At 42.6% G+C, this 288358-nt stretch overlaps 10 protein-coding genes and 3 long non-coding RNA genes across 18 annotated transcripts; 10 read left to right on the top strand and 3 right to left on the bottom strand.

Annotated features, from left to right (window-relative positions):
* Positions 1–2342: 2342 nt before the first annotated feature.
* HOXC13 (homeobox C13) lies at positions 2343–9700 on the top strand. The gene is made up of 2 exons (XM_060760872.2): positions 2343–3134; positions 8197–9700. Exons 1-2 carry the CDS (start codon positions 2426–2428, stop codon positions 8451–8453), a joined length of 966 nt encoding a protein of 321 aa, XP_060616855.2. The 5' UTR covers positions 2343–2425; the 3' UTR covers positions 8454–9700.
* A 17088-nt stretch (positions 9701–26788) lies between these two features.
* HOXC12 (homeobox C12) lies at positions 26789–32059 on the top strand. The gene is made up of 2 exons (XM_060760873.2): positions 26789–27458; positions 29490–32059. Exons 1-2 carry the CDS (start codon positions 26837–26839, stop codon positions 29726–29728), a joined length of 861 nt encoding a protein of 286 aa, XP_060616856.2. The 5' UTR covers positions 26789–26836; the 3' UTR covers positions 29729–32059.
* Positions 32060–39080: 7021 nt separating this feature from the next.
* On the bottom strand, positions 39081–47448 carry LOC137096115 (uncharacterized). Its single transcript, XR_010909286.1, has 2 exons — positions 47230–47448; positions 39081–39450 (listed from the first exon to the last, which is right to left on the bottom strand). It is a non-coding gene; the product is annotated as an uncharacterized lncRNA (long non-coding RNA).
* An 11484-nt stretch (positions 47449–58932) lies between these two features.
* Positions 58933–63381, top strand: HOXC11 (homeobox C11). Its single transcript, XM_060762885.2, has 2 exons — positions 58933–60149; positions 61947–63381. Exons 1-2 carry the CDS (start codon positions 59405–59407, stop codon positions 62177–62179), a joined length of 978 nt encoding a protein of 325 aa, XP_060618868.2. The 5' UTR covers positions 58933–59404; the 3' UTR covers positions 62180–63381.
* Positions 63382–70813: 7432 nt separating this feature from the next.
* LOC132767682 (uncharacterized) lies at positions 70814–76144 on the bottom strand. Of its 3 annotated transcripts, none has more exons than XR_010909284.1 (4): positions 75961–76144; positions 74399–74573; positions 73208–73384; positions 70814–71813 (listed from the first exon to the last, which is right to left on the bottom strand). It is a non-coding gene; the product is annotated as an uncharacterized lncRNA (long non-coding RNA). The 3 variants fall into 3 exon arrangements; XR_010909285.1 differs by having other exon boundaries at positions 73225–73384; XR_009630665.2 differs by lacking the exon at positions 70814–71813 and having other exon boundaries at positions 72207–73384.
* A 70-nt stretch (positions 76145–76214) lies between these two features.
* On the top strand, positions 76215–287651 carry HOXC10 (homeobox C10). Of its 2 annotated transcripts, XR_009630663.2 has the most exons (3): positions 76215–77206; positions 82839–82982; positions 287509–287651. XR_009630663.2 is itself a non-coding variant. In XM_060762891.2 (2 exons), exons 1-2 carry the CDS (start codon positions 76357–76359, stop codon positions 81594–81596), a joined length of 1128 nt encoding a protein of 375 aa, XP_060618874.2. In that variant the 5' UTR covers positions 76235–76356; the 3' UTR covers positions 81597–81710. The 2 variants fall into 2 exon arrangements, 1 of the variants encoding a protein (XP_060618874.2); XM_060762891.2 differs by lacking the exons at positions 82839–82982; positions 287509–287651 and adding an exon at positions 81319–81710 and having other exon boundaries at positions 76235–77206.
* On the top strand, positions 93342–98482 carry HOXC9 (homeobox C9). The gene is made up of 2 exons (XM_060762895.2): positions 93342–95463; positions 97949–98482. Exons 1-2 carry the CDS (start codon positions 94905–94907, stop codon positions 98194–98196), a joined length of 807 nt encoding a protein of 268 aa, XP_060618878.1. The 5' UTR covers positions 93342–94904; the 3' UTR covers positions 98197–98482.
* HOXC8 (homeobox C8) lies at positions 105652–111761 on the top strand. The gene is made up of 2 exons (XM_060762886.2): positions 105652–107241; positions 109324–111761. Exons 1-2 carry the CDS (start codon positions 106806–106808, stop codon positions 109614–109616), a joined length of 729 nt encoding a protein of 242 aa, XP_060618869.1. The 5' UTR covers positions 105652–106805; the 3' UTR covers positions 109617–111761.
* Positions 117263–175563, top strand: HOXC4 (homeobox C4). Of its 2 annotated transcripts, XR_010909283.1 has the most exons (3): positions 117263–117331; positions 120858–120960; positions 174151–174212. XR_010909283.1 is itself a non-coding variant. In XM_060762893.2 (2 exons), exons 1-2 carry the CDS (start codon positions 172955–172957, stop codon positions 174510–174512), a joined length of 960 nt encoding a protein of 319 aa, XP_060618876.1. In that variant the 5' UTR covers positions 172710–172954; the 3' UTR covers positions 174513–175563. The 2 variants fall into 2 exon arrangements, 1 of the variants encoding a protein (XP_060618876.1); XM_060762893.2 differs by lacking the exons at positions 117263–117331; positions 120858–120960 and adding an exon at positions 172710–173552 and having other exon boundaries at positions 174151–175563.
* LOC132767677 (uncharacterized) lies at positions 125357–134825 on the bottom strand. The gene is made up of 2 exons (XR_010909282.1): positions 134591–134825; positions 125357–126410 (listed from the first exon to the last, which is right to left on the bottom strand). It is a non-coding gene; the product is annotated as an uncharacterized lncRNA (long non-coding RNA).
* On the top strand, positions 129763–136083 carry HOXC6 (homeobox C6). Of its 2 annotated transcripts, none has more exons than XM_060762890.2 (2): positions 129763–133656; positions 134624–136083. In XM_060762890.2, exons 1-2 carry the CDS (start codon positions 133257–133259, stop codon positions 134932–134934), a joined length of 711 nt encoding a protein of 236 aa, XP_060618873.1. In that variant the 5' UTR covers positions 129763–133256; the 3' UTR covers positions 134935–136083. The 2 variants fall into 2 exon arrangements, with proteins under 2 accessions (XP_060618873.1, XP_060618872.1); XM_060762889.2 differs by having other exon boundaries at positions 134600–136083.
* Positions 138628–141082, top strand: HOXC5 (homeobox C5). The gene is made up of 2 exons (XM_060762888.2): positions 138628–139492; positions 140832–141082. The coding sequence occupies exons 1-2, from the start codon at positions 138916–138918 to the stop codon at positions 141044–141046; spliced, it is 792 nt and encodes a 263-aa protein (XP_060618871.2). The 5' UTR covers positions 138628–138915; the 3' UTR covers positions 141047–141082.
* On the top strand, positions 243789–249971 carry LOC132767679 (homeobox protein Hox-D3-like). The gene is made up of 2 exons (XM_060762892.2): positions 243789–244426; positions 245855–249971. Exons 1-2 carry the CDS (start codon positions 244075–244077, stop codon positions 246541–246543), a joined length of 1041 nt encoding a protein of 346 aa, XP_060618875.2. The 5' UTR covers positions 243789–244074; the 3' UTR covers positions 246544–249971.
* Positions 287652–288358: the final 707 nt, after the last annotated feature.

The raw sequence follows: 288358 nt of genomic DNA, 5'->3' as shown, positions 1-288358 counted from the left end.
GGACCTTTGAAAGACTGGTTGCAGTAGGATTTCAAGAGAACCGAAGCAGAAATCCTCACCCACGCTAATCTTGAATTGAGTAGGACCATCTTCCAAGTAATCGTCAACAATATCTTGCGAGTGGGATTACAGTTGTGTCTATGGGCAAGATGTAAGCTAGCAAGTCCTTCCTATTGTAGTCCTTCTTTTCCTCCTCCAACACACCACCATCTCCTTGTTTGACTACATTTATCATGTTATCCTTGATGATGCAGGATTGGGGAAAGAGAAAATCAGAAAATCTAAACAATTTTCCAGTTGGTGCTTTCGAGTTAAATTTCGCGTGCTTTCAAAGGCATCCATCTGCATCAAACCAGGAATGGTCAGGGAAAAATATTTTAGAAGTGGGTTCTTTAGTCACTGAGGAAGTAGGTAAATAAATGAGAGGCTCTCATCCACATGTAGTGACCGTGTGTGTGTGTGTGTGTGTACATATATGTGTACCGGGACTATCAATCTTCGGCAGACTAGTTCACAATTCTTCTATTTCATCTATGTAATTATATCCCATCCATCTCGGATCCTGTTTACGTGGTATAAAGCCGGTCGCATTTATTTTCTTTTACACAGACACAAATCAACATTGAGACCATTAGATCTAACTCACCCAGCCTTTCAAGAGCAGACATGGTTGCTGCCATATTTACTACTGGGGGATTAAACATTAATAACACAATATCATAATATAATCACAACCAGTCCTTTTAAAACATCCCCAGTTGTCTGAGCACGAAAGATTAAGCATTATTGGGTTGGACTCATGCAAGGAACAAACCCTATAAAAACACTCAAACGTTTTGGAAGCATCTATTATATTCTTGCAATGTGGCCGGCATTTCTTTCTTCCTCCCCTTCCATTCCTTCCTTGCTTCCCAGATGCTTTTATTCCTTCTTGCCCTAATAACAACAACCTGGTGGGCAAATGATTTTTTTAAAGAGAGAATTTTAAAAAAATTATTGCAAGAAGCCAGATAGTGGTGAAGAACTGTACACACCTCATCCTATGAAAATAATAATAAAGAACCCCTTCAACACAATATTATCTGACACGTGTCGTCTGTCCTTGTGTTTTAACACCATAAGGTGAAATATTTCAAATTCTTCCTGCTGGGAAAAGTAAGATACCTTTAAAACTATCAACAGCAATTCCATAGAGTAAATGTATCCGCTGATTACATACACAAATTATACATGCACACACACACACACACACACATATATATATATGTATATATATATGCAAAGTGATATTAATCTCTTCGCTCCCCCTCAAGACTGAAAGAGGCTGAGAGAAAATCAATTTCCCGGGCGATAAACGTCTGGATTCCTTGATTCCCGTAAGATCCAATAGCTGATTCCCAGAAACAGACGGTGAGGAAGGGAGGGAGGCAAAGAGGGAAGCATAACAAGCCTTAAGCATCCAAACAAAAAAGACCTCTCCATCCGCTAGGACAACAGAGAGAGACCGAGAAACAAGCGCAGGTGCTGTAGTCCCTATTTCTGACCTCAAGAGTCATCTAATATAATCTATCCTTTGAGCTTTCCTTACCAGGTTATACATTTCTCCTTTACCACAGAGCTTCTAGTTGTCCTTCATATCATTCTGCTTAATACATCAGATATAAGGTATTCCTTTCAGACCCAGTCCTCCATCAATCCTTTGGCAGGTCATCTATCTATCTATCTATCTATCTATCTATCTATTTATCTATATTCTTCTATATTCCACAGATATATATATCCCACTTGCCTAGGTTCCAATATACCTCGGTTCCAATATACCTTGCTTAGGTTCCAATATACCTCACAACCTCTGAGGATGCCTGCCATAGATGTGGGAAAAACATTAGGAGAGAATGCTTCTGGAACATGGCCATACAGCCCGGAAAACTCACAGCAACCCATCTTCTGAGCAATGCCATGTTACTTGACAAAAGAGCGAAACCATTCCATCCCTAATGTAATATGTAATACTGAGCATTTTTCCTTCGGCTCCTTTGTGTCGGCCAAATATGAAGCGCCCCACCTTGCCCTTATTTATTTCCTCGCACGCTTGACAATCAGTGGGGTGGAGGAGGGGGGCCTCCCGTCGCCTTTAAGGATTTTTGTTTTTGTCGCGGGGCGGCAGCCAATGGGAGCGCTCCGTCCTCTTCCCGAAGCCGAGGGAAGCCCCCTCATTGGCCGGCGCGGGGTCACGTGCCGGGGCTCGGCTGCGGCGAGAAGCGCCTCTAGACGGGTCACGTGGCCCGGCGGATTTCTTAATGAACCGGCCCCTATCGCGCCGGGCTCTTGTGCGCATGCCCGGGCGTCAACAATATGTTGGGGAAATTAGGTGTCTCCTCTCTTTGGGAAGGCGAGTTTTAAAAAGCTCGGCGCAGACCATGCTATGACGACTTCCCTGATCTTGCATCCACGCTGGGCGGAGACCTTCATGTACGTCTACGAGGAGACCCCGAATGAGAGCAGCCCCAACAAGATCCCAGCCACCGCCGCCGCCGCCATGGAAGGGCTCGCGGGGAATTGCCCGGCCAGCCATTGCCGGGACCTGATCGCCCACCCGGCCCTGGGACGACACTCCAGTGGGCTCGGCGGCCACCAGGGCTCGGTCTACACGGAGATCCCGGCGCCCGACGCCGCCCGACAGTGCCCGCCGCCGCCTCCTCCGCCGCCGCCTCCTCCCGCCGCCTCCAGCGGACCCCTGGGCTACGGCTACCCCTTCGGAGGCAGCTACTACGGGTGCCGCTTGTCCCACGCCCACAACGTCAACTTGCAGCAGAAGCCTTGCTCCTACCACCCGGCTGCAGCTGAGAAATACCCCCCGGAGCCCAGCGGCTCCCTCCCCAGCGAAGAACTCTCCTCCCGGGCCAAAGAGTTTGCCTTTTACCCGAGCTTTGCCAGCTCCTACCAAGCCGTCCCGGGCTATTTGGACGTATCCGTGGTGCCCGGGATCAGCGGCCACCCGGAGCCCCGGCACGACGCGCTGCTGCCCATGGACGGCTACCAGCACTGGGCGCTCTCCAACGGGTGGGACGGGCAGGTCTATTGCTCCAAGGAGCAGCCCCAGTCCGGACACCTCTGGAAGTCACCGTTCCCAGGTAGGGCTGCCTCGCACTCTCGAGCCATCGCGCTCCTTCCCGGAATCCCCCCCCCCCTTCCCGCTGCCTCCCTCCCTCTCTCTCTCTCTCTTCCTCTGCTCCCTATGTTGCATGTTAACCCAGGTGATTTGGAGGCTCTTGCACGGGCACGCAGGAGGCGAAGAAGCCAGCGGGTTGGAAATCCGGCTCCGTGCCTGCGAGCTCCGAGGTGCTGCTTTCACACTGCGTGCCAATGAATGTCTGTGCCTGTTTTGAGCACCACCACCCCCCTCCTTCCCTCACGCAACTGGATTCCTAACTTCTGCTTACATCCATCTCGAACATTTGAATATTATAAACCACATAGATCTCATTACTTCGAGTTACTCTTTTTTTCTGGCTAAATCTACCCTGCCAAATAATGCCAGATAGATAGGTATGTAGGTAGGTAGATAGGCAGGCAGGCAGGCTGGCAGGCAGGCAGACATAATCAATAATCACCCGAGTTACCCTTTCCCTGGTTGTATCTACCCTGCCAAATAATTGGATGGATGGGTGGGTGGGTGGGTGGATGGATAGATAGATAGATAGATAGATCATCAATCATAACCCGAGTTACCCTTTCTCTGGCTGGATCTACCATGCCAAATAATGCCATAGATAGATAGATAATCATTACCTCGAATTATTCTCTCTCTCTGGCTGGATGTACCTTGCCAAATAATGCCATACATAGATACATAGGTACATAGATACATAAATAGATAGATAGATAGATAGATAATCATTAGCCCGAGTTACCCTTTCTCTGGCTGAATCTACCCTGCCAAATGCCATTTGAGAGCCATATAATGCAGTTCAAACTCCATTAAATGGGCAACTACATTATACCATGTATGGCCCTTTCTGCACTGCCATCTAAAATCCAGATTATCTGCTCTGAGCTAGATTATATGACAGTATAGACTCGTATAATCCACTTCGAAGCAGACAACCTGGATTGTCTGCTCTGATCACCTGGATTCTATGGCAGTGTAGACCCAGCCTAAACCATGCAGTTCAAGCTGCATTATTTGGCCAGTGTAGATCCTCTTGTTTTCCTCCCACCTTCTGCTCCCTCTTTTGCTCTCTCTCTCTTCTAGAAAGGCTAGGCTGTTATTTTTTTCCGGAAAGGGACAGTAAATCATATTGCAATTACAGAAGTAGCTGTCAAGTGACATGAATCTTACAAATGAATCTTGTAAGGGGAGCGAAAGGGGGGAACGAGAGCGATGCTTTTGCCTCTGGTTAGAAATCTGGCCTGAGTGACAGGCGGCGAGGAGGGACCTGCAAGCTGGGGGCGCTTCGGGATGGGCTTATCGGGAGGGAGGGGGAGAGAGAGATGGAAAACCCAGGCCGACTCCTTTGCTCTTGAGGTCCCCACCTTGCCATCAATATACAGGCCCTTCTTTCATGGCGGAGGGAATAGGAGCGGAGAGGCTGAGGCTGAGAAGAAAAAGAGGCTGGGTTGGGAGGGAAGAAAGGAAGGGGTGGGTGAGAATCAAGGCAGAGCAAAGCAGGCATTTATCGCGGGGATGCCCGTTCAAGAGAAGACTCAGCTTGCCAACAAAGCCTGCTCGGAGCGAGCGTTGCATGATGGGGGTTTTCCTCCCTTCCTGTAAGGAACGAGAAACCCGAGTTGAGTGCGGAAGGAAAGAGAAGGCCTTATCTAGCCTTGCTGTTCTTTCAGCCTCATGTATTGGCAGGGGTTGCGTTGCGGGGTGTCGGTGAAGAGCTAAAAAGACCCCCCTCTCCTTGTTTGCTTTTTAAAGAATGTCTCGAGGAAGCCTTGGTGAGATGGAAGGTGGAGAGGCAAGCCTTAGAGCGAGTGATGTGAGAATGAATGCAGGTTTCCCCATCTGTGTTCCTTTCTTTCTCTGAGATTGGAAGGACTCTTCCATCCACTTATTGTTGAAGGCTTTCATGGCCAGAATCACTGGGTTGTTGTGAGTTTTCCGGGCAGTATGGCCATGTTCCAGAACATGGAAAATGGCCATACAGCCCAGAAAAACCACAACAGCCCAATCTTCCATCCGCTGCTGTGGTTCCCAAAAGCAAAGTGGAGAGCTCAAAGGAAAGACTCTCACCTCCTTTCAGCCTCCATTCTCCTGAAACATTATTGGAGGGGGGTGGGACTCCAAGGCACTGAGCTGTTTGTGTGTGTGTGTGTTTGTATGTGCGTGTAACACTTTGCTTTCATTACCCCCAAAGACTCCATTGAAATAATAGGTAGAGAGATATTTTCTAGGAACTCTGAGAAAAAGTAAGAATCCTCCCTCTCCCCAGAAATAGCAAGATCTATTTTTTAAACAAAAAGAAAAACACAAACACCCATCAATAATAAATAACCCTGTCGCTGGGTTGTTGTAGGTTTTTTCGGGCTATATGACCATGCTCTAGAGGCATTCTCTCCTGACGTTTCGCCTGCATCTATAGCAAGCATCCTCAGAGGTAGTGAGGTCACCCTGTCGCTGATTGAAGGCTTTCTTTGTCATAAGCGAGTGGTTCATCTACTACAGGGGCTTGTAGCACCTTAAATAGACCTTAGTAGCCAGCTTGGTTTGGCTTGAACTTCGGAGGAGTGCAACCCACTATTTCAGTTGAGGGCAAATGAAACCGTTGGTCTTTAAGATCTTTTAGGATTTTTCTTTGTTAATTGTTGCAACCACAGTTCGAGAGGACAAAGGCCATCTAGTCCCCATTAAGAGTGGTTCAGTTTTGTCGAAGGCTTTCATGGCCGGAATCACTGGGTTGTTGTAGGTTTTTTCGGGCTATATGGCCATGTTCTAGAGGCATTTTCTCCTGAGGATGCTTACCATAGATGCAGGCGAAGCGTCAGGAAAAAAAATGCCTCTAGAACATGTCCATATATCCCGAAAAAAACTACAACAACCAAGAGTGACTCTTCTCTTCTCCATCATGGAGAAATATTCAGATAGGTTTCTGCTGTGCTTCGGCAGGAATCCCCCCCCCCAAAAAAAAAAATCCCTCCCCATCCCTTTGACCCTTTCATTTCAGACTTTCCCTGACTATAGTTCGGGCAATGCAAAGCAGCTGTGGGATCTTATCCCGCCGTAAGACTCCTAATAAGCCTTCAAGAGAAAGATAAAGAAAGGAGTCCGGTGTTTTGGGGGGGAGGTGAGGGAGAAAGAGAGGTTGATGGCTAAGTGATTACAGTTAATCCTGACGAATTGGCAACAGGGCAGCCTTTGCAGGAGATGCTATTAAGGAGGAGACTGCATGCATGAAGGCATAATGAGGATCATTGAGCCCCACTGCCTTCTAGACTAGGCGAGGTGCTGCCCATTTCCCAACAGCGTGGGAATCGCTGGAGAAAGCACAAAGCCTTCGACACAACCGTGGCCTGGTTTGGTCTTCTTGGTAGTGTAGCTCTCCTGAGCAGCAAAGGATGTGGACAAGAGAGGAAGGGAGAGACGGTGCAGGTCCCTCAAGCTCACAGATGGCTCTTGAGCTGCATAGATCCTAGAACTAAGCATCTGGAGAGAGAAAGGGAGGAGGAGAAAGAGGTCTCCTGGAACCAACCCAGTTCACGAGGTCTCTCTAAAAGCGACCGCTTCAACATTCACTGGATGCTTAGAAGGGGAGTGATGGGCTGGAGGATAGGGGCTGTCTCCGTTAAAAAACGAGAAGGGGGGTGGGGGAGAATCACTAATTTTGGAGCCAACTCCCAAATTTCTAATTTCGGCTGCCCTCTTTGCTAAATGCCTTTTCCTTGACTTGCTGGGCTTTCTTTGTCTCGGATCAGTCTCGCCCAGAATAGCAGCACCCCTTCACGCCTCCCCTGCTAATATATTAATACTGGCTGGAGAAGACCACTCCACCCTTGCACAGCCCCAACCACGTCTTGCTTGCCCCTTACCCCTTTATTTCTCTCCTTAGTCTCTCATTCTATCTTCCTCTCTTTTTCTTCCCCCATCCACATTTCCATTTCTTCTCCTTTTTCCTCCCCTTCGCATCCTCCCCATAGGCTACTTTTTTCTTGCTCTGTAATGTCTGGAAGAGACATTGTCCATCTAGTTACAAGATGCTGTTTAATATAATAGACATCTTTCTTTCTTTCCTCCCTTCCCTCTCTTCTTCCTTTCTTTCTCAATCTCTCTTCCGTTTCTGCCTCCTTACTCTCTCCGTCTCCTTCTCTTCTCCTTCCTTTCTCTCATCTTTTTCATTTATACTTTCTTTCCTTCCTTTTTTCCTCCATCTTTATTTTTCTTTTTCTTTCCTCCTCTCTTTTTCTCTTTCTTCCTCAATCTCTCATGTTTTCCTCTTTCTCTCCCCTTGCTTCTCCGGTCTTTCCCTCTTTCTCTCCTGCTTCTATTTTCTTCTGTTTCCTCAATATCTCATCCTTTTTCTCTTTCTGTTCTCTTTTCAATCCTTTCTTCTGCCTCCCTTCTCTTCTTCCTCCTCAACCTCTCTTGCTTTTTTCTCTTTCTGTTTTCCTCTTTCTCTCCCTCTCCATCTATCTCTCTCCTGCCTCTCTTCTTCCTTCACTCCTTCCTCTATCTCCCCTTTCCTTTTTCTGTTCTCTTTTCTGCCTTTTTTCTCTCCACTTCTTCCTTTCTTCCTCCCTCCCTCAATCTCTCTTCCTTTTTCTCTTTCTGTTCTCTTCTCTGTTTCCTCTCTTCACTTCTGCTTCCTCCCTCAATATCTCTCCCTTTTTCTTTTTCTGTTTTATGTCATCTCTCTCTCTACTTCTCCTCCCTTCTTCCTTCCTTCCTTCCTTCCTTCCTTCCTCAATCTTTCCTCCTTTTTCTGTTCGCTTTTCTCTCGCCATTTCTTTCTTCATTCTTTAATCTCTCTTCCTTTTTCCTCTTTCTGTCCTTTTTCCTGTTCTCTCTTTCTTTCTCCATTTCTTCCTTCCGCCTTCAATCTCTCTCCCCTTTTCTCTTTCTGATCTCTTTTCTGTCCTTTCTCTCTTATTTCCGCCCATTTTTTTCTCTTCTTCTGTGCTTCTCCGTCCTTTCTCTCCTCCTCTTCTCTCACTCTCTCTTCCTTCTTTTCTTTCCTCTTCTCCTCATCGTTTCAGATGTGGTCCCTCTTCAACCAGAAGTGAGCAGCTACCGTAGGGGTCGAAAGAAAAGAGTCCCCTACACGAAAATCCAGCTGAAAGAACTAGAGAAAGAGTACGCCGCCAGCAAGTTCATTACCAAAGAGAAGCGACGACGGATCTCGGCTACCACTAACCTTTCAGAGCGCCAGGTCACCATTTGGTTTCAGAACCGGAGGGTGAAGGAGAAGAAGGTGGTTAGTAAATCTAAAGCACCTCACCTGCACGCCACCTGACCCAGCCCGCCTTCAAAGGGCAAAAAAAATATTAAAAAGCCAGAACAAACAAGCCCAAGTCTAGAGAAGCCGCCGACACTCTCAGCACCACTTCCGCCAACTAAGCGGGCACAGGACAGAATCAAAGACACCTATTTATTGGGTCCATTTGTATAAAAATAATCCAGCCAGGCACCGGGACTCTTTAATTTGATTATTTAAAGGGAAAACACCTCCAAAGAGGCGGCCAGGGATCGCAACCGCCCTCTTTGGGTTTCCTTCTGTCTTCTTCTTCTTCTGTCTTTAACTGTGAATGCAGCCGCCCTTCTTAAACAGCAGTTTGGATATGATTTTTCAAGATGCACATTGGACAAATAGAAGGGAGGGAAAAGGGGGGATACAAATAAGTCAGTTTCCTATCAGGGGTGGTTGAATATTATGTTGTAGATAGTCCTCCCCTTCCCCCTCCTTTCTCTTTCTTTGGCTGTTTTTTTTTAAATTGAATATATGTATATATAAATATAAATATATATATGGGGGACTTTTTCAAAGCGGTTCCGGTTCTGGTAAAGATACCATAATTATTTGTTTATTTCTTTAAGAGGGACCCAAAGCAAAGTTTAGGAGCGGAGGAAAAAGAAATAAGAAAGAGAGAAATAAGGCTGCTACCCTGAATGTGTTGCTGTTAATGTCCCCTCCTCTCTGATTTTAGCCTGGTATTGCTCCAATAAGTTTGTGTCCCTCCTGAATTTAAAAGGGACTGGTGGAAAGGCAGCCACTCCCAAGACTGCTTGGGTTGTAAAGCAAGACATTCAAACGGGGTTTTCCAAAATCCTTAATTGACCTGAATGCGATTTAAAATCCCTTCCCTTTTTTTTTTGGCCTAATCGTAGCCTTGTTCTTTTTTAATTTGCTGGAAGATGTTCTCAGCCGGGTTTGATTTCTCCTTAATTTTTTATTAGAATTGTTGTTGCTGTTGTTGTTGTTCTGGTGCGTTTGTTTTCCCCGCTACCAAACTGGAATATTTCTTTCTCTGTGGACATTGCGGGAGGGAAAGGCGAAACGTCGCTCTGTTGTTGATTTTTTTGTTTCTTGGGCAATGCCCCCCTTTCTATATACATTCAAATCAGGAAGAGCCCTAGGTGTTCTTTCGCGATGTTAAAGCGGCCTTTTTTTAAAAAAGAGAGAACAAAATTGTCTTGTCTATGTATATAATGTGGTGTCCGAATGATATGTACTGAATGCAGAATACATTTCTTAAAAATAAATCTTTCTCTTTCTTTACTCCTCCCCCCACCCCCCACTTCCCAAACACACATTTTATTTTTCCTGATTTGGGAAACCATATGACCTAATGACTTTACTTCTGAATGCTAATAGTAAAATAATAATAATAATAATAATAATAATTAATGATATAATAATAATAATAATAATAATAATAATTTTCCTGCCTCCATCCAGACGGGGAACAAAACTACTTGGAAAGAAAATATTCTATTTCTGAAGGCCCTTCCACACAGGCCCTATATCCCAGGATTTGATCCCAGATTTTCTGCTTTAACCTGGATTATATGAGTCCATACTGGGATAAACAGAAAATCTGGGATCCGAACCTGGGATATAGGACTATTTGGATGGCCCTGAGTCCTTTCCAAGGTGCACGTCTATACGGACCTCATCTTCAAGTCTATGCGGACCTAATCCTCAATCTAATCTGAATGGAGCGAAAGAGAAAGGAAAGACCCTACTCTATTGGAATCTATGGGATTCCTCCATAGGTTTTCACGCAGGCGGGGACTTTTTCTTTCTTCGGATGTTTTAGGGATGGAGATAGGTAAAAACTCCCCTCCTGACCAGCCCTGGCATTGGAGGATACTGGCATAAGGCTAATTCTTGAATGGAGGAATAAAAAACTCGAGAGGTTATTGGGGTGTCTGTGCTTGTATAGGGCAGTACTGCCTACTGAGAGTAAGCTGCTTTGAAATCCTTTGAGGGCTTCTCCAAGTCAACAATGTAAGAGAGGGAAAGTAGGTACAAAAGGAGGAAATAGGTGAATTTCAAGCCGAGTTTGGACTGGCCATTTCACTTCTCATCTCTCCGCGGAAGATTCCTCCTTGAAGGATCTTGCAATGTTCCTCTTTCTATCTATATCCCATTTTCCGAAACAGGTTTGGGAGGCTTGAGGATTATCAGGCCCCTTCCACACAGCTGAATAAAATCCCACAATATCTGCTTTGAACTGGAATAGTGTGGACTCGGATAACCCAGTTCAAAGTAGATATTGTGGGATTTTGTGCCTTGATATTCTGGGTAATGGGGCTGTACGGAAGGGCCTTCAGTCTCGCAGTACATTTATGCGGACCTAGGGTTTTCTTAGGCACAGAAGTAAATGGTGGGTTTTGTTTTTTTTTCAATGTATTGTGGAAGGCTTTCATGGCCGGAATCACTGGGTTGCTGTAGGTTTTTTCGGGCTATATGGCCATGGTCTACTGACATTTCGCCTGCATCTATGGCAAGCATCCTCAGATATATTTCAGTTCCTTCTTCTGAAATATATCCAATAGCACCCGGTATTCCATAGCGGTCACCTATCTGAGGTTTCCTATCCAAGTACTAACCAACATAGTTTCTATGATCAGGCGGAATGTGTTGCGTTTAGGGTATTTAGCCCTTCAAGGGCAACCCTCCATGCTTTTATTTGGGAATAACTCCTCCCAAGGAGCTCTGTGGACCTTCTTTTGGAGGGCCCTTCAAGACAGGCCCTATATCCCAGGGTCTGATCCCAGGTTTTCTATTTATCCCAGATTCTTTGGCAATGCAGACTCATATAATCCAGTTTAAACCTGGGATCAGATCCTGGGATATAGGGCCTGTCTGGAAGGGCCCCGAGTCAGCACCCCAGAAGCCCGCTTTCAATGTCCTGGTCCCAATCCTCACCCCTTGCATTCCCTGCTCCTGTCTATGAAATAATACTACCAGGCCTAGAGTATCTTTTATTTTGTTTATCTAGAAGATGTTAAAGACCTGGCCTTCAGAAGCAAGTGAACTTTGCCAGATTTCCTCCTGGGTAGGCACACAGATTAGGCGAGAGGTGGATCCAAGGGCTTTGTTTGCTTGGGCGAGCGCTGGTATTCATATTTTCTCCCACGAAACCCGTCTTAAACCTGTCAGCGGCCAAAGCCTTTTGGACCGGCGCTGGGCAAACTGGCCTTGGTACACTGTGGAGTCATGGAGGCCCAGCACAACCGGTCCGGAGAGCCCACGGCCCTCTGCGAGTGGGCAAATACAGGCGGAGAGGCTGAGGCCGGGCACTCTCTGATCCCTATCTTGAAGCTGGTGTGGCACTTTTCTTCTGCCCCATCGCCTACATCTTCCTGAGCTGTCCACAATCCGGTAGGCATTTTCCAATTCCTTTAAACTCTTAAAAATATGGATCTTCGGGTCTTTTTTCGCCTAACTCAGCCGGATTGTCTACAACAGTGATGCAAAGAATTCCAAGCACAACAGCTAACTTATGAAACCCCAGGAACCCAAGCCTAAACCTGTTATATGTCTACATCTATGGATGGATCTATACATCTATATATTGCAGATTAAGAATGCACGTTAACTATATAACACGATTTTTGTTCCTGGGTTATAAATGTCATTTTCTAATTGGTTCTATCATAAAAACACCAAAACAGTTGATTAAATTGCAAAATTTTGTTTTTTTGCGGGACATCCTGCAGCAAATTTTGCTATAGTTTTTCAGTGAATACCTCATGAATCTCAATCAGTTCAACATAGTTTGTGGCAGCCACAAAAGCAAAGTTTCTGGAGTAGAAAAACTACTTTCAAGGTAATTACCGCACAATTAAATAGGAATAACACTTTCAAACCAGGAACAGAAATGTTTCCAAATTTTGTACCATAGTGTTATATGGCAATGTGGATTCACACAATTCAGTTCAATGCAGATAATAATAATAATAATAATAATAATAATAATAAACTGGGGACTCGGAGCGGCTTCTGAAACTTCATTATATGACAGTGTAGATCTAGTCTTCGAGTATTTTATTTTATTTTATTCAGATACATGGTTGCCGGTCCAAAATTTCTGCACTTTCCAAGGAGGTGGGGAGAGATTTTTTTTAATCGTATTTAATGTGTTTTCCTAAATTGGGGCATCAGGCGCATTTGTTTTTGGATAGACCAACCTAAACTTTAAGCATATATACGCCGCCCGGTACATATGTATGTATGTAAATGTGTGTATCTTATTTTATACACACACATGTGCTTATTGTATCTACATATATAGGGACTTGTTGCATTCTAGTTCAAGAACTATGTATTGTCCAATTAAGCTGGAGGAAGATCAAATAAATTTAGTTTTTAGAATGTGTTCATATATTGGGAGTTTTAGGTGCATTGCCTTTCAGTAGATTAGACCAGTCCTATCCGCTCAACCCTTGACGCCTATTAGTGTGTCTAAACTGTAAAAAGTAATCACTGCAGTCCAAGAAGTAAAAAAAAATTATATCATGAATTTGGAGGAGAATATTGCTCCTTAAAGGGAGTCAAAGAGAAAAGAAAGGTTGATTTCTTCTTATCCTCCTCCTCACTTTGGGCCCTTCCAGATATGTCCACTATCCCAGGATCTGATCTCAGGTTTTCTGCTTTAAACCAGATTATATGAGTCTCCACTACCAATCTGGGTTAAACTGAAAATGTGGGACCAGATCCTGGGATATAGGGCCTGTCTGGAAAGGCCCTTTGTTTCACCAAACCCGGTGCCTTTAAACAGGCCTGGAATTAATTTATCTATCTATCTATCCCATCCGCTTAGTCGAGGTATATTTATGCGATAGAGCTCCCGGCCTTCCTAGGGTAAGGTTAAGGCTTATGGAAGAAATGCAGTGGACACTCCCCATTGCCCTCCCCATTAAATATAGAAACTACATCAATATTTACTTGGGTTAAGTGTTTGTTTTTAAACCAAGGGAGAAGGTGACAAGAAAATAAAATCTATATCGGGTCACCTCGTTTGGGGTTTCGGGTGTGACAATGATAATAATATTTTTTGAAAAAACAAATCCCTGAAAATATATCTGGGCAGGCGCCTGGTTTGAGTCTGACGTCTAAAGATATATCTCTGCTCGATTCAAATTAAGAAGGCATGGCTCCTTAAGGCAGATGGAATTCGGCCTCGTCTGGCCCAGTTTAGTCACTCATGACCCTTGGATCTGAGCAAAGATCTTTCATGGAAGAGCTTCACCGTGGGGTATTTGGTGTACTTTGCTCCATCTTGCCTCCTATTGCCCAAACCTCAAACTCAAAAAGGGAGAGGTTGAATTTAATGGGGGAGAATCCCAATGGAAATGCAAGGCATTCTTCACTTGGGTGGATCGTGCCCATCAATCTGAAAAAAAGAGGAGGTCCCATTGATTTAGAGTATTAGGTCCTAGAGCAGCACAACCGGATCTACTATTGAGTCAATTCAAAGGGAATCAGGTTTTGTGAGCACTCTACTCCAAGGGTCCTTCCACACAGCCAGGCCCGTAGCCAGGATTTCGATTGGGAGGGGCTGAGTTTGTTTGGGGGGGGGGGGCTGAGTCTGAGTGAAAGAGGGTCTACCCTAGCAAACCTTTTGTATCGTTACCCCAATACCCCCATGCATATGGGATATATTGAGTATGGTGATCAGATCATGATATGAATAAACATAACAGTTTAAATAATGCACCAGTAAGGCCTTTTCCCGAAACTCCATGAGAATTTCGGCCCCCTCCCCACATGCCTGCACACAGCCCTATATCCCAGAATATCAAGGCAGAAAATCCCACAATATCTGCTTTGAACTGTGTTATCTGCGTCCACACTGCTATATAATCCAGTTCAAAGCAGATAATGTGGGATTTTATTCAGCTGTGTGGAAGGAACCTTAGTCTAAATTCAATGGTGTCAGCAAGAGCCATATTGGTTTCGGTGGGAAGGTTTCTTTTGTTTCTAATGCATTCAGGTTTCAGCCTAAAGACACTCTGAGGGTGCCCTTGTGTTAAAGTCAATGGAAATGTGCTCAGGATCGGAGGCACACCACCCCTTTACCCGAGTCTAAAGACTAATTGCCCCGACTCCTTTTCCATAAGTCATAGTAATAATGTCTTACTTTTTTTCTTTTGGTTTTCTCAGTGCTTTCTGGGTTGAAAGGCTTATCCATGTAAATCCAATGAACAAGACTAGACTACCTATAAGTATGGATTCTTTATTCCAGGGGTATGGAGTCGGTGTCCTCCTCCTCTTTTCTGTTTTGATAGCTCTTCTCTCATATTTGGGGAGGAGAGATTGCTCCTGCCTAACTAGTGAACAAGAACAATTACCTAAACCAGAAGAAAACAATACATTTCAGAAGTGTGTGGGTGGGGGCGGGGGAGAGAGAGAGCAATGTGAGAAGGTAGACATGGCTCCCTTGGGCTGCAGCCTTCCATAGGGTTATGTTGTTAGTTTCCCGGGCCTAAATCTAACTGTTATTCCAAGCTGGGGTAAACTCACTAGGAACTCAAAAAACTAACACTCGTGTGAGTTCTATTTATTCAATTGCTCTGGTGGCGGTCAAGAATAAGGTTTAGGCTTCTCGTTGTCTCAAAAGAGGAGGCCAGGTTCAATATTCACTATCTTTCTTTCCCTTGCCTTTCTCCCAGCAGAAAGAGGCCTTCTGTAGATAGGGCCATAGAAGTACTAGGACCAAAATTTATTGGGAATGCGCTGTGTATTTTCCCGGGGAAATAAACAGCACTAGAATCAATGCCTCTTGGTATCCAATAGGCATAAATAGGATTCCAGGATGAGATGCATGCGCTTGGGGGGGGGGGGGGTATTCCGTATTCCTGGATTGTTTTGTTTAGTTTCTGCAAACCAAAGAAATGTATTGTCGAAGGCTTTCATGACCGGAATCACTGGGTTGTTGTAGTTTTTTAGGGCTATATGGCCATGTTCTAGAGGCATTCTCTCCTGACGTTTCGCCTGCATCTATGGCAAGCATCCTCACTACCTCTGAGGATGCTTGCCATAGATGCAGGCGAAACGTCAGGAGAGAATGCCTCTAGAACATGGCCATATAGCCCGAAAAAAACCTACAACAACCCAAACCAAAGGAAGTTAGGGTGCCTGCCGCCAGTCGACATAAGATGAAGCGAAATTGCTAATTGGGTGGTGGGATCCTGCTGTTTCCCTTGAGGCTAGGGATGGAAATCATAAGACCCTCCAGTATTTGCTGGTTTGCAATTCCAGTAGTCCCAGGCCCCTTCCAGTAACCCCAGGCCCCTTCCAAAGAAGATAATCCCACATTATCTTCTTTGAAATGGAATATATGGCAGTGTGGACTCAGATAACCCACTTCAAAGCGGATATTGTGGTATTTTCTGCCTTAAAAATCTGGGTTATATGGCTGTGTGGAAAGGCACTCAGTCAACATAGCCAAAGAAGAACTAGGTCGTAGCCCAGCAACATCTGAAAGTCTAGACCACTTGCCTTCCAACCTGGTAGTGCCCTTTAAGTTATTGTTTGAACTTGAAACCCTCGGTGGCGCAGTGGGTTAAACCCTTGTGCCAGCAGGACTGAAGACCGACAAGTCAGAGGTTCGAATCCTGAGAGAGCGTGGGGGAGATCCTTCTGTCAGCTCTAGCTCTCCATCCAGGGACATGAGAGAAGCCTCCCATAAGGATGGTAAAACATCAAAACATCCGGAGTCCCCTGGGCAAACATCAAACCTGCCTCCCGGGGGTAACTTCCTTGCAGGCGGCCAATTGTCTCTCACCAGAAGGGATTTGCAGTTTCTCAAGTCGCTCCTGACACACACACACACACACAAACAATTGAGAATTGCCTCCTCCGCCTCAAAGTCCTCAAAAAGAGCCTTACCGAGCTGTAGCCCCATGGAAACAGACAGAGTGGCAGTTACTCTATCTTTTCCCATTCAGTCCCAAGAGACAACCGAGTTCGCTTAAGCCAACAGTGAAGCAACATCATTGATAGCAACTCAAAGAAGGTTCCTGGCATCATTCATCTCTTTTAATGGGGATTTGGCACTTCATGCACAACTATGTCATTTCTCGTGCATGTACCACTGTATCACCCTCAACACATAATTTACTAAACAACATCCATTCCCCCTTCCATTCAAGCACTTTAAGTTTGCCGATTCCTTATTTGGTGCTGTACATATAAATGGGACAGACATGCCTAGCTTTGCTTTGGAAGCACGTGTAAAATCCTTTGTTTATATTACAGTGTGCTTTCAAGTCCATTAGGATTTATGGCGACCTTAAGAGAAACCTATCACTGGACTTTTTGTGGCTGAGAATGTGTGGTTTGCCCAAAGTCACATTGGCCAAACGGCATTGGTTTCCAGAACCATTGTCCAATCAACGTGGGCTCTATGTACCCTTGCTTATTTGGTAATTGGCAAGGCAGATACATACACAACCGAGTTAAACTGTCCCACCAAAGTGTGCACAGCAAGAGTGGCCTTTTATATGTTTCTGGACGGCAGTCTCCTCCGTTTTAGTTGGCATAACCAGTGGGATTGAAGTTCCAACCATGACTGGAAGGTCCTGATGGGCAGAATCACAAAGGGATATGGTTTCCTAGGGGGCCTTTCCCCAAGTGGGATATATCTAGTCTACAGAAGACCTAGAGCCCTTCCGGGCAAGCCCTTTATCCCAGGATCTGATCCTAGGTTGTTGGGTTTTTTTTTTTTTGCTTTAAACCGGATTATATGAGTCTGCACTGCCAGATAATCTGAGATAAACAGAAACCCTGGGGTCAGATCCTGGAATGTAGGGTCTGTCTGGAAGGACCCCTACACCACAGTGTATATGTTAAACCTTTATTATTCATAAAATCATAGAATCAAAGAGTTGGAAGAGACCTCATGGGCCATCCAGTCCAACCCCCTGCCAAGAAGAAGGAATATTGCATTCCTCCTATTTCCATGTTGTTCTCTGTATGTAACTCCAGAACACACTTCTATTCTGGCTCAGAAAAATTGTTCTGTACTAGAGGAAAAACATTTGAAGCCAGAAACAAGCTTCTCTGGACGATAAAGGAGCGATTTCTGGAACTGCTATCAGGTTGGCTGTTGATTTTAATAGGAGATAAACCTGTTAGGAATTGATTCATCTACATAAAAAGGAAGAAAGAGCAAACATTTCAACTTTGGTACTTAAGTAAGCAACTCCTTTCGGAGGTGCCCTGAAACTTCTCTCTTAAAAGAAGTTTGAGGAAGGATTATGGTCTGAGGAAACGCAAGAACCACGTCCACATCCCATGGTACACTCTGAAGTCCATTTACACCACTCCGGTTTTCATGGGTTGTATAAACTTTGCCTCCTCTTGTTCTTCCTATTTGAAACTTTAACAAGCACCTGTGGTCGTAAAAAGAAAAAAACTTTTAAAATAACTAACAACAGGTTCGTGTGTCTGCCGACTGCAGGATCTGTTGAGAGACAGGACTTATATTGAAGGAAGAACGAGGGAAGCAAAGGGGAGAGAACTTTAAAAGGGGCACACCAACCGAAGATGGTCACAAACTTGGACCAACAACATCACAGCTGTAAATGCCTCTCATCAACACACTTGCACCCACAACTCTCAAGTTTGTAGGGGAATCTGCAGGGAACTTCAGAACAAACTCGCTTTGAGTATCCTTTGTGGAGAGAAAAAGCAGGGTATAAATAAACATCATAACAACAACAAAGTTACATTTTTCTTCTTCTACGCTCAGAGGTACTACTGAACTTGTCACCTCGCTATCAAACCAGCAAGTTTTACATTAATAGAGTATTTACACAGATATAATATATATATAGTACATTATAGTATTTACACTTGCTTGTAAAGGTCTGTCCCTAGGTACTTTTCTCCATACACCTGGGGGGGGGGGACCTTTGGCCAGCTCTACAATGTAAATTGAATGTCGTTTGCCCCCCAATTTAACTGCAATGGCTTAATGCTGTGCAATCAGAAGAGTTGTAGTTTGGTCAAGCACCAGCACTCTTTGGCAGAGAAGACTAAAGACCTTGTAAAACTACAATGCTCGTGATTCCCTAGTACTGAGCCATGGTAGTTGAAGTGGTGTCAAACTACATTCATTCTACAGACCCCCAATCTAAGAAAGCAATTTTTCAAGCCCAACAATATCCATGTGCATACTGATATTTCAAGCTATGTTATTGTCGTCGTCATGCCATATTATTACTACGCCCTAGATCACTAGAGAAATTATACTGTTTAGCTGGTATTGCACCACTTGACATCCTCAGCAAAGTAGCAGCCAATAATGAAAGGACCAAGGCAGTGACATCTTCGGCCCATCCTCTGTTTGGATATCAACCAGCACACCAACGCCTTAAATCAAGAAATAGTTTTCTAAGATCTACAGAGATACTCACAGGAACACCTCAGCAAGTGAGAGTCCAAAAGTGGCAGGCTAAAACCGAAATCTGAAGACATGGCTGGTATCAAATGAGAGACTACCCTTGAGCATACAAAAGACAGGGCGACTTGGATGGCGACTTGGAAGGCTGCGCTCTGGCACCAGGAGATGCAGAGCCAATCTTAAGAAATGGAGCCTCAAAGTGGAGTCCACAACATGGGAGTGTGGAGAAGAGCAAACCACAGACCACCTATTACAACGCAGTCTGAGCCCTGCCACATACACAATGGAGGACCTCATTATAGCAACACCAGAGACACTCCAAGTAGCCAAGTTACTATATATAATGCCAAGTTTTTTAACTTTTTAAATATATTACAGCTGTACCCTTGGTTTGCTTCTGATACAATAAATATTATTATTATTGTTGATATGTCTTTTAACTCAGAAGTAAGAGAAATCCCATTCCTTCCTGTCTGTGGAGCATTCTGCCTTATGCTGTGTGAGGGCTTGAACCACCACCTCCAATCCTGGGTTAGTTGGCATGGGTGAGAAGGCTGTGACGTCACTGCCGGGCTAGCCTTGACCGTGACTATGCGGCCTATTTGACCTTGACATCACTAGCTTCGTGCATAAAGATCAACAAACTTAAAACCTTGATCTTCCAGCAGCCACTCAAGAGCTGGTCTCCTCTCTTAAGTGTTCCTTGCTTCTGTTTGCAGATAAACAAGGTGTCATTTCAAGTCTAGACAGGCGGTCTAATGGCCAACAATAAAGGCTTGAAAAGGAAGCTTCCCAGGTTTAGCCCTTTCTTTCCTTTGTGAGCACTGCCTTGACTACGGTCTTTTATAGCAGAAAAAGGAGCCCCCCTCCCTTCAGCCATTTCCTATGTAGTTAGTTATACATCCCTTGCACTTGAAGTTTGGTTTTTTTCAAGTTCATTATTTATCTGCAAGAGGAAATTGGTCTCACAGTACACAGTGGTCGGCCTGATGTTGCAGTCCCAGGCTTGGCTTCCCAGAAGTTAAGCCTAACTTGTGTTCAGTGGGACATACTCTCAGGTAAGTGTATAAGACTACAGCCTTAACTACTAACCTTCCACATTTTTCACCTTAATTCATTTCTAACTGAGGGTGGGAGAAAGTTGCAATTTAGACATAACTAAATCTAAATATAGGAAAAGGAAGCTATGCAGAGTCAGCCTTGGGTGAGTACTTGGATGTGAAACCGCCCCAAAACATCAGGTGTTACAGACTCTGTTTCAGACAATTTGACTAACAAACTACCTCTAAGGCTGCATCCACACTGCCATATAATACAGATTATAAAATCAGATAATGCACATTATCTGCTTTGAACTGGATTAGATGAGTCTACGTTGCTATATAATCCAGTTCAAATCAGATAATCTGGATTTTATATGGCAGTTTGGAGCCAGTCAAAGGCCCCTTCCATACAGCTGAATAAAATCCCACATTATCTGCTTTGAACGGGAATATATGGCAGTGTGGACCCAGATAATCCTATTCAAAGCAGTTGTTGTGGGATTTTCTGTCTTGATATTCTGATCTATATGACGTATGGAAGGGCCCTACCTGTTCTTTGCCTAAGAAAACCCCATTAAATTTATGGGGTTGCCTTAAGTCCACAAACTGCTTGAAGGCACACACACTCACAACCCACACACACAATCTTGAGACAGCACAATGGATAGACTTTTTAGTCACAGAGATTTTGATGCAAATATGTTGTCCCGGAAGCAAGACGTTTTTCAGAAGTTTGTAGGAAGGGTTCAATTGTGAAAATAATATCTCCTGTCGGGTGTGTGAGTGTGTGGTATTGGGAGTTGACCTTTTTGGGTTTGTCCTTTGCTACACCTGTGATTAATACATGGAGATTTTCCTTGTTGCCTGTTGTGTTTTGTTTAACTTCAGGAAAGTTCTAGAGATCTAAAGCCTATGGATTGAAACTGAAAAACAGGCCCTATTGAAATCAATAAAGTGAATTTTGGTGTGCTTAGGAGATGACTGGCTAACCAGACTATAAAAGGGCATTGCACAAAATTAAAGAAGGACACAACTAAGGGAAATTCCACACAATTACTATTATTATTATTATTATTTACAGCATTTATATACCACTTTTCTCACTCCTAGGGGACTCAAAGCGGTTTACACATAGATAATGGCAAAAATTCAATGCCTTACAACTACAATATTAAACTACACTTTTAACGTAAATCATATTAAAAACAGTACAACCATATACACCAGAATAACAAGGCAGAAAATCCCACAATATCTGTTTTGAACTGGGTTATCTGAGTCCACACTGCCATATATTCCAGTTCAAAGCAGATGAAGTGGGATTTTATTCAGCTTTGTGGAAAGGGCTCTGAGAAACAGAAGAGGCAATAGATAGGTAGAAGCCAAACCTTGCTGTCTTTTCCCTCTTTAGCTGTACACCTTCCTGCGCTCAAGATACAGGAGTCGGTTGACATAAATCCAGCAGGAGAATGATAGCCTCTGCTGGCAATGTTGGGGAAAATGTAGCTGCATCCATAAGCATTTAACTCTTAAGGACACACGAGCAGGATCACCAACAAAATCTTTTTAACTTTGAACATGACATTTTTTTTATTTTAAAAAAATCAAAGTCCGGGAAAAGCTAAAGAGTGGAGGAGTTTCTTTATTTTCAGAAGATCCATTCTGTTCTCCTCTTTCTTCTCCTTACCTCTGCAATGCATCTCTTAAGAATAAGCTAAGGCCCTTCTACAGCCATATAAAGGCAGAAAATCCCACAATATCTGCTTCGAAGTGGGTTATCTGAGTCCACACTGCCATATACCCCACTTTAAAGCAGATAATGTGGGATTTTATTCAGCCATGTGGAAGGGCCCCCAGTCTCTTTTATCCAGCCATCACATCCATCCATTTGAATAGGACCACTTCTATAGGCTTTGGTTGCCAATGGCCAATGTTGTGGGTTTGAGGACCATTGTAAATAAATATGTGACTTTATGAAACACAATGTTACCTTGGTCTCCAAAGGAATATGATCAAGAGTAGAGTAAACAAGGGGGGTTGTATGGAATGTCTATAGATGGTCTAAAACTTGAAAACATTTTTGTAAGGATTTTAAAAGGTTTTGTTCAGCCAAATAACAGAATTTGAGACAATGTCAATTGGGTGTTAAAGCCGGGGGGGGGGGGGGGAGATGATGTTGGGGAGTCACGGATTGTACTCCACTTTTTATGTTGCGGAAAGGAATTTTCCACCAGAAGGTTGCGTTCAATTGTATTTTCTTGCCACAAACTGGAGACGTTTTCCTAATCTTTTTATGCATTTTTTATTATTTTAATGCGATGATGTTGAAATAAGTTGGCGTGGGATCTTGTCTCTAGGTTGGCGCGGTTTGGAGTTTGGGCGGGTGGGCGGTGTTGTTTCGAGAAAGACCCGCTGAAGGGAGGGCGAAATGTTTTGGGAAGCAGAGAGAGAGAGAGAAAGAGAGAGAGAGAGGAGTCAAAGAAAGAAAGGCGAGAGGATCCTTTTGAGAGGGTGAGCTTTGTGGAGAGAAGAAGAGTTCGCATACTTTGCGGCGGGTCTTCGGAAAGGTGGAAGTAGCTCGGGACAAAGCTTTGTTGGGAAGAGCCGAGGGAGAGGAGAGGGGTCGCCCCTCCCTCCTCAAACTCTCTCTGTGTCTCTCTCCCCTTAGCTGGTGCCTTTCAAGACAGTCATTTGCATAAGATGTCGGGGGGCCCATGTAATACACTAGACAGTGACCTTGAACTGGCTCAAGCGCCATCTCGCTCCACTCTGATTCCACTTTCTCTGGGCCCCTTTCCCCCAAGAAATGATTCCCAACAGAGAAATCCTGTGTTCTGAAGGCTGGAAAACCCTACATTTCTTTAAATCCCAGGGCCCTTCATATATCCCAGAATATCAAGGTAGAAAATCCTACAATATCTGCTTTGAACTGAGTTATCTGAGTCAGATAATGTGGGATTTTCTGCCTTGATATTCTGGGATATAGGGATGTGTGGAAGGGCCCCCAGATAGGTGTGTGGTGGAGGGTTTGGAAAGCATTCCTTCCTCCTCTGCTCAGCCTTTTCCATAGGGATAGGTATTTCTCAGTCCTATTAGTGGCCTTCATTTCCTGTATCAGAAAAATAAAGTCAATAACAAATCAACAAACTAGCTTTCCTCTTCCTCGCAGGGCCGCCCCATAACTGTTCTTGATGTTTCTTTGTAGGACTTTTGGGGCTGCATCCACACAGCTGAATAAAATCCCACATTTTCTCCTTTGAACTGGAATATATGGCCGTGTGGACTCAGATAACCCAATTCAAAGCAGATGTTATGGGCTTTTGTACCTTGATATTCTGGAATATGTGAAGGGCCCTGGGATTTAAATAAATGTGGGGTTTTCCAGCCTTCAGAACACAGGGATTATATGGCTGTGTGAAAGCGCCCTGGAATGACAAACAGAGAAACCCGGGCCCTTCCAAACATGTTGTGTGCCTTTATCATTTCTAAATCATGGCAAACAGACCATGGTGGGTTTTTTCTTGGCCAGATTTGTTCAGCGTGGGGACCCTTCCACACAGCCCTATATCCCAGAATATCAAGGCCGAAAATCCCACAATATCTGTTTTGAACGGAACTATCTGAGTCCACACTCAGATAATGTGGGATTTTCTACCTTGATATACTGGGATATAGGGCTGTGTAGAAGGCCCCCAGGTATTTTTGCCTATATCCCAGCAGTCTGGACTTACAAACCCATGGAGATGCGAAATGAGAACCGAATTCACCCTCAGACACACATTCCTCCCCCCCCCCCGTTTCTTTTCCCCACTCCCTCCTTTAAATTACTAATATCAATTATTCATGAGTGAGCTTAGCCTAGTCTTTCAGAATGTTTGATTTTAAGGACAGCAGTGAAATAATTACATTCTCTCCCAAGGATAGAGTCGCGTGGAGTTTCTCCCCCCCCCCCTTCCTAAAGGCGTAATAACAACCAACGGGCACCATTTTTGACAATAGATCCATAAAATCTTTAAAAGGCATAGAGAAAGATTTATATTTCTATTCTCCTTTGTTTTGGGTGTTTTTTTTAAAAAAATCTGCGACATTATTATTCCAGAGGATAGTGATGATAATAATCAGGGACAATAGAACAGAGGCAGCAGCAGTCATGAGAATATTATGCAGCTGATCAAAAATATCCTGTTATTCCATATAAGGAAATCTTTCCCTCTCATTTAAGGAGCTGAAATACCATTTAAATCAATGAGAATGAAAAGATCTAAGTGAGGAAGTATGGGACTGCACAGCCGCCAGATCTATTGGATAGGATAATCCGATATAATATTGTCTCCTTTTAGTCTCAAGGTGTTTCCAGACTTCGTGGCTACATTTCTTATTTCACGGCTCAGGTTTTGCTGGATATATTTAAGAATTGGGGGAAGGGGGGGGGTCTTAGGATGGGATAATTTTATGTTATAACTGACGTGGTGAAAAGCTGAGGGTGTCCAGCGTTATTATTTATCTCTGCTCTCTATCCTGAACTATTGTTATCGGAGCAAGGAATATAAATGTCTCCGCCAGACATATGGGAAGCTGAAGTTACTCTTGATAAGAGAACAAAGCCCAGGCAGCCTCGGAAGCCACAAAGCCAGGGAGAGAGAAAACGGACAAGAGATCAAAACAAAGAACTGGGACTTCTTATTGAAAAATAAAAAATAAAATCCCAAATGTCTGGGCAGCTTAGCTCGCACACGAAGAGGAGGCTGTAAAACGGTTTATTCCACGGCGGGTTAACAGAGAGAGATAAAATATCCCCATTTAAAAGCGTGAATTATAAGGCGCTGCTCGGTTGCGCCTGAAAAGGTTAGGAATATGGGGCTAGCCCTGCATAATGTCGGGTTAACCGTGCTTGGCTGCCGGACACAAGACTCGCCTTTAGATAGAAGGTAGAGTACATCTATGCGGCTGGGAAAGGAGGGCTTGCTTGCATGTGGGCACTTGGGGAAGGGGATGGGGGAGATCAGGGCGCTGCCCCTTTAATAGGGAGAGGAAATACTAATGTTTATTTGATTAGCACGTGATTTCTCAACCCCCCCCCCCCCTTCTTTCTTCCTACCTAGCGGGGGCACGAAAGTATCCAGCGTGCCATTAATGTAAAGGAAGCAGAGGCAGAGGAATGTGGAGAATCCTGGGTTTTGTTTAGCCTCAAAGTGAAATGTGTGTGTGTAGAACACAAGCCTTCTACTATTTTTTTTCCTTTCCTGGGTTTCTCTGGAGCAGGGTGTCGCATCTCTCTCCAATCCGTCCTGACCTCTATAGGAGTATTTACGGTAATATTCCCCTCTCGCCTGGCAGTCTTGGAAGTTGGTGGTGGAGAAAATTCCTCAGACGTACTTGGGAGGGAGGAGGGCAGAGAGGAAATTGGGAGGAGGACTATATATGTGTGTGTGTTTTGAAAAAATACATTAACAAACAAATAGTGAAGGCTTGGAAGGGTGCTATTTCCAACGTGTATGTATATGTGTGTGTATATATGGGTGTGTATATATTTATGTGTGTGTGGTGTATCCATCTCCTACTTTTGTATCCATCCCCTTCCTTTGTTCTCTCAAGCTCCAGGGTTGGATTCTTCCCAAATCTGTATTATCTTTAAGGGTCTCCCCACCCACCCCCCTTTTTGGGAGGGATGGGAAGCTCGATTCCCAGAGACAGAGAGGATCTGTTTTCTGGGAAGCAGCTGTCTTTGTGGGAGGACCAAGCTTGTCGGGAATTAGATATTTCTCTAGATCTTATGTTCATCCCTGTATATGGATTCCCATAACTTTGAATCGGTGGTCCGATCCCCCCTCCCTAGAATTATGACAGGTGAGAAGTGGGGAGAATAGACACCCTCCCATTCCCTTTGTTCCATTGCCTTGTGCTGGCTGAACTGGTCGACCGACCAGATTGGGGTTCAAATCGAAGCTCCGTCTGTCTAGCTCTAGCTTCCCCTGCGGGTCATGAGAGAAGCCTCCCACAAGGATGGTAAAACATCAAACATCCGGGCATCCCCTGTGCAAAGTCCTTGCAGACTGCATATTCTCTCACACCAGAAGCGACTTGCAGTTTCTCAAGTCGCTTCTGTCACACACAAACAAAAAAGCATGGATGCTGCTTCCCAGGGAAATGTACAAAAACTGCACTTGAATTTGCCAATTTTTGAAGAAAAAAGGAGCTCGAATTCATCCCAGTCTCGGCAACGGTTGCTTTATATTTGCTTCTAAATAATCCACCCGGTGTGAGGCGGGGAGTAAGCGGAAAGGTGGAAAGGCTGGAGCGCTTGGGAAACTCTTCCACCCCTCTCATCTGTAAATATGAGCCTGTTGCGGTTAGGCTCATTCGTCTCCTTAAAGAGCCTGTAAACTTTATATGACACAATATCTAATAGTAATTTATTGGGAGATATTGTAAATTCCGACCGGTTTTAAGTTAATAAAGGCAGCCAATTAATGAGGAAAATAGCTTAATTTTGCCAGCTGTTGAAGGCACCCTGGACGCAGCTGGGTATGCTTGATTTAAAAAAGAAAGAATATATAGAAATGTAGGTTTGGAGGTAGATATACCGGCGCACACGCACCCCTATATGTCTTTTATCATACCGTGGCTTTCTCAGGCCAGTGCTTAAAGCCCGTTGTATTATTTTATAAAAGGTTTTATGATTTTTTAAATAAAACAAGCAGCATATAAAAAAGAAGACGAAGAAGGGGGGAAAAAACGCGAAAAGCAGAACGTAATGTTTTGTTTGGTCTCAAATTGCTAAAGGTGGGTGGCACCCTTTCTCTCCCCCCCCCCCCTTTCCAGCGCGAGTTGGCGCTCACGTGACCCCCGGTGGACCAATGGGGCGGACCTTTAGGTTTAACTATGTTTAATGTCAGATAGCAATAAACTAGAAGCTCTCGGTCAGGCCCGCGGAAATGGGCGAGCATAATCTCCTGAATCCGGGTTTTGTGGGGCCGCTGGTGAACATCCACACGGGAGACACCTTCTACTTCCCCAACTTCCGGGCTTCCGGGGGCCAGCTTCCCGGCTTGCCGTCGCTCTCCTACCCGCGGAGGGACAATGTCTGCTCGCTGCCCTGGGCCGCCTCCGAGCCCTGCAACGGGTACCCGCAGCCCTACCTCGGCAGCCCCGTCTCCCTCAACCCGTCCTCCTTCGGCCGCGCCTGCGACCTGGCCCGCGTGGAGGAGAGCAAGTGCTACTACCGAGAGGCCTGCTCCGAGGGCGCGCCCCTCAAGCGAGAGGAGCGGGCAGGAGGAGGAGGGAGGGACAGCGGCGCCCTGATGCCCCTCGAGCCCAGCGGCCTCTCGGGCGGCGGCATGGGCGCCGTGGCCACCTTCGGCAAGTTCGACTACCCGGCCGTGGCCCCCGAGGCGCTGCCCCACGACCCCGCCTCCTGCCAGTCCTTGGAGTCCGACTCCAGCTCCTCTTTGCTCAACGAAGGCAACAAGGGAGGAGGAGGAGGAGGAGGCGCCGGCAGCAACGAGCCTTCCGCGATGCTCTCCCCCTTGCACCAAGGAGGAAGCCTCTCCGCCCCCGGTAAGCCAGCACCGCCAGATCAATCATGATATCCCCTTTCTCTCTATCTGTCTCTTCTTCTTCTTCTTCTTCCTCTTCTCTCAATCTTCCAAAGTCTCCTCGCTCCAGCTCAACTCCTCCTGGGCTCCGAAGGCGAGGTCTATTTGTGCCGAGGCCGCTAGGGGTAGCCCTCAAATGCCTCGCGCTTTTATGAGGTGGTGCTTCTTTGAAAAGAAAAGCCTATAAACATGTAAATATCCCATAAAAAAAATAAGAGAGAGGATGGGCAAGGCAAGCAGACCGGGCTTCATGCCTCTTTCTCTCTCTATCCCCAAATCTGATGGGTTTGGCAATAGAGATGGACCAAAAAGTGGGTTTCTTCTCCAGTATAGGCTTACTACAAAAGAGACAAAACTTCAATTCCTGAGTATACTGAAGCTATCAAATATTAGAAGAATTAGGGAAGGCAAAGTCTTGCAGAATAGGATTTATGGGCATTTTTCTTTCTACACTTTGCTTCCCTCCTGGGTTTGGCAACAGATATGGAAGGGGGTTTCTCCTCCAGTTGTTATTTTAAATAGTTTCAATAAGTTCTTGGTGGAAACACAGAGCCCCCTTTGTGCAATAGGTTAAATCCTTGTGCCAGCAGAACTGCTGACCTAAAGATTGACAGTTCGAATCCAGGAACGGGGTGAGCTCCCGTCTGTCAGCTCCAGCTTCTTATCTAGAGACATGAGTGAAGCCTCCCACAGGATGGTGAAACATCTAGGTTTCCCCTGGGCAACGTCCTTGCAGACGGCCAGTTCTCTCACACCAGATATATTTTTCTCCTCTATCTTCAAACCTCATGGGTTTGGCAATATATAGACCTATATATATGGAGGATATATATATATATATAGAGAGAGAGAGAGAGAGAGAGAAAGAGAGAGAGAGGATATATACGTATCCTCCTCCAAATCTCATGGGTTATGCAATAGATGTTTTTCGAGCTTAAATAATAACTTCTGGAGTTATTATTTTAAAAAGTTTCAATAGGTTCTTGATGGAAAAGCAACTCTCTGGTTGAATCTCAGGCTCAGAGAGGACTCCCGTTGGGAGGACTTTGAAGAGATCTTGCTCTCTTTCGCTAGAGCTATCTCAGGTGAAAAGTCAGGCGAGGAATATCTCTAAAAAAGAGGCTTCCCAGTCCTTCGAGAAACCTGGCTTTCCAAACCTCATCTCTCTCCTTCTCATCACCCCACAGTCCAATACAAAACCGCTATCAGTCCACACAGAGGTCTCCTTTCAATAATGGAGCGCTGTTTGAAAGAAAGGAGCCTTTCTCATAGACTTGGTGAGCAAGGATTCCAGGAAGAAGGGCCAGTGGGTTGTCTTCCGCTTTGAGGTGCCTCTGGGTTGGTCTGCTGACTACATGCATGCCTTCTTTTCCGCTCGTTATTGGGACTCTAACATGGAGACCCCCACCCACCCACCGCTTTTCCAATTTTGAACCACCCCACTCCATAGCACTGCCTTAACGCCTGCTTTCTCTGCAAGAAATGACACTAAACTTCATTCCAGGGTATGGCTGATCCTCAAACTTTCGAGTTGATGGCATTTGAGTAGCGGACTCTAACTCTGTTCTGCCTTGTCCTTTCATAGCGATGTCTTAAAATCCAAAAGCCAACCTCCTTTCCAAAAATCCTTCAATTTGTGCATGGGAGACAACGGTAGCAACCATTTGCTTCAGATTTGTCTTCAATTTGTGTTGGCTTTCCCACGCTATTCCTCAACCAGGACCTTCAGATCTAAAACGCAGTTGTCTTTAGGCTTCCTCCTTTTCCTTCCTTCTCTTCTTCCTTTCTTTCTCCAGAGGCTAAAATATTCCCTAAATTGTGTACAGAGACCTGGAGCCTCACCTTGGCCAAGAACTTGAACTGAAAGTTGGCTGAAAGGGAGGAATGGGTGGGTTTTTCTCTCTCTCCCTCTTTCCCATTCATTCTCTCCCCCCTCTTGGTCTCTTGTCTCTTCCCACGTGTTAAATCTCCTTTTCCACCACGCTGTTCCTAGGTGCCCCCTGGTATCCGATGCACACAAGGTCTCGGAAAAAGCGAAAGCCCTACTCGAAGCTGCAGCTCGCCGAGCTGGAAGGGGAGTTCATGGTCAATGAATTCATCACTCGCCAAAGAAGGAGGGAGCTTTCAGATCGGTTAAACCTGAGCGACCAGCAAGTGAAGATCTGGTTCCAGAACCGGCGCATGAAAAAGAAAAGACTCCTCCTGAGAGAACAAGCCCTTTCTTTCTTTTAAGCGCCAGGCAAGCCCGTATTTGGGGGAGCCACAGAGACTCCGTAGCCTTCCTCCCAGCTGACGGTCCCGGGACTCTTACCTGTCTGGTTCCGATTGATATTTTTTCTTTCTTTCTTTTGAAAGAAAGTCGGTATCCTTTTCAGAAGCCCAACAGCGGGCGTTTGTGTGCGTGTGTATGTGTGTGTAGGCAGCGAGAATGAGAAAGTGAGTCCCTCCAACCCTAGATTCGTTGGGGAAGAGTCCCAAATGTGAATATGAACCCTTCCCATTCACTCACCGCCCTGGGTCTCTATGGTGAACAAGGCTTTGGCCGCCTGTGTGGCGGAGCTTCTGGGGGGAAGTTTGAGCCCCATATTTCCCACGTTTCCAGTATTCACAGGTACGGCTTCCACTCTGAGCAACAGGACTCACCCTCTCCTTGGCTTTAGCGTTGGGTAGGTTGCCCGGTCCACCAACAAAGCCCTCGCCTTGCCCTCTGTAAGTGGGTGTTTTGGGGTTAATATGTTGGGATTTTTCATTCCCTAGCGGAAACCTGAAAGTTGATGTCGTGTCCGCAGATAAATCAAAACTCTAATAATTCTTAGAGGCCGGGTTTTATTGTTTGCCAGAGATAATTTTCAAAAGGAGTCTGAGGAAGAACTCCTAAAGCAGAGGCTGGCAGTATTTCTATCTCTCTAAGGTCCTCTCCACACAGCTGAATAAAATCCCACATTTTCTGCTTTGAACTGGGATATATGGCAGTGTGGACTCAGATAACCCAGTTCGAAGCAGATATTGTGGGATTTTCTTCCTTGATAATCTGGGTTATATGGCTGTCTGGAAGGGGCCCGAGTGTGTGGGGTGCGGATGAGCGTCAATGCCATCTGATAGTTGTCCCCTCAACATAAGGATTAAGAAGCTATTGGTTTTTCTCCTTGTTTAAGATGAAATAGTCTTGGAGAGTGCACTGACTGCTACACTCCTCTGGTAATGTTGACTTAAATTGGGAGAAAAGCCCTGTGGCAGTCATTGGGATGACTTTCGAGTAAGCGCGTTTGAGTGTAAGAAGTCAACACCGCCACCAGTCAAAGAAACAGACCCATTTGCCTCGTCCATGTATTCCCCCTCCGGATGAATGTCTTTAAGACTCTGCCTCTGTCACTCTGAGTGCTTAGGCTGGCTGTGGGTGCCTGTGCCCCTGTCTTTTGCCTTCATCTATCCCTTCCATCCAACTGGAGAAGGCTTAATAACAGTTACAATCGGTGTGCTTGATCCTGTCTCCGGAGAGGGATTTTTCATAGTGCTTCTCAACAATCTTGCGTTTGGGATGCCCCCTTTTATACATCAACTCTATGGTAGCCCCTATGTGGGAGACCCTTGGAGCGATTAAAAGCTATTAATCCTCCCTTCCTGGGGGCTCCTTCCACGCAACTGAATAAAATCCCACGTTACCTGCTTTGAACTGGAATATAAGGTAGTGTGGTCCCGGACATCTCAGTTCAAAGCAGATATTGTGAGATTTTCTGCCTTGATTATATGGCTGTGCGGAAGGGCCCTGAGAGATCTCATCTAACTTGATTGATTTCCCTTTTCGAAATGAAGAAACAGGGATTCCCCTTCCTCTTTTTAACGTTCCTCGTGTTTAGTTAGACATTGAGTTAAGGTGGAATTAAAACCAACAACAGGGAGCGGTAGTCTTCGAGAACTGGTGTATTCTCAAGAGGTGGCCTTGTGTGTGCACAACTATCCTGTCTGTTTCCCTTCCCAATTTTCCATAGGTGCCCAGGGGTGCACATTTGGGAGGTGTTACCTTATGTCCCCATCCCCACCCCTCTTTTTTGCCCCCTCCCTCTCGCTCCCAACCAGACATAAAGAGCGGCTTAGGCGCGAAATTTCGGTGATATACGGTAATTTCTCACTCAAAGCTTCCATTCTTCTCTCGTATATCCCCCTCTGCAGTTTTCCCTTCAAAAGTAGACTGGAGCAGGAAGGGTTGGGGAAGAGCAGACTAGGTGGGTCTCCCAGATCTGCCAATGAGTGGGTTGCTGTGAGTTTTCCGGGCTGTATGGCTATGTTCCAGAAGTATTCTCTCCTGGCGCGGAAAACTCATAGCAACATAGTGATTCGGGCCATGAAAGCCTTCGACAACATAGTGCCAATGAGGTTTTTTTGTAGAGTTGGCTGTCACGTTGAAGCACCCCTTCCTCTTTCCTGAGCCCACTCATGGCGTGGCAGAAGGGTGGTATTAAATGGGATTCCTCCTCCCTCAAAAACCCAGATCGTGTTTAAGAATGTCATTGAAAGCGTCCCCAACTCTGTTCTCAATTTTTGTGTAAGGATATTTAAGTGGGGGGGGGGGGGTTTGCTTTGCTGCGGCACGCTTTGCTTCCTACTTAGTTTTTATATCAGAAGGGATTAATTTTACGATAAAGGCAAGCCTTTTTCTGGCAGGGCTGCAAGGCTCCCCCACGTGCTTCCCGATCCCGGCGTTCATGGTCATGACCAGTGGCAGGAATGCCTCGCCTTTACGAGCTGCAAAGGATGCGGTCTAGTCCTTCAAATGCCTCCCCCCTCCCCTTTCCCTTGAGTCTCTACCCTCTTCTTCTCCAACAGCCCTTTCCTTTTCCATCCATATCCTTAGGGTGGGGTGCGAGGTTGGTGGGAGACCCTTTTCTATAAAGCCTGCCCCCTTTGCAAAATAAAAAAGCCCTGGAAAGCAAGGGTTCCCCGCTTTCATGAAATAGAAACCGCATAGCGCGCATACCGCAGCCTATCTCTCTAAACCGGCTCTGTCTCTTCCTCCCGACTTAAGTGCAATGGGTGTGCTGTTGTGAGTGACACAAAGGGAAGCCGAGGAGCCCCATCTTAAGTGTACAAGCACCTATTATTTTTCTCTTTGCAGAAATGGCCCCAGAAGCGTCTAGTCAAAGGCTTGCTTTCACCTTTCAGGCTTTGCAGGGTGTGTGTGTGTGTATGTGTGTATGCATTTCAACAAGAAGCCTTTTCCCGAACAAAGTGACCACCGTGAGCCATTGAAGCATAATGTGATATGTTATATAAATATATATAGGTATATAAAAAGAAAAGCGGAAGCTTTGTGCAGACATTATAGGGAAATGTTCCAAGCACAGGGTTTCTCCATCTTGACTGACTGGGAGCGGGAATACATTGTCCCTCGTTCGCAACAGCAGCCGCCTGCCTTCGTTGTGCCAACTTCAGGCTCTGTGACTTTGGGATCGGTTGACCAGGCGTGTAAACGTCTTAATGCGGGTTGGATTAGACCCGCCTCAACTGGGAGGGAATGAGAAAGAGAGCGAGAGAAGGAAGGAGGGAGGGAGGACGCCTGAGTGAGAAGAGACTGTCTTGTTCCTATTTTTCGTGCCGAGAGCCCTTTCTAACTCCATTGAAGGACAGGGATTGCTGCTCTTGGAATCACACGGTACACAACGCACCAGCAAGAATCCCATCCTCGGTGTGTAACAGTCCACGCGAGACCATTCTCGGTTGCCACTCCAGGGGAGGGGACAAAAGTGTTGTTTTTTTTAAAAAAAGAGAAAAAAATATGAAGAAGTTGAAAATATATGCAAATTGCATTCAAGTATTATTCCGTGTGAAATTCTGTCCGTCTTGTGTTAGTCCCTCGATGTGGTCCGTGGCTCGGTCCCTTTGCTTGTGAGTCTCTTAGTCTAGTTTCCCCCCCTTGCTGTTGTGAAATATGCACCCACTGCAATATAGTCCACATGTATTGTTCTTACCTCAAGCTATTCTATGTAGAGCCTATGCAAATGTCTGTCATAGCACGTTTCCCCAGCTTTGTAGAGTCATGTACAAAGTTGTTTCACAATAATAATAATAATAATAATGACGATGATATTAATGATGATGGCGATAATAAATTGAATGTATTATTATGTAATTTCTGATAATAAATAAAATGGCTCCAACCTCCAATTGCTGATTTACTATCCAATGCGGACAAGGGTAGTATGTTAACTGTCCTCCTCCTCCTCCAAAAAACAGCAACCAGTGAAATCTTTGAAGACATATAATGTTTCCATTTAAAATAATAATAATAATAATAGGTAATAAAGATAATAAATAATAGGTAATAATAATAATAATAATAATAGTAATAGCCAGGATAGTGATCTTGTTTGTTGTGCACTAATCTTGTTGTGTATCAAATAATAATAGGTAAATAAAATATATTATAAAAAAGGAGTCTGATGAAACCAATCACCAGGAAAAATGTCAGGATAATAAGAAAATAAATGAACTTCAGATGTTATTTTTTTCAATGAAAATCCCGTTTGGTGTTGGGTGGGAAGGAGGGAAGGAGGGAAAATCCTTGGATGAAAATCCTGTGTAATAATAATAATAATAATAATAATAATAATATACTTTATTTATGTGCCGCTCTGTCTCTCAGAGCAGATTACAGAATAAATATATGGCAAGCATTCAGTGCCGCTATACAATTAACAAAGACAGACAATACATAGATAGAGGCTAGGCTTCCCTCGTTTTCATTTCCGGCATCTGAAGGCTGTGCTGGAATGGAATATTTGGGGGGGGGGGGGGGTTCCGGACAGAGAAATATTATCTAGGAAACATTTTCGGTGAAGTTAGATTTCTACAAAATTCAGAGAGGGAGAAAGAGCAGAGATTTATTTTTCATGGTATGTATATTTTTAAAGGAAGGAATCATATTATTTACTGCTAAAGTTTAAATATATTGATTGTGATTTTTTAATTTAAAAAAATCCCTTGGATTTGGTCAGAGAATCCCGTATTTAATATTATATCTATTACCCCTACTCGATGTCCACCCATATGGTAAATATAAAAACTGTAGAATGTGTATGTCATGACATTGTATGCTTTCCGGATTATCTACAGAGTATAGTGTCAGCTAAAGCACCACATTCGCTATCTCTCTCTCTTCTTCCCTCCCCTCTCAATCTATACATATTTATCTGTCTCTTTCTTTCTTTCTCCCTGTCTCATATGCACAATCTCTCCGTCCACGAACCTTTTAAAGGATCGATAATTAGAAACAAAGGAAGAGGAGGAGACTAGCTCCACAAACCAGAGATACTTCTCCGTAGGTTCGGTTCTGGTGACAGCTGAGCCCGGCTTTGAGTAAATTTGCATCTTTAGCTTGGCTCTCTCTTCTTCACTTATCCTTGAAGGAAAAGCCCCGAATCCCTACGTCAAAGGTGCAGCAAGAACGAAAGACCTGCCCCTACGCGCTGGGAGATCGGTTTCATTTTATTTTGATCCCCCGTCTCCACCCTAGCGGCGCCCCCTTCTGAACAGACCTCATATTGACGCCTGGAGAACCTAACAGAGGTGGCTTTGCTTTGCTATACATGCCAGCAGCACTGAGAGCCAGGAGGAGAGCAGGTTTGGGTTTAAGAAAGGAGTAACAACCAATCCCCAGACAAGTTCTTCCTAAGGCCCCATCTACACTGCCATACAAAATCCAGATTATTTGCTTTGAACTGGATTTTATGACCGTGTAGAATCATATAATCCAGTTCAAATCAGATAATGTGGATTATATGATTTGATAATCTGGATTATATGTCATATAGAAGGAGGTTACAATATTCAGAACCTTCCAGGTTTATCTTCTTTTCATATGTAAATGCCAGATGTGCCAGTGTGATTTTAAATACATGCAGGGGGTCCTCCAAGTTTGCTGTCTTCTTCTCCTTTCATAGTTAGTGAGAACATTCCACTTGAGAAGAAATTTCTACAGGAGGTAGAAAGAGACATTACAGAACTAGGAGAGAAGCTGAACATATAAACACAGATGTCCTTATTTGTTTCTTTGTTAAGGGAGAGGAGTCTGTGGAGGATAAAGTACCTACTGCTGAATATCCATTCATATTGTGATCTCAAGGGAATTCACTCAGCCTTCAACTCAGGAGCTAGAAGTAGAGGGAGACATTGCAGAACTGGGAGAGAAGCAGAACATGCAACACAGATGACCCCATTTGGTTCTTCATTGAGCGTGAAAGGTCTAGAGCAGTGGTTCTCAACCTGTGGGTCCCCAGGTGTTTTGGTCTTCAACTCTCCGAAATCCTTACAGCTGGTAAACTGGCTAGGATTTCTGGGAGTTGTAGGCCAAAACATCTAGGGACCCACAGGTTGAGCACCACTGGCCTAGAGAGAATTAAGTACCAACTGATGGATATCCAGAGTTTGACCCAGTTCCGATTATTATATTTTGTGGTGTCTAGGCCACTAATTTTAAAGGAATCCATTCAGCCCTCAACTCGTCAACTAGACGACCTAACTTTCCTGGAAAATCAGGTCCTGAGCTTGTTCAAGGGAAATTACATGGATATACAATAGTCTCTTGGATAAGAATTGGGCATAAATGTTAGTATAGAGTTAGATGGTAATACTAGTGGTTGTGAGATAGCTACTGTGAAATGCTTCTGCTTCATCTATACAGGAGTGGAGTCTATTGTTTAAGTTCTTTCTTGCATATAAGTTTTCTTTTTCTTTTGTTTCTTTCCCCTTCCCCTTTTTGTTCCCCAATGCTGAGAAAAAAAAATTTTGCTTGGAGTTCACAAATGTGCCCCAGGGTTTACACATATAGAAGTGACCCTGGCCCACTCTAGAGTGTAGTTGCAATGTATATGAAGATATGGGTTGCTGTGAGTTTTTCGGGCTATGTGGAACATCTAGTAGCATTTTCTCCTGACGTTTTGCCTGCATCTGTGGTTAGCATCGTCAAAGGTTCTCTGAAGATGCTAGCCACAGATGCAGGTGAAATGTCAGGAGAGAATGCTACTGGAACATGGCCACACAGCCTGAAAAGCTCTGAACAGCCCAGTGATTCTGGCCAAGAAAATTTCTGATCACAATTTAAAAATTATGTATCATCATAATTACCACTATCATCATTACCATGACTACCTGTACAATTAATTGCAGCTTGATGGGCAGTCCCCACTCAATTCAATGAGACTTGCTTCCAAGTTAACACACTTCCTCCACAGCCCCTCACTGTATTAAAGCAATACTGTATTAGAGATCTCTATTTAATTATGTTTTAAATACAGTGGGATGTAAGATGGCTAAATTGACCCATAGGGTCTCACTCAAAGCATGACTTAATTTGTAACCAACTGGTTGTTTGAGGACTGGGATATCAATTTTCTGAATATCAAGTCCCCACCATGTTGTCTTCCATACAACTGTTTTGAAGACTTCCCCTGGACTTACGAGAATCTGGGAAAATTCACTCACAAAATCATGAATCACTTTGGTGTTAAAAAAAATACACTCATTGAAGGCATGGGACAGCAGTTGGCTGGACATAAAGAAGGCAGCAAAGGACTCCACAGAAGTGAAGAGACTGCTGGCCCATGGCCAACAAGGCTGGGCTGTATATAGTGGCATAAATTGTGTAGAAAATTGCTGGTCGGTTCACCTTGAAGAGGGAACTTGCTTCCAAAGACGCTTAAACACTCATCCAAATAGATAAAACTTATTTATTACCAGTGAGTGGTTGGACAAATTGTTGCAGGCAGTAAAAGTGCATATTGTTTCTGAGCTTGCTTGCTTGCTGAATGTGTGTGTGTGTGTATACACACACCTATCTGGTTGTATTTTATAGCTATGGTTTTAACATGAATTCATTAAGGAGCTGGAGTTATATCTCCACATACATATATATATACACACACCTCCTGAATTCTGAAGAATAATTCCGCCTTGGAAGGAAAGAGGAAAAATATACCTTCTGGGTAATATTTCAGAGGGGTGAATTATTCCACCATAACAGGAAATATGCAAAAGCTTATTTAATCAATCCAAACGTAATTCAAATAATTTACAGGTCTGATATTCTCCATACCAGAAGGATAGTGAGTGCATAATTTTAAGATCAGATGAAATTTGCCCTTTAGATTTAAACAAAAGTGTTGTTGTTTGGTGACATAAATGTTGTAAGACTAATTTGCACAGAACAGAACTTGGAAACCCCCACCACTCTCAAGAGAACCCCAGCCTTTGGTTTTCCTGGGGTCACAAATCTCAGGTAGTGTAGACAGGCAACCTCATAATCTTGAACAGGTAGCATCCATGTGTAATTTAAAAGACTTTATTTTTTCCTTGTGTGTGTTTCCACTCCCAAACTTCACAACCTGACATTTCAAAGACTGCAAAGACTATCCAAAGCCCAACACAGAGAAGTATTTCCTGGGGCCCTTCCAGACAGGCCCTATATCCCAGGATCTGATCCCAGGTTTTCTGCTTTAAACTGGATTATATGAGTCCGCACTGTCAAATAATCTGGGATAATTTATTTATTTATTTATTTACACATTTCTACCCCTACCCCAGAGGGGCTTACAAGTAGGCAATCATACAAAACCATAGGATATGTACAATTACAAATATATAGAGTTATAAACTACAGAAAACCTGGGATCAGATCCTGGGATAAAGGGCCTGCCTGGAAGGGCCTCTGGTATCTTGGTTTTAGGCCTCTTCCTGCGGTTATTTGGGTACTGATTCAGAAAATTGCATTGGATACACTGCATCTTCTGATTTCTTGGATATGGTGTGTCCAATGACTGAAAAGGTTGTATCATATAAATCTGTGCTTTTGGTATGAAATAAGTAGAATAGAAATAAGTAGATTAGCAGATAAGTAGAAATAAGTAGTTAGTTTCTGGTGGCTCAATGTGGTCAGAGGTTAGAATCCGGGGAGTGGGGTGAGCTTCTGCTGTTAGGCCCAGCTTCTGCCAACCAACATAGCAGTTCAAAAACATGCAAATGTGAGTAGATCAATAGGTACCACTTCATCAATCACGTTGACCACATGATCTTGGAGGCTTCTAAGGACAATGGAGATGAGCACCAACCCCCAGAGTCAGACATGACTAGACTTAATGTCAGGGCAAAACCTTTACCTTTACCTAAGTAGATTTTCATGTAATACGCTTAAAAATTAATATGTTTCCTTCATGCTTAAAATATGTTAATTTAAATACAACATTAAAATAAGCTGCTTTTAATGACCAGGCAAAGTGAAGAGTGGTATATGTTCTGTATCTCAAAAGCTAGAGCTGATAAACTGGTGCCATTTTTGGAATCAGCAGGTCAACCATACCCAGGAACAGGCTAACATTTGAGGCACCCAAATGTGTGTTGTCCAATAGGCATGCCAATAATTTCAATAAAGAGAACTGGACACATTTATCAATGGTAAAGTTGGCAAACTAACACTTAGATCAGTTTCAGGGATTGGATGGGTTATCTTTAGCTGAGTTAAACCATGATTAAATTCCTATATATAGGGAATTAAATCATGGTTTATATATGTATATTATATAAAAGCACCCCAGTGAAATAAAAATATTAATTTTATTAAAAATTTCCCAATATGTATTAGAAAATATGATCTATACTACAAACTGACATGCCTGCCTTCCTTCCTACCATGGCTCTTCCCTCTGTCCATCATATATAGGGCTAATCTTGGCCACATAGAGGAATCCCTTCTACCAAGCTTCTGTGGATTCCTAAGCTTGTTTTTAAGGGGGTTGAGAAGACGGTTGGCAATTCTGTATCTGGCACTTGGTGACATTGGTGATGCCTTCCTTGGTGACAAATGGCCCCTCTTGGGAGGTCGGGCTTTGCTCTTGGCCTTCACGGAGGGGAATCTGTGGCTGAACTGTCTGCCTTCTTGTTCGCCTTGGCTTTCATCCTGTCAAGGCCTACAAGCCAAAAAGAAAATAAAGGGGGAAGAAAAGGAAGAATGATAAGAATTCCCTTTCTCTTCTTTTGTCGATTCCGGTGAGGATGGAGCAAATAAATAGAGAAGCAATTAATACATTAAGCAATGTTACATGAACAGCATTACAAAATGAAAAATCAATTTGGTGGGTTATCATTAGCACGAGAATACTAAGCCCCTTTTGGGATGGGCAAAATTAGCCATGCTGAGGGGAAATAGGAAAGGACACCAGAGAGGACCCACCTTTGGAGGCAAGTATCAATAACTCCCATATTTCTATGATGACAGGTGAGGATAGTGACTGCTATGATCCCTATTAAAAAATGTCAATGCATGTAAATATTCATCTATTTTTGGAAGCATTCTTAAAGCATGGACAGCGGAAAATGCATGCTAGCATAACCCAGGGCCTATCCACACAGCCATATAACCCAGAATATCAAGGCTTTGAACTGGGTTGTCCACACTGCCATATGTTCCAGTTCAAAGCAGATAATCTGGGATTTTATTCAGCTGTGTTGAAGGGCCTAGGCATACCTATACCAGTGGTAGTTTTATTAATATAAAAGAACAAAACTCATTTCAAAATATTGGATGACAATGGTAGTTGTTGCCTAGATGTTTGCAGCTATCCTGCTGCAAACAATAGAACTGAATAGGGGTTAACTGGGCTTCATCTTTAGATGATGATGATGGATGGGAACAAAACTGAGGCCCCTTCTACACTGCCACGTAAAATCCAGATTATCTGCTTTGAAATGTATTATATGGCAGTGTAGACTCATATAATCCAGTTCAAAGCAGATAATGTGGATTATCTGATTTGAAAAGGTGGATTATATGGCAGTGTAGAAAGGGGCCTGAGTTCAACACTGTAAAGTCTCATTGATTTTGCGGTGAAGCATTGAATGTTTGCCTCTATGTGGTTTTAGTGTGTTGTAATCCACCCCAGTCCTCTTGGGGACATTGGGAGAATATAAATAAAGATGATGATGATGATGATGGTGATGATGATAATGATGATTTTAACAGAAAAAAGTTGTTTAACCTTCCCACTGAAACTGGTGGTGTATCTACACTGTAGGATTAATGTAGCTTGATACCACATTAACTGTCATGGCTGAATACTATGGGATCATGGGAATTGTAGTTAAATGATACCTTATCATCCTTTGGCAGAGAAAGCTAAAGATCTTGTCAAACGACAATCCCCATGATTCCATAACACTGAACCATAGCATTTAAATTGGTGCTAAACTGCATTAATTGTCGATGCACTCTGGGAGGTCTGTGGATTTGCCTGGATTCTCCTTAATGGGATTAATCTCAGTGCCATCTAGGTTAGCACTTACTCATAGCAGTGGTCTCTGGATGGGAGCCAATTCCAGGCAAATTTCCAGAAAAGATAGGAAACAATGGTAGTGAATTACTATAAATATGTTGCCGGTTCCTGGCGCATGGAGGGAAAAATAATTGTCAGTCTTCCACATCAGATAGATAGAGGGCCCTTCCACACAGCCATATAACCCAGAATATCAAGGCAGAAAATCCTACAGTATGTGCTTTGAACTGGTTTATCCATGCTGACATATATTCCAATTCAAAGCAGATAATGTGGGATTTTATTCAGCTGTGTGGAAAAGGCCAGAGAAACACTGCTCTAAATAATACTGTATGTCCCCTCTTTCATTAAAAAATTGACAAGCTAGCAATAGGGACGCTGGAGGAAAGCTCTTTTGGGGTGGCAGAAAGAGAAAACAATGCATTGGAGAAGCCAGAGGCCCTTCCACACAGCTGTATAACCCAGAATATCAAGGCAGAAAATCCCACAATATCTCTTTTTGAACTGGGTTATCTGAGTCCACACTGCCATATATTCCAGTTCAAAGCAGATAATGTGGGATTTTATTCAGCTGTGTGGAAGGGGCTCTATATAGCCTTTCCTCATGTACCAAAAGCACCTTCCAAAGCCACCCCTTGGCAAGGGACCTGCTAGCACCCACATCCAATACACATCATAATGAAGAATTAAATCACAAGCAAGTACCAGGGTGAACTGTGGTGTTGAAGGAAAGTTCTGAGAGTGCCTTGGACAGCGAGAAGATCCAATCAGTCCATACTTCAGGAAATAAAGTATGAGCCAGACTGCTCATTGGAGGGAAGGATAGTAGAGGCAAAGTTGAAGTACTTTGGCCACATCATGAGAAGAAAGAAAAGCTTAGAGAAGACAATGATGCTGGAGAAAATGGAAGGAAAAAGGAAGAGGGGCCGACCAAGGGCAATATGGATGGATGGTATCCTTGAAGTGACTGGCTTGACCTTGAAGGAGCTGGAGGTGGTCACGGCCAACAGGGAGCTCAGGCGTGGGCTGGTCCATGAGGCCACAAAGAGTCTGAAACGACTGAAGGAATGAAAAACAAGAATAACAAGTACCAGGGGGTTGGTGAACAACTCAGGACCCTTCCAGACAGGCTCTACATTTCAAGAACTGACCCCAGGTTTTCTGCTTTAAACTGGATTATATGAGTCAGCACTGCCAGATAATCTGGGATAAATAGAAAACTTGGGATCAGATCCTGGGATATCGGGCCTGTTTGGAAGGGCCCTTAAATACCCGCCTTCCTCCCACACCACCATATGCTCTATGCTCTACTCCGATGCAAATACCATTAGGTTCAAAGGAGGTAAGTCAACAGAGGACTAAAGAGAGCCTCCAAAATCTCTGGAAAACTGAATTGGTCTTGATCTGAACCCAGTCGCTTTCAAGATCTCTTTGGCAGCTTTCAAGCCCGTTTTGTGTGGTTGAGCCAAACTCCTCAAAGCATGATGTGTTGCTGCTTTGTATCGCCCCCCCCCCTCACCCTATGTGAAGGGATCCTGTATTTAATCCGCAAGTGTAAATCCGCTTTGCAAAACACACCGAGAAGCAGCACCGCCGTGGGTTTCAACCGCAGCAGGAGCAAAGCCTCCCTCTGTCCCCCAACGAGACGAGGCTCTTTTAAGTAACATGTGCCACCGCCATCAATATGCCAGCGCACCTTTTACTGAGTATTTTCTCCCCCTTTTATAAGGGTGGGTTCATAAATACACAATAAAGACAGAGTGGGAATAATTAGCAATGTTTACCAACATATGCCACCCACGCCACCTTTGAATCCGTCTTTTATACTCTGGGATTGGGAAATGAAATAGAATACGAGTAATTAGTTTTAAAGCAAAGCGTTTCAAATGGAAACTTATAGGTAAAGCCTAATGAACTGCAGAGGAGGGTAAAAAAAATATCCCAGCCTGATTTTTATATGACTTGGTAGGTAGCAAGGAGACACCGCAATATTTTACTGTGGAGAGAATAAATTAATTAATATGTCTGTAAGCAACCGACTGCAGTGGCTCCATGGTTGACTGCCTTTAAACGAGATATATGTATCAGGCCTCGCTGGTGTTGTTAACAAGAGTGATAATAAAGATGAAAAGGATCGGAAAGATAAAAAGATCGGTAGGTTTGTCTTCTATGCAGGGAAGTGGAAGGCTTTGCTGAGATTGTCTTACCGGCAGGCTTTGTGTCTGGGGGATGATGTGACAACGGATTGGGTTTGGGAGACAAAGATTTCTTTCTTTCTTTCCAGAAAGTCATACATTGAGATTACATTTAGATCTGGGTTGGAGCCAGATTTAGCAAAGTAGACCTATTGAAATAAAAGGGGCACTCAAATCATAGCTGACTGCATTCCCATTGATTTCCGTGGGTCTGACCCATAGCTGGACCCAACCTAGGTATACACAGGGGCTAGATCTACATTGTAATGTAGATCTAGCCCCTGTGTATACCTAGGTTGGGTCCAACTATAGGTCAGACCCATATCATGCAGTTCGAATTGCATTACATAGTCAGTTTAATGCACTTCAGAGCATTTCAAACTGCATTATATAGGTCTACTCTGACCACACAATACAGTTCAAACGGCACTATATAGCAGTGTAGATCTAACCGCACACACACCACTTTGAAAGGAAATGTTACCATGGTTCTGACCCGACCCAAGGTGGGTGATACCCACTAGTTTCAGTTAGTCCTGCTCCTAAATCTTCTCCTTTACTCAGCCCCCTTTTACACTGCCATAGAGTTCAGATGATCAAAGCAGATAATCCGCATTATCTGCGTTGAACCGGATTATATGAGTCTACACTACCATATAATCCAGTTCAAAGTAGATAATCTGCATTTTATATACCAGTGTAGACTCATACCCAGGGCCCTTCCACATAACCATATAACCCAGAATATCAAGGCAGAAAATCCCACAATATCTGCTTTGAACTGGGTTATCTGAGTCCACACTGCCATATAATTCAAAGTAGATAATCTGCATTTTATATAGCAGTGTAGAAGGGGCCCCAGGGCCCTTCCACATAGCCATATAACCCAGAATATCAAGGAAGAAAACCCCACAATATCTGCTTTGAACTGGGTTATCTGAGTCCACACTGCCATGTAATCCAGTTCAAAGCAGATAATGTGGAATTTTATACAGCATTATGGAAGGTCCCTCAGATGCACAGAGACAACAGTGTTTAATTTCAAATTCAACCCACAAAGGAGTGCCGAAGTCCCTTCCCTTGAAAGTATGGCTTCCCCCATCCTGAATATCTCTGTCCCTATTGATTCAGGTATTAAATCGATGCTTAACATCGGCTGGATCGTGGCCCTCTGCTTGGATGCAAAACTGCCCCCTCTCCTTCCCAGAGCTGATGAATTTAAACCCTTCTGCTTTTACGGTATGCCCCAAAAGTCAGAATTCTTACTGTTTTTCTAAATACGTTTACATTTCAGAACCTCTGTTTACATTTGCCTGAAACAATAACAGCGGGACCCTGGAACTGCCACGCTACAAAATATTGTCCATTCTCCGCAGTATAGCGGTGCGGAGGCGCCTTTGTTGTTCTTCTTACTAGATGTGAAGGTCTCAAAGAATCGCCGCCAACATTAATCTTTTCAGGAAAGGGAAGGCGGGAGAGAATCATTTCAGCAGTTGTATCCCAGCCTTAGCCTTTACTAAAACGCACTGTTTCATAGAGATGATCCCATAATTACAGGGCAAGGAGACATTCATTTCATTGGGTTGAAATAAGCTAGTAACCTATGACGAGGGCAGCGAAAAGGAAATGGTTATTGCCATGATTAGCAGTATTACATGAAGGAGGCGAGGAGGAGCAGGCATCCTCCTCAGGAACAAGAAGAATCACACAGACTGGTCAAAATGGATTCGCTATAGACTCCATTACTATATTTTGAGGACTGGGTTGGACCTCATTGTTTGAAAGGCAAAATCTAATGGCCCGCAGGCTGCCTTTTTGGCGCTTAAGTAGGCTCTACATAAGCCAGAAATACTGTCCCAGGGCAAGAAAAGGAAGGAGAGGTAACATACACTCATTTTGCATGTATTGTAATTACCATTGGATGACAAGGCGGCTGGTTTCCTTGAGGGCAAACCAGTCAAAGGAACAGGGATGCAAACGTATAGGGATGCAAGCATCCAGGTCCAGATCCACACACTGGGAAGACTTGATCACAAAAGGTGTCCAAAATAAAGGCTTTGGCTTACATACAAAACCTCCCCAGTTGTTTTTACTGCAAGGAGAAAGAGACCCTGAAGTATTCCAGAAATTGTTTAGGGATAGTTCAAGATTGCAAGCTTGCTTAGAGATAATTCACGATTGCAAAAGATTGTTTCGATTTGTAATGCCTTTCAGTACAATGTTGGACTCATCTATGCGCCTGTGTGTAGGTATGAACACACACACCAAAGTACAACAAACCTCTCAATTTCTCCACAGGGTAACCTATTTTTTAAATTATTATTATTATTATTATTATTATTTATTAATCATGCCAGCAGTTGTATCCAAGCCTTAGCCTTTACAAAACGCGGTTTCATATAGATGATCACATAATTACAGGGCAAGGAGAAATTTATTATTATTATTAATATATTATTATTATTAATATAATAATAATAATAATAATAATAATGGATGCATGCACTATGCTCTACACTTATTAATCCTCCTTCCATGGTCAGAAGCATATGTTTCGTAGAGATAATCACATAATTACAGGGTAAGGAGAAATTAATTATTAATAATAATATATTAATAATAGTAATACTACTACTACTACTACTAATAATAATAATAATAATAATAATAATGGATGCATGCACTATGCTCTACACTTATTAATCCTCCTTCCATGGTCAGAACCAGATGATAAAGCTAACTGAAATTAATATCTATATCTCTATTTGTAGTCTAGTTTCACGCCTGAAATAAGGGAAGGATCTCGAACAAGAGGAAAATACTTTGTCAAGCATGGTCACTGTAAGGATGACCCCAATTCCCTCTATAAAATTAGATAAGCCGACGGGCCCATAAGCCCCTCTTCTAAAGTCTGTGACTGATATTATTTTCTCTTATTTTAAAGATGGTGGGATGTGAAATTCGAGAAACAGAAGTGTTGGTAATCCTCGCATAATGATTCACCTTAGTTGGCCTGGAACTCAATGGCTTAAATAGGAAGTGTTCATCTTGAATGACTAATGGGGCCGGGAATTTGGGCAAATCTAACCATGTTATGTTTCTCCCGCTGTTTTTTTAAATTATTATTATTATTATTATTTCAACTTTCTTTTCTTGTCATGTTAGCCTAAATGGTAAAGGTTGCCATTTAGGCATACATGTAATCTTTCATATAATCTGTTTACATGTAATTTTACATGTAGTCTTACATGTAATCCGTGAGGGCTTCTTTTGTCTTCTGCCCAAACAGACGCACACCACACATAAGGTCTAAACTCTCCCTGAACCCACATGCCGATCTTTTCCAAAGCAAAACCGGCACTTAGCAATTTGTGTCTATTAATAATATCAGCATCAGCGTTGTAATATTGATTAATATTATTCGGCTGTTTCAGAAATGGCGAGTGAGCCTGTTCTTTTTTTTCTCAGCCTATGTGAGCAAACTGGGTTGTTTTTTCACGTCCCAGATTTGAGTTTTCCCCTCAAGAAATGAAGCTTTCAGTAGATGCCAGGATAAGCAGAGATCTTGTTTGCTAAGGAGCTCTGGGATTAGAAGGAGAAAATCAAGTCCAGGAGGGAGAAAAAAGGAAAAGGGGAGAGAGACAGCTATCAATTCGAGTCTGGACAGACCATTGCATTAAAAAGAAGAGCTGACCACGACCACCAGCCTTTTTCTCTCTCCCCCACCCCCCCGCCCCATGCCATCTCCACTACTTCAAGGCCACATTCAACAACAAAAACAACCTCCGACGCTGCAGTCTGCCCCAAGCCCATTACGGAAGGGTTCCTCTGAATAGCCCTTTAATTCAGCAAGCTCAAGATTGCAAGAGGACGGGGGTTGGGGGGGGCGGTTGGGGGGACGGAGACCGTCTTTGGGGGGGGTTAACCTTTGGCGATTTCTACTCTCGAACCTTCCCTCCCCCCTTTTCTCCCCTTTTCTCCCCTCCCTTCGCCCTCCCCTAGGAAGTAGAGAAATATCTATTGTACCTCTTTTGGTGCAGGCTTTAAAAAATTCAGCCCAAGATCTTAGCAATTCGGTGAGACCTTGTCTCTAATCCGCCGCTGATCTCTCCCCCCACCCCCTCCTCTCTCTTTTTTGGGTCGGGATGACTTCTGTTTACAACTGTCTGTCTGGGTGGGCGGGGGCCGCCATTGCAAAGTGAAGGTCAAGTTAGCATCCTACCTTATATGGCTATACGGCTGTCCTCCATTTTCAGGGGTTTGTCACAAGGCGGCTCAATGGACATCGCCTGGCTTCCCCCAAGTAAACATGGGGGGGTCTCTGTCCTCCCCCAGCCCGCCATTCTTGTTTTTGGGGGAAAGGGGGGTCATCTGAATGCAACGAGAGAGGCAAAGGGGGGCTTAGAAGATCTACTCGTGACGACCGCGGCTTGGAAAATCCCCCCCCCCCTTTCTCTCTCCCTCGCTGCCTCCCTTCTCTCTCTCTCTTCCTCCCCCCCCCCCCTTTCTTGGATTGCAGACTTCAAACAAGTCTTCTTTCAGCAAGATGCAAACACGTCTGCCATGGAGGAAATTAAACGTCATAAAGAAAAGCCCAATTAGGGTTTTAATGTCTCAACATTCCCGTTTCCTCCAGAAAACAATGAAGTTCGCTCGGTAAGGAGGGGAGGGGAGAAGGGAGGGAAGAAAGGAGGGAGGAGGGAGGGAAGGAGAGAAAGGAAGACTTAGGTTTCCTTGTTTTGAAAAGTATAATCCTTAAAGGGAAGATGGTGGAGGGAGGAGATTGTCACTAAGGAAGAGGGAGCCCCAAAAGACGGGAGCGTGGGTGCGCGCGCGCGAGTGTGTGTGTGTGACTTTATAGAAGTGTGTGCTTATGTCTGTGTGTACACAAAGGCGGATAGACAGGAGAGGCGCGCGCACACGTGCACACACATTTACACACACACAGGGTCCTAGGCCAAAGCAGCCTTAACCCCCTCCGGACATCTGCCAATGATTGGGGAGTAAGAAAGGAGTGGGTGGTCTCGGGAAAATACAGAGATTGAGCTGATAAAGCCCTATAACGAGGAGGGGGAGAGGTGTGAGGGAGAAGTAAGGGGCCCCTGGGGGACTTTGGGTGCTCTCCTATCTCCCCTCTCTTATCTCCCTTCCCTGGGGCCAAGCAGTTTCCAGTATGGCAGGACTTTGTGGAGGAAAAAGCCCAAGGCAACCAGCAATCGATGCCACCCACCGGGAGGAGGATGGCTAGCCTCTGCCTTTGCGACCCAAAGCACACCCTGTGGGTCTCAGCCCTGACTGGCATCGTGCCCCCAAGAGCCAGACACTGGCGTTTTCCTGACACTTCCACAGACTCTTTTGTAGATTGTGACTGTGGGACAGGAGGAGAGCCATCGCGGGCGTCCTTTCCCCGCAATGCCCTAAATCAAGGAGTAGACCGAGTCTCCAATGACAGCCCCAAAAGCTGTTTAATCTATCCAAGGTGCGTGCTTTTGCGTGTGTCTTCCTCGACTGAAACCAGATGTGCGTTTAAAAGCTGCTCTTGTTTAAAATAATAATAATAATAATAATAATAATAATAGGAAAACGCCCCTCCCCACTTTGCACTCCCAGTTGTAACTTTTCTTTATTTGGATCTTGCAGGGATGGGAAGCCACTAGCGGCTTTCATAGATTGGAAAACAGGCAGATAGGGAGGGGGGTGCATTACCACATTTAAAAATAGATAAATTAAAAACAAATTATTTATCGAGGTTTTTTTTTACAGTAAATATAACTTCTTTCAATCCAAATTAGTCAATCATTTTGCCCTGTTACCCGAGAAAACCCCGTGATATGGTAGCCATATGTAGAAGACTTCCGCACTGCTTTGAACTGGAATATATGGCAGTGTGGATTCAGATAACCCAGTTCAAAAGATATATTGTGGAATTTTCTGCCTTGATATTCTGGGTTATATGGCTGTGTGGAAGGGCCTCTGGCTTCTTCAATGCATTGTTAGCTCTTTCTGCCACCCCAAAAGAGCTTTCCTCCAGCGTCCCTAATGCTAACTTGTCAATTTTTTTTTTAATGAAAGAGGGGACATATAGTATTATTTAGAGCAGTGTTTCTCTGGCCCCTTCCACACAGCTGAATAAAATCCCACATTATCTGCTTTGAACTGGAATATATGTCAGCGTGGATAACCCAATTCAAAGCAGATATTGTGGGATTTTCCGCCTCGATATTTTGGGATATATGGTTGTGTGGAAGGGCCCTTGGCATGCATACAAAAACTCATTTCTTTTGTCACCTACATGCTCTGGACTGTGATTAAAAAAGAATGAGACGCACGAGCTCAACTCCATTTGATTTGCTCCATAAGAAGGATTGGTAGCATTTAAAAGGAGTTGATTTTAATTAATTAATAAGCACTTATAGGGTTTTAAATCTCACAATGGGCACACAGCTTTGGGCTGAAGCTTGCAAGCAGCCGAGGATCTTTCTTTAATTGACTGTCGGGAATACAAAGCAGTGTCTGTGATACTAAGAGCATTCCTCTCTCTTAATCCTGTGTCACTGGTTCGGCGAAGTGATTCTTCCCCGTGTATTTCGGAGAAGGAAAGAGGAAACTGGAGTGTGTCTGTAAAGGAGAAAGGTAGCTACGGAAGAGAAAGCGAAAATATTCATTCAAAGGGCGGTAGAAAAGAAAGGGGGGAGAAAAAGAAAGAAGAAAGGAAAGGAAGAGGAAAGAGCCCTTTATCTTGAAGAAAATAAACATAAAACATGAAAAGTAAAAAAAAAACCATTTTCAACACAGAAACAGTCACTTTTTTAAAAAAAAATCCAGTGTATTTCAGTGATAAATAATTATTCTCTTTGGCCCCATCTTGGCCTTCTGAAAGGACCTATGGCCGAATATTTGTGTATTATTCCGACATTTCTTAAAATATGTCTAACCCACTTTACTCACTTTGGTGAGTAAAGTAGGTACTTCAATATGTGTTTTGTGTCTGCGTGCGTATACACATATATCTATATAAATATACTTGTGTTACTATGTATGTGTGCGTGTGTGTGTGTGTGTGTGTGTACACACACGCACCTCTTGAAATCTATATATGTATGTACACACACACATATATATATACTTCAAGGTATGTATATATATACACACAATAATACACATGTGTGTATATTACTGTATACACACACACATATATACTTCAAGGTATATATATAAGTGCGTTACTGTGTGTGTGTGTCTATACACACACCTTGAAGTATATGTGTGTGTGTGTATACAGCAATATACACACACACCTTGAAGTATATACACACACAGTAACAAACTTATATTTATGTGTGTATGTAATATGTATACTTCAAGGTGTGTGTGTATATATGCGCATGTGCACACACACACATATATACTTAAATGAGTGTGTATATATACATATATACACACACCTTGAAGTATACATATTGCATACACACATATATATGTGTGTTACTGTGTGTGTAGATACACACATCTTGAAATATGTGTGTGTATATACAGCAATATACACACACACACCTTGAAGTATACATATTACATCAGGCACACATATATACATGTATATTATTATGTGTGTTCATACACACCTTGAAGTGTGTATATATATATATATATATATATATACACACACACCTTGAAGTATACACACACACACACACACACATATATATATACACACACACACCAATATACATACACACCTTGGAGTATACATATTACATAAGAAACACACTCGCACATGCATATAAACATATATATGCATAGTTTATGTATGTATGTAAACACACATAGTTTATGTATGAAAGCTTTAAGTGTGAAGAGTCCCACAAGGTCTTCCAATCTCTCCTACAGACTTCAACCACACAGTCCAGAACTTGTCTGCATCATTTCGAGTTTGTATTCCTTCCTCAGTAACTGTCTCCAAACCATCCACCGCTAACTTTTCAAAGCCCTAAGGTGTGGTCAAGATTGCCGCTATTTGCACCTATGCCAATCTGAATTTAAATTGCACCCTATGTTGCTTTCAAAGGGATCCCTGGATGCCAAGAGACCCTGCGTGGAGGGAGAGAGAGAGAGAGAGAGAGAGAGAGAGAGAGAGAGCTCACATATCTGGAGAGGGCTGCCGCGCGCACGCGCACACGCGCTCCCATTCAAACAAAGAGGCTGATATTTCATAGCAGGGCCAAAAAGAAAGAATGAAAGCAAAGAAAACCGCCCTGGCTCTGAAGTATCGTGCCAACCCATACAACCGGATTCTGTGTTCGCAAAGTTTCACCGCATAATCATCCCAGACAATCCCGTGTCAGTTTATTCAGATTAGTGTGGATACTGGAACTGATCCCAATGTAACCCAGCTCCACTGAGGCGGGTGGGGTGTAGAGCAGCGGTTGGAGGTTGAGGCTGGGTGTGTGGTTTTCTCCCCCCCCCCTTTTCTTTCTCTTCTTTTATCCTCCTTGATCTCCATATATAAAATAGGAACAAGGAGGCCTGCTTGATGGAATGAGAGAAAAGTAACCATCAAGGTATATTAAAAAAATGAAAAAGAAATATTTTTGCCCAGCCTGAGGCACACTTCCAGAACCATAACACAAGGGGAAATGTGTCTTCTAAGCATATTTGGATCAGGCCCATCCTCAAAAGTCTTCAGACAAACAAAACTAAATCCTTTCATGGAATAATTGGGTTGCTGTGAGTTTTCCAGGCTGTTTGGCCATGCTCTAGAAGCATTCTCTCCTGACGTTTCGCCTGCATCTATGGAAGGCATCCTCAGAGAAATATTTGATTGCTCCAGAAGCATTCTCTCCTGAGGTTTTGTCTGCATCTATGGCAGGCATCCTCAGAGAAATATTTGAATGATCCAGAAGCATTCTCTCCTGACGTTTAGCCTGCATCTATGGCAGGCATCCTCAGAGAAATATTTGATTGCTCCAGAAGCATTCTCTCCTGACGTTTCACTTGCATCTATGGCAGGCATCCTCTCTGAGTAATCTATTTACTCTCTGAGGATGCCTGCCATAGATGCAGGCGAAACGTCAGGAGAAAATGCTTTTGGAGCATGGCCCTACAGCCCGGAAAACTCACAGCAACTCAGTACGTCCTTTTCCTCCCACATCTTGCCAGTCTTGAAGTCCTTGCTTGTAAACCGGTCTGGCGCCTGAAATACATTCTTCCTACTGCAAACCTGGTGTTGTGTATCCACTTCCCTGCTTTCCAGGAAAACGTGTTCGGACAATAAAAGCATTTTAAAATAAAAACAAAGCACTGTCTGGTCACTTTTGTAGCCTTTACATAAATGTATCCTTTACAGGAAACGCTGATGTACATTTCTGAAAGAGTTGGTTGCATGTCCTGTTGGTCAATACATGCAGCAACGAAATTTTCATTTTGTTTTTAAGTAAGCACCTAGAATAATTTCTGGAACACACAAAATTGATTTATTGGATGAATTTCTATGCTTCTTTTGATCCCCCCCCCCTCCCAAAAAAAAAACCCATCATAAGTCATGGGCAAACTCCAGTGAACTTGGCTTTGTGTGTTCTCGACACACAGCTTCCCTCCTCTCCTTCCTTCCTCCCCCTCTTCCCTCCCCCAAAATACTGGGGCAATGGTTTCTTTAAGACTGTTTTGCCAATGCAGATTTGAGGGTTCCTCAAAGAGATTTGTATGTGACCGCTGGCATCCCATCCACACCTCCTTGGAAGGAAAGCCACCCTGGAATGGGACTCACATCTGAGCAAAGCTACACAAAACTAGGCTTACCCGAAGGAGGTGTTGTGTCCAACTTAATCCAAAGTCTCCTTTCCTAGGAGGCGAGTCAGTGTGAAGCCCTGGGCTCTTCTCTTTCTCGTTGCCAACCCAGATCAGGAGCAGGGTTGCTTCTTTTCACCCCAGAGATGCTCCTCCGGGAGGCACTGCCTTTTAGGCCGCCTCAAAGTTGGCTTTGAGGGTGGCTGGGAAGCCGGGCCGCTTATCAGCTTTTATCTTTATTGGGTCCACATGATTTTGAACTTGCAACCCTGGCCTGGGGAAGATCTCTGACAAAAAAAGGCCTCCCCTCCGCTTTGTTTCCTTTCGCAGCTTATGAAGCCGTCTTTAGTAGGCTGGCTTATATCCAATTAAATTTATCTTTGCCATTGGGGGACCATAACATTGTCCAAGAGCTTCCTACTTGTGGCTATTGTCTCTTGGCCCCGGATTTCCTCAACGCTCAAGTAATCTATTTACTGGCACAGGGTTTTTTTTATTATTATCTGGCAAATATCCTTTGGGCTTCATTGAAATAGATCAGGGCATTTTATTTTGCCTCGGGAAGTCATTATCGAAGGCCCCTTCTACACTGCCATATAAAATCCACATTATCTGCTTTGAACTGGATTATATGGCAGTGTAGACTCATATAATCCAGTTCAAAGCAGATAATATAGATTAGCAGATAATATAGATATAGATAGATTATCTGCTTTGATGATCTGGATTATATGTCAGTGTAGAAGTTGCCCACATTAAATAAATATGTAACAGCATCATCAGTTCCAGTTTGGAACCCCAAACATATTGACATCCAAAAGTGACTTCCATTAGAAATTTCGAGATCATAGTCTTTAGGAGGCAAACGTTTGGGGAGGATTTGGCTCAATAAATGCATGGAAAACTGGTTGCATTAAATATTTGAATGGCGGGTTATTGCCTCTCAAATCACCTCTTAACAAGCTAGCTACCATCCCCGTGAATCTGAATTTTGGATGATAGAAATAAGAAACGCATAGCTAATAATAATAATAATAATAATAATAGATTGTTGTAAGTTTTCCGGATTGTATGGCCATGTTCCAGAATCATTCTCTCCTGACCTTTCGCCCACATCTATGACAAGTATCCTTAGAGGTTGTGCGGTCTGAGGATGCCTGTCACAGATGCAGGCAAAATGTCAGGAGAGAATGCTCCTGGAACATGGCCAAACTTACATGAAAGTTTTTGACAATAATAATAACAACAACAACAACAACAACAACACCTTTATTTATAGACCTCCCTATCTCCCTAAAGGGACATCTTCTACCTAAAATCCGCAACAGAAGCGTGTCCAATAAGCTGATTTCTCTCTTTTAAAACTAAAAATAAATCCAAAACCCATCCTCAGTACTTCCGCTTGCTTGTATGTTGAGGAAGATAAGAAAAATCATCCGAAATTTGGATTAATATACATTATAATATATGGTTCCCCAGTAAACACTCTCTGTAAAATAGTAATATGGGCAGATCTGACAAAGGCTTCTGTGTTATAGCCACTGCAGAGAAGCTTGCCTTAGTTTGGACCAGAAAGCTAAACCAAATTGACATTGGATGGCAAAGATGCATTTCTTTCTCAGAGGGATACTAGACCAAAGAGACTAGCTTCTTGACTGCGAAGGTGGATCAACTGTGTCCAAAACCTTCTTGGACATGATATCACGCTCAGTTTGGACTTAGTTAATGTGCAATGTACACAAACAAGCCGAAGAAGGACTGGACTTTTGCCACCGCGACGGTAACGTGTCTTTGGCCAACTCCGCCACAACTATAACAGAGACGGGTTCTTTGGAAGTTCAGTTCAGCCGCAGTGAAAGAAGGTTTCCTAGAAAGCCTTGCTTTGAAATGTTTTCTCTCTCGTTTTACAACTGAAAATAAAACAGCAAAAACAAAAACACTGGAGTATGTATTTCATTGCTCATCATTAAAGCAGGCAAATGAGATGGACGTTTATTTTATTGTTTGAACATAGGAATGCAATGCAATACAATGCCGAAATACTCTTGCAGCCACAAAGAACAGGCAGGATAAATAATATATATACATGCTTCTAATTAAAAGACGAAGCCTTGCCCAGGAGTTGATATGAATATATCCTCTTTCTTTCTTTCTTTCTTTCTTTCTTTCTTTCTTTCCTTCTTTCCTTCCTTCCTTCCTTCCTTCCTTTTATATTTTACGGAAACAATGGAGAAATCACACTCTCATGGAAGCAACTCTGAAAACTTTTTTTAAAATCCCTTTTCCTCTTGTGCACATGTAAGCGTCTGTAAACTGTAAAAAAGAAAAACTATCCCTGATGAAAGAAACCAGCAAACACTGCAGTTTATTTGCCCTACACACATTGAGCTTCTCTTCTTTTTTTTTCTTCCTTTAAGAGTGGAGACCAAAAGGAATGTGAGACTTCCAGTCTTCATTCTTCTGTTTTATGGTAGTCAGGGAATTGACTTTGGTGGTTCAAATTCAAGTGCTGGAGCTCGGCAGCTGTCTTTTCCTGGGCTTCTTCGCAGGAAGCTGACAAATCCTATACTTTCAACCGGGCTTTAAAAAAAACTGCACCACGGCACTGGGGCTTTGCTGAGGCTTACATCTACCTATTAAGAGCAATAAATTACTGGCACACCTAAAGGAGAGATCCTGCTCATTATTATACCACCCCACTGGCTTTCAGCAGCCACCCCCTTGAGACCCCCTTTGCTTTGCCACCTAAGCAGCCCAGAAAGATGGCGAGGTTAATCTCACCCCAAGAAAGGGAGAAATAAGAAAGAAAGAAAGAAAGAAAGAAAGAAAGAAAGAAAGAAAACAAGGAAGAGAGGAAGGAAGGAAGGAAGGAAGGAAGGAAGGGAGGGAGGAAGAGAGGGAGGGAGGAAGGAAGGAAGGAAGGAAGAAATAAGAAAGAAAGAAAGAAAGAAAGAAAGAAAGAAAACAAGGAAGGAAGGAAGGAAGAAAGGGAGGGAGGGAGAAATAAGAAAGAAATAAAGAAAGAAAGGAATAAAGAAAGAAAGAAAGAAAGAAGGAAGGAAAACAAGGAAGGAAGGGAGAAATAAGAAAGAAAGAAAGAAAGAAAGAAAGGAAGGAAGAAAGAAAGAAAGAAAGAAAGAAAGAAAACAAGGAAGGAAGGAAAGAAGGAAGGAAGGAAGGAAGGAAGGAAGGAAGGAAGGAAGGAAGGAAGGAAGAGAGGATGGGTGGGAGGAAGAAAGGAAGGAAGGTGGCATAGTCTCACTGCAAACATTCTCCCCAGTCAGACCCATAGCAAATAATATCCGCCTAATCCCACACACAATTGGAGTTGTTCTGTTTGTGGGTGGGCATGAACCCCCAGGATAAAGTCCCTCGTAAACAAATTCTTTATTAGTTTGGAGTTGGTATGAATATTACTTCGTAAAAAAGGGAGAGAAAGGCTCCCTGGCACTTCGAGTTTTAAAAGTTTGTGCTTAAACCAACAGCCAACTCGTAAAATGCAGGGGTGCCTGCTTGAAAGCAGCCCATCCTTACAATGAGCAACTTGAGTAGGGTGGTTGTTTCTTCTTCTCCCTCCTCTCCTGAACCCTTGCCTTAGCCCTCGACTAGAAAGGTGTGCTGGAGATACCAATAGGTTGTATGTTGAGGAAGATAAGGCAAATAGAAGAGTTTGGAGGCCACCTCTTTGACGGAAGGAAAGGATCTCAAGGCGAAGGGAAACCTCCAGAGTCCCAACGCCTGAAGGGAGGAGAGAAGGATGGCGCCTAGGTTAGGTTTCGCCTTGAAGGGAGACAAAACAACTCGCCTGCTTCTGAAGCCCATCCCAGCCAAGCGATGGGTTGGAAGGCTGCCTCTCAATGCCAAGGGTAGCCCCATCTCTCCCCCTTCCCAGCCCACTCCTCCTTGGGCGCCCTTTAAAGATGGGGCTCTTTTGTCAGGTAGAGTCAGTCTGCTTCTTTCCTTTGAGGAAAGGGCTTCCCTTCCCGCTTTCACCTCTGAATTATCATTCTTACTATTGTAATGATTCCGTTTTGTTTCACCCATCTTCTCCTCGGTTCCCACCCGCTTGTGACTAAACCCTACCTGTGGTTTCAGAGTGAAACAAATGGAAAAGAAATCTACTCAGAAGAAATGACTGAGGTCACCTCAGGACGGCTCTATTTGTGCCATTCATTCCTAGAATCGCATCTTTTCCCTTCTCACCTTTTAAACAACAAAAAGGGCTCCAGAGAAAACGTGTTGGGTTTGTTATTTTTTTTAAAGGCGTTCAAACGAGAAAAGGGTTCAGCTCCCAAAATGTATGGCAATAGACCTCCCTGTTTTGTTCCTGGACTGGGTTATTTGTTCCCGAGAGCTTAATTTACTGCAAGGCGAATTGACAGGATATCACTAATAAAGTCATTTTACACTCCTGATGCAGTGTGAATTTGGTTATGAGGCTTTTAAAACTGTCCAAAATTGGAGCCAGGGATGGAGGTTAAGGCGGGATGATGCTACGTAAACAAAGCCATGTTGGGAAGGGTCTCGAAGCCCTTCTCTAACGTTATAGAAACAACAATAATAATATTCCACGTCCCCCTCTCTCTCTCGCCTTCAGTTCTTTGAACAGCAACAGAACCGAGTCAGCAATATCTGGAAAGCGATTTTGCAAAAGAAAATAAAAATCGAGGCAGGAAGGAGAGGGCAAAGAAGCGAACAAAAGAGCTCATAGATAACAGCATCCGAGTGGGAAAAAAAACCCTTTAAAAAAGATCCACATTGGGTTTTATTTTCAACCCAAAAGGAATGATGTTCTATTGCCAAGTGTGAAATATTTTTGAGGCTTCGGGTGACTCGTGCCTAAAGTAATCCGAAGTATTAAGAGATTTTTTAAACACACATCTTGAGGTTCCTTCCCTCGATACTTAAGTATTGTAAACATTCCTTCTGTGCTTCCTCGAAGCTTCTTCTTTTACATTGGTATTGGAATTAATTGCTATTGGACCCTGTTAACAAATAGGTGACAATCGCCCGAAATGTTCTGCAAAACCCCCTGAGCAAACCTGCCTCCTTTCACCTTCCAGTCTCAACGAGATACAGAGAGAAAGAGGGGGGATAGGCAGCCCACCCTTTCCCAGCACCAAACCTAAGGACAAACGACTTTAATCAGAACCTTAATTTTTTCGCCCCTCCCCTTTTATTTAGCTGGTAAAATAAAGGTCACAAGGCATTGTGACCATACATTGATTGACAATAAACAGCTGCATTAAATATTCACTAGACCACTTTTCCATAATAAATATTTAACCAAACGTCAGAAGGCGCTTTGGAATAAGTATCAGCCCTCGACTTCATTCATTGGGTCCAAGTCTTGATCTATTTCCTCCCCAACCCCAGCCCGCTACCCTTAGACGAATATACTGCAATCCTAAGGCATCCTAAGGAATAGAAGCTTATCCCTGCTCATCACATGCAAGTTTTTGCTGGTTTTGGAGTTTACTTCCGGGACTCTGCTATATTTATAGTGGAATCACCCCAAGTGAGGGTTATTGTGAGCCTAATAGCTCAGATTCCCCAACATACTGCAAAAGTCCTTAAGCCGGGCCTAAATGTGTTCAAGTTTGGACTTAAATCCCTTGAAAAAGTTCCCAAGTTTGCATTGCTTTAAGGCACTGGAGAGATGTGTGTGTGTATGCAGATATATGTATGTGTGTGTGTTTGTGTGTGTTATTTAGCATTGTTGAGTTTGGGTATACCTGAAGTTCAGGTTTAAGGGAACAGGTAAACAGCCAAGCTTAGAAACTGGCTCCTCTCCCTCTTTCTCTCCCTATTTCAAAGTTTCAAGGCACATAACATATAGAGAAGTGTATAGCAAGATCTTGAGAATGGTTTGGAAAACTTAACTGAAGAACCTTTTCTCAGTCCTCTGGGCTTCTAAGAGCTGGTTCCACTCATTACTATGGTTGTTATTATTATTATTTTAAGGGGTAGGGATGGGGGAGGAGAATATATGTCTTATCACGCCTAAAATGTGACTGCCCTGGAAAAAAAAAGAACAAACATGTGACCGGGGAGAAATTACAGTTCACACATCTCTTAGACCCTCCCTCACCTCCCCCACCCCACCCCATATCCCAATCCCCCCTGAACCAGACACTGGAAGCAAAACCCAAATCGAGGAGAGAAAGAGAGAGAGGGAGAGAGAGAGAGAGGGAGAAGTTCACCAGCTCTCCATCCCCTCGCTCTCTGCTCTGAATGCTGCTTCCAATCCAAAGGGTGGGTGTGTGCTGGTGGTGGAGGTAGCAGAAAATGCCTACAAATCTGCGATTGATTTTCATAATGTTTCTGCGGTGTTTGAAAACCAATCGTTTGAACCTCTGAGATCTTACCTAAGTGAACCACTCCTACGCCAACGCGCGCCCTAAGTGCTTTTCCCCTCCAAACTGATATATGACAATATCTACTTTGAGGGGGGGGCATCACGTGTCCTGGAGCGAGCGACTAAGACGGATCGCGCGTCATCTCGCCGACCCCAAATTTGCTTCTTCCCCCCCTCTGCACCTCGGATCCCCAAACCCGGCTGTGTCTGTCCGCCAGGAGCCCGGTTGGTTAAAAAAGCCGGCGAGGAAGGGAAGATGTTTAACTCGGTCAACCTGGGCAACTTCTGCTCGCAGTCGCGCAAAGAGCGGAGCGGGGACTTCGGAGACCGAGCCGCCGCCGCCGCCGCTGCCGGGTGCGCCTCCAACCTCTACCTCCCCAGCTGCACCTATTACGTGCCCGAGTTCTCCGCCGCCGTGTCCTCCTTCCTGCCCCAGGCCCCCTCGCGACAGATCTCCTACCCGTACTCGGCCAACCTCTCGCAAGTGCCCCCCGTGCGGGAGGTCTCCTACGGGCTGGACCCCGCCAATAAATGGCACCCGAGGAGCAATTACGCCTCCTGCTACTCCGCCGCCGAGGAGCTGATGCACCGCGAGTGCCTCCCGCCCGCCACCATGACCGAGATGCTCATGAAGAACGAGGGCGGGAGCGTCTACAGCCACCACCACCACCACCCGGGCTCTAACCACCACCCGGCTACCACGGGCTTCTACGGCATGAACAAGAACAGCGTCCTCCCGCAGGGCTTCGACCGCTTCTTCGACAACGCCTACTGCTCCTCCGCCTCGGGAGACAACAACAACAGCAGCACCACCAACCCCGGCGCCGAGAGCTGCCTGCAGAAGGGCGAGGGCAAGCTGGACCCCGGCGAGAGCCAGCCCCGCGCCGAGCCCGGTGGAGGCGGCGGCGTCGACCCGGAAGACGAGGAGGAGAACACCAACCCGGGCTCCTCCGCCTCGTCCGCCTCTGTCAACAAGGAAGGCAGCAAAGCCAGCAACGCCAGTAGGTAGAGGGAGAGAGAACCAGAGAGAGAGAGGGCCGTAAACGGGAAAGGTTAAGGGACTAGCCCGCTGTTTTTGTCGGTCAAATTTTATGTGGAGTTTTATAAGCATTCAAAGGATTTTATTATAACCTACAAAAGCTCTTTCTTGCAACGAGGAGGGTTTTTACGATGGGGGGGGGGGGGGGGGGAGGGAGAAAGAGACGGAGATGCTAGGCGCAGACACACACACTCAGGGGTCTCCGAGTCTGTGAAATTTTTAAAAGCACACCATGGTGACAAATATTAACTTTGATCATGAACTTACGGGAGCATTTTAAAAGGAGTCCCCGTCCCGGGCTTCTCGGAGGGTAAAAGGCAATTGGGCAGAACACTGCTTTCGCTTCCTGTCCTCTCGAGGAGGAGGAGGAGGCCGGGTGGGGAAGGGAGAGGGGGCTTTCCTTCCTTCCTTCCTCCCTTCCTTCCCCCCACCCGCCCCCCACCCCCTCAAAGCCAGTGCAGTATCCTTGGACCTAGAACTGGAGGCATGTTGGGAGGAAAGGAAAGGCAGCCTGTTGGTGCCATTCACCCATCTCTTCGCCTTCAAAAGTATTCTGAGGCGGAAGATCTTGGATGATTTTTAATTATTATATAATATATTAATTATGAAAGTATATATATATATATATATTCATAATTTATATGAATATATATATATACTTTCATTACATATATTGATTTCTGATATATATATATATATATATATACACACACACACACACAATGTTTTATTTTGAAACTATCTCACTTTTAAAAGGGTGTTTATATGTGCAGGTTTGTGTTTCAGACAACGTTTAGCATGTAGTTATAGATCTGCATACCTAGATGTAGAAGAATGGTCTTTCTCAGGTGCTGTTAGCTATTCACGTCTAGGCAGGTTCCTTATCTCCCCTTTTCAAATTAAAAATAATCTAAACTGGGGGAGTTGATCCAACCAGTGACCTTCTGGTGTTCATTTTAATTGGTTTTAAATATGAAGTTGAACACAATTTGTATTTTATTGGCCATCCTTGGGGGAACATGCTGCCACCCAGCTTCCCTTTTGACTGCTTAGACGTGTGGCTTTGGTTTTCTGGGATTTGTGTGTCTCTTAAATATGAACTTGCACACAACTTGTATTTTATTTGCCACCCTTGGGGGAACATGCTGCCACTCTGCTTCCCTTTTGACTCCTTAGATGTGTGGCTCTGGCTGTCCTGGATATGTGTGTCTCTGTAGAGAGAGGATAGTGGAGGGTGACATTCCAGTTAATGTAAAACTGATGGAGGACATCCTGCTTCGTGCTTGTGACTCCCAGCATTGCTAGACTTGGGCAGAGGCAGCTGGAAAAGGTTGCAGATGTGCAGCCTCGGTGCCCGGCTTTCCTGTTTCCTCCTGAGCAGTGGATGCTTGGTGGATAGAAAGCCAAAGAGCCAAGGAGACTGTGGGGAGTAAGAGAAAGAGATAATTGATCCTGTCTTCCCGAAGAAAACTAGGGAAGAGGGTCCTCTCTCTCTGGTTTCCCACTGCACACTTTTGGGGATGCTCCACCTGACGTTGCAGCTCTGTATGTGAAGCTCTGTATGTGAGCTCTGAGCTGGAGGGGAGGGAGGGAGGCGGTGGAGAAATGGGACTGGGGTTTGTGTGTGTATATATATATATGCGGTGTCATTGGCTCCCTTATTTTCACAGACACACACTCACATACACACACACACGTGCATCCTTTCTGCTGGCACTTGTCTTCCTCTCTTTCTCTCTCTCTCTTTCTCCCCCGCAAGGTGCCCCCCGCACGAGGAAGAAGCGCTGCCCTTACTCCAAATTCCAAATCCGAGAGCTGGAGCGAGAGTTTTTCTTCAACGTCTACATCAACAAAGAGAAAAGGCTGCAGCTCTCGCGGATGTTGAACCTGACCGACCGACAGGTCAAAATTTGGTTTCAGAACAGAAGGATGAAAGAAAAAAAACTCAGCAGAGACCGCCTGCAGTATTTCTCTGGAAACCCCTTATTGTGAACCTCTCTTCTTCTTTTTGTTGTTGATGTGGTTGTTTCAAAGAGAAAACAAAAAACAACATTTAAAATCAATTCCTCTGCTCGTTGAAGAACCCTGTGTATGAAGAAGGGGACGGTGGGGCGAACTGACTGTGTGTGTGGAGCCTACAAGCAGCCCTCCGAGTTTGAAAAACCTTCCTCTTTCCTTCCTTCCGTTTGTCTGTTTTGGGACCTGTTCAGGGCATTCAGAAAGAGAGAGGCGTCACTTATATTCCTTCCAAACACACTCACGTTGGGGACAAAAAGGACTTGAATACTGTGCGAACTATATTTGTTTGTCTGTTTTTAATTTAACGTTGGGTGGAGAAGAACGGGGATGGTTTGGATTCGGATTTCTTTGCTCCATTTTTGTCATTCTCCTCCTCCTCCTCTTCGGCCTTTTCATTCCATGTTCCTTGGAAGACATGGCAGCACGATGTCCAGAGCCGTCTGGCTCTCCTTGTGCTTTATTTTGATGTGCAAACCGATGACATTTCTCAAGCAAAAGCGCCCCTCCAAGGCTTAGGCCTTCAGAAAAGGGAGAAGAAAGGGGAGGAGGGGGCTGTGAGCGTGTCAGCAGATGCGCGCAATTGTGCGCGTGCGTGTGTGCGTATGTATGTGTCTGTGTGCGTGTATATAGCCACACGTGTTCATCCGTGCACACACCCACCCACCATCCCTTAGGGTTCCCCTGCTGTACATTGCCAAGGACTGTTGTGCGTTGAAAGCCATTGGAAATCATCATCACCTCTATCCAAAACAGTGGTGTCCCTGCAATGGCCTGGTTTGGGTTGATTCCCTCGTGGATCTTTCCCCTCCTTGTGGGCCCACGCTCTGCAATCCCAGCTTGGGTTGACCCCCCACTTTTCAGCCCTTTCCACCCCTTCCTGCATCTGGGGTGGGTTAGGGTGGGCGGACTGGGAGGAAGGGGAAGGGCTCCAATAAATTTGCAATAACTGTCTCTTAAAGAGTGTGTCAATGCATTTCCTCTCCTGGACCTGGGCGGCCAACAGCAGGAGAAGAGCAACAACAACAACATTCACAACAACAACAGCAAGGGCAGCAACAATGGCGATTATAAATAAAATAAAAATTAAATGAAAACCCTTTGTGTATGTAAAGAAGTGAATCCCGGGAAAACTCTGTGAAATTCTGTGGCAAATAAAGACATTTCAAGCTGTTCTACATTATGATTTTTATTTGACCCTTTTACTAGCATGCCCCGCTTTTAAAACGCCTTGCGGTCAGCCCGTTATGGACTTTTTCCTGCAGTTTTTGTAGGACTTTCAATGCCCAAATAGAAACATTACGTGTGCATGTGCCTGTGTGCCAGAGAGATAAATGTGTGTTTGTGTGTGTGTGTGTGTGTACAGTGCCAATTCACACACACTTCTCTCTCTCTCTCTCTCTCTCTCTCTCTATATATATATATGAAATACAGCTCGATTAATATGAACCTTCTGCGTTTAACTAGACATTTGTTGTGGAGTTCATTGTTTTCATCATTGCTTTTAAATTTATAGGAATTTCTTGGCCCCATAACACCGCTCTGTGTTGGCCTCCAGATGTCTTTGTCTGTTTCCCCAATGCAGTTAACCTTTTTATTTCTTCTCCTCCTTCCCTCCCCCGCCTGCGAGAAGAGTCTACAGCAATATGCCGAAATCTTGGTTAAGGAAGGAATAATATGGCCATCGAAAACAAGGCGGTGGACTGGAGGGAAGAAGCTCATCTCTCGCTGCCCGAACAAAGAAGGCGATTTTTTCCTTAATGTCAAGGATAGAGTACCTCCCCCTTTCCCCTCCTCTCCCTCCTCGCTTTTTTTCCTCCCTTCTCTCCTCGTGCAAAGCACAAATGCAAAGTCAAGTCCTTAATTCCTTCTCTTAAGCAAAAACAAGTTCAAATCCGGGAGAGGGAGATGGAAGTGCAATTTGGTGTCCACGCGCGGCAATAGCCCTTCCTTCCACCGTGGAAGAAAGTGCCGCCTGCTTTACAACAGGACACAAAAAGATGCTCCAACCACACGAGGAAATAATGGAAGGGATATTTTAATTGTATCCTGGTTTTGCAAGAGGGCAAAAGGAGGGGAGTGGGGAGAAGAGGCTGAGACGCAATCCTTGGAGACAATGACACCCTCCCTTTCTTCAACTTTCCCATTCCTATTCCATGACTATTCGGGCCCAATTCTCCCTCGGTGTGTTTGTGGTTGAAGGGACAAGCAGTAACAAATCTATAGAAACATTTAGGGGCAAGGAGAGGTTCCTTGGATTGACTTTGAAAAAAAAAAACCCAGCAAGGAACATACTTTGATGTTGCCTTTTTGGTTTGATTTGTCAGCGAAGGAGAAACCCTCAAAAATGTGCTTAGCTTGCAAAAATAAAGAAAACATGGAGGAGAAAATTGGGTGAAATTTTAGCTTTTGGTCAGATCCATCTCCCGTTTGTCTCTGATAGTATCAGCTTATGTTAGCAGGCATGTTTTTCATTAGAAGAGGGAGGGAGGAAAGATATAGAGATATATGTGTGTATATAAACACACACATTTACATGTATGTGTATGTGCGTGTGTGTGTATACATATGTATATGTATTTACACACACACACACACACTCATATTGGGTGAGTGTATATAGAGATATGCGTATGTATGTGTGTATAGAGATATATGCGTGTGTATGTGTGTATAGAGATATATGCGTGTGTATGTGTGTGTGTATATATATATATATACACACACGCACACATTCAAATTGGGTGAGTGTATATAGAGATATGCATGTGTGTATATATATACGCACACACTCAAATTGGGTGAGTATATATATATCCGTGGCATGTGTGTGTGTAAATACATACGCATATGTATACACACACGCACATACACATACATGTAAATGTGTGTATATATATATGTGTGTGTGCGTGTGTGTATACATATATATATACACACACATACACACATATAAAATGTGTGTATGTATATATGTGTATGTTATATATTTAAGTGTGTGTATGACTATGTATATATGTGTGTGCATGGATTCCTAAGGGACCAGATTTTATATATGCACACCACACACAAACACACACACATATGCCACGGATCTATACACTCACCCAATGTGCATACTGGTTTTTTTTCCTCTTTTTCCTTCTCTTTCGGATTTGTGTTTGCTTCTAATGGAGACGCTTGGGAATGTGTGTACAGGCCTATAACCTTCCTCTTGGATTAAACCTTCAATAATGTAACTAGGCTCTGATGTGTGTTGCCTTAAGTACATTGGAAAGGCAACAGGATCCCTAGGGGACCAGATAATATTTTCCCAAAGCAAAGATGTTCCTAAGAAAAGTGGGGCTTGCCACTCGAGCCCCACACATCCACAGACATCTCGGTGTCTCAGGGACAAGATGGCGCATCATCCACAAGAAGCCGGCTTCCTTCTTGTTAAACCGGCTCAACCTTTTCCAAGGTTGCAGAGGGGAAAAGCATTTCGACGTAGGTGCAATAAGGTCCACATCTCCAGGTCAGAAAGTCCAGTCACTGAGGCGGTTGTCTGGACAAAGGGGGCGACTAGTCTAGACATTGTAATAAAGACTGCAGCACTAAACAGCTTAATTTTTTCCCTCTTAATTACCACCGTCTGGCCATAGAAAAAGACTTCCGCAGTAAATAGTAAACAAATAAGAGGGCCTTTGCTGAGCTTTCTTCCAGCTCCTCGACCCACCCACCCCCCAACACACACCAGCACACACTCCACCTCTCCCCCTCCCCTTGCATCCCACCCTCCTCTGTCCTTTGCTGGGGCTGCCACACAATGAAACTGGAGGCCTAGTTCAAAGTTTTCTCCAGCTAAAATGGAATGCCAGTTGTAAAACCCAAGTTTATAGACCATGTGGGACTTTACAAGGGTATTAAGCAGCAGTGCGAGGTAGGGATAACCCGTTAATGTTCTTTGGGGGGGGGGGCGGTGTAGAGGAGCTTTGTTTTTGTTTTGGGGAGGGGGGTGATTTGACTGGGGAAGTAAGCGACCCATCTGAGGCGACTGTAAGAAGAGGGTGTAAGGTTTAGTAGCCCCGAGATACCTTCCTGCCCCCCTTTCCAGAGCCAAAATAGGGGCCTCCAACAGGAAGAGACCCCAATAAGCAAAAAGGGGCTTTGGACACTGGGATTATACTTGTTGCATGTTGGTGGGAAGGAAAGGGAGGCGAGGGGGCCACGAGAAGAACAAAAAATGTGAATATATGATGTCTTTGAACTTCAATGGAGTCAAGTCCATCACCTTTAACCCTTTTGTAATAAACCGGAATCAGAAAGGGGTCTGCGTCCCCCCTTTTTCCTCAATGTTCCCGCCTACTGAGTTAGAAAACGGAGGCGGGGGGGGGGGGGGATTTGGAGTTCGAGTGTGTGTGTTAAATATGCACAGACCCACAGAGATTAATAGAGGGAGAAAGAGACATGCGTGTGGGTGTGTGATACACACACACACACACACACACACACACACGCATGTCTCTTTCTCCTCCTTCGAAATGTGTATTTGCGTGGGGTGTGTGATACACACACACACACACACACACACACACGCAAATACACATTTCGAAGGAGCGTGGTGTTTATGGTACTTAATATTTAACTCAGTCGCTCCGCAGCTTCATATATCTTGGAGAAGGCTGGCATGAGCACAGGCAGAGAAACACACCGACCTGAGTCCCATCCAGGCTTTATTATTGTTATAAACCTTTGGATATCTTAACTCAGAGCAAGTTTTTATAACTTTGTTTGGCATTAAAAGTTTTACAAGGGTGTCGTCCCCCCTCTCCTTCTCCCTCCTCTTCCTCCTCCCTTGAAATTCCTAGCAGGCATTGGAGGCTTTGCCTAAGACAGCTCTCTTTCTCTCTCTGCCCCCCCCCCCTCTCTCTCTCCCTCTCTCTTCACATCTCTGTCTCCCCGTAGGTCCGTCAACCTCCGTGGTCCCCCATAGGCTGGGAATCTCGGTGCAAAGCCACGTTAATGGCACACAGGCTAATTGCGAAGGACCTCTGGGTGTGACGTACAAACACCCCACAAGCGAGCGTGTTTTCCTACTGAACTTGATGGGAAGCGACGGGTAGCTGACTTGTGTCGCTCTGTGTGTGTATGTGTGTGTTACCGAGAGGGACACTGAGAAGAAAGTGGGGTTCCAGTTTAGAGCTATCTTTGAGGCAGGACCTAAGCATGCCTTCACCTCGGCTGGGCCTCAGGGTAAGAGAGGACTTCTTTCTAGTTGCTGCTGCCTTGGTTGCTGAAGATACACTTCTAGGGCCGAGGTGAATCCCTCCCGTCCTGGAGATATGGCCTTGAAGGAGAGGAGTGTCGGCGTGAGTCCCTCCAGCAAGTGTGCTTGGCTATCCCAAGGCTCCATCCACCCACCTCTTGGAGAGGGGTCCCAGCAGCGGGCGAGCCTTCTCCTCCTCTTCCTCCTCTTCCTCCTCCTCTGGGTTTTGGGAGTTGACGAGCCATAAACTTGACTGTGCGCAGCCAGGAGGCCGAGCACTCTCTCGGGTCTCCCTTCATGTAAATAAACAGCCGGGGGTGGGAGTTGGAGGTTTGGAGGGTTGGCCAAGCTCAGCGGATCTCCACAACACAAGCCCCTGGGCTGAGCAGGAGGAACCCCCCCCCCCCCATCCCACCCCTAAAGAAAAGGCCGCCCTGAATGTCCGCGGAGGGTTTTGACTTTGGGCTCGGCAACTTGGCCTCCTCGATGGACCCAGGCGACCCGGAAGAGCAAAGGCAGTGGCTTTGGCAAGTGGACTTGAAGCTCGCCCTCCGCCGGTCTCTTTCCTCCTCTCACAGAGCCAGCTTCGCCCTGCTGAGGTGGACCTATTGCGGGGTTTTGGGGGGCGGTGGTTGGGGAGCGGGTGGCCACTTTGTGGGGTTGTTTGCTTTGTGGGCTTTTTCTGTAGGAGGTACCTCAAAAGAGGTCGAGCCGGTTGGCAGTTTTCTGTAAGGGAAAACATCCCCTTTAGCCATTCTGAATCTAGAGACCAGTGGGGATGTTTCACAGCCTTCTCCCCCCCTCAGTCCCTCAGCCCCACAGCTCTTCATTGAATGCACCATTAATTTTGCCTTCTTTCTTTCCTTCCACTTCTGATGGACCCCCAATTTCTCAACAAAGCAGAGATGGAATAGGAAGAGGCCTTTCTCTCTGCACCTATGTCCCCCCCCCCTCCCAAATATTGTCCTATAGTCGATGTGAGGAAGCATTTGTGATGGGCGAAGGTCCCAAACAAGAGAAACCATTCTCGCTTTCCTGAGAGTGTATCTCTCCATAATCCCGATTTTAGTGAGGGCACACAGCTCTATATCCCAGAATATATTGGCAGAAATCCCACATTATCTGAGTGTGGACTCAGATTACCCAGTTCAAAGCAGATATTGTGGGATTTTCTGCCTTGATATTCTGGGATCTAGGGCTGTGTGGAAGGGCCCTGAGAAAGCCGAAAGTCTTACATTTAAATAACCCCCCCCCCCGTCAAAATGGCGACCCAGAGAGGCCTTGCTTCTACTTTGTAATCAAGCTGGAAACTGTCAAGACGTTGTGCATATTATGTTCCCCTTAAGACCCCTTTTCTGCTTTTGCTAATCTCTAAATTACAACAACAAAAAATCCGCAAGAATGTGTTTTATAGGCTCTTTCTAAAACTTTTCAGCTTTTTTTCCCCTCAAAGGAAACGCCAGGGTCACGTTCGGGATGGAAAGTGGTATTAGAAAGGGTTTTTTTTCGACGTGGAAAGGGGGGTCACACTCCCTCCCAGCCCCTCGCCAAAAAACCTCGCCAAAAAACAAACAAATCAAATTCTGTTTGTGAATTAGAAACAAAACGAAAAAGGGCGGTGAAATTTTCAACATCAAATGTTTTAATAGGACAGGCATGTCTTGGTTGAAATTATGGCTGGAAGAATTGGATGTTTTTGTAGCCACTAAGGTGGGTTTTTTTAAATTAAGCAACTCAATACATTAATACATTAATAGACGTCCCCCAAAGGTTAGTGCTTTCACCGAGGTCGGTCTCAAAGTCATGGGAAGGGTTGTTTCCAAATATCCTGAAACTTGTCCCTTCTCACCGGAAAAATATCCAGGGATGAAATGTCAGATTAGCTTGTGAAAAGGCTCTTTCTGGCCAATATCCTTGGGAAGCGTTGTCGATGGCTCTCTGAAACTGGACTCACCTTCCGAAGAATGGAAGAATAGCCACCTCTTCCTGGAGCAAAGAGGGCTTCCGCACCTGGGTCATCCTGAAAATAGTGGGGTTCCCGGCGAATGGGAGAGGGAATCTGTGTTTTGAACTAATCTGGAAATGTCTCTCGGCCATACAGACAGGAAAACTCACAGCAACCCAGTGATTCCGGCCATGAAAACCTTCAATAACACAATCTCTCTTGGGTTTGAAAAAGTATCTGAGCAGCCACACTGCTCAAAGGAAGGACACTTTCATATCTTCTCCGAATCTCAGTCTCATTTCGGTTCCTCTCTTTTAAATAAAAGACACACATTTTGGTGTATTCTGGCGTTTCTCTTTGTGTTGGTTTTTAATATATATATATATTAAAACCCTATATTTTCCATTTCCTGGTGAACTGTTGCATTCTTTGTGTTCTCACAACAAACAAGGCGAGGTTGGCCCGCCTGCATTTGAAAGACAGTTTAGACCTACTTAAGTAATTTTGAGAATTTGAAAAAGTTATCAGCCATCGCGTTTTATCTTTGCCTCTTGTTAGTTCGGATCGGAATACGACTTCCCATCAGTTTTTCACTCTTGTCCCCTCATTTATCAGTCAAGCAATTTATACTACAAAATTAAGATGATAAATAGATAGATAGATAGATATCACGCCCATCCGTATATACAAGCAAAAAGAAAATATTTGGAGGAATTCTCATGTGTGAGCACTTCATGCATTTCCAATTGTTTATATCGGTCACTCTTTGGAGTAAAAATTGCCAACGTGAAATACATTTTACACAGCACATAAACTATAAAATACAAAAGGACAGCTTGTTTTGAAGAGGTATGATTTTTAGATTTCATTTCTCCTTCAGAGTCCATGTACCTTGCTTTAATTAAATTATAGATATGTAGATATGTAGATAGATATGTAGATATGTAGATATATAGATTATATAGATATGTAAATATATAGATTATGTAGATATGTAGATATATAGATATATATATAGAGAGATAGATATAGATATATAGATATATAGGTATATAGATATATAGATATATAGATATATAGATATATAGTCGTCCCCCCTCCCCAGTGCTGGAAATTAAAAGTTTTTTGGAACGTTTTTACATAAATTCACGGATATTCAGAGCAAGAAAGAGAAAAGGGGATGTGATGTGGGAAACTTCCTCTTTCTCTCTCTCTCTCTCTCCCTCCAACTCTGGTCTCCACGATCCAATCAAAGAGAGGTTGCCAAACTCATACCAGGGTTTTGGTGACTAAATAATATCCCGTGTTGGAGGCAGAAACAACTTGAGCACACTTTTCACTACCACCTCAAGGAACATAATATCATTCCATAATTCTTTGACTTAAGTTACTCCGAAAGAAGGAAGCAGTATAAGAGGGATTGTAAAGTTTGATAGATTTCTTGTGGTGATAGTTTACAGTTTCTAAGCCAACATCTAAAGGCGTGGGTTTTATTTTTGCATCACTGTTATTGTACTCCAGTGTACTTTGCCATAAATCAGAATTATTTCCTCCACAACACGGGGCAGAATACCAAGCAGAAATACAAATTTAAGGGAATCATTAAAGTGTTGCTACCAAAGACTTCTTAGAAGCGAAAATGAATGCTTGCAATAAAAAACGTGAAAGGGGGGTCGGGGGAAGAGTTGTTCTAAAAAAGAAGGGAAAAATACAATGGACATAAGAGGCGCTTTCCACGGCATAACTCAGGGTTAAATAATTAGGAGGGAAGCGGAGCAGGTAAAATATTATGTGCAAGTTTGAGGTGTACTTTGAGGTGAGTTATTGGACACGTGCGTTTCTTTGTGTTCCTCAAGAAGTGTTTTGGGTTGGAAAGGGGGAAGTGTGGCTGCCTGTGTTTTGGACGGTCCTCCCTTCACAGCCTCGGACCTTCCATGGTAAGGGAAGCCAAGGGGACATGGCGAAAAATCCCCCTTTTCCCAACAGGGGGGAGGTCAACTGAACTGTCTGCCTTTGGCATTCACAGGCAGAGCAATCAGACACCAGAGACAATGGGAGACCGTCTGTAGTTGGCTTCAAATGCCCAGATCTGAAGAAAGGAGGGTAGCAAAGCTCTGCGCCTTCTTCTTCTTCGCCTGACTCTTTCAGTCTCTCTCGCATCCAGTTTTGGATCAGCCTCCAATACTCTTTGGCTTCGTCACATGCTCACCACATTTGACAGAAAGGACCTTGGGGTGTCTCACTTTTCCAACATAAGTTTTTAGTGTCCTTATATGAATTGGGCAGTTCAGGCCGAGTCAGGTATGATCCATACATCATTTTGTAAAAGTTCTCTTTAAGATTCAAGAATTAAAATATCTTTTCATTCTTTTTGACCTCGTTTTCTGCCATGTTGTCGCCATGTAAGCCACTCTGAGTCCCTTCGGGGAGATGGAGGCGGGATACAAAAATAAAGTTATTATTATTATTATTATTATTATTATCTTTCTAGCTCAATATTCTGCCCAATTTCTCCCGCCCCTTTCTACTCTTTCTTTACTCCCTCCTTGTTCGGGGCTCAAAATATTTTTTTAAATCCAAACTAAAAATCCACTAGTCCACACACAGCATGCACATATCTATATATATATATATATATATATATATATATACACACACATGCTGTGTGTGGACTAATCTAAATATCTACATATCTACATATCTATCTACATAGCTACACATCTATAATTTAATTAAACCAAGGTACATGGACCCCGAAGGGGAAATGAAATATATATATATGCATGCTGTGTGTGGAATACATACACATACACATATATACACATATACATACATACATACACACACACACACGCCATGTGGGAATAATATCACTCCCCAGATCTGCCACAATAATTCCCTCTTTCTATTTTTAAAATTTAGTAAAGTGTATCACATAAATAACAAAACGCACACATACATACATATACATACATATATCCTCCAGAAAACGTTGGTGAGTTTTGAAATCCGCATGATGAATTATATTTTTACAGAAACACACATATGCATACACATACATACATATACCCTCCACAAAACACTGGTGCCCTTTGAAATCTGCAAGATGAATTATATTTTAAGTACATTTAGGCTGTGTTTCGGATATAGGTGCTGTTTATAGACACAAGTATACATACCTATGTCTAGAAACACGCACATGCACTTATATACTTTGCAGGCTGATTTCTAGCGGAATGTTTAAACCCGGCAAGGCTCCCCAGAGCAGGCTCTTCTGGTCTTTATTCCACACACAGGCTTTCCTCCTTTTAAGTTTTAATAGCATTTGTTGGTATTTATTTTCTGCAATTAGAGGAAAGCATTTCTCCCAACGGGGGTTCTACTTAGGCTGATGAATTTTATTTCTCTCCCCATTAATGACCCATGTTTATCATACTTCTAATTATTTTTTAACTTTAAGCAATATTCCGTCTCCTGGATACATTCCCTGACATCCCCTCCTCGCCTGTTCCTTTATTGGCCAGACCTGCCAGGGCTCTAAAGAGCCGGAATGAGGCCCAGAAATGGCACTTTTGGGGGGCGAGGGAGCTGGCCCTCTCTTCCAGGCATCCCTCCCTCCAGCTCCAGTCACCAGGGCCATCTTTTTTGTGTTTGTGTTTGTGAAAGACTTTGACCGTCAGCTCCACCAGAGACGTTGAAAATTCTCCCCTTACAAAAGGGAAAGATGGCTACAGACCCATGCTCCTTACATTTATATTTATATATTAAACCACAGCCAAAAGAATACACACACACACAACACACACATACATACACACATATATTATTCACCAGCTTGGCACATTTGGAAACACCTCTGCCTTGTCTTCAGGGCTATGGGTATAACTCTGTACCTACTGAGACTTCCTTGGCGGTGTGTGGGTCTATGAAGAGGATAAAAATCAAATTACTTGACAGGTTTCGCCACAGTGCGGTTTGCACATTCCTCTTCCTATAGAGGAAAAGTGGAGGGGGGAAATAAAGAGAGAAATATAACACACGCAAGAATGCACAGCAGTAAATAAGGATATTAGAGGCTAGGAAACATATTTTCATTTTTTAACCAAACCGTCTGGGGAGCGAGGTCAAATGTGGGCCCTCCACCCCACCCTTCAAGGAAAATAAAAATAAAAATAAATAAATGCACGTGTGAAAAAAACCTATATAAGGCTTCGGTGCCAAAAATTATGGAGTTAGCCACATGATCTGATTAGAAAAAAAAATCAAAAAGAAAGGAAAGAAAGAAAGAGAGGAAAGAGGGGGGTGGGTGGGGAGAACGAGGGAAAGTCATATAATGCCAAACTGCATTGGTCTTTAATTTCATCACCTATAAATGAGGAAGTATTGGTTCCCATGCTAAAGTTTTATCCTTTGCTTATAAATATTATGTGGAATTTTCGTTGGATATCATAAAACTGAACGATTTCTATCAAACTGTTTTAAAAAGACCTATGCAGATAACACAAATAGAGGCTATAAAGTGGCAAATAGCTTTCCAGAGGAAGCAAACGGCTGTTTAAAGTGCAGGGAAGCTCTTTAGAAGGGCTGCATTTCGGGTGGGAGGGGTGGGCTGGGCTGGAAGGGGCTTCGAGACAAGTCGGATGAGGAGGTCGTTTAAGACTTCCTTGGCCTACGATATTAAAACTTCTCACCCTTGAAGATGGGGAGTAAGTATTGGGGGGACTGGAAGGTGTGCCCCCCCCCCCAACCCTTCATCTTGGAAGGCCTTTCAAAGCCAACAGCCGAGTGGAATTGTAAAACAAGGTCGGGGGGGGGGGGGGGGATGGGTTGATAAAGATCTGCCTTGGCTTTAGAGAGCCAACCTTGCATTTTCAAACTGTAAACACACACAGTCCTAAATGACCAAGTGCCTTGTTTGCTTCCTCTAATCCCGCACAATATCCCTCGGTGTTTATTTCTCTTTCTTTTCCCAGAAAGAAAGAGAGACAGAAAGGCTCTTACTCACCCCTTGAAAATGACTATGAACCCTTTGAAGGTTTGCAATCCTTCGTCATGATCTTGAGATTCCCGCCGCCTGGCTCATTCCCCCCTTGCCATTAGGATCCTTATTATTTGTTGGTAAGCACTCCTTAGCATCTCCTTAGATTATTTAGAAAGTGTCCAATTCTTTATTTATTTTTCTTAGCAAAAAAAGGAAACAAAACCAAGATGATCACAAAAAAAACCTTGCTCAATTTAATACTTGCTAAAGAACCATTTGACTTAATTGCAACCCGTATAATAATAAAGAAAACAGCCACAAGGAAAACATCAAACCCAACATATTATCTTTATCTCCGAAATACCCGTTATTGTTGTGTGATGGTTATATTGACAGAGAGAGACGGATGAAGGAAGAGTTAGGATCATAAAGAGGAAATTAACTAAGATATAAACATACACATAGACTTTCATACAGACACAGCTTTGGATGGTAACGGAATCAATGAAAACTATATCAGATGGAAACTGTGTTTGGTCGGAAGTGCTTTCTGGAGAATAAAGCATTCTTAGAACATCCCACAGTCTGAAATTTAATTATTATTATTTTTGGGAGTAATTTCTTCAAAGGGAGGAGGAAGCATCCACATTTACGTTTCCAGTGGAGAATAATTCTATGTTCCCTTTTAATTGATCTATTTATTTTGATGCAATTCTGCTCTCTCTCTCTCTCTCTCTCTATATATATATATCAAACTTAGGCAAAGTTCGGTACTTTTTGATTGATCTATATATTTTGATGCAATTCTGCAAAAATATTTATATTTCAAACCTAGACAGAGCTCTGGACTGTTGGATGGATAAAAAGGCGGTATATGAATACAGTAAGTAAATAACTAAAAAGAGGAGTGATTTTCTTTTTTAAAGAAAGGAAAATTCCTATTAATTCAACATTTGTTGTGGGGCAATTTTTTTAAGTGCTGGAGAGAAGGATCAACAGGCGGAAAAGTTTTAGTATTAAAAGAGAGGGGGTAAAAAACTATTTTTGAATAAATAATTGCACCAAAAAAAAACTCAGTGGGATTTCAATTATTAAGCTGCTCTTTTCATGCAGGAAACACCTGGATTGAATAAACTGACTAAACGGCCGGTTTATATTTGCCCTTAGCCTAGAAAGCCGAAATAAGAGCAGTAATGCTGAGAGTTTTCGAGATCCTTCCATCCTCTTGGACTGTAGGGATGGCAATTTATTTTCCCCAGGATTAACAAATTAAAAAGTAACCCAGTCAAATATTTACCAAGGACCACAATTATAATTTCAGGGAGCAGCTTCTTCCATGTATTTCAAATTTGAACTGGGAAGAAGATAGAGGACAAAAAAGAGGATTTTTTGCTTAGAAGAAGAGATGAGAAAAAGGAGGAAAGTTCACTTAGGGCTTGAGGATATATTTAATTATTTGCCAGCACCACCCCACCCACCTCTAATATATAAATATATATATCTATATAGTATTGGGTTAAGGAGATAGGAAAGAGGGGTAAGGATGGAGGGATAGAGGGGGAAAGGAAGGTTGATTATTTGCTGACCTTTTAATTTGAATTTGACTTTGCTTCTATTTAAGCGCTGGCTGCCTTTATTTTGCCCCCACTCTGCCGTAGAGACACGCGTTCGTTCATTGGTAAACAAACTGGAGGGAAAAAGGGGGTCTCTCTCCTTTGTTCAACGTGAAGGTCCTGGGTTCTCTACCCTCCAGAAGCGGATAGATGTCGCTGTTGCTCCACGCTGGTTTTCTCCTCTCCCGACAACTTGACCCCGGTGACGTCACCGGCGTCTGAATCATCAAGGCCATTTTCAATCCTCATTGGCCTGGCCGTCACGTGGTTGGGACCAATGCGTGGATAATTATGGTGCTGATATTTTTCCCTAAAAAAAAGATGTCAGCCCCTGGCTGTAGTATTCCTCTTTAAAATCCCTCTCTGAAAATGTCATGTCCCAACAATGTGACTTCTAACTCGTTTTTGATGGACTCGTTAGCCGGTACCTGCAGAGGGGAGAATTATTCCTCTAACCAAGGGATGTATATGCAGTCTGGGAACGACTTCAACTGTGGAATGATGAGGAACTGTGGGATCATCCCGGCTCTTTCCAAGAGAGACGAGGTGAATAACGCCAGCCTGTCTCTCAACACCTATCCATCTTACCTTTCTCAGCTAGACACCTGGTGTGACCCCAAAAATACTTACCGAATCGAGCAACCTGTTGCGAGGCAACTCCCCTCCTGCTCCTTCCCCACCAATGTCAAGGAAGAAAATGCTTGCTGTATGTACAATACTGACAAAAGATCCAAAAGCGCCGCTGAGGCCACCCTCTACCCCAACCAGATGCCTGAGTCCTGCCTAAATGACCATGAAGTCCCCGTGCCCAGCTACTACCGAGCCAGCCAAGGTTATTCCTCCATGGAGAAGGCGCCCAACTGCAGCAACCCCAGCGAGTTTGAGGCAAGTTTTGAACCCAGGTCGAGCCTCAACCCAAGGAGCGAGCTTCTGGAGCAGCCACCACCGCCTCCGCCACCTCCACCACCTCCACCTTCTCAGCAGCCACAACAACAACCACAGCCACAACAACCACAGCCGCCGACACCACTATCGCAAGCAGGAGCTAAAGCCAGCTTCCCTGACAACACCAAGCCCGAGAATCCTCAGAACAGCCCCGCCAACGAAATCAAAACAGAAAAAAGTCTCCCTGTTGCCAAAATCAGCCCGACGGAAGCTGAGAAGGACCTGAGCAAATGCACAGACACCAGCACTGACAATTCTGACAACGAGGCGAAAGGTAAGAGGAAAATCTTCTTCACCTTGGGGGAAGGGAGTGGAAGAGCCTAATGAGAGGGCTCCTCCACACCGTTGCTACCTTTCGTTGGAGTTGTGGTTGTTGTTCCTTTTTAATTGCTGTATAATTATGGCTGTTGTTGTTGTCATTATTAAGGCAGTTGCGTCTTCTCCTTTTTTTATCCTGTTCAGAAAGCAATGCCTGAGGGGTGGCAGTTCCATCAGAATTGGCTAACTTTTCTCTGCACCCCTTTTAACGCAGCAATATATGTTTCCACTTTGGCAACGCTTCCTTGGCTAAATAACCCAACACATCAAAAAATAGTGGGGAAATAGCAGTAAATAAGAGACGCAACAGTCAACAGTGCCAACAACAACAAGCGGGATCAACTCCTTGGGAAACAAGGCGGCTGATTCGGTTCAAACGAACTCGAAGTTGACGTTGTTGTTGTGTTCATTTTCTTTGGGGAGCTTGGCGTGAGATGTCTCTGTTTGGGGTGCAGTTGGAAGCCACTGCCACCCATTAAGTTGTATTTGGTTCAGTTGGACTTGTGGTAGGAAGATTCCTATCAATAAATGCTCTTTTGTGGTGGAGAGATTTTTCAGAGACTTTGTCAAGGTTAGAAATACGTTTTCTGTTTGGATCGCCGCTTCTTCTATTTTTTCCCCTCCCTTTCCCTCATTGGTCACCAAAAATTGTCTTCCCCTCCTTTAAAACAAACAATCAAGCTTGTTCGTTCTTTCTGTCTTATTTGCGAAATCGGATTGCTTTCTGTGGCCAGAAAAGAGGACTGGAGAGGTGTGGTGGAAATGGTGTGGCCAACACTTCAGGCTGGACTTGGTTGTTGAGTTTCACGATCAATGCTGCATTCCTGCTTGATAACCAGCGGCTCCCGGCTTCAGGAGTCTGTTTGGGCTGGAAAACAGATCCCAGACCATTTACTGTCTGGAACATCTGTTTGATGTTTGAGCGTTCAATGGTTTTGAGCTTTGGTGGAGAAGAAAGTGGTGCTCCTTTGGAAGCTGGATTGGGCTCTTGAGCTAATTCTGCAGAGCAAGTTCTCTGAGGTCATTTAGATCCCACTCTGGAGAACTGGGACCCCAAATCTTTACTTAAGATTCCAGAAAAGGAAGAAATGGGGGTGTGAATAAGGCGCGTTGCTGAGGGGGGAAATTGGGGGAGGAGAGATGTGTATGAGGACCCCAAATCTGTTGTGAGGGGACTCAGATATAATAGAACACTTTGCTTGATTTGAGAGCAGCATGCGAAAGCGAAATTCTCTCAGAATCTGAACATTGGAGCATATGCTGATCAAAGAAACAGAAGAGAGTGGTATATTTGTGTGGTTATATGTCCTCCTGTGTTAGCACGTGCACGGGACACGTACATGCATACCTGTAGTACGTATGCATGTATCGCCGTCCATACATATGCATACGTGTTTTACCAGCTTAGGCTATCACAAAAGAACCCAGGTTTTCATTCCTTCGTTTTCAGTGATGTGGGATTTCGTTTTTTTCATTCAAACACGTATATTGTGTGCATGTATATATGTGTATCTATCTACGTATTCAGAAAGAAACACACATATATAGTAATATATACATATATATTCATATTTATCTATGCATTCAGAAAGAAACACACATAGATAGTAATACATAGCTATATATATCCATATCTATCTATGTCTTCAGAAAGAAACATACATAGATAGTAATGTATATATATATCCATATTTATCTATGCATTCAGAAAGAAATGCACATAGATAGTAATATATATCTCCATATCTATGTCTTCAGAAAGAAACATACATACATAGTTATATATATATACATATTTATCTATATATTCAGAAAGAAACACACATAGATACAGTAATATATATCTCCATATCTATCTATGTCTTCAGAAAGAAACATACATACATAGTTTATATATATACATACATATACATATTTATCTATGTAGTCTGAAAGAAACACACATAGATAGTAATATATATATCCGTATCTATCTATGTATTCAGAAAAACGTGCATACATAGTATATTATATATATATATTCAGAAAGAAGCACACATACATTGTGTGTGTGTGTGTGTATAGTGTGTGCGTGTGTGCGTGTGTGCATCTGTGTGCTTTTTTATTCTAAAATAATTGACAAACGGAATTTTTAATGCATCCAAGAAGGAATTATTTTGTCCGCCAATTCAACTGAAATAATAAAAGAATACATTTTTGGTTTGGAAAGTCAAGGTTATTTTTTAAAAAGCAAAGCAAAAACATTTTTTTCTTTATTTGTAAACCCTAAAGGTACTTTCACGCCCTATATATGCAGGGAATCAATTTTTATTTTTATTTTTTTACAATAAATATAAACAAAAGCTAAACACGGTAGGTCGGCCTTTCGTTGTGGAATGGGAAGAATAGAAAAATATATATTTCTAAAAGGCGATCACTCCCTTCTTTTTTGTTTTTATTTGTTTTCATGGTGGTGATGATTTCTCACTAAATGTATCCCTACGAAATGTCCCACCAGGAGGTTCAAACTCTTCTCTTTCCAATTTTGTTTCCTGTCAAAGGAGAACAGGCGTAATTCGCCACAAATCCAACATTCCATATATGTGTGTGTGTATTTGTATGTATATGTGCGTATATGTATGTGTGTGAGTGTGGGTATGTGTGTGTATATATATATATATATATACACACACACACCCATACATACATATATGGTGTCCTTGGAGCAGTGGGATTTGTGTTCATGTGCTTATTGGTTTGCTTTTGGTTTTGTCTCATTTCCTCGCCCTCTTCTTTTGTTCCATATGATCCCCTCAGGTCCATTTCTCTCGTCCCAGCCACGTCCAAGAGAAGATCAGGGCATGGAGTTGAGAGTTTGGGGCGTTTGCAGGGTTCAATGGCAGTGTTGGAGAATGCTCGAGGCACCTCAGTAGAGCCAACGAGGGGTTTAGGTGTGTGTGTGTGTTTTAAGGAGGGTGGGGAGGAACATATGACTGGCCTCTGAGCATTCCTTGGGAGAGATCTGGCAGACCAAACAGACTCGTAGGTTTTAATAGTGGCCAACACTTCCCATCTATCCCACACATTCACACCTTAGACAAATGTTCGCTGGCTCTGGCTGCCAAAATCTTTGCATGTCCACATTCAAATCCGAGGTGTTTATGTATCTCTATGCGCGTCTGAAGTGTGTGTCGGTGGCCGAGCAAAGGGCATGGCGTGTCTCTGCGAGGAGCATTTTAGCCTCTTTGGACAAGGCTAACATCTTTGGGGTTTGGTCCCTGCAGATATGTGTGAGGTTGTTTGTTCCTCGCTTTCTTTGCCTCTCTCTTTGTGTTATTGGGTTGTTGTTTTTTTAAATCCCCAAATTGTATGTTTCTGTTCTCCCACAGTAAAACGAAGGACTTCCTCAGAGGCTTAACGCCCAAATAAAAAAGGAAGTCTGGTTCAGGAGAGAGAGGGGGGCACAGCTAGTTAGTAAAATATATTTGCCCCTTAAATAACATTTCCAGAGTCTTGCTGTGTTTGGTCTGGTTCTGGATCTCAGAGGATAGTGGCCGAGAAAACCTCAGAAAAAGATGGTGTGTCGGGCTAAAAGGCAGAGCGAGATTTCAAATATGGGGCTTAATTTCTGAAAACCTGGGCGGAAGGGTCTAACTTATGAGAGCAATGTCACAAAAAAGATACCCTACCACATGAGCAACTCTTTGCCATAAGAGAATGCCAACAGCTTGTAACGCCCTATCTATTTCTAACTAAGGGTATAGATACCCCTTCCTTTCAATAGGCATCATTGTAAAGCCCATGAAACCAAGTATTATTATTATTTTGTCCAGGTAGAGTGAGCAAAACCCACCTTTCCCTGAACCAAAAGGGCTTGTTTAATGAGACCCCTCAAACCTGCACAGGGAAGTGTAGACATGACCCCTTTATTTGAGCCTCTTTGGACAAGGCTAACATCTTTGGGGAGAGAGATTCTGGTCTCAACAAAAGAATCTGCTTGAGAAAAAGATTTCAAAAATCGAGGTGCAAGCTTAGGAGGCTCTCGTTGCTATTCCGAGGATACTTATACAATAATATTATTTTTAACAGAGGATATAAAGGCAGAAAACACTACAGGAAATTGGCTGACAGCAAAGAGCGGAAGAAAGAAAAGATGTCCTTACACTAAACACCAGACGTTGGAACTGGAGAAGGAATTCTTATTCAATATGTACTTGACCCGTGAGCGCCGCCTGGAGATTAGCAAGAGTATTAATCTAACAGACAGACAAGTCAAAATCTGGTTTCAGAACCGCAGGATGAAACTCAAGAAAATGAACAGAGAGAACCGAATTCGAGAACTGACTTCCAATTTTAATTTCACTTGAAAATCTTCTCCAAGGGGAGGGGGATTGGGGAGGGAGGGGGGGAGGGAAGGAAGGAACCATTACAAATCTTGTGCAGTATTTTTGTTTAATTTCCCTCCCCTTGGGTATCAAATGCATTGCCTATGGGAGGGTGGTGGGGAGAGGGATGGGGGGGGGGGAGAAACAGAGGGTGGGGGGCAAGAACCAAGACCTCAGGCTCGTGTGCAGTTCTATGATTTGGGTATTGACAGTTTGTAGAGAGAAGGTGCATCCCATCGATATAAGCATGAGAATCTATAGCATAAATAAATAAATATATATATCTATATATATGGCATCAATGTTTCTATGTAAAATAAAGAGTAAGGGGGGTTGCTTTTTAAACAGAACAGCTTCTAAGGCGTTTTAAGTTATTCAAGAGCAGCACAAAGAAAAAAGGAAGAAGGGGGGGGGGGTGAGAGACTGAAGGACCTATTTCTATGCCTTTGATATGTTTAGGATCCTAGGTGCGTCTGTCTGAAAGTTTGCTTTTCATATCCTAGTGTAGTTTGCCTATTGTATAATAAACAGCCGTGACGACAATGAATTTCATATATGTGTCTGTAAATGGAAGTGGCAGTGGGAACATGCTCACGTTGGTGTAGTTATGCGGTCTCCTTCCAATGAGGTGGAACTATGAACCATTACATTTAAGAAAAAAGAGCATAATCAAAGCAGTATTGATATCTTATCATGGAGGGTGGGGAGGGAGCCTGGGGTGGGGTTTTGGGAGGAGGTGACTGTTATTTAAATATAATCTGTATGTGTTACCCTTTGCATGTATCTTCCTTTATGGAGCCAAATAAATTTCTTAGAACCGTGTACAACTGGGTATTTTTCAAACTGATTTCCGCCACCCCCATCTCGCAAAAAAAAAAAAGCACGCCCCCCCCCCTTTCCTCTATGTAGAGTATTTTTTCTCTCCCCAGGACTCATCCTTTTTAAGGCTTTCAGGAGAGTATCCTAGCGGGTTTAATATAAGTGAGAGACCATAACGTTGATTTAAATATTATCCAGGTGACCACAATAAGTCAAGGTCATAAAACAGTAATGTCAGGACAGTCTTGGTAAGCGCTGGAGGTGGATTTTATGATCTGCAAATATAATGTGCTGCAGCAGTAAAAGATGCATTTAAAGGTGACTGTGGAGGAGGGAAGCAAGTCAGAAGCTGAGCTGCATTCTTGGGATGCACACTCCTCATGGCTTTGGGTCTTTTTTTTAAAGGAAAGGCACGCTCCTTTTTTACCTCCCCTGGAAGAAACCCTCTATTAAAAAAAACAGGAATACACTTTTTTTAAAACAACAACAACAACAAGGAGAAGAGCCACAAGGCAGAAAATGGGATGTCTCGGTGGAAGACGTGCAAAGGTAAGACAGACGATTTCTTGGCTAAGATACATGGCAGAGGTACAAGTGGATTTCTGTTTTGTCCCTGTGTCTACTCAAGGTAAAGGCAGCCTGGAGGTGAACTCCACTTTGAAGCTACATGGCTTTTGCACGGATGGGGCGTTTGTTCGGTTGGCTTTCTCCGGAGTTGTCTTTTGGTTCGAGTTGCCTTATCCCTGGGTGACAGCTCATTTTCGACCAGAATATGCATGCACGGCTGAGGAACGGTGGTGCATAGATTTCCATTTCCATTCCCACAAACACCAGCTACTCTACCCCACCCTACGACTCCTTCTTCCTTTCCTTTTGGTTCTTGTTTTGGTAGTAACTTACTTGTGGTGAAGTTGAGCTCCTGTTAGAGGTCTTGGATTTTTTAATTATTTTTTTTGAAAAATAATAAAATTATGAATGGTCATGGACTTTCTCAGTGCAATGGATATGATTCCTTTTAACATGCCTTTTGATTTCAGAATTGTGAGTTTTGCAAAGGCGATGGAAGAGACTATCATAAGAACAGTGACAGTAATGGAACATTTGGTGGCGTTTGGGAATGTTGTGGACACCCACCCATCCGCGGGCGACCCCCTTTCCCTTTGTGGATGTGTCTCCCGTGATTTTCTGCCCCTTTTTTTCCTTTGGAGAGGCTGCTCTGGCAAGATAGCTAATGGATCCGGTCAGATCCGAGGTAGTTGGCCAGTGAAGGATCGTGGAGTGTGCTATAACTCAAGATATTCCAGCGGCTCCGTTAAACGTTTCAGCCGCAGAGACACAGACAACTAGAGGGAGAGTTCTGTCTGCAGATTCTATTAAAGGGAGAGGAGGGAGGGAAGAAGAGGAGGAGGAGGAGGAGGAGGAAAAGGGGGGATCTTAATGAAGAGATTAAAGATGTTGCCTTAATTTGAAGAATGTTTTCTTGAGGGACGATGGTTTGGCACTGGCGTTGCTTGCCTTCTGACTTTGGAGAGGGAGACAGTAGTGACATTACAGGAGAGCCCACAAAGGGGTTGGACGTCTGGTCTGGTCTTCTCTCTCTCTCTCTCTCTCTCTCTCTGTCTTTCTCTTTTTTTTCTTTCTTCTCCCCCCCCCCCCCCACCTTTTTTCTTTTTTTCGGTCTTTCTGAGTGCGGATCTGCCGCCCTTCCATGCAGCTGATCCGTGGTTTAGGTAGTTTCATGTTGTTGGGGTTGGCTTTTAACTCGGCAACAAGAAACTGCCTTAATTACGTCAGTTAGTCTTCATCAAGGGCAACCTTCTCTCTCTCTCTCTCTCTCTTTCCCTCCCTCCTCTTTCTCTCTTTCTCTCTCTCGCCTCCCCCCCCCCCCTTCCTCACTTATTTACACACAGTGAGACCAGAGCCGAAAAGACGAGGGGTGAAGCAAAGCTTGGAAAAATGGTTTCAGGCAGATGTATTTTGTTCAAAAATAGAATTGAGAGGGGAAGGAGAGAAGAGAGACCAAAAAAATGGGGTCTCGGTTGCATTGGGGGGAAAACAGACCTTCCAGACACTATAACCCCCCTCGTTTTGCCCTAAGCGTTCAACCCCCCCCCCCCCAATGCCCCATCCTTCCCCCCTCCAACCACATATCGCTGCTTATGGACCCAGATGCATTTTCTGAGTTGGTTTTGTTTCTCACCAATGGTGTTATGGAGCCGGACAGAGAGGGCTGCTCACCAAAAAGATTGGAGTTTGCTCAAGTTAAGGTTGCAATAGTTGTCTGAGTGTCAATTACGAGTGCCCTTCTCTCCCTCCCTCCTTTCCTCCCTTTCTTGCTCTCTCTGTCTCTTCTTTATGGGCAATCCAGGGCTATTCGGTGTTCTGCTTCGGGTTTGGGAAAGGCTCTAAGCTTCCTGAGCTCAGGGTCTTTCCAAGGAATATATATTCATATGTGTCTCCCTCTATATGTGCAAGTGAGAGCTCAATAAACCCAGCGTGTTGATGGCGATTGGAAAGCTAACACTACAGCCTAGTAACTTCTGTGGCAGTCTCCTGTTGCCATATCATGGCCGGTACCCCGGAGTATTAAATCAGAGAAGTTATAGCATATTATGTTCCCTGAAGGTGCCCGAAGAACAAAGCAATTCAATGGGAGCTCAAGGTTTCTCCTTAGGAATCTTGAACAGCTCAGGTTGAAAAATTAATAGCCATTTTACATGCTAAAAAGAAAAAAAATCCACGGTGGGTTATCACTTGCAGAGGCTCGTGTCTTGTGGTGGCTTTTTGAACACTACGTGGAACATAATCTGCTTTATTCTCCCCCCTCGTTGAAGAGACCTATGGAAGCTAAGTAACTGTTGACTAAGAAAATGACTCTGGTCATTTGGAGGATTAACAAGTTGTTGTGGTGGACGTGGTGGACTTTGAGAGAGAACAAGGACAACCATGATTTCTTTTCATTGGTTTTTATTTATTTAATGTATTTATTTGGTGTATTTTTTTTGTGGGAGAAGCAAAACACAAGGAATTAAAAAGGCAATGGTTGCTTTTCTCTTCTTTTTGCTGTTCCGAATATTATGGCGGATATGAGAGATTTCCCCATTCCCTCCATTGTTATCATACCTTTGGGGGGGGGGGGTTCAGAGTTATATTCTGATATTCTCAACCTCACACTTCATATAAAGGTGGTCAGAGGAAAAAGTGACCCGATTTCATGTAAATAGTTGAAGAAGGAAGAAATGTGTATAATACCTTGTGTGTTTGTGTTTTTCTCACCGCGAAGAGATATTGTCCACTCTTATAATTTTATCCCTTTTGAAAGTGACTGGATTGTGGTTACTGTAGTTGTTTTTAGTCTTCACATGTTGACCAACTTTAGAAATGAGGCGATTTGGTGCCCTCGCGACTGAAAGGACACATTCAGCTTGAATTAGGAGTAGTAGTAAACATGGCCTTCCAGGGGCACTTGAAGAAGACGTGGTTTTCGGCGTGATGTGCTCGCTTCCTTGCTTGATGGCTATATATACCTTTGAAAAGTCCCTGAAAGCCCAAAAGGGGTTGATTTTTGGCTCAGAAAAGAAGCCAAGTTATATTGGGTATCTTTCCAATGCTGAGTACTCCAAATGCCGCCAGGAGTATGAGTATGTTCCTAAGGAAGCGTAATACATATCTACAAAGACCCACTCCATTGTACTTCTTGTTCCTGTAAATTAGCATGGCACTAGATAAATGATCATGGATTCCGTAATTATTCGCAATAGTCCTGTGGTGGTTGATGGATTTCCCTATTCATTATTGAGAAAAAAGTTTCCCCCTTTTTTTCAAATTAACAGCTCTCAGATAATTCCCTCTTTTTTTATTTTATAGCGGCATAAGAAGTATGGTGATTATATATATATATATATATATATATATCATACATCAGTTATGAATTTTTATTTCTGCCCCCTTCTATGCGCACACATACAGAGAGAAGTCTCCAGTAATATATGCTTAATCGACCCAAGTCAAGAAATGTAATAAAAGTTAAATCCTCCCCTACTGTGTTTCCCCTTCTTTCCTTTTAAACGATTCTATTAGATCTGGGTGAAAGAGGAGAATTTACAGACTGACGCCTTATAACGGCATATTCCTTCATCTCTTCTGTAAGAACATGCGTAATTATGAGGATTTCGTGCTGTTTTGTGCTGTTTGGTCTACATCTCCCCCTCCACAAAATATTGTTTTGCTCGCTCGCTCAACATATTTTCGCCAGGGCTGTTGTTGGGCTTATAAAATATGTTCAGCATTCCAGTTTGTTTACAGTTGCTCCATTTTTCTTGGCTCTGTTGCTGTAATTCTGCCTTTCACAGCAGGTGTAAACTTCCCAAGGCTTGTGTCTTTTGTGTATAGACAGGCAGAGCGCGCCGGCTTTGGTTTTGTTTTGTTTTCCTGAGAGTTTGGAAGGTGATGGGAAGAGACACACTCACACACTGTGTCCAAACTGTATATTACCAGGCTCTTCGCTAGATATTAGTTTATTGTGAAATTGTTTGTCCATGTCCACATGAAAAAGTCACATTAGAGGCCACAATCCAGAACAGGGTCGACTTGAATTACTTCAAAGCTTCCTTATCTGTTTGCTGTGAGCTGAATGCTCAACTATAGATATTCTGTTTGTGCTTTGGATACTCTATGTTTTTGGGTAGTTTTGCCTAATTTTTTTCATGTCTGTGCATCTTTCTGGCTATGGATGAATACCGTTATATAATATGTGTGTAACACATGTCTTTGTCTATCTCAGTCTATCTATCCACTTAGGTAAATATTGCATATGTGTGCATGTATATTATATGCGCATATCTGTGTATATTGGCTGCGGGGATATTATGTATTATATTTATTATGTGTTTGTGGGGATATTATCCATTATATTTATTATGTGTTTGTGGGGACATTATGTATTATATTTATTATGTGCTTGTGGGGATGTTATGTATTATAATTATGTACATATGCGATATGGTTGCTTTTATATGCATATTATGTACTATATCTGTGTATATTGGAAAGTGAGGATAATATGTATGATATTTATCATGAACATATGTGGAATGGTTGCTTTTATATGTATATAATATATACATGTTCTTTCTCGCTCTCTCCTCTCATTTTGTGCCCCACTAAATGAACAGGAAGGTGTGTCTTTGCAACAATTAAGACTTGTGAGGTTTCTGTGTATTATGATCAACTGTGGTTTTACAAACTTTCATTGCAATGCGATCAGTGTGGACAATGCAATATTGAAGTCTGAAAATAGAAGCGGTTTGTGTGTGTCTGAAGGCAAAGGATCCCCTCGTGTTTTTGTCTGGCTTCCCTTCCTCCCTTAAATGGTTATTGGAAAGCTCACAGGAAGGGCCCCAGATTGTGTCAAAGCCCAGGGTGGTGTCTGTGGCATAAGGCTGGGGGTGTGTTTGCCAAGAGAAAGTTGCTTTTACTCAGCCCTGAGGGAAACTTGCCCGCCGAAAGCAGGTACCATTAACCGAGGCCTAGCAGACTTGGGGGAATCGGCGGCGGGCGGCGTGGCCTGCGTCCCTCCGCCTTCAATGAAAACTTGCCCTTGTTTATAAAAGACAGCCTCCCCTCGGTTGGGAGTCCATCCCTAACACCTTCCTTTCCCAGCCGGCTCGATAAAGCAGGCTCTAAACAGAAGACACCTCAAAACAGACTAAGATCTTGGCAGCCTTTTTGCAATGGGAAAGAAGACAATCCTGGAGGGAGAATGATCGAATTATGTCGTGGTCTCATTGCTCCCCGCTTTCCCCTTTTCCTGTGCTTGGGGAGTCTTTCCACATCCATTTGGGTACCTTCTGGCCGTGTCTGTATGTGAATGTGAATGATCCCCCCAAAAGGGAGCTCTCAGGCTGCGGGGAGCCACCATTTTCTGTCTGGTTTCAATGTTGGCGAGCCGCAACAGCACCCCGCCTCTGAATTTGTCCTTCCTTTCTTCCTCCCCTTGTTTCTAACCTGAATTTTTCCCAAGAAGGACAGGGCAACCACGCTCCCATCCACTGGGTCCTGAGGTTTAATTGCACTCCGGAATTTATTGTCTTCTACTGCTCCCAGCCACAAAAACAGTCTGGAATCCAAAGTCATAACATCTGACAAAATTCTTCGCAGCAAACCAGGGGGCGGGAGGGAAAGGCAGGAAAGCCATTAAACAGGTATCAACGCCTCCCGAGTAAATTTCCCTGGGATGAGCATTTGAGCATTTTCTGGGGTTGCTTCCCTCCCTCCCTCTTCCCCTTTACCCTTGAGTTAAACATAAAGATCACGTCCACTGGAAACAAACCTAAGTGTTCAGTTGCCCGCCATTAAAATACTGGTCCCGGAAAATAAAATTCAAAACTCATCAACTCAACAACAATAACAAAACCACACCTTGATCCATATATTTTTAAGAAATAGAGGTGAATTTCTATGTCCAATTCAGCTACTCAGTTGCAAAGTTCTCCTTTCCATGTTACTGTTTACATAGCTGTCTAATATACTAACACTGCTAGTATTTTTGCTACCACTAGGCTGTTCGATTTTTTCCAAAAATATATTATTATTGTCAGACATCTACTAGCAGTATAGTGGTGTACATATTGCATTTGGCTTTCCATGATAATTTTGGGATCAGGTTTAGGAAGATATAGAATCAAAGGTGCCAAGGAGATTGAGGGTAGGGTTATCACTCTTTTTTTGTTGTGTTGTCGAAAGCTTTCATGGCCGGAATCACTGTTTGCTGTGAGTTTTCCGGGCTGTATGGCGATGTTCCAGAAGCATTCTCTCCTGACATTTCTCCCACATCTATGGCAGGCATCCTCAGAGGTTGTGAGGCCATAAATGTGGGTGAAACGTCAGGAGAGAATGCTTCTGGAACATGACCATACAACATGGAAAACGCACAGCAACCCGCCCTCTGTATTGATACCGTTTCCTCCCTAAAGGGAGAAAGAGAGGGGTGAGGTGGGAGAAAGAGAGGCTGGGAGGGCGGTAAAATCAAGAGAGAAAGAAGGGTTTAAAAGAAACGAACTGATACATTAAATGCATTGCTAAGCCCCTCTACTCGGAAGTAAGCTTTGGAAGGGCCCTTCCTCCCAGGCAGGCTGCAGAGCTCCTTAAAGGAAGGGAAGGAGAAGGAGGGGGCGGAGTGGGGAGTGTGGAGGAGGCTGTTCTCTGCCTTACTCCGCATGGGGAAACTTCAAGGCGCGGACTTTATGCTTAGTTTGCTTTCACTTATGAAGGGCTGTCAACACTGCAACGCCTCGAGTTTACAGCTGGGGAGGCCTCGCAGGGGCTGCGAAAACCCGGGCCAAGGAAAAGAGGGTGGAGGGGGGGGGGAGTAAATCGGAGGGAGGGAAGGGAGAAAAGTGGGATTTCTTTTCTTCCTTTTTTAATCCGAACTTGACGGTGTTTATTGAACCGAGTGGGACACTTAGAGCGAAAGAAGGCGCCACAGGAGGAGGGGGAGAGAGGGATGTGTACCAGGGATGGTGGTACGTTGCTGTGCTCAGAGTTTAGTGGATGCAAGAAGGGAAAGGGGGAAAGAAAAAGACCCCAGATACAACCCTAACCGCCCCTCCGCGAAACTGGGTTCGGCCGCCAGAGACGCACGGGAGCCATTGACCCAAGAGGCCTCCTCCGCTGCTTCCTTGGGACCAAGGCATCAGCTGACCGGTAGCCCCAAGGCGTTTGGGGGGGGGGGTGGCTGAGGGCTAGGGCGCTTCCCTAGGCCTGGAGCCGGTCTCCAGGAAGGGATGGTGTCCGGTAATTGAGGTAATGGAGGCCTGGAGTGCAGAGGAGAGGAGGGATGCTTCAAGGCAGCCAGTGCTTTGGAGTTTGGAAGGAATAAGGTGGTGGCTAATGCAGAGAGGAGGAGAAGGTGAAGCAAAGTTAGATAGGCTTGGAGTCTTGTCCTTTGAAGCAAGAGGAGGAGTCTTCTGACAGAGAGACCTGCAGCGATCCAGTTCTGTGCAGATAAAGATGGGAAGCCTCAAGGAGAATTGTGAGTGTATGAGTGAGTGTGTGTGTGAGAGAGAGACAGGCACTGCATGGGTCTGCGTGTGTAGGAGACTTATTTTCCAAGTTTCCTTCCATGACAAGCTTCCTTTAATCACACAAATATTATATACATATAATACATATATTATATACCCATATGTATATAATATTTGTGTGATTAAGGGAAGCTTCTCTTGGAAGGAAACTTGGAAAATAAATCGCTTACCCTCCTAACAAATGCAGATACGGACAGTGTCTCTCTCTCACACACACACTCACTCACACATATATACATATATATGTATTACATGCATATAATGCATATATATGCATTTTTAAAATGGCGGAAGTAGGTTTGGGTCTCCTACTTTTTAGGCTCACAACCGAAGAGGATCAATAACTATCATCAATCCAGGTCACTCCTCCCTCTCTTGTCATTCACGTCACAGATGACGATTAGAACCCCCCTCCCTTGAAAAAATGCCTGAGATTTAAAATACATTGTTCTCCAAGAACGACCCGCCTCCTAAATAAAATATATAAAAATATATTTAATATTTATTTTATTTCGAGGTGAAGGGAACAGGAGACGCTGGGATGGGCCACGTGGTTGGGAAGGTGATTGGCTTCTATGAGAGACTGAGGGGAGATGCTCCTAGAAATCATCTCAGTCTGTTGCAGTGGCAGGAAGGAGCAGAAAGGTAGTCCCTTCTGCCCTCCAGGTAATTAAGAATTAGGTTATGGATGCCAATATTTCCCCTCTTTGTCCCGCTGGGGAAAAATAAATAAACAAACAAATCTCCAAAAGAAGAGCATTTCAGAATATATTTTTCCAAGGAAGTTTCCTCAAACTGGTAAAATCAGAGGCGTGAAGACACAGACCCGGATGATTTTTCCCTGCAGTTTCCTAGGAGCAGGCGGTGCTGAAGAAGGCAGTGTAGCAATGTTCTGCTCCTTCTGTCTCCAAGCCAGAAGGGTCTCCCATCTCCATCTCTGCGGATCTCTGCTGCTCTTTTCCTCTCTGTTGCGACGGCGGCTGGCTCCCGGTCGCAGGACCCCTTGAACGAGGAGGGCTTTGCACTTACAAGCCTCTTAGTAGGATCGTTGGCTGTGAACAACCTGCCAGCGTGAAAGGAAACTGGCTTGGCGTTTGCCATCTTCTTTGTCTTCTTCTTAGGCTGCAAGGCTTTCTTCCCTTGGATCGAAAAGGCACCTCTCTCGGCAGTTGGGTTTCTTTGGGAGGTGCTCCATCCAGCAATATTTGAATGACCTTGCTTGGTTGCATTAAGGTTACCAGCAGGGTTTACTTTTCCACGCCCTCTCCTTCACATGATCCACTCGTCTTGGCGTGTGTGATATTTAGGTTAGGCTTTCTTGCCTTTCTGAAATTATTCTTTTTTCTTTCTCTTTCTTCCTTTTCTACACAGATAGGGAAAATCAGTGTGTGTCTGCATTGGCTCTGTGTGTGAGAAGGAGATAGAGATTTCCTCGTTCATTCCCTGCGCCTTAGTAAACAGCATAGCCTTGGAAGATTTATATTTATATATTTGCCCAGAAAATTGGATTTCTTCCTGGAACTCGAGCAAACGTTGAATCCCTCCCACATACTGTATGTGTGTATATATCTTTGTGTGTGTGTACACAGTAATATAATATAAGAATATAAAATAATATAAATATAATAAATATAATAAATATAATATAAATAATATTATAAATATAATATAAATATAATATAAATAATATTATAAATATAATATACCTCCTCGCATTGTGTGTGTACTCCCTGCCCTGAATTTGTGCACAGAGGAAACATTAAAAAAACAAAATGGTAAAATAATAAAAAAATACAGAATGAAATCACGCTCGGTTAGGAACTCTGCTTTACGAATTCAGATGAGGGGAGAAAAAAGAAGTCAGTTGAGACCTTTGATTGACAGATAAATTGAACTCCAGGCAGGCCAAAGGACACCTTAAAAAGTTCCTATAGGAATATTTCCCTGAAAGAAAGTGCGAGGCTAAAAACGGTAGCAGAATAGCAGGCTGGCGAGGAGAAGGGGGAGTTCAGATTTCACAGCAAGACTGCTATCGAATCTGGATTTCTTGGACACACATGCACACCCCAGAGGGAAGAGAGGAGCACATCCCCATCTCTTTCTATTTAAAGGACGCTCCTTATGGAATGAAATACTGTTCCTTCAGACCAGTTAGGGAAGGCTGGGCTGCAGTGAGCCAGGACTCCTGAATTAAGATGTACTGGGAATCTTGAATCAGCTTTAATCAAGCAACTTTTCCAAAGTCAGAATAATAATAATAATAATAATAATAATAACAACAACAATATCACAGCAACCCAATAATAATAACAACAACAACCACAATGACACTCAGTAGGGCTAATAATCAAGATGATGACGGAAGAAGAAAGAGAAAGAATTTCCCTGGATTTACTTCATTTTCTCCTCCTCAGATCCCCCGAGCAAGGTGTCTAAAGGAACCCATTCTTGTTCCTGAGTCTATGGGGAGCCTGGCGCTGTGTGTTGGGGTGTCAGTTCACTGGTGGATCCTAGGTCCCTGTGGGACACATCCCTTCTCTTTCTCTGCTTCTCTCTGAGACCTCCATACCGTTCTCTGCTTCGACTTTTTCTTGAACCTCCCTCTCCTTTTGTTGCAAAATTACCGCACCTCCAAGCCGATTCTGCTACATACACTGGAAACTGTGAATCCTCTTTGACAACGTCGGGGGCAGTGGGGGAGTCTTTTCGTGTTGTTGTCCTTTTGGTGGTGTTCTTGGTGTTGCACCATCCAGTCAATATTATTATTATTATTATTATTATTATTATTATTATTCTGACGCAAAAACACAGTATGTCATAGCAAATGAGATTATTATTATTATTATTATTAGGAGAGAGCTCTCATTTTACAGATGTTTTCCCCCAGAAGAAACAAGCAACTCTATCCTTCCAGATTTCTCAAGGTACAAGCTAAATAAGAGACACCTACTACCTTATTCTGCCAAAGAATTGTTGTTATTTGTAAAACACACATAGAAAGAAGTCTTCAGGTGGAGTTCTGACAGCTATTTGGTAAAATGGGGAGTGGGTTGCATAATAAGATTAATTTTTGATTTTTCTTCTGCTGGTGATGGAGATGATGATGGAAGAAGACAACCCAAGCTCTTCGAAACAAGCACCCTCCCTGTTTCCACATGCAAATGTCCCTCACTCCCAGCCATGCCTTCTCACTGAAACTTCCTCGTACAGTTTTATTTAATGAACGACACATTTATGAACAATCAAATGATCCTCGTAAAAATTTTATTGAAGGACATAAAAACATCCACCACTACTTGCAGAATAAAGCTGCCTCACACAAGAGGAGAGTCCTGTGTTGTTGTTGTTTTGGAGTGGGGGGGGGGGGTTGTTATGATGATATTTCCATTCATGTTTTACAAGGTCATCCTCCCTGAAGAGAATCAACACACTCAAAGACAAATAAGCACCCATGCATATAGATAGGTATACATAAAGAGAAAGGCATGTGATGCCTAGAATGTCTTGCTGCTAAGTAGGTTGACAAATATGCATCTCAGGGTGAATGACAAAAGGTCCTTTGATCAGCCAGAAGTAGCTGACTATATATAGTCACATACATGAATATATATATAGATATATGCAACACACACATACATATTCATATGTGGGTGCTAGCAGGCGTGCATAGAGAAAGAGAAAGACACCCCTAAATGATTATATATCCATTCATGGGCTGCTGCTGCAGAAGAAGAAGAGATGAGCCAGCAGAGCAAACTCTGTCAGGACCTTCAACCGACCCCCTCCTCCTTTGCCCCTTTAAAGAAATTCCATGTAATGTATCCATTATAGAATACTAGCTGGAGAAGCCAAGAGAGACCAGACAGAGACAAATTGCGTCAAGAAATAGTTCCTGTGATACCTTGCTACACCAGATACCTAGCCCTCGCACACACAGGCACACAGCCTCTCTCTCCCTCTCTTTCTCCCTCTCTCTCTCTCTCCCCCCTGTCTCTCTCTCTCTCTCTCTTTCTCATTAACAGCAGAGCTATGGAAAAGCCAGGTCGCAGAGCGAGCCCTCCAGCCAGCGAAGGAACAGAGTCGCCTCTCAGCGAATGGCACGTAAGACCCAACTGCTGCTAATAGCTGCATTATTTCAAGAGTTTTGATGAAAACCTAAGTCGCATAGGCGCTATTTAAAAAGAGAGAGAGAGAGAGAGAGGAAAAAAATTGAAAGCGAGGGGGAAAAAAAAGACCTGCGGATTGATCTACACTGTATTTTGGGTAAATACAATCACGTGAGCGCTGAGAGCCAATGGCAAGCGGGGAAAGGCTGAAAAAATAATTACCTGCCCTGATTGTTCTATGAGAAGATAAAAAGTACACATACAGTTCATACAATAATCTTATGAATGTAAAAGAGGGGGGAACAATGTCGGCTTCGGGTCCCATAAGCAACTATTATGTAGATTCCTTGATTAGTCACGAAAGCGACGAACTGTTGGCATCCAGGTTCCCGGCGACTGGCTCTCACCCTGCGGCAGCCAGACCGTCAGGACTAGTACCGGAGTGTGCCGATTTTCCGTCCTGCAGCTTTGCCCCCAAACCGGCCGTGTTTACAACTTCGTGGGCGCCCGTGCACTCCCAGTCGTCCGTGGTCTACCACCCGTATACCCACCAACCTCACATTGGAGCTGACACCCGGTATATGCGCACTTGGCTGGAGCCTATCTCTGGCGCGGTTTCCTTCCCAGGTTTTCCAACCAGCAGCCGGCACTACGGGCTTAAACCCGACGCCTTCCACGGCCGCAGGGATTGCGGACCCGTGGATGCACGTAGTTACCCGGATTATATGTACGGATCCCCGGGAGATCTCAGGGACAGAACCCCGCAGACTATTCCCTCCCCGGAATCTGAGGCCATCGCTTCCAACAAACACAAAGAAGAAAAGACCGAATTGGACCCTAGTAAGTCGAAGTCATTCTTGTTTACAACCGGGAAGGCATTACAGCCCTCCCTGGCACAGTACTCAATAAAATGAAATTACCTTGCTGTTTAGGATTCTTGGAGTCCTTGCCTTGAAGCTCCAACTGGACAAGGCTGGTGTGGTTGTTGTTTGGAAGGAAAAGGAAAAGCAGAGTTAGAAGATCAGCAGTGTTTTGGGGGCAGAAGGGAGGCAGTGAATATTGTTTGTGAATATTATTGATGATTATTAAGGGTATTATTAAGGTGGGTGGGTGTTTTTCCCCCCTTACCTTTTCCTTTTCTCACCTTCGCATGATCAAATATTCATAACCTACCATGCCCTCACTTCCTTGCCCTTCGTCCTTCAGACTTTTCAGGAATTTGGGAAATACAACTGACTGTGGCAAGGAGAGGTTATCTTAATAGTATATGCATTACTGCTATGATTATTTTAAAAGGAGATAAGGGGAAAAACCATCAGAGAAAACTCACCCTTGGATTATGGGTCAGATGGGCTTACATAATCCTAGAAGATGTCTGAAATGTTTGGGTTGGGAAAGAGAGACAGAGAAAGAAAGAAAGGATAAGGAATGACTGTAGATTATTAAAAGTAAAATTGAGCAAAATATATATATATCTGAGTTGAATAGATGGGAAATGCAGGCATGTGTGTAGGAAGAGAAGTGAACCATTCCTTCTCCCTCTGTCTTTCAAAAAATGTTCTACAGTTCAACTTGCCAGCCAAGGGAGCTAAAGGAAGAAATACCCTTGAACATAGTGAAAACCGCCGGTAGGGCATCCAAAGGATGTGTCCACTAGTAGTTTAAAAACTCATAATTCTTCTCCCCAGCCCACTGGTCTCTTCCTCGTGGACATAAGCCATTTAAGTGCAGGGGGAATTGTTTCTGGGCAATTGGAAGTCAAGGCAAAATAGTGGGGATCCAGCTCACCAAGAATGAATGTTCCCTTGTGTGCACCTCTGATTATATTTTATGTGTGCATTTTTGTGCATGTCCTACACAGAGCGAAAATGGGCTCACATGGACACATGCACACTCCACAATCTGCCCCCCATGCCAGGTGTTTACAAAGCTTTTTATGGGCCTAACAATATGATCAAATGCTGGTTTGGTCCTCTGCTCTTTTATTTCTGTGATCTGGGCCATAAAGCCTGATAGACAGAAATATATCTGTGGCTCTATATATACATATGTAGAAAGAAGAGAAGCACAGAGCAAGGGGGGGGGGGGAGAAATTTGTTTAAGGAGCCTTGAACCAAGAAACTATTTATTCACTTCAAACTTCTTAAAGTCTAAAACGTGAGTTATTTCCCTTTATCAAAGCTACAAGCAAGTTTAGTATAGAAGAAGGTGAGTTAGGGTTGTGAGGGGATGTTTTTCTTGGAGCCAGTAGGCTTATCCTGGGGCATTCTCAAGATATTAAAAAAATGCCTGCAGTTCCATCAGTGGGAAGGTTATAGAGAGGGGACCAGAGAGAGTAATGGTTGTAAACAGAGTTTATGGGCCTATGAAGTGGTGGGAATTTTGACTTTTTATGACTATGCTCTTGGATTACTCCTACTGGTGTTCATGGGCAGCAGGAGCAGTGTTATTGCTCTCACTGTTATTATTATTATGACACTCTTTGCTCCAGTTTTGTTTTTAAAGTGCAACTTGTTGGAGATTGTGGTCAGTGAGTGAAAATAAAAATTATAGTCACAAACAGACTACAGGAAGAAAAGAAAAGAAAGACCGAAAACCCTCTACAAGGCTGGCAAAGCTCAGTGAGGAACTCCCTGTCTTGTCGAAGGCTTTCATGGCAGAAATCACTGGGTTGCTGTGTTTTCCGGGCTGTGTGGCTATGTTCCAGAAGCATTCTCCCCTGACGTTTCACCCACCTCTATGGCAGGCATCCTCAGAGGTTGTGAGGATGCCTTCCATAGATGTGGGTGAAACATCAGGAGAGAATGTATTGTCGAAGGCTTTCATGGCCGGAATCACTGGGTTGTTGTAGTTTTTTCCGGGTTATATGGCCATGTTCTAGAGGCATTTTCTCCTGACGTTTCGCCTGCATCTATGGCAAGCATCCTCAGAGGTAGTGAGGTCAGAAGAGAATGCTTCTAGAACATGACCATACAGCCTGGAAAACTCACAGTAACCCACTCCCTGTCTTCCTCGCTGGCTTCAAAGGTGGTGTCTTACACCTTCACTTCCTATCAAAGAATCCACATGCCCTTAAACTATCCTGAAGGTCAATTCAGATCTGATCAGAGAATGTTGCTAAACAAGCAACTTGAGAGACAGAGCGAAAGGGAATAAAAGGGAATGAGGCATCATAAATGGTTAAATAGGGTTCTGAGGATTTTAGAACTGGGAGTAAGTGATAAGTAGATTCCTGTGTACTTGTATATCTGTATATATATAAATATATATAAATATCCTTTATATATATATCTATACTTCAAACGTGGCAATCTTTCTTTTCCAGACAACCCTGTGGCAAACTGGATCCATGCCCGCTCCACAAGGAAGAAAAGATGTCCCTACACGAAATATCAAACGCTGGAATTAGAAAAGGAGTTTTTGTTCAATATGTACCTAACTCGGGACCGCCGTTACGAAGTGGCCAGGGTTCTTAACCTCACGGAGCGACAAGTCAAAATCTGGTTTCAGAACAGGCGGATGAAAATGAAGAAAATGAACAAGGAGAAAACCGACACTAAGGACCCGCAGTGAAATGAGTCCCAGGAAGGAAGGAAAGAAAGAAAGAAGAAAGGATAGAAGGAAGGAAGGAAGGAAGGAAAGAGGAACCCAGGCGCTGTTTCTTCTTCCTTGGGCTTCGAAGCGTCCCTGACTTTTCTTTTTCCGTGTGCTGATGAGTGTTTAGAATTAGTTAAACACGGCAACCATTCTGGAGCAAAAATGGACATACAAAGGAGTGCTTTTCTTAAAAAAACAAACACAAAATAAAAAAAATTGCAACTAGAAAAAAATAAACATTTTTTTCCTTTTCAGAAAACAACCACAAACTACTTGAAGGGTTTTTTTTGTTAGAATTTTATTTTGTAAGTTAAATTTTATCCAGTGCTTTTTTTTTGGTTTTGTTTTGATTTCATGACGTCGTGGCTGCATATTTTGTACAAATGGAAAGCAAAAAAAAGGGGGGTTGGGGAAAGAAGGAGGAAGGGGTGAAGGGGGGAAAAAGTGAACCGCTCCAAACAATGTTTCCTGTCATAGTGTTGAACCTTTCTGGTGTACTTATTTGTGTCTTCTCTGATTGTCACAGAACCGTTCTGTAATGCTGTTATGTTTTGCCTATAGTAGAGCAGCTTTCTGTAAATATCGACCTGATGCCACAAAAAAGAGGAGAAAAAGAAAAAAAAACCTTTGATAATCGAGGCGTCTTTCTTTTTTTAAATATATCTATCGATATCTCTTCAATTCCTTTGGAGGACTAATCCAACCTGACAGTCTCATCCAACAACCCCCATTTGCAAACAGATTTCGAGGGCGGGAGAACCTAGCCTTGGCTTCCTAAAGGCACCCTTTTGGAGAAGGTGCAGTGATGGGGATTTGGGGTCCTTGGGAGAAGAAAACCCTCTTTCAGGAAGTCAGGGAGGGGGAAGAAAGGACAGAGCTTCCGCTCACAAGCCACCCGCCCTTTTCTCTCTTTATGTATTTATATCTGCACCCATTCTAGTGGTAGACTCATAAAAGGAGAAGTTTGGATCACCGGAGACAGTGTGCTTACACATTTCTTCTTCCTCTTCTTCTTTTTGGGCAGGGTAATTAATTGTACTAATTTATGGCCCCGGGCAATTAAAATATATGTTCCAGATTAAATATGTGGGGGAGGCCGCCTTTACCTTTTGTTGTCTCTCTCGGAGAACAAGCCTAGTGGAAATCCTTGGGAAGGACTCTCAAGGCAGGGCCAAAACACTTGTAACCCTGTCGCTTTGGGGCAATGTGTGCCACCCCCAAACCCCCTCCCTGCAAAAACAAGAGGTTGTTTGTCCTGCCAAGGGGTTTGGAAGGCGGGGGACTGGTCCCAAATAATTAATAATTTTTTAGCCATTTTAAATAAATAAATGCATCCAAGACGGCGGGCTTTAGGGCTGGTTGTTTCTCTTTCCAACCCTCTCTCAAGACAAAGAACTTTCCTTGACTTCTCCTTGGCAGGCTAACGGTGTTAAAAATCAGACGTTTGCCCTGCTTAGGAACGAGTTAAGTGACACGAGGCGGGTTGGGGAGGGAAAGGAGGGGGGTGCAAGGAGAGAGGCCAGGGATTCTCGTTTTTTATGGTCCATTTTAGCCTTTCCTACAAATGAATGTTTCCGAAGTCCCCGCTAAATGAAAGGCGAGGGGATAAAAAATGAGCAGTGGCGAGATGGTTCATCATCACAACTTGTGATGGGGGTCGCTTTCCTTAATGAGACGAGCTGAGCACGGTTTTAATCTTTCTAATGACAAACAGATCGGGGGTGGGTGGGTGATCGGCCGCTCCCTTCCCTTTCTCCCCATCGCATCCAACTCGGAACCACCACAACAAAAAGAAATATATGTATTTTTTGCAAGTACCAATAAATCTGGAAACCTTTTTTCCCCTCGTGGATGTCACACAAGGTTTTTTTCGGAATTGTGTCCTCAACCCCGTTGCAGTCCCGCCAGTGCCCTCCTTGCCGTTTTTGTTTGTTTGTTCCTGTCCTCATTGAGAACACTTTTGGGGGGCTGTTGGGGAGGAAGGAGAGGAAGGACGGGAGGGGAAGTGAAAGGAAAGGGCGAGGAAAAGCCCTTCTGGTCGCTACATTTCCCAGGGACCCCCTGGAAAGCATAGGAGAAACTCAGGTGGAATAATTATGTTAGTAATAATAATAATGGTAATAGGGAGAATAATATTAGGAAGACTCACATTATTTTTAAAATGCCATGTATGCATGAGAGAGTGAAAGGAATGAAAAAGAGAATATGCCTATAACCTTTCTTGCTTGCTTTCTTTACTCCTCCTCCTCCTTTCTTTCTTTCCTCCCTTCACCACCACCTCTCTCCCTCTCCCTCCCTCCCTCCCTTTCTTTCTTTCTTTCTTTTCCCCTCTCCCCCTCCTCATTTCAGGAAGGCTTATGGCCCAACCTCGAGGCCATTTTATTAACTTTGATCCTTCACCATGCTTGTCCAACTCTCCCCTTCCAAACAGCCTTCATTTTCAAGATGACTAAAGATGCGAGGGGCTCTTTCACCTTTCCCTCCGCCCCCCTCCGCCCCACAGCTCTCCTTTTTCCCCGGGCGCCTTTAGCAGGGGCTGAGCTCCCCTTGGAGCTGGGAGGGCTTTAGGTGAAAGGGGGGGGGGAGGGAGACGACGACGCAAAGAATGTAAGTTATGCTCCCTTTGTCTCCCTAAGACGCTTGTTCTCGCCCTCCCCCTCCCTCCCTGCCTCTCCCCCCTTCTTTCTTTCTGACTTGCTTTGTTTTATGGGAGAATGAAGGGACAGTTCATGTGCAAGTCTCCCCCCTCTGCCTAAAGCTTAAACCCACCCTCATCCCAGTTTCAGGAGGGCCCTGGCATATTTATTTGGGGGGGGGGGCGTTTACTCGCAAGTAAACTCCACTGGTTCACGCCACTTGGTTCAAGCAAACATCCGCAGGATTGAAACCTTGGAGATGACACATAGAAGTGTGTTTCTCTCTCTCTGTGTGTGTGTTTTATATGTGGGTGATCACCCATCCGCAATGCAAAATAACAATAATGGCGAACCCCCCTCCCATTACCTTGGTGGGTGCATTATTATTTTAAAGACCATTTCTTCACTGCCACTCCACCCCACTATCTCGTTCCTGTGTTCATATTTCCTCTGACTCTTACAGAAAAAAGGAAAGAAAGAAAGGGTTTCTCTGCTGTGTTCAATGCACACTATCTACACACATCCATTTTTGGAGAGAGTAAGTGCAAGGGAGAAAGAAAGAGAGCTCTCATCTTCAGCTTTGGAGAAATTGGGGGGGGGGGAGGAGAAGGAAGAGAAGCGACCCTTTTGTAGTCGACACAAAAAAGACAGGATACAGCAGCTTTGAAAGCAGCCCATAGGTACACTTCCGCAGCCCAAAAATGCCAGTTTTACAGCTCTGTTTGTCTCACTGCTGAGGGTGCTGAATAGGATGGAACAAAACAGGACCCCAGAACCGGCTAGACGTCTGGCCTTAATTGTTTTATGGTTTAAATAAGGTGGGTGCTCTTCTCTTTGAAACCGGATTATTGGAATGTTTTGTCTACCAGCAACAAACAACAGACGCACATCGCCCCCTCCCCAATTCTCCCTCTCCCTCTCTCTTTTTCCCCCCTCCATTCCAGGCCATTGCAAACCCCCTCCCTCCCCAGTAGAGGAAAAGCAGAGAAGGGGAGGGGGGTAATCTTTGAAAACACAAGGGGGTGAAATAGGAAGGAAGCTGGCCAGAAATGGTGAGAGAAGCTGCTCCATTTCCCTCGCGCTTTTTTGTGCCATTTTTTTTAGTGTGTAGGTGCTTTGTTGTCATTGTGAGGATGATGGGTGGTGGGTATAACACAGGCAGGAAACAATGATTACACGTGATTCTGTTGGTACACACATATAAATATTTATTTCTACATATATGGACTTTGTCAGTGAACACGGTGGTGGTAATATCCAAGCAATTTCCACTTTTCTTGACAGAATTCGGTTAAACAAGCAATGGGAAAGTGCTTGAGATCCAGCCCGGATTTGACCTGATTTTTTAAGCTTTTCTTTTTATTTATTTTTTTGAGCTCTGAGGTCAGATTTCTTCATATTCTCCTCCAGAATTTACGTCTGTGTAGACACACATATATAGATAGATATGGATACATAAAAATACATATATACATTCATATCTACCCATCATTTATGTCAGTCGCCAGAAAAAGTCTGCTGTTGATTGACTGAGAAATATGGGCAGTCCATTCTGCCCATATTTGTATTCATTTTGCCATAGTAAATATTTATTTATATATACATATATATCTGTGGGTGTGTGTGTGTATATATATATATACACACACACACATATATATGTACATATATGTATATATATGTATTTATACATATATATGTATTGTATGTATATGTGTGTATATGTGTGTATGTATATTTATATATATATGGTTATATATAATCATCTGCTTTTGTTTCTTTTCCTTTTTTTCACCTAATCGGACTCATTTGCAGAGGAAAGGGATGGAAGGATGTTTTTTTTAAAAAGGGTGGAGATTCTTGATGGCGGTTTTCCAATTTCCCCCCACCTCTCTTTATTTAACCCCAAGGTTTTGTTTTGAAGGCGGCGGTGCCTTGAGCAAAGCCAACGCGAGATGGCGCTGTTGCTCAATCTTAGAAGCCACCAGCTGCTTTCTTGACGTCGCTTGTGTGGGTTGAGCACCTCTAGGCCTCTTGCTGGGAATGCAAAGAAAGCAGACCTCAAAGCTAGAGAAATAAAAGTCTATCCTGAAAATATCAGCTGCGGCTTGAAAAATCAGGTCCAATCCGGGATGGACCACTGCGAATGTTGTGGAAATTAATTCGGTATTGCCTGCCTTGACCTTTCTTCATATGAAATCCATGGATGTGACAAAGGAAAGTCTATTGACGGCTAGGAAAATAACCAAACAATTTGGGAGGGCATTTTTTTGGCAGCTTTGTGTGTTTTCTTTATTAAATCCACAATAACATTTAAAAATAAATATAAATATTGTTATAAGGAAAGCACCAACGTTTCAATTGCAGCAAATATGGGTCTTTTGAAGATGGAACAATGCAGCATGTTTTTATTTCAAATGATAAGATACAACACAATCACAATATACAATAGCACCGGTAATTTCCAGAATAGAATCACACATATTGATATATACATTTGGAAAAGTCCATCAGGAGAAAATAACTGCATTTTTATTAACCCTGAAAGAAAGAAAGAAAGAAAGAAAGAAAGACCTGGTTTGAGTAAAATGGAGGAAACATTATCTGATTGTATTGTATTCAATTTTCTCCTTGAAAACTATCAACTTCTTTCAGGCCCTGAATTGTATCAGCTTTGAACTGGAATATATGGCAGTGTGGACCCATAACTCAGTTCAAAACAGATATTGTGGGATTTTCTGCCTTTATATTTTTGATTGTATGAGTACGTGGAAAAGCCCCAAGTTCCCGGTTTCCCAGTCTCCTTTCTGTCTCAGAATCATATGCACAACCCTATTGTTTCCCTGAATTTCTTTACTTCTGTTCCCAATGTATTTTTTCCTTGTTTGTAAAAAAAAAAAAACCAGAATAAAATCTTAAAAGATGTGGGCGAGTTGGGTGGTTAAGGGGGAAATCCACAACTTTCTGCCCTCACGGAATTTATTCCTCTTGCTCCAGATCATATTTTGCAAAGCCTGCATTTGCAGAGCCTGACACCGAATCTGTGGCAACAGCCGGAAGGTTTAACTGCTGGAATTTTAAAACTGCAAAGACATATCGATCACGCTCCCTGAGAAATTATCCCATTGACTCTGCAAGTCTTATCTGCCAATTAAGCTGGGTCTAACCCATTGGGGCTGTTACATGGGCTGTTTCAGAGCCACTGAGCTTGGCTACAGTGTTTTCTTCCTCCACATTTGGCAAGTGATCGCCTCTCTGTGCTGTATTTGAGACCACCAGTGTAGCATTTCGTGTGCCATTTTCATACCACACAGTACAAAGGGAAATTAAGCAGGTATTGGCATCTTTGGGCATGAAAGGGAAACGGAAAATCTCCTCGGGCGGATTTCTTACACACTATGGGGAGGGGAGGGGGAGAAAATCTATTTGTTTCATTTGGTAAACCCTTTGAGAAAGCTTCCCCACTCGTTTCTGTGCCTTTTGTTGAAAAAAGAAAATTACAAGCTAGTGACAGACTTAGGTGCTGTGAAAATGAGACAAGAGGAATGTCAGAATTAAAGCTAACAAAAGGCAGAGAAGAGTGTAAGAAGGTAAATACGCTCGGAGATTGGGTCTGAAGGATGCCTGACTGTTCTGCCCACTTCATAACAGTTGGGATTTCCCTAGCCTTGGCTTCTATAGACACACAACCACACCTGAAATTAATTTGCTTGACATTTTCTTGGGGGGGGGGGGGGAGGGAGGATATTAGAGGAAGAGGAGGAAGAAGGTTGCTACTGCTGCTGAGTTTATGAAAGGGCCTTGAGGAGAGTTAATTTATAGAAGTGAGTTTGATTTTTGTCGTTTCTAAGAGCCATTATATACACACACACTCATGCCCCGAGCACACATGCACCCACAACCCAGGAAATATTAATTTGCAAACTTTAGAAAGAGGGAAGGCTTCTGGTTTTATGCTTCTGTTTAATGGCCTGAGCTTTTTTTAATGCAGTCGTAAAAAATGAAGTCTCCCAACTGGAAGCTTTCAGCCAGTGGTCATTCTGGTGGGGGTGGGGTTGTATGTTTGTGTGGAAAGGCTGCAGAAGAACTCTTTGCTAGGCTTTACATACAACAGACATGCTCCATGCCTAGAATATTGGACAATTGTCCACCATTTGGTCCTAGAAATGAGGCTACCCGGAAACACTGACCCTCTCCTCCCTTTTATTTTGCCCAATGCTCAGCTAAGACATTTCCTGTATATAGATACCAAATCCTTACTTCTCTTCCTTTTCTTCTGGGATGAGAAGGTACAAAGAAAAGAGAATAACATACCACGATCCTTATTATTGTGTTGTTGTGAGTTTTCCAGGCTGTATGGCCATGTACCAGAAGCATTCTCTTCTGATATTTCACCCACATCTATGGCAGGCATCCTCAGAGGTTAACCATAGATGTGAGTGAAACGTCAGGAGAGAATGCTTCTGGAGCATGGCCATACAGCTCGGAAAATTCACAACAACCCAGTGATTCCAGCCATGAAACCCTTCGACAACACATCTTTATTATTGTATGCATGAACATATACATATGTGTGTGTGTATATATATATGTGTGTGTGTGTGTGTGTGTATGTGTGTGTGTGTGTGTGCAAAAAGGGATATATATATATACACATGCAAAAAGGATTCCTCTCTAGCTGAGGAAAAAGCAGCATAACCCTTTCTTCAAACCCTGTGTTGTTGTTGTTATGATTGTGGTGGTGTTTCTCCCCACTGAAGCATTTCACTTCACTCCCTTCCCCAATAATCACCACATGAAGAGTAGGGACAATTCCATTGCTGAGCTTGTCCCCAGCATCTGGCCTACTGTCAGGGTCTGCTGTTTAATGTCCTACCCTTAATAATAATGGGTTGTTGTGAGTTTTCCAGGCTGTAGGGCCATGTTCCCAAAGCACTCTCTCCTGACGTTTCGCCTGCATCCATGGCACGCATCCTCAGAGGTTGGGACAACCAGAAAACTCACAACAACCCAATGATTCCAGCCATGAAAGCCTTTGACAATACAATAATAATAATAATAATAATAATGACAAGGGGGTGGCATTTTATCCCGATTACCTGTTGAAGTAACCTAAATTGACCTCTCTGGCGCATGTATTTGCTCAGACAAGTGAAGAGGCTCCTTTGCAGAAAGGGAGGGGGGGAGAGGAAGAGCACCTAAGGGTATTCCTGCGCACCTTTCATAACCCTGTTTCATTCACCAGATATGAGGGCGGCTCTGTTTTTGTTCCCCTTTTTTCCTGCTGGCGAAGGGCTGGTTCTTTTTCACCTCCCCGTCACCCCACGAGCCCCTGATTTCCTTGTCATTTTCTTCCTAGCCTGTCTTGTGCTGCTGGTGGATTGATGAATCCAGATCGCGTGTGAGCCAGAGAGAGAGAGAGAGAGAGAGAGAGAGAGGCTCACCACCGGGATTTTGAGGAATTTGCCTGTGGTGTTAAAGGGAAGGGAAGAAGTAAGAGAAACTGCGAGAGAGCTCTACCTATCGACGGATATAAGAGAAGTCAAGAGCATTAGGCATAAGCAGCAGCCATACCCACTCAGGCACTATGAAGCGTCTTTGAGAGAGAGAGGGGGAGAGAGAGAGAGAGAGAGAGAGGGAGAGGGGGCAGAGAGAGAGAGAGCAGAGAGAGAGAGCGGGAGCATTTTTTTAAACAAAAAACAAAAAACAACCCACAACCAGCCACTAACCAGGACTTTGCAGAGTCCAGGGAGAGGGAAAAGCGAGGGTCCTTTAGCCCTGATCTCTTAACAACAGAATTAAAGACTTCCTTTTCCTTTCTTTCTTTTTTTCCCTTCAGAAAAGGGCATTATTTATTTATATTTGGGGGGGAAGGAGGTTGGCGTTCCCCTCTTTCTTCCTTCCTTCCTTCCTCTCCTCTCCTCTCTCCTCTTCTCTCATGCGAGAGCCATGAGTTCCTATTTTGTCAATCCGCTCTTCTCCAAGTACAAAGGCGGGGAGTCCTTGGAGCCAACTTACTACGACTGCCGATTTCCACAAAGTGTAAGCAGAAGCCATGCTCTCGTGTACGGTCCGGGCACCACGGCTCCCAGCTTCCAACACCCTTCCCACCACGTCCAGGAGTTCTTCCACCACGGCACCTCCAGCATCTCCAACTCGGGATACCAGCAAAATCCATGCGCCTTGGCGTGCCACGGAGACGCGTCCAAATTCTATGGATACGAAGCCCTACCCAGGCAGTCGCTTTATGGTGCCCAGCAAGAGGCAACCGTGGTACAATATCCTGACTGTAAATCCTCTTCCAACAGTAACTCTAGCGAGGGACAAGGGCATTTAAATCAAAATTCTTCTCCCAGCCTTATGTTCCCATGGATGAGACCTCACGGTTAGGATCTATTTTTTATTACTCTCCTCCTGTCTTACTTTTAAATGTGTTCTTGTCTGTTTTCAAGAAAGAAAGAAAGAAAGAGGGTGGGGGTGGGAATGGGGGTGTTTTTGTGGGGGGAGGTATTTCTGTTTTGGAGAGGCAGATCGAGACATAGAAAAGGTTGTTGGTTGCAAGAACGTTACTTCTTCCTGTTTGGGGAGGTTGGGAGGGGGACGCTTTCTCGAAAGTAAACAAGGCTCTGGTTGGGTTTGCAAAGCTAGCAAGCAAGGTGATGTCTGGGTTTAAATCACAATAAAGTAAAACTTTTGTTTAATGGCTTGCCTCGAGGAGAGCAATAAGATACAGCTCCCACGAGGTTATTAGCATGTTGATAATACTCTGCACCCCCCTCTTAAAATGTCATACAGCTTTTCTTAACTGCTTGACGTCTTGGGGTAAAAGGTGAGCTTAGAAAGAAAAGAAATATATCAAAACGTTTGATATTTGGGGAGATCTTGGAACTTAAAAAGCTTGAAACCTGTAAATGTCAACTTTGTTCATATATATATATATATATATATATATATCAGATGTATATATAGGATATATATATATCAGATGTATATATAGGATATATATATATCAGATGTATATATCAAATATATATATATGTATGTATATATCAGCTATATATATAATATATATATATAATATATATCAGATGTATATATCAGATATATATATATATATATATATATATATCAAATGTACATATCAGATATATATATGTATATATCTGATATATATCTATCTGATATATACATTTGATATATATACATGTGTGTGTGTGATATATATATATATATATATATATGGAAAATATTCCCCCTGAGACCCCTCAGGGAGAGAGGACAGAATATAAATAAAATTATTATTATTATTATTATTATTATTATTATTATATTTCAAAGTGTCCTGCAATAATTACTGATGCTGTGGATGATAGTAGTACTTAAATGGTAATGATGATATTACTACTACTACCATTAATAATAATACTAGTAATTAATACCAATGGGTAGAGTTTAGTCTAATTTGATTGACAGGCGCTCCATTAAAATGCCCCACAGAATTTTGTACTCATTCCCTAAGACAGCTTTCATCTTCCCAAAAACGCTTCTTGGAAGGCTTTTAAAAATCCAAACCCAAGAAATCTGACTTGGTTTTAAGAAGTTGTCCTATCTTGGCCCAGGACACCTTCAAGACACAAAAATAGATTTAAAAAAAATTAAAAGCAAGAAGTTATTGTTATTCAGATTGCCGATACTGAAATTTACAGCAAACCTCTCCTGGGACAGTTTCTAAAAACAGGGTGCATGTGGAGTTTAATGGTATGCGTACAGCAAATACTACATACATATTCTAATTTTCAAAATACTGCACTATATATCCATTGTTATAGGGGCAAACAGAAGGTTTAAAGAGTACCTTCTGTTTGTTTGTGTGTGTGTGTGTGTTGACACAGCCATGCATATGGATGGATAAAGAAGACACTCCCACAGATAGCAGAAGCATTGGCCCCCCATAACACACACACACACAACCCCTTCAAATGCAATCCCAAAACAAACAAATAAATACTGAGGAAATGTGTCCACTACCTATAAAGTCTAAAGGACAAGGAGGCTATATCTATCTGTTTATGTATATCTGCATAGATAGATATCAATTACAACAATAACAAACAACAAAACTGTGTTTGCACTAGGAAGGCAAAAGCCAATATTACAATGCACAGACATAGGGCGGGAGAAGAGAGAGGATGGAAGGAGGAGGCTGAACAGGGAAACTCGGGGAAACTAAGGCGATTTGGCTGAAAGAAAGGGTTTCTTTGGTGTGAGCGTAGGAATGCTCCCAAGAGTTTGGAGACGAGGAGGGAAAGCGCGCGTTGAAGGGGGCGGGGGGGAGAACAGAAGTGGCCTTTAAGGCTGAAGGAAAGGAAAGAGACCCCAACAAGTTCGATAAGGGTGCATGTGTGTGTCTATATCATCTATCGATATCCATATCTCTATGTTCCTTCCTGTTGTTGCTGTTCCCCAGCTCCCGGAAGGCGCAGTGGCAGGCAGACTTACAGCCGGTATCAGACCTTGGAGCTAGAGAAGGAATTCCTCTTCAACCCCTATTTGACACGGAAGCGGCGCATTGAGGTCTCTCATGCCCTGGGACTGACAGAGAGGCAGGTCAAGATATGGTTCCAGAACCGGAGGATGAAATGGAAGAAAGAAAACAACAAGGATAAACTCCCCGGAGCCAGGGACGAGGAGAAAACCGAGGAGGAAACCAACGAGGAAGAGGAAAAAGAAGAGGAGGAAAAAGAAGAAAGCAAGGACTGAGGCTCTCCCTCAGCTCCTTGAAGTCCTCGTTTTATGGCAGATGATAAATCGAGATGTTTACGACGGTCATTCGCTTTTATAGAGTATAGAATGGAGAGACTCTCACACAACAGTAACTACCTGTCAAACAGTTGTATTCTCCCCCCTCCCTTTTTTTTTTTACAATCATAGAGCTTCCCCTGGTTTTCCCCATTCCTTAAAGCTGATTTTTCCCCTCCCCCTGCAAAAAAATTGATTTAATTCTTCTCCCAAATAAACAAAAGTAGACCTGGATTGACTACAACCCAACCTCAATCCAGGATGATCCATTTCAATAGCAATGGATCTCACCACCAGCAAGAGTGAAATTCCCCTGCCTGCCTCGCTTTACCCCTTTCCTATAATTTAGTTATAAGCGAATTCATGCTATCTTAGATATTTATTTGAAGACCAGGAAGAACTTTCCTTTCTTCTAGGTCCCCTTCCACACAGCTGAATAAAATCCCACATTATCTGCTTTGAACTGGATTATATGGCAGTGTGGACTCAGATACTCTAGTTCAAAGCAGATATTGTGGGATTTTCTGTCTTGATATTCTGGGTTATGTGGCTGTGTGGGAAAAGCCCTGAATCCACAATGCCATATATTCCAGTTTAAAGCAGATATTGTGGGATTTTCTGTCTTAATATTCTGGGTTATGTGGCTGTGTGGAAGGGGCCCTGAGTCCACAATGCCATATATTCCACTTCAAAGTAGATCTTGTGGGATTTTTCTACCTTGATATTCTGGGTTATATGGCTGTGTGGAAGGGCCCTAAGTCTTGTTTTCCACCTCAAACCTACCCCCGCCCAACCATTTCCCCAAGTTTAATAATAATGTAAAGGGGATTGGTGGCTGGGCGGGAGTGTGCTTTTTTTTTTTGCTTAGGTTTTACTTATAGCAAATCTTTTCTTTTGAAGATAAATGCCAACCAACAACAAAGCTATCTACCTACATTTTCTGCCAAGCTAAAATCCAATTTGGGATATTTTTTTTAATTTGTAGTTGTCAGTCTGTATCAATGGAAGGACAATATTTTGGTGTGTGTGTGTGTTTGTGTTGGAGGGGAGATGGAGGCTGGACAGATGCCTTGAATACAGAGCCACATGCTTCTGAGATATATACATATACATACACACACATATATATGCATATGTATGTGTGTATATGTGTATGTATGTGTGTGTGTGTGTAATTCACACACACACTAACTCACATACCTGAACGTATTTGTATGCAAAGTCTACCTATCTGCGCCCTGCGATTTGGCAGGCAAAAGTTGATCACCCTAGGCGTATTTACTTGGGAAGAAGTCCCATGCAGATCAGCGAGTTTGACATTTGAGTCAAGATGCCTAGGAGAACTGTGAAGGACGTGAAACTATAATGATTTCTATGGGGTTTGTTTCTTAGATTACTTGTGTGAGCACTCGAAATTCTTAACATACTACCTAGTGGGAAACCTGCAATAATCATCTATTCGCAACAAGGTGGGGGGCTTACACGTATTAAAAAGGGAAAAAGAAAAAAGGAAATGGGAGGGGAGGGGGAGGGGGGAGGAAAGGAAAGGAAAAGCAACTTCGTGGAAATCATTTTGAAATCAAGAGTTGTGTATTGCCCTAATGCAAGCTACTAAGTAGCATAATAATAATAATAATAATAATAATAATAAAAGTTTTAAAAAATACAAAAAAAACATTGTAATGTATCTTATCACTACCTATAGAAGGAGTCATGCTTTGAAAGTATTTGTAACGCGGTTTTGTTGTCGTATGTTGCTGCTTATTTTTCTTGGAAAAAAAAATCCCAACAACTGAAACTGCCTAGATAAGAACGCACAGTATTGTATGATTTTATTGTGCTTATAATGTAGTTTAGGACTTAAATTGCACTGAATGTATAGTTATCTATTTGTCTTGACTTATCTGTTAATGCAACATGCTCGAAATGACACCAACACTCACAAAAAAAAGTATCATTTGTTTTATGTAAACCCATCGTCCTCTGCGTGTTCCAAACTCTGAATGTAGCAATTTCTGCCAGAAACCCAATTCTGGTCGCCGTGGATTTGTATTGTATACGTGAGACATTACGTAAATAAACAATAAAAATTGAGGGGGAAAAGATCTGGAGGATCGAGGCTTCTTCAATACTCGGGTGGTTCTTTAGACCTATATTATGTGTTCATTAGCCCATAGGAGGTCTTGGTGGATCCATATGTTCAAAGTTACCTAACAGTTCAAACTCAAGACCCAGCTTTTCACTTCTAAAGAAAGGAGGCGTTACATTGACACGTTCCCAGACTGGGGATTAAAATCCTAAATGCATTGATTTGGAACCAGGAAGACAGGCATCGCCCAGGGAGGAACAGCTGGACAGCAACTGAATAAACCAAGGCAGGAGGGGAAATGCCCTCTGATTCTGGGTAGGTGTTATGGGACTATTGCGAATGATCTCTTTGCCTGCAACCCACTAGTGAGTAAACCCCATTCACTTCCTAGCCATGTCTAAACTTGGGTTGCACATCAAGTCCGGCTTTCTACACAAAGACTCTCAGATGACGACCACCTAGGGATGGGTGGGTGATGGCATCCTCTCCCCAAGTTTATTTTTTTCCATCTCCTTTTGGTAACTTCCAGTTTACTGTTTACACTGGGATTACATTTATTTCTTCACTATACACTATGCCTTTTCGCCTCTTCCAATTTCCAACGGTCTAGCAAAGATGGTCCTTTCACTAGCACCGAAAACTCATATTTGTGGCGTCTTTTCCATCCTATTACGAATATTGCGCCTGGGTAGGATGGGATTAAAAGGCTCAAGTTTGCCTCAAGTCCCTCTCCAACCCTCAAGATGAAGAGAATGCAGAGAGCCAGCCCTTAATGGAGGCATCACATTAAGTCTTTGCAATTTAATGTAGAATATAACACACAAGCTGGCTGAAATGGAACCCGCTACATACCATCTACCTACATCCTAAATGATAGGTCCATTTGGGTGCCTTGACCCACACTTTTGTGGCTGAATGCGGCTTATCTGAAGTGGATTCTGACGGCGCTTCTGAACCTCGCCTCCTTTTCTCTCCTTCCATCTCTGATAAACACAACAGCCACGCATCATGGGATAGTTTGTCCAGTTTGCGAGTGCAAGGAGGGTGGGGGATAAGTGGGAAGGGAAAGAAATTCTATGGAAATGCTTTCTAGGCGTGTTAGGAATATTGGGACCTATTGCTATAGACAGACATCTCTCTCTCTCTCTCTCTCTCTCTCTGTCTGGTGAGCTGTGAAAATGGACCGCATCCTCCAGCGGCATCTGGTCTGAAAATGGACAGGTTGTTTACACTGATAGCTAGATAAGCCATTGTGGGATTCCTGAGAGAGATCCTGGCTTAGTCAAATGAATCTGGAAAAGAGCCTGGGAGGTTGGGAACATTCCTAACTTCCCCAAAAACCCATCCAGAGGTCCTTCACTATGTCAGTGTGTGTGTGTGTTTCTCTGTGCTGGACTCTCCAGAAGGAAACTGTACAAAGGGGCAGGGAAAGGGGGTCTCTCTATGCCTCCTATCTCCTTGCACCCATATTTGAGCAAAGTGCTTTTATGGGGTAGTAGAAATCCGGTGAGAAGTTGAGGCTCCTCAATACCTCACGAAAAAACCGTGAACCTGACAATGACAACAAAATATAATAATAATAATAATAATAATAATAATAATAGTCTAGCTCAAGTTATCTCTAAAGGCAGACCTTTCTCCACCAAAAGGGGGGTCCTACATTCTCGACCCTGCTTCCCAGGTGATGAATGTAGGCTCTGCCGACTTTTTTCCCTCTCTCCAAAACCTAGTATATCTGATAGCGACAAAAACAGAGATAGAGAATTACGACCATTTTAATGGTCGGGGAAGGGTCTCCATCCCACAGGCAGAACCCAAGCAGGGTCTTTGTGCCCTCTGGATAGGATCCGAATCCACGGCAAGAGGCGCACGCAGCCCTTCTCCAAAAGGCTTCTCCTCGTGGCGTGGACATCCCTAGGCTCTGTCTATTCGCCTCTTTTATGCCACAATGCTTGCCAAGGTATAGGCTTTGTCAGACTACAAGGTAAGCCCTTTTATTACTCATCCTAAGGCAAGGGCCCGGTTGGTCGTCTTTGTGTGTGTGTGCTGTGTATATACAGTACACATACCACACATACTTTATATACATATGGTATAGCAGTCCATATGCATATCTGGAATGTGTGTATGTAGCCTTCAGTGGGTTTAACTCTTAGAGCAAATAAGCTCAAAGTTGGACTCCGACCCCTTCATCCTTCCAAAGCCAAGCTCGGGAGCCTCTTTTTCTCCTGCTAGTGAACTACCCTTGTCTTCCTTGAGCTTACCCTCTTCTACACCTCTTCCTCCTTCTATATCCCTCCTTTAAGAAAGCCATTGGTTGGATAGTCCGACATTGGGTTTTAAATAGCTATAAGACGAGGCGAGGAAACTTAGTTAATTTCAAAATAAGGCAATTGAGAAGGGGAAAAAAGGGGGGGGGGGACATACAACAGAAGTGGGGGAGACAAGAGGGGGGAAAAAAGCTGTATCTGCAACCTATCCATCATATTTAAGTCCATGTTCCTAAGTGGTTTGATTTGGAGGAATCTCCCGAACGAGACTGATCTATCATAGGGTTAGGAGTTAAATTATTGAAATGGCAAGGAAAAGCTGTTCCATTTTGGGATGGGGGGATGTTTATGGCTTCTAGTCAAGGCAACCCATTCGCATCTTTCGATGAAACAGGCGTTTTTTTAATTTTATTTTTATTTTTTTGATGTTGGTAATCACTTCATCATTTGAAAGGGGGGAAAAAAGAAGAGAGACTGAGGGGAAAGGGCCATTTTTATGGGGTGAAGTAATTTGAAAGAAGATAACGCTTTTCACAAAGTGGCTGATTCGGAAATGATCATTACTTTACTATTACTGAAATGAGATTCATCCACCCGCCTGGAGTAAGAAATATCACCGTATTCTGCAGAGATTTTTTTTATATTAACCAATCAAAATTCCCTCAAATCTCCATTTGTGATTTGTGGAGAGAAAAAAAATATAATTTCTCCAAAAGCTGCATTGGAACATATTGCTCATTTTCTCTTAATTTATTATTCTAATCACAGCAGCCGTTACATGATAATGCATCCATTAAGCGGATGGGAAAGGATGCTGTGTAAAGTCATTTCGATTCGATATCGGGCAATGTACACAAAGGGCATTTGACACATACACGTCAAAGTTTGCAGGCACCAAGTTTTCAGACAGAAATCAAAAATAATCGGAAGGAGGGGAAATTCTCAAATAAAGTCGGGGAAAATGGATTTCTCTCCAATTTCTCTCTTTTCTTTCCTTCCTTCCCCTCTGTTTACCTCTTTATATTTTTGCAACTCAGTTTTAGGTTTTTTTGCAATGTTCAGTATTTTTTCTATCTTTCCCTCTCCGATCCGACATTAAATCCGCTTCAGGAGCGGACAACACGCTTTTCAGGACTAAAGAACTGTGTGAAGATAAAGCGGGATAGAGACACAAAAGGAAAGGAGGGCAAATGCGTCGATGTCCGACAAAACTGTTCAGGACAGGTTAGGTTGCTTCTGGTCGAGAGATCAAAATATCCTGTCCAGTTTTATGGGACCCCTTTTCCTCCCTGGAAAACGACGCTGTCCATTGTCTCCCGAGTCGCCCTTGTGAGGGTTCCTTCCTCGTCGTAACTTTTAACTACCTGTTATAAAATTTATGGGCGCTTTGTAAAAAACGAAAGAAAGAAAGAAAGAAAAAGTAATTTCCCTTCCATCCGGTTGGACTGCCAGCTATGGTGTGTTTTCAGACAGACAAACACTCGCACATGTCTTGGGGAACACACCCACACTTTGCTTCCTCCAAAGAACATGCCGAAAACAAGAGTCAACTGCCTGGCAGAGAAAGGAAAGCAATGGCTGGCACAACCCAGCCCCATTTGCCCCATGAAAAATGGGCAAAGTCGGGCAGAAGATAGAATCCAAGGTAGACTTCCTACTTCTCCTCACCAAATTGTCTTTCTGCCACCTCACAAAGTGATGGCTTCCTCCACCATCATATATATACAGTCTTCTGAAATATTATCTATATCTATATATATTTCAGAAGACAGTATCTCTGTTTATCCATCTGTCCATAAATTCATCTAAGTAGATCTCGATATTTGTATCATATCCGTAGTTGTCCTTTCTTCTACCTATATTTCTGTCTATTACCCCAGGATGGAACTAGCAAATCGAAAGGAAAATACTTTTGAGTCTTCTCAGATTAATAATCTATCAATCAGATGGATATATATACTCAAGGAAGTCTATTTCATCATAATTCCCACCATGCCACTTGAATCTCAGGGTATCACCATTCAAAGGCGCCTATAGACTCCTCCATGGGATACTGAGGTACTGGGATTAATGAAATCGTGAATGTGCTTTCTTTGTGTGATACTGAGGTATTGGCATTAATAAAGTCGCGAGTGTGTTTTCTCTCTGTGCAAAGTGGGAAAACGCTTCCACCTTTGAGGTCGCCTATTCCATCCTTTGTGGATTTGAAGGCCAAGGGGGAGAACACTTGCCCCATATGGGTGGATACTAGGTTTCATTCAGGAACCTTCTGCTCCTAACAAACCAACAGAAGGAGTTCGCCTGGACCTAAAATGCAGGATTTGGGAGGACCTTGATATGGTTTGAGTGGCATTTGATTTCTCAGAAGAGTGCCAAGTGTGGAAAGGAAGGCGATGAAAATGGCTGACTGTCAGTGGTGAGAGGAGCAGACAGAAGGGTCTGGGGATGTAACCCAAATCTTGGGTGCGGTGAGTGGAATAACCCTGTCGAGGGATATGTCTCTATGTTTTTGTGTGTGTTTCACACACACCCAGGTTGTCATTTGTGGTTTCTCTATGTTGCACCCCACCCCCGAACCATGTCATTTACTCCAGGAAAGGTCCAGTCCGGAAATGTGAACACCAGGGTTTGTGGCCCTGGTGGGTTGCCACTTGAATAAACAAACCAGATCCAGATTGGAAACAATAAGCAAACTAGCAGCAATAATAGGAAAAAGTGTAGTCTGGAATGATAGTCCTCCTGAGCTCTCTTGTCCCCGCCTTCGCTCCACATAGTAGCCAGCCTTTGTGTCTGTCTGTCTGTCTGTCTGTAAATGAATAAATAGGCTTAAAGAGAAAAGCCCCCACTTCTCCTCCCCCTTGGTTAGATATCTGCAAAATTATATTACCATTGTTTGTTAAGGCAGGAAAATATGAATGGGAAAAGAAAGACTTGAGAAACAAAGTCGGTGTGGGTGTGTGGGTGTGACTGTTCTCCCTCGTGCGCGTATGTATATATATATATATTCTCCATGCGCACACATATTGCACACATACACACACACACACATGAGTAGATCTCTAGGAAAGAGGAATTCTCTAAACATGGCGACAGAGAGGAGCATTTGCACTCGTCACAAAAATGCAACGCATTCTTGGTTGTTTGCAGAAAATTTACAGCTGAGCAATAAAAGTTTACGACTGAATCACAAGTTGGATTGGCCACAGGAAGTCATGTGGACTCCATCCATGAACGTGAACTTTTTATTGTGGTTTCTCTTATGACTCTTTCGCAGTAGTCCTTCCTTTAACAGTCCAAGCAGTGCCAGTGAAACGGGGGTACGATGGTATCTGTATTATTTTCCTCCATTTAATTATTATTAATAATTATTTGTGGGGGGTGGGGTGGGGCAGGAGGGGGTGCGAGGAATCTCGAATTGTCTCTGGTCTTTCTCTCCCCCCTCCTTTCTCCCCTTTCCCCCTCCTTCTCGTCCCTCTTCTTTGCCTTCTTCTTTCCTTCCTTCTCTCTCTCTATTTTTTCCTTGGGGTTGGAATTGTTGGTTGCTCTGGGCATTTTAGGAATAATGAGTTTACTGCTGCGGCTGGTTGCCTCCTCCTCCTCCTCCCATTCTCCACCCCTAGGGGCAAAACGCAACACATTTCTTTGGGAGGATGCAATGATGAGGGGGAGCAGGGGCTGTAAAATACCTTGATTTTTGTTTTGTTTTGTTTTTTTAAACGGGTGGGGGGTGGGAGTGTGGAAGGGGACGCTAGCCCAGCTTTCCCTCCCTTGTACCCTCATGTCACGTTCAAAATAGAGAAGGACTCCTTGGATGCTTGGCTTTATCTTTCTGCCTTCCCTGTTTGCTTGTTTTTCTTGTTTTGTTTTTTAAATATATATCTATTTCTGTGGAACTGAACGCAGCGTCAGTGCAGAAAAGAAAGAGGCAGAGAGAGAGGGGGAAAGAAAGAAAGAGAAGGGAAGGAAGGGAGAATGAGTGAGAAAGAGAGAGAGAATCGGGTAAGTGTTCCCTTATTGGCTAAAATGTGTAACTAATGATCCATGGCGGTGGGTGTTAAAGATAATGATGCATCGTGGTGGCGAAGCAAACGAAAAGAGGGGTGTAGCCTGGTTATGACAGAATATGATCAGGAAGGATCGGCGCAAATGTGGTTAATTTGCGGGGGGGGGGGGGTGTTAGGGCGGGAGGGTTTCGTCTGTGTGTCTGTGTGTGTGGAGTGGGTTTGCTGGCGGTGATGTCACTGCGGTCTGGTTTGCTGGAGATGCCGGCTGCAGTCTGCCTCCCCTTTACAATGGTGCAGTGTTGCCTGGGGTTTGGGGGGGGGGGCTATAGAGGGAGGGCCGGGGAAGGGGGAGCAAAGAGGGGGGCGGCGGCGGCGGCGAGAAAGAGCGAGAGAAAGACCCCCTGACGGCATTGCCCACCGATTACAACCCAAAGCAGTGTCTGGGTCCAAGCTAAGCCTTGGCCACTGGCCATCCAGTCCCTGGGATGATTCTGTAAAGGATGTGGTTTTGAGATGGGATAAACAAACACACAACCGACAGGAGCAACTTTTCCTAAGAGAGATCAGGGTTTGTGTGTGTGTGTGTTTGCCCGTGTGATTCTCCTTGCACATGCGCAGTATTCCACCCCTGTCCCAGAGAGAAAATCCCTCCTGTGGCGCAGCAAGGCAAACCAAAGTGCCATTTTTAATGAGCAATTATGGGTTGCTTCGGTTGGTTGTGTATTAGGAGGTTGGTTGTACATTTCTTACCTTTCCACTCCTACTTCTTCTCCCCCCACAACCAACACTACTCGCCCCCAACACTTGGTTTTCATTGGCTCCTGAGGGAAACCTTTCACTGGAGAGGTGGATTTTAGTCTATTTTTAGAAATTGTTCCTGGCCCTGTGAATGTGCCTGTCTTGCCCCCTGGTTGGTCAGTCACATGCCTCTCTATCTATGTATTATATATATATATATATATATATGTATTATATATATATATATATAATACATAGATATATATATCTATGTATTATATATATATATATATATATATATATATATATATATATATATGGTGTCTGAGTCCCTTTGGGAAGATGGGGCGGTATATAAAGTTTATTATTATTATATTATATTATTATATTATATTATTTCGTATATATAATGGTGTTTGAGTCCCTTTGGGGAGATGGAGTGGTATATAAATATAATATATTATTATTATTATATTATTTAGTATATATAATGGTTTTTGGTTCTCTTTGGGAAGAGAGGGTGGTATATAAATAAAGTTTTATTATAGATAGATAGATAGATAGATAGATAGATAGATAGATAGAGGTGACTGGGTCCCTTTGGGAGATAGGGTGGTATATAAATAATAATAATAATTATTATTATTATTAGTATTATTAGTATTATTTAGTATATATAATGGTGTCTGGGTCCCTTTGGGGAGATAGGGTGGTATATAAATAATAATAATAATAATAATAATAATAATAATAATAATAATAATATTTAGTTAGCCTCCCGCCTATATATATATAGGCGGGAGGCCTATATATATAGGTGTGAGGCTGACCAAACAACATCATTCATATATAGAGAATAATGTTGAGGAATAATGCTGCCCAGTATAGCAAGCCTTCCTTGTCTTGGTTTATCTCTGAATGTGATTTGATACAGTGATTAAATATTTTAGGCCATTACATGTTAAAGTTTGGGTCTGACCATCCCAATATTTTGGAACAGTTCTTTTGACTGTAACATTACACCAGTTGTTGTATAGATTACAATGTTGACTGGGCTTCTTCCAATTCTGGAACAAAATAGATGACTACTTCTCTTCTCTTCACTTTAATTGTTCTCCTTTAAAGCATTGGAGAGAAGTATATGTGATTTCTCCTTCACATGATTTATTTTGTTTTCCTTCCAACTTTGAAACAAAATACATGACATTCTGTCCTCCCTCCCAGCCTCCCTCCCTTCCTCATCCTTCCTTTTCTGCCTTCCTTCCTTTTAAAGATTTCCTTTTCTTCCCATCTCCCTTCCTCCCTTTTTCAGCCTTACCTTGCCTGCCTGCCTTCCTTCCTTCCTTCCTTTTTCTACACTCCTCTCTCTCTCTCTCTCTCTCTCTCTATATATATATATATATATTCATATATAGAGATAATAATGTTGAGGACTGTATTCATACACACACATGTGTGTGTGTGAATACAAACTGATTAAAAGAAAGACCCAGTAAATATGATCCCCCCATCTGGATACACATTTCTGTATCTAGATTCTCTATCTGGCTGATGACATCTAGATTTCCCACAGCTAACTGTAGACACAGGCAATATTCTAACCATTAGAGACAAAATAATCGAGACACAAATAACAACAAAAGCCAAAGCAAGGAAGACCAAGGCTTATGACAAAGAGCTGGGGGGGGGGAGGGGGAACAAAGACCGAAGACCCCTCGTGAAGTATTATAAATGGCGTCCCCTTGCCAATATTAATACAATATGTGGAGATGCAAATCTTAGGAAACGACACCCTGTTTGTCTCGGTTTTAGGCCCTTCAGCCTGAATTCCCCTAATGAAATATTTAACACAGTCGGCATCAAGGTTTTATAAAGGCCTCGCTGCAATTAAATGTGCCATTGAGCCCGGCAGCGAAGGGCTTTTTGGAGGGGGTTCTGCAGTGAAACGCTTGGCTCAGGGGATGGCTCCGGGAATGACAGAAAAAGGAGGAAAGGAACTGCCCTTTGGCTGGGGGAGAAAGAAAGAAGGCAGGAAGGGAAGGAAGGAAGGGAAGAAATGGGACTAAAGGCATGCGAATGATGACAGCCATTTAACTCTTAGGGAAACCATCACAACAGCAGCAGCAGCAGCAAGAACAACAACAACAGCCATCAAGCCACCGCATAGGGTTCTGTCCATAAGAGAAGGAAAAACTCAGCGACCGGTAAGTGGGATCCTTGTATGTATTTGCACCGACATGTGTGTGCACTGCAGAGATGGAGAGATGCAGTACCTCATTGGGTTTTGCTTGTGTCTGATGATGTTATGGTGTCTGGTTGAGAGCAGCTCTGAGCTCTCCAACCCTTGGGCTGTCATGCTTAACCTCCATCCCGGTGAAGGGAATGGCTTCCTACCTTTGTCATTGGTTGGTGTGTGTGTGTGGATGTGGAAGAAACCCATTAGACCTACTTGCAAGTAATTGGATTTAGGAGGAGGCGATCTAGACGCCCTTCCCTCCCTTGGCTTCCTGGGCTCTTGATATATGCTGTTGGTGCCATGGCTGTGGCCTAAACCGGTGTGTGTGCGTAAAGGCCTTTTAATAACCAAACGATGCTTATTAGAACCACATGGTCCCCGAAATGTCTTCTCCTGGTAGTATTTCGCTTTCTCTGCTCAAGGTTTTGAAGCCTGGGTGTTTGTTTCCTCCTGTCGTTGGGAGAAATGAATCTCTTTTTCCGGTGTCTTGGGTTATAAAATGTTATTTGTTGTGCCTTTTGTAAAAACTCCACAGCCTTCTGCAACAATCACCTCTCTGTCTCTCAGGTCTGAGGATCGCCCATACAAAACACATTTTCAGGTATCGATTTTGTCTTTAAATCTGACGTATGGCCGTCGTTCATAAACTCCCAACATTTGAGTAGATAGAAAAAGGACGATTGATATTCTCGGTATTTTGCAGACTAAACGGAAGGAAATGAATGGCTGCTTTTCTCTATAATATCACCATAGACAAGGGATTGTAGTGAGAAGAGGCGAGTTATTGACATACAGGTTTGGGGAAGGGAAAAAAAGAATAGATTCTTGGCAAACACACAGGAGCAAAATCCGATTATATGAGAGTTGCGTTGGCCTCTGGCATTGGTTTTAATTCTTGAAGAGGGGTCATAAACGCTGTAGTAAATGTGAAAATTGAAAACCACAAATTTGACACAGCACTATAAATCATATATATTTATTAAGGTGGCTGCTGGGGCCATAATAAAAACAATGGAAAGGAACTTTGTAGGCATTCCAGGATAGATCTTTACAAGCACACAACAACTTAATTCTAATCATCATTATTATCATCATTGCCAAGCTATTTTTCCCCCAGCACAGAGACAGAGGGAAGAATGAGAGGGGAAAGTCGCAGGCGAGAGAATATAAGGAGTCAAAGGTCTTAAGACGACAACTGCCGTCACAACAGTAATAATACACAGGCAATATACCAATTTACATTCCTTTCCATTTATTGAGAGGGGCTGAGAGGCTGGGATGAGCAAGCAGAGACTGCGGAAAGGGATATAATCAGGATGTCCTGAATTAGTGGCCAAAGATGTGCTCTTGTTGCTGTTTTCAAGCAACAAAAGCAACCATTGAGGTGCATCCGATGAAGATGAATCTTACAAAAATTAGGAATATTAATATCATCATTAAAGTGTATCTTTAACACAAGGGAAGCTGTTTTCCATTGGTTTTGGGATGTGTGCACTTGCCTGTATCGCTTAAGCCTCGCATTTCCATTGTGTTGAAAAGTGAGTTGTATTTATAGTTTGTTTGCTGTCTCAGAATGCCACCAATATTTCTGCATATCCCTTCCCCTATTCAATTTTCTTATGCTACAATCCTGTACCAATTTATATGCTACCAAATAGTATTGAACTGTATGGGTCTTACTACTGGGTGAATATGTGCTGTACTATTAACTTCGGTTGGTTCTAGTGAAATCTACACAAGTCTATTATCTTTTTCAACAATAAAAAATAATCTGCTCTGTGCAAAAAACACTTCTGAGTGAATTAACGCCGAAAAGGTTCAAAGCAAACAAAAGGGTACAATGCTTAAATATATATATCAGTTCTTGGCGAAGTTTTAAAGCTGTATTGTAGAAACACAGATCTGGGGAAAGTCCTTTGTATTTTGGAGAAGGAAAGTGCAAAGAGGGGTTTGTAAGGAGCAAAAAACTGTACCTAATTATTATTTATTATTACCTCTGTATTGAATCAAATTGGAATCTACTATGTGTTATCTCTTTGTGTTTCATGCATATTTTTTGTGTGTATTTGCACTCACATAATCAAGCAATGCGGGAAAGAGTGTGTGTCCACCTTTCAAGGACGCCTCTGTGTTGGAGCTGTCCTGCAGAGTCCCACCAAGTGACTTTCCTTGAGCTTATGGAGCCCAATTTCCTTGAGCTTTAAAGCAATTTCACCATTGCCCCTCCATCGTTTGGTTGAATGGAATGAGTAGTAATTTGGGAAAGACCGGTTTGAATGGGCCGTCTGTGGAGATGTTGTTCTGATCTGTTTCTGCTGGGATTGTGTCCGGTGTTTGCCTTATCACAGAGGGGAATGTGGAGTCCATTGTTTGGGGTGCGTGTGTATCTTTTTGGGAGCAGAAAGAAAGAGAGGAAAACACATGAATGCGTTGATCTCTCAAACGGCTAGGGATGGCGAGGAGTCGAAAGACTCTAAACCCCCTTTGTTGTTAATTTGGTGGATCAGATTTATTCGTGGATATGGGCATAATTAGTTTTGGTGATATTTGCATATATGTGGGATTTTTCCTCTCCTCTGGCCTTTTAATGCACTGACTGGTTTCAACTTCGGGGCAGGCCACGGCCTGTTTTATTCCATGCCTTCACCGCAACAGCGACTAAAACCGGGATCCGCCCTTGTCTAGATCTGAAACGACCTCGGAGGGTCTTTCCGAGCCTCTCAAAAGTATCCCTTTTGCAGAGGGATGATTTCTGCTGGAGAGAATGTAGCGCCGTCTGGTCTGGCTTTGGTTTCTGGTTCTGGGTCCCTTTGTTTGGTAAAGTCACCTTGGGAGCCTTGTTAGGTGTGGATCTTCTTATTCCTTCACTTGATCCGACTGAGCTGGTCTGGGGAGCTGGGGAGGATCCCACTTTTTCGATGGGCTCCTTGAATGTAGGCCTTGGTGGGAGCTCGGATTGATGCTACGTACACAATCACTCACCAGCACCCTTTGGAGGCCAAGAAGCCTTCCTCTACAATGTGGTTACTAGCGATGGTCTGGGAATGTGTTTGCTTTCCCCTCGGTCTCTGTCCCCTTTGCTTTTAATTGCTGCCTCCCTTTTTGTTGTTTACGTGTTTTGTATACTGCCACCAAGTGACTGAAAGCCGGCAAGCCAACCCCGCCGCGGTGCAGCCTGCTCTCCTTCCGCCCCTCCTTCTCCTCATTCAGGGGAGGAAGAAGACCCAAAGAAAACCCCCACCACACCCACACCCTTGTTTTCCCCTTCCCCACAACAGGAGAGTTCAAATGCTTGCCCAGGGAAGAGGGTTGTTTAGGACTGGGCGGCCATAAAGGCCGGAATCTGTGAGATGTTTACTACCTTCAAGTTAGGGCCGTCGCTTCCCCTCCCTTTCCTTTTGCTGCCCCATAAACTGCCCCCTCTATTGAGCTCCTGGACGGACAGGGAAGGCTTCACAAAGTTGGGTCTTTCAAAGTGGAGATGGTATCTATGGATGGGGGGCTTCCTCTTCGGCGGTTGTTTAAAGGCCTTCATCGCCAGAACACCCTCCCTCCCTCCCTTTTATTCCCACCAGATTCGGGGTTCACGCCTTAGTAAAAACAGGGGAAGGTGCTTCTGCTTCCCCCCCCCCTAGACAACCAAACACTCCATCATTCAGCCACATCTTTTCAGCCAAATAATAATAATAATAATAATAATAATAATAATAATAATAATATCACACAGTCCTAGATGCTTGGGAAGTGTTCGACTTTTGATTTTGTGATATAAAATCCAGCATAGAGATCTCGTTTGCTGTGACATACTGTGGTTTTGTGTCAGTCAGGCATGTGGGGGGGGGGGGGCTCGAGGGGCTTCAGCCCTCCCCTGAAATTCTCATGGTGGTTCGTGAAAAGGCCTTACTGGCACATTATTTAAACTGTTAAGTTTATTTATATCATGATCTGATCACCATGCTCAATATATCCCATATGCATGGGGGTATTGGGGTAAGGATACAAAAGGTTTGCTAGGGTAAACCCTCTTTCGCTCAGACTCAACCCCCCCCCAAACAAACTCAGCCCCCCCTATCGAAATCCTGGCTACGGGCCTGGTGTCAGTAAAATAATAATAATAATAATAATAATAATAATAATAATAATAATAATAAATCACACAGTCTCTGTGTGGCCACACTGGAATAAAGACATTTTACTTCACCTAGGAGACTGCTTGCTTTCTGTCACCAGTCTTGGGGTGCAGACCAAAGGGGTTCCCTTCAATAGATGCTTGGGAAGTGTTCGACTTTTGATTTTGTGATAGGAAATCCAGCATAGAGATCTCGTTTGCTGTGACATACCGTGGTTTTGTGTCAGTAAAATAATAATAATAATAATAATTTATTTATATTCCGCCCTCTCTTCCCAAAATAATATCTGTATTTAAAGAGCTCCTAAAATATGCAATTGCCCCTCCATTAAAGGCTGCGCAAATCGAAAAAGCATTGCCTCTTCCAATATAGAGTTTAACTCAGTCGACGCCCCTTTTAAAAACACACCTCATTAAAGCCACTAATGTTGGGCCATAACTTCTTGTTTCTCCTCTCTCAACTTCTCCTTCCCTCCTCCTTCTCCTCCTCTCCTTTCTTTTTTCTCTCAACCCCCTCCCCGTTTTTCTGGAGTCCTGAGATTAATTTTTCCCCTCCTCCCTCTCCCCCATGTGCAAACAATAAAATCAAATAAGAACTCGTAGATAATGACAACCATTTCTCATCGCTGAATTATTCTTCCCGAACGTATTAAAATCATATTCTTCTTTGTTTAATCGGCAGGCGGGGCGGGCGTGCGTCGTTGCTTATATCCCTATTTTATGTTTCGCCATAATATCACGCTTTATAATTTTAAGCCGGTTGCCGTTCTCCATGACAACTCGGTGGGTGTGACGTCAGCTCCCTTGAATGTCAAAAGGAAGGAGGGCCACCATTGTGGGGAACATTTCCGTGCCATAAAAAAAAGAAATAAAGAAGAGGAGCCCATCCAAGTCACCCATAAAGTTATCTAAACTGAACATCCCCTGGTGAAGTTTCCAAAGTTGGGCAAAGCTATTGGGAGACAGCAGACATTGCACAGGAGCCGAGGGGGGAGGCAGAGGAGTTTTAAGTCGACCAGTAAAACACAGACACTGTGTATGTGTCCAAGTATACCCCATTGATAATGGTGCTTGCAACAACAACAACAGGCTAAATACATTCAGGTAGATTTTCTGGTTCCAGGGACTCATCCAGACCCAAACATTTCCCACTCAAGAGTTGTTGCTTCAGAAGAAATGTCTTTTATCAATGAGCAAAGTTTAAAAGAGAGGTGATCCTTGCTCGTCATGTAGCTCCGCATCTCAGTCCTGAAGGTCCCCAATTTTGGAAAGGGAGCAGCCCGAGAAACCTAGAATCAAAGAAAAAGCGACAGATAAGGAAACGCATGTAAACACACCAGGCAAAAACCGTTCAGGCACCAGATCTAGACTGGGAAGAAGGGCTTTGGACAAAAATACCAGACAAGGACTGAATTATCTTGAGTTGAAAATATTCTCCTTGATTTTAAAAAATTAATCCTACGCTCAAACCACCTCGCCAATTTAGTCAATCTCAGAACTAGCTGTGTTTCGACTATGCTCAGATTTGCCACCCTCCACAAATCCTATGATGTTTTGATTATTGCCTTCTCTTCTGTCCCAAATCCCAAATGTCTGTTGCATGTTCTGAAATTGACCCATTTTTAACCATTGGCGATTCCTTCCAGCAATGTTTTCGAATATAAATTTTTCAATATCCATGTTTTAATTTGTGGGGAGTGAGAAAAAAAAACAGATTTCTCCTCAAAGTACTTCGCATGTACTCCGATTTTTCCACAAAAAATAGGGGAGGGGGTCCCCAGCGATTTACATTAGCTTGTATTTGCCCCAAGAGTGCGAGGAAGAACCAGCAGAGAGAATAATATGGCCGAAAGTCACAGAAATAATAATAATAATAATAATAATAATAATATATTGTCAAAGGCATTTTTCTAGTTTCCAACAGACTTCACAACTAAGTTCTTGTGGGTTTTTTCGGGCTATATGGCCATGTTCTAGAGGCATTTCTCCTGACGCCTCTAGAACATGGCCATATAGCCCGAAAAAACCCACAAGAACTTAGTGATTCCAGCCATGAAAGTCTTCGACAATACACAGACTTCACAACCTCTGAGGATGCCTGCCATAGATGCAGGCGAAATGTTAGGACAGAATGCTTCTGGAACATGGCCATAAAGCCCGGAAAACTCACAGCAACCCAATAATAATAAAAATAACAATAAAACTTTATTTATACCTCTCCATCATCTCCCATAGAGACTTACAAAATAGGACACAAAGATGCCATAAAATACCCCATACATAAAATAAAATACATCAACGTATGAAAAAATAATACATTGCATAAACCAGGCATATACACTGGATAGAACAACCTCTATCAAAATAGAATGAGTGAAAAGATCCTTGTAATCAATGTAGCAGCCCAGCTGAATGCACATACAATGTGGATAGAAAGTGCTAAGTGATTATAAACTGCTTTTCTCGGTAGTCATGGAACAGGAACAAAACAACCCCAAACAAACCCGGGGTTTCTCCTCACCGGAAGAGAGATTCGCGTCTCGTCTCCGGCCCTTTTGGAGCTCGTCTTGTTTTGGTTTGGTGGCTTTACAGTGAGGGCTATTGCAGGCCCAAGCGTGGACTTTGTGGGACAGGGACAGAAAGAAAAGTTTTTTTGGGAGGGCCCATTTTAAAAAATAAATTAAATAATGAAACATTTAAATAGCCAGAGTCAGCCCTGAGCGTGGTTAGTTCCATTTCTGTATATCCTGCACAACAATAATTATGGATAAGGTATTTCGTTTTTTGCCAAGGACCTTGGAATAGGGTTGTTCGGGCAGAAAGGAAGGGAGCGAAACTTCGCAGACTTCAGATAGTCATGACAGTAATAACAGGAGCAGATCAAAACAGTGCAAAACTATGCGCCAGGAGGAATTGGCCTGTGGCGTTTCATGTGCCTTATAGGTTCAGTTGCATCTTTTGTTAGTACTCTTCTTGTTGTATTGTGGAAAATTTCCCCTGCATCTGTGGCTGGCATCTTCACATTATTATTGTTGTTGTTGTTGTTTGGTTATTTACAGGCAGAGCAGAGGCAGCGTTTGATTAAGAAGCTGCCTCTTAAGGAGCAAAGCGCTCTAAAGAAATAATCACAAGTTGAGGTGCACAAAAGTCACCTCCCAAAAAGGCCAGGAGAACACATATAAAGTGAGACCAGCTGAAATTAGGTGTGCCACGTGCGTTTGCATGGAACCCATTAAAAAAATATGATTATGACCTCATTTCTGGACTTCTCTTATTTCTGGGGCTCCTTGAATAAAATCCCACATTTTCTGAACTGGAATATATGGCAGTGTGGACTCAGATAATGCAGTTCAAAGCAGATAATGTGGGATTTTCTGCCTCGATATTCTGGGTTATGTGGGTGTGTGGAAGGGACCTGGAGATAATGCCTCTAGACCATGGCCATATAGCCCGAAAAAACCTACAACGACCCAGTGATTCCGGCCATGAAAGCCTTCGACAATACATACTCACAAAAAAGTTTGCTCAGCAGCTTTTGTTTGCAAGGGAAGTGAATCATCAAGGAGGACTGTCTTACTTTTTTTGGAAATGTATACATATGGTTATATATATATACACATTACACAAACACACCTCTCACATGCAAAAAACATGCCTGCATGTTGCACTATGTTGTCGAACACATGTACACTGCTGCCATGCTAATTCCCGACCTATAAATTACACACGAATGGGTGCCTCGAGGAGGCAGACAGGAAGGGATTCTGCAACGAGAGAGGAAGGAGCGCGAGCGCGTGTTGCCAACGGGCTGGATGGGTGCGCGCGCCGCCGCCGCCTGGAAAAAAAGACAAGGAAGGGGGGGGGGCGAGGGTGGAGTCCTCCTTATCAATCTCTCCATGAATAATGCCAAACTTTTTCCACAGCAGAAATGCGGGCTGGCTGGCCCAGCACATGGGCAGTAAACAAACGCAATTGACCCAGGGGCAACGCGGGAGGCATCTCCAAAGCCAACCAGACACAACCTGCCTTTCTTTTATGAATAAGCAGTTTTCTACACCTAGGCAACAGACGGGGTGAGAATTTGTGAAGGGTTTGGGGGCTTTTTTTTGGAGGGGGGAAAGGAGGAGGGTGGGGTCTGCCCTTGGGTCGCAACACAGCGCCTGGTTATTATGAGCCTCGAACAAAACACCTTTCTCCCTGGAAGCAGACGAAGCAACAACAAACGCGCCTACATTTGCATCCCAGCTCAACACAACAAAACTCAGAAGCTTCCTGACAGCCTTTTTACTGCCGCTGCAAGACCGGAGGGGGGTGGGAAGGGGAAAGAGAGAGAGAGAGAGAGATCTATGATAAGTCTTGTTTCCTCCTAGCAATTAGTGGGGATAGAAAACACATGTGTTGAGTGTGCATTTTTGAAGCTTTCTTCCAAATCAGTTCATCAATTCGCTAATTACAGCTGAGAGGGAAAGAGCAGATTATTCTCCTCCCTCTCCCTGAACATCCGCGTGGGGCTGAAATCGGGGGTAACAACCCCAAAAGGGGGAGAAACTGTTTATGAGTCCAGGGTATGTTATTGCAGCTTTCTGTGGGCTCTTTAACTCCAGGGGGCAGGGAGGGGGGGGGGTGGGCTGGGAGAGAAAGACCCAACTGCTCTTCAAGAACGACTCCAAGACTTGCGCATATTTCCACTGCTGGTGGAGCAGTTTTAATAAAACATCTGTTCTTGCTTCTGCTATGAGTTTACATAATTGTTTGCAGACCAATTTAAGCAGAAACCGAGTGCTATACATTTCCCCTGTCCATGTTGGCAGCAGAGAGGAGCGGAGAAGTAGTCTCCTCCTTTGGCCACGTTCATTCTCGAAACATTAATGGTCTACACGCAAACATATATGCACATCGATATGTAAATGTCAAGGACGTGAGATATGGATTGCAACCAAAATATTACCCTTGGAGGATGCTGAGGGTGGGGTGTAGCTACCTTGGCTTCTTCCTTTCCCATCCCACCAAATGTTCAGAAAGGTTCTGTGCTTTTGCGCCAGCTGTTTTCTCTTCCCTACAACTCCGCCACATTTTGAGGTCTTCTCTTCTGTTTCCAAAAAAAGTCATAAAACACTTTGCCCTCGACACTTCAGCCCCTTCCATACAGTTGAATAAAATCCCACATTTTCTGTTTTGAACTGGAATATATGGCAGTGTGGACTCAGATAATCCAGTTCAAAGCAGATATTGTGGGATTTTCTGCCTTGATATTCTGGGTTATGTGTCTGTGTGGAAGGGCCCTCAATGTCTCTTGGTACTTATTCAGGTCGCTTTATATCAACGCATGAGACCTTCTCCTTTTCCTCACCTTCCAAGGCTAACTTTTCTATTTGTAATCGCATAATCTCAGAAATGTTAAGATTCCGTGAGGTGGATTATTATATAATTCTGCAAAGAAAAATAAACACTCCAATTTCAGGAAATTAAAACTTCACAACCTCTGAGGATGCTTGCCATAGATGCAGGCGAAACGTCAGGAGACAATGCTTCTGGAACATGGCCATACAGCCCGAAAAACTCACAACAACCCACATTAAAACCTGCTAGACGTGAAATTCTGTTACAATTGTTGCACTGGAATATTTTATTTTAATGCAGTCTAAACAGAAAAACAAAACTATCTTGAGAGGAGGGGTCATTAGAAAAACACGATCTCTCCTTGAAGGACAAAAAGACAGAAAGAGCACCCCTTTTTCTTTTCACACACATTGTGCATATATAATATAGAAATAGACAAATACACATACATGTATGCATTCATTCATTCATTCACTCACTCGCTCATTCACTTACGCATATATCTTTAGCTTCACAGGCAATATCACTACTTCTTCCGAGTAATTCAAATTTAAATTTGTCTATTTGGTTATCTTCTGTACTAACTATCTTCCTACACGTACAGGAACATAGGTGTATTGTTATGTATATTTCCAAGAGTGTAAAGCGGGGGAGGGTTAACTTTCTTGTCTTTCTTCTCACTTCTCATATACACACAAACACACACACACATACATATGCACAGTCATTTCCTCTCAGTATCTGTGTATTTTAGCTATGGACTCCTAAACACAATGTGCCAAGTAAATCAGAAAGGGAAGTTGATTATATTTAGCATACTAGGCTCTAATCCCCCATGACATATATACTAGCCATAAATGTGAAAAAGTTTGGATGTTAACTATGGTAGGGCATGTGTACACATGGAATAGGCAGAGACACATCTGGGAAGATATTTAACAAACTACACACACTCTTGCTATCTTATGTTTCCTGATGCCTTTTTTCCCCTTTCCCCCCTTTCCTTTAAAACACAAACACAACTCCCCCCCCCCTTTAGACTGATATTCATGGAATGCTTAAGGTTACACAAGATGAATACTTCAGGCCTTTTTTTGTCAGTTGTAGTCCCGTTTATGGCTTTATGACTACCATTGATTACTTTGCTTTGTTGCACAGAGGAAAAAGATCATAAAATCTCTGGGCATCTGGGTTCCTGTTGGAGTAGGGGGGCCTGGGGGGTGAGCTCCCCATTTTACTCCCTCCACCAAACCTTTCAAAGAGATCCCACCCCCCAAGAGAAATGTTCAAAGTATGGAGACACCCAGAGAACTCGTACTGAGAAATATTCTACGCTTTCTAGGTGCTGGGGTCTGATTTCATTTTATGGGCCATTCCACACAAATTGGACCTTTAAAATAACTAAACAAAAGCCGCAGCCACCCACTCCTAACATGTACATGGAAATCAGGCCAGGATTTCCTAGCCTTTAATTGAATTTTTAAATAGCAAGTCAATGGAATGATGAAGGGACCTTCCTCTGTTTACAGATCAGCAGGTATATTTTACATTTAAGGAACAATTTATGGCACTGGATTGGAATTAAAATTAGATTAGCTGTCTTCATTTCAATTAGTGTGTCGGTGCAAATCCACCCGAGGAGGCGAATAGAATCCACACTCCAATCTAACTAAATATTTCAAAGGAGAAGTTTTCTAATCACCAACAGTTATCTGGGACCATAAATATTTTTTCCTCCCCCATCCCCCCCTCACCCCCGCCTCACTTTCACAAAGGTAAACACGAGGTGGTCTCTCTAACAAACACCACTCCAAAAGGGGGGAAAAGTAGTGCTGGATTCAAAGTGGGGAGGCAGTTGGCGTTGCAAATGTCAACATTATTTTAGCCATTTCAACTTCAGAAAAATTACTATGAAAGTATTTAGAAACATATCTCCATATACTAGAAGGAGAGACTTAAAATGGACTCTGTCTTGCAAGGCGAGGTGGGGGGTGGGGGGGAAGAGAGAGAGGTCTGAAGAGCCTGCAAAGTTCTTCAGATTCCAGAATATTGGAATTCCACTAAAAGACACCAGTCTCTGTCCAGCTGTCACCCCCTTTTCCCCTTTCCTGGCTTTCAGGATTGTCTGATAAAGAACACAAGCCCTGGATCCCACGTTTATTGACCAACAGTAAATTAGTGGAGAGGAAGGGAATTTATGGTTTAATATTTTATGCACACTTGAGATTTATAGCTATAATTTCTGAGCTATTTGGTTGTTAGATATTAAGCAAGCATTTTCGAAAGAATAAATAGCCTGGTTCCTTTTCTGGGAGAATCTTTCCCCCCCCCCCCCCTTTAATTTTTCTTCATTTTCTGTTTGTTTTTTTTAAAGTAAAGGCTTATTTGGACTGTGATTTTGAAGAAAGAAATCTCTTTCTTTCTTCTTTTCCTCCCTTCTTTCCTCCTTTCTTCCTGTCCCCCTCCCCTTTTCAACATTCTTCCCCTCCCAACCCCCCCTTTCCAAGCTATAGTTACTATTTTCCCCCCTCTTCTTTCTAAACCCCCTTATATTTAGAATTTCGAGACTTACTTTCAATGCATACTTAGTTTCAACTGGGGAATCAACACAAGCAAAAGCAATTTTTCCGTGTCTTGACATCTAGCTTCCTATTGGCTGACAACGGGTCAGCTGACTTTGTCATTTTGTCTGTCCTGGAGTGGAGCCGTCCCTATAACAATCTAGTTCAGACTACAAACTGGAGACAGAAATAAATATTAAAGAAATCATACAAGCCAGGTATAGGGGGGAAGCGATGAATTCCTATTTCACAAACCCGTCGCTCTCTTGCCACCTCACCAGTGGTCAAGAGGTGCTGCCCAACGTGGCGCTCAATTCCACTGCCTATGACCCAGTAAGGCATTTTTCAACTTATGGAGCAGCGGTTGCTCAAAACAGGATCTATTCATCTCCTTTCTACTCACCGCAAGATAATGTTGTGTTTAGCTCCAGTCGGGGACCCTATGATTACGGATCTAACGCTTTCTACCAAGAAAAAGACATGCTTTCTAGCTGCAGGCAAAATTCTATGGGACACAATACACAAACTTCCATTGCACAGGATTTTACAAGTGACCAAAACAGGAGCACGTCCCAGGAACAGAAAACTAGCATTCAGATATACCCGTGGATGCAGCGCATGAACTCCCACAGTGGTAAGTTTTACAGCTTGCAGAGATAAATTAAATAAACTGAACCATCTTTACGACCGTCTCCCTCGCAGAACAGGCTCTGCTACTTTTTATGGCCCCATAAAAACAATAATATAGCTTCCTCACAGTTGCCGCTACAGGCCTTTTATTTGTTAAGTTGTTGCAGGCAAATATGGCTTGTTATGCTCTTTCTAATTAAAAGACTTTTGAGAGTGTAACAGATCCATAATAAAGTGCAATCAGCTCTGATTTTTACCCCCCTTGGAAGAAAAAAAATAGGGGGAGGGTGGGTTAAATAGAAGGTATAGGGAAGAGAAGCTGGGTCTTTCCCCTGATTTTGACTTGATTGCCTTGGCGTTTTGGTTTCTCTGTGAGGTGAGGAAAGAGAGGATTTCTTCTGAAGCGGGGGAGGGAATGTAAAAGGGGATGTGTCTGTATTTTATTTTGCAATGCCAGGCTTGAAAACTGGGATTTATGAAGATATATATATATATATATATATATATTGATATACATTGAAGGATATATATATATATATATATATGGAAGGAATGTGTATTCTTTGTCATTAAAGTAACATTGGAGGGAGATGTAATTAGGGTGCTCCCCCCCCCCCCAAGTCTGCAGAAATAATGCAAAAAGAGCACGTTCTGAACCTTTGCAAAGAAGACCAGAACAGTCTTTTGAGCAGAAATCCCTTCCACGTGTGATGGAGGGGTTTTAATGGGGGTAGCAAGACAGAAGGGGCAGAATTAAATTGTGTTTGCGAGAAGAGGAGGGGGGAATGTATGACAATGAAGGCAAGAAGATGGAGGCTGGGGTTGGGGAAGTGGATGGATTCCATGGAGGTGTCTCCCCCTTCCTTTCCCTTCCTGGGGTGCCTGTTTGCATGCACTTAACGTTTTGAAACCAACCCGTCCCTCACTCTGTAGCTAACCTTTTTTAGTTTGTGTGTTTTCCGAATCCATAGGGGTCGGCTATGGGGCAGATCGGAGGCGGGGGCGCCAGATCTACTCCCGCTACCAGACCTTGGAGCTGGAGAAAGAGTTCCATTTCAACCGCTACTTGACGCGACGGAGGCGGATCGAGATCGCCAACGCGCTCTGCCTCACGGAACGCCAGATCAAGATCTGGTTCCAAAACAGGAGGATGAAATGGAAAAAAGAGAGCAACTTGAGTTCCACCCTGTCTGGGGGAGGTGGCGCTGGAGCCGCCGCCGATAGCTTGGGCGCAAAGGAGGAGAAACGAGAAGAAACAGAGGAGGAAAAACCAAAGGAATGAACACTGGCAGCTCCCTTTGCCCCAGCCTCTTCCCACCTTCCAGTCCCCAACAACACACACGATCCCCCCTTGCTTTCTTTCTCCCCTTCTCCCTTTGACCTCCCCCTTTCCAAAATGTGCTCCTAGCCTTCCTTTGCCTTCCTCTGTTACCACTGCACATTGGGCCACATTATTAAAAGGAGAGAGACAGAGGGAGAAGGGAGGTGGGGAGAGAAATGTGGAAAGGGTAGAGTTCCTCTTTCTCCATCTCCCCTCCCCCCCATTTCCCCCACTTTTGGGCACTGATCCCCCCCCCCCAATTTCCTAGCCAGGTTTCAAACCTCTCTGGATGTCCTTCTAATGGTACCCCAAACCCTTCAGCCCCACCCACCCTTTCTCCTTCCTCCGAGGAGCCCAGCAATAGACATCTCTGCATAGAGACTTTATTTAATGCCACAAACCTTCCTCCACTCATCCCACATCTCCCCCCCCCCTCATCCCACATCCCTAAGCACCCCCTTCATCCCACTTCCCACTTCCCATCTTCCTTTCCCCTTGAAGAAATATTGGGTTGAAAAAGGCCGAGCACCCTATAGGAGCAGCTTTGGGGAGAAATGTTGGGATCCGCCATGTCAAAAGAGGTTCACTTCCCAAATCATGATAATGATGATGATGGAGATGGTGATGATGATGATAAAGAGACTGGAATTGCCTCTCCCTATGAAAATGCTGTCCCTTTGTACCCCCATCCTTCCCTCCTTCCTTCCTTCCCTCCTTCCTTCCTCCTTTCCTTCCTTCCTTCCTTCCTCTCACTCCCACCTTCCTCACCTCCAAGCTATGTCTACCTAAATATAGCATTTTCCAGAGTGAACTAATTGTATTTAAAAAAAAAACACTACCTGGGGTCATTATGCATACTACAAACTGTGACAGTTCCTGTGTGAATATTTTTAGCTGTATTTGTGGTCTCTGTATTTATATTTATGTTTAGCACTGTAATGTTTCAAAACAGTATAAAAGTGAATGGCATTCTATAGCAAGTAGGAGAACAACATTTTAAAATAATAATAATAAATCTTGTGTTAACACTCTCTCTAACATCATGTATAAAGGTCACGTCCAGAGGACTATGGTTGAGTATTTAATAAAAACTGGATATTATTTTTAAAATTGACGGCTTGATTTCTGGAATTGAGAAAAGAAGACGTTTCACAGGAGAGTGTGGATGTCCCTTTTTCTGTCTACCTGCTTTCTGTCTGCACCATTCTCGCCATGTTTACTCCAAAGTGAAACAGGGTGGTGGCAGAGAGAATTTGCTTCTGGCTGTTTATATGGGGGATCTTTCCTTAAAAATAAAATCTTGCCTGCACTAGACAGACACAGACACATATACAGAGGAAATATTGTTTCGGGACACTTCTTTTTTCTCACTACACTACAGTGAAAACTGCATAAAATATATATATTTACATATCCATGTGATTAAAAAAAAAACCTTATTAGAATATTTTCCCCCCTAAGGGCAGGTAATATATTTCAGAATAAACGTGTCAGTTTATTTAAAAAAATAAAAATAGGAAACTCTTGAAATTGTTTTCTGATTATCAAAATTATATTTTTTTCTAAAATTTATTTTGAGGTTAGAAATGTTACAAAGGGGAGTTGTGGCGATTTTTAAAAAGTGTGCCAAGAAATCCTTGGAAAATGCAACTGACTCGACTTTAGTCTGTAATGTGTGCAATAATGTGAGATTGCGGCTTTAGGTCAGGACTAACATGGATGCTCAGCTCAGAGAGCCAGATGCAAACGTCTGGGATCCAAGCCCTCAGCTCTAAATACAGACATTTCCTAAGGGGGCTTCCCTTCTCTTTAACGCTTGGAATAAAACAAAAGCCCCGAAGTGTCCTTGGAAACCCATGGCGAGGCGATTCGCTCCCTCTCTTGTGTCCAAAACCCATTCCGAGGATTTAATAACATCCCTAGCCATCTCCAAAGCTTAGAACAATTCCTACAGAGATCACACATATTTTAAAGACCGAAATATATGTCTATCGGAAAGCAAATTGTGTGTTATGTCTCTGTGTAATTTAACATTTCTGAGCCTGTTTACGAATGGCCCTCTACCCTGAGAGATCCAAACCTTAAAATAAGCATGCTAACAGGAACAAAAAAAAAAGGTTGTATGATTTGTTTGTTTTTTAAAAAAGGTATCCACTTAAATAAAAACACAATACCTGTAGTATTTAAACCACCATAAAATGAGAAGAGAAATAAAGTATTATTCTGACCCGGTTATTAAAGTGATGATTATGTTATTATATGTGTGTGTGTGTGTGTATACACACATATATACATACATACATACATATACATAGGTTGTGGTTCTATATCTATTCAGTTTCATTGGACTCAATGAGACTTATTTACTCTCTCTCTCTCTCTCTCTCTCGCTCTATCTATCCATCTATCTATATATATTTACTCTCTATCTATCTATCTATCTATCTATCTATATATATTCTCTCTCTCTCTATATATATATATAGAGAGAGAGAGAGTAAATAAGTCTCATTGAGTCCAATGAAACTGAATAGGTATAGAACCACAACCTTAGTAAAGAAGGCATGTTTTCTTATGTTCCCAGCTATATTTCCCTAACACTCAGGAAGAGCTGGATTTATTCTGTAGGAAATCCCCGCAGAACCAGCTCCATGTTTGCAACAAGCAAACTGCAATAAGCCAGGAAGGTGGAAGTTAGTACATACTTTTACCTGCTGGAAAGCTCCAGGGGCTTTTAAAAGAGGCTTCTCACGTGCTTCCACACTCAAACACACATATCCATAGGCAGAACCAAAAGCAAGGTGAATGTTTATGCATTCACCCGAGGTACAAGGCTGATTTATGGAGAGCCTGAGCTGATTCACAACCTCCACTGCACACACACACACATAGAAATATCAGCTCTGAAAGACACTGCACAGGAGGTATACAAAGACATATGCAAAGAAGAGGAGATGCTACAGCATCTGCTGAGGGTGTCTCAACAGAACAACAGTCCCATTCCATGTCAACAAAGCAGTCCATGCGTGAATGTACACAAAACACATGAACTGAGATAAAAATTCAGAAATATATATATAATATCCCATGTTTACCTACATTAGTGTGTGTGTGTGTGTGAATTATTATACTGAGGACACTAGAAGTGTTCCTTAGTTGTGTTCCATGTGGATGTAAGGCTTAGGCATGTATGATGAGAGGCCTTGTGTGTTATCACGAAATCCACCCAAGAGGCTCATATTGGACTGATCTCTGCACACACACACACACACACACACACATGTGCAGAAGAACAGGATTTCAGTAACAGAGTGCTACCTTGGAGGAAATATAATTACCTTGGAGGAAATGTAATTACTACATGCGTATGAAGCCTGAGGCCTTGTTGTATACCATCCTACATCAAAGGCATATTTTCCACCCTCTGGCCAGGAAACCATCCCTAGTCTTCCTCTCCTTCCATCCCTGAGAGGCCTTAGGGGCGGCTGTGCACCTCCTTTCCCACCCACCAGCCTGGAGCGTGAGTAGAGGGGTAGTATTTTACGAGGCGCCATACCCTCGACTCAGCACCAGGTGACGCTGTAGTCTCATTGTCTCGGTGTTTGGAGTGTGGGGCCTTTTCTTCCCCCGTTATGCCAACATTTCACATACGTTTCACGGGCTTCCATCAATAACCTCCTGGGGTCATCAAGCCAAATTTATGACTGGCCAACACCGTCACGTGATTCTATTTAAACATCCCATATTTGGGCAGCGCACATAGAATAAAGAAAAGAAGAATCCCCACCTATAAATTCTGCACTTTGGAGAACAAAAAACCCTGAACTTCAAAAGGGCCACAAATCAAGCCTAATCAAAGGGGTGTGAGAGAGGGAGAGGGAAAGAGAGAGAGAGAGAAAGAGAAACTGTGGGGTGGGGTGGGGGGGAAATATAATTCCTGACATGAGTTCCTACGTAGCCAACTCCTTCTATAAGCAAAATCAAAATGTTCCTGCGTATTCCATGCAAAGTTATGGGAATTATGGATCTGTGTCTGAGATTCAGCCATCCAGGTATTGCTACAGTGGGCTGGATCTGAGCATTACATTCCCTCCATCTGGGGCTTCCAACTCTCTCAACGGTGTGGACATGTCTTCAAACCCCAGACCTAACCCCGAGCGACCTTCTTGTACAGTCATGGGATCTTCAGGGCACACTTTAGGCAGAGACGACCAGGCTTCTCTGAACCCAGGAATTTACAGTCAGAAAGCTGGTGGCAACAGCAGCAGCAGCACCAACAGCCACCCCAACAACCCCACCACGCCGTTGGAAGATAGATCTAAGAGCAGTGGGGAAATCAAGAGTGAGCCGGTGCAAACAGCCCAGCAAAGCGGGCAGTCCCTGCAGCAGCCACAGCACCACCAACACCAACAACAACACCACCAACACCACCACCATCAACAGCAGCAGCAGCAGCAACAACAACAACAGCAGCCACCGCAAATATATCCGTGGATGACCAAACTACACATGAGCCACGGTAAACTTTCGCTTCTCGATTTTGTTTCACAGGATTTGCCTGGGTTTTATAGGCCATACGGGGCAAATAATAAGGGGGAAAAAAAACCTGGGGTCGTAAATTTTACGACTAAGGCATCAATTGCTCGTAAAACTGTCCACTAAAAGGCTTAGAGGCTATAGACGCCCAAATTTATGACGGCATAATTGGATCATAGAAACAAAACGGGTATAAAGGCAATATTCCATTTTTGGGGGAGAGAGTGGGGGAGAAGGAAAAAGATTTTGAAGGGGGAGAACAGACTTGGAAACCCGCAGAAGGTTTAATAGGAAGGAGCTGGGGGTTTGTGTTGGGGATTGGCTTTTTTATCGTTCCCCACCCCTAGACCTTTCCACTTCCTCCCCTGAAACCATGACTTTGCCTCTCTCCCAACCTAGGAAATGGATAAAATTTCCCTTCTTTTAGTACACTTTCCCAGGGTGGAAGTGGAAATTACTTTTTCAGTGACTAACCTTTGCTTGATCTCAAAACTTTATTATGTATATACATATATATGTGTGTGTGTGTGTGTGTGTATGTATGTGTATATATATATATATATATATATATACATACACACACACATATATACACACACACATATATACATCTGTATATACATATATGTGCGTCTATATATATACACACATATATATGTGTATATATATATGTGTGTGTATATACATATATCTCTGTGTGTACATGTATATGTGTGTTTATATACACACATATACATATATGTGTGTGTATGTGTATGTGTGTATATATGCATATATCTGTGTGTACATGTATATGTGTATATATGTGTGTGTATATATACATATATCTGTGTGTACATGTATATGTGGGTATATACACACATATACATGTATATACACATGTGTATATATATACATATATGTGTATATACATATATATATATGTGTGTGCGTGTATGTGTGTGTTTATGCATATATCTGTGTGTACATGTATATGTGTATATATCTGTGTGTATATGTGTGTGTATATACATATATCTCTGTGTGTACATGTATATGTGTGTTTATATACACACATATACATATATGTGTGTGTATGTGTATGTGTGTATATATGCATGTGTATACATATATATATGTGTGTGTTTATATATATATGTGTGTGTGGGTATAAGTATGGGTAGGAAGAAAAAAAGTTCTGTTACTTTCCTATATTTTGTTCTCTGTTTCCCCTTATTTCAGGATAGTTGTTACTTATGTTGTTGCTGTTGGCATTATTATTATTATTATTTGCTGCTTCTACGATTAGGTTTTTTTTTAATCACATGTCTTTTATATTCCAGAAGCAGATGGCAAACGCTCCAGAACCAGCTACACTCGTTACCAAACTCTGGAACTAGAAAAAGAGTTCCATTTTAACAGATATCTCACCCGCCGGCGGCGCATAGAGATCGCCAACAACCTCTGCCTGAATGAGAGGCAGATCAAAATATGGTTTCAAAACCGGAGGATGAAATGGAAGAAAGATTCCAAATTGAAAAGCAAAGAATCCCTCTAGGTAGAACCGCCTGGGTTTAGGCTGGGAATAGGGGAATGAGGGGGGGGGGGGGGGAGGGAAAGAGAGTCCTTTCACTTTGAAGCAGAGTGTTTGGGGTAAGCCTACCTTGAGAAAACTTTCTCTTTGGGAGGTGGGGAGAGGGAAGGGGCGGGAGGGGCGGGTTGCAGACTGGACTGAACCTCGTATTCTTGCAAATCTGTCAGACAAAGGCGTTCTCCGATTAGTATGCAAAGAGACCCTGGTCTTTAGCTCCTAGCAGGACTCAATATAAAGTTCTCTGGAGTTTTCTTCAACTCCCTCCAACCCCTTTACTATCAAATTGGGAAGAAATATCAGAGCCAGCCCTGAAATTAGCGATTAAGTCCTTAAATATGAGAAGGATGATGAGAATAATAAGGAAAGATCTCAGTTGAGGAAGGAATTCGCTCAGTTGTGACTTTTCCCAAGTGCTAAGGTCCCAATCCTATAGGCAGAACTTGGAAGGAAAATCTGGAGACTTTGCCTCCAGGAGTCCAGTGTGGGGGACACACTTATTTATAACTGGGAGACTTAGTATCCGCAAAAGGTCCCTGGGATCCACCTTCTAGCTATGAGACTATGTTTCCTTTTTGGTGGGGATTGAAAGTTTTCCCATCTTGCAGGCTCCTAGTTGCACTAAACCTGAAACGCTGGGGAGAAATGCTTGCTCTGAAATGTGTTAATATCTTGGTGTGGGGAGGGGGGTGTTTCGTTTTCTTATTCAACTCCTCCTCCCCATTGACTTATTTTTGTATTATTTGCATATGAAAGAAAAGTGAATGGACTATCCTTTCTCGTCTCTCCCGGGAGATAAGTTGTGCTAAATATTAAAACACTGTTGGTGAAATGGGTGGGCAATGAAGTAAAGGAAAAGGAAAAAAAGTGCGAATTATCTTGACTTAAATATTTCTGTGTATTTATTTGTTGCGTAACTAATGTAGCTTGGAGGGAAATGGCTGAACTCTTATCCAGATTGTACACTTCTGGTTTACATGTAGTCCATTTGAAGTCACGTCCCCACTTCCTTCTCCCCTTCTGTTGTACTGCATATATTTATTGGTTGTAATATCATATGTGAAAGACCATGGAACATATCTATTTTGTCATATTGAATAAAGGCTAAAGATACTTCACCAGCTAAAGACCAAGTTTGGGGTGTGGGCGACAGAGGAAAAAGTTCTGCCAAGGTGACTTCTCTATCTAGTCTTGGCTTCTCTCTAACTTCTCTTTGACTATATGTTGTGGAAGGCTTTCATTGCTGAATCTCTGGGTCTCACTCAGTTTCCATAAATACCAAGTGCTTCCGGGTTTTTTTAAAAGAGCAAGATTCCACTAAACTCGAGACAGGATCCATCCAAACCGAAACACTTCGGAGTTCTATTGATTTCAATGACAGGGTTGGAATCCATCAATTGGTTTCAACGATGAGGAACCTCAAATCTCCTGTGGCAATCAAAACATCCTGCTTTGGATGGATTGGATGGCCCCCTAGATGTAAAGTTAGGGTCCTATGCAGACCAATAAGTCTGAAACTTCTTCCCTGAAGCACAAGCTGAAAGCAATCACTATTCACTAGGGGACAAACAACAATTTTTAGGCAAAGGCTCCCCTGCAAATCATTTTAAACCTTGGGTATGGGCTGGATTTGAAGTTGTATCCAGTTCCTGCTGTGTCCGGAAGGAAAGGAATATTGTGAGATGATGCCTACAGAATTCCTGTTCTCTTCTTCAGCTTGTACCTAGCTCAAACAGTTGGGGCTATTCTTGAATTGTCCAAGTATTTTCACAAATACGACCCTGAGCTCTTCAGAAATCCTCCAGATTGCCAGTAGCTTCTCTCCCTGATCTTTTTTTGCTTCCTCCTCCCCGTTTACCACAACTTAAAGAGTCCAGATGCTCCACTTTCTAGATCTAGTTGAACCGAATCCATGGGACCAGCTCTCTCTTTGCTCTCAGAGAACTTCTCGAGGGTTTGGTTTTATTGTGTTGTGGAAGATGTGCAAAGAAGACCTGAACGATTGGTGAAATGTGGAAAATGTGGTTGAAAGTAGTAGCGCTTGGGCAATAGATGGGAACCCAAGATGGGCTGGAGGGGAAATGGTAGGCTTCAATTCCACCAGGTTGGGATGCATCAGACTTTCACTTGGATAGTTTATCAAGCAGCTCCCTCATAGGGTTTTCTTGGGCAAGGAATACTCAAAGGTGGACTAGGAAAGACAAAAGGCGTCCAAATCTTTTTTTTTTTGGGTGGGGTGGAGTGGGAGGGAGCGAAGGAACTGTCTGTATTTGAGTTGGATGTCTGAAGTCTTTCCTCTCCTGTGAGGATCTGTGGTTTTGTTGTTGTTGTTTGTGGTGGAGGTGTTGTATCCGATGATGTAGAAGTTTCATTGGGATTGGGATAAATCAATGGAAGCCTCAGATGATTTGGGGATTGTATATATATGTGTGTGTGTGTGTATGTGTATGTGTGTGTATTATTGAAGGCTTTCATGGCCGGAATCACTGGGTTGCTGTGAGTTTTCCGGGTTGTATGGGCATGTTCCAGAAGCATTCTCTTCTGACGTTACAACCACTTCTGGAACATTGTCATATAGCCCGGTAAACTCACAGTACTGTATACATATGTTTCTTATGTGTCTATGTTTCACTTCAATATATACTCAAACATCTCTGTATTGTCGAAGGCTTTCATGGCCGGAATCACTGGGTTGTTGTAGGTTTTTTCGGGCTATATGGGCATGTTATAGAAGCATTCTCTCCTGAAGTTTCGTCCTCACAACCTCTGAGGATGCTTGCCATAGATGCAGGCAAAACGTCAGGAGAGAATGCTTCTATAACATGGCCATATAGCCCGAAAAAACCTACAACAACCCACTCAAACATCTCTCTCCCTTGTTCTTCCTCCCTCTCTCTGTCTCTCTCCCACAAACCGGAGGTCACGCCTGATGTGTCTTCTGAACTATTTACAGTACAAACAAATGCTTGAGAAGTGGCGAGGAGGGGGCTCAATAGCTCAATAAACCTTTACAGTATTTCCTTTGCTCCTTTCAAACAATGCAGCAATTTCCTGAATCTGGGAACAAAAGTTACTTTCTAATTATTCTGGGAGCGTTTTGAGCGCCCAACTGCTCAACCTGCTATAATTTTTGTCCTTTAAAAAAATATCCGAAACACTCTTTCTGTGCTTTAGTGGTGCATTAGTAGGAATATCCCCGAAGTCTTTCGGAAGATCAAAATAATAATTGTCATCATGATGTCGACTGTATGATTATTTCGCTTGATCCCTTTTAGTCCTCCTGAATGTTCGCCTGCGACTTCCTTGCTTCACTTGCCCTTTGATTCCATTTTACACTGATCTCAACTCGAAAATGTCAAAGGGGAAGAAAATGCAGAGAATCCCAGAACAAATATACAAGGAAAGAGCAAAAACAGGACCATTTAAAGTCCAAAATAGCTTTTAAAACCCTTTGAAGATTGCCCTCCCGGAGAAAGAGGGGTATTTACTTCTGCATGGAGGCAAAATGGGTAGACCTGGGCAAGTGATTTCCCCCAAGCCTTGTGGGTTTACATTGTTTTCTCTAGTCTGTCTGAAAGGCTTATCCCCCTCTCCTCGGCCTTTTCCACACAGCGGAATAAAACCCCACAATATCTGCTTTGAACTGGGATATATGGCAGTGTGGACTCAGATAACCCAGTTGAAAGCAGATCTTGTAGGATTTTCTGCCTTGATATTTTGGGATATAGGGCTGTGTGGAAGGGCCCTGGGTAGACCTGGGCAAGAGATTTCCACCACGGGTGGTTGGGTTTGCATCGGTTTCATTCCACTCTGTCTGAAAGGCATTTTACCCCCTCCTCCTTATCTCCTCCACTCTGTTCTTCCCCCATTCCCTAAATCCTGGCATTCCCCTTCCCTTCAGTCGGAAGTCGACCAAAAAAATAATAATCGAGCTTGACAGGTTATGGTTCTCCAAATCAGAAGCACTCTTGCGTGATTGGGAGGGGGGGGGGGGAGCGGTGGAAAGAGGAGAAAGAAGGACGCCTTCTTTAAAACGCACAATAACCCAAACTTTTCTATTACCATAACGCGAACCAGCAGGTCTATCCAGGCTTATGATTAATCATTCGTTTATCCAGCGACCAACGTGGGTCTATTTGGGCCTCTTTGCTGTCTTTTCAAAAAGTAATTTTTCAGGACTGATTAATATTTGGTTGTTGGGCTTGTCGTTGACTTTTGCTATCAGGACCCCCTCCTCCCCTTCCTCCTTCCCTCCTTCTTCCACCCCCCTCCCCTCTTCTCCTTTCAGCCCCTTTGCCTAAAGAAACCTCGCAAAAAACCCAGAAGGAAATGAAACATCGCTTACCTTTCACTGTCATCCGTGTCAACACAGGGGGGACTTTTAAAAGGCCTCCAAACAAGAAAGGAAGGGAGAAGGGGGCAAAGTGTGTGTGTGTATGCATGCTTAAAGAGGGGGGAAATTCGGAGGGAAGGGAAGAGAAAAAAAAGAATAACAACAACAACAACAATAACAATGCTCGTAATCCAGGATGTCTTTGAGGCCCCCGCCTTTACGTTGCTTGAGCACATTAGCCGAAATACCCATGGCTTCTAAGTGAATTTAGTAGTTTAAAACTTTTGAAGGTTATTTATGTGGATAGCCCCAAGCAAAAGCCGTGAATGGCTCCCGGTGAGCACGTGATGTCATTAAACTAAGTTTTATGGTTTGGGGGAGCTGACATACCCACAATATATTTACATCATATATAATCTTAACTGTCCACCATCGCAGCTGCTGGAGCTGTTTAATGCTGGGACAGGGGGACAAGGCAGTTAGTGCGGATTACGACGGCTCAGGCTGCTGGTGGGGAAGGGACAGCTTCTCAAATGGATCCCAGGCGAGATCAGTAAGTTAATTTCCCTCTTCTTATTTTTTCCCAGTCTCTCTCCCTCCCCCGGCCTTCGTTTCTCTCCCCCCTCCCACTTTCCTAACGCGGTCTCCTGTTTTGTAGTTGTGCGAGTGGGAATCCCTTTGGGGTGAAAGTGTGGGGTTGTGAAGTCTTTTCCTACCCACCCCTTGTAGCGTTTGCATTTGGGGGAAGTGTGCTTATCAGGAAGCCACATCTCAGTCCTTGCTCGGGGGCTGGTTGGAAGAACAAGAGATGAGATAAGGACCCAGAGCCGATTAGACCAGTTTGGCAAAGCTCGCTCCATTCTCTCGACCTCTCTGCAAACCTTTGATGCTTGACCTGGCCGGGCGGTGCGTTGTCCTTTTGGGGGGTTGTTTTTGGAGGCGCGCGTTTGTGTATGTACCTGTGCACAAAAGAGGAGGGCAAGGTTTCCATCTAAACAGCAAAGTTTCGCCTTCCACTTTGGCGTCGCCTTGAGAGAGACTTGTTCACTCTTACCAACGACCTGAGCTGCTTTCAAGGTGGAAGGGAGAGATTGAGAAGGAGATGGCTTGAGTAAAGTGAATGTGCGCTGAAGTTTAAGATGTTTCCTTAAAAAAATCAAGTTGTGCTGGTGCTGCCAGGTGGGGCAACATAAGATTCCGCCGAGGAGGGAGGCCTAAAGAGACTGACGCTTTCAGTGGCTGGAAAAGAGAAAGGGTGTCTCACTTTCAGCCTTGCCTTCAGAGGTTGTCAGAAATATTTTCCTGTCCGCCTGGCACAGTGCTCCGTCCAAAGGAAAGATATTAGTGGCAAGATCTAATCATGCACTGAGGGCCCTTCCACACAGCCATATAATCCAGAATATCAAGGCAGAAAACCCCACAATATCTGTTTTGAAATGGAATGTATGGCACTGTGGACTCAGGGCCCTTCCACATAGCCATATACCCCAGAATATCAAGGCAAAATATCCCACAATATCTGCTTTGAACTGGAATATATGGCAGACTCAGGGCCCTTCCACACAGCCATAAAACCCAGAATATCAAGGCAGAAAATCCCACAATATCTGCTTTGAACTGGGCTATATGGCAGACTCAGGGCCCTTCCACACAGCCATATACCCCAGAATATCAAGGCAGAAATTCCCACAATGTCTGCTTTGAACTGGGATATATGGCAGACTCAGGGCCCTTCCACACAGCCATATAACCCAGAATATTAAGGCAAAAACCCCATAATATCTGCTTTGAACTGGGTTATCTGAGTCCACACTGGCAAATATCCCAGTTCAAAGCAGATAATGTGGGATTTTATTAAGCTGTGTGGAAGGGGCCTGAGCTCCAAGGATACATTTTCCATCCAGGTCATATTGGGTTGTGATGATCTTCTCATAAATGCTTGCTGTGCCCTCAATTTACCCCAGTCGGTTACATTCTTTTAATGGCAGCAATTCGCGCAAATGACAAGGAGAGCCCGCACATAAGGCCGAGCAAGATTGTCTTCCGAGAGTAAAGTCTTGGCGGGTGAATGTGGATCCCCAAGTTTTTTCACAATGAGGGCATTGATTTCCAGATGGAAGGCATTGTGAGGAGGCCCACGCAATAAAAGCTATCATATATTGGTCGACTGTGGAACTTGGTGCTCAAGGCATTCACTGCCTTAGAGGTCCTTAGCATAGCCTATCAGAAAATTCTTTGAGTTCTTTGTTGGCAAGACCACCTGATTTATATCAATCCTATCCCATGGTTTTCTTACCTAGGGCCCCTCCACACAGTCACATAACCCAGAATATAAAGGCAGAAAATCCCACAATATCTGCTTTTAACAGCGTTATCTGAGTCTACACTGCCATATATTCCAGTTCAAAGTAGAAATGTGGGGTTTTATTAAGCTGTGTGGAATGGGCCCAAGATATATCCATTTAGTCTTTCTTCAATGCTGAGAGAATATTACTTACCCAAGTTTTGGGAGGTTTCCATGGTATAGGGGGGATTCAACCTTCCAGAATCTTGGTCTGACTCTCAAACCACTAACACTAGACTGGCTCTTTCAGATGAATTTGCACCCAAATAAATCAGTTTCTCAAACTACTAGTGTGGTGTCTCTGCACACATTCCCCAACATTTCCCATAGAAAGACACTACAGGTCAGGCTTTGTTTGATTGCTTTCTACCTCAATAGAACCCGGAACAACCCAAAAATCCTTCTCAAGGTGTATTCCTTCTCGCTCTGCTGCTGTTTCTATAGAACCTCCACTGATGTCTTATCCTACACTGGTAGGGTTGTCAGCATCTCCAGAACAACCAGGAGGACCCCTGTTTTGGGGGACCCTTTGAAGAGGGGATGCTTATGGTTACAAAGATTTGTAGTGTTGCTAGGAGGATTCACTTGCGAAAGTTGAAGTGGAGAGCAGACACTTCCAATGGAATGGGACGAAGATGTGTGTGTTTTATGTGTGTGTCAAGAGGCAGGGTGGGGGAGGCTCTGGACAGCATTTGCCAAAAATCCCTGGAGGAAGTTGAGGACATGGGAAGGGTTTCAGCCTCTTTGTTTAGGGAATTGTCTCTGTGAGGAGAACAAACCTTCAAATGGGATTACACCTTCCTTTGATGTATTCAAAATGGAGCAAGGTTCTGCCAGACGTGTAAACCCACATGAAAGGAAAAGGAGAGGAAAGACATCCCTTCCTCCCCTTTTCTGCCCTCCTTTCCCCTCCATTCACTGCCCTGCATAAACAACTAGGGATGTCCCCTTGGTCCCGGCGCTGGATTCCATAGCCATTACTGTCCTTCGTTTTCCTTTGGAAAAGTGTGACTATCAAATTTCACTCCAGAAGGATGCCCAATAGGCAGCTTGTAAGAAGGAAAGGCAGTTGCGCTGCTGGTTAGGCCCTCTCTATTCGACCCTCAGAGAAATCGGTGTTGGGGGATTGAGGAGACAATTTCACTTCCTAAAAACTGTCTGTCTCTTCCTTCTGACCAGCTTTCAGAATTTTCATCTCAGAGAATAAGAGTCTAAGTATGACTGAGTGACTTTTCCTGATAAGCCCTCCAGATCAGATGCCTTTCCCCAGTTTAGTATGCACTATAGTGACTAGAGATGATGGGAGATGTATTCCAAGGCAACTGGAGCATGTCAAGTTGTTTCACCACGAGGTCCTGCTATCCCACAACACCTGAGTTTCTACTGTGTACTTCTCAGCATAGGCCCATCTATACAGTCATACAAAATTCAGATTATCTGCTTTTAACTGAATCATATGGCAGTGTAGACTCATATAATCAAATTCAAAGCAGATAATGTGGGTGATCTTCTTTGACAATCTGGACCATATGGCAATTTTGAAGGGGCCATAGGCTGGGTAGTAGAATTCAGGAGTAATAGAATTCCTCAATTGCTTGTACACATGCAAGATTGGAAATTTGAAGGAAAAAAAGCTTGACTGTGTTCCTTACTTTCAGTACTGAAATGACTTCTATGAGTTTAGCAGTAAAAGTGTGGGATACTTCTCTGTCATTCATAGTGCACTAAGCCCCTCAAAGATGCACAATTGTTTTTGGGGATATCTCTTTTAAAATAGCTAATCAAAACAAGAAGAATAAAACCAACACTGAGGCTTGCCAAGAACAGCTCCTGCAAAGTTTGCCTTAGGTTCACCATAAACCAAAACTACTTGAAGACACAAAACATCAAAACTGCCAATTGGAGTGTGTGCTGCTTCTGTTTGGGGACTACAACTAGAAGAACCCCAGATGGCTGAGGGAACTTCCCCAGAAGTTACCCTCCCCACCCCATGCACTTGTGTTTTTCACCATATAAGTCCCCCCCCCCCAACTTCCTTAGAATTTACCATGGGTATATGTTGACTCCAAGTAGACCTACTCAAAGAGCACAGAGCACCCCATATGAAATTATCTAACCTGATGCTGCTTATTCTATCAGTAACTATGGGGGATGGTCTTTCTGCTGAAGTCAGCGGGAACCTTTTGCCAAGACAGGTGTGGCATCTGTGCTTTTTTACAGCCGGAAGGCAGAGAGTAGGCCTAATAGAGCTTTGAAAGGGGAAAGAACTTTGCCTGTTCAAGGTAAGCTGGAGAGGCAAATGTCCTTACATATTGAACAACCATAGAGCTCAACAGGATATAAATGCTAGGACATGGGCATGTAAATATTTTACACATACACATTTGCCAGGAAAAGCTAAAGGGGCCTCAAGTAAAGGCATCCTATGCCTCTTCAACATCTGGAGGGTATACAGGCCTAAGATCTTATAATGTCTATCACAACCACAATGACTTCTCAGAGGGAAGCAAAGGCAAATCCATTCTGAACAAATTATGCCTAGAAAACCCAGTAATAGATTCTTCTTAGAGTCACCACAAGTTAGAATTCTCTTGAATGCACACAGCAGTAGCAGCAGCAGCAGCAGCAGCAACAACAACAACAACAAGGAACTTAGAGATTAAACCTTAATTTGAAGAGAGGGTGCAGGACACCCCTGTCCTGCTTTAGCATGTAAACTCAGTAGGTTTACGTGCTAAAGCAGAATTCAAACCCTGATCTCCAGAGTCCTAGTCCAATGCTCAAGTCACTACACTACCCTGGCTCCTTGAAATTATCAAAAATTTATCAAGACTCTTCCATAGTTGAGCTTCTTCTTGAATCATCATAAAGAAACAATAAGATAGAAATTGTTTCTTGATATTTCCAATAATAAGAAAGATTAATCCATTCCACACTTACATAGGAGCAAGTTATACCTACCTAGAGTAAACTTCTGTGTACACTTTGTAAGAGTATTCCATATTTGAGGGTGTTTGAGTGATAATGCATAGGGGTAGTAATTTGCAACCATGTGCAAGTATCTGACAAATAGGCAACTTCAACAGCAACCTGCCTGTTGATATTGGGCTTCTCCCACACACCTTTCAGGACCCTAGGCAGAGTAGGGGAGTTGGCTATATTTTCCTTTCCTCCAGCCAGAGCTATCAAAATCTCCTAACCAGCATTGTGGGGAGATTCAATGAGTTGTCCTTCAAAAAGTCCTCCCAACTATGTCTCCCTCTGAAAGTAATGTCATCTCAGGTTTGTCAGCAGAAAGCTGATTCTTGAGCCTCCTTTTAATTCCAGACTTGCCACCTGAAAGAGATAACACAGAAGAACCACATAACCAGACTGAAAGGACAGAATGAATCCAACCTCCCACTCACTCTACATAATTATAGCATTTGATACTTCTTTCGCCCTCAGGGCTACATCCTACACAATTCTGAGGCTTGTGGTTTGATTGGAGGCACTGGTGGAGCTCTTTGCAGAGAATTTTAAGTGTCTCTCCTAAACTACCAATCTTATGATTGCATTGGATGTAATCATGGGCATAAAAGTGGTAACTAAGTTTTATAATTAGGCCTAGGTGGAGATGGAAGAGAACAAAGACATAAAAGTGGTAATTAAGTTTTATAATTAGGCCTAGGTGGAGATGGAAGAGAACAAAGACGGCAAGGAAGGGAGAGAAAGGGACTGTTGCACTCCAACCTGTGTTCAACTGGTACCCATCCAGAGGACTGCTTCTATCATCCCCGGTCACCATCCACCACACTGTTGGCAAAGAATGGGAGCTGTGATCCCACAAACTGAGTAATCACCAGGCTGTGGAAATAATGATGTAGTCACAGGCTCCATCTCAGGATAGTGTTCCTTCAGAGGGATTCCATTAGGTGAAGGTCTTTCCTAGGTGCCCACTACCTGACAAAAGACCTATACAGAATGGAACAATGTTGTAAGGTGGAGCATTCTGCTACCTTTCCACAACCTGGTAACCTCCCAATGTGAGAGTTAATGTGGTACAATGATTTAAGATTAGGATTCTGAAGACCAGAGTTCAAATTCCTACTCAGCTATGGAAACTCACTGAATGATCTGACCAAGTCACTGTCTCTCAGGTCTCTTCTACACTACCCTGTACTTCAGGATCTGATCCCAGATTTTCTGTTTTGAACTGGATTATATGAGTCTCCACTGCCAGATAATCTGGGATAAAAAGATAATCTGGGATCACATCCTAGGATATAGGGGCAATGTAGAAGGGACCTCAGAAGATGGTAAAGGCAAGCCCCCTCTGATCAAATCTTGTCACAAAACCTCCATTATAGTTTTGCTTTTTGATCACTATAAGTCAGGGACCATCACCAACAACATACTTGCTACCTGATCTGTGTGTACAGCCACCTACATTCTAAGATGTATTTGTGTGTGTGCTGCCTTTGGTACCTTTGAGCTCTCTGCTCCAGAAACCTGGTATGGGTGATAACCAGGAAGAGAGCAACAACATCAACAGTTCATTGCAGAATTACATGGTATTCCATTGGAGGCAGACTTCAAACTGAGCAAAGAAACAGAAGGAAAGCAGGATCTGGTTTGCTTCTGTCAGAATTAACCTAGAAAGAAGATGCCTCTGTTGGACATCTCATCTCCTTCCCACACACACTTGCATCTTAAAACCTGGGTTGCTCAATTCCTTTGTCATTTGAGAGCATACATCCCCCCAGAAAAATATGATGCTCTTGCTGGCCCCTTGAAGGAAAGCTTGTGATGCAAAGGCAGACAGTTCCTTCTGAGACAGGCATGGAAGAAAGGTCTGAGTTGCCAGAGGACAGCGATGTTTTGGGTTAGAATCAGTGTTTTGTCACAATTTATTTCTCCACAAGTTGAAAAATAGGCTTTCATTTGGCATACTAGAAGGAAAGAAAGTCTGGCTTTAGTTAGGAGAGACACAAAGTCTGGGCTAAGATTCTAATCAAGGCACCCAGCTCTTCATTCAGGGCCATCACAAAATGAGATGGTTGAAGACACCATTCACTTGGAGGGTTTAAACAGGTTAAACTCATGGAGGCGATGGACAGATACACAATTTTTGATGCTACGGTTCCTAAAAAATCTTGACCACAGGTCATGAGGGCTTGGGCATTGTGAGGCTTGCAATCCAAAGACTTTTCATGTTGCTAATTAAGCTCCAACACTGATAATATACCTTTCAATATCAGGTTCTCAAGGACCAAGACCTTCTGAACTGGTCCATTTCCTTCATAGTCTTCTTATGTGGGTAGACTCAATGGATTGTGCTTTGCTCCAACTTTTTCAAGTATGATGCTGTTCAGGTGTCTTGGACTACATCTCCCTTCAGTCTTAGTAAACATGGCCAAGGGAGGATAGAAGTGGTGGTCTAAAATATCTGGAGATCATCAGCAGGGGAAAGCTGGAGATCCATTAAGACATTTTTTTACATCATATGAGAGAGGAAAATGCTATCTGTACACACTAACCTTCTGTTTGGGTCCCAATGTCCATCTTATAAATACATGTTGTAACCGGCATGGATGTGTAGAAGCCACTGTGTAGGGGGCCTTGTAGAGAGAGGGAGGGTGGGGGAGAGGAGATGGGAGGAAATTTGATGCCCCAAACCTCAGAAGTACTCACAAAGTAGTCCATCTATTGTGGGAAATTATTTCGAGAAGTTATGAGTACAGGAAGCCTGGCATTCCCCCACCCCCATCAATTCTCTTGATTCTTTCCTGGTTTTGTTTTCGTTCCTCATAATGGATATTTCGGAGTGGCTGATACTTCAAAATGCGAGCCTGCATCGACACAGAGGTCTTTCTATTACTGAAAGATGGAAAGGTAGCTCAAAGATTTGTACCCTTCCATGAAATCAAAACTATTTCCAGAGTGATGAGAAGCATGCCTGGAATCGGATCACATGCTCCTTGCCTTCCACTCAAAAAGAGGAGCTCACACATAAGAAGTGATATATGTGCCTCAAAGCCAAACAGAAGAAGACATGTTGTGACTGAAAGAGGCAGTCCGCCATATTTTCCACACACAGACCGAGCCACCAATCACCATCACGACCCGAAATAATTCAGTCAAACTTCATTAGTTGGAGCTGTACGTTTTATCTTGCCATACAATTATGTCTTGGTGGGAATATTATTTTTATTATTATATGAACAATATCTTTTTTATTAGGCAGCTCCACGAATCCTTAATTATGAATCTTGTGCACCATCAGTACTTTGCTGAAAATATTGGTATTTCATGGTTATTTTCCCCAAAACCCTTTATTTGTGTGTATGCACGAGGAAGATATATGTGTTGTGTGTGTGTGTGCGTGATTGGCTTCATAAAATCAAAATCAGTAAAAGGAGGGAGGGGGAGGCACAAATCACTTCCCCCATTTGATATATGAAATTGGAGAGATCTGGGATTAAATGGATTAAGTTACTCTACAATGGCAGTAGGTATTTTTTTTTCTGTATATATAATTCGGTGCCCTTGGGAAAATGGAGACAATTCCACCATCTCCTATGAATCTTCACCAGAACTTGATTTGGTTTTGGTTTGACTTGTTAAGGAAAAGGGGAGTGTGGAAAGTGCCTGTTGCTTCCTCCCTCTCCCATTGCCTTCAGGCAGGTAACTAACTGGGGGTGACTCATGAGCAAGAATAGAGTTGTGGAAGGCTTTCGTGGCTGGAATCACTGGGTTGTTGTAGGTTTTTTTGTGACCTCACAGCCTCTGAGGATGCCTGCCACAGATGCAGGCGAAACGTCAGGAGAGAATGCTTCTAGAACATGGCCATATAGCCCGAAAAACCCACAACAACCCAAGAATTGAGGTGGTTTACACAAAGACAGCCCCAGATTAGAGTAGCTGAGCACACGTGGCTGAGATAGTGAGACCTCGTGGCCCAAAGGTTTTTCCAAACAGAGATCCAAACCCTGGTCTCCAGAGTCCTAGGGCCCTTCCACGCAGCCATATAAACCAGAATATCAAGTCAGGTAACTTACAAAATCTGCTTTGAACTGGATTATCAGAGTCCACACTGCCATATAATCCAGTTCAATGTGGATTTTACACAACTGTGTGGAAGGGGCCCTAGTTCAACGCTCAAAGTTCATGTGAGCTTTCCTTCTGAAATGTGAGACAGATAAAGGTACATTAAGGACATGTCTATATCTTGGTCAAAAGACTCATAGAAACTTAGAATTGGAAGAGAGCCCAAGGGCCATCCAGTCCAACACCATTCTGTCATCCTGCAATACACAATTAAAGCACCCCAACACATGGACATCTAGCCTCTGCTTGAAAACCTCCATAGAAGGAAACTCCACCACCCTCCGAGGTAACATCATCTAGTGTTGAACACTACAGTCTTCCTAGTATTTAGGTCGAATTTCTTTACCTTCTCCTTGAATCCATTATCCCATGTCTCTAGAGCAGCAGAAAACGAACTTGCTCCTTTTTCAACAGGATAGTGGTTCTCAACTTGTGGGTCACCACGTGTTTTGGCCTACAACTCTCAGAAATCCCAGCCAGTTTACGAGCTGTTAGGGTTTCTGGGAGTTGAAGGCCAAAACATCTGGAGACCCACAGGTTGAGAACCACTGCAACATTTAAACATGACTTATGTCCCTTCTCAACTTCTCTTCTCCAGGCTACAGATATGTACCAGGCTCCTCATAGGGCTTTGGTTTCTAGATCTCTGACCATTTTGATCAGAACAATAAAAGAAAATAAGACAATCTGCCAAGGTACCCTTGTGGAGTGCTGGCAAGAAAGCTGAAATTTCCAAAGGACAGCCCTTATGTCACCTGCCTTGCTTTCTTTCTCCGTGGTGCCTTTCAAAACTCTTTGGGGTGCAAGGAGACCCTCTCTTCTCAAGCAGTGAAATCTCATCGAAGTGAATTTCCAGCCAAGCCATCTTGGGCCCCACTGCTGGGCAATATCTCCAGCCACTGGGGTGCCAAAATTGCCATTTTAAAAGGATTTTAAAAGGGTTTTAGATGGGACTGCCAGCCCATCTAAGCCCGTCAGGGCCCTTCCATACAGTCACACAACCCAGAATATCAAGGCAGAAAACCCCACAATATCTGCTTTGAACTGGGTTATGAGTCCACACTGCCATATATCCCAATTCAAAGCAGAGAATGTGGACTTTTTATTCAGCTGTGTGGAAGGGGCCTCAGAGGACTCCAGAACCCACCCCTCTCTTTTCAGTGAGAAGAGCCCTGGATGTCTTTTACATCTTTATCAATGGGGAGGAATGTCAGGTTTCCCCCTTTCTTTGTGCCAACCCAGCCGCAGGTAACTGCGTGGAGCAGCCTCTGCCTTTCCTCTCCGCCAAGCCTTGGTTTTTCCAGGAGAGAAGGAGATCCGGGCTGCTTTTGTATGTCTCCCGAGGGTACATTATAAATTAGAACACTTTAAAACGGCGAACAGTAAAGAACAAGAAACCCATTGAGAGTATTAATTAATCTGTAGGAGAGTGTTTGAAGCAGGGAAGGATTCTCCTTCAAAATATTGCAATACTCAGGCGCCGTATAGGGATAGAATAGCTCAAGATTGGACAAAACCTTCTTTTTAGGTGGTTGAGCCCCATCGCATTCCCTGGTTAGTACACTCTCTTCAGATCTTATTCCTTGTTGTGTTGCTTTTTGGATAAGAAGTGGGAGAAAATCTTACGCTAACCCCTTAAAAAAAGAGAATGCGAAAAGAGGTCTTTCTCTTGCGCTTATCAAACCGCACAGATTGACGGATTCGTGGCTAATATTGATTTATGATTTGGTTCAGGGGGGAAAAAAAGCCTCTCTGTCACGTGATGTTTCCGATGGGTCAAGAGTTGAATCCCCAGTTATCGATTTTGTATAGTATTAATTAATCCATTAATAATACCAATAATAATATTAATTAATACCAATAATATCAATTAATTAATATTATTGTTGGTATTATTATGGTTTTCTTGACTTGCGACCTCTGTCTTTCCTACCAGAGAGTTTTCTTACTGCTCTCTCTCTGTATCTCTATCTCTCTCGGCCTCCAACAATGCAAGTTGGCAACCAAATGCCATTTTCACCTTCCCCATTTTCCTTGGCAGTGGGCTTGGGAGCATTTCCTTCTATGGCGACATCAGTCTCCGTGTAGGAAACCAAACGCTGGTCTTTGTTTACAAAACTATTCCATGATATTCTTTTCAAGAGGGCATGAAACCCGATTTGACCCGTCTGCCTTCCTTCCTCCCCCCTTCCAAACTGGGAATCGACCATTTACAGGAGCCAGAACTAATAATTAATAACCGATTTCCCTGTATTCTCGATTCTTTGCCGATATCATCCACCCACTGTATAATATCGCCTGTAATGCAAAGGAGTCCTTCCTAGGGGTTATCCATCTTCCCCTTGCTCTTTGATATACCTGCCTGAGTATCCCCGACACAGGAGCGCGTTGATATCGGGATTGATCGCTTCCTGCTTGTGTACAGACAAGGACGGATTTCTCCCCCTTCGTGACCCGGGCATGAGCAGGGAATCACGTGGGTGGGGCGCGGGAGTCGGTGACTACTGTTGACCTTTCTATTTATTTTCCATCCGAGGCAAGATTAGAGGCAGCCAAGTCTGTACATAAACAGTCCCAGGAACATGAGTGGCACCGTCATTTAGAAGCAGAGAGGATTTGCCTTTTAATAGGACCCACTAAAGAGCCACCCTGGGAGGCAGAAAACTCTCTCTTTTTTCTCTACCTCAGAAGCAGAGGAGGGAAAGGGAAGACGTTTAGAAAGAGGGCTTTGGAAAAAACAACCCGCTCCCCGCCACTTCCCTTTCGGACCCTAGTGGTGTCCTTTGCCTCCCCAGGTGGCCTGGAACAATATCGAGAGCCTCTCCTGACCCCCTCTCCCTCCCCGATCGTCCCCTCAGATAAAAGTCTTCTGAGGCTAGACTTTTATGGCAGGAGTCAGGAAAAGAAGCCGGTCGTAAACTCAGGTAGGTGTCCGGTTTGATCTGTCCAAGCGCAGGAAGTGGAGGGCCGAAGAGGAGGCGGAATCGGGGTTGTAAACCCTTTGCTTTCCCTTCCTTTCTCCAAAGATGAAACGACCAGGCACCGAGTCGGCGGCGAGGCCTGGGGTGATGGGAACTCTTGGGAGGGGGGAGGGTGCAATTAACCCGAGGCTATTCTGCAGAGACAACACTGCAAAGCCCCCCCCCCCCCCAACTTCATGTCCCACTTATTCCTCTTTCTTTTGGCAACCCAGCTCTGAGCCAACGCGAATTTTCCCTGCCTGGGCTCTTTCTCGGGCAAGTTATGGGTCGTTTGAAGATTGAGGAGGCCCCAGGCTCAGCCGAGGAGGTCTAAGAAACTGACGCTGTTTTCTGAGGACAGGACTTTGACACTCACATGCCACATGCAGCTAAGACCCTAAGAGACCCTGTTTAGGGCGAGTTGTGTTCAGACTTATAGCTCTTGCGGGAGGTTGAAGAAAAGGCAGAGGGCGAGCCTGCTTGTGAAAGATAAGGAGGCATCGCTTGGAATCTGTTGTCTCCCTGGGAGGAGGTTAATGCTCTCGCTATTGAGATTAACAAGAGAAAAGAAGGCTTGTTCCTTCCTTCCTTCATTCCCTCTCTTCTATCCTTGATTTTAGCTTGCTTTCCCCCCCTTCCTTCCTTCCTTCTTTCTTTCCTGCCCTTCCTTCTCTTTCTTTCCCGTCCCTCCCTCCTTGTTTCCTAGTTTGTTTCCTTCCCTCCCTCCCTCTTTTCCTTCCCTTCCTTCTTTCTTTCCATCCATCCATCCTTCCATAGTTCCTCCCTCCTCTTTCTCCCTCCTTTCCTTCTTCCTTCCTTCCCATCTATCCTTCCATATTTTCTCTCTCCCTTCTTTCCATCCATCCATCCTTCCATATTTTCTCCCCCCTTCTATTCTTTCCATCCATCCCTCCTTCAATATTTTCTCCCTCCCTTCTTTCCTTCTTTTCTTTTCTTTCTTTCTTTCTTTCCATCCATTCATCAATCCATCCATATTTTCTCCCTCCCCTTCCTTCCATCTTCCCTTCCCTTACATCCATCCATCTATCCTTCCATAGTTCCTCCTCTTGCTCCATCCTTTCCTTCTTCCTTCCTTTCTTTCTTTCTTTCTTTCCATTCATTCACCCATCTATCCTTCCATATTTTCCCTCCCTTCTTTCCTTCTTTCCTTCTTTCCATCCATCCATCCATCCATCCATCCTTCAATATTTTCTCCCTCCCTCCTTTTATTCTTTCTTTCTTTCTTTCTTTCCTTACTTTCTTTCCATCCATCAATCTATCCATCCATATTTTCTCTCCCCCCTTCCTTTCCTTCCTTTATCCCTTCTTTCCTTTCCTTTCCTTTCATCATCCACCTATCTTTCCAGATTTTCTCCCTCCCTCCCTTTCCTCTTTTTCTTTCTGTCTGCCTTCCCTTCTCCCCCTACCTTCCAGCTTCTCCTTCTCTGGGAAGCGCAGACAAGCTTCCTAAACCTCAGTGGAGATGAATTACCCACGCAAGCCCAGGGACACGGAGCAAATCCACTGCTCACCCGGGCTCTGCTGTCAGACCCTACCAACCCTCGTTGGACCCCAGAGGCTGGGAGTGAGGCTCTGGATGAGGGGGCTATTAGCACACCTGATTGCACGGCTCTGAAAAGGATCAACACAAAGAGATGAAAGGGGTCCCTTTCCACAGGACTCCTGATTTATGGGCCCGGGTGGGAGTGTATCCTGGGATAGGAAGTCCTTTCTTCCGACGAGGGCTGCCTTCTTTCTACTTTGCTAATTATCGATCTGTCTTTCTGATCTACCTATCTAATAAACCAGCTAAGTGACACAATAACAAAGAATTTCTTTCCTTGTCCCCAGGAAATGCTATCCCGGTATCTTCCTCCCTGTCTCCCTCCCGCCCTCTGTCTGCCACGCAGCTTGGAACAAAAGACATTTTCTCCACCATCCTGAAACACGTCTAAATCCCTTGCCAGGTCTTTCCAGACTGTAGGGTTTATGAAATAAAAGCAGCCCCGTTTCCTGATCGTGTTGGTGCTTCTCTTTTCCAATCTTCTTTACTCATTAGCTTTCCCATAGTCCTCAGTGGTCAATACATGGAAATATTCCCCGACTGGAACACCCTGGAACTTTACGTCTGTGTGGTCGTTCGCTGGGGGGGGGGGGGGGCTGTCTGTGGGGATTCATCCCTCAACAATGTGGCCGAAAACATGGAGCAGTTGTGGGGATGTTATGTAAGCCCATTGCACTAAACATTGCCCAGTTTCCAACAGAACCCTCAACGTATTGTTGAAGGCTTTCATGGCCGGAATCACTGGGTTGTTGTAGGTTTTTCAGGCTGTATGGCCATGTTCTAGAAGCATTCTCTCCTGACGTTTCGCCTGCATCTATGGCAAGCATCCTCAGACCTCACAGCCTCTAAGCATGCCTGCCATACAGCTCGAAAAACCTACAACAACCCAGACCCCTCAATCCCTGAGGATGCCTGCCATAGATGTGGGTGAAATGTCAGGAGAGAATGCTTCTGAAACATGGTCATACAGCCCGTAAAACTCACAGCAACCCATTGCACTGACAAATCAGTCTATCTGTTCTCTGTACACGTGCTATAAGAGTTTCATCACAGGAAGGAGTAGCTGTCATTCTCTTTCTGTTGACCCTTCACCCAGCTGTGCTCACTCTCTTTTCCCTCCAAAAATAATTATGCTCTTATGAAGGGATCTATCTGGAGATTTGGGTTGCCCAACTTTCTGATTTCTACTCGTTTTGGAATTGCATTGGGAGAAGTTTTAGGGGTGACACTGCATTGGGGTGGACATCCTGACCAAATGCAAGGAGAATTGGAAGAGGCTTAGTATTCTTAGTACTTTCCCCCAAAGATGACGTCCAGCTTTTGTTTGTTTTTGTTGTTTCTGCTGCTAAGATGATCTGAACTCAGCATCAGAGGCCTGGTTCTGTATATCATTCCAGAGATGTTTCTCCTCCAGCTCCACCGCTCCTTTGGCTTCTGCAGCCTGACTAATGTCAGCTGCAATTGTCAAAGCCTGCAGAAACTGCCACCGCCTCCTAACATGTATTTCAGGAGACCTTCTTTCCCACATCAGCCCAAGTTTCTTCAAGTTCCGCCTGCTGCTCTGTGCTTACAGTTTACAGCCTTCTCCGAATCGCAGGGAGCTAATAAACGTTTTATTAAAAGGTTTTGATGGATTCACCTTTGGGATTAACTAAGATAATAGTTTATTACACTCTGAAAGATTAAACTGAGTACCCTGGTGGGGAAGAGGAGGGAAAAAATAAACATTACAAATAACACAGCTCCTCTTTGAACGTAATGTACCATTGTTTGCAGACACAAAACATAACTCAACCCGTTTTTGTGTTAAGCACACACACACCACGATTCAGATATGCATCTGATATTAGAAGACAATTAAAGGGATCTTCCTGGCAGAGAAGACGCCTGTACTCATACACATATATACAGATCATTGGGGGGGGGGGGGTGTATGTGTATGTGTACATCCGATTTCTCCCTCGGTGGAGATTTGCGAGGAGAGAGGGATATGCCTGATCAATTGGAAGATCAAAATAAGACCTGTGTGTGTGTGTCAAGGCTCTTGGAAAGGCAAAAGGGAAGGTTAATGGAATTAAAAAGATCCCAGAGCGATTATTCTGCACGAGTTCTGCTCTTTCCCTCTGTCTCTCGCTTTCTCTCTTGCAAGGCAGATCCTGCCATTCAGCCACTCCTTCAAATATTTGCATGGTCACAGAACTCTGTAACCTGCTTCTTGGCAATTAGGAGGACCAAACAGTCTGGATCATCTTGACAAACAGATTTGAAAGCAAGAGCATGCATTCACTTTTGTTCTACAGCTTGTATGATCAGCAACAAGAGGACAAATGCATATAAACAATATGGAGGAGTCAAAGAGAAGTGCATGTTCATATCAGTATGTGCTTAACAGTTGCAAACCTTCTGGTTTTGGGTTGTTGTGAGTTTTCCGGGCTGTATGGTCATGTTCCAGAAGCATTCTCTCCTGACGTTTCGCCTCCAGGCGAAACGTCAGGAGAGAATGCTTCTGGAACATGGCCATACAGCCCGGAATAAACAACAACCCAGTGATTCCGGCCACGAAAGCCTTCGACAATACCTTCTGGTTTTGATGTTTGCTATTATTTTGTTATTTTAGAACACGTGTAAGTTTGTGCCCACAAAGGGGTGAAGAAAAAGGCAAAAAGATAGACTATATTTGACTATATTTAGCTACATATCCATATCCAATAGTATGTTTAAATAAGGGACGTGTAGCTAAATATAGTCAAATTCACCCGAAAACTTACCCATGAGAAGAATTGTGTATATTTTAAATTTCATTTATTGAAGGCTACAAGTATGTTCTGCATTATTTCCAAGGAGACAGAGGCATGGCTTCTCATTGAAAGCAAAACAACAAAAACTGTACTTTTCATCTGTCCTTAACTTGGCTGCTAGAATATATTTGCTGCAAGTGAATAGAACCGGGGTTTCCCCTAGCCTCATCCACTACCATTCCCAACCTTTCCTCTGTTGCTGTGAACTGGACAATCGATACCCAAGAGTCCCATTAATTTGAGCATTTTTCTAATCAGAACAAAGGATGGCTGCGTGGCTGCAGCCCCATAGGTGAGGATAAATCCCATTGAGATCAATGGGATTTAATTCTCAATAGCCCTGACATCCAATAGCGTCTTGAACTGGAGATCACTCTTCCTTTTCCTCCTTAACCCTTTCCCAGGGCCCTTGCACACAGCCCTATATCCCAGAATATCAAGGCAGAAAATCTCACAATATCTGCTTTGAACTGGGTTATCTGAGTCCACATTCAGATAATGTGGGATTTTCTGACCTGATATTCTGGGATATAGGGCTGTGTGGAAGGGCCCCCAATGAAACTAGATAATATTGCAGTTATCTGGGGAGGAAGTTTACCTTTCCATGTCCATCAAAGCTAACTCAAAGGAGACCAGGCTTTCACATCCACAATCTAGGTGTAGCCTCTGAAGCTACTTAGATTAATCCAGAGTAGACTTCCCCAAAGGTTGTTCCAGGAATTCTGGATCACTGACCACTAAACCACAAGAATTAGGACCCTTCCACACAGTTGAATAAAATCCCACATTATCTGCTTTGAACTGGGATATATGGTAGTGTGGACACAGATAACCCGGTTCAAAGCAGATATCATAGTGGAATTTTCTGCCTTGATATTCTGTGATACAGGGCTGTGTGGAAGGGCCCGTAGGCAATGGAGCCATTTAGTATTTGAAGATGCAGTTCTTGTCAGTACATAAATTGATGGGGAAAATAATTCCCAACCTTCTGTTCAGAGAAGAAGAGTCTGCTTTCAGAGTTCTCCTGCTCTTTATTGCTCCCAATGATATGGTTCCCTATACTCCAAGATTTTTCTACAAAACTTCTACAAAACCCCCCATAATGCCACAGACACAATTAGGAACAAAAGTAGCACGAGTCCTGTGGCACCTTAAAGACTGCTGAAAAAAAATCCCACATTATCTGCTTTGAACTGGATTATATGGCAGTGTGGACTCAGATGACCCAGTTCAAAGCAGATATTGTGGATTGTCTGCCTCGATATTCTGGTTTGTAGAACTGTGTGGAATAGCCCTCAGGGCCCTTCCACCAGCCCTATATCCCGGAATATCAAGGCAGGAAATCCCACATTATCTGAGTGTGGACTCAGATAACCCAGTTCAAAGCAGATAATGTGGGAATTTTTCTGCCTTGATTTTCTGGGATATAGGGCTGTGTGGAACGGCCCCCAGTTATTTATCCAGATAACCAAAGTAGCTGGTGGATTAAAAGCAGCCAGAAGGAGAGCTGGCCCACAGATCCCCCTCCAAAAAGCCAAGTTTCCCCCACACAACACCTAAACCCATTTCCAATGCCATAACAGGACTGCAAAAGACAGAGTTCTGAATGGGCAACATTGATGAATGTATTACATCTCTTAACTGCATTTATTTAAAAAAAGTTCTCCAGCAACAAAGTCTCAAAGGTGGCAATTGTTTGTGAAGACTTCCAGGGGGTTTTCCAACACATCTTAGGTCTTTTTTCCCCCTCCTGGAAATCTTCCTGGATTTTTCTGATGGGCTGCTCTGCAGATCTACCACAGATAAACATCAGAGAGGTATTTATGACAGAAAATGGGCGCATTCAGTGCATTCCTGTCATTGTTGGGTCTTGAAAATCCTTATCTGGAATTAGCAGGCATTGTGAGTGTGTGTGTTTGTGTGCCTTCAAGTTACCTGTCGACATGGATTTCTTAGGGCCCTTCCACACAGCCCTATATCCCAGAATATCAAGGCAGAAAATCCCACATTATCTGAGTGTGGACACAGATAACCCAGTTCAAAGCAAATATTGTGGGATTTTCTGCCTTGATATTCTGGGATATAGGACTGTGTGGAAGGGCCCTTGGTTATCTGAGTCCAAAGTGCTATATATTCCAGTTCATCATCATCATCATCATCATCATCATCATCATCATCATCTTTAATTACTTATTAATCACCCTCCATCCGAGATGCTCCAGGCGATTTACATAGCAGAAATTATACAGGATAAAACACATACATACAAATATTAAAATTAACATGGGTCAGTTCAAAGCAGATAATGTGGAATTTTATTCAGCTGTGTGGAAGGAGCCTTAGAAACATTTCTCAAGCTGCTGTGATTCAAAGGAGTGCTCTACAAGGACTTACATGTTGTCAAACCTAGAAAGCAAGCGTGTTTACCCCTTTTTAAAAACCTCATATAATTTCCAATAGGCAGATCCCGAGAAAGTGAAGAAATGTCATGGTGATGCCAACACACTGTAGTAAAATACACAAAAGCCCAGAAATAGTGCACACACTTACTTGAGAGTTCATCTTCCTGAAGTCAATCCATTTAATTCTGAGAGCAGTTCCACACACCCATATAACTGGATAATGCACAGATATCTATACCAATGTAGAACAACAATGTATGCATTTACACTCTGTTACTAGTAAATGATGTCACTAAGATATAATTACTCTTAGACAAAGTTGTAGAAATTATATCTTAGTGACATCATTTACTAGTAAACATAGAGTGTATATGCACATACATTGTTGTTCTACACACCCATATAACCTAGAATATCAAGACAGAACATCCCACAATATCTGCTTTGAACTGGATTATCTGAGTCCACACTGTGGTATAATCCAGTTAAAAGCAGATAATGTGGATTTTTATTCAGCTGTGTGGAAGGGGCCTGAGTTGACAAGTTTTGCATCTATTACCACAAAGTAACTGCTATTCTCTGTTTTATTTTCATTCTCCCTATACAAATGTTAGTAAGTTTAATAGTTAGGGATGTTTTGCCCAATTTTTAACAAAATATCTACATAAGAGTAATTTGAAAGCACATTCGCTCTAGATTAAATCAAAATTAGTTATATTAACTACCTTTCTTAGTGTTTATTTTTTTTTCTTATTCAGAAAACAAACTAAAAAAACATACAAACAAAAGAAAACCAGTAGTGCGAGTCTAATTCCTTCCTGCCCAAAAACAAATGTTCTGAATTTTTCAAATAGGCCAGTCTTGAAGAGTTCGTGAACTAAGGCGCTTGGACTAAATAAGTAAATAAATGGATCTGCAATACAGATTCGGGTCTGGCTTCATCTTCTAGAAGGATAGCTGGAGGAAGGGAAGGGGGGCGGGATGGGAAGGTTTTCTTTTCTTTACCCCAAACCAGATATTTGTTGTTTTCCTTTCAAAGGGGTGCAAAGGGTGGGGTAGAGGGGGGCAAGGCGAAGAAGGCAAGAAGCAAAAAAACAACAACAACAATTCCTCCCGCATAGAAATGAAACCTCATATTCGTTTGCCTTTGGGCTTCATTTTTTCCCTTCTACATTATAACTAGTTATTGAACTCGCTAGAAGATCTAAAGGCCATTTGCGAGGAGACAAATTTCAATGGAGGTTCCCCATCAATAACTCCTTGGCAGTGACCTATTGGATCAAGTCAAACAGTTGAGGTGAAATTCAGGTCACGCCGTCTAAGCAATATTAAAATGCGCCCACTTTTTAAAAAGCCACTTTCAACGAGATTTGAAGAAAATTGAATTCCTGGGAGAGGGAGGGAGGGGTAAAGGGAGGGTGAGGGGTGAAAGGGGGGCTGTTGCGGAAGGGAGAGAGAAATTTGTTTGCATGCATGTGCTTTTGCCATCAAACAGGAAGAATCCGTCTCTTGCGTTTTGTACAACGGGAGGGATAAATATTTATACCTTGGCTTCCATAAAATTTCAGTGCTACTTTTAGTGATATTCTTTGGTTTTCCAAATCGTTTGAACACCCCCGATTACTTTTCTTGACAACAGATTTAAAAGAAGGGAGAAAGGGGGGGGGGGTGAAGAGAAATCAATTAAACATTTGCATATTTCTTTGCATAAATTAGACCTGTCTCCATTGTGGGGAAGGGAGGGAGAAAGGAGAAGACCTATATGTTGTTGTTGTGTGTGTTGCAGAACACCAAATTATTTGACTGAAGCTAAGTGGTTTACAAGTTGTTGAGTATTTTTAAAAAAATGCAAGGTCAATATAATTTTGGAGTGCAAAGTGTCATTGAGAAATTAACTCCTTTTCTACTTCTCAGGAGATTTTTTAAAATCCTTTTCTATCTACCTCTCTGGTAAATTGAATTTACTGAAAAAATGGAATTTGTCCATTGAAGTCAGGGCCCTTCCACACAGCCATATAACCCAAAATATCAAGGCGGAAAATCCCACAATATCTGCTTTGAAATGGAATATATGGCACTGTGGACTGGGGGGGGGGGGGGGGGGGCTCTTCCACACGGCCATATAACCCAGAATATCAAAGCAGAAAATCCCATAATATCTGCTTTGAAATGGAATATATGGCATTGTGGACTGGGAGTCCTTCCACACAGCCATATAACCCAAAATATCAAGGCAGAAAATCCCAGAATATCTGCTTTGAAATGGAATATATGGCACTGTGGACTCAGGGCATTTCCACACACTCATATAACTCAGAATATCAAGGCAGAAAATCCCACAATATCTGCTTTGAACTGGAATATATAGCACTTTGGACTCAAGGCCCTTCCACACAGCCATATAGCATAGAATATGCAGGTAGAAAATCCCACAATATGGGTTATCTGAGTCCACACTGCCATATTTCCCAGTTCAAAGCAGAAACTGGGGAATTTTATTCAGCTGTGTGTAGAAGGGGCCTCAGTAATAAAATTAATTTTACTTTTCAAAAGGAGAAGGGGCTGAATAGAGAAAAAAAGGTGAGCTTATGTGTGTTAACAAACTTTTCTTGGAAAAGGTGGGGTTTTGGAGGCATTTTGAATTTCCATCCCATTCTACCCAAATTAAATTTATTATTCTTCTATTATTTATTATTAATTTTCTTCGAGGGGGGTGTTTATTTGTTTGCCCAAACCAATAAGCACCAACACCCCAAAGCCAGGGAGGAGAGAGAGTGCTTTCCCTTCCTGGAGGCCCTTCAATGTAAACTGACGGTTGGAGGTCAGCTTTTAGAACGGATTTTCCTCTTTTTTTTTCTCCATCCATAAAACCTTAATTCGAATAGGGCTCACGTGGCAAGGGCTTTGTCTTATGATTATTACTAGCATTATGACTATTATGATTACTAAACACTGAAAGAGCAAAAAATCTCGGCGCCGGAGTGTTTTCCACCTCCCCCTCCCTCCACATCCCAGTCTCCCCCCCCCCCCTTTATTTTGGTCCAAGATGCACAGATTGCAAATGGCGAGAGGTGTAGGTTACCAAGCGGTCAGTATGGTAATCGCTTGCACAATGAATCCGCAGGGACAATGAGCACTTATTTTTCTTCAGTACTGTCAAGGAGGCGCTTTGTACTCAGAAATAGTCCTGAAAATGGTAGCCAGATAGATACACGGGGTGCTGGGCTTTTCTCTCTCTCTCCTGCAAACCGATTTCTGGCCAGGGAAAGACTTAAGGGCCAGAAATATTGTTCTAAAAAAATAAAATAAAATCTAGGCGTTTTTATTTATTTCCCCCCAGTTGTCACTCAAAAGATCATAGCAATAATTGTGTTTTCCTGACCTAGTTGGTTGGTTTAAAAAAAATAAGGAAGGGGGGGGGGAGGACTGAGGGCAGAAGTGTGAGAGAGGCAAGAGAGATGCTCTAGGAACAAAAGGGATTTGTTCCCCACTTATAATTTTTTCCACACTTTCTTGGAACTTTCTTTGATAGGAAGCATAAAAGAAACTCACCCGGACACTTTTAAAAAGGCCATTTTATTTTATTTTTTATTTCATTTTTAAAGTTTAGAAACAGAAAAAGAATATATAAACTTTGGAATCTAATTCAAATCTTGGAGGAGAGAAAAACAGGAATCTGTTAAGATACAGAAACAGACACCAACAAGGAGGTAAAACAAACAACCCCAGCATGGAAAATGAAGGGGGGGGGGGGGGAATAAACCTAAAAGGTAGAGTATGTCTACAATCCTGTATGCACTTATTCGGGAGAGACTATTGCTTCCGAGTAAACATGATCAAAATCAGGAGACTGTGTCTACAGGCGGATCTGATGCAAAGAAAGAGCGAGATCTTACTTTTAAGTAGCTTTGCATACATCCTGCTTCTTGAATCTGTTCATGCTTACTCGGACTTTAAACTCCAGTGTATAGATCTGCTATCTCTTATGGAAGTAAGACTCGCTGGAAACAATGTGTCCTCATTTCCAGTTATTACCATCTCCCATAGCCGCATTGCTCTTTTTTCCATGAGCCCTAAAAGAATGATTAAGAGGATAATAATATGGATATATGTATTGTCGAAGGCTTTCATGGCCGGAATCACTGGGTTGTTGTAGGTTTTTTCGGGCTATATGGCCATGGTCTAGAGGCATTCTCTCCTGACGTTTCGCCTGCATCTATGGCAAGTATCCTCAGAGGTAGTGAGGTCTGTTGGAACTAGGAAAAAGGGTTTATATATTTGTGGAATGACCAGAGTGGGACAAAGGACTCTTGTCTGTTGGAGCTAGGTGTGAATGTTTCAACTGACCACCTTGATTAACATATAATGGACTGACAGTGCCTGGAGCAAACTTTTGTTGAGAGGTGAATAGATGTCCTTGTTTGTTTCCTCTCTGTTGTTGTGCTGCTGTAATTTTACGTCAGGAGAGAATGCCTCTAGACCATAGTCATATAGCCCTAAAAAGCCTACAACAACCCAATATGGATATAGTTTTATTTGTTTAGTTCACCCTTATGAATCAGGAAGTTTAAGCTACAATTATCCAGGATAGTCTCACCCTGCCAAAATAAACTGTCTACTGAGGCCTCTTCCACACAGCTGAATAAAATCCCACATTTTTTGCTTTGAACTGGAATGTATGGCACTGCGGACTCAGCTATTCCAATTCAACACAGATTATTCTGCCTTGATATTCTGGATTATATGGCTGTGTGGAAGGGCCCTGAGTCTCTGTTGTGGCTAATGGGAGTTAAAAGCCACAGAGGCCCCTTCCACACAGCTGAATAAAATCCCACATTATCTGCTTTGAACTGGAATATATGGCAGTGTGGACTCAGATAACCCAGTTCAAAGCAGATATTGTGGGATTTTCTGCCTCGATCTTCTGGGATATATGCCTGTGTGGAAGAGTCCTTAGTTCAATGAGGTTTACTCCCTATTAAATGTGCTTAAAAGTTATAGCTTCAGTTGGTAAATCTTTCATCCCTCCTCCTTATCTCTTCATTTGAATTCTATTAAGGTCCCCAATGGGCACTCTGCATCTCAAATCAAGCACTTGAAGGCTGCACTAAATTCAGTGGGAATTTGCTCAGCATATACTGAACAACACAAAGACATGTGGTCTACTCAGATGTAAGTCTCCCTGATTTCAGTGAGGCTAACTCCCAAGCAAGTGTGTATAAGACTGATGTTAGATATAAGATTTTGATAGTATATGTAAAAGAGTATAATTTTAACTAGTCATAGTGATGGCAACTGTATAGCATTGGTAGTAATAGTAAGTGGAGCAGAAAGAGTACTCATATTACTAAAATCAGAACTAATACTTTTTTGAAACATGAAACAGTCATGGCAAACACAAACTTGGGGAGAATGAGTTCCATACAACTATTACAATCCATAAAAACCTGATGGAAGGAGTAATATGGGTGTTTGTAGAAACAGTAGGGATACTTGCTTAATATTATTCCTAGTTGGTGAGTGTTTCTATTTTTCAGCATCTATCCTATAATTTCAATAAATAAATAAAATGCATGTTCTCTCTCTTTCTCCCTCCCTTAGTACTATTCCTGTCATGCCTGCATATCTTATAGATCCCAAGCTTCAACGTTCTCCTTCAATGGAGAATGTATAGAATGAACAAAATCAGGTGAGTTCTCAATAGGAATGACATTGTAAAGATAGTCTGAAATGTTCCACTTACACTAGGACTGGTCATCAAAAGAAAAGGTTTCCTCCATTTTCCCCTTCTTTTGGAGCAAACCACATTTCTCCTCCTCAGAATCTATCAATCAATCAACCAGCAAGCAAGCTGACAATTCCACATAGTATTTGTGCATGAAAAACCTTTTCAGGGTGAACTTGGCCCAAATATTTCATGGACTGATAAAAAGAGGCTAATCAAAACAGTAGATTTTTATGTGGTCACCTGAATAGAAATGAAGGTCATCTTTCAGGGCCCAGTTCTCAAAGTGAGGAGAAGTGGCAAAATTCTTCAGAAACATGCATGCTCAACTTGGGAACTGCTTAACTTGTTTAATGACTTTTTGGAAGTCTTGAGGGCTGCTCTCTTCTGCCCTTTAGCCATCAAAAGAAAGAAAGGCTGGTGGAGGACATCCTTTGGTGTGGGCTTGGAGAGAAGTAACCTTCCCCCCTCCTCCTGAAATAGGCAGTCCCAATTCTCCAGTCGTTTATATGTACCCTGTAGAATCGAATTTGTGTGAGCACCTCAATCACAAATTCGTCTCTAGGGGAGTATATGGACGATGCAGAGCTTTGTTAAATGTTCTCCTTTCTTGGGGTTCTTCTCCCAGATGTTGCAGTTAACAGGCTAATATTTGAGATTTCAGAGTGGTGAGCTTTGTTAAATGTTCTCCTTTCTTGGGGTTCTTCTCCCAGATGTTGCAGTTAACAGGCTAATATTTGAGATTTCAGTGTGCTGTGCTTAAAGATCTTGAAGAGCACATTCTTTGAACAAGAACACACGCTTTGAGGCAGGGTAAAGAGATTGGTCGGGAGGACCATCATACAGCCAGGTCTTGAATAAATAATTAGAATAACAGAGAAGGTAAAGTGTGCTCCTGATAATAAAATCCGGAATTGTGACTTCTCTCTTGCAAAGAAGGAGCAGCAGTCGCTGAAAAGGCAGCTCAGAGCTCACACAAGCCCTTGCCAGAGAAAGAAGGGAGGGAGGAAGAGAGGGAGAGAGAGAGACCTAACCATTTCAAGTGACTGATTTATGGCGTTTTACAGCCCCATAAAAACTGTTACAACCAGCCCAGAGCCTCCGACACCGCTGGCACATTTAGTCTAATAAATAAAACATAAACAGTTAACTTTATGTGTCACTTTTATTGTTATCAAGTAAAATATTGCAATGCCCTGCAAGCTATGATTTTCAACTATAATTGTTATCAAGCAGTACAAGGGATTAATCCGACTGTCGGTGCCCCATCTTCTTAATGTAAGCTATAGATAAAGCCTTTTAACTGCAATAACTGCACTCTTTAAAATGTTTGCTTCCCATCCCAGCTTGCTGAGCCTACCCAGAGGTCTGTTTATGTATCTTATGGGGGAACACAGGCACACTCAAGCAGGGCTGCTTCTGCCCATCATCCCTGACTCAAGATTGAAACCAGAGATTGTGAGCTGACTCTTCCTACTTCTGCAGGGATTTCTGGCTGGGAAGAAGAATAGAATATCATACCTCTTGTATGTGAATGGACACCCACCTTCCTTCCTTCTTTTCCTCCCTCATTTAGACTATATGTATGTGTGTTCTTTCCCACAACAATGCCTTGACATTGAGCAGGAGAAGATTGGTATAAAGCAAGCACCCAGCTACCAGTTTCCCAACAACAACACCTCCTTCTACTAGACTCCTCCACCTCTCCATCCCCTGGTTAGAAGAAGAGAAGGTTGGTGGCCTTGCCATCTGTCTGGAAGGAACTTTTCCTGCTTTTCATCTTCGCCATCCTCTCTTATGAAAACCCCATCAGACCTCCCTTAAGCAAGGGTTGATGAGCCTTTCTAGAGCACTCTCACTCCAAATGACGCAAAGATGATTTGCATACTCCCTTCCCCCACCTTCTCTTCTCCTCCCCCCCCCCCCCAGGTAACCTGCCTTCTTTGTCTCTCTGCCTGCAAACAATTGGATGACAGATGTTGAACTTCCTTTGAGTTTTTGAGTTTTGTGTATGTGTGTAGGTTGGGAGTGGGGGTGGGGCCAGATCTGCAGACAAGGATCCCAGCGGTGTCCTGGATGGGGGGGGGGGGGGAGGAGGAGGGGGCACATCTCTCCCCACAGCTTTTAAGGTGAAACAAGCAGAGCAAATTTGAGCATGCTGCAGTGTTTAAAAAATGGTTGTCTTTCCTGCTTAAGGCTGGCTTAGCTCTTGGTTGTCTACAAGAGAGGACTTGCTGTGCACCTAGAAAACAAGGGGTGGGGGTAGTTTGGGGGAAGAGATTAATCATATAGGAGGTACTCTTCCACACCATCTCTCTGTCAAATAAATGAATTTACTTCTATTAATATTCTGAGCATTGATACTACCTTTTGAAGACGAGGAGCACACACAGGACTGCCTGCCTGGCTGTAAGATCTGCCCCTTCCTCCCCCTCAACCTCTCTCTCTCTCTCTCTCTTTCCCTCTCTCTCTTTCTCTCTCACACACCCCTCTTTTGCTCTGAGGGGAAGGGGATCACACCAACAACAACAAGAACACAGGCACCCGCACCCTGGCGCGCGCTCACACACACACACACACAAATTGGATACATTTTGAATAAGCTTTTGGTTCCTTATCCGGGGACTCGCTCGGCTGGCGTGATTGGCGCAAATAGTCACATGGTGAAACTAACTTTACGGGGTCGCCAGCTAGTAGGAGGGTTTTATGGAGCAGAAAAACGACAAAGCGAGAAAAATTATTTTCCACTCCAGAAATTAATGATCATGAGCTCGTATTTGATGGACTCTAACTACATCGATCCGAAATTTCCTCCATGCGAAGAATATTCGCAAAATAATTACATCCCAGACCACAGTCCGGAATATTACAGCCGGACCAGGGAGCCCAGTTTCCAGCACCACCACCAGGAATTGTACCCTCCGCCACCTCCTCCTCCGCCACCGCCACCTCCTCCACCTCCTCCTCCTCCACCGCGACCCAGCTACCCCGAGCGCCAGTACAGCTGTGCCAGCCTCCAAGGTCCCGGCAACCCCTCCGTGCATCCGAGGGGCCATGGACCACCGCCTGGAGGCCACCACCTCCCCGAGAAGCCCCCGCAGCCGCAGCTCTGCGACCAAACGGCTCTTCCCAGCGCCGCCACCTCGCCATCCCCAGCTCCCCCAGCCTGCAACCAGCAAAACCCCGACCACCCCAGCAGCACGGCCTCTAAGCAGCCCATAGTCTACCCCTGGATGAAAAAAATCCACGTCAGTACGGGTAGGCAACTTTTGCTCCTCTCCTTCCCCTTTTCCTCTCTCCCTCTCTCTCCCTCTGCTTCTTTCCTTGTCCCTGCCTCAGTCTCTTCCTCCTCTCTCTCTCTCTCTCCCTCGCTGTCTGCCTCTCTCTCCCTCCATCACCTCCTTTGCCTTCAACGAGAGTCTTTGGGTTAGCACAATTGAGCGGGATTTACGACTCCGAGTGGGTAATTACACCCACCATAAATTTTATAGCCAAGCTAGTCTGGGCAGCCCGAGCCATGTGGTTCGTTCTGTTATGTATGTGTGAAACTCCAACGGCTTTGCGAGGGGTGCATAAATAATTCAGGCTCTTTGCAAGCCAGGGAAACCCCTTCTTAATCCGAGGGAAAGTCCTGGGTTCTTTATAACCCATTGAGCTGATGACTTCTTCTTCTTCTTCTCCTCCTCCTCCTCCCCCCTTTCTCTCTCTGTATTTCTCCTCCTCTCTTTCCCTTGAGCCACTGGAGATCTTTCTTCCTCTCGGTGTGTGCATCTAACCCGCTCCCCTTCCTTTCCCTTCAACCCTTCTTCCCTCCCTCCCTCCTTGGTTTATTCACGGTCCTCTTTGGTTTTTCCAGTGAACCCCAATTACAATGGAGGCGAGCCCAAGCGATCCAGGACTGCCTACACCAGACAGCAGGTCTTGGAATTAGAGAAAGAGTTCCACTACAATAGGTACCTGACCCGGCGGAGGCGGATCGAGATCGCCCATTCCTTGTGTCTCTCGGAGAGGCAGATCAAGATCTGGTTTCAGAACAGGCGGATGAAATGGAAAAAAGACCACCGGCTGCCCAATACCAAAGTGAGGTCCACAGCCCCGGCCAATTCCTCGGCCGGATCCCTCCCGGCGGCTCCTTCCAACGCGGTGGTGGTCAGCAGCGAAGACCACTCGCAAAGCTCATCTCAGGAAGCACGAGCAGAGGATATTACAAGGTTATAAACAAACAGAGGGGAAAAAAAACAAAACAAAACAAACAGAACCGGCAACAGCAGCAGCAGCAGCAAAAAGAACCACCTCCCCCTCATAAAAAATGACTCTGATTATTTATAGAATCTAATATATATATCTAATTCTATATATTTTGTTTCTCCCCCTTCTCTCTCTTTCTCTCTGTCTTTCTTGTTTCTTCCCCTTTAACCCCCCTTCTTCCCCTCCTTCGTAGTTTTCCGGTGCGTGTGTGTATATATATATCCCCATGAGCCAAGGAAAGGAGGAAAAAAATAAAAATAGAACCACAAACACACAAAAGAATGAGGTCTTTTGCCAGAGATCTCAAGCTTTAGGTGCATGTCTTTATTAGCATGAGAGGCCAGGTGAAATAATTGCTGTTTCTTTCTTTCTTTTCTTTTTTAAAGCGCCATTTTCAGGGTTTTATTTATTTTTTTAAAAGGAAGGGATGAAAGAATGGTGGGAGTGTTGATGAGTGTGTTGTGTGTGTGTGTGTATGTGTGTGCTGGGGTGGGGGAACCTAATGTTCTGTTTTCGATGAAAATGTGAAGCATATGCTAATAATTACACAGGCAAGGAAAGAATGCAGTTGTGTTGCTCTCTGTGCATTTACCAATGGAGAACAAAAAAGAGGACAGAGAAAAATGGATCATTGAGCGCTTTCTCTTCCCCTTCTTGCTTTTTTGTGTTGTTGTATAGACGTTGGGGAAAAGACCAAGGAAAGAAGGGCAGACAGCACAGAGGAGTAAGCAGGAAAGCGGAGAAACTTATGATTTATTTCAATGTGAGAAGCAAACCAGAGAAGAGGGAGGGAGGGCAAGAGAGAAAGTTGAAAGAGAAGTGTCAGTGGATATAGAATCTGTTTGGGTTTTTGTCGTGGTTCTTTCTCGTGTTTTTTATTTCCCCCCTTTTTTGGATATTTTTTTATTTTGGACTGATGATTTGACATGGTCATTGTAAACTTGCAATAAAAAAGAGTTTTAGTGTATATGTGAAAGTCCCCTTGTTCAATAATAAAAAACAAAACAAAAGCAACCAACAACCATTGAGTGTGACACAGATTGATTTTGGAATATCTGGTGAGTTCTTTCGCTTCTTTGCTTTCTGTTACATAGGCAAATGGGTCTGGAGGAGGGGGTTAATGCACCACATCAGCTCCCCCAGGAGGGATATTTTCCCTATTAAGATTCCCTTGCTTTAAAAAGAGATTTGGGGTACCACTTGGAAGAAGTCAGTGCCCAATCTGCCATTGATTTTAGGGACAGTGGGGTCACCAATGGGATAATATGTTTGGAATGAATTTCTTCCACCAAGTCCTAAACATGGAATTGCATATATGTATTATATTGGAAATATTTGTTCCCTGTGTATCCTTCTCTGAAATTAGAGGTCTGTGTTTGGTGCTGGCCTATGTGTCTTGCTGGATTTGTTCCTCCCTTGTAAAATGTATTTATTCTTCCTTGCATAAGATGCCAGTTCCTGTCCCATGTTTTTTTTGTCAAAGTTAGTTCCTTCCTTTCAATGTCTGTGTCAATAACTTTAGCTGAAGTGAACCTTTGCTCCTCTACTTTGAATAAATTGTGAAGGTTGACACTGTGGTAGATATTCCAGGGAGGTATTGTAGCGAATCAGTGTTTGTTTACTTCCCTGAGGGAAAGAGAAAGGGAGGTTGGTGGAGGAGTGTGGAAGAAGTGTATTTGCCTAGGGAGCACTTCCAGTGTGCTTGTGCATGTATATGAATGGGGAGATAGTCTAGATAGATAGATAATAGATTAGTAAGTGCCTTTTAAAAAGGCACTTATTGTTCCACTGGGTCTGGCCTAGAAGTAGAAAAACATGGGAAGGGGTTGTATTCTGTATGTTTTGCTCTGGAGCAAAACATGACATTTACAATGTGTAAATGCTCAAATATCTCCCATTTCTGTTATTTGTAGAGCATTTTATACAGTCCAGATTATCTAAATTATTTTGAACAGTGTCCCTGCTTTTAGGTCATGTGTCTATTGAGTTGCAAGAAGACACTGGAAGTCTTTGCACTGTTTATATTGGGGTACAGCCAGGACAATGTAATTGTCCTGTGGAGCAAGACTTCTGACAGAAGTTTGAAAAATGACAGGTTCTGCTATCCTCCATAATCAAGATAGTCCTCATGCAAATGTTTTCAGATTCCCTGTAAAAGGCAGACAAGGCAAAAGAAAATAGGGCACTTGGACAAGTCTTGCTAAAGTTGAGGCAGATTCTCTTCTCATCCCAAATGGCTCAGAGAGAAATTTAAAGGCTCCAGACCAGATCAGTTTAGAAACAGCACCCAAAGATCCAGGATATCAGCATTTCAAAGCTACCATCCTTTGCCTAACAGCTGTTATTTTGTAAAAATGATGTCCATATATTGCCCCTATTTGTATGTTTCTGGGTTAAGAAAATACCTGTTGTAAGAGCATCTCATAAACCTGTTTATCCTAGTTATACAGAGCAAAAGGTGAGGATGAGTGCATATTCTGGGTGTCCTTGAATTGCTTGCACTGTTTCTCAGTTTCAGGCCTACTTCTTCACCTTAGGTTTGTGGGATGAAATGGCGGAGTGGTTGGGGTAAAACAAAGCTACAGACCTCTGCCCACTTACTTTTGGAAGCAGTGGGACCTGCTCCTGAGTAAGACTGAATGTCATTGGACAGTACACTGAATGTATCACATGTGTTTATCAATGTAAAAAATGTTCAAATTTATTTTTCTTAGCCTACTGCTGAGATAGATAAAAAAGACCCAGGGCCCTTCCACACAGCCATATAACCCAGAATATCAAGGCAGAAAATCCCACAATATCTGCTTTAAACTGGAATATCTCAGTCCACACTGCCATATACCCCAGTTCAAAGCAGACAATGTGGGATTTTATTCAGGTGTGGAAGGGGCCTCTGTTTTCCCTGAAATGTCCTCCCAAAGACCCCTTCCACGCAGCTGAAGAAAAACCCACATTATCTGCTTCAAACTGGGATATATGGCAGTGTGGACTCAGATAACCCACTTCAAAGCAGATACTGTGGGATGTTCTGCCTTGATATTCTAGGCTACATGGCTGTGTGGAAGGGCCCATAGATTCCTGAAAGAGAACAAAGGTTTTAAAAGGTTTAAAAAGTCCTGACTCTCTCTCTCTCTCTCTCTCTCTCTATAATGGTTTATATAACCATATTCTAAAGTTGCTTCTCACTCCACTTCCCTTCCCCCTTCCCCTACACACATGCACAGCAAAATTGAAGAATGCATAAGGGTTCCTCTAAGTCTCTCTCTGTATGTAAGGTTTGAGAGAAAGAGAGAGAAAGAGAGAGAGTACAAAACTTGATAAATGATAACCAAGTGCCTGTGAAAGAATCAGGCTGAATATGATGAGACTTTGTCTTGTGCGTATTCTCTGTGTCTGCCGAGGAAGCCCAGAAAGGAGGGAGGAGACATCAATCACATTTGCAACAGTATAATAACCATGTTCATTTTTATTAAAAGGAGGAAAAATCTCTAACATCTAAAATATAGAGAGCCATCTTCCTTTCAGCAGAGGACCTTTCAGCAGGTCCTCTCCCTCTACCCACTCATCCATGCACTTTGATTTTATTTTTGCTGCTTGGCATTTACTTCCCTCTTGACAATTACCTTCTTCTGATGCTTTAAAAAAAAATCTAATTCTTAAAGCATGGGATTGGGCCTTTAGACTTGGCCATGACACAATCCTTCCAAAGTAGTCAGATTATGAATGAGTTATAAAGGGAGAAGGAGAAGAAGAAGAAGGGGGGAAAGGGGGTGGGGTGGGGGGCCGAGAAAGAAAGGGGAGATATCATGAGATACAGGCAGCCTGTCCCATCGTCCCCCTGCCTTTCTTTTCTCCTCTCTCTTTCTCTCTCAGCTTTTTGACGCCTCCATGTTGGGAGCCTGAAAAGGTACTTTATTGAAGTTCGAGTCAAAGGGAGGGGGGAATTGGGTTCACCCAGAGGACAACTTTTCTACGCCAGCAGTTTTATTCTAGCCACTCAGGCTGACCTCCGAGCCCCCAGTGACCCGAGCTCAGTCTCCCAACGTGTACCTTCTGCGCGCCCGACACACATTGGAAGGCATGGCCACTGTTTCGGCGCTTTGTCAGGAATTTACCATAGTAATGGAAAGCCGGGTGGGTGGGGAAGGGAGGGGAGAGGCGGAGGGGGCTTGGGCAGAATCGATGCCTGTTATCGCCTGGTGTTGTCACCAAAATAACCCCAGAGAAAAGAAGGCAGGGTGAAGTTTCGGCCAAGCCTCCCTTTCCCCTCTTTCCCGCCTTCCGATCACCAGCTTGGGAAGTTTTCCCAGCTGGCTCAGCTGGGGTGGCAAGAGCAAAGTTTCCAGCGCCAAGTAAGTAGCTTGTGATTTTTATTACCCTCTTTTCCCCCCTGAAAGAAAGAAGTTTCAAGATTGTTGTTGCGGTTGTTGCTTATTTTGCTGCCATCATGGACATTCTCCTAAGTCTCTGTTGGGGAGCTCTGCTATATTTTGATGGAATTGCCCTAACTGTGGGTTATTTTTGAGCCTAACAGCTCAGATTCCCCAACAGTATCTCTGTCTCTAAAATGGAGGTATATGATAGCCTAGTAAGGTGGTACCAGACCTTTGATAGCTTCTCCTGCCCCAAACCTGCGCCTGCAAAGCAACCAGGAAAGGTCTCCAAGCAAAGGGTCTACTCTAGATAGTTGCTTTGCCAGATGTAACTGGTGTCTTTGTGTGGTTGAGTGGAGTAGGTGCCAGGGTGGAGATGAGGGTGAGTGGGGAAGAGCTACCAAAGTGGAGACTGTCCATGGAGATATCAGTCCATGGAAGATATCAGTCCATGGAGAAGGACTGCTTCGGAGCTATCCCAGGAAGACATCAGACCATGGAGAAGGACTGCTTGGGGGCCACCTTGTTGCCCAAGCTTCTCCCATTTCTCCATGGAGCTGATTGCCACAGGCTGGCTCCATTCTTTCAGACGCCTTTGGGCTTCCTTCTTTCCCTTGTCACAAGTGGATGAGGCTACACTTGGCGTAAGTTTCACTGTTCCCTGGTTGGGCCTTGAAAAAACAACAGCATTGCGCCCTTTCCTATCTCCTGAAATCAGGTCCTATTGGGTCTCTCTCAAAGGCATCCTGAACGCCTTTCTGAACTTGTATGAAAGGAAACTCTCTCACAGTGCTACGTGAAACAGTCACTTGCTCAGTTCGATTTCTTTCGCTTGGGGTGATGTGTGTTTTTCCTAGAATGCTTTGGTGGCAACCATCTCTTCTCCTAACAGCCGTGTGGGGAGCACTTCACGGGGACTTAGGCGGCCATAAAGGAGGGCGTTGGAACAGCCCCCTGTTTGATAGTAGGCGATCAAAATGGGCAATGGAAGCTTCTCAGAGGCCAAGGGGAGCCGTATTCTTTTGTAACCGCCTTCAGACGGGACAGAAATACCTTCAAATGCAACTGTGGTGGATGGACAATGAGCAGGGTATACTTTGAAAACACACACCTGCCCTCCTTCCTGCACATCAACTCCTTTCCCTTCCAATCCGAACAGGAGGTAGCCTAGCTTATGTTCCTAAACGGACAGTTAGTAAATTATGTACAAGGATTTCCCCCCACTTTTAGCTTCTGGAGTTTCTCTTTCCACCCTTTCTCTCTACACCCCCTATACACACACACACACACACAGAGTTCAGGAAGGCTGGGAGGGGGGAATAATGTTCGAGTACGTTGTTTAATTGTAATTAAAACACAAACATTCCGCCAGGGTTAAATGGATGAGTTACGGGTTTCCAACCATAACTGCCAGCAGCTTCAACATGTAACTTATATTTATTGTAGCCTCGTATATCATTATCCAGAGATATAGTTTTATGTACTTCCTAATCTGTCGCCTTGATTTATTTTGATGGGCAAGATACCAAACCAAACATTTTGGGACTTTAGTGAAAGACTAGTATTTCCTCGCAGGCAGCCAACAGTCCTTATGTTAATGGCATTAACAATTTCTGGCCAATGCTGCCTTCCTCCTTGTCTCTTTTCTATATCTTAAACACAACCACATGCCAAGGCTTCATAAAAAACCTTGGAAAACTGGGCACTTTTTATTGAGGAAACTCAGCAGTGCTTAACCAAAGGTAAAGATCCCCTCTTTCCAAAATCACTGCATTTTATCTGGTTGTACATATATTTCTCTGGCCAACATATATTTGTTACTGTTATTGGCTGTGAGTTATGGCAACCCTCTCAAAGAGATCCCTCTCATCTATTACCCTGCTGGGGTCTTTCAGACTCAATGCTGTGACTTACTTGACTGAATCTATCCAACTGTAGGACAGTCTCCATCTTTTCCCACTGCCCCCCACTATGCTTAGCTGTGTTGCCTTTCCCAAAATCAGTCCAAGTAGGGCAGCCTCACTTTGATCATTTTTGCTTTTAGTGATTGTTCAAGATCCTCCACCAGTGTCATCCCCTCTCTCCATACACACATCCAGTATTGTTGCTGCCCACTAACTGTTTGGCAGATTGAGTCTGATTCTTCAACAAAGGCCTTTCTGATAGTGGAGAGACTACAAGTAATATTGTTGCCAAAAGCATGCCTCTTGCTTCCCAGGAACACCCAACCCATCATCATGACAAGGTAGTGCAAAGTGGGCCAACACTACTTCCCCTGGCCTTTTTTCCAGCATAAGGCAATATGTAACAATAAGTCATCATTCTCAACTACCTCTCTTTTTTACTTCTCCTTATTTATCCCAAGAGTGAGAAAGGATGTGTTCTATTGTTTGTAATGCTCTGCCCAAATATTTGTCCTCTTAAAATACATACACACATCAACAAATATAGGGTGTAATTCACACCCTATGGGAGTCCATGGAATAACTTAGCTTGATTGTAATGGTGTGTATTGAACCCACTACTTAGTCCTAGATACATATTATAAGAAAGGGCTGGGTGATAGTTTACAGTGCAGGACTTCTCTTGTGTAGTCATGGTGGTTAATGTAGGGCGACAGCATTAGTCCGTCAAGTGGAGAAACACCCATGCTTAAGAATTTATTAATGCAAGTGGGTTGCCTGAGGAAGAAGGAGAGCTTATAGCTCCCCAGTTCATGTGTGCTTCACAAGGTGAGCCTAGGAATGTACCCATGGCTTTATTAGAAGGATCTTGAGTACACCAAGGCTGTCTTGCTGGAACAACTCAAAGTTAGAATTCACCCAGAAGTGTAAACCTGATCTTTTGGGATAATATGCATTGCTTTGTTCCCAGCATGCAACATTTAGAGGCCTGCTAAGACCTATGGCCTGTGGCTATGCCAACTTAACTTCTCTCTCTGGATTTTCCAATCCCCTTTTAAAGATCTCTTCCAGACAGGCCCTATACCCCAGGATCTGATCCCAGGTATTCTGCTTTAAACTGGGTTATATGCCAGAGAACCTGGGATAAACAGAAAACCCTGGATCAGATCCTGGGATATATGGCATGTCTGCAAGAGTCCCAGTTCAGTTGCCACCACATCTCCTGAGAGGCTTCCATGGGAACCCTTACCTGGCCATGTCTCTCTGTGTTTATTTTCTTTTCTGCATCTGTTAAATCAACTTTGAATCCACTTAGTATAAGAAGAAAGTGACATTTCTCAACACTAGGCACATTGTTCACAAAGTTTAAGCTTGGAATGGCCTGAACTGTCTCCTTCCCTGCCTAAAGCACCAAGGAAGTCAAGGTGTGTGTGTGTGTGGGGGGGGGGGGTGCACACTTCAATTCAAATGGGATCTTCTCTACATCATATTCAAAGGTTATCTCCTCCTCAAAGGCCACTTCTTGTCCTTCAACCTCTCTAGAAAGGCTTCTCTTCACACAAGAAAGGGAACCATCCTGACTTCACAGACCCCTTGGGTTGAATCTCTTCTCCAGATGGGGAGCCATTGTACCTTAGCCACCTAGAAGGTGGAGGGGAAGGTGGAGTGTGAACTATATAGCTTCTGAAGCTCTCTTGCCCCTATCCCCGAGTTTCAGGCTCAGTGTGGTCATTTCTGATCAGCACCTTCTGCTCCCTGCTCCAGACACAGGAGAGATAGGGTTATGAGGTGGAGGTGGAGAGAGAGCAGTGTGGATTTCTCTCTGCCAGTGTCTCCTAACTCAATTCTCTGTCCCATAAGGAAATGTGTGTGTGTGTGTGTGGGGGGGGGGGTGTTGTTGTTGTTGTTTGGGCTTTTTAAATCTGTAGAAGCCCCTGCCTAGTGGACACAGAAGTGATATCCTCCACTACTGAATTTCTTCAGCCTTCCTTTTCTAACGCAGGATATTAGCAACAGAAGGAAAGTACAGAGAATTTGGGGGAAGGGGGTTCAACCACTTCTATCTCCATAAATGGGGGGGACGACACACAAACATATCCCATTCTCTTAGAGGATCCATTCACTCCTTGGCAAAATGCCCCCTCCCCAATTCCGTCTTGTTGGTTTCAAGAAAATACACTAACACGATTGACCTCTCAGAACAACACACAACCATTAACCTTTGAGACTGAGCCCCGTTGGAGAGGGCTGTAAATAAAGGAGGCCTGCCAGGTAGAAAAAGGCGAGGGGAATTTCCGATGAAGCCAAAGAGGAAAGTCCCAGGGTAGCTCTCTACTCCCCAATGGGAAACAAGGCCTCCCCACATAGTCTTCCCAGGCCATTTCGTCTTCTTTCTGGCGAAGGAAGCCCCGTCTTTATTCGCCCTATTTCTTTCATTGGCAGTTCCAGGGTGGAGAAATTGCTGCCTTATATTTCGGGCTCCTTCTTCAGGCCGCAATCCCACAACATAGAGCCTGGGACAAACTGAATAAGCCAAATTTTACCTCCACCTCTCCTCGTCTCCCGCCTAACAATACTATAGGACTGAGTTTCTGCAGCACAGGCGAATCCTTTGGCATCAACCTGCATAATCACAAATATACATAGTATACATACATGTACACACACATATATCCGTGAATTAGATGGATTTCCCTATACATATTCAGGACGAACACATTCATGCAAAGCTAGGAAGACACTTTCCTTCTTTCTCGCTATTCCTAATTGTGTCAGTTCCTAAACATGGGAGCTGACTCCAACATAGTGCAGTCCAATGGAGAATGATTGGATTTCAAACTAATCTTCAAGCATAAACCCACCGCAATAGGTCTACTCCTGAGAAGTCTTACATTGACTTATCCCACGGAGAGGCGTCCTGTCCTGTCCGCAGGTGCTATTTTGCTTCCTTCTGTAGAGTTTCTCTAGATTTAGAAAGCGTTAGTAAGGTTGGTATAATTATATAGGCACTGGCAGATCTGGTGTCCCTCTAGCTCTTGGGGGTCTGGTCCTTAACCCGCTAGTATGTGTCCATAAACAGAGATCCCCCCCCCCCCCCCGGCGCCTACAACTTGGGCGGACCTGGGCCGGGTTAGAAGGTTTTGACTTGGAGACTCACCCTGCTCTTCAGTTTCTCCCGAAACGGGTTTAGTCGGAGCACCTCTTTAATAAATATTTAAAGAAGCTCCCCTAAAATGTTTACTCTGGGGTCGGGCTCTGAACGAGGTCGCGACCCCAAATGTGGACAGCAGAACAAAGGGAGGGTTGACTTGAGGGGCGGAAGGGAGGGGGGAGCGAAGGTCTGGTTGTGGAGGGACAATGGTGTGGAGCAGCAGGTTAATTTACTTGTTCGGCAAGACCTCCAAAAAGTCTGGAGGGCAAACTTTAGCCCGGGGCTGTGTCGGTGGAAAGGCGTCACCTACACCAGCGCCCACCAATATTTATATAGACATCAGTGCTAGGGTATGTCTGTGTCTGCTTATAGAAAGAAAAACAAGGAAGGGGGGTGGAGAAAGGGAATGAGAAGGGAGATATATGGATAGAGAAGGAAGGAAGAGGGAAGAAAAGAGATGTGTAGACAGGGAAGGAAGGGAGGGGAGATGGAAAAAGAGAGAGAAGGAAAGAAATGGAAGGAAAAAGACAGGAAGAAAGATAGATATATGGACAGAAGGAAGCAAGGGGGAAAGAAAGAAAAAAGGAAGGAAGGAAGGAAGGGAAGGGAAGGGAAGAAAGAGAGATATGGATAAACAGGGAAGGAAGACGAAAAAAGAGGCATATGGATAGACAGAGAAGGAAAGGAAAAGAGGGAAAAGAAAGGAAGAAAGATAGATGTATGGACAGAGGAAAGGAAGGGGGAGAGAAAGAAAGAAAGAAGGAAAGAAAGAAAGGAAGAAAGAAGGGAAGGAAGAGGAAGAAAGAGAGATCTGGATAAACAGGGAAGGAAGAGGGGAGGAGGGAGAGAGGCATATGGATAGACAAAGAAGGAAAGGAAATGAAGGAAAAAGAAAGGAAGGAAGGAAGATATATGGACAGAAGAAAGGAATAGGAAAGAAATAAAGAAAAGAAAGAAAGAAGGGAAGGATGGGAAGGAAGGGAAGGAAGAGGAAGAAAGAGAGATATGGATAAACAGGGAAGGAGAGGCATATGGATAGGCAGAGAAGGAAAGAAGGAAAAAGAAAGGAAGAAAGATAGATATATGGACAGAAGAAAGGAAGGGGGAGAGAAGGAAAGAAAGAAGGAAAGAAGGAAAGGAAGAAAGGAAGAAGGGAAGGAAGGGAAGGAAGAGGAAGAAAGAGAGATATGGATAAACAGGGAAGGAAGAGGGGAGGGGAAGAGAGTCATATGGATAGACAGAGAAGGAAAGAAAAAGAAGGAAAAAGAAAGGAAGAAAGATGGATATATGGACAGAAGGAAGGAAGGGGGAGAGAAACAAAGAAGGGAAGGAAGGAAGAGGAAGAAAAAGGGATATGGATAAACAGGGAAGAAAAGGAAGGAATAGAGGTAAGAAATAAGGAAAGGGGGAGAGAAAGAAAGAAAGACCTTTGCCTTCCTAACAGCAAACCAACACGCGGTCCAATTGACTGGAGAAAACTTTTCAATGATAATGTCAGACTTGTCACAGAGGACATGGGCATTTCAGTCTTCAATGTTTTATATAATAGCGGATTCCACGGAGATAACCAATGGCATAGCCTCCTGCTGGATCCGTATTTGTATTCCTACCTGGGAATAAAATGTTAATTTTTAAAAAATGTATTGTTGATCTGATCTGTTCTGCCTTTCTCCTGATCCTATCGGAGTGTGAAGGTTATATTTTTACATTGAACGTGGATCGTAGCGGTCAGATGGAGCGGGGGTGGCCTTTTGCTCCGTCCATTCAGTCCCTCGGCTTCTTGTCACACCGTGGTGGCACCAAGGCTGCAATTCAAGCCCTCCTTCCGGCTGAGCAGGCAGAAGGCCCGGCTGCCCATATCATTCCTTGCCCTGGGAGCTACCTCCAACTTGGAAAGGGAGCAAGGCATTTCGCCCTTAACTGATTGACTAAGCAGCGAGAAATCCGGCATTATTTCCGCGCCCAGGCAAGGTATCAGTCAACACATCTTGGCCAGAACCCCTTCGGTGATCGAGCTCTACCTTTCTCTTCGGAAGACTGCATTTCTTTTGAGCACATTTTCTGGGTTGTGATTAATTTCACGCATATCGCCCGGATAGGATCAGGTCGTGTGTGTATCTATGTGCCTTCAAGTCGCCTCTCGGTTTATTATCCCCCCCCCCCCCCGAAATGAAATTCATAGAGTTTCCTTGGACAAAGAATAGGCAAGGGTGGTTTTGCCAATTCCTTCTTCTCAAATGTAACCTACAGTCCCAAGTAGTAGTCCTCCATCCCATATTAAGGAGGGCTGGCTATCCCTGGCTTCCAAGAGCAGCTCGGATCTGGTGATTTCAAGATAGCATAGGCAGGGGTGCAAGTGCTAACTCTTCTGGGCTCTTTCCGCCAGATACAGAACTTGCATTTCTCCTCTATGCCTAAAGCAGGCCACATACCTGTCCTGTTATCATACCCAGTTTGGGGACAATATATTAAATCATATTATCATTATATTATATAAATTGTCCTAAGATTGGTATGCTTAGGACACTATAATGTAATATATGAGATATATTATATTACATTATATTGTCTTAAGCATACCAGTCTTAGGACAATATATATATGATAATGATATGATATGATAATATGATAATATATATTGTTCTAAGACTGGGTATGTTGGATATCGCTCTGTCAGCATATCCAGTCTTAGGACAATATATATTATATTATATTGTTATACTATACTATAATTATATTATATTATTATAATATACTATACTTATATCATATTATATTAATTATATTATTATTGTCTTAGGACAATATGTATTATATTATATTGTTATACTATATTATAATCATATTATATTATTATAATATACCATACATATTTATTTATTTATTTTATTTACATTATTTCTATCCCCACCCATATCAGCCGAAGGTGACTCAGGGCCTATAATATATTATATTAATTATATTATTATTGTCCTAAGACTGGGTATGCTGGATATAGCCCTGTAAGCATACCCACTCTTAGGACAATGTATATTATATTATATTGTTATACTATACTATAATTATATTATATTATTATTATATACTCCACTTATATCATATCATATTAATTATATTATTATTGTCTTAGGACATTATATATTATATTATATTGTTACACTTTACTATAATTATATTATTATAATATACTCTACTTATTATATTATATTATATTATATTATATTATATTATATTATATTATTATTGTCCTAAGACTGGGTATGCCTGATATAGCCCTGACAGCACACCCACTCATAGGACAATATATATTATATTATACTGTTATACTATAATTATATAATATTATTATAATATACTCCACTTATATGGTATTAGTTATATTATTATTGTCCTAAGACTGGGTATGCTGACAGGCCAGGCGTGTGGGCCGCTTTGCAGGCATAGAGGATATATGGAAGCACAAAGACCTTGTCCCAATGCGTGTTTAAGGCAGTATTTGACTCCAGGATCCCTGTCCTAAAGGCTTGTGTTTGGTATTCTAGTCCTTCCGAGATCCCGGTGAATTTGTACTTGATGTTTTTAATGAGCCAAACCATAAGCATCCCTTTCTACACGTGAGAATCTTTCTCCCTTGTTTTCTCCCAAGCGTTCTGAGTTAAGCTCCGGTTTGTTTCTTTTAGGGTGGGCACTGACTGAACCTGTGTTAAGCGCTTAAGGTCCTGGGGTTAGGGAGAAGGGCTGGGTTTGTTTACGTTCAGTGCCCGGCAGTATTTCTCTCTATGGGCTGAGAAGGCGCCGGGCTGGGAATGAAAGCAGGCGAGCGGAAAAAGTCAACCCGAGCCTTACTCTTGAGAAGCAAGGATTGTCTTCCTCCAAGTGAGGCCAGTGGGATTCAATATTCGCCTTTACCTCGTTCAGGATCGCCCCTTTGTCCTCCTGAGCTCAATGGGATGCAGCATCTCAGAGGAATGGCAGAATCCGACCAAGGCTGCAACCTAACCGAATCCCTCCAATCTTTCCCATTGAGTGCAGGGGGACTCCCTCCAGCTTTCCAGTTTAGAAGGAAAGGCCATTTGAGTTCAAGGGAATCCCCTCTTCGGGAAATGGCCTTACTCGGCCTTAAGAGCCACTAGACTTCAATAGACTTCTTCCCTGGAGATCCCAGTGAGTGTTCAAGCGGCTTCAGATGGCGTCCTTCGTTTTTGAAAGGTTCCTTGAGCGAGGAACTAGATTGTCAAACCTTCAAACCTTTTGAGAGAAGCCGAGGCGGTTTTGTCCCCAAATTCCCCTATGGTGGACTTCAATTGACTCCGGTTTGCAGCAAGAGAGGCTTTAGTCACCCCTGAAAAAAATGAAGCTTTATAGCACAAGGTTGCTGTGAGTTTTCCGGGCTGCATGGCCATGTTCCAGAAGCATTCTCTCCTGACTTTTCGCCCACATTTATGGCAAGCATCCTCAGATGCGAGGTCTGTTGGGTTTATCTATCTGTGATGTATCTATCTCCCACCCTGGACATTCCACAGATATGGGTTGCTGTGAGTTTTCCGAACTGTATGTCCGTGTTCCAGAAGCATTCTCTCCTGGCTTTTCGCCCACATCTATGGCAGGCACCCTCGGAAGTTGTGAGGTCTGTTGAGTTTATCTATCTGTGATGTGTGTGTCTATCTATCTATCTATCTATCTATGTATCTCCCACCCCGGACATTCCACAGATATGGATTGCTGTGAGTTTTCTGGGCTGTATGGACATGTTTCAGAAGCATTCTCTCCTGACATTTCGCCCACATCTATGGCAGGCATCCTCAGAGGTTGTGAGGTCTGTTGGGTTTATCTATCTGTGATATATATGTCTATCTATCTATCTATCTATCTATCTGTGATGTGTGTGTCTATCTATCTCCCACCCTGGACATTCCACAGATATGGGTTGCTGTGAGTTTTCCGGGCTGTATGTCCGTGTTCCAGAAGCATTCTCTCTTGACTTTTCGCCCACATCTATGGCAGGCATACTTAGAGGTTGTGGGATCTCTTGGGTTTATCTATCTGTAATGCATATGTCTATCTATCTATCTATCTATCTATCTATCTATCACCCTGGACATTCCACAGATATGGGTTGCTGTGAGTTTTCCGGGCTGTATATGCGTGTTCCAGAAGCATTCTCTCCTGACTTTTCGCCCACATCTATGGCAGGCATCCTCGGAAGTTGTGAGGTTTTATAACACATTTCTAAAACAGTAGGCCATCCTGCTTTAGGCTTACTCCTAATTGATCTGCTACAGGATTAAGGAGGTTTTGGAGCGTGTGGAACGCTGACTGAAAACATTAAAGCCGAAAGAAAGATGGAAATCCCCCTTTTTCCCCAACTGGGCTTTAGTAAATACGATTCCATATTTAAAAACGACTGGGCGGGGTGGGTCTTTCGCTTGGAGGTCCCAAAACAGAAGGGACATTAGCGAAATCGCTCTCCTTTGCTGTCTTTCTCATCTTCTCCCCTCTTTGAACCAGACCCTGGGCTAGGAAGGCGCCCCTGCTTTTGGTCTGGGGTCATTCCCAACACAAACCCGAAGCAATACGGGCCTGTTTCTTCTCCCGGGGACGCGGGGAGGCACCGAGGCGCCTTCGGAAACATCAGTCCTTTCGCCTCGGTCTGGAAACCATCTCGCCCAGGCTCGGGAAGACAACTCCTTCCTAAAATGGCTAGAAAATAATCTTAATCTCGGGATCCTCGTCAAGGAAGCGCCCGGAGAGATAAATCACAAAGAGGTTTGTGTACTTGCGTGGGGCCCTTGTGTACATATGTGTGTGTTTACCCGTCTGTAGCTCCGGGCGCCTTGCTTGGCTTTCAAGTGTTAGATGGGGACGGCCGAGTGGAGTGGAGACGCTTTCCAGCGCTGTCTTCTGAAGAGGCTTCCTTGGGAGAAGAACCCTTCTCCTGCCAAAAAAGGGCGATTATGCAGCCCAAGGAGGATTTCAAAAAAATATTCTCGGTGTCTTGGTTTTAGGCCTGTTCCTGAGGTTATTCGGAACCTTGATTTAGAAAATTGCATTGGATAGACCGCACCAGCTCTACTTTCCTAGATATGCTTATAATTGTTTTCTATGAGTGAGCAGATGAAAGGTGAGAGATGTTCGGTAAGTCAAAAACTAGAGCAGATAGAGGAAAACTGGTACCATTTTTTTAATCAGCAGGTCAAATATACCAGAGACAGGGCTAACTAAAATGTGTGTTGGCTTGTGTTATTGAAAACCAAACCAATTCCAACCCAGGTCAACATCAAGATTTGACCTTGATTTGAAAGTAGACACGGGATTGGAGTCTTTTTGACTCCCAGGACCCTTCCACACAGCCATATAACCCGGAATATCAAGGCAGAAAATCCCACAATATCTACTTTGAACTGGGTTATCCACATTGTTATATATTCCAATTCAAAACAGATAATATGGGATTTTTTTTCAACTGTATGGAAGGGGCCACTGAAGCCCTAAAGGACAAACTCCATTGTATGGCGTTTCTTTGCCTTGTGTGTGTCAGGACTGAAGTGACAAGGAGCGGGTTCTTGGGACTTTTTGCTGCACTTAGTGCTGGATCGGGACCCTCTGTTGGATTTGGGCTTTGAGCCAGCTATCTTGAACTTGGTGGCACATTTAACATTGAAGGATTTTATTACCATCTAATACTTCTTGCATTCCACTGCATCTGAAGGATGAGGATTTCCCATACACGCACACACATATCCAGGGTTGTGGAATGGGCAGCACTGATACTAGAGTGAATGCACTGCAGAAAATCACTCACCCCCTATTGCAACCTCCATACAGATCTATCTATCTATCTGCGAACATGCCCATCCATCTATCTGCCTTCTAGTTAAGGATAACACTTCAGGTCTCTAAGATAAAGTAGTGGAGAGAAGCTTACAACCTAGTAAATGTGTTAGTTTTAAAGGTGCCACTGAACTCTTTGTTGCTTTGGGTACAAAAGACTTTCCCTGCCCTTCAGGAGATTCGCCCAGACTTCAAGATTTTTACAGCCCTGTTGTCAGTGGCAGAAGAAGATTCAGGATTCATTCCTCTGTCCCAGAATGAAATCAATGGGAATAAAGGAGTGATAGCTAAATCCAACGATCCTCCCAATTAGATCTATGGAATAAATGAGAAATGTAAGATCAATACTTCTCTCCCATTGATTTCTTGCATTTAGGGCCCTTCAAGGGTCTGGAGAACAAGCCCTATGAAGAGCGGCTTAAAGAGCTGAGCATGTTTAGTCTGAAGAAGAGAAGGCTGAGAGGAGATATGATAGCCATGTATAAATATGTGAGAGGAAGTCACAGGGAGGAGGGAGCAAGCTTGTTTTCTGTTTCCCTGGAAACTAGGACACAATGGAGCAATAGCTTCAAACTACAAGAAAAAAGATTCCATCTGAATATTAGGAAGAACTTCCTGACTGTGAGAGCCGTTCAGCAGTGGAACTCTCTGCCCCAGAATGTGGTGGAGGCTCCTTCTTTGGAAGCTTTTAAACAGAGGCTGGATGGCCATCTGTCAGGGGTGCTTTGAATGCAATATTCCTGCTTCTTGGCAGGGGGTTGGACTGGATGGCCCATGAGGTCTCTTCCAACTCTATGATTCTATGATTCTTCTACACAGCCCTATATCCCAGAATATCCAGACAGAAAATCCCACAATATCTGAACTGGATTATCTGAGTCCACACTCAGGTAATGTGGGATGTTCTGCCTTGATATTCTGGGATATAGGGCTGTGTGGAAGGGCCCTTAGTCTCCTTGGGGCCAGGAGTTGGATTTAGCCCTAAAATGTAGCTCCAGACAGGTAGAGTTTAAAATTGCATTGGGGAGGGGGTGGGAGATGTGGGATCATTGTATAGAGAGAAGGGGCCTTATAATCCATAACTTAGGATATCCTCTGATATCTACCAACACCAGGATCCCATAAGAAGCATTCAGAGCTGCAGTACAGGACTGGTGAGAATCCAGGGCAAAAACAAACAAACAAAAAACATGCATTAGTGTGAATGGGCAAGATCTGATTTATTTGTAAAAATGTGTGGATATATGCTTAACCAGAGATAGTCTAAGCATAATTTTCAGGAGGTTAGGAACCCGTATACCCTAAAGTAGGCTTGCACAACCCGCGGCTCTCCAGGTGTTTTGGGCTTCAGCTACCAGAATTCCTGGCCATTGCAACAGCTGGCTAGAGCTTCTGGGAGTTGGAGTCTCAAACACCTGGAAGGTGGCAGCTTGTGCAGGCCTGCTCTAAAGGAACTAGATGCTTCTGATCATGATCATTATACGTGTGTGGACTCAGATAACCCAGTTCAAAGCAGATATTGTGGGATTTTCTGCCTTGACATTCTGGGATATAGGGCTGTGTGGACAGTTGACCTCCACTTCCTAGGGTTCTTTATCAAGTATCGTTCAGGTGGATCTAAGCCTGGATTTACACAGTCATACATTGAGGGATCTGATCCCACATTATCTGATTTGAACTGGATTATATGAGCCTCCACTTCCAAATAATCCGGGATAAGAAGATAATCTGAGATCAGAACCTGGGATATAGGGCAGTGCAGAATTAATGCAGTTCAGCACAGCTAGCTGCCATGGTTCAATGCAATGGAATACTGGACCTTGCAGTTGTACCAGATTGCTAGCCTTCCTTGTGAAAGAGTGTTGGTGCCTCACCAAATTACAAATCCCAGGTTGTGGAAGTATTCTGTGATCTTAGGGCCCTTCCACACAGCCCTATATCCCCGAAAATTCTGCTTTGAATTTGAATATATGGCAGTGTGGACTCAGATAACCCAGTTGAAAGCAGATATTGTTGGATTTTCCGCCTTGATATTCTGGGATATAGGGCTGTGTGGAAGGGCCCTTAGGTTGGATCTACACAGGCCTATATCGCTGGATATGATCTCAAATTATCTGCCAGATAATCTGGGATCAGATCCTGGGATATACGGCAGTGTAGATCCAGTCTTAAGCTCTGTTCCTCCTCCTCCTGTGCTTTGTTATCAAATGTGTATGTGTACATCTTCTTTCACATGGTTAAATCACACTAGGACTCTTAAGCATAGCCAGAGGCATACCTATGCATATGTGTGTTGTGCAACTGTTTACACAGTCTTCTTCGGTCGAAATTCGAGGCTGTTCCGCTTTTTAACTAGGGTTCCTACCACACAGCTGAATAAAACCCCACATTATCTGCTTTGAACTGGACTATATGGCAGTGTGGACTCACATAACCCAGTTCAAAGCAGATATTGTGGGATTTTCTGCCTTTATATCCTGGGCTGTGTGCAGGCCAGGATTTTGAAGGGGGGGGGGTTTAGTTTGATGCCCCCCCCCCCGAGTTTGATTTTGAGGAGGGAGGTTGAGGATCTACCCTAGCAAACCTTTTGTATCGTTACCCCAATACCCCCATGCATATGGGATATATTGAGCATGGTGATCAGATCATGATATGAATAAACATAACAGTTTAAATAATGTACCAGTAAGGCTTTCTCACGGACTACCCTGAGAATTTCGGGGGGGGGGGGCAAGCCCCTCAAGCCCCCTCCCCTCCGCTCCTACATTCCTGGCTGTGTTGAAGGTTGGTCATGGTTGCTGCTGTTGCTCCTTCCCAGTGCTCACCAGATCAGTTTAACCCAGATGAGACCTGCCCAGGGAGGGAGATGGAGGAAGCAGTGAAAGGAGAGGCTTGCAATTCTCTGCCTTCCTTCCTAAAGTCCCATTAGTCTCAATGGAACAGGCCTACGTTTGTAGCATAACAGCTTGTCCATGTTCCGCCTTGAAAAGCGATTTATCCTCCCCTAGCTCGTTGGTCTTTTTGTCCGGGCGAATCTTCCCTCCTTCTAGAAAAAGGGGGTAGAGTGAAACTCCAACTGGCTTAAGGACACCTTTGCAGTCCAGCTTGGCCTAAATTTGGAGCTCAATTGTAAACAATGCTCTTCCCTGGGACACAAAGGCAGTGTTATCCCCTCTGCCCTTGCCAGGCTTCACCCAGGATGCATCTCTATATGGCAGGATAAGAGCACTTGGATGCCACTTTTAACTGCCAGGACCTAATAGAGTTGTAGTTCTACATGGTCTTTAGCCTTCTCTGACAAAGAGTGCTGGAGCCTCACCTAATTCTAGTTCCCATGATTCTATGGCATTCTATGTCACTGCATTAAATTCCCAGTGTAGATGAAGCCTTCCTCTCACTCAGCTACTCTTGTTTTGGAGGTATAGCTTGATCCTTGGAGAGCAGAAGGTGAGAGAGCTTGCTTGGAAGACATCAGTCTTGATTCCCAGAAATATATGTATAAAGGAGATGGGTGGAGAAAGAGTTCAACCCTATATAGCAGAACTGATGATGAGAAACAACATTTTTCAGCACACCAGGAAGAATCTAGACCCAAGTTTCACAGTGTGACATATATTTATATCTCCCAGTGAAAAATCTTAGAATTTACAGACAACTTTTAAAAAATATGCCATAAAGCATGCCATTAAAAACCAATAGGGCATGATTCTAAGATGCTACCATTGCTATATGTGTCCTTAAGTATCACTGAATCTAAGGCCCCTTCTGCATTGCCATATAAAATCCAGATTACCTGCTTTGAACTGGATTATATGGCAGCATAATCCAGTTCAAAGTAGATCATGTGGATTATCTGTTTTGATAGTTTTGGGTTATGTAACATTGTAGAGGAGGGCTAAGAGGATTTTGACTTGCTCAGATGCATGGGACAAGGGCCCACCTGCTCTACATTGCAGAAAAAAATGTAATTCGATACCTGCCATGGCTCAATGCTGTGGAATCCGATATAGTTTGGTGAGGCACCAGCACACTTTGGCAGAAAAAACTATTGACCTTGCAAAACTACATTCCCCCATGGCAGTTCAAATTGTGTAAAACTGTATTATTTCTCCAGTGTAGAAACACCCCCAGGCAGTGGGAGTTGTTGTTCAGTTTGTTTTTTTCATATAACACAGTTCAAGCTTTCTTGGCTGTGTCTGTTTCCCTCTCCTTGCATCTGGGCTGGGCTGCTTCTAGTTACAAAGAAAGCAGCGACTCTTGTCAATGGGGACCCTTCTCAGAAGGATGCTGCAGCCACCCCATCCCACCCCCCAAGTTTGTGGCTTTTGTCTATCTGAATTCGTTAAGTGAGGGCACTCGGAGGTCAGTAGCCGGTGGAGCAGCCCTGCCCCCCCCCCAACTTTTTTTTACCACAATGTTCTCCTAAGTCATTCAATTACAACCAGTGGAAGAGCTCAAAACCCTCTTTATAGATCGATACTGCAGCTCGGACTGGGTATGATCATGAATATCCTCATCAACACAAGAGGGAAAGCCAGACCTGACCAAGTCCAGACTGTTGTGGCAAAACACAGGCACATGTTTAAAGGACAAGGATGAGATGAAAAGGCAGGGGACTGGGTTTTCCTGATAGTATCCAATGTAACAACTTGCGTCCTCTTCCACAACTCAACCCTGGAAAAAAGTCTAGCAGTGACCAAGGGCCCTTTCGGACAGGCCCTATATCCCAGGATCTGATCTCAGGTTTTCTGTTTATCCCAGATTATCGCCGGGGGGGGGGGGGGGGTTGAGGGGCTTCAGCCCCCCCCCCCCCCATAATCTCATGGTGGTCCACGCGAAGGCCTTACTGGTACATTATTTAAACTGTTATGTTTATTCATATCATGATTTGATCACCGTGCTCAATATATCCCATATGCATGGGGGTATTGGGGTAACTATACGAAAGGTTTGCAAGGGTAGATGCTCTTTCACTCAGACTTAACCCCCCCCCCCCCCCCCAATCAAACTCAGCCCCCTGAATCAAAATCCTGGCTATGGGCCTGCCTGGGATCAGATTCTGGGATGCAGAGCCTGTCTGGAAGTGCTGCAAGATGTAAGTTCTTTCCAGGATGTGCAGTGTACATTAGCTACCCACACACCACACACATGTGAATATAGGGTTCATATCATTGCAACATTCTGCATAACTTCTCTGTAGCACTATGTAACCAAATTTGAAAAAAAATCTGTTCCTGGTTTGAAAGTGTTATTTCCTGTTTAAATTGTGCAGTTCTTACTTTGAAAGTAGTTGTTATGCTTCAGAAACTTGTTTTTGTGGTTGCCCTAACCTATGTAGAAGACTCTATGAGATATTAATTTATAACCCAGGAACAAAAATCGTGCTACTGAGGGCCCTTCCAGACAGGCCCTATATCCCAGGATCTGATCCCAGCTTTTCTGCTTTAAACTGGATTATATGAATCCCCACTGCCAGATAATGTGGAATAAACAGAAAACCTGGGATCAGTTCCTGGGATATAGGGCCTGTCAGGAAGGGCCCATAGTGTAATGGGTCTGGAAATTGGGGAGACCCCTTTCCATTATTTGCTATCACAAGGCTATCTCTCAGAGCAACACTTCCCTGGAGAAAATAAAATAAATGGCATTTGCTTCCATCCAATAGAAATGTGTTCTTTCAAATGGTTTTCTTAGGCAAGGAATACTCAGAGGTGGTTTTGCCAGTTTCTTCCACTTCCTAGTGTTCATTGGCACTCTCCTACCCAAGTGCTGTAGAACTTGTTGACCGGATGGGGTGAGCAACCTAGCAATGTTAGCTCTTTGGCTTAGAAATGGAGATGAGCACCCCTGCCGCCAAGAGTTGGATTCAACTAGAGTTCATGTCAAGGGGAAACCTTAACCTTTAACTTAGTGCCTTTAGAGTATTTAAGCCAGCATTTCTCAACCTGGGGGTCGGGACCCTTGAGGGGGCAAAGGGGGTGTCAGAGAGGTTGCCAAAATCAGAAAATACAGTACTTTCTGTTGGTCATGAGGGTTCTGTGTGGGAATTTTGGCCCAATTCTATCATTGGTAGGGTTCAGAATGCTCTTTGATTGTAGGTGAACTGGAAATAGGGTTGTTTTGGGGACAAGTTCAGTGTTTCTGAGACAACCTAACTAGTTCCATCACCAGTTTGGTACAGAGTGATCTCTTGAGTGTTGGTGAACTACAATTCCCAGAATTCAACCCCCCCCACCCCATTAGTATGCAATGTTGGCCATGTAGGTAGTGTGCCAAGATTGATGCAGATCCATTGTGGGCTGAGTTCAGATTGTAGGTGAACTAGAAATCCCAGCAACTACAACTGCCAAATGTCAGGTTCTATTTTCCCTAAACTCCACCAGTGTTCACATTTGGGCATACTGAGGATTTGTTCAAGGTTTGGTCCACATCCATCATTGTTTGAGTCCACAGTGCTCTCTGGATGTAGGTGAACTACAACTCCAAAACTCAAGGTCAGTGCCTACCAAACTCTTCCAGTATTTTCTGTTGGTCATGGGAGTTCTGTGTGCCAAGTTTGGTTCAATTCCATCCTTGGTGGAGTTCAGAACGCTCTTTGATTGTAGGTGAACCATAAATGCCAGCAACTACAACTCCCAAATGACAAAATCATCCCCACCAGTATCCAAATTTGGGTGCATTGGGTAATTGTGCCAAATTTCATCCAGTGAATGAAAATAGATCCTACATAACAGATATTTACATTACAATTAATAACAGTAGCAAAATTACAGTAATGAAGTAGCAACAAAAATAATTTTGTGGTTGGGGGTCACCACAACAGGAGGAACTGTATTAAATGGTCATGGCATTAGGAAGGTTGAGAACTACAGATCTAAGTCCTTACTAGGTTTTTTATGAACTGTGTAGATTGATTCCCCTTGCGTCTTCCTACATTTTGTTTGATTCTGGCCTAGTTCTATCACAGAAATAAAAACATGCCGTTTATTTCTGTGCGGTTGTTTGATAATCACAAATTGGGTGTGCAAACAAAAATACTGCATTTGCAAATGTTGTGAGCCACTCTATTTGTGATGTTCCATTCAGATATGCATGTTATCATTTGGAGGTGTAATCTTCATTGGTTGTGTGTCTGTTTACTCTCATTTGTTCCCTAATCTCCATTATCTTTCCCCTCCTGGGTCCAGCATAAATGTATAAATGTCAGTAAACACAAACTAGCACACTCCATGATTTCACTTATAATGAAATACTGTTTAAAAAGTCAAATTTCCAAATCCTATAATTCAAGGGGAGTGAAGAGGCAACACTGATTTGTTTAAAAAACAACCACCCCATTTTACATAGATAAAACAGGAACTTACAGTATTTGAATGAAAATATTTAGGATGTCAGCCTAGTAGCAAATTAATTTATATAAAAGTGCTTTCTAGAACAACCCTCCCATTTAAAAAACCCCAGCACCAGTGTGCTATATTGGTTTGAGTACTGGACTTTTAGGAGACCAAGGCTTGGCCAGGGAAACCCATTGGATAACCTTAGGCAAAATGCAACCTCAAAGGAAGGCAAAGGCAAATCCAAATCCATTATGAACTAATCTTGCCAAGAAAACCCCATGAGAGCGGTGCCTTAGGGTTGCGATAAATCAGGAATGACTTGAAGGCACATAACAAGAACAAAGTTTGGGAAGTTTCCAGTGTAGCTGATGGATCAGGTCCAAAACCTTAGTATAGAGTTGGTTCCATCCCTATTAGATAACACACCACATTTGGTAACCTAGTGATCATGCATTTTTTATTTGCAGACTTTATATTAACAGACGGGGAAACACACACTTTAATTATATTATAGTTGGAATTACATATTGTCTCTGAAGAGGCAAGTGCTATGATATACGGCATAACATCCTTTGAAGAGAACAGGTCTGTGCAAGGATGAAAGGAATAATTAGAACTAAAATACTTTAAATACATTTGCCCAGGCATAAATATGGCTTTGTTGGATGCAACAAAAGAATAACCAACACACCAATGTATATTTAATTAAGAGATCTTGATAAAATAAGGGGGAAAGTAACTTTTTAAAAGTAGCATATTGGGCCCTTCCAGACAGGCCCTATATCCCAGGATCTGATCCCAGGTTTTCTGCTTTAAACTGTATATGAGTCCGCACTGCCAGATAATCTGGGATAAATGGAAAATCTGGGATCAGATCCTGGGATATAGGGCCTGTCTGGAAGGGCCCACTGTATGTATTTTATTAATTTTCCCTGCTTTTTAAAAATTTCCAAAATTGCTTCGTTCATTTCCCATCAAGCTCTGACAAAGAAGTACATTTCACAGAAATAACTCAGTTCTAGCCAGGAAGGAAAACTTAACTTTGGTCATGAAAATAATTGCATAGAGTAAGAATGAACACTTGTGACACTCTAGAACAGAGCTTCTTAGGCCCCTTTTACACTGCCATATAAAATCCAGATTATCTGCTTTGAACTGGATTATATGACAGTGTAGACTCATATAATCCAGTTCAAAACTGATAACCTGGATTATCTGATTTGATCATCTGGATTATATGGCAGTGTAGAAGGGGCCTTAGATGTTTCCATTTGGGATCCTTTTTGGCTCTAGAAATTTTTACCAGACCCCAGGTATATAGGTATAAAATAAAACATTTACTGAAAATAAATCAGCATTTGGAAGACTTGCTAAACAGGCTGCTTTTCCTTTTTGTGGAGTACAGCTGAAGGTTTTTTTTTTTTTTGCAGAGTCCACTGTAAACACTGCACATTGCTGCTGACAGATTTGTGCTAATGGATAGTATTCAGAAATCTTTCGCTGTTGCCAATCTTTTTGTGATTCCAACATTAAGCTAAGGGGACTCAATTTGGGATCAGGACACATATTTTAAGAAGCAGTGGTCTAGAAGTTGTTAAATTGCCTTTTTTATTAGCTTTACCCAGCATAGCCAATTGTAGTGGATAATGGGAGTAGTTGTGCATCAACATCTGGAGGTCTACCTATCCCAAGGTTTCAAGTTCACCTCCCCTTTGCAAGGCTTTCCACAGAGATGTAAACCCCTGATTTTTGGTCATAGTTTAAAGAGAATTATCTCTTTATAGAAAATAAGCAGCAAGACTTAGTATTTTGGGTTGCTGTAGGTTTTTTCGGACTGTATGGCCATGTTCTAGAGGCATTCTCTCCTGATGTTTCGCCTGCATCTATGGCAAGCATCCTCAGAGGTTGTGACTCACAACCTCTGAAGATGCTTGCCATAGCCTCTAGAACATGGCTATACAACCTGAAAAAACCTACAACAACCCAGTGATTCCGGCCATGAAAGCCTTCAACAATACTTAGTATTTTGCTTCTCTTGGTTACTTTCTGGTCTTGTTTCAAGTCAGTCTAAATTTGGTGTGTCAGGATGAATGATTTGTATAGATGAAGATCCAAGAATGAGGACTTGGTCTGCATTATCTTAGCTAGAAAGATTCGTTCTTCAGGGTTCAAGATGGGACATTCTGTATAACTGCACCCACATGCTAGTATATTATCCCAGTGTAGTCTGAAAGGCAACTATCCTGCTGTCCTCAATTTACCTACTGTGTTATCAGTTAGAGGCACAGAGCTACTTGTCTCCTCACTATCAGCCAGCCAACCTGTCCCATGACCATGTAGATAGAGGATGGTATGGATTGTAGTCCAATACCACTTGGCAGAATCATTCGTTTGGCAGAATCTGAGCTGTGTTATAGATTCAGATTGTACAAGAAGCATTTAAAAAGTTATTAAGGATATATTGCTAAAGTGAATTTGCAAATAAGTTATAGTCGTGCCTTTATATCATTTTCCTTTTTATTTGTTTATTTTATGTGATGATGAAATGTCTTTATTCTTGGTGACCAATTAGCTGCTTTGGTTGTCATTTTGTGGCACCAAATTAATTCAATATATAAATATTATTAACAACAAAGCAGGGAAGACGTGGTGAGTTTTTCCTAGAATAGAAACAAGAAGTGCTTTTGAATTACAACTATTCTGAGTTGCTGTGAGCTTTCTGGGCTGAATGGCCATGCTCCAGAAGCATTCTCCTGACGTTTCACCCACATCTATGGCAGGCATCCTCAGAGGTTGTGAAGTCTATTGGAAACTAGGCAAGTGGTGTTTATATATCTGTGGAATAAGATCCAGGGCGGGAGAAAGAACTTGTCTGTTTCAGGCAAGTATGGATGTTGCAATTGGTCACCTTGATTAGCATTGAATAGCCTGGCAGCTTCAAAGCACGGCTGCTTCCAGGCTATTCAGTGCGAATCAAGTTGGCCAATAGCAACATTTACACTTCCTTCCAGCAGACAAGAGTTCTTTCTCTCACCCTGGACATTCTCACAGATATATAAACCCCACTTACCTAATTTCCAACAGACTTCACAACCTCTGAGGATGCCTGCCATAGATGTGGACGAAACTTCATGAGAGAATGCTTCTGGAACATGGCCATACACAGCCCAGAAAACTCACAGCAACCCAGTGATTTTGGCTATGAAAACCTTTAACAACACAAAGAGCCATTCTGTTAGGATAAACATAATCTCTATACATTTTTTTTTCAAAATGAATGGTATGACCATATCCTTTTAACATTTCACAGATGAAAATCAGGAGTGTTGTGATGAGCATTAGACTGATAAGCATTACTAATATGAAAGACTAACTTAGGGTTAGGGTTCCAGACAGACCCTATATCCCAGGATCTGATCTCAAGTTTTCTGTTTATCCCAGATAAACTGGCAGTAGGAATTCATATAATCCAATTTAAAGCCGAAAGCCTGGGATCAGATCCCGGGATATAGGGCCTGTCTGGAAGGGCCCTAAGAAAAGCTAGAGTGTTTTGCTTTTATCTGAGGTTGGATTTACACTGCTATATAATTCAGTTTCTGATCCCAGATTATAAGATTTGAACTGGATTATATGGCAGTGTAGACTCATACAATCCAGTTCAAAACAAACAATCTGGGATCAGATACTGATAATATAGCAGTATAGCTCCAGCCTGAGTCTACTGAGAGTGGCAAGAATCCACTGTTTCCTCTTCTCTCCTGGCTGGAAGCTGGAGCTTCTGGAAACTCGGGCTCAAAATATCCAAAATACGTTTGGGGATAACTGGTATACATTCACAGGGAAGTGGCATTATTGCACAGAATTTCTATTTCAGAGTTTTGTCATCTGTTTTTTTTTACTTCTTTCTTTTCTATTAAAAACATTCTAGGCTTCTTTTCATTTCAAAAATCCAAAATTCATATTGCAGTCTTAAATAAAGTACAGTCCAATCTAATAATAACAGCAATCACGACAGTGCTATAATTATTCTGAGTGACTGGATAGGGTAGCTACTGGGATTCATTTTTAAAAATGCTTATTGTATGGGAGATAGGGTAAGGTGCTTGCTTCTGTGCTGTGTTTGCATAGCTGGCCTCCTTTGTGCTTTTGTGAGTCTAGGGCAGAGGCAAAGGTGTGGCCTGTCTGATTAGAGCCTTGAGATGCCCCGGAGAACGGTTCAGGTTAGGGTCAGCACCATCCTCTTCAAAGGAAGAGATGAATAGCAGCTCAGGAAGGAAGGGAGCTCAGCAGTGATTTCATTATTGCTATGGATTGTTTAGAAACAGAGAGAGAGAGAGAGAGAGAGAGAGAGAGAGATTGTACGTGTAGTGTTTGTAGAGCTGAGAGACAGGGCTTGATTTGGAAGACTAAAGTATTAATATATATAAAACCTCAGGCAATAGGGCAAAGGTACTATAGATCAAACACTTTGAAAAAAATGCTATAGGTCTCAAACCTTTCCCATATATTCTTGTTTCACTATGCAACCTCATTATTGCCCCACCCCTATAAAAGGTAAAGGTTTCCTCTTGATATTAAATCTAGTCGAGTCCAACTTTGAGGGTCATCTTCATTTCTAAGCTGAAGAGCCAGTATTGTCCATGGCCACCTCCTAGGTCATGTGACTGGCATGACTGCATGGAGTGCCCTTAGCTTCTGTAAACACTTCCTAGGTCATGTGGCCAGCATGACTGCATGGAATGTCTTTACCTTCCCGTCGAAGCGGTACCTATTGATCTACTCACATTTGCATGTTCCTGAACTGCTAAGTTGGCAGAAGCTGGGGCTAACAAGGGGAGCTCACCATGTCTGCGGATTCCGCCGACCTTCCAATCAGCAAGTTCTGCAGCTTAGCGGTTTAACCCACTGTGTCACTACAGCCCACCCCTATGACAGCTGTAAAACGTATTTGATATTGCAAGGTATTCTATGGACCTGGTCTCCAAGAAGGCTAAGTAGGAGGTAGGGCACCTCAGATGTGATTGGACCATAAGACAGTCAGCATCCCCCCTTTATAATTTTCTTTTTTAAATATATAATAAATTGTATTAGTTTAAAAAAAAGAAAAACAGAGATATACATTTACAAACAGAGCACACAACATACAGATACATTAGCAAACACAGTGGATAATACAGTTCCTCCATCCCGCACCTATAAACTCACCAGCTTGGACTTCCACTCCTGCTCACTATGATACTTATAGGGTATAGGTATCACAGTCAGCATCCCTGACTGTTCGTCATATGGATGGAAGCTGTAGCTGTTATGTGCTGTGTTCAATGACTCCTGGATGGCTGCATGTTCTCACCTCCTGGTCTGAAACATGCTTTAAATTTAGTATCCAAGTTTATCAGATCTTGCTATTACCTTGGTCAACCTGCAATTTCTCTGCTTAATGTAGATTCAGCATCTTGGGTAGCTCTTTGAAACCTGGATTAAAACCTGGAGCAGATTCACCACCCAACTCTTATGAGCCACATCCATTGCCATTTATGCCTACTAATATAATAATAATAATAATAATAATAATAATAATAATAACAACAACAACAACAACAACAACAGTAAAAACAACAACAACACAGTTGAATAAAACAAATAGTTTCATGGATGTTCTAATAATGATATTAAGCTATAGTTATATGTAGTGGTTAGTTATGATTTCCTGTTTAACTTGTATGTTGGCATTGAATTTTTGCAATTAACATTTTGTAAGCTGCCTTAAGCACCCCAGGGGTGAGAAAGGTGGTATATAAATACAGTAATTAAGAAATAATCAAATAAATTCTACCGATCTGGGCTAGGTCTATGAGCAATGGGCTCTATAGGTGTCACTCACGGGATAGCCTATCCCATCCAGTGAACAAAAGGTTGAAAATCTAGTGCCAATTTGCCCTATGTGATACCCTGTAAATGTATTAGACTGCAACCTTTCTCATTTGCAGCCATCATGGCCAAGGTACTTTAACATATTTGGAGAGTACCAGATTAAGAAGACTGACCTGGGATGAGCCACAATGTGAAGACTAAGACAGGAGCAATTTCCAACACAATTTTAAATGTGTGGAAATTTGAACACTTGTCTCCTGAAGTCTTTATCCATTGCTCAAACCATCTTGGCTCTCTACAATTATAACTGTGAAGTTAACTTAGAGAAGACACACATATATAATTGTATTGTGAATTTCAAACTAGGCAGGTTATACTCACCAGCTGGAATCTGGGCCTGAAGTCCAGACAAAGAGTTCGGAGATGACCAGGCTCTCAGTATTGGACGAGAGGCCTAACTGCTGCCTTGAGTTCAATGAAGGAAAGGGGGCTATTCAGTATAATTTAACCTATCTTTCCTTTTTCCTCCACATTGGGACCAAAGGAAACTTACAAGTATTAAAACAGATTCAATTAATAGCTGTCAATAATAAAACAAAAATGAAATATAATGACACTATCAATATAATTAAAATAACATAATATTAACACTTTATTTATATTCTTCCCTATCTGTCAAAGGTGACTCAGGGCAGATTCCAGAATATATACAGACACAGGCAAATATTCAGTTAGGTTCTTGTGGGTTTTTTTCGGGCTATATGGCCATGTTCTAGAGGCATTTCTCCTGACATTTAGCCTGCATCTATGGCAAGCATCCTCAGAGGTAGCATCCTCACTACCTCTGAGGATGCTTGCCATAGATGCAGGCGAAACGTCAGGAGAAATGCCTCTAGAACATGGCCCTGTAGCCCGAAAAAACCCACAAGAACCTAGTGATTCCAGCCATTAAAGCCTTCGACAATACATTAAATATTCAGTTCCTTGAAACAATGAAACACAAATAGACAGGCAAAAGCAAAGGCTTCCCCTTTCATCTCTGGCTCTAGGGGTGGTGCTCATCTCCATTTCTAAGCCGAAGAGCTGGCATTGTCCATAGACAACTCCTAGATCATGTGGCTAGTATGACTGCATGGAGCACCGTTTACTTCCCTGCCAAGGTGATACCTATTGATTTACTCACATTTGCATGTTTTCGAACTGCTAAGTTGGCAGGAGCTGGGGCTAACAGCCAGAGCTCACCCCATCCTGTGGATTCAAACTGCTAACCTTCAGGTCAGGAAGTTCAGCAGCTCAACAGTTTACCCCATTGTGCTACTTGTGGCAATTAGAAACATATCAATTTAACACAACTAACTAAAATAAAATAAAGAGCGATGCAGCAGAATTACTAAAAGCCCTTTCTCCCATGAACAACTCCCAAAGGCCGGTTGAAACCCAAATATCTTCTGCTACTATGGGGAGGGTCTGACCATCCTTTCTATGGAAGGCTGTCCCAGGGCCCAGAAGCAGCCACTGGGAAGGTCTCTTTCCCACCAAATGTGGTGGGGTTCATAGAGGGTTTGCTCTGAAAAATCACAAAATCGAAGCAGGCTTTATATGGAAATACAGTTTTTCTTAAAATCTGAGCTTTTTTGACAAGGGTTTTTGTGCTTCCTGTAACTAGCCCCAGTCAATAGTCCCCACTTGCTGAAGTTTCGAAGCACTCTTCAAAGGCAGCCGCACATAGAATATGTTATAATGATTCAAAAGGGATTTAATACAGGGATCTGTCACCACAATCAGATCAGGAATTTCTAGGACCAGGTACAGCTGGCACACAAGCTGAAAATGTATTCCTGGCCATGGCAGAAACCTGAGTTTTCAGGCTCAGGCTTGCATCCAGGCTTACACCTGAGATGAGAACCGGAGTCTTCTGAAGGAGCCTAACTCCTTCCACCACATCCTGAGTTCTTATTCTCTGCCCCCCCTTTCATTTGACTAGGAACATCTTTGCCTTGTTTTGATTATGTTTCACACATACACACGCTGGACAATGGGATAAAGCATCTATGTTCTTCTCTGATAATAAAAGCAAGACAGGCAATAATGATGACATATATACATTTAGAATTCAAACTCTGCACATTTCCAAAGACTGTGATTCTGCTTCTTCTTCTTTTGGCATTAGCTCAGAATTTGCATCTGGTTATCATCTCTCAACAGATGTGCAAATTTTCTACATAGAAGCAGTTTTGAGGCAGCTGCTTTGAAAAGAAAAGATCTGTGTGTACATCTTATAATATTCTGTAAGGCACATTCAAAGAATCGTAAGTCAAAATGGAAATTGGTGAAATTACTTAGTCTGACCTCTGAGATAGAAGAGGCCATTCAATGACCTACAGTTATCATTTGCATAACAAGGCTATTAGATAAATGGGGAAGGGCCATAGCTCAATGGCAGAGTACAAACTTTGCAGATAGCAGGTATGAGGATCAGACTGAGCCATCATCAGGCCTTGGGATGTCCCTTACTTGAAACACTGAAAAACTGCTGCCAGTCAGAATCAGGCATAGTTAGCTAAATGGACCAGTAGTAATCTCCTGTCTTCCAAAGATAAGCTAAATCCCCCTTCTCCTTCTCCTTCTTCTTCTTCTTCTTCCTTTTTTACAAGGATGGCTAGCTTGCTTTGATTTTTGCCTTGAATGAAGGGGATGGTTGAGGAAGACCCATCCTCTCACTGGCTATGTAAACCAAGTGTTTAAATCTTTCACCACCTTTATGATTCTTTTCTCACCTGGATATGCTCTGCTTTTGCTCCCAGGCATTGTTTCTTTTACTTTTTTTTTACTAACCACTGTTTGAAACTGAAATTTAATGTAATTTAAAATTCTAAGGCATCTTTTTTACTTTCTTTGACTATATATTCAAACCATCTTGAATCCAAATGCTGGGGAAAAGGGAGGATGCTAAATGCATACCTATATCTTTACAGTTTCCCAGTTGTATGTAATTTGAAATGTTTCTATGCATTGTGCATGGGAAGCTGTGTGTATGTGTTTGCGTGTATGTGTAGTATCTTTTCTTTCTCTGAGAATAGGTTCAAGATGGCTATATATAAATGCCATAAATAAACAAATTAATGCAGTGTGTTTGAAACATCCACAGTAACCAATTGTTGTTTTGATTTCAGGGCATTCATATCATGTCATAGAACATCCTGAATCTTTTTGCTAATCCTAACTGGAATAGATTGACTGAATCCGTACATCAACCAATAATAGTAATAATAATAATAATAATAATAATAATAATAATAATACTTTATTTATACCCCACCCTCTCTCCCCAAAGGGACTCAGAGCAATTTCCAAAGTATAAGAAAAATGGCAAACATTCAACGCCAGGAGCAAAGAAACAGCAGTCATAACAAAATTACAAAATTTGAAATAAAAGAAACTAAATATAATTTATAAACAACAGAACTTAAACCAAGGATAAGCTAAATACCAGTTAAAACACAATACATTAATACATTAAAAGTCTAATAAATTATATCCCAACAGAGGGCTGAGGTAGGTATCAGATGTTTAGGTGAGAATGTGTGTAAACAATACTAATCCTCCTCCTCTCCATAAGCTAGATAGCAAAGGTAGGTCTTTAAAAGCTTTTTAAAGGAGAGGAGAGATAAGGCAATTTTTAGTTCTTTAGGAAGCGAGTTCCAGAAGTGGAGAGGAGCCACAGAGAAGGCCCCCTCTCTTGTTCCAACCAACCGCTCTTCAATGGGGGTGGGATCAAGATCAGGGCCTCCTCTGCTGACCGCAGTGCTCGTATAGGTTTGTAAGTGGAGATGCAGTTTTCAAATAGCCTGAATGTTCTAGACTATTATTTTCCAGTTTATTCCAGAGATTCTGACTGGCTTCTTCTCTGCCTACCAGTGCTCATTCCCCAATTCACAAGAGGAAGTGTAGAAAATGCCAGAGCTAAGCTGTGCCACAGTGTTGAAATTGGCCCGCATGAGCAATTCTTTGTGGTTACTGGAGCCTCAGGCAACATTGCATTGGACCACAGTCCTTCAGATTAAAAAGTCTATTTTGTGATTCCAAATACAGGAACAAGGACAAAACTATCCCATTGGTAGGTCAGTTTCTTGGATTAGTTTGTAGATATACGTATATTCACCATGTGATGGCTGTAATCGTGAAGTCATGATTTGCATAGTAAATGTGCAGTTGCTGGTTAAATTCTATATACTGAACTTCTGCATCATTTCACATTGCTTTTAAAAAGAAGGTTTTATAATCATTCACATCTGATTATGAGTCATCAAGTAAACGTTCAGAGTTTGGCTGCCAGCCATGACTAGCTGGACTAGATTTCTGTAAAAGTTGGAGTGTCAAAATTTTTATCTCATTCTAGCGTCTCACCAAGAAGTAGAACGGAAGCAGGCAACATACAGGAAGGAGCTGTTCTTGTTCTCATTGAGTTCATTAGAAAATAGTAAACAAACTACAACCTATGTATTATCGAAGGCTTTCATGGCTGGAATCACTGGGTTGCTGTAGCTTTTTTGGGCTGTATGGCCATGTTCTAGAAGCATTCTCTCCTGGTGTTTCACCTGCATCTATGGCAGGCATCCTCAGAGTTTGTGAGGTTGCAACCTGGGGGCCAAAAGAACAGTGGATTATCTATTTTGCCTTAGATGCTAGGGGTACCAGGGGCAAGGATCTGGTTTTACCTTACTCTAATTCACTCCTATTGAAAACAATAAAATAGATATTTTGAATAACAATTATATTGGAAACCAAATATCTGAATAATACCTTAATTTTTTTTGTTGCCTGTTTTGAATTCATGTTTTTCTTCAATCTCTAGGTATTCACAACAGAAAGAAAATTTTAAAAAAGGTTCTTGTTAAGTATTCAGTAATGGCTAGTTATTTAAGTCCACTGCCTCTTGGCTGCTACAAGACATTGACCTGTAATGTAATGTGTCTTGTTCTTGTTGCTGTTCTATACAAGCTGGACACAGGGTGAGGCAGTAATTCTGCCAGAACTAGAGGCATTGATTGCAATGCCAGACTTAAGAGCATGTCTTTATTACATCTGTCCAGCTTTAAAACCATCAGCTTTAGCTAGATCATACTCCATATCTGTTTTAGGTTATTGCTCTGAACTCCAGTCAGCTAAGGAGCATGTGAGTCTGAAAGTTTACAACTTCCTGGGCAATTGGTGTCTTTCCAGGTATTGTGTTGTTGTTCTTGTTGTTGTCTGTTGTCAAACTAGCTTTGCTTTATGGTGATACTAAGAATGAAAGCCCTCTAAGAAATATTGTTATTAGAAGTGATACTGGCTTTTGGAAACTCTTTGGCTTCCTTGATTGAGTCTATTTACCTGTAATGTAGCTTTCTTCTTTTCCTAATGTCATCAACTCTTTTTAGAATTATCATTTTTCCCAGTGAGTTATGTTGTCTCATAATACATCAAAAGTATGATGGCTGCGGTTTTGTTATTTTGACTTCTAATGAGAGTGTGGGCTTGATCTGCTCTTGGCTCCATTTCTTTCTTTCTTTATTTTTTGGTTTCTTGTGTATCTGAAGAATTTCCTCCAATTTCAAACGAGTTGATCTTTTTTCCCCCTGCCAGCTTTCTTCCCTGTCCAACTTCTACATCCAGTCAGAAATACTGTGGTACAGATAATTCCAGATGTTATTGGGCTGAAAATCTCATAAACCCTTAACCAAAAGTCCAACAACATCTGAAGGGTCACATATTGTACAAGTTTGAGTTGAACAATAAATTGACCCAGCAAAAAACAACAGTTGGCTCAGCAATTGACTACTGTCAACACTTTTTAATTACTTGGCAGAACTGAATCATATTTGCATGGACATTTGTTTCTTTTGTGGTGATAAAGACAGAAGTTCTAAAATAATGCTTTCGGGCAATGTTGTATTTGAGCAGCCTCCAAGAAAGTCTAAGTAAGAAGAAACTCTTAGGGCTGTTTGTTTATTTGTTTGTTTGTTATGGCAAAGCTTATGAAAAGGATTTTAAAAAAGCAATTGTGTTCCATTTTTTTGGAGAAACATAGAAATAATCTCTTGGGTAAAAAGAAAAAGAACGGAAATGCATGGGGTGATTCCTTCCCCTTATCCCTCCCTTATCCCCCTTTTTGGAAGTTTGTATGGAAACTGAATGTGCTACAGAACTTTTTATCTAAAGATCAGACATATATGTGTAGAGAGCTATAGTGGTGTTATGAGGAATGGAAAATAGTTTCTTTGCTGTTCAGTTGACATGAAAGTCACAGAAAGTGCAACAGGACAGAGCGTAGATGATGGATGTGGAGCATATAGTGGTAGAGACAAAAGAATGGGAATGGTTAGAATTTTCCAATGAAAATACCAATGCTACAGCTTTCATATATTCCACCAAAACAGTTTTAGTTAAGCTATCTAAAACGGTTTAGGAGAGAGAACCTGGAAGAAGGACTGAATGCTACAGTCAGTTCTGTGATCTCTGGCTTCAGCATCTCTCCCCCAAACACTGGGATTAGAGATCTCTGGTTAATTCATTGGTTGCAATTAGAAATTGAACATCCAGTCACAAATAACTATGTCCCACCTTGTCATGGAAGAGACCACAAAGGCCATCCAGCCCAACCCCTACCATGCAGGAATACACAGTCTCCCAAAAGATGTCTAGTCAGTCTCTATTCTAAAAATATCCAAAGAGGAGACTCCTTCTACCCAGGAATAGTCTCATATGGTGAGCTTTAGAAACAAGATATTAATTTGGAAAAATATACTGTCCTTTTATCCTTCAACATTCAAACTGCAAATGAATCTTCAGGAGGATTCAGGTGGATTTGGTCTTCTTCTACTTTGGTTTGACCATCTCCTTAAATCTATCTAAATCAGTCTGGTTTGGATTTGGGATTCATCTGAATCCAAAGCATTCTCTCCATAAGAGAATCTCTCCCAGCTAGGAAAGAGATTTTCTAATGTATGACAAGACTAACAAGATAAAGTGATTTAAAACAATGCAAGAAAAAATCCTAGAGTCACAAGAGTTGGAAGAGAATTCCAAGGTCATCTAACTCTTGGTGGGCTGTCTTTGTTTAACAATCTCTGATGGATAAAGGAGTCTGCTCTACTGTTAAACATGTCACACCTTAGGGCATCATGTGTCATATTTAATCAAATCTCCTTTCTTACTGTTTGAACCCACTGGATCTTATCATTCAGAGGAAATCAGATTAACAATTGCTCCATCATATATAGTCCAATTGTCTATGTGATATGTATTGTCGAAGGCTTTCATGGCCGGAATCACTGGGTTGTTGTAGGTTTTTTCGGGCTATATGGCCATGGTCTAGAGGCATTCTCTCCTGTCAGGCCATTATATGCTAAACAAACACTGTCAGGCCATTATATGCTAATCAAGGTGGTCAGATGAAACATTCACACCTAGCTCCAGCAGACAAGAGTCCTTTGTCCCACCCTGGGCATTCCATAGATATATAAACCCTTTTTTCTAGTTCCAACAGACCTCACTACCTCTGAGGATGCTTGCCATAGATGCAGGTGAAACGTCAGGAGAGAATGCCTCTAGAACATGGCCATATAGCCCGAAAAAACCTACAACAACCCAGTGTCTATGTGATAACTTTTCAAATATGTAATTGTGGGGCATCTTGAGTTTGTTTTTTCCCCAGAGAATAGGACCTGAACCAATAGTGGGTTTGGGATATAAGATTACAAGAAGAAAGAATGACTAAATATCAGGAGGAAAATTAACATGTCACATTTTTAGATATACAGGCAGTCACCAAGTTGTGAACAAGATAAGTTATGTATGTTTGTTCTTAAGGTGAATTTATATGCAAGTCAGGACAGGTACATTTTAAGTGTGTGTGTATATATATGTGTGTGTGTGTGTATGGATATATATATAGAGAGAGCTTTGGATAGCATAGGGAAAGGTTAACACCCCTGTGATGTTTGTTTTGCTATCTGTACCTCTGTTCAGAAGATTGCACCTCACTTTCTGTACCAATGATGGATTTTGAAAAAGAAAAAGGTTTGCTCTGGAAACAAGGACTGCTGATAAATTTATTTATTTATTATTTGCGGTATTTGTATACGGCCCTTTTCAACTACAAAGGGGACTCAGGTCGGTTCACCGTGTTGGCAACAATTCCATGCCATTGATAAAATGCAGTATATGTTGGTGAATTGCAACTCCCAGCATTCTTCACCATTAGCTATGTATCTGGGGCTGATTGAAGTTGCAGTTCACTAGTTGGTGGACAACTGCATGATTTCCACTCTCATTCTAAATGAATTTTTCAAAATATCAAGTGTGAATTCAATTGGTATTATCGATGTACATGTGAAATGGAAGCTGGCATTAGCTGCAACCTTCTGTTTGATGTACACTCTGTGGAAAACCTGCATTTTCTGCTACATAATGTGTGAAACACTCCATGAGAACAAAAGAATACAACCTTGGCTTAGATTTGATGGAAGGAAGCATCTTAAAACAAGTAAATAATTGCCTAGTGCAAGGGTTGTTTGCTCATATACTGTGTGGGTTTAGGTAAATGCATCCTACACAAAGACTGTGAAATTTAAGCAGGTAAACTGTGGGCAGAAAAAGGCTCTAGAGAGGTGAAATCAGTGGGTGTCTACTTAAAAAATGACTACAGCTTGATTGCCTCAAATCCATGATCAACTAGCTGCATTGACTTCTGTAGAGGAAAAGTACTTTAACATCCATGACAGAAGTAATCCTATCTGAAGTCATCAAAACATTAGCAGCACCTGCTTAAATCCCACTGCCTCTCTGTGACATTTAATCACTTGAACTAAGTTAAGCACGTGGTTAAGAGGGCTTTGTTGAAAAGGGTGAATTAAAAATAACATTCAGAATATAGAACAATGATAGAGCTTGAATACACTTAGAGAGGTGGGAGCAGGGGCAAAACAATGGTGAAAGTAGCAATTTTCTGACAAGTTGCATTCAACAGTGGGTATCCCTCCAGCAGACTGAACATAAGTTGTGATAACCCACAACTTGTTTGACTGTGACTCCCAAGCAGCCCCAACCACCATCAGTGAAAAGTAAAGATGAAATGATATTTGTTGAGATGCACTTCGACCACTTCCATCCTCTATGTTTGTTTTAACTTATATTATAAGCTGCTTTGAGTCCCATCTTTTGAGAAAAGCAGGACATAAATCAAATAAGCAAATAAGTAAGTAAATAAGCCACCAACTATTTCCTAAGCATACAGTCAGTGGAGTAGGAGATGTGGAATCTGTTAGAAAAACTGCACCATATCCTTCATCCTATCACCTTTCTCTCGGTGGAAACAAATAATCCCAATCAGATCCTCTCCTGGTGGTGAAGTGAGTTAAACCACTGAGCTGCTGAACCTGCTGACCGAAAGGTTGGTGGTTAGAATCTGGAGAATGGGATGAACGCCCGCTCTTAGCCCCAGCTTCTGCCAACCTAGAAGTTCAAAAACATGCAAATATGAGTAGATCAATAGGTACCACTTCTGCGGGAAGGTAACAGTGCTCCATGCAGTCATGCTGGCCACATGACCTTGGAGGTGTCTATGGACAACACTGGCTCTTCAGCTTAGAAATGGAGATGAGCACCACCCCCCAGAGTCGGACACAACTAGACTTAATATCAGGGGAAACCTTTACTTTTTTACTAGATCCTCTCCAGGTGGTTAGACTAGAGTTTTCATCATCTCTGTCCATGGGTTGTGCTAACTGGAGCTGATGGGCAATAGCATGCAGCACATGTGGACAGCAGTATCTTAGGGAAAGCTGGTATGGATGGGAAGACAGTCAGGTAGACCGCATAGAGAAGAAGGAAGTGAGATAAGATAATGAAAGAGTTCTCACTGTGTATCAGCTGTGAGGCAAAATAAAGAAACTTGTGGGGAAAAAGGCGTGGTAGAAATGTATGAAATAAATAAATAAACTTTTTTTTGTATACTCTGGAATGGGAGGTGGTAAGGCACCATCCTAGAGTCCCCGAATTGAATAAGGCTTGTATAATCTTCAGAAGAGGGTAGGGTAATATGGTTGTTAAAATATCAAATATTTTAATGTCAGTAGGGTTGTTTGTCTGATTAACATCCTAGTCCAATGCTCGGTGCCTGAGGAGTAAATCCAATAGGATTAAACAGAACTTGCTGAAATGTTGGCAAATGCAGCATTGGGGCATTTGGATGAGTTTGGTGCAGGGTGGCCCAATATCAACACCCTTACAGAAAGAATTTCAGAAAAATGTAACAGAGTGGGCAAAGTGTAGGGAAGGTAAATTCGGGTGAGTTGGTGAACAAGCTCTATGTTTCATATTACAGTTCAACCAGAAGCTAGTATATATTTCATATTTAATAGCCCTAATGTAAGCAAATTTGGGTTACAGGCAAACATTTGCTCAACACTAGTCTTTGGCACTTGTGAATACTTCAGCCACCACACAAATACTTACTACACCATCAGTGCCAGTTTAAGTATGAAGCATTCATTTTGGCAGAGCATTCTGCTGCTCACACCTGATGTTTGACTCACTTGTGCACTGGCTGAGCAGTTGGATAGATCTGATATTTCATAAATAGATATCCCAAGTGATGATACTGTATGCAATACAAATCTATCTCATTGCCCATTGAAGTCAATACATGAAGGTGTCTAAATCGGTGGTTCTCAACTTGTGGGTCCCCAGATGTTTTGGCCTTCAACTCCTAGAAATCCTAACAGCTGGTAAACTTGCTGGGATTTCTGGGAGTTGTAGGCCAAAACACTTGGGGACCCACAGGTTGAAACCACTGACCTAGATGGTATCCATTGCTTGAAAAAAAAATACTATTGTGTATGGACAGTTTAATATCATGCCCAACAATGGCTATCCCCATGGAAAGGTGTTGTTACTCTCTTTCTGTTCTGTGGCCTATCCAGTAATTGTGATATTAGCATACAAAGAACGAGGGGTAGAAAGAAAAGCACATCCCATGGCAAATCACAGATTCCCTTCATGCCAATTTCCTTTCATCTCCCTTTGACAGAGTGGGCCTTTAAAAGCTCTACACTTTAGCCAGCTTTTTAAGATGTACGCTCTTTGATGATCGAACCCTAATGAATTTGTTTTGCCACCAATAAATCAGAAGAAGTATGGGCTCTTCTCCCACACCCCCACCTACTTTTCAATGCTGCCTTCATAGCCTGGTGGGGAGGGCTGACATATGATCATAGCAGGAAGCTAGCAAATTAACATGCTGTTATTAACCAAGCATTGCCCTTTATAAAGTTGCACGGGTCTTCTTGGTGCCTTGAAAGTGGTAGATTACGAATGAGCCTAGGCACACTAGGCACGTGAGATGCCCTTGCTGTGCTCCCCGCCTTAGAATGTGTTTACTTGCACTGCAATTCTTTAAGCTGTTCAGCCAACAGGAGCGAGTATTTTCCCCATGGGTGTGATGTGAGAGGGCCTCAGTGCCCTTTGATTAAAAGTAACTTCAGTTGAACAGAATATGTTGATCCTTAGAAATTGGTTCCTGACATTTCCTAGCCTCTGCGGAATGTGATCAATACGGTTATGTATGACCAGTTCTGTTGTTTTTACACATCTGCTTCCCCCATACATTTTCTAAATGCCTCCAGTGTCAAAGATGCAGGTGTTTGAGCATCAGCTTATATGGTTTATCTATATGTGCGAATGATTGTCATGCTGCTCTTATATAACAATGATAAGGAGCTATGAGAAGATGCCTAAAGTGTAATTTCAGACAAGTGGGCCACTCAGCATCAATTAGCGTGGATTAGTTATCTCATAACACACTTCAATTCACTTTTTCTTTGCTCAGTTGAATTAAGGATGGCACAGTGACCTAAATACAATTGTTAGACACAACTCGAGCAAACTCCCTGAATCAATGGGACTTACAAAGTTGTTTATTTACCAAGTTCCCATCGATTCAAGTGGGTTCCCTGTGGTTGGAATTAACTGTAAGATTTAGGCTGATCTCTCTCCTCTTCTTTTTCTTTTGCTTCTTTCACTGCTTCTACACATAGCACTGAAAAAAACAAAATTGGCAACTCTTTTGGCAGGACTAAAACTCTGTTTTATGTGAATATTAGAAATTAGAAATAATGGGAATCCAACATGAAACGAGTCTGTGCTAAATAAATCAGAATCAAAGAGTGCCAGCCACAAGATATGAGAGCATCTATCATTAGGTTGGGAGAGCAAGCATGTGTCGTTGTTTGAGCATTGTACTCTGTCGACCAGGGTTCAAATCTCAGCTTAGCCTTGGAAGCCCATTGGGTGGGCAATGGTCAAGTCACACTCTCTCAGCCCCTGAAGGGGCAAAGGCAACCCTGCTCTGAAAAACTCTTGCCAAGAAAACCCATTACAGGGTTGCCATAGGGGTGCAGTAACAATATGCTTTGGACTACAGCTCCCAATGGTCCTTTTCATTGCCTTTGCCTGCTTGGGATACTGGAATTTAGAATCCAGCAACGTCTGTAAGGCCACAAGATTACCATCTGTATTCCAATAGATACTACAATAATACATAATAATAAAAGTTTATACCTTGCCACTTTGTGAGCTGACCTGAGTCTCCCAAAGGGACTCAGGTCAGGTCACAAAGCACTCAGAGATGCAAACACACAAAAGACAAAAAGCGCATAAACAATAACACAAAAGCAATAACAAACAACATAACATAAAACCCTACTGGTTAAAATCAATAAAATGCAACAATAGCTGCAGATATGAAACAAACTGCAATCAATGGAAGTCTCATAAAGTGCAAAGTGAAATTATCTCTAGGTCCTTGAATATGTTCATTAAAGACATCTAAACATGGTCAAAGGCTCTTCAATTGTGTTCAGAAGGCTTGGAGAGAGGGGGCTAGCCTGATTTCTCTCAGGAGGGCATTCCAGAACTGGTGAGGGCACCACTGAGAAGGCCATTTATTTACTCTTGTTCCCACCAACCACACTTGAGATGAAGGTGGAACCAGTGGGACTGAGAGGTGGGCCTCCCTGGCAGGTCTCAGAGCCCATGTCAGTCCAGAGAAAGAGATGCAGTCTTAAAGATAGAGGGACCTGAACCGTATAGGACGTTTTATAGGTGATAATCTACACTACAAGATGTCCTTATAGGAAATATATGGGGAAGCTAAACAATGTTGGAAACTACACCCCTCCCTCTTTTTTCTGTATGGGTAAAGATACTACACCACACTAAGATATTCCTGTGTATCCTGGATTCCTTGGAATAAAAAAAGAATCCGGATCCTAAAGCACAATTTATACCAATTCTTTTTTTTCTTTGGAAATGGATTCTAAAACTGACCTTCCTTGAGAGGATCTTATGTGCTTCTCTATTCAGCAGCTCCAAATAGATTTTGGAGCAGCTGAATTCCTTGTGATTATTTGTTGTTCTGTTTCTTGTATTTGAACATCAAGCAGAAGGGCTGCTTCTAGACCAAAAGGATACAATATTGTCCAGTATGAAATTAGAATTTTGGAGTAATGTGTAAAGCTCTGTCTGTTATATATAATTCCTTTGTAAACACATACACATGCACACGCACACACACATATACCTGGCTAGCTCAAAATAAAAAGATTTGTGTAAATGCTAAAATAATTAAAAAAAACCCCAAAAGGATACAATGCAAGTTACATATTTGCAATACGTTTTCTTTTCTCCCCCTTCTTTTTACTCTGTATCACATTATTCCTTGTGTTGTGTTGTTATGGCTACAGTGGAGATAATAAACTTGTAATAAACTTGGTGTAGGATTTATAACCTTGTTGGATTTGAAAAAGCAGTGGGCTGAACAGCAAGATCTCAGCACTCGTCTGCACGAGCACTTCAGCGGGTGGCAAAATGGGATGATTTTCTCGTGTTGGTTATGCTTTGTGAGCATTTCAGAGTAGCTGTACAACCGTCTTCTGCGTGTGGTAGCTTAAGTATGCTCTTCTCCATTAGCATCACTGATATATGCCTGTCAGGAATGGCTAAGGGTAATAGGAACAGACTATTTCTCTTTCACACACACACACATACACACATGTTGACTCACAGACAATCATCAGAATGCTTCCAAGTCATATACAAAACAAAGAGAACTGTGTTGATCATAAGACAAACTCCATAATCCACTTTTGGGCAATGCCTTTATGGCATCAAAGAAAGCATAACCATTGTTAGCAACCTGGAGTCTGGTAAGGCACTCCGGGTTTACAACTTCCATGCTCCTCCTGGCAACTTTTGCATGTTGCTGTCTGTGCAAATGGTATCAGGATTGACTTAACCATGATGAGACACCAGCAATTTCTTTGGACGACAGCTCCAAACTTTCATTCTCCGTATTTGCAATATGTTCCATTTTAAAAGAAGTGAATGGGTAGAAAAGATCTTGACTGGACTTCTATTTTGCCAAAATACCTGAAAGTGATGCTCAGTGTTCAACAGCTCATAATGAAAATACAACATACTATAGGCTGATTATAATGCTGGCTTTGCCATTAGTCAAAGTGGAGAAGGGATGGCTCAAATTGGTTATTACTGGAATTGGGATGTTGTAGGTTTTTTCGGGCTATATGGCCATTTTCTAGAGGCATTCTCTCCTGACATTTCACCTGCATCTATGGCAAGCAACCTCAGAGGTAGTGAGGAATTATTTTCTGGTAGGGATGAGGAGAGAACCTTGTGACAAAACAACTGGGCTGGCTTCATAGGCTAGGTATACTTTGAATAGGATATGCAAAGTGTTACCGTTGGCTCTGGTTGATCTGTTTGAAATATGCCCAACTTCTTTGCATTCTGCATGTGCTAAATGATAATTGTTATGGTGATGTTCTTGTGTCAATAGGTCTTTGATGTATTATGTGTGTGAAAGATGCTTGATAATTTACAATTGGTTGCTGCTTATCAATAACCCTTTGGCCTAAATCCAGTTTTGACTTCCAATTAAAGTGTGCCAGCTAAAACCGGGGGAACTTGATAAATCAGCACTTAAGTAAGTGCAGTTGATTCAGTGAATTTACTCAAGTTGAGACTTACAATTGTAATTATAGCTTTATTTTCCTGAGTTGTCTGTGATATTTGTGTGCTTAGGCCCACTTGGTGTTCACCCAGCATCCACAGACGTCACTGTCAATATTTTCTCCCCTTTAATGAACCTGGGTTGCATCCAAGGGCTAGCTAGGGCCCCTTCCACACAGCTGAATAAAATCCCACATTTTCTGCTTTGAACTGGAATATATGGCAGTGTGGACTCAGATAACCCAGTTCAAAGCAGATATTGTGGGATTTTCTGCCTTGATATTCTGGGTTATATGGCTGTGTGGAAGGGCCCAAAGTTTGCCATTGGACCCCACAGGAGCCACAGGCAATGAGAGTTACTTCAAGAATTTACGAAAATAACAATATGCTTTTCATTTATTTTGTATATGTAATATTTATATCTATACACTGAAATGGCCTGGTTAGATTCCAAAATCAGCTTCAGATCTTATTTCCACCTTGGATTCCTATTTTTACTTGAAGAAGAACCTTACATTGCAATCCTTTGAGATTGAAGCCCCTTCTATGGTGCCATATAATCCAGAATATCAAAGCAAATAATCCACATTATCTGATTTGAACTGGATTATATGGAGCCTCTTCTACACTGTCATATAATCCAGATTATGAGTCTAGACTGCCATAAAATCCAATTCAAAGCAGATAATCTGGATCTTATATGGCAGCATAGAAAGGGCCTTACAGTCATTATATTCAATGGAATTTGGTCCTGTGATTGACCCTCCTGTGCATTTGTATCACTCTTGGGAATGAACAGTGTATGAAAATACATGGTAGAGAATCAAATGTCTTTGGGTGAGGAAAATTCAGTTTAAAATATTACCTACTTAAAAATTGGGAAAGTTACTTTTCGGGAGAACATTTTCCTGAATCCCTGATACTAGAAGGGGGGATTCAATGAGGTGTAGTGCATAAGAGTAAGTTTATCAAGCTCAATCTCCATTCTTGTCCCTTAGCCCACACTTAAGTCACCTTGGGTCCTTATATCTGTAGAAAAGCAGGATAGAAACAAATAAATCTGATTATTTCACTATCTCTCTTTGGGTTTATATAGTTGGTTTGATCACATCATGCACAATACACTGGCTGAGGTATTTACAAATCGACTGATCCCGAGTGGGGTGGTAGAATCATGAAGCCTGTGAATTAATGAATATATTTAGACTTCTGCATCTTCCATGCAATCAGTACATTCTGAGATATTCCAATGTATTGCCTTTGCTTAGATCTGAGCCTTCATGTGCTTGGGTTTGCCTGTGTTTTTCAGTCTCCATTCTCTCGCTCTTACATCCACTGCTGCTTCTGTAGGGATCTCAGCCCAGTCCCCTGATTTACTTATAGGTTCTCATTTGAGTGACAGGGAATGACACACAGCTATGGAGAGGGGAAAACAAGGCTTCTCTACATTCTTATCTAATATTAGACATTTAAAAGTTTCTTCCACAATAAGGTGATTTGTATTTTATCTTTCTATAAAATTACCTGAAGAGGACACCAGAATTTGTTTTGTGATGGATGGTAACTTTTTGTTATTCTGATTTCTATCCAAAGGATATGTTTTCAAAGAAACCTTATAGCCTCGCCTAAGCAAATTGTTATGATTTCCCTAGGAAAACCATGTCCTCATTCAAAACATGTAAGGCAAATGTGTGAAGCTTGAGCCCAGGGCTCTCTTGTGAATGCACAGGTAAACATTAAAAAAAGGATTTGTGGTTCTGAAAGGGGAGGATGAAGAAACATTCCTGAGACTATTATTTGCTTGTAAAGTTGTCTTTAATACAGTTGAAAAACAATTCATTTAAAAGTCACCAAGAGATAAAAATATAGGGAGATTCAGGTCTTGCATCATAGGTTCAACCGACCACAGCTTGAAGATATATCTATTTTTAAACCCAATAAGCAAACCTACGTTCTGCCATATTATACAAGGATTACACACAACGGTTGCACAATTATATATAATTGGTTTTGAGCATCCACAGATTTTGCTGTGTATCTTGGACCCAAACCCTAGTGGATTCCAGGGATCTACTTTACACACAAATTTCTGCTGTTAAGCTTTTTTATACACAAGTGAGGCAAAGCAAAAAAAATTCTTCTGAGCTTTTGTTTATTTCAACTCATCCATTTGTGTGTATACTTCTAACTCTAGATAATACCTCAGGTATCTAATGTGGTGCTTTTTATGCCATTTAAAAAAAGATTAGACTTTAAGATGTCACAAGGTTCTTTGCTCCCCCCCCCCCTCAATTTTGAAAATAAAAAGGCAAATAAAAAACCACATAAAAACACATAATTTTTCAAAATAAAAACTCATTACAAAGTTCTTTGTTAATACTGTTTCAACAAATGTGACTGTTATTCTGCTATACCAATTAATAGATCTGATAAGCCCTATAATGAGCAATACATACTGTCTTTCCAGTACTTTCGTTATATTTTCCTTCCACATATTTGTTCTTTAGTCCAAAACTGCCTTTTCCAGCTAGTGATAATTGGGTTTAGATCTCAGCATTGCTAAAGTATCTTGTTCTACTCTGAGCAAAAGAGATTTAATTAAGGACTTAGAACAGGATGAGTGTGTGTGTATCTGTGTCTTGGAGACCCTTTGAGTTCTGAGGGAAAATATGAGAAAGAAACCACTGTGCTACACATAGGCTACTATGATGGTTGTAGCTATGGTTGTGGAAGTGACAGGGTGCCCTTTGTCTTCTGAGGGGTAGTCTGTGTTGTTTTCCTAATAATATTGGTAGCCAACAGGATTTGGAAGTACAAGTGGTTGTTGTTGCTATTGTTGTGTGTTAAGTGGTTTCTGACCCTAAAGTGAACTATCATTGGGTTCTTTGAGCAAGATTTGTTCAGAGTGGATCTGACTTTGCCTTTCTTTAAGGCCCCTTTTGAAATCCAGATTATCTGCTTTGAACCGGATTATATGACAATGTAGACTCTGATAATCCAGTTCAAAGCAGATAATGTGGATTATCTGTTTTGATAATCTGAATTATATGGAAGTGTAGAAGGGTCCGAACATCTCTTCTACACTGTCATATAAAATCCAGATTATCTGCTTTGAACTGGATTATATTATTTATTTATTTAAAAGTTTTATATACTGACCTTCTCACCTCTCTTGAGGAACTCAGAGGCAGTATAGACTCATATAATACAGTGGCAGTATAGACTCATATAATCCAGTTCAAAGCAGATAATGCGGGTTATCTGTTTTGATAGTCTGGATTATTTGGCAGTGTAGAAGGGGCCTAAGACCCCTTCTACACTGTCCTATAAAATCCAGATTATCTGCTTTGAACTGGATTATATGACAGTATAGGATCATATAATCCAGTTCAAAGCAGATAATTTGTGTTATAGGTAAAGGAAATGAAGATAAAGGAAATGAAGACTTGATGATGGAACTGGACAATGCAAACGTTTGGTACGCTATTACAACCTTAGTAATTCTGGTACTGCTGCAGGTGATGTAAGGAGGGTTGGAAAATGTGGGTGTCAGTTGTAAGAGGTGTGAGCTGCATTACTACTAGTAGTAATGGTAGCAATTGCAAAACACAGCAAGGCAGTTATTTGGAGATGGGGTTTTCTAAAGATCCAGGAGAGCGTAAGTAGGCAAGATCCAGAAGAATTAGACAAATAGTACCTACAAGGCAAGGAATCCTTGGAGTAACAGCGAGGTTGTTGGTTCTCCTCCTTCCCTCCCTCCTTCTTTCTCTGAGGAGAGAGAAGAGGATTCCCTGCCATGCAGTATCCCTTCTTGGAAGTGTCCAGAGAGTAGCGAGGCGAAAGAGAAAGGAGAGGAACCGAGTGAGTGAGAGAGAAAGATTGTGAGGTATTTAAGGCACTCCAGACAATTGCTCATTCCATAATGAGTTATTACTCTGCCGAGCCAAAGGTCATTAGAAAGGATAAGGGCGGCCATAAAAGCGGCCCAACTAGCAGGCTTTTCCTATAGAGATTATCATTATTGGCTTATTAATACGCGATAATGTTGAATTATACAGGGCAATAAATAGGAAAAAGGTTGACTTGGAGTTTTAAATATTTTATGAATCTCAAAGCGAATGTTCCAAGCAATGTGGGCTGGTTTCAAATGACTGGAATCGCCAGCCAATTGCCTCTCCCCTCCCACTTTGTTTTTTCTTTCCTTTATAAAAGGTTTTTTTTCTTTCTATTTTGGGATCTTTAAAAGCGACTCAACAATACAGCCGTTCCATTCTGTTGACTTACCTGGGAATTATAATAATATGCAGTGAGACCTTGCGAATTGCACTGAAAGCATTTCCACACAGCCCTATATCCCAGAATATCAAGGCAGAAAATCCCACGATATCTGCTTTTGAACCGGGTTATCTGAGTCCACACTCAGATATCGTGGGATTTTCTGCCTTGATATTATGGGATATAGGGTTGTGTCGAAGGGACCTGGGTTATCTGAATCCACACTGTCATATATCCCAGTTCAAAGCAGAAAATGTGGGATTTTATTCATCTGTGTGGAAGGGGCCATTTGCGCTGAAAAACAACAACAAGGACATGCATAAACAAAACAACCAAAAAGTCCCTTCAGAGAAAAAAATCTCTCAAACATTAAAAATGCATTTCAATCACCAGCTGTCTTGAACTATTTTAGAAATAAAAAAAATCCACCCTTGGATGGTACTTTGAAAAAGAATGAATCGCCAAAACACGCTCGCTTTCGGGGAGTCTACTGAACTTCGTGGGACTTTCTTTCCACTAAAAATGCCTAGGAAACTCTTAGAGATCGGAATATTTTTTTATCCCCCTCCCCCTTTCTTTCTTCTTTAATTTACCCACTCCGAGGCATCCCGTGATTCCTGCAATCTTCCAAAAATTCAGGGGCAAAGACAAACCAGGCCCTTTCCACGCAGCTGAATAAAATCCCACACCACCTGCATGGAACTGGGTTATATGGCAGTGTGGACGTAGATATCCCAGTTCAAAGCAGATATTGTGGGATTTTCTGCCTTGATGTTCTGTGTTATATGGCTGTGTGGACTGGCCCTAACTTTGTGGTCCTGGGGACTGGGGGCCCTTCCACACAGCCATATAAACCAGAATATCAAGGAAGAAAATCCCACAATATCCCATATAGCCCAGTTCAAAGAAGAAAATGTGAGGTTTTATTCAGCTGTGTGGAAAGGGCCCCTAGCCTGGCTCTAAACTGCCCTATATCCCATTATCTGATCCCTCCTAGGTTATTTTCTTATCCCAGATTATCTGGCAGTGGAGACTCATATAATCCAGTTCAAAGCAGGTAATCTGGGATCAGATCCTGGGATATAGGGCAGGGCAGAGCCAGTCCAAAACTCTTGCCAACCAGCTAGTGCCTTCCTGGAGGAGAAATCTGGAGACGGAGGAGAAAATATTCTTTTACACAAACCGAAACAGAAACCTTGTTATGTTTTCCTGCCATTAAGGCCCCTTCTACACAGCTAAATAAAATCCCACATTTTCTGCTTTGAACTGGGATATATGGCAGTGTGGATTTAGGGCCTTTTTGCACAGTCCAATATCCCAGAATATCAAGGCAGAAAATCCCACATATAACTCAGATAACCCAGTTCAAAGCAAATATTGTGGGATTTTTTTTGCCTTAATATTCTGGGATATAGGGCTGCGTGGAAGGACCCTCATATAATCCAGTTCAAAACCGATAACGCGGATTATCGGATTTGATAATCTGAATTATATGGCAGTGTAGAAGGGGCCTGCTTTTGAAACTCCAGTTGCAAGACATTCATTAGAAAGATGCAAACCCACCGGCGCTCCTAAGGCCCCTTCTACATAACCCAAAATATCAAGACAGAAAATCCCACAATATCTGCTTTGAACTGGGTTATTTGAGGCCCCTTCCACACAGCTGAATCAAATCCCACATTTTCTGCTTCGAACTGGAATATATGGCAGTGTGGACTCAGACAACCCAGTTGAAAGCAGATATTATGGAATTTTCTCCCTTGATATTATGGGTTATACGGCTGTGTGGAAGGGCCCTGAGTCCATAATGCCATATATTCCAGTTCCAAGCAAATAACGTGGGATTTTATTCAGTTGTGTGTAAGGGGCCTTCCACAGAGCCCTATATCCCAGAATATCAAGGCAGGAAATCCGATATTATCTGAGTGTGGACTCAGATATCCTAGTTCAAAGCAGATATTGTGGAAATTTCTGCCTTGATATTCTGGGATATAGGGCTCTGTGGAAGGCCCCTTAGTCCCCTTCCACGCAACTGAATCAAGGCAGGAAATCCGATATTATCTGAGTGTGGACTCAGATATCCTAGTTCAAAGCAGATATTGTGGGATTTTCTGCCTTTATATTCTGGGATATAGTTAGGGCTGTGTGGAAAGGCCCTGAGCCCACACTCAGATATTGTGGGATTTTCTGCCTTGATATTCTGGGATATAGGGCTCTGTGGAATGGCCTTTAGTGAACTTGGGGGGGGGGGGGGGGTTGCAAACGGGCAAGAAAGGTTGGGTTAGTTTTGATGGAAGGGGATGATTTTAGGAGCTATGGGACCACGCTAGGTTCAGAGCCCTTCCACACAGTCATAAAATCCAGAATGTCAAGGCAGAAAATCCCACAGTATCCGCTTTGAAGTGGGTTATGAGTCCACACTGGCAGATAGCCCAGTTCAAAGCAGAAAATGTGGGATTTTATTCAGCTTTGTGGAAGGGGCCTCCCTCCAGTTAAATTGCATGCAAAATATTTTTAGTAGTTTCTGCGTCTTCCTCCCTCCAAATAGTCCACTGCACAAAACCACTCACAAACCCCCAATATCTTTTTTTTTCCTGATCGACATGCCCCCCCCACCCCCGCTCCTCGGGCCACCCAACTCCCAAACAAGGAAAAGGGAAAGACTTTACCCGTCTTATTTCGGTGTCGTCGTCCTCCTCCTCCTCGCGCTCACACGGATCTGCATAGCTTGAAACTCTTTCTCGGGGCCCAAAAAGCTGGAAAACAACCCCAGATATACTTACATCAGCATAGCCTAGACACACAGACCTAGTTCTCTCAGAAGGTTCTTTTACCATTGAGCCGAGGGACTCAAATCTGTAGATTTCCTCTTTTGGCGATCCAGGCTTCTTCTCGTAGATATCATCCAAGACAAACACTTTCTCTTCTACAAGAGCCTCGTGGATTCTGCGGAAGGAAACGAGAGAAGCGTGGGTTACTGAGGAGAAAGACCCAGGGAAAGTTACACTCCTCAGTCCATCCCACCCTGAGATGCAAACGAGTCATACTTCCTTTGTCAGCAATTGCTATTGGGGACGAGGGGACTGTTGTTGCTTTCTTTTAAAGCAATGGGTTGTTTTTCTCTCCCACCCTCCCCACAGTAGTAAACTTCCCTTTCCAACACCCCCTTCTCTCTTTCTCTCTCTTTCCCCCACACACCACACCCCTCCCTCCTCAATCCTTACTCATCCTTCATCGTCGAAAGCGGCGTTTGCAGCGACGGCTTTATTATGGCTCTCCTTCGAGCTTTTCTCGGTGGGTTTTCACACAACCGCTGTCCCTTTTTGATGGGAGCGTGGGCAAGAATAAAGACCCCCCCCCCTTTAAAAAACACCCCACAACATTATAAGGAAAGTTGCCGACTTGGTCAAAACTCCCTCCTACGACCTGGGCTATTTCTTTTAAGACACACAAACACCAAGAAAGAAAGGGAAGGGGGGGTGCCTTTGGAGGTCCCCATTAAGAGCACCGAGTCCTGGACTTCTTTTCTCCTCCTCCTCCTCCACCACCACCCCCTCCTTGTTTACAGCTACAGAAGGCAAAAAAGCCATAAATCTTGCGGCAGCCTACAGAGACAAGTGCATTTGTATGCATCGTTAGAACTAGCTAATACCTAAACCCATTAGCAAGCCATGTAGAATTCTAGTTTCCGGTGTCCATTAACTTACAGTTAAATTCGAGAGGAAAGGGCAGGGCGATTAACATAAACTAGATCCATCATATTGTTTGTCATAATAGATTACTCAAGTATGGATTTGGGGGGGGGGGGGGAGGAAAGAAAGCGCGCGGGGAACTTTCTCTCTCCTTCCCCAATCCTCTGCCGACCTTTGGAGGAGAAGGGAAAGAGGGCCTTGGAGGTTGCAAAGGGAGGGAGGAAGCAGGGGTGATAGCCCCCCCCTTTCTCTGTTGTGGGGTGGGGGGTGTCATTGCATCCCTTGAAGACAGGCTGAAAGGAAGATCCTGTGAGATTAGGAAGAAAGGAAATGGACGGAGGGATAGGTAGGAGAGAGAGAAGGTAGGCAGAGAAGTTGGTAGGCAGAGAGAGATACAGGCAGCGAGCCACAGACTTGACAGGCAACTCTTCCTCTACACAAATCATACACACGATTTGTGACTAGGGGGCCTTCCACACAGCCCTATATCCCAGAATATCAAGGCTGGAAATCTCACATTATCAGATAACCCAGTTCAAAACAGATATTGTGGGATTTTCTGCCTTGATATTCTGGGATGTGGGGCTGTGTGGAGGGGCCCTGAGTCCACATTCTGATAATGTGGCATTTTCTGCCTTGATATTCTGGGCTGTGTGGAAGGACCCAGAGAAAGAGCCTACCTATCTATCTGCCCACCTATTTATCATCTATCTACCTGTCTGTCTGTCTATCCACCTATCTGCCTATCTGTCCATCGTCTGTTTACCTACCTACCCACCGATCTATCATTTACCTACCTGTCAGCCTGCCTATCTGTTTACATACCTAACCATCTATTTATCATCTGTCTATCTATCGTTTACCTACCTACCCACCTATCTATCATCTAGCTGTCCGCCTATTTTGTATCTATTTATTTACCACACTTGTATTCCGCCCTTCCTACCCCTAAGGGGACTCAGGGCGGCCTTACAACTGGATGCTGCATATACATCGATAACTAAACAATTGCATTAAAATCCAACCAATTAAAACATACATATTAAAACATCAATTATACATCATTTATTTACCTATCCGCCTATCTGTCTGTCTGTATGCCTATTTCTCTCTCTCTGTTTACTTCCCATCCAATGATTTATCATCTGCCTGTTTATCTTTCTAATAATAATAATACCCCGCTTTATACCTACCTACATATCTGTCTACCTATCTGTCTATCGATCTGTCTGATTACCTACCAACCCATCTATTTATAATCTCCCTGCCTATCTGTCTGTCTGTCTACCTACTTACCCATGTATCTATCATCTGTCTGCCTGTCTGCCCATCATATATCTATCTGCCTGGCTACCTGCCTATGTATCCATCCATCCATCCATCCATCCATCCATCTTATCTATCTGCCTATATATTTGTCTGTCTGACTGTTTATCTATCTATCTAGCTGACTATCTATTTCTCTATCTATTTATCTATCAGTTGGCTTATCTGTCTATCTGCCTATCTAGTTATGTATTGGCTTAGCCTATCAGCTTATCTATCTATCTGCCTATGCCTGTCTTTCTATCTGTCTGTCTATCTATCTATCTATCTATCTATCTATCTATCTGCCTATAAGCCTGTCTGTCTATCTGCCTGCCGGCCTGCCTGCCTGCCTGCCTATCTATCTATCTATCTATCTATCTATCTATCTATCTATCTATCTATCTATCTATCTATCTATCTATCTATCTGCCTATCTGCCTATCTGCCTATCGATCTATCTATCGATCTATCTATCTATCTATCTATCTATCTATCTATCTATCTATCTATCTATCTATCTGCCTGTCTGTCTGTCTGTCTGCCTGTCTGCCTGTCTGCCTGCCTGCCTATCTGCCTATCTGCCTATCTATCTGCCTATCTATCTGCCTATCTATCTATCTGCCTGCCTATCTATCTATCTATCTATCTATCTATCTATCTATCTATCTATCTATATCCATCCATCCTATGTCCTCCTCGGCCTGCTGGACAGGAGGCCTTTCTCTCAGGCAAGCCCACTTCAGATGGGCCCTTCTGGTTTCCCATGAAGCCTCTCAAAAATGGACGGCCCCACTAGTGACTTGTCCTCCACCCCCTCCTCTCATGCTAGGGTTTCCTTCCTGCGTGTCCATGTTTATTTCTCAAACCGTGGTTCAGTGGCAGAAGGGGACTCCCTTGTCCCCCCCCCCCCCCCGCGCACCAGATTTACGCTTGCTGTCCGGTTTTCTCCCCCACTCCCCTCTTTACCCCACCTCCCCCTCCTCGGCCGCCGTCTTTGTTTGAGTGACGTCCGATGGCGTCCTCGCTTCCCCTGCGCCCCCCTTTTGCCCCACCACTTCCACACACACACACACACACGCTGATTCCACCCCTTCCTTCCCGCCTCTCATCCCCCCCCCCATTAGATACCCCATCCTCTCCCCCTCCCCTAAACCCAGCTCCTTGTATCGGCTGCGCAGAGATCTGTGAACTTTGGGTAGCTCTGCTTGGCCGTCTTCGCCCGCGAAAGCGTTAAAGGTAAGGGGTCTGGAGCTCGCAGGCAGCAGCCGGCTTTTGTAGCCGTGATTTATGGCTTCAATCTTGGTTCACCCAGAGTTCACATGGATTTGCTGCTTCTGAGAGCTAAAAGATGGTCTCACTTGACAAGTGTGACTATTCCAAATGCCTCTCCCTCTCTTTCCCCTCCCTCTCTCCCATCTTCTCTCGTGCAAAATCGTTTATAATTGAACCTAACCCCCCCCTCCCCACTCCCCGTTTGCTCCAGATTTGTGTTTAAAGGGGCAGAAAGAAAAGCGGTCTCTGGGATCCCATTGATTACAATAGAGAACGAGAGAGGAGATCCCTCTGTGCGTGCTTTTGTGTGTTAGATATAGGATTTATTTCTGTATACAGGGTTTCCCTCTCTCACACAAAAATAATATGTTACGCACCCTTTAAGCGGCTAAGAGTAGCTGCGATGATGATATTATATCGCAAGGCGTTTCCCTCGAAGAAGAAATATTATAACGACGGTGGGATCCGAATTTTATATTCCAATTGAAATCTTTCGGATCACATTGTAGTCTTGGAGCAGATTGGGGAAGATCCCTTAAAGTTTCTGGTGAAATTTTGGGAGCTCGAACCCTAGACTGTAAGCATTTTTGGAGGGGCCAAATAATTTTTTAAAAATCGGAATTATTATTATTAATTATTATTAATTATTATTATTAATAATAATTGTTGCATACATTATGGGGAAGGGTTGCGAAAATTAATTCAGAATTATCAGCGGTTATGAATGTATATATTTGGGGTGGATATAATATGTTTCCTAGGCACAACCCCAGACAAAAGAAGGCAGAGAATGGGTCTCATCTTTGCCAGCCACCCCAACGCTCCTTTCTTTTCCCGCTCCACCTTCCTTTGTTGCTCTGCAAGGAGACGAGGAGAAGTCGTTTCAAGCTGTTTACCTTCTTCAGTCCCAAATAAATTCGAATTCTCTCTTTTGGGGCGAGCATGGGGTGGGAAAAGGCATCGCAGACTAGTTTATTTCGCCCTGTTTTGCCCCCACCCTACTCCTTCTTATAACAATGACCCCTCCGAAAGCATGGTTAAATATACAACCAGAAAAGAAAAGAAAGAAAATGATTCTGCAGTATCATCAGCCCTAGATTTGCATAACGTGACCGGCCTGCCAAGTGGCTTCACCTCCAGTCTCCGGTTTTCAGGGCTGGATCGAAATAAACGAAACAATAAATATCTCAAGAACAGAAGTGGGACATCCCAATGTCAGGCTCTATGGGCCCTTGCACAACAGCCCTATATCCCAGAATATCAAGGCAGAAAATCCCACAATATCTGCTTTGAACTGGGTTATCTGAGTCCATGTTCAAAGCAGGTATTGTGGGATTTTCTGCCTTGATATTCTAGGATATAGGGCTGTGTGGAAGAACCCTATATCCTAGGATCTGATCCCAGATTATCTGTTTATCCCAGATTATATGGCAGTGAACTCAGGCTCCTTCAGAGCCCCTCTACACAGCCCTATATCCCAGAATATCAAGGCAGAAAATCCCACATCATCTGACTATGGATTCAGATAACCCAGAGCCCTTCCACACAGTCCTATATCCCAGAATATTAAAGCAGAAAATCCCACAATATTTGCTTTGAACTGGGTTATCTGAGTCCATGTTCAAAGCAGGTATTGTGGGATTTTCTGCCTTTATGTTCTGGGATATTGGGCTGTGTGGAAAAACCCTAAATCCTAGGATCTGATCCCAGATTATCTGTTTATCCCAGATTATATGGCAGTGAACTCAGGCCCCTTCGGGCCTTTCCACACAGCCCTATATCCCAGAACATAAAGGAAGAAAATGCCACAATATGTGCTTTGAACTAGGTTATCTGAGTCCACGCTCAGATAATGTGGGATTTTCTGTTTTGATATTCTGAGATATAGGGCTATGTGGAAGGGGCCTCACATAATACATGGCCTCCCACATTTTCTGCTTTGAAGTAGAATATATGGCAGTAAGGATGGATTCAGGATGGCATCCTTGAAGTGACTGGATTGACCTTGAAGGAGCTGGGGGTGGTGACGGCCTACAGGGAGCTTGGCGTGGGCTGGTTCATGAGGTCGGGAAGAATTGGACATGGACTCAGGTAACTCAGAAACACGTATTTTGGGATTTTCTGCCTTGATATTCTGGGTTATATGGCTGTGTGGAAGGGCCCTCACATAATAAATGCAGTAAATCAATCAATAATAAATAATGCAGTTCAAAGCAGATAATCTGGGATCAGATCTTGGGATAGGGACAGTGTAGATCCAGCCCAAGGAATGGAAATAGCCTGGTTTGCCTGTCAAATAAACCGTTTTGGGTTGATCATGGTATGCAAATATATTCAAAGGTATTATTACCGTGAGAAGCAGGGAGTTTTTGAACTTTGATTCGTCAAGCTTGTGTGTGTATGCATATATAGAATATATACGTGTGTGTGTGTCTGTGTGTAGATATAGATCGATATAATATAGCCACGCACACACATAGGTTAAGTGACCCCTAGAACCGTAGGGTAGAGAAATAGCTCACACTTTGCTCAAGAGGTATCTCTTCTCTAGGGGCCCTTCCACACAGCCATATAACACAGAATATCAAGGCAGAAAACACCACGATATCTGCTTTGAACTGAGTTATCTGAGGCCCCTTCCATACAGCTGAATAAAATCCCACATTGTATCAGCTTTGAACTGGAATATATGGCAGTGTGGCCTCAGACAACCCAGTTCAAAGCAAATATTGCGGGATTTTCTGCCTTGATATTCTGGGTTATATGGCTGTGTGGAAGGGCCCCCAGTCCACACTACGGTATATTCCAATTCATAGCAGATAATGTGGGATTTTATTCAACTGTGTGGAAGGGGCCTAGGGATCCCTTAACTTCTCTCTCTGTATGTGATTATATTATATCTATCTCTATATATGCAAGATTAGTTCTAAGCCGTTTGGAAGGAAGTGTCTTTGGACTCCATGAAACGGATTTGGATTCTAAGGGTCCTTCCACACAGCCCTATATCCTGGGTTGTTTGTGTCCACATTTATACAATGTGGGATTTTCTGTCTTGATATTCTGGAATACAGGGCTGTGTGGAAGAGCCGTTATTCGATCCAGGAAAGATCTGGATATCAGGGCATGCAGTTTAACTGCATTGAAATTCATTATGTGGCAGTGTAGACTCATATAACCCAGTTCAATAAACTTCTGGCTGAAACTGCATTATATGGCAGGGTAGAGGGGGCCTTTCTCCATCTTTTAAGCGCCCCAACTCCTTCCAAAGGAAGTCAAAGCAACCTATTTTTGTGGCTTGGAACTGCATGAATGTCTTGAGTCTCAGGTTCCTTCCAAACAGGCCCCATATCCCAGGATCTGACCCCAGGTTTTCTGTTTATCCCAGATTATCTGGCAGTGTGGACTCATATAATCCGGTATAAAGCAGAAAACCCGGGATCAGATCTTGGGATATAGGGCCTTTCTGGAAGGCCCCCCCCCCCACGTGTCTCTCATCGCCCTTCCTGTGTGAACTATCCCCAAGCCACCTAATCGCAGGTAAATCGACAGAAGGCCTTTTCCTCCACATTAGTGTCTGGGCTTGCTTTCAGGTAAGCAAGCATACTTTGGAAGTGTCTAAACTAACGTGGTGATCTTGGGCATGTCCTACTCTCTCAGCCTCAGAGAAAAGCAAAGGCAATACTCCCTTTTCCCAAACATTGCCAAGAAAAACTTTGAGTTTGGTTCGCCTATAGTCGGAAATGACCTGAAGGCACACAAGAGCAACAAGGAAGCCGAGGACTCTCTTCCACTTTACACATCTTGCTGTGTTGGGCTGTGTGTCCAGTTGTGTGGTGTTTAACCGGTTGTAAAGATGAGACGAGAAACGAGGGAGCATCTAAACTGAAGCACTGATGCAATTTGGCACCACTTTTACTGCCACGGCTTTTTAAAAGAAGCGAATTTAGAATAGACTGCAAGTCGCTTCTGGTGTGAGAGAATTGGTTGTTTGCAAGGACGTTGCCCAGGAGGGAACGCCCTAATGTGTTACAATCCATGTATTGACGATGTTACTTGGAAACCGCTCTGAGTCCTCTCGGGGATATGGAGCGGTATATAAATAATAATAATAATAATAATAATAATAATAATAATAATAAGCGGTATATAAATAATAATAATAATAACTACCACTCCAAACTACAAACTACAACTCCTAGGATCCCATAGCATTGAGCTATGGTAGTGGCGCAATGGGTTAAGCCCTTTTGCTGGCTGAACTGCTGACCTGAAGACTTGAAGATATGCTTCCCATGTGGGGACATGAGAGAAACCTCCCACAGGATATATAATAATAATAATAATAATAATAAGCGGTATATAAATAATAATAACAATAATAACTATTATTATTATTATTATTATTATTATTATATATCCTGTGGGAGGTTTCTCTCATGTCCCCACATGGGAAGCATATCTTCAAGTCTTCAGGTCAGCAGTTCAGCCAGCAAATATACCGCTTATAATAATAATAATAATAATAAGCGGTATATAAATAATAATAACAATAATAACTATTATTATTATTATTATTATTATTATTATTAGCGGTATATAAATAATAATAATAATAACTATTATTATTATTATTATTATTATTATTATTATATATCCTGTGGGAGGTTTCTCTCATGTCCCCACATGGGAAGCATATCTTCAAGTCTTCAGGTCAGCAGTTCAGCCAGCAAAAGGGCTTAACCCATTGCGCCACTACCATAGCTCAATGCTATGGGATCCTAGGAGTTGTAGTTTGGCGAGGCACCCTCACTTTTGAACAGAGAAGGCTAAAGGTCTTGTAAAACTGCAACACCCAGGACTCCTTAGCCCTGAGGCATGGCAGTGAAAGTGGTGTCAAACTGCATGTCAAACTTTTGCTCCTAAAATACCGGAGTTCTCCACAGGAAGAGATATCTCAGCTAGAGAGGAGTTGGAATTGCCAGATCCTTAGGCCCTATCTACACTGCCATATAAAATCCAGATTTATCTTCTTTGAACTGGATTATATGGCAGTGTAGACTCACATAATCCAGTTCAAAGCAGATCATCTGGATTGTATATGGCAGTGTAGATGGGGGCCTTAGTTGTAGGGCAGAGGATTCCTGACTATGTCTCCCCTCCCCATGTTTCTTTTTTTCACGAGTGCGTAACACAACACCTCAGTGGAAAAGCTGCGATGGGGATGCATATATACATATCAATAGGACGCAGCACCGAGAAGTTCCATTAATGCAATTCAAAGTCATCCATCCTTTTTCCAAAGGCTTGTCAGTTCCCTGGCGAAGTTCTAGAACTGAAACTTGAAAAAGAGAAACCGAGATAGCAGCCCATTTTTCAGGCCAAGCAAACCACCTCCTTCTCTCTCTCTCTCTCTCTCTCTTTGTGCTAAAGACACATCTCAGCTCCTTACAAGTCGCCTAAATTTGGTGAGTCAAGGGAAGGGATAAGGAGTGGAGATGAAATGGAATCTGAGGTCGAATTCACCCACATGAAGAAGGAAAAAAATCAGGACTTGTAAGAAGAGGGAGAGACCTGACACTTTTTTTTTAAAAAAATCCTCACATGTCATTTTCATTCTCCTTCTCAAACAAGTCCAGATGTCTATGTATGTCTGTGTTTTCAAGTTGCCTGTTGACATGCGGGGACCCTATGCATTTTAGGCCTCTTCTACACTGCCATATAACATCCAGATTATCTGATTTGGATTATATGGCAGTGTAGACTCATATAATCCAGTTCAAAGCAGTTAATGTGAATGATCTGATTTGATAATTTATTGATTCATTGATTTACCCTATTTATACCCCAAGGGAGACTCAAGGAGGCTAACATATAGCAATTAATGCCTTAAACTAGGGGTCTTCAAACTGTTTAAACAGAGGTCCACGTCACAGTCCCTCAAACTGTTGGAGAGCCGGATTATAATTTGAAAAAACATGAATAAGGACCTGCTTTTGAGATAGGATCGTTGTAGTTGTTGTTGTGTGCTTTCAAGAAGTTTCAGACTTAGGTTGACCCTGAGCGAGGGCTGGGTAAATGACCTTGGAGGGCCGTATCCAGCCCCCCCCCCCATAGTTTGAGGGCCCCTGCCTTAAACACACACAACAGTAATCTTAAAATCCATTGAATTAAAATGAATACATATTTAAAATAATCTGGATTATATGACAGCGTAGAAGGGGCCTCAGAGGGGTTTCCTAGATAAGGCTTTAGAGCTCTTTGGATAAGGCAAGACTGAGCCCCTTCAACACTGCCATATAATCCAGATTATCAAACCAGAAAATCCACATTACCTTCTTTGAATTGGATTATATGAATCTACACTGCCATATAATCCAGTTCAAAACATTCACACCTAGTTCCAACACACAAGAGTTTTTTCTCCCACCCTGGACCTTCTACAGATATATAAACCCAATTTTCCTAGTTTCCAGCAGACCTCACAACTTCTGAGGATGCTTGCCACAGATGCAGGTGAAACTTCAGGAGAGAATGCTTCTAGAACATGGCCATACAGCTCGAAAAACCTACAACCACCCAGATAATCTGGATTTTATTTGGCAGTGTACAAGGGGCCCAAGAGACTAAGCAGTGTTGCCAAAAGTGTGGCGCTCCAGGGGTTTTGGATTTCAGCTCTCAGAATTCCTTACCTAGCTAGGGCTTCAGGAAGCTGAAATCCCAAACATCTGGAGGGCCACAAGTTTGAAACTTCTGGACTAAGGGGATGCAAACACAGCAAATGGAAGTTTTAGGTGTGAGCCATTGCCAATGCCCCACTTCTCTGCAATACTAGAAAAATACAGTTATTAAGTCTCCTGGGTTGTTGTAGATTTTTTCGGGCTATATGGCCATGTTCTAGAGGCATTCTCTCCTGATGTTTCGCCTGCATTTATGGCAAGCATCCTCAGAGGATGCTTGCCATAGATGCAGGTGAAATGTCAGGAGAGAATGCCTCTAGAACATGGCCATATAGCCCAAAAAAACCTACAACAATCCAGTGATTCCAGCCATGAAAGCTTTCGACAATACATATTTAGTCTCCTCTTTGTCCAACATGTGGAGAAAGGGCTTACAATGGTGAACACTTCTAAATCGTTGTGAAACAGCAATATTTTAAATGCTAGAGATTTCATACCTTTTTGGATGTTCTTCGCAGCACAGCACACAAAACCTTTTTTTTGTCGTGTCAGGAGTGACTGCAAGTCGCTTCTGGTGTGAGAGAATTGGCTGTCTGCAAGGACGTTGCCCAGGGGACGCCTGGATGATTTGATGTTTTTATCATCCTTGTGGGAGGCTTCTCTCTTGTCCCTGCAGCTGGAGCTGATAGAGGGAGCTCATCTGCCTCTCCCCGGATTCGAACCTGCGACCTGTCAGTCTTCAGTCCTGCTGGCACAAACCTTATTGAATAGCACTTACTTTTAGATAGGTGGACACGACTGCAGTCTTATTGTACTCATCCATTTTAATAAAAGTGTATGAACTCTTGATTAAAGTAAAAAATTTTTTTAAACTGCCCTGCATGAAATATTGCCAATAGTCCCCTCTCTGAGTCCAATTGAACCCTTTTCCTGGTTAAATAAAGTGCTGTAAGTACATGTAACTAGCTAAGGCCTTGAAGTGCTCCCTTGTTCCCATCTTTCATTGCTCATAAATATGCTGTGATCAAAATACGTTTCATCCTGAACCCCTAGAAACATGGGTAATGTCTACATATTAAAAAGGCAAATATATTGCACTCAGCCAAGGTAGGTCACAATAAATTCCAGTTGAAAGCAATGTGACTCCAATTAGTTACTGCTTTCAATGGTACATTAGTCACAATAAAATGCTGCTGATTTGTGCCCATCATAGGTAGCTGTTTTCATCCATCAGTGATCACAAACACAAAGATTTTATGTACATACACTTACAGATACATCAATAAGCAGCCAATGCCATCCCAGTCAGGCTGGTAAAGTTTGTGACATAGTTCCAGAAGTCCAGATTTTCACAAGTTGCTTGTGATCATAAGAAGAAGAAAAACAACAAGAGTTCGGAGGAATTTATTCATCTCCCCCTTTCCCCCATCTAGGACTTCAATGGGAAGCTTTTGCAGAAACATAGAAATGGACAGGCACAGAATATCTCCTGCTGACAATTCTTTCTTTATTAAACAAAACAACAATAAGAGTTTGCCCCTTAGGATGATAGTGAACATAGTTTTTACATTAATGCCTGGTGAAAGGTTTTGGCTGATAGGATAAGACTTAAGTGTCAGTGAAATACTGTATTGTCAAAGGCTTTCATTTCCTAGTTTCCAACAGACCTCACAACCTCTGAGAATGCCTGCCATAGATGCAGGCAAAATGTCAGAAGAGAATGCTTCTGAGACATGGCCATGCAATCTGGAAAATTCACAGCAACCCAGTAAAATACTATTTCCTGTCTCCTTTATTCAGATGATCAAATATGCAAAATGCATCTTTTAACACACACACGCACACTTTATATAGAGATAAGGTAAAGGTAAAGGTTATCCCCTGACATTAAGTCCAGTCGTGTCCAACTCTGGGGTGTGGTGCTCATCTACATTTCTAAGACGAAGAGCCGGTGTTGTCCATAGACATCTTCAGGTCATGTGACCAGCTTGACTGCATGGAGCGCTGTTTTATAGAGATATAGATATAGAGATATGTAATCCATATATAAATATGTAAACATAGAATTCATATTTATTTATTTAGTTATTATTTACAGTATTTATATACCGCTTTTCTCCTCCTGGGGGAACTCAAAGCAGTTTACAAAAAATAATGGCAAAATTCAATGGCTTACATACATAAACCAAATCATAAATCAAATAACATATAACAAAGAATAAATTCAATAGGACAATTCACCATAAGATAAAAAGGCATTTAAACATGAAACATAAAAATTAAAAACATGTAATAAAAACATTAAAATCACACGATCCAAACTTGTAGACCGGGCCATTCCAAATGTCGATTGAACATATTCCATATTTACTTCTTGTACTGCATTTCTTTACGAATCAAAAGCTTGGTGAATGTGAATGCTAAAGATAGAACATTCAGATATACATTTATGTATATATTCATGAATTCAACATTCAGAATTTAAATTTTCCTTTGTGCAAAAAATATTTTTTTCTAATACCAATTTTGGTAAAGTGCATGGTATGCCCTGTTCTTTCTGTCTCAGAATTTTCATACCACAAAAGCACACTTTTGACCCATTAATTTCCTGAAATAGCAGCTGCTCACAGAGTTTTACCAGATAACTTAATTATATTAGCTCCCATTGCTCTTGCTAAATCAAATACTCCTTTCTGAGATTTTTTGTATGCCTGCTGCCACCATTTCCACAAAGCCAATGACTTTCCCGATAACCTCTGCTCATCTCTCTAAGGCGAATACAGCTTCATTTTTTAAAAAATACACACACACACACACACCAACACACACCAACACACACCTATGCACACCTGCCTATTGAAGAATCTAAGGTCATGGGGTGAGTGAGGAAATGCTCACAAATACCTCTTGCTTTTTTTTTCACCCACTTCAACTGCATTCATTTGCTGTCAATAGATCCTGTATTGGCTGCAAGCCAAATATTATTCCATGAACGATTTCGGTATTTACATGAAACAAGCAATTACTTCTAACATAGGCATCAATAGCAATTATAAAATACAGACCTCTCTGTAGTGCAATCTCCATTCTTCTACCATGCAGCATTTCCAATGATAGTAAAATTATATTTACAGTCTGCCCGCCTTTGAAGAGTCATTAACTTTTATTTCTAGAAAGAAAGAAAGAAAGAAAGAAAGAAAGACGGACATCTTTCATGATTCTGAACATATCAAATGAAAGAAATGGGGATAGTAGAGATAGTGTTTATTATTAGGTCATTAATAGAAATAATGGTGATTTTATCTATTGAATGTACAATGAACTTGTTAACCACCTTCAAGTCAGCTTTGGCTTTTGGAGACACCATGAATGAGAGATTGTCAAGTCACACCATCATAAACAGTCCTGCTCAGGTCTTGAAGATTCAGGGATGTGGCTTCACTGATTGACTCTCTCCATCTGAAATAGAATAGAATAGCTTTATTTGTCATTGTGCTATTGCACAACGGAATTACATGCCTTCCTCCACACACACCACAAAAACAACACATCCCTCCCTCCACACATACCACTATGACCACCACCACCACATAGTCCCCAATGCCACATCATTGTGAAACCACAGACTTCAACATAGCTACAGCTCTAGGAGAAAAACTATCCTTTGTTCTGTTTGTCCTTGTTTTTGTCACCCTGTACTGTCTGCCAGATGGCAATAATTCAGAAAAAGAATATGCAGTCTTCATTTAGTCCTATTGCCTTCAACCTTACCAAGCATGATTGTCTTTTCTGGTGAATCATGTCTTCTCATGATGTGGTCAAAGTGTGATAGTCTCAGGGTTTTTTTTTCATGTCAGGAGTGACTTGAGAAAGTCACTTCTGGTGTGAGAGAATTGGCTGTCTGCAAGGATGTTGCCCAGGAGATGGCTGGAAGTTTTACCATCCTGTGGGAGGCTTCTCTCATGTCCCTGCATGAGAAGCTGGAGCTGAGAGACGGGAGCTCAAACTGCTCCCTGGGTTTGAACCACTGATCTTTTGGTCAGCAGTCCTGCCGGCACAAGTCTCAGTTTAGTCAGTATACATACGTAAGATGTAGAGTGCAAATATGTCCATCAGGTATACAAAATTATGGGAGATACTGTGGGAAGTATTTCCTTATGTATGACATTAGCTCTTGTTTGCAATCTTCTTTGGGCAATTAAGCTATCCTGGATTTTACTCCAACCAAGGGATTGAACCTATTTAGGGCTGAGGTGGGGGAGAGATTTATCCCTCCCTGAAATAGATTCAGTCACTTGGATAGCTCTCTTAAGCCATGAAGTATTATTAATCTCTGCCCACAATAATATTGGTGCCACCAGTTGCCCTTGCTTGTCAAGCATATCCTTGGTAGCAACTTCAGATGTTTTAGGGGATTTGTACAAGCTTACTGTTCCCTCTAGCATAAGGTGCCTCACTTCCCCTGTCCTGAAGAAAAACAATAAGAACTGGGTGTTCTCAGGGTGGGAGAAGAAATGTTGCTTCTTATGCTAGTGGAAATGATGGATTTCTACTAACTCCTCACACAGGGGCTCATCTGAACTCAGTACACTTAACAAGCCATAATTTGCCCTCCTTCCTGTCACATGAGAGGCAGAACTGAGGCTTCCAAAGCAATAGTGGAAAAGCACTTGGAGAACAGTTTTTAAGTTAGATTTCTCTTTTACATTGTTATGGGCCTTCAGACTATTTGCAGCTCGTGGTGACATAAGGTAAACCTATCACAGAGTTTTCTTGGCATGACCTGTTTAGAGAGGGTTTTAGTGCATATAAAATAATAATAATAATAATAATAATAATAATAATAATCTTTATTTATACCCAGAGGTGGCCCTAGGTAATTTTCAACGGTAAGCAAACAGTATCCCCCCCCCCCCAACCAATCACTGCTATATATTTTCTGTTCGTCGTGGGAGTTCTGTGTGCCATATTTGGTTCAATTCCATCATTGGTGGAGTTCAGAATGCTCTTTGATTGTAGGTGAACTATACATCCCAGTAACTACAACTCGCATATGTCAAGGTCTATTTTCCCCCAAGAGCACCTCAAGAGTGCCCCTGGGCAAAATCAACTATACTGCAAATGCTTACTTTGCGTAATGGGTTGAGCCGCCCCTGTTTATACCCCACCGCCATCTCCCCAAGGGGACTTGGAGCGGCTTCCACGAGGCCAAGCCCGACAATACACAAATAAAACAAAAACAATAAGCAAAAACAATACAATTAATATAACTCACATGTAAACAGTTACACTCTGCATTCACATGTAAACAGTAAAAGCCAGCTTGTGTGTTTTGAACTGGATTATATGGCAGTGTAGACTCATATAATCCAGTTCAAAGCAGATAATGTGGATTATCTGGTTTGATAATCTGGATTATATGGCAGTGTAGAAGAGGCCCCAGAGAATGTGACTTGTCCAAGGTCCCACTGTGCTTCCATGACTGATTGGAGATCCAAACTCTGGTCTTCCAAAGTCTTTGCTCAACACTCAAACCACAACACCATTCTGGTTCTTACACCTAAATTAATATTTAAACCTATTTTAGTGCAATGCTCTGAATGTTTATTCAGAAGTAGGTTCCACTCTGTCCAATGGGGCTTCCTTCTTAGTAAGCATACTTAGAATTGCAGCCCTTTCCCATCTATTTTCCTGCAGCAGTGAATACTTGGCCATCCCTTAGAATATATCTGGCCAGTGACAACTAGTGACTTCCATACCAGATCTGCTCTGGGCTTTATTTCAGATCGTTCAAAGCTGCTAAATCTTCTTTGCAAATTCAGTTCAGTCCTCTGAATAGCTGTTTAAAAGTTCAGTATAAAATCTAGAGCTGTTTCACCTCAAACAAAGGAGCTACTACCTAACATTGACTCTGCCTGTAGAAGGAACTTCAACCTTTTGCCATTCAGATGCGTAGGACTGGAAATCCCCAAACCCCGCAAACAAGGGAATCCAGCAAATTGCAGCCCAGTTCATCTGAAGCTGCTGTTTGTAGGCAGGGGCGGCTCAACCCATTACACAAAGTAAGCATTTGCAGTATAGTTGATTTTGCCCAGGGGTGCTCTTGAGGTGCTCTTGGGAAAAAATAGACCTTGACATATGCGAGTTGTAGTTACTGGGATGTATAGTTCACCTACAATCAAAGAGCATTCTGAACTCCACCAATGATGGAATTGAACCAAATATGGCACACTGAACTCCCACGATGAACAGAAAATATATATCAGTGAATTTGTTGGGGGGGGGGGCGCCAAAATACTGTTTGCTTACCGTTGAAAATTACCTAGGGCCGCCTCTGGTTGTAGGAGGCTGCTTAGATGTCTCATCATCACCATCATTCAGTAACTACCGCTTGGCATGGAATTTATGTATACTGAAGTTATATCAGTTTGATTTCTACTTTAACTGTCATGATTCCATCTCAACAAACTGTGGGAATTATAGTTTTGTGTATTTCTGATGGTTGTGTTTGTTGTGTGCCTTCAAATCATTTCCAATCTGTTGCAGCCCTAAGGTGAACTTATCACAGGGCTTTTTCAACAATTTTTTCTTCAGAAGGAGTTTTCCACTATCAATCATGATAGTGGAAAGAGCAGAACATGGAGTGAATAGCCCAGATTTTACCAGTATGTCAATCTCTGATGTTCAGATTTTGGTTTTGGAATTAGAATCCAAATTCTGAATGTGAACTGCCCAGAGAGCTAGGGACTTTGTGGCTTTTCTTCCTCTTAAGGTAGTTCCTTGAAGGTATCAAATACCAATTGTAATAAATTCTCAGAAATGTTTGGCTAACAAATGCTATATATATCCTAGAATGGGACTGGGAATCATACAGGACACGGGGCAGATTTGGTTCAGGTGCTATGGAATATTTGGAGACATTGAATTGAATGAAGGATTCTGAAAAGACATGTGGCTGACCCGGACACTGAATAATACTATTCTATTCTGCACTATAGCATTTTATGATGGATCCCATGTGTCAAATAACTAAATATTAATGCTACCATATAGGGCAGCTGTTGAACATTATTCCACACAAAGCTACATAGAAAGCTAGAATCCACTTATGCCATCAGTCAAATACTGCCAAATAATAAATAATATATTAGTTTCAGGTACTGTCAAATTTGTTGCTGTTGTTGTGTGCCTTTAAGTCATTTGTGACTTATGGCAACCTTATCATGGGTTGAATTTGTTCAGATGTCACTGCCTTCCTCTGAGGCCGAGAGAGTGTGGCTTGTTCAACTTTATCCTATGGGTTTTCATGGCTGAGTAGGGATGTTACATCTGATCTCTAGAGTCATAGACCAACACTCAAACTAATACACCACACTGGCTCCCACTGTCAAACACTAAATATTAAAAAGTCACTTGTGCACAAATAACAAGTATCTAGTGTGTTTTGACAACTTTTGTCGATATACCTTATGAGAGTGGATTCATTTCCACAAAAGACATGTTGAAACTCAAACAATTGTCATTTTTTAAAAGATCATATTCCTTTCATAGCAGATTTGTCCCCAGAGGCCAGAATAGCTGGCCAGTGTTGTTGTCCAAAGAGATGAGAGCAAGGTCATTGAGGATGTTTGCCCCCTGACTTCTGCAATATTTCACTGAGGATTGCCTTTCTTGAGCAGTAATAACCAGGGTTCTGTTTTCTGGATTCCTTTTGCCTTCATTTCAAGGTGTCAGTCTCCTTCCCCATCCCTAGAGTCAGACAAGAACAGGAAATGCAAAAAGCTCCTCATGAAGATGACCAGGAATCCTCAGAATGCAATTTGCACCAAGATCTCATTAAGGGAGATTCTTTTAGTCAGCAGCAATTTCCTGCTCTGTTGGTACAGCAGGAGCCAGAAATATCTACAGGGTCTCCAACAGACCAAATGAGATCCCTAGAGAACAGTAATGACAGCCAGACCTCAAGGTCTCAGCAGCCTCCATTGGTTACCAGTTCCAGTCCTTGTGACATTTCCACCAATGGCACTCGCAACGTGCATAAAAGCCACCCACCAAAGCGAGTCTTCCCATGGATGAAGGAAACAAGACACAACACCAAGCGCAACAGTAGCCTTCCTTCTGCAGGTACTTTCTTTCATCTGTCTCATCCTTTGCTTACTATCCATGTGCATGTGGGACAGTCTTCTTCAATGTGATGTCTTCCTGGTGTATTCAAATAGAAATCCATCTTGTCTATTTGCTGGTGATAATGGGAGTTGATGCCCAACAGATCGAGAGGGGAAGTTTGGTTTAAACTAATGGGTTTCCAGCAATATTTATTTGAAATGGCCATGTACATGATTTTCTCATTTTCCCTCCCTTCATTTCCTTCTTTCTTTTGTTTATATTACTGAAAGATATAAGCCTTACATTTGGTTAACTGGTGGGTTCCCATTTATAGTGAGGTTCTCATAACCTTGTCAATTGGACCACGGGATGTAGCAATAGAAGATGGCTAGATAGCTAGGTAAGCAGACAGGCAATATTTGAATTCCTTGCAAATTTAAAACCAAGGTATTACAAATGTACTTTTTAAAGAACACAGATTATTCTGCAGTTTCAATGGAGAAGAAAGAGATACTGAAACCCCAGTTTGAATTCTCATTTCCTTCTCCCAATAACAATTGGCACAATTATTACCTTTGTCTTTTGGGACTATTTAGCCTTCTGATTTGTACTTTCCCCTCCTTCTTAGATGAATTGCTTAGGTGATCTCATCCAGTGATAAGAATGGACAAGATGATGTCACAATCCTAAACAGCCAATCAGATTTAGGTGTATGATGATGATGCCGTGATTGGTGGCTGCTAAATTGGGCAACTTCAAATGGGAGGGTTGAATACATGGAGGATAAGGCTATCAGTGGCTATATGTCATGTCCAGTACTTGAGGCACCTTTCTACATTAAAGCCTTGGGCCACCAGTGGGTTTCATTATATATAATTATATAGTAATAATATAATGTCCCTGATGTAAAATGGCAAATATGAAGGTTTGCTTTTTGGATATTTTTGGTGAATATTTTCAAGCCATGGATGATTGAATCCATGGGTGCAGAAACTGTGGATACGGAGGGCTGGTGGTACTTGTAAAGTAAGCATCAAGTCTGGAGACCCTCTGAATCTCAGGACAAATGTGATCCATGAGGGCAGGCCTGTAGCCAGGATTTTGATTCGGGGGGAGGGGCGCTGAGTCTGAGTGAAACAGGGTCTACCCTAACAAACCTTTTGTATCGTTACTCCAATACCCCCAAGCATATGGGATATATTGAGTATGGTGATCAGATCATGATATGAATAAACATAACAGTTTAAATAATGCACCAGTAAGGCCTTCTCGTGCATGAGGGTGTTTCCATCTGACTTACAAGTTTCTTCTAATTTCATCTTAAATCAGCGTAGACATTTTTTAAAATGTTGATTTCTTACAGTAGAAATATTTTGTGAGACATTAAATTTATTCTCTTGATACTATCAGGGGTTCAACCTGAACAGAATCTTTCCTTTCCTTTAGACCCTGGATCTCCACCACACCTTTCCTCTTCCAAGAGACTCCGCACGGCCTACACTCATACACAGCTGGTGGAACTGGAGAAAGAGTTCCACTTTAATAGGTACCTCTGCCGCCCACGGAGGTTGGAGATGGCCCGGCTTCTCAGGCTGTCAGAAAGGCAAATCAAGATCTGGTTCCAGAACAGAAGGATGAAATACAAGAAGGATATTCGGTCAGCCAAGGGGACCAATAAGAAGTCACCAAACCAAAGTCCTCAAGTGAGCTTCTATTACAGTGAAATGGAGCCTGAATGTGAGACAGACTCATTGAGTTCTTGCAACGAAGCCCAGGGTGCAGTTTACAGCACAGCAACAGAAGCTGATGCCCTTTTCCTCAGCCCCCTAACTTCTGTCCCCTTGGAGTATTGCCCCCTCTCTGTTCAAGGAGAAAGCCATTCTTATGGACTCCCAGTCCTGCAAGAAAGCCTGAGTGAGATGGGAGAAAATTACCTGGGAAATGTGCCTGAGGCCGATTCAGTCTACAGCTTCCCTGATTGCTCCTTAACAAACCTGGACTACAGCTGTTTTGCTGAACTCCCTGGCCACCACCAGCTTGGGCCTTCCAACTCACATCCCGTTTACACAGATTTTGCCACACATCCTGTGCCTCAGGGAGATTCTCAGGGACCTGTAAATCTTATGCATCTGTGAGGGGCTCCCTGCCATGGAAACCAAAGCAGGGAAATTGCTACAGTGCTATTATCTCATTAAGAAAAAATACCTCTAAGTGCAACCAAGAGAATGCCTTCTTCCCCCAACCTCTCAGCCCACACATTACCTCTTATTTATTTAACTGTACTGAAAATCATTCAGAGTGTGGGGGCAGAGAGCACAGGGCTGAGACCTTGCCAGGTTTTACCAAGGCATATTGCCAGCTATTATTATTATTATTATTATTATTATTATTATTATTATTATTATTATTATTATGTCAGTCTAATAGCTTAGTTTATGCCTTATGTAAATAAATATTTTAACTGCCATCAAGTCAACTTTAACTTATGGTGACCCCATGAATGAGAGATCTTGAAATCACTCTATAGTAGTCAGCAGCCCTGCTCAGGTCTTGCAAACTTAGGGCTCAGGCTTCCTTGATTGAGTTTGTTCGTCTGAAATGTAGTCTTCCCCTTTTCATGCTGCCTTCTACCTTACAAAGTGTTATTATCTTTTCTGATGAGTCATGCCTCCTCATGAGAAAAAAAAAACACCTTTGTGAAAACAGCATTTCTACCCCACGGCTAGAAATTACTTTTTTTTTTCCGTGTCAGGAGTGACTTGAGAAACTGCAAGTCACTTTTGGTATAAGAGAATTGGCCATCTGCAAGAAAGTTGCTCAGGGGATGCCGGATGTTTTTGATGTTTTACCATCCTTGTGTCTCATGTCCTTGTATGGGGAGCTGGAGCTGACAGAGGGAGCTCATCTGCACTTTCCCTGGATTCAAAGCTCATCTATGTTCTCCCCGAATTTCAACTCCTGTTGGCACAAGGGGTGGGGAGCTCCTCCTAGAAATTACTGAGTTAGGGAGACTTGAGTGCGGTGGGATTGGCCAAACACAATGAAATGAAAAATAAAGGAGACACACAACACATGCAAGGACATTATATCTAGTTTGCATAATTTGCTCCACATCCTGGAAATCAACGTGTAGGTAGGCAGGGTGAATGTCAGCCATTGGGCACAACAGATAGGCTACTCTTGCTGGGTCCTTATGCTTTGTTGGGCTCTAATGCCTTCTTTACAGATCCATGATGAGGTCCTGATGCATTCCCTGTGGATACTACACATTTGTAGTGGATTTCTGACATTCTGTACCTCTCAGCCTTATGATCTTCTTCTTAAAGAGAGACAAGCAATAAAGTAGTAAAGATTTCTCACTCCCAATTATATAATAATAGCAGGAAGAAAATAATTTTCCTATTCTTAGCACCCCTAAATCATACTGCAGAAAACTTTGTGCAGACAAGAATGGTTTTTTTAGGGACTGCTAATTCTGCTCGGGAAAACAAATTCTAGGCTTCTGCAGTCCTTAGTTCTAATATATCTGTCTTTTGCATCAAACTCTGATTGGTGGCTCTCAAGGTAAAACAAAACAAAACAAATTGGATCATGCAAATTAAGTTTGCTGACTCCTATGTAGAAAACACTTTGAAATCTACAGTCCTACATTGCCAATACTTGGAAACCAAATCACTATCCTCAATTGCTATTGTCTCTCTTACAAATATTTTCAGAAAGGGGATTGTAGCTCCTGAATCACCCCAGCTAGCATAGACACTAACCATGTTGGCTGGGGGATTCTGTGAGTTGTAGTTAAAAAATGTAACTTTCCCAAGCACTGAGCAAAGCTGAAGAGATATGTCCTCACTTCTTCCTCTTTCACCTGCTATTTGGCTTACAATGGGTAAAGCTTGAAATGGAGATACTCATAAGGAAAGTAGTAAAATGCAGGAATCTATGTTTATTCCCATCAGCAAACCAGTTCTAACTGTTTAAATTAGTGGTTCCTAATCTGTGGTCCGTGGACCACCAGTGATCTGCAAGAATGAAAATATGGTCCATGGTCTCACCATTATTACACCGTTGTCTCGAAACCACGCAGCAACGGGAGCAACTGGTCTCACCCTCTTATAATGCCGAGACAATGGGGATGTTAGGAGGGAGAGACTGACTACCTACAAAAGATTACTACTACCACATCAGCTCTAGATTATTAAATAAGTTTTTTTATCGGCAAGCAGATGGCATATGTTCTGTATCAGAAACTAGAGCTGATGTGGTCTATCCAATGCAATTTTCAGAATCAGTACTCCAAATAACCAAACTGAATCTAAAGTTGACCAATACCGATTTGTAACCCTTTTTGTACTAGTGTTGGAAAGTGGTCCCTGGTCAAAAAAAGGTTGGGAACCACTGGTTTAAATCTTCAGTAGAGGCTGGTCTTTTGCAAAGCTAAGAAGTCTTAATTGCCTGTTTAAGGAATATCTTATGTGACATTGGTATGGGCTCTCAATAAGAAAAATACAATGAGCTTTGAGGGTACATGAAAAACTCAAAGTGGTTGTGATGGCAGATGATGGCCTCTTCCACTGCCATATAAAATCCAGATTATCTGCTTCGAACTGGATTATATGGCAGCATAGACAGATAATCCAGTTCAAAGCGAATAATGTGGATTATCTGCTTTGATAATCTGGATTATATGGCAGTGTAGAGGGGGCCAATATCATGATCCCAACTATCCTAAAAAGTCTTGATGCTCCAACTCTTGAGTCCTGACTCCACTATAACTTTGCTCAATGCATAACAACCTCAAACTGTTCCAATTAGGCAGGGACAGTCCTGATTCATCCTTTGTCATTCCACTTTCTCAGCTGTATCTAAAATGCCCCAATTTCTCTCCCCACACCCCTTTGTCTCCAGCTTACTTTGATTGTTGAGTTCAAAATGTAAAAGTAAAATGAGGTAAATTCAATGCTCAGGTTAAAAGTTGAGAAGGGGGCAGAATCTTGCTCTCCCCTGTAAATGTAGACAAAAGCAAGTTGCTGTAGCTTTTCCTAGTTTGTGTGTTCTTTATTAATACGTTTTGCTATCTTGACCACACTCTGGTCAAGAGTACCATCTCTGAAGAGTATGCAATATCTTGAAAAGCCTAGAGAGAAATCAGGGGCAAACCCCACCACAAATTTTGCAAATCCATTCAGAGGAGACCTTGCTAAAGATCTTCTGCTCTACATCTACCCTAAAAAGATGAAACTTGAAAATGGAAGGCCACATTTTAAGATTTTGTTTCAGTTGAAAACAAGCAGGAGCATCAAGAGCTGCTATTCCTAGCCTGATGGTTGAAGAAATACCCACCTGATGGCTGCCCCTTGTGTGAATTGTTTTATGGTTAGCATTGCAGCAGAATCAGAACGCTTTCAAAGAGGCACCAACTTTCAACCTCGCCGCTTGCCTTGAGTGATGTTTTTTCACTGTATGTTATGCATCCTGTTGGTTTATTTTTAATGATTACATGACTCTTGGCATCTATTTTAATGTACCGTTTTGATACTAGAAATAAAGAGGCTTTTTAAAAACAGCACCGGGAGATTTTCTTGGCGTCCGCAGACATGCTTTTCTCCATGAACACTGCTCTGTTGTTCTTAGAATCACTTTGCCATCTTGTAGTTTACTAGGGGCTGGGCCTCACCCTTCTCTCACCCCCATTAATCATTGAGACAGCACGTACTTCAGAAGGCCTCTAACTCTTTCATCTCCCAGTTAGTATGCAGCTCCGGAGCTTAGCCTGCTTGTGTGTCTCCCCCTCCTGCCCCCTATACTTCGCCTTTCGCCAACTGGCCCCTGCCTTCCATTAAGCCTCTTCCATTTCCTGGGACTGCAGTTTAGAAAGATGTCCCATCTATCCTTACAATGGCGTCTGATAGGACATGTCTCAGTCAAAAGACATGTGCAACAAGATGCAGGGTCCATGTGGCTAAAATAGTCCAGAGGCATCGTTGGGTGGAGGGAGCAACAGAGAGGAGTCTGGTTTTGGTGCCAAAGTATCTCAGTAACCCCAGCTTGATGCTTCAGCTACACAAAGGCAGATCCCTTCTGTTCTCTGCCAACTTACCAATGGCTATTAGCTTACCAGTGTTTATTAGAAATGCAGTATGCTGAGGTCATGCCTTCTGTCATCCAGCTGGAATCAAGGACGGGTAAACTCAATGCTCAGGATAAAATAGTTGATAAAATATATATAAATTAGATTTTTTTGACATACTGAATTTATTGCAGTTTTAAGTTCCAGATTTCAATACAGCCAGATCATAGCTCTATTTAGGCCACTTCCAAAAATGGCATAAATTCCACATTGAACTGTGTTATATGGTAGTGTGGACTCAAATAATCCAGTTCAAAGCAGATATTGTGGATTATTTGCCTTGATATTCTGGGTTCTATGGCTGTGTGGAAGGGCCCTTAGTTCAACTGATTTGTAGGAAAAGAAACCTACAAGGGAGCAAGCTTGTTTTCTGCTTCCCTGGAGACTAGGACGCGGAACAATGGCTTCAAACTACAGGAGAGGAGATTCCATCTGAACATGAGGAAGAACTTCCTGACTGTGAGAGCCGTTCAGCAGTGGAACTCTCTGCCCCGGAGTGTGGTGGAGGCTCCTTCTTTGGAAGCTTTTAAACAGAGGCTGGATGGCCATCTGTCAGAGGTGATTTGAATGCAATATTCCTGCTTCTTGGCAGGGGGTTGGACTGGATGGTCCATGAGGTCTTTTCCAACTCTTTGATTCTATGATTCTATGAAACCACAAGTTTTATTCTCCGATACTAAATTGAGAGAAAATAAAAGTGCTGAGTTTTGTTAAGATCATAAGTCAACTGATCCTTTTAAAGTAATTTTGTTAAGTACAAGCTTGCCAAGTTAATATTACTGCACTTAACCCACAGTTATCAAATGTTTGATATCCCCAGTTGCTGAGAACTTTGGAGATTATACCTTCCTTTATAAACTATACAATAAAAACAAACCATTAATTTTTAAGGTAATTTGTTTGAGCATGTCTTCTTTTCTCACTACTTCCATCTTATGTATAATCACAGACTTTGAATTGCAACAGAAAGTACCAGGTGTGGTGCAACTTGTGGCCCTGTATATGTTGCCTGACTGAAAATACCAATAGTTCTGGTGAGTTTAGGCACTGATGATGTGAGGCTGATAGGAGTTGCAGTCCACCAAAACTAGAGGGATGGCCATTTTCCATCTCTTGTTTACATGGATGATTTTGCAAGGCCTAGAATACTAAAGCACACAGTGTCAATTTCCAGATAAAAAGGTTTGCATGTGAGTAGAGATGAATTCTGAAATAATGTGTGGCCATTCATCAAGGCCAATGCAGTCCAACATTTGCTTGAATACACACTGCATCTCTTCTATTGTGGAATTCAAGGAATGTTCATGGTTTCTTAGGAAGTCAGGATTCACCAGACTGGGACTTGCTCAGTAACAGCAAAGTGACAGCTCTGTATTCACATTTTGGGGTTAACCATTAGGCGAAGTTGGCTTGTGGGTGCCTTGGGACATGGAGGGCTTTCCTTTGATGGATTATTTAAGTAGAAGCCAGCTGGCCATGCATGTGGGAGTCAGTAGTTCCTGTTACCTGCCTTGAGCCATGAGGACAGGCGGGTAAGAAATAAAATTATTATTATTATTATTATTATCTATATATATAAATTTGTTAGGGGCATCCAACGAGGAAACAAAACTCAAAAACCCCCCAACGAAACTTAACCAAAATTCCCATGCCCATAACACAACCCACAAGGTACAAACATATCTACTCAAAATGAAAAACAACACAACAACACACTCACAAAACGACAAAACAACAAAACTCAAAAAAACCCCAACGAAACTTAACCAGAATCCCCGTGCCCATAACACAACCCACAAGGTACAAACATATCTACTCAAAATGAAAAACAACACAACAACACACTCACAAAACGGCAAAACAACAAAACTCAAAAATCCCCCAATGAAACTTAACCAAAATCCCCGTGCCCATAACACAACCCACAAGATACAAACATATCTACTCAAAATGAAAAACAACACAACAACACACTCACAAAACGGCAAAACAACTGAGCATGCGCATTGGCGCCCAGCCGCAAGTTCCCTGGCGCACGCACATGGCCTTCCGGCCAACGTTCCCTCTGCGGAAACCATGCCCACTCCAAGCCCCGCCGCGCCGCTTCCCGCACACACACACCCCCTGCCGCACACACACACGCAACCCCACGCTCCATCACTCCCCCCACCGCTGCACACACATGCAACCCCACTCCCCCCGCCGCCGCACATACACACGCAACCCCACGCTCCATCACTCCCCCCGCTGCCGCACACACACACGCAACCCCACGCTCCATCACTCCCCTGCCCCAATCTTACCTCCTTTTACTTCACGCCACCTCCAAACCCCACCCCGCCCCTTCCCGCCCTGTCAAAATCTAGGAAAGACAGGAAGGAAGAAAAGAAGGAAGAAAGAGAAAGGGAGGTAAAGAAAAAGGGGGAAGGAAGGAAAGTTAGAGGAAGAAGAAAAGGAAAGAAAAGGAAAGATGGAAGGAAAGAAAAGAGAGACAGCAGAAGAGAAAGAAAAAGGGGGAAGGAAAGAGATAGAGAAAGAAGAGGAGAAGGAAAAATGGGAAGGAAGGAAGGAAGGAAGGAAGGAAGGAAGGAAGGAAGGAAGGAAGGAGGGAAAGAAGGAGAGAAAGAGGGAAGATTGCCCACAGCAACACGTGGCGGGTAAAGGTTGTTATTTCTATTATTATTATTATGCTATTGTTCCTATGAGACCCTTTTAGGGGGAATGGGAGAGGTGTCAGGTCCCGGAGGCAATGCATTGCATTATTGTTATTGTTATGATGGTGGTGAAATAAAAGGAAATAAAAAGTGAAAGAAGGAAGCAAACAGGGAGGGAAGAAAGGCAAAGGAAGAAAGGGGGAGGGAATGAAGGAAAGAGAGAAGGATGAAACCAAGTAGTGAAAGAAGGCAAGAAAGAAAGAGGTAGAGAAGGAAGAAAGGAGAGAAAGGGGGAGGAAAAGGGGGAAGGAATAGGTAGGGACCTCTCTTTCATAATAGTCCAGATATCTACCTCAACTTTGATAAGTTTTACTATAGGCCACAGTAACGCGTGGCAGGGCACAGCTAGTTATTATTATTATTATTATTATTATTATTATTATTATTATTATTATCATAATCATCACCATCATTGCAGATGCTGCATTGGGAGGAGACCAGATTATCTAAGGACCTTTTAAATTGTGTGATTTTATAATATCCGCCGAGCTTAGGAAGGTTATTCTTTCATCCTACAGTTTCCATTTCCCCCTCTCCAGAAAGAAGGTGAGTAATTTGGAAGCTCCAAATCTGCAGAGAAATTTGGAAGCACCCCAGAAATTCTGAAATGGTTGGAAATTATTTTTATATTGCTCAGAGGCTGCTTGTGCATTGCCTTTTTTCCCTCAAGTTTGCACAGAAATGTGTGGGAGAAAAAATACTCTAGCTCAGTAAAGTGTCTCATCAATAGCCTTACAGTTGTCTTTTCTCTTCTCTGATTGAATCTACAACACACTCTGTAGTACCCACTGGGCTCATAGATAAGTAACAACAGCATATGATCAAGATGAAGTTACTAATGAAAGAGAACACACAAACTAAGCGGGACTGCAGCAGGTTGCTTTTCATTTAATGTACTGGGAAGGACACAATTCTATCCCCTCTGTCCGCTCCCCCTGCTGAATTACCGTAATTGAATGCAAATAACGTTTGTACTTTGTCATCAGTTTGCAGCATTTGAAGGGAGAAAGTGTGTGTGTGTGGGGGGGGGGGGGGGAGAGAAAAAAGCTATTATATCTTTAAAGCTGCTGAAAAAGTAGGAGAGCAGATGATTTTCAAAATCAGATTTGTCGTGGTCAAATCAGGACAATTGGAATATATGGCACTGGCAGTCATATTGGGCACAAACAATTCTGACATTGTATTGTCGAAGGCTTTCATGGCTGGAATCACTAGGTTCTTGTGGGTTTTCTCGGGCTATAGAGCCATGTTCTAGAGGCATTTCTCCTGATGTTTCGCCTGCATCTATGGCAAGCATCCTCAGAGGTTGAGAAGGTCTTCTCAACCTCTGAGGATGCTTGCCATAGATGCAGGCGAAACGTCAGGAGAAATGCCTCTAGAACATGGCTCTATAGCCCGAGAAAACCCACAAGAACCTAGTAATTCTGACATTGCTGAGTCTCTTTTTCTTTTTCCTTATTCTCTCTCTCTGGTAGTAAAGTTACACTGGTCAAATCACCAGAGCTTGGAAGTGTTACTTTGTTGAACTGGAGGAGTTGCCCAAAAAGTCAGGGATCTGAAGTCCAAGTAAATAACTTTTTCAAGCTCTGTCAAAATAAAATAAAATAATATTGCCTTCTATGCACACCCCCCTTACCCACCTCCTTGTGAGCCCTCTTTCACACTTATAAGGAATGTATGGATTTGAGGAGCATCTTGCTTTTGATATGGATTAAGTTCTGCCTCACTAGTCAATGCTAGTAGTGTTTGGAATTGATTCTGGAGGTAATGGATTGAGCTCAAACAATTTCTGCCTGAAAGCAGACAGGAAAAGATGACACCGTTTTTCTCCATGAGCCAGTCAGTGGTGGATACAAGTCCTTTTAGACTGACCTTAATGGTCTTACAAGTAATGTAGATTACATCACTTAGGTCAAATAGTTTTGTGTTGTTACTAGGGTGGAGGGGAGTAAGTTGAAGATGGGGATGCACATTATAATACAAGTTTTGAAACATGGTCAACTGGCTTTACTGCATTTCCTCCTGATTCCTACTCATTCTGCTAAATATCCCTTGGATATATGACACAAAATCCCAGTTTTAGGGAAGTTTACACCTTTGGTTTTCAGTAGACACTTTTTTCTTATAACTGATCTGCATCATCTAGGGCACAGTCTACACAGGTATCTTTTCATCTAATGCACACTTTCCAACTCTGACCAGTAGGGGAATGCATCTCTGTATCTTTGTCCTGAGCCCTTTCACACTATAAAGCAGTACTGTGATATATGTAGCCACTATGGATGCACCATATGGGATCCTGGCATTTGTAGTTGGTCAGAGGCTGAGAGTTCTAAAGACTTCTCATTCAACTGCAAATTCCAGGATTGCATGAAATAAAATCCTGGCAGCTAAAGTAGAACTATAGCAGTATATTTATTTATTTGCTTTATTTATATCCCGCCCTTCTCAACCCTGATAGACTCAGAGAAGCCTTATAATTGGCAACAATTCGATGACATATCAACAGACTGATAACAAAATAAACATATACATTAAAACAAAAATTAAAAAGCAATAAAACATTAGAGCACATTAGAGCACATTGCTAAAATCAAGTAATCCAAAGACGGAGTCGAAAGGAGTTCTGGTCATTATTGCACATAATTCCACTTCACTTACTGCACTGCTTTATTAGCCAAAGGCTTGGTCCCAGAGTCATGTTATTACTTGCTTCCTGAAGGCCATGAGGGAGGGGGATGACCCAATTTCGCTGGGGAGGAAGTTCCATAGCCAAGGGGCCAACACTGGGAAGGCCCTGTCTCCCATCCCCTCAAACCGCACATGTGAAGGAGGTGGGAATGAGAGCAGGGGATCCCCAGATGATCTTAACCTCTGAGATGGTTCATAGAGGGAGATGCATTCGAACAGATAAGCTGGGCCAGAACCATTTAGGGCTTTATAGGCTAAAGCCAGCACTTTGAATTGTGCTAGGTAGCAGATGGGTAGCCAGTGGAGCTTATGTAACAGGGGAGTTGAATGCTCTCTATACGCAACTCCAGTGAGAAATCTGGCTGCCACCCATTGGACCACTTGAAGCTTTTGAACAGTCTTCAAAGACAACCCCATGTAGAGTGTGTTGCAGTAGTCTATTCCAGATGTAACAAGAGCTTGGACCACTGTGGCCAAGTCTTGCTTCTCAAGGTACAGGCGCAACTGGCACACAAGTTTTAATTGTGCAAAAGCTCCCCTGGCCAACACTGAAACTTGTAGTGTAAAAGTCTTCTGTGTTTAGAAAGCTGAGATATATTTGAAATGCAGGCTACCATGTGGACCTGGCTGCTGAGTTCTGATTTCAGTCACTTCCAAGCTGCAAACAAGGAAGAAAGAAGGTAGATGTAATTTTCTAAAGTCAAAGGGTTTTAGTACTCTTGAAAGATGGCAGGGGATGAAGAAAGAGTTTGCGTGGAGGCTGCTGTGATAACAACTCTCTTCCTGCAAACAGAGACCTAAGAAAATGCCGAGTTTGCAAACATTAAGTATCTGTGGAACAACAACCGAGGCAGCGTTGTGCACAAAATGAAAAATCAGTGGTGCAGATAAATGTAAAATACATTGCAGCAGCTCTAGTTGTTTCCTGTGGCATCAGGCAATTACGATAACACAACTTTCCACTATATTTTATTGTATCCCTCCTTAAAAGATGAATGGCCCACTGGTGCAATCTACATATTGTAATTAACTGATAAATATTTAATAAGGGCAAGAACTTTATCTTTTCTGGTCTTTTCCAGAAGCAAACTCAGTGGAGAACAGTTAAGGCATGCGTGTGTCCAGACACAGAGAGACACACATCTCTTTCTTTTTATGTGATGGGTTGAAAGTGTGATACATTTTGTATGTGTTTGCAAGAGAGAGAATATACTGGAGAACAGAAATGTGGAGAGCAATTAATTTGGTAGGAGAAAGGAGCTGTGAAACTGCTGACGAAAGCACACATCCAGACTATAATCTAAACTAAAGCAATAAGAGTTCAGACAGCAGAGGAATGAATCTTGGGTTACAATCTAATTTCCATAGGAGCAAAGAGCATCAAGAAAGGAAGGTGTGGAGGAAGTGACCAGGAAGCGCTACCTTCTATTAACTGTGGAAACATTGATTGGAACTGTGCTTCTCAGTGAAATAAAGGCAGAGCTAACTCAATCTAAATTGTGGTTCTAGGGCTGGCTGAAGTAGGGTTTTTTTTTTTGTCATGTCAGGAGCGACTTGAGAAACTGCAAGTCACTTCTGGTGTGAGAGAATTGGCTGTCTGCAAGGACGTTGCCCAGGGGAGGCCCCGATGATTTGATGTTTTTATCATCCTTGTGGGAGTCTTCTCTCATGTCCTTGCATGAGGAGCTGGAGCTGATTGGGGGAGCTCATCCGCCTCTCCCCAGATTCGAACCTGTGACCTGTCAGTCTTCAGTCCTGCCGGCACAGAGGTTTAACCCACTGTGCCACCGGGGGCAGTGGGTTAAATCACCAGAGTAGGGTGATTTCTTCAGACAGTCCAAGCAGTGGGTGAAAGTATGTGGAACTATGGCTGTTTCCTGGCTGTTCCTCTTAAAGTTACTAGCTGACCTTACTTTTTTTGAGATTTTCAGTTGTCACAAAATCTTAAACCAGGAAAACAAAAGAGGGTAGGAAATTGAACCCCTTCTGCAGGTGACTGACATCTTAGGCCCCTCTACACTGCCTTTTAAAGCCAGATTATCTGCTTTGATAATCTGGATTATATGGCAGGGTAGACTCATATAATCCAGTTCAAAGTAATTAATGTTGATTATCTGCTTTGATAATCTGGATTATATGGCAGTGTAGAAGGGGCCTAAGGTGTCCGTATAGAGAATTTCAGTATAGAGTTGAGCATGTTGGATAGCTCCTTTCAAGAAGGGGTAGGGCAAGTATGGCCCATAAACAATGTGAAATCCGTGGAAATCTAAATGTGGCACCTGAAGTGCCTTCAAATTTCCTAGGTGAATGTTTTCTTTTTTTAAAAAAAATCATTCAATTATCAGGTGATTTTTTTGGTTTATAAACTATTATGCCCAGACCAAAGCAGGTTGCTTTCCACTGATATTCCAGAGTTTCAAACCCCTCTCTCTCCCCCTATATATATTACTAAAATGGCATCTGGAAATAATGTATTTTCACTATGGTCACACTGGAAGGCACAGGTTGGGCCTGCCTCGAATATGCAGTATGAAAAAATGGTACTTGCGCCTTGTCCTGTTGTTCATCCCTGCTTTAAAGTATGAACTAAAACCTGCATTAGATTCACTAGCCTCTTACTGCCTCTAGTGGCTGGCCCCAATTATGTGTGTATGTGTGTGTTCATACTCATGGCTTCTCTTTACTTTTCATATAGCTGAACCAGCATGTGGGGAGGCGACATGTTTACACAATCATTATATAGAGAGTAAGGACTTAATTCCAACTCAGGGTTGGTTTATTGAAAATCCCTGCTATAGCCAGCCTTCCATATTCACTGTGGTTCAGGCCACAGGACCCCTGCAAAAGTTTTTTTTTCATGTCAGGAGCAACTTGAGAAACGGAAAGTTGCCTCTGGTGTGAGAGAATTAGCCATCTGCAAGGATGTTGCCCAGGGGATGCCTGGATGTTTCTGATGTTTTACCATCCTTATAGGGGGCTTCTCTCATGTCCCCTCATGGAGAGCTGGAGCTGACAGAAGGAGCTCATCTGCACTCTCTCCAGATTCGAAACTGCAACCTGTCAGTCTTCAGTCCTGCCGGCACAAGGGTTTAACCCTGCAAAAGTGAAGAATGGCAAATAATACAACAACAATATTTTACCTGAAAGAACACCACCACTCTAGGAATTTCTAGCTTCTCCAGAATGACTCTATGTTCAACTTCTGCCCGATTATTCTGGAGGAATGCGAAATTCTTAGAAAGGTATTTTCAACAAAAACCTCTGTTTTCCAGCAGGACTCTATGATCAATTTCCAACAGAAGTTGAGCATAAACTAAGCCTGTAGCCAAGGGGTGGTAGTGGTGGTTGGGTTTTATGAATCCCAACCCTGAATTTTTTTAGGTTAGTCCTCATAATTTGGATCAAATTTCTTAAATTTGTACTTACGAGGCAATATCCAATATGTGAGCATGGTCCACACCAAAAATTTAAGAATCGAAACTTATTCTATACTTGTTTAGTTTTCTAAATCTCGGAAGGCTCCCAAAGTCAGTTTCATATTCAGTGCAAGAAAGCAGGGATTTTCAGTAAACTGTTGGTTTACTGAAAATCCCTGCTACTCCAGGAACTTTGTTTTGCACCAAAAAACTTTGTTAAATGGGTGGATGACAATGTTAAGTTGGTGGACAGGATAGTATACTACAGCACAATGTGCTATAGCACGATGTCCCTCATGCAAAGACAAAGTTTTTATTTATTTATTTATTTATTTAGTACACTTGTATACCGCTAATATCTCAGCCTAAAACGGCGACTCATTGCAGTTTAATAAACTTTTGCCATGTTTTTATGATAGAACTAATTAGGAAATGACATTTATAACCCAAGAACAAAAATCATAGTCAAATTTTGGACCTCCAGGTGTTTTGGACTTCAACTCTCACAATTCCTAACTGGCTTGCACATTAAAGGGACTCCACCCTGCATATTTTTGTGTTTGTATTTTTCTTCCTGTTTCTTTCCTCATGTGGACTATTGCCACATTTGACAAGAGACATATTTCAATTATGGAGGCAAGGTTTTGTTCACAAAGAGTGAGGAATTCAATTCTCAGAATCTTCATGACGCCTGGAAAAGATACCCAAATAGCTAATGCCAGTTGATATTGTAGACTGCCTTCCCTTGCCAGATGTCTTCCAGATGTGCCTGGTGCTACAGTCCCCATCCCAATAAGCAAAGTAGCTGGGAAGTTATGATGCAACACATCTGCAGAGTGCCTGGTTGGGGAAGCCAGGTGTAGACAAAAGACAATATTATACTAGACCAGTAACTAAAACGCTGTCTGGAGAACTCTGAACATCTTGGAAATCTCTGGTGCTAATATAAAGCTGTGCTCAGCTGCTCTTCTTACTAAAATTAGACTGTCACGATCCAGATTATATATGCCATGCTACGTTATGATTTATAGGACTAGTTTTTGTAATGGTTATATTTTTCTGCACCTTTGTCGAGTCTATTGTTTAGGAACTTTGGCTTCTTCAAGGAGAAGGGAAAATATTATTTAACCCTCTGGATATTTAGCTATTTGTTGTCTTTCTGGCAATAATTAGGTATCACTTCATTTAGCAAAATTCTCTTGAAGGCTTCAAATTTTTCCTTTAAAGACTAAGTTTCATATTCCTGTTACTTCAGGAGATACTATTTACCTGTTGGGGACTAGGCAAAGTTTTTGCATTCAAGTAGTCCTCTGACGCTAGTGTGTGAATACTTGTGTGTGTTCGCAATGGATTGTGGATCCCCAATGGTTGCCTGTCTCTGCTTTCAATGGAACTGAGTATTTCAGTTCTAAAGAACCAGGTTGCACTCTGAATGGCTCAAAGTTGCTGCATCAAAACTTGCTTGAGCAGACACAGAAAGTTCAAGCTACATTTTGCATCTCTGAAAGCTATTGCTCTGTGTCTTACTTAATGATTAACAAAAGGCAGATGATTTGGTCATGCTTTTTTGTTTGTTTCCAGCCCCATTCTGGGATGGGGCAAACATGTGGGAGAGTTGCACTATGATTCTGTATGTGTGAGAACACCATAAAGAGATTAGATTGATCAAACATCACACAAATAAAATGGGGTAGGGTGGGGAGACAAAAAGTCCAGTGGTAGCACAATTGCCCACTGAAAGTCCCTGGATCCTTCTCTTGTATGCCGTGTAAAAGAATAATAACACTTTATTTATATTTTGCTTTCTTCCCAAGGGGACTCTGAGTGGATTACAGCATATAAACAGATGCAGGAAAACGTTCAATGCTTTGTTACAATGAAATACAATGGCACACCGGAGGCGACACTCACCTCTGGTGCTGGGGAGGTGCTCATTTCCATTTCCTAGCTCAGGAGCCTGTGTTGTCCATATACACCTTCTGGTCATGTGGCCAGCATGATTACATTGAGTGTTTTTTTGCCTTTTCCCATTGAGGCGGTACCTATTGATCTACTCACATTTGGATGTTTTTGAAATGCTAGGTTGGCAGGACCTAGGGCTAACAGTGGGAGCTCACTCCATCCTGTGGATTCAAAATGCTAATTTTCAGGTCAGCAGTTCAGCAGCACAGGGGTTTAACCCATTGCGCCACCCACTGTGCAGCTACATTGAGAAGATCCGGAAGGGTCATTCTTTGTGTCAGAGCAGATGATATTAAGCTAGATGGACTCCTTGGTCTGACTTGGCATGAGCCAATTTCATATGTTTGTGTGATATTGATAGTCAAGGTAGTAAAATGTTTCCTGTAACCCATCAGCAAACAATAGGCCATATGTTTTGGCAAATATATGAGCAATTAATATCCTAACATTTATATAGAACACTGTTTACAATATAGCCACAGCTAAATCTGGATATAGCAACAAAACCTTCATATAAAAAACCATTGTTGTCATCTTCCATCAAGTGGATGATTTTCATATATATGGATACATACATGGCTCTCTCTGAATAATGAATAATATTTTAAAAGTCATGTGGCATATGAAAACAAATTGCCATTGGTTTCATAATTCCAGCTCAACTCCGGACTCAACAGTCTGACCATCTGCTCCCCTTTGTGGACCTCACAATCTTATTCACGAATCTCTTTGACTAAATATTCCCATTTTTTAAATGTCAGGAGCGACTTGAGAAGCTGCAGGTTGCTTCTGGTGTGAGAAAATCGACTGTCTGCAAGGACATTGCCCAGGGGACACCCAGATGTTTTGATGTTTTACCATCCTTGTGAGAGGCTTGTCTCATGACCCCGCATGGGGAGCTGGAGCTGACAGAGGGAGCTCATCCACACTCTCCCTGGATTTGAACCTGAGACCTGTCGATCTTCAATCCTGCTGGCACAACGGTTTAACCCGTTGCACCACCGGGGCTCAATATTCCCATGAATTAGAAAGTGACTCCCACATGTCTGTAATGTCCCCCCTACCTCATGTAGAAGACTGGACCTGAGTAATAGATGCCTTCATCAACACTATCCCAGCACATTTTAAACAGAGAAGCAAGAAGCTGTAGTTTGCCTTGTGTGTTCTTGGTTTATTTTCTTGATTACAGAGAATTTTTAAAAAAAGGTCCTAAATGTGTTATACAGAAAAATAATAATCATTGAAAGACAATGTATTGTTTATAAAACCATCTACATATGGTAAAAGAGAGCAATTTAAAATAAACACAATAACAATATGTCACATCGTTATTAGAACAGTAATTAGACCGGAGGGAGGAAAATTATTTAAAATAAGAATGCTTGTATCTCTGGTGTTGTAATATTAACATTTTAACAAGTTGTTTGTTAAAATGTGAAGCCCTTCATTATGGGCTATGAATAATGGAGACTGGAAGTCTTATATTTAAACAGGATTAACATTATGTTTTGAAGGAAAAAATATAATAAATTATTATCAGTGTATTACACCAACTAGTATTGTTGTCACAGCCTAGGAAACCATGGGCATAGCAGGACACTAAGCTCCTGATGCTATACTCATTGAGTCCTGTTTTACTGCCACACGTTTGCTCAATCAGTGCTACTGTACTGACAACTGCTTCGGTCAGCAGATGCTGGGAAACAGTAGAGAAATGCTGGAGGATAGAGCCGTATAAAACTATTCTGTGCCTCTCAAGCTAGACTACTGTTCCCAGATAACATGGAGGCCAGGGGCAAGTCTACTGTTATAGCAAGTGAGGCAGTCACTTCTGGCAGTAAAACTTGGGTGTTCAGAAAGAATTGGAAACTGTTCTTTGATTTCTTCTTATTTTTACTGCCAAGGAAGGGCGCCTGTTGGACTTCATGCCTCTTGTGCCAAAATGTCTTGGCTGGCCTCAGTTATTGTGTGTATAGACCTTTGAGTTGTCTATCAACCTATGGTGATCTCATGAACTTTGGCAAGAAATACTTACTGGTGGCTTTCTTCTTTCCTTCCTCTGAAATATTGCCTTCAGTGCCAGGTATTCATGGGTAGTCTCTCATTCAAGTACTAAACAGAGCTGAATCTGCTTCATTTCCAAGCCAAAATAGGGTCTGGTGTCTTTAGTGTCTTTAGGTCCTCCTCAAGGACTACATGCTTCCAGATCAAGTGAATGAGGAAGCTGGGTTGTGTTCTACCTTGGGAAGCAAAATATAATTTCTTTTTTTTCGGTCATGTCAGGAGCGACAAGTCGCTTCTGTTGTGAGAGAATTGGCCGTCTGCAAGGACGTTGCCCAGGGGACGTCCAGATGATTTGGTGTTTTTATCATCCTTGTGGGAGGCTTCTCTCATGTCCCCGCATGAGGAGCTGGAGTTGATAGAGGGAGGTCATCTGCCTCTCCCCGAATTTGAACCTGCGACCTGTCAGTCTTCATTCCTGCCGGCACAGGGATTTAACCCACTGTGCCAAAATATATTTTGCTGTTTCTACATGACAGATGCAGCCCCTCCATCATTGGGGTTCAGCTCACATTCACTGCTAATCCAATTGGCTTCTGTTTCTGAGGAGGGTGTGACAAATTGTTGGTCTTCATGATTTCAGCTAGACCTGTTGGTGGTGGCTCAAGGCTCCCATAGAAGTAGCAAACCTACTCTGGCTTTAGTTCAGACTTTAAAAAAAGTTGTCCAGGTTGCACAGCCCTGTTTCCCAAGTAGCTCTGCATCTTACAGTTCAGACTGGAAGCCAGAGGTGATTCACAACCACACTGAAAGAAAAGTCATTGGTCACAATTGGTCCTAACTATCAGCATCTGTAGAACTGATACAATCTGAGCCATGGGTGGGGAAGGGCTTTGTATCCATACTATGTGCACATTTTAGGAGCCAGATGTTGCCCGTCCACTATATCACTACTGTCACCACCACCATTTCCTCTCCCTTTTACTCCTTTTCACAGTGAAATAGCTCCACTAATGAAATCCACCATTCCTGTTTACTACCTTTGCCTGGTAAATATCCAAGGATTGCTTGAGAAAGTGACTTGTTTGTGGTTGTATATGTGTGTATGTGTCAGTCCTGTTACTCTTACTAAGTTGGTGGTTATATTTTTTGCAAGATTGCATACAGATTATATTCTCTTTCTGGATCAAGTATTCATTTAATGCTTATGGGTACATCCAGACATTGCATTTACATCCAATTTGTGTTCATTGAAGAAGCTTCAGGAAACAGATTTAGGTTGTCATGAAAGTGCAGCAAATATGTTATTATTTCCTTTCTTTTTCTTGTGCATTGGCAGGTATAGATACTTCTGCCTTAAGTATAAAGATTTAGTGACTGTTCTGGGGTAATGGGCAACTTAGTTTGGGTGGATGGATGATGGGCATCCTTCAATGCTTCACTTTAAGACCACAAAATATCTTAAGCAGGTGCGGATGAACAGTGGAGACCACCAAGTGTTCATGCAAAGAAACTGGCCTATGAATCTGATATCTCAGTTAAATGAAAAGATATGCTTTGGTGGTGTGTGTGCAGGAATGTGGACATGCTACTTATCTGAGAGATATGTACTGGTGTACAGTTGGGCAGCTATGAGAAATCACTGGATTGGAGCAAAGTATTTTAATTTACAGACATTGCATCTAATTGCAGTTATATGGGGGCAGCCAGCCATTAACCTCTGTTGTTGTTAATGAGAATAGGTTTATGCCTAATTTCCCTTTTGATTTTGGACTTTTGAAATAAGATTATAGCTTTTGTGCCCAATGCACTTTTACCTCTTGCTGGCTATACCCAGAGGTAACAGCTGGGCTTGCCTTTAAACATGCCTTACAAATAATACCCATATTAACAAGTGAGAATCCAGTGCTATCTTTCCCAATCTGGTATCTTCTCAACATGTCCAGAAGCAGTTTCCATCATCCCATATCAGCATGCTCATCAGTCAGAGAAAATGCGATTGTGGTCTTCGGATATCCAGAGGAGGTGGCATTATATCAATCCAGGATGGCTTGCAGAATTTAAAAGGAAAGTTAAGCTAAAAAAACAACACTATGAGTATTTTTAAAAATCAGACTGCAGTCCATTAAAATATATAGTTAAAAACTATTAAAACACTATACAGTGGGCCCAGGACCTCCAGTGGATACCAACATCATTGGATAGTCATGTTCCATAATATACACAGTGGTGCAGTAAAATAGTGTTTCTTATATATAATGGCAAAATCAAGGTTTACTATGTGGATTTTAATAGAAATATTTTCAAACTCTGTATAGCTGAAGTCATAGATGTCAAATCCATAAATATGACAGTCTGACTGTATTTGGCGCTTTTAAAAAAGAAAAAAGAAAAAAAAGAAGGAAATATATATATAGCAGGAACTAAAACTAAAGCGCAATGCTACATTCCTAAACTGAAATGCTGAACACCAAGTGACCAGAAAATCATAAGCAATATCAAAATATGGAGCAATGTAACACATTGAAAAAGAAGCAAAGCAGATACAATATAATACTATCTAGATAGCCAAAATTCTACATACAATCTGTACTAGCTGGAGGGAGGCAGAAAGAGAGGGAACTACCCCCATGGGGCAAACCAGTCCATGGCAGAGTCATGTAGCATGTCTTGTCTCAAACTTAGAGCAGACATGTAGCTGGGTCAAGGACCATCATGAGAATTTCGGGGGGGGGGGGGCTTGAGGGGCTTCAGCCCCCCCCCCCGAAATTCTCATGGTGGTCCTTGACTGGTACATTATTTAAACTGTTATGTTTATTCATATCATAATCTGATGATCTGATCATCATGCTCAATATATCCCATATGCATGGGGGTATTGGGGTAACTATAAAAAAGGTTTGCTAGGGTAGACCCTCTTTCACTCAGACTCAGCCCCCCCCCCCTCGAATCAAACTCAGCTCCCCCCCGAATCATCATCCTGGCTATGGGCCTGACTTAGAGGATAGCCTTTCTTTTATTAAGAAAAACCTCTCCACTAATTTTGACAAGGGCTTATCACTGGGACATTCCTAGCCTTTTTCAAACATCTACAGGCAGTCCCCAAGTTACAAACACCTGACTTACAACAACTCATAGTTAAGAACAGGGGTGAGACAACAGGAAGTGAGAGAAATCTACTCCTCAGAAGGGAAATTCACTCCCAAAAGAGTTATCACAGGGAAAAGGTATCTCAACTGAAGCTTTATCACCAATCCTTGCTTCCACGTTTTTCAAAATCTTCAACTGAAGAATAAACCTAAAGAACCCATCTTGTTTGTAATTTGGAGATTTCCTGTGTTGGTTTTCTCCAGATCAAAGAGTTTGCAAGCTCCCCAAATCATGCTGGGGCCTACCTGGAATCTGTACATTATCTTATATAATTTGGAAACAAATATAAAGCACAGCTGGGCGGCACCTCTACTCCTAGGGGTGGGGGAGGCATGCTGTTAATGTCTGCCACAAAATGAGCATTGCTTGTGCATCCATCCCTACTTCCCCACAATATCCTGATGCATGCACTTGCAGGGAAACATCTATAAGCAAATTACAACTCCATTCCTGGAATTAAATCAAAACTCAGCACTAACTCAATTGTATCTAGCATGACGGAAAGGTCAGGAGGGATCCTTGGTCCATTGCAGTTTCAGAATTTCAGTAATGAATGTTTCAGCAGCCCTCCTCTCTTTCCTCTTTTCCCTCCTCCCACTGCCTTTCACTAATGGACAAAACTATAACCACAGCTTGCAAATGGGATACTACAGAAGCCTCCGCTGACACTTGAGAGGGAAGTAATGTTACTTCCTATAATCCCAACATATATTTTTGTGCACATTGTTGCACTTTGTATCTCCGGGCCCAATTGTTTTTAAATTATCATGAGACACAAAGGTGGATTTGGCTTCATAGGCAAGCTGAAGTGTTCCACCACCATGACACTAAAGAGGCAGTATGTTTGCACAGCATGGAGCCATATGTGGGGGGCCTGTCTCAGCCTTTTCTCATAAACTGCTCTGCAGGCAGCAGCTGATACTTTTGAATGCTAATCCACACAATGGTATGATTTCAAAGCTTCAAAAATAGTTCTTTCTCCAAGCAATTCCCACAAAACCATTGCCATCTTAGTTTCTCTTCTGCCCATTCAAAATTTCTCCCCATAACTCACCTAGATTTGTCAATAGGTGTCATTATAAGTTAAACGGAACCTCCATATTCAGAAGCAGTAGATTTCTGAATGTCATGTGCAGGCTGACACTGTCAGCATTGGCTCATCTTGCAACCTTCCCATTTATCTGAGCATTATTGGAAATCCAAACTGTGGGATGGACAGAGAGAAGTGATTCTGGAAGACAGTCAACTTGGATTTGGCAGCCTTCGACAATATATATGTTCTCAGCTACAACTTCCAAAATTCCTTATCATGGGTCACATTGGATGAGGATGATGGAGATTATAGTATAAAATACTTGGAAGGTGAAGAGTTCCTCAACCACTGCTTCAGGTGTGCACAAGCCAGAGTGCACAAGGCTGTGCCACAAGTATATCCCAAATATTTGCCCTCGTCTTTGCAGTGTGCCATGCAAGGTTATGCTCAGATTGCATCCTCTAACTACAATGCACCCAGCCTTTTCTGTTCAGGTTTCCAGAAATAAAAAGCAGAAATTTAGAAAGACTTGATGAGATATGGTTTTTCTCTTCACAAAATGCACTATTCATAAATGGAATCCATATCTACAAAGGATGGTGAGAGTGACAATTTTAGTTTGTTTGTTTTTTACATAAGCTCAATAAGGTTACCAGCTCAATAAGGCTCAATAAGGTTACATAAGCTCAATAAGGTTCAAAATCTGACCTGGAACCCATGAATTGACCTTGATTATCAGGACCCTCTTGAGATTTATTTTGGGGAAGAATAGCAATGAGAAGTCATGATGTAATTATAAAACAAGGAATTAGGAAAAACAGAAAAAAAAGAGATTACTGTATATACTCGAATATAAGCCTAGTTTTTCAGCACATTTTTATGCTGAAAAAGGCCCCCTTGGCTTATGCTTGAGTGAGGGTCCTGGCGGGAAGGCAGGGCTTCTACCAGCTGTGTGCCCCCTTCCCCTTTTGGCACAGCAACCCAGCTGGATCTCTGTGCCAAGAGAGGAGGAGAGGAAGGCATGCTGCCTGGGTTGCTGTGCTGAAAGAAGAGGAGAATCTGTATGCCTCAATTAATGTAATTTTATCTATTTATCTATTTTTATTTTGAAATTTATCAGTAGTTGCTGCATTTCCAACCCTAGGTTTATATTCAAGTCAATAAGTTTTCCCAGTTTTATGTGGCAAAATTGGGTGTCTCGGCTTATATTCGTGTTGGGTTATACTCGAGTATATACAGTAATCTTAAGGAAAGCAGCTGACAATAATTAAAATAGGGCAGATTTCCCACAGTATTTTTTATCATTCTAAGTGATGATGGAAAATGTGCAACAACAATTGGGAAAGCTTTTTGACTGTGATCTCGGATTGCGTGGTTTCAATAATGTGTTTTAATCTGATTTTAAATTCATATTTTAATGTTATGTTTATTTTATGTCTGTTGTGTATATGACATCGAATTGTTGCCTTTCTAAGGCTGATCTGAGTCCCCTTCAGGGTCGAGAAGGGTGGGGTATAAATACTGTAAAGAAAGAAAGAAGTTGCAGACAAAACTTTATTTTTTAATGCTTCCAATGTTTTTGTGTTTCTATTATTTCTTTAAAAAAATCTTTGGGGGAAAACCCACCAGCATAGCAGAAAGACTTAAAACATTTTAGTATCACTAGAACATTTGGTTAACAAGCTGGATAATTTACAGTTTTGTTAAGTTAAAACCAACATTTCCAGCTAGGAATGCTCCAAAATTCTTCCTATTAACAGTATATTATTTTTCACTGACAGAGGGAATTAGATTTAGCCTGCTTTATTTGTACAATGATAATGATGAGATAAGGAAGGGACTATGATATGGATCTCCAATATTTTATGGAAGAATAGTCTCAACATTAATAGTGTATGTGCTTTAAAAAGCCTCTTGTAAATTTTGGAAAATACAAGTCAGTGTATCCGAAATTAAAGTCGTTTTATCACCACATAATAGCAAGTTGAATGCAAATGTCATATAATCCCCAATTGCTGTAACTATGTGATGAAAGCTTGGGCTTTTGATGTTATCTTCAAGGTATGTAGCAAGTTTAGATTCTTGGCCAAGAAGGCAGAGTCTCTTTTGCCCTTATAAAAAATTATGGAAATTGAATACAACGATGCACTTGGCACGTATCAACAAGATGGCTATCGCTTCTGCCTGCAATTGAATGCATCCTAGAATACTTGTATGTACTGAAGGCGTACTTCTTTTCAGAGGGGAAGAAGTATGTGTGGAAACTGTGTGAGCAGCTTTCAGTAATGAAGAACACAAATCTTTTGTTATGTTTACTGTTTGACCAATCTGATGGCAATAATTCAAGATGCTTGGAAGAACCTGGAATGCACCAATGCCAGCTCCATAGACTGCTATGATGTCATGGAAGGCTTCCATTGAATGTTGACAAGGAGGAAAAATTGTAAAGAAGATCAGTCGAAGTTATTTTCAACTGTGTATTTGCAGCAGGCAATAGAAAATTCAGAAAAGAAAGGCTATAAAACACTGATGTAGTGCACTAAATACCTGGGACAACAATATGATATTGAAACAATATGATCTTTAAAAATCATGTCTGTACTCTTATTTCAACAATGATGTAAAATAGACAGATTTACAGACTCAGTTACAGCAGTCCACACTGATTGACGATTGAAAAGCTGTATGATGACTGTTGTGTTTTACAACTAGTAAAGGAAGCAGAACATAGATGAGAGATGGGTGGGGTTTTTGTTTTTCATGTTCCATTGCCTGTTTCAAATGCTTACTGTAAAAAAAAATCTGTTTAATGACAACATTATGAGCCACAGAAAGAAATAAACTAAGTGACAGCATCATGAAGGCCAAGGTGTTGAAACAGATAATTACAGAGATTATTGCAGTTTCTAGACTTCTTTAAAAAGAACCTAGATCTGTAAAATGGCAATGCAAACATAACCTTTAACAGCAGCATACTGGGGAAAAGCCAACTCAACCCAACCCAAAACATCAGCTTACATTTTCTTATCATAAAAGTGTCATACTGGCTACTAGGCTTGTGCAATCCAAGTAAACTGCCATCTGTTTCAGTGTGCCGCATTTTGGTGAGGGTCCTGATCTGTTTTCCAGGAGCCTTCCGAATTAAGGAGGACAGAAATCCATTTTTGATCCAGGAAGCTGAAAGATTAGTTTTCAATCTGGCCCATTGGCAGCAATGGGGGGAGGGACTTTCCAGGCTCCCCTTCCTGTCATTTTAGGCATTGTTTCTCCTTATATCCTCAGTGCCTGGGATCCTTTTTCTTTTGTCTTTAGAAGAAACCTGGGTTTAAAGAATGGACTTAAGAAACCTTGCTTCCTGGGATCCTTTCCCTTCTTTCTTGAGAGGAAACCTGGGTTTAAAGAAAGGCTTAAGAAACCTTACTTCCTGGAATCCTTTTCCTTTAGTGGCTGACTCCCTCCCAGCACTCAACTGAAAGCACTCGACTGAAAGAAACTGAAAGCAGCAGATTTTCAACAGCCACTGTTCTGTTATGACCAGTAAAAAATTGGTGGTGGAGCCCATGTTGTTATGGGCTTCTGAATAAGCCGAAGGCAAGTGGCCAAAACAAATCCATACACAAGCCTACTGGCCACTAAGCTTCAGAAAGGAAGGCTAGAACAAGCTTAAAAGGATGAAAGAACTGGCCACTGCTAGTGAATGCCTTGAGATTTTCTCAAGAGTTTGCTGGGGAAACTAAAATAAATATAAATATAAGGAATGTCAACTAAGGTATATTTATATTGAAAACGTTTTTAAAGATTTTTTTTTTACAAAATTGCACGCAGAACAAAACCAGAAGTATGAGTTAGCTGCGTCCCATTGATAGACACTAGTAGTAGCCCTTTTGTTCCATCAACCTTTCCTCCCCTTCTGAGTTTAAATGTTTCTCCAAAATGACCCAGAACAAGAAATGCAACAAATGTAGGGCAGATGCCTGAAGTGGAACAGGAAACAGAGAGTGTACTTGAATCTCAGAGTGCCTTGAGTCAGTTGAGTGATAAGGGAGTTGAAAGCATCACTCATTCCCTCCTTTGTCCCCAATCCACCCCCTACATCACTTGCTCAGTGTTGGTTTCTGGGGAACCCACAGGAACACAGCAACAATTTTGAGAAAAGAGTCCCATTGATAGAGAAAAGTAGCTGTGAGCAAAATCCAGGTAGAATCTTAGTTTTCATGGGGTTTTACAAAATTTCTCTCATCACTTCCATTCTTCCCATCCTATCCTTGTTTGATTTCTTAGAGGTATTAACACTTGAAGTTTAGAGGAGCAGGGAACCACTGGCAGAGGCATGGTAGGGCACACAATGGTGTGAGATACAAATATTGTTAGGTAACTCCGATTGCCTCATGCTGCTGCCTTGCACAGACTAGTATATTACACTCTGACGAAAGCAAAGAAAAAAAAGTATTATTGTTGGTTTTTAAAAATGGGGTGAGGACTCCCATCAAATTGGCTAGGCTCATGGGCTAGGCTATATTTTTCTTGTCAAATCCAATGTAGAGTTGCTCTTTCGTAAAATCATCCAAAATTCTGAAAACACTAAATGTTTCCACATATTTCTTACATTGGCAATGTTACAAGCTATTTGAGGTAATCTAAGCTGAAGCCTAAACATCAGTGTGCATTTGCATGGAAGGCCTCTGTTACAGTAGCCACTTACTGTAACAGAGATACAGTAAGACATGGATCTGCTAAATAAATAAATAAATAAATAAATAAATAAATAATTGTATACCAATCTAGGCTTTTCAGATCTAGAAATGGATGGTGACTATATTTTAAACAATATCTCATAATGGTGGAGAAAAGTACAAATGAGTAACTTACATGCTCACTTACTCAATCCTGTCTAGGTGCCTGATGTTGAAGGGTTGTCAATGTCAAGAATTCTCCCTGCCAGGCATGTAGCCAGGGGCGGGGGGAGGGGGGGCTTGAGGGGCTTCAGCCCCCCCCCCCGAAATTCTCATGGTGGTTTGCAAAAAGGCCTTATTGATGCATTATTTAAACTGTTATGTTTATTCATATCACGATCTGATCACCATACTCAATATATCCCATATGCATGGGAGTATTGGGGTAATGATACAAAAGGTTTGCTAGGGTAGACCCTCTTTTACTCAGACTCAGCCCCCCCGAAACTCAGCCCCCCTGAAACCTCCCCCTGAAAAAAACTCACCCCCCCCCCCAATCGAAATCCTGGCTACGGGCCTGCTCCCTGCTCTTTGTTTTTTTTAAAGCAGGCTTTTTTTTAAATCCATGCAATGGGCTATCTTTGGTAAATTAGAGCACATAACCGGATCATATTTGTTTTCAGGAACATGCAAATCGTGTCATGCTGAATTTCCACCATCACACACCCCCGCCCCTGTAGACATCTCTATTGTGTTTAAAATTGTCATTGGAAAAAATGCAAACTGCTAATTTAAAAAAAAATCTGTTTGTCCTTTGCTCTCCATCCCTGGAAACCATTTATTTGATTTTTTGCTCCCTCTAGTTATTGTTTCCTTTTCTTCCAATATTAGGTATACTGCATATAATGCAACAGAACATGGGGTAAATATGGTGGTAGAATCCAACATTTCACCCAAATTTTGGAGTGGACCATTTCAAACCTGAGATGTGAAATACATTTTTAAAAGTTTCCCTTCCCTATGTTAAAATGACAATACCTCCCCATCACTGGAAGCCCAGCACTACAAGGAAATGCTAGATCAGTGCCTTTCTCCTTGTAGTCCTAGATGTCAACATGTATAGTTTCCCCCCCTTAATATGGGGAACTATTCTAAAATGGCTTAGGGAAGCCCACTCTTTAGGATCCCATTGTCAACAATGTGCCCTGAGCACTGAACCTTCATCTCCAGCAAGGGACACCTTTACTACGTGCACGTTCAGTGCTTGACCACTGAAAGTCAAATATCTCCAGAAGAGGCATCACATTGATACTCATCAGCTCAATGCTTTTCAATGGTTTCAGATCACACATACAGCCAAGAACTATTCAGTGGTAAGAGGAATCTAGTGGTATGCACATATGAACTAACCACGTGATGCTGCAGAGATGGGATGAAGATTGGAAGCCCCTCTGCTTGCCAACATGTCAAAACATAATCTAGGGGGTAGAGAATTATCTCCTTTCAAAAAATTTGATCTGAATCACACTGGTATAAAGTATCAAAAAGGATTTCCCACTTCTCCAGAAAAAAATAATCCTAGTTCCTGCATTGTGACTAGCAGCATGCTTGCATCCCAGGGACGTTAATTTAGCAACAGAATGCCAAGAGTGTAAACAGAGTCATTTGGTGGATAATATAATCTGATAGTAGTCAAATCATTACATTGTAAATGCTCTGGAGCTACACTGAGGCTCGTGAAAATGATACAGTCATCCAAGAATGAGCATCACTTAGGATAATATGCGGCACAATACAAAGACCTATTTAGCATGCTGTAAAAATAGAATAAGAGAACCTCTTGTGTGCAGATGATGTGTCTCAATGCCAGGCCACAAGAGCTGAGCAAACAATGATAACAGCTCTACTAAATAAATAAATAGGACAGCTGGTTTGATAAATCCACATTATTTATTGGCACACTGGCCTCGCTTACCACAGCAAGGATGGCAAGGCGACTGTGCAGCTACCCTGCGAATGCACCAGGAGCCCATGCGGCGCCTCTGCCTTGCTTTTGCAAAGTTTAGCCCTGACTAAACAGGGGGTGGATTTTAATGTCGCATTCTAATTCTCCTATTACTGTCATAAAGCCATTTATCAAATGCCCTGGGAGACTCTATGGACGTCAGCCTTGTAATACTTTTTATTGCTGGGCTAATCTTTACAGATCGAATTAAGACTGGGGAACTTTATCAGTGGATTGCGGTGGGTGAAGGGTTACGTGTGTATTTCATTTGTTCTGCTATCAAAGGTGCACGGGCCTTTGCTCCAGCCGACTGCCACCAAGGCCAAATATGCCCATTACTGTGTAATCAAATAGCCTTTAAGAGGCTCACTCGGTGGGTTGATGCTCGGCATAAAAAGCAAGATGAATGTGGCATCCCACTCTTCCCCCCTCCCCAATCTGCAGAGCAGAGGCAATTTCTTTCCATCCTGATATTAATTCTCCTATTAAATTAAATAACACTAAGGGTTGTATAGCATTCATTAAGCATCACAGGCGCCTGGGCTCCCTGCAGTGTCAATGCCGTCCTTATAACGCCACGTTAATTAGCAACAGGCGGGTGAGTTGTTTGTCTTCTCATTCTCTTATTAATTACTAGGTGAAATAAACAGACTTTATTTAATATTATGATCCAGGTTTTCTCAATAAAAGAGAGACAAGAAAGCTCAGTCAGCATCAGATAACCTGTTGGCCTCAGAAGGTGGTAGCTGATGTGTGGAAAGCATGGTTTTTGTTCCATTCCCTGGTGCTACTTCAGCAGGTCAAACCTACACAAATGGCGACCTAGAAGGTCAAAAGCGGTTCTATAGGCAGCAATCCTGCCTGGCGTTTGGCACTACTCTCTTTTTCTATTACCAGCAGAAGCAAGTGGAGTTTTGCATCTCAAGAAATGACATGGTGGAAAGTTCTGAAGTTCAGGCATACATCATGATTGACTTCATAACCATCTCCAAAGAGATCCAGAACTCACGGGAGCCTGTATTAATTTCCAACAAGTTTTTTTGGGGGTGTGTTGAGTTTTAGGCCTGAGGTTATTTGCAGAGCTGATTCAGAAAATTGTTTAGGATAAAAGGCATTAGCTCTAGTTTCTTAAATATGGTTATTGTGGTTTTCTATAAGCGAGCAGATGATGACTGGCAGATGGCCTATGTCTGAGGCAGAGAATTCCATTCTTGAAGAGCTCTCCTTACAGTCAGGAAGTTCTTTGAAAGCTTCAGGTGGAATCTCCTTTCCTGTCATTTAAACTCATGGCTCCATTGAGCCATTTTTAATGTTTGAATCCGGGGAGAGCTCCCTCTATCAGCTCCAGCTCCCCATGGGGGGACATGAGAGAAGCCTCCCACCAGGATGTTAAAACATCCGGGCGTCCCCTGGGCAACATCCTTGCAGATGGCCAATTCTCTCACATCAGAAGCGACTTTCAGTTTCTTAAGTCGCTCCTGACACAACAACAACAACAAAAAAGTAATGTTGCTTAACTTGCTTTTAGCGTGTACATTGAATTTTACCTATGTTTCTGTTTTTATGTCTTAGTGGATTGTCTCTGTTTTGTTTTGTTTTGATGCTATTTTCTTTTCATGCTTAATTCCTTCATTGTAAGTTTACTATCCATTATCCTGTTTTGTTTTATTTTGATACTTTTGTTTTTCATTTTGTTTTCATGCCTAATTCATTGTAAGTTTACTATCCATTATCTTGTATTGTTTTCATGTGTTTGTTTCCATTTTGAGGCACTGCATGTTTGACTGTTTATATGTAAACTGCTTTGAGTCCCTCCGGGGAGAGAGGGAGGTCTAGAAATAAAGATGATGATGATGATGATCTCAAATACTAGAGCTGATAGGGGAAAAAATTGTACCAATTTTGGAATCAGCAGTTCAAATATACCCAGAAACAAGTCTAACATTTGAGTCACCAAAAAGCGTGTTACAAGTGTTATGATTATTTTGAAAACAGTTCAGTAGTTTTCCTTTCCTTCACACCTTCTTTAATGGCAATGGACTTTTTTGCACATTTAGAACCAAACTATCTTAGCATATTCGGTTGCTGAGGAAATCAGTTTCTCCATCCCATTCTTCTCAAGTTCTTATGGAAAATGCAGCTCAGAAAAAGGGAATGGGGTCAGCATAATAGAATTCCATAGAACTCTTATATGAGACATTGTAAATATTTCCAAACTGCTCCACCCTATTAGTACAGGGAAGGCATTATCAATATGAGGGTAAACTCTATATTCTTTTTCTTGCAATTACTGTTTCCATTCCCCCCCCCCCCAAACATTTGCCAACTGACTGTTTTATCTAAGTTTTAAGAACATTTGTCAACTTGCCTATACCTCACATTTCCTAACCATTTCCCAACCAATGGGAAGTTATGGCTTAAATTAGTAGGAGGCATTATGAAGACCTACTGATACCAATGATACTGATATTCCAACATTCCTCACAACTGTCTATGCTGGCTCCTGGGAGCTGTATTCCAACAACCTCTGGAGAGCACATTTTCCATCCCTGGTCAAAATCCAGTTGCTAGTCTCACCTAGAGTTGACCTATTAAATCAATGGAACTTACATAAATGCTGTTGTGTGCTTTTCTCAATTATTTCATGGCTCTACATTATCTAGGGCTAGCAATTTGATTTAGGTTAGTAGTCCTCCAGCTACAATGAATTCAGATTTTAGCAAAACTTACATATGCAGTGATATTTCAGACAGATAGTTATTGCCAGTCTCAATTAGTTTAATTGATTTTATTTATTTTGATAAATAAAACATTTCATATTTCATTTTAAAATTTAATTATCTATGCTCATGGGTATTCCTTGAAAGAAATGAATCAATTGAATCAATTTATGGAAAGCAGTTCTACATTTAAGTTGCCTCAATAGCCTAAAGGCACCAGGTCATGGCTGATCTTGCAAGCTAAGACAGGACAACCCTGGTTAGTATAAGAGGCTGCCAAAAATGTCAAGTGTATAGTTTATATTTCAGAGGAAGTAAGTGGCAAAACCACCTCTGAGTATTCTTTGCCTAAGGAAAACCTTAGAAACGCATGGATTTGAAAGCACAGATACAAGCCATTTTATTGAATTTATTAAGTTTATTCTAGTTGGGATGGATTTAGGGAATATGTTAGCAATGAGAGACAGATTACAAATAAAATAAATAAATACAGAACACATCAGCATTAAGCATAAGACAATTGCAGTAGAAATCCATTTTTGCAGAAAGGTTTTCAAAGAAACTGGAGATACCGGTTGAAGTGTTCCTCCTAGGTAAGGTCCTGAAACCTGTCAATTGGCCCACCTGGTATGATGTAAGCTCTTTCAACAAGTGTGTCACGGTGGTGATAATGATGAAAATTACAAACAAAATCTAAGCATTTGTTCCACGTCTTCCTTTGGGGTGTCTTTTTTGGACTCCTAAGAGTCACCAAAATGGACTTGTTTGGGCTTATGTATACATCTGTGTCATATTTTCTCAGAATGACTGTTGAGTATCTCAGATTCATCTTGTTGACACTCCCCAGAGAAGGTTGAGATTGGCCATACCTACCAGCCCTGGAGTGAGAAAGAGCTAATCATCCAGGTGCAATTGGACTGCAGCTCCCATCAGCCCAAATGAATAGTCAGTGGTTGATGGGAGATGTAGTCCAACAACATCAGAAAGGCCACCTGCTTCCTTATAACAGTCCATTCAGCTATATTCAACATCTACTTGTGTATCTCTAACAAAACGGACAGATAATGTTGACAGTCATCTCTGTTTGGATTTTCACAGTAATATATTTAACTCCAGCTTCTTTCTAATGTATCCCAAGGGGACAATGTTAGGAAATATGGGAATAAACCCAAGATGCTAATACCAGACCATTTCCCCATCCTTCCATAAGGTAGCATTCATTTCAGCAGGACTAAGATGGAACAAATGATTAAATTCTAAACAACCTTAAGTATGCAATTTGCCTTTTTCCTTTAATTATGTCCCATAAATGACAATTTAATTATTTCTTTCTTGCATATAATGTGATGTGCTGACTGACCTGAAAATAATGAGGTTGTACCCTGGAATACTCCATTTAGAGTGCCTGAGCTTCTCACTGATTTGGGATTTCCATTTCCCATTTTCCTGACTCCTGCTGATTCACATGGACTGCAAGCGGAGATGAAGCACTCAGCAATTCTGCAAATTTTCCAGACTATGTTTTTGGAGACGTTTGCAAAATACGTAGATTTGGCAAAACAGCTAAGAAACATTCCAGCACAGCAGTTACTATGGCAGCTCCTTCTACTATCGTCTCCTATAACTGCTGCTCCACCTAATTAAGACAAGGGTGCTGGAAAACCATTGCCCCTCTTCTCCATTTTAGAGACAAATACATGATCCTCAATATAGGGTTGCAATAGTTTTAATCCATTTTGGTGCCATGGCTCCATCATATGGATTCCTAGGTCTTAGAAGTCTCTGAATGAACAGGAAATATTCTAGCAGAGAATATTGGGTACTTCACCCAACTTCATATCCCAGTATTCTGCAAGATGAAAATGTGGCTATTAAAGTGGTATCAAACTGCTATAATTATGCAGTGTGGAAACACCACAGTTCTTATCCTAAAGCAGATCTCCGGAGTGTTTGCAAGCAGTAATTTAGTTCTCATACTGAAGAATGAATAATTTCAATCATTTCTTTCCTTCTGGGTGAGATTATAACAGGTTTTGCTCATTTTTGTTGATGTTTCACATTTCTCTTTTTTGGAAAAAAAATTATGTACCTACTCAGGAGTCACACTACTCTTTCCCACACATAACTATTTCTGTACTGGGAATAGAATTCAGAAAATAGTTTTGACTGAAATGGGAATGAATAAAACCTGTACTGTGATTTATGAAAGGGTTTGCAAATGTGACTGTTGCTGAATTCTGAAATGAAATGTCTCACAGATGGTGGAATTGAGTGAATATCCCTCTTTTTAGAAACTGCCCAATTTCAATTCAGAATAATTGTGACTGTCACTTGTTTGTCTTGAGCACAAAAGCCCTTCTCTCTGTTTGCCCAAGTGCTGTGAAAAGTTTCCTTGTTTATTCACCTGAAACATATTGGAAATGATATTTTCAAAAAGTGACCATTAAACAGGTCTTACCTGTCAAATTTCATTCAGCCAAGGTCCTTTTTTGGTTCAGCATTGCTGAAAATGCTAAGGTAGGTTTTGGGACTAATATGAATTCTAGTACTTGAAATACTCATTTTAAAAATAATTAGATACTGTTGTAGTGTTAAGATATGAGCTAGGTTTATAAGCTTCTCTTTTCTTTTTTCTTAAAAGTAACTAGAATACTGTTCTTTTTTTAAAAAAATCCGAATGCTATAAGCTATTGGCTGTTGAAATGAAATATAGTCCCTTCCTGTCTCCCTTGTGGTCACTTCAATATCCATAAAAGATGATGAGGACAGAATAAGTCAATGCTTGAACTATGTAGTATTTCTCCTTTGTTTAGTGAATCCACATCCCTATAAATCAGTGATTCCCTTTAGCTCATCCTTCAGATGTTTTAAACTTCAAATCTGACCAATGGTCAGAATTCCCAAGCATTGGACAGGCTGGCTGGAGTTTCTGGGAGTTGAAGTCCAAAACACCTTGAGGATCAACGTTTGGAAACTAGTAAAGGTAAAGATTTCCCCTTGACATTAAGTCTAGTTGAGTCCAACTCTTTGGGGTGGTGCTCATCTCCGTTTCGAAGCCGAAGAATTGGCATTGTTCGTAGATGCCTCCAAGGTCATGTGGCCAGCATGACTGCATGAAGCACTGTTACCTTCCTGCTGAAGTGGTTCCTATTAATCTACTCACATTTGCATGTTTTTGAACTGCTAGATTGTCAGAATATGGGGCTAATAATGGGAGCTCACCCCGCCCCATGGATTCAAACTGCCAATCACCAATCTGCAGCAAGTTCTGCAGATTGGTGGTTTAACCCACTGTGCCACTGCGACACCACTGCGACCTCTTGGAAACTACTGCATATAAACTATACAAATGACTAAACAGTTGCAGTACCACCATGAAAGGTACAGTGTTTTTCCACATTAAGTGACAATCTAATGTAGTTAATTATCTCTTACTAGAAACAAGCATTAAAAAACACCTAGTTATTTTAAACTAGTTACCTGCAACCTCTGACTAAATCCTCAGGCTCTTATGGAAATGATGTGCCAATTTGTGACAAGACTAGGCTCTTGAGTTATACAGGTGGCTGGATGAAGTTTCTGCCGGATTAAAAACTGATGGCTAAATGAAAAGAATCAAATATTAGCATAGTAATTATATATATATACACACACATATGCACAAAACGGGTGACTGCTAAGCTATGTTTGCACATGCATTATGTCTGGTAGGTGAGTTACTACAGCCTCCAGAAACAGAAGTTTCCCCTGAACATCCTCCTGTGTTTGTTTTCCCCGCCTTATGCCTTAGAATCCGGCAGTGATAGGAAATGTGCATCAGAGAGGCAGGGGTTGCTATCAGTTCATCTCTTGCAAATGAGTCACTCATCGGGCTGTCATTCTTCCGTCCTTTCTTTGCACCACAGGCGTGTAGGGCGAGGAGAGAAAGAGCCAGGCAGCATTCCTGAGGGAGGGCCTCTTCCATGAAGGTGCCTTCAATGACACTGCCGACAGCAAGCTGGGAAAGCTAAGGCAGAAGCAATGGCTACAGGCAAATGCCTAGCTCCTCCTCTCAAGGACGTTTGAGAAGAGAGAAAGTCTTGCTTTTCCAGGTCCTAACAAGACCAATTGCTCTGAAACTGCAACACTAGCAGGAGCAAGTGATGTTTGTCCTTTGCCTATAGACCAGCTCTATATGAATTTCCTTTGATAGATAGGAAGAAAGGTGGGCATTTAGGCAGTGTCCCAAACAGAAACATAAAAGAGGTCATGGAATTCTACAAACTTGGCATGTGAAAATATATATGCAAACAATATTTTGAACTAATGACTGAGATTCTAAATCATCTACTTGGCTAAGAAGTGTCTCTTGGGCCACCCCACCACCTCCTAACTTATCAGGTAGTTGGTACTATGAGCAATAAGAATATGTTTTTATGGCAATTGGGGTTCAGCTGACTGATGTTTCTAGCATCCTCTTGCAAATGAGTTTTGGTGCAGCTGGGTTCCTGTTGCAATTATTCCTCACTGGCGATTGCTGGAGGAAGTTGGTAGAAATGCTGTGCATTTAGTGATAAGAGAACTGATCTCAGTCAATCATAGTGGCTGATGCTTGATAAGTTGGACTGGGAAGTTTTTACAATTCCTATGCAATACCTACATGGATTTTGAATACAAAACAGTGACAAATGTGAACCTGTGGGTTATGCATTTGTACCTGTAATTAGTAATTCCATCCAATGGTTGTAGATAGGAAGGCCACAGGTACCATTTTCTGTGTCCATGTTTTAGTGCAGACTTTAAAAGAGCTATCCAATGTGCTGAAAGTATTGGATAGAAATATTCAAAATTTGGATTTATAACTCGAGTGGGTTTGCTATACTACTTATATTGGAACTGCCAGAATGTGTCCAGTAGGAGACCTGTGCCTGCTGCCCAGTATACCTCTGTTAAGGTATACTGGTATACCGTCCTTGCTGCTTATTGTTATTTTAAAGCTAATTGTATTGTTTTAATCTGCTTCTGTAAACCGCTCCGAGCCAAATTGGGAGTAGCGGTATACAAGTTAAATAAATAAATAAATAAATAAATAAATAAATAAATAAAATAACAATGGAAGTTTAAAGGAAAATTGTAACATCTGTGTGTGTCCCCCATCACCACCTGTAGCCTCCCAATTGTACTGAAAATCAGTTCTGAAATTGGTAGGGGGTGTCCCAGACATCTGGAGCAGGTTTTCATGGCATGCAGTGGACTGTACAAAGGAGTGGGAGTTGCCTCTTTGAATTCTGCAGGTGAATACAGGAAAATCCAGCAGATGTAGACTGTTGGATGCTAGCCCAAGTTCCCACTGTTGATGGATGGGCAACTTGAAGCCTGCTCTTTTCCTCTCTTAATATTCTTTATATTCTGTGCAGCTTGACAAAGTGTCAAATGACTCAGGTTTGTCAAAAGGCAAGATTGTCTTTTTGCAGTCCTTCAAACAAAGCAACATCCTTAGTGAAGTAGGGTGCACATACTCCCTCAAGAGAACTGGGAGTCAGCGTCATTCATTCTTCTTTGATTAAGGAGTGAGTTTTCTGAATGCTTCTTAATTTTGAAGGATTTATATTCTTTTGGCAGCTGGTAGAGATACCATGACAATGGGCAGTGGTTCTTCTCCAGGTTTTGGCCTGTATACAAAAGGAGCTATCCAAAGTTCAGAACCTATTTAAGCCTCAGCACTTTGGAGAGCTCCTCTAGAGTCAGAACTAAGATATGGAGTGGATGCAACCACCACTGCTCAAATCTGGGGAATCTTCCCTATTGTATGTACTCACATCCATTCTTGAAGATGGCACAGTTTAGCATAAAGTGACTCTTTGGTATAACTTCCTTGAAGGGTCTGTTGTCATGATTATATTGTTTTTATCCTTTTTTTAAAAAAATAATTTTTATTGAAGTTTTGATATGGTTACAGCGAAAGAGGGTGAATAATTGAAAAGAGATAGGAAAGTATGAAAAAATAGAGAAGAAAGTAAATGACACAAAAGACAAAAAAAAAAGTGAATGGTATCCTAGTCCCTCCACCCCTAAGTCCCTTCGTGCCTGTGATTGGACCTCCTAATATCTTCCGAAAATATCCTGAAAAGAAGAGGATCTATGTCTTTTCCTTATTTTTTCTTTTGTTGTTCTTCAGTCTTTTTCCGGCCTCGTTTCTGCCGCTATTATTTCTTATATGCTGGACAGATCTATCAATAATGGGGTTCCTCTTTTTACAATAAAGTCTTTGAAACCTGACCAGTCAGTCTTTTTGTTTGTTTTGTTTGTTTATATTGTTTTTATCCTGACTTACTCCTCATTGGGGTCCCAAGTTGTACTGCTTAATGGGGATACTACACTGTCACTCTAGAAAGATCAGTTGGTCTTCCATTCACATTCAGAAATAAGCTTGGTTCACAAAACCAAGTGATTTTAGTAACTGGTCAGCTATAGAATTCTCTCTCTCCGTGCAGGTCTACATTAAGAGGCATTGTTTTGAAGCAGAAGTTTGGCATGGTGTTTGCTGAGATAATTTAGTGATTGAATTGATATGGTGCTTATTGGGAGTGAGTGCTTGGCAAATATCTAGTCAAAGAATGGGGGAAATAATGGAATGAAAAACAGAGCCATAGATCACATAACTCAGAGTTTCCTGAACATTAGCACTACAAGTGTTTTGAACTTCAACTCCCAGAAGCCTCGGCTACATTGGCCAATGATCAGGAATTCTGGAAATTGAAGTTCCAAACATCTGTCAGACCACAATTTGGGAAACACTGACATAATTTATTGAATATGTGGGGGGTTCAAGAAGATACTGCCTGATAAAACTGGGAAAACTTACCAGGGACAATAAGATTGATAACCTGTCATCTGTGGAGGAAATACTGGAGCTTCTTCACTGCCTAGCTTTCACACCATAGATAGAAATGGGAAATATGATATCATGAACTGTCCTAACTTTTGTGTTCAATGATATATCTTGATACTCCAGGATTTTGTTTATATCCATCATAGCTGCCTTCTTAGGTCCCAGCCTCCGTATGATTTCTTCTCAATTCCGACTAATTTCTCATTCATGTTTGGAGAATTTTGAACTATTTCAATGTCTTTTTTCATCTACTTTAAATGTATGTAAATCACCTGTGGTCATCCCCCCCCCTTAATATCCAACTGGAAACCTGCCTTTGAGCATTCTTCCTTGACTTGGAATTGTTCCAAGTCTTTCCATTTTCTGCTAGTATGTGATGTCATCTTCATATATTAAATTGTGGGTGCTGCTTCCCTCGGATCTCATGCTTCTTCGTCCAATTCTAATATGTTCAGCATGCAAACTAAACAGGTATGGTGATTAAATAATCATTACATAATAAATAATGCTCATCCATGTATTTGGAATCATGTAATCACATGATCTTACTGCATTCTTAATTTTAGAACACAAGGGCGAAATGCATGATTGGAAAAGTCCCTCTTTTGGAATATATCTACTAAAATCCCAGGGTAAAAAAACCCACCTTGTTCTTCACCCTCAGCCAATAACAATAGGCTATCTCTGATTAGGAAAAAGGCTGCATTCAGAGCACCCAAAGTTGACCTGATAGCTATGATATTAGTGTCAGTATTGCTGTTGTTTCTGTCCCCAATACTCACACTCAAACCAATACAGACTAAATTTTAAAGCTGTTGATGTTGTGTGCCTTCAAGCTGTTTCCAAATTCTAGAAATTTTGAGGTGATTCTATCATGGGGTTATCTCAGCAAGATTTGTCCATGTAAGTATGCCTTTGCCTTTTTCTAAGAGTGTGTTAAATGCCTAAGGTCACCCAACAAATTTCCATGACTGCACACTAGCACTTTAGGATTTTCCTAAGCATGTTTATCTAGAAGCTTGTCCACAAGCTGATGTGGAATAAAAGGTATTCTTTCAATATAAAAGCAACCAGGAGACTTGGAGATGGACAGATAGATGCCCATGGTTCACATAGATAAGGTGAATTGGGCTAGGGCTGAAACAGGTTTCATGGAAACATGCAGGACTCAAGACATTTATACCTGGAAGAAATAATTTAAGTCCAGATATTAAAGGAAGCTCAGCCCTATCCTAAAAATAGGTTCAGTACCTTGAAGACCTATTTTATAGATGAGGCTAGACTCACTAGACTACAGCATATTTATCATTGATGACAAAAGTTAATCCCCAAAATGAGTTTAAGCTATTGACTTTGTTTTGGGTTTTGGTTTGGTACCTGGACAGATCCTTTAAAGTCTGAAAAAAATCTAGAGTGTATTCATTACCCCCCTAAGAAACGTGTCCACTAACTCACCCCACCCACCACTGGAGCCAGAAGAAAGTGTATCCTGTCCCTTTCCTCTCACCAAGACATATTTTGCTCATAAGATCCCAAGGCAAAACCTTCTGAGTGGGTGGCGGTAGTGGTGATAGCTTGCAGCTGGAGGGATCTGGCTACAACTACGAAATGACTCTCCTTCTTCCCTTGAGTCCCCCTTCTGGGCAGACAAGAAGGAAATTCCTTCTACAGGCTCATTGTGGAAGTTTCCTACTTTCCCCCTTTAATTCATTACAGGAGGTAAGGCAGTTCCTCTCCATTGCCATAAATCTCAGAGAGACATTAGCTCTGTTAACAGCATCTTGCTGTACAGCCCTTGGCTTGCTCAGCTTTCTCTCTCCCTCTTGTTAGTTCTTTCAGGAGAGAGGAGAGATGGGTGTGAAAACCTCATAGAAGCCATCTCTCAATACAGCTCACCTAATCTAGCAACCTTGGCTCTATCCATATAGAAGGCACAGGGTTAAAGAAAGGCAGTTAACCCACATACACATTACACAACCAACACAAGTGCTGGAAGCACATCAAAAACACTACATGTTTGATAACTTTTCCTTCAGAAATATTTGATGCTTTGTTGACCATAGGAAAGAAAGGCTAGGAATCTGATAAGCAAAGGAGTAGGAAATATTTCATCTATCCCAACTACTTGGCTAACTCTATGGGACTTTGGGTTTTCCTGTCTGAAACATTTAGAGGAGTGGTTCCTAACATTTGCTCCTCTAGGTATTTTGGACTTCAGCTCACAAAATTCATGACAGTTGGCCAAACTGGATAAGGCTTTTGGGGGCTGAAGTCTCAAAGGCTTGGATGACCAAAGGTTGGGAACCATTAATCTGGAGAGTCAAAATACTCTCATCCCTCGTTAGATTTGACAGAGCCAGCCCTGTTATAAGAAAAAAAAAGCATTAGGGATGGCAAAAAATGGGATGGGCAGTCAACTCAATTATTGGACACTATTCTCAGGGAAATTATTATTTGATTGGATGTGTATCTAAGATGCTCAAAGATAGGGGGGCATTATATGGTATGACTCTATATTCACAGAATGACACTAAGAGGTATGTCAAGTTGACAGATTGTTACTAAGCTCAAGAAAATGCAGTGAACTTTGTTTCTGAATCTGTTGTGATCTGCATTTGGAATGGCCTCTGTGATCTTCAGGAGGCCTCCAGAGATGGTTGCTAATTTGAATTGATGTAATGACATGCGTGCAGGCGGAGTTAACCCAATTCAACAAACCAGTTCTTGAGCTCAGATTAAACCCTGCCCTCTTCACTTACCTTTTAGCATGAGTGGTCAGATATTGTGTGTGGTTTTGATCCTGCACAATGAACAGCAATTGAGGGGCACTTTGGACTAGGCCCATAAAATATATTTACCTACAATCAATAGTAAGCACAATGAGATTTGCAATCATAAGGTGATATGAAGAACCACTCCAGACCAAACTATAGCCCTACCTAGTCCTGGATTCTGATCACACACTAGTCCACCAAGATAGACATCTCCATGGGAAGCCCACAGAAGGAAGACACATGTGCTATAGTGTCCTCCTTTGTACTCTCATTAACAAATACACCACTTCTGATAATGTGTTGAAACAAGTAGACTATGATAGCCCTGTCTCCTTTTAAAATGTCCAATCCTCTTCTATAGCCATCCAAATTGGCAGCCACCACTCCTCCTTGGGAGGTTGATCTGTTCCATTCCTACTTTGATCCTAGGTTCTAATAACATGAAAGAGAGATAAAAGCTTCTTGTTTTAACCAGGAATACTTTTAGATACTTCTTCTACACAGTCTTCTCTGGAAATCGGGTAAGGAGGTGGAGGAATGGTGTATGCACACCATCAATTGCAAAATATTTTGAAATTGGTGGTGACTTATGGCTCTCACTTCAGTAGGATGATGTCCCTTCTTTAGATTTTGGACTGAACTTTAAATGACCTGTCAAAGATGCTGACCCAACATTTCAGGAGGTTTCAAATGCATTGGTGGCTGGTAGTTTCCATGCCAGTGAGGGAAGTGAATCTGCTATAGGTTAAAGTTTGGGCTAAAACCCAGATCAGATTCACTGCCCATCTGATGTGGAAGTACTTCAGTGCCAGAGCTTGTAATCACATAAATATGGAATGCAAATGCTAATTGTGAACCTTGTGGATAAACTGAGCTTCATATTTGAATGACCAATCCAGCCCTTAGGGATATACCTTCTTGCTTTTAATATGTCTCCCTTTATGTATCCACGCTCTTTTGCAGACACAGCAGATTCGGGCCAACAGGGAAGCAAGCAAGAAGATTTAAAGTCTCCACAGTTAAACATTCACCATGATTCCTTTTAAATGAGGCTTAGAGATCCCTGCTAAATAAATCGGATTGCTGGGGCTTCCCGGTTTGTGGTATGCCGCTGCCATTAGTTGATGGACAGTTATTGAAGGAACTCAGGAACAGGGTTGGTTTTTTAAAAAATTTAAATGCTTCCAATATGAACCACTCTCAAGGTAACCATTACTATCTCTTAAAAACATTTTATTATGAAGGCAAATGTATGTTTTAGCAATGCTCAGATGGCTACTTAATGTCATGTTTATCCCAGGCCAGACACTCTCTGAAACAAATGAGAGTTTTAAGATCTAGCTTTCCTTTTTGTTTAATGGAGGCAAAGTTGTTTAAATCATCCACTTCCATATAAACGTTTCACTTAAAACAAGCCGACCTATTCCTCTCCATTAAAAGTTCATTCATCACAAACAGGGGAAAGGTTTCAGCAAGTTTCAAAGAGGGATTGGACATCTCAATGCAGCAGGGAGAATAGCTAATAGTTTCACATAGTGGCGCTCCGAATGTGAAACCGCCTGCCTTGGGGCTGTACCTGATCTCCGCTCTGTCATTCCAGCAAGTGATCTCATCAAAGGTTGCATGCTCCCCTCCCTGCCTCCCTGCAAATGCTTCAGATGTTCTGCAACACATGTGGCAGGGACAGGATATTGGTCGATAGGGGCCATATGTGCAAGCCTGTGTGGCATGACATTTCACAAAAATGATTTCTAGTTTTTAAAAAGTCCAGCTATGACACAGATTTCTTGTCAGCAGTTTGGACCGGATGCTA

The sequence above is a fragment of the Anolis sagrei genome, chromosome 2 (assembly GCF_037176765.1).
Source record: "Anolis sagrei isolate rAnoSag1 chromosome 2, rAnoSag1.mat, whole genome shotgun sequence".
NCBI lineage: Eukaryota > Metazoa > Chordata > Lepidosauria > Squamata > Dactyloidae > Anolis > Anolis sagrei.
The sequence above is the reverse complement of the archived record's forward strand: the minus strand, read 5'-3'. Positions and strand labels throughout refer to the sequence as shown.

What these genes read in the sequence shown, in the direction of transcription:
- HOXC5 (XM_060762888.2), top strand. Translation starts at nt 138,916, where the DNA reads ATGAGTTCCTACGTAGCCAACTCCTTCTATAAGCAAAATCAAAATGTT. An exon ending in CAAACTACACATGAGCCACG is followed by an intron (nt 139,493 to 140,831) that starts GTAAACTTTCGC and finishes TTTATATTCCAG; the next exon opens with AAGCAGATGGCAAACGCTCC.
- HOXC12 (XM_060760873.2), top strand. Translation starts at nt 26,837, where the DNA reads ATGGGCGAGCATAATCTCCTGAATCCGGGTTTTGTGGGGCCGCTGGTG. An exon ending in AGGAAGCCTCTCCGCCCCCG is followed by an intron (nt 27,459 to 29,489) that starts GTAAGCCAGCAC and finishes CGCTGTTCCTAG; the next exon opens with GTGCCCCCTGGTATCCGATG.
- HOXC9 (XM_060762895.2), top strand. Translation starts at nt 94,905, where the DNA reads ATGAATGTAAAAGAGGGGGGAACAATGTCGGCTTCGGGTCCCATAAGC. An exon ending in AAAGACCGAATTGGACCCTA is followed by an intron (nt 95,464 to 97,948) that starts GTAAGTCGAAGT and finishes TTTCTTTTCCAG; the next exon opens with ACAACCCTGTGGCAAACTGG.
- HOXC11 (XM_060762885.2), top strand. Translation starts at nt 59,405, where the DNA reads ATGTTTAACTCGGTCAACCTGGGCAACTTCTGCTCGCAGTCGCGCAAA. An exon ending in CAGCAAAGCCAGCAACGCCA is followed by an intron (nt 60,150 to 61,946) that starts GTAGGTAGAGGG and finishes CTCCCCCGCAAG; the next exon opens with GTGCCCCCCGCACGAGGAAG.
- HOXC4 (XM_060762893.2), top strand. Translation starts at nt 172,955, where the DNA reads ATGGTGAAACTAACTTTACGGGGTCGCCAGCTAGTAGGAGGGTTTTAT. An exon ending in AAAAATCCACGTCAGTACGG is followed by an intron (nt 173,553 to 174,150) that starts GTAGGCAACTTT and finishes TGGTTTTTCCAG; the next exon opens with TGAACCCCAATTACAATGGA.
- HOXC6 (XM_060762889.2), top strand. Translation starts at nt 133,257, where the DNA reads ATGAATTCCTATTTCACAAACCCGTCGCTCTCTTGCCACCTCACCAGT. An exon ending in GCGCATGAACTCCCACAGTG is followed by an intron (nt 133,657 to 134,599) that starts GTAAGTTTTACA and finishes AACCTTTTTTAG; the next exon opens with TTTGTGTGTTTTCCGAATCC.
- LOC132767679 (XM_060762892.2), top strand. Translation starts at nt 244,075, where the DNA reads ATGCAAAAAGCTCCTCATGAAGATGACCAGGAATCCTCAGAATGCAAT. An exon ending in CAGTAGCCTTCCTTCTGCAG is followed by an intron (nt 244,427 to 245,854) that starts GTACTTTCTTTC and finishes CCTTTCCTTTAG; the next exon opens with ACCCTGGATCTCCACCACAC.
- HOXC8 (XM_060762886.2), top strand. Translation starts at nt 106,806, where the DNA reads ATGAGTTCCTATTTTGTCAATCCGCTCTTCTCCAAGTACAAAGGCGGG. An exon ending in CCCATGGATGAGACCTCACG is followed by an intron (nt 107,242 to 109,323) that starts GTTAGGATCTAT and finishes GCTGTTCCCCAG; the next exon opens with CTCCCGGAAGGCGCAGTGGC.
- HOXC10 (XM_060762891.2), top strand. Translation starts at nt 76,357, where the DNA reads ATGTCATGTCCCAACAATGTGACTTCTAACTCGTTTTTGATGGACTCG. An exon ending in TTCTGACAACGAGGCGAAAG is followed by an intron (nt 77,207 to 81,318) that starts GTAAGAGGAAAA and finishes TATTTTTAACAG; the next exon opens with AGGATATAAAGGCAGAAAAC.
- HOXC13 (XM_060760872.2), top strand. Translation starts at nt 2,426, where the DNA reads ATGACGACTTCCCTGATCTTGCATCCACGCTGGGCGGAGACCTTCATG. An exon ending in CTGGAAGTCACCGTTCCCAG is followed by an intron (nt 3,135 to 8,196) that starts GTAGGGCTGCCT and finishes TCATCGTTTCAG; the next exon opens with ATGTGGTCCCTCTTCAACCA.